The following is a 288358-nucleotide window of genomic DNA, read 5'->3' as shown; positions in this document are numbered from 1 at the left end:
CACATTTCTGCTCTCCTGCTGCTGAGCCAAGCTCGAGCAGGGGAAGGCAGGATAATAGGCATCCTGTCACAGGGAGGTGTGATCATCACCCAGACAGGATTTAGTGTATTAGGGATGGGTGGGTGCGTTTTCCAGAGACTGAATGTCTACATGAGGGGCACATTTAGTGTCCCTGTGCATAGTCCAGTTCAAACCAGTCCTGGGAGTCGTTGGCTCCCGCTCTGGCACGAAACTGGACAAAGGACATGGGAGTAACCTCCCTCCTGTCCAGAATCTTTCCAACCCTCTCCAGTGGGTACTTACGGGCTTACCTGGCTGTAGGACCTTAGATTCGTTGTGGACAAGATTCAGAACAGAAACCACTACACTTCGACCTTCTGCACACTCTGGACTTCACTTGGGCTTGACTTAGTCTCCCTATCAGTCTGCTGCATTGCCTGTGCAACATACAGGAGCCGTGTAGGACCTGTGGTGCATCCAAGCCATCCGCAGATAATCTCCCTTGGAGTGAAGGAGTCACTTCACTGCATTCGTAGGCTGATCCCAAGCTCCAATGGACTTCAAAGGGTCCAGCAACACAGGAGGTGTGTTCCTACGTCCCATGAGCCCTGAGCTGCCCTTTCACTCAGTTTGAGGCCAGAATCCCACGGATATGTGTATTTAAGTTTTACATGTCCTGGCAGTTAAAAAATCCTAGTAATTTTTCACAGCAATGTGACCGAAAGGAGTCCTTCCCTCGGAGCCACATCTACATCGAGAAAAGTTAACTTAATCTGACTTTTAGCATAGCAGAATTTTATGTCTTGATGCTAAAAGTCAGATTAAGTTAACTTTTCTCGATGTAGATGTGGCTCCGAGGGAAGGACTCCTTTCGGTCACATTGCATCGCAAAGATACAGACAAAAACACAATTCTACATTTTGAGAGTTCTCACCCCAAAAGTCTTAAAGAGAACCTTCCATATGGCCAACTGCTCCGCATCCGTAGAAATTGTACGTCTAAAGAAGATTTTGAAGTACATGCGGGTGCCTTTTGTGACCAGATGCAAATAAGCGGTTACCCCAAAAAGATGCTTAAGCATGCCAGAAAAAGAGCATGGTTTACACCAAGGGAGACATTATTACAAAACAGAGAAAAACCTAGCTTAGACAGATTGGTCTGTGTGTCCACATTTGGACCAGGGACAAATAAGTTCAAACAGATAATGCACAATTGGCATCTATTAGAAAATCTTGAAGTGAAAAACACGAGACCACTGTTTGCGATGAAAAAAAGCAGAAGTATTGGCCAGGAATTGGTAAGAGCAGACATCTCTTCAAGAGAAGTCAAAAAAGATTTACTGGCACAATGGGGAATGAACGCGATTGAGAAACACCATAAATGTGGAAAGTGCATAGCCTGCGACAACACTATAGAAGGAGGAGAATTTGTACACCAAAACATTAAATGAAAACAATCAACCTTTACTAACTGTAGGACGAAAAATGTCGTCTACTCTGTAATTTGCCCGTGTAAAAAAATCTACATAGGGAAAACTAATCAACAAATAAACCAAAGAATAACCCAGCATCGTTCCAGAATTAAAAAGAAAGTGAGCACAGCCCCTATGGTTGACCACTTTATAAAAGAGAGCCACTCTGAACATGATTTTAAATGGACAGTATTACTATCTGTGAATGCATCAAAAATCACTGCAGATATTGATTCAATGTTGTTGGCCAAAGAGGCGTACCTGATAATGAAATTCAATAGTGTCTTAACAGGCCTTAACGAAATGTCTGAGTTGTCAAGAGTTTAAGACCCCCAGAGAGTTTGTGTAAGAATCAAAATATAAATTATTCATGAAGGTAACTAGTGAAGCAAGCAATGCCCATAGCCACTTTTATTTCAATCGAAAATAGTGGTCAGCTTTAATTGCTATTCAGATCTATGCATATGATTCTGTGTGAAGTAGAAGATGACATGTCATGTAGATGGTGGTTTCTAAAATGTATGGCGGCTCAACTCCGGTTTTATAAAAGTGCTATTCGTTTTTGAAAAATTATGACCTTGCAGTTCTAAATATCAATATTAAACGTGTCGCATTGTGCTATTTGCATTCAATTTAACTTATCACATTGAATGATTCTCTAAATTTGGACTGGAAACTACGGTTCGCAGCAGTCATAGTGGCGCAAGTAATCTTGTCAGGAAACTATAACATTCACATCCGGGTCATCGCGCTGGAGCGCAGCAACCATATGGTGGCGACCGGCGTTGGTGGGAATAGTGTGCCTACCGGGTGCGAGTCGCCCCTCCCCCCCATAAAAGACATGAAGCAGGTTGTTGTCGTTCACCGCGTAGTCTTTATTAAAAACTTCAAACAGTGTCATTAATCCTTTATTCATCTTGATTAAGGTTTAAGGTAAATCTTTAAAAATACTTGCTTATCAACGCAACAGCGTTAAATAATCTCAAAGTTATAGATTGCCATTATATTTACGCCCCGCTCTCCAAGGGGCCTTATTGCTTGTCCTTCGGGTTGTGCCAGCAGGCAACAACCAAGATAGCCTGCTCTCCTTACGCTGACCGCCCTCCGGTCAACAGAGCCGCAGGTAAATAATCTGCCACTACTTGTGACAAACATACTGGGGTATACCCCCTCCAATGTTTATAAACGTCATCTTGGGTAGGGCAGGAGTGGTCAGGACCACCAGCAGGTCAGTCCCCCCTCTCCCGCCAGCCCAGAGTCCCACAATGACTGCTTGCCCTTTCCACGGGCAGCCAGTCCATACCAAAAGGGGGAAGTCCACACCCTTTTCTTGCCTGGGACCCCGCCATTCTCTTTCTTGTTGCAGGGATGGGTGGGTGGGTACTTCTTTGCTGGTCTGCTGCCGCTGGAGCGGTAAAGAGAGGACAAAGAGGGTTAGTTCAGCCTCCCCCGAGGCTTTTGTACCCTCGGGGGAGGGAAGGTCGGCCCTGCCTCCCTAATGACGTGTACTGGCTCTTCCCTGTCCTTGTTTCCGCCTTGAAGACGTCCCATGCTGGCTCCCGCCCCCGATGCCACTAAGGGCGCCACGCCTCTAGGATTGGGTGGCGCCGTTCAGAAGAAACGCTACTTTTCTCTCCACGAAAATAATTATACGAGAAGAGGTGTGGACCGCCGCTTTAGCAGCGACTTCGCTGTAATGCCTGCAGGCACAAAAGGCGGTACTAATGAGGTGTTCCTTTCCCGCAGAGCTTGTTAAATAAAAGCGGATGATTTCAAAAACAGACGGGATACCGATTAAAAGCCAGGATTCATAATACAGGTATGAACCCTCCAATAGAGCCCGAGTACTACATGAATGTATGTTGTGAGAGGCATTGTGTAATATACGATTGCTTCCTCTCTACAGATTATACCTAGAAGGAGAATTCCCGCACATCTAAGAACGGGAGACACACACACAGAAGTAAGGTATGCCCTATGCGAGTTCAGCGACTTGAGTGTCGTGCGTTTATAATAAGTGATGCTTAACAGCCCACCTTTACAACTGGTTTGTTGTTTTTGTAGAAAAACCGCATCTTGTCGCCCCAAGAATAATTGAAGTGACATTATTTCTTCTGCCAAGAATCTGCCAGAAGGTATGAATTAAAGGGAAAATAAAACAATTAGGGATTACCATTGGCAAGTGGGAGCACCAGTAGTGATGTACATATATTTGTTTTGTTTTATAGATTGCCTCAATATGCTTTTAATAAGCAGCCTTGATGAAAGCCCGTAAAGGAACTTATTGAGACTAGAAACGCGTCGGCATATTCTTTAAAGATAGGAATCAGTCGAACTGTTAAAACAGGATACTTATATTGAACGAATGTTTCAAATTGGTCATCTATTAGGTTGAATACAGCTCATCCTATAAATTGAAAAGGATTGCATAAATACAAATGATTTATTCATGATTTACATGATATATTGTGCAATTTTGAATGTATGTTTGTAATTTAATTGAGATTGAGTTTTGTCTAATGTAAATGTTTATATGTGGTCATGATTAATGTTGAATTTTGTTTAACTTTTTAATGTTTCTCTTGAAAATAAGAGTTTCCATTTTGAAGTGATATAAAACTATGAAAAAAGAGGGTAAATAAATAACCCGCACCACAAAAGGCATATAGTGTGGTCATTTCTATAAAATTAGTTGGAGTCCAGGTATTTCCCCCGTATACAGATTGATTATTGGCCCTACCTGGCTCCAGTCACTTGGGTCCGACCCCCTTTTTTGAACTTTTAGAAAGTTGGCATTTTCTGCCTAACGCCCTCAATAGCCCTTACTTGGATAATCCCCAACTGCCACTTGACAGCCTGCTGGGAAGTGCAAATTGCTCTCAGGATATGGGACAAAGCCTTGGAAGGTGTTACCGGACAACATGGCCTTGGAGAGAATAGGGGGGGGTGGACTGACCAACACTGTATAAGCTTCAGAGGGACAGCCCCAGGTGTAACTAACATAGATGCCTGTCCCTACCATTGTTTCAGTACCAGAGTGGCAACGACCTAGGGCGGGACAGGGAGAGGCACAGAGGAAAATGTTCAAAAACTGGTTTTACAGGGGTGGATCTATCATTATACTAGACTCACTTCAGGGATGTGCCCATAGCTCTGATCCAGGGAAGGAAAACTGACATCTGGAAATTCGGCAGAGATGTACTGTTGGACTGTTTAGTAGAAACCCCCAGGAAGTCATGTAAGAGGGTAGGGTTGCCCAAATTGTAATCCTATTGGGTTTGATGGCTCTCCCATACACAAGCTAGTGGCAGTCAAAGTGGCACCCCTGACTACCTAACTGCTGGACCCGTGGAAAACAGGACTGCAACCTTGGTGAAACAAAGGAGAAGGGCTGAGCCTGCGGTTTTACTTGCAGGGAGAAACCTTAAGAGCTGGACCTGTAGCCACTTAAAACACCAGGGGGGGCTCTTCCAAGCAAGAGGATATACACAAAGTCACTAATAAAGCAACAGGCAGGACTCCAACTACCACCCTGCACGCAATCCAATCCTCCCGAGAGGCTGTGGAATTCATAAAAATCAGAGAGGTGAGCCTGGACGTTTCTCTTCTGCAGCAAGAACTCCGAAACTGTAGATAGGATAGGATTGCGGGGGGGAGTTGGGGAGGCGGTGGATTTAGGTTAAGGGGAGTGTCAGACCGAGGGGGGTGGACAAAACTAACAGTGAAACCTGGAGGCAACTACTGGATTCTGCAAGGAACTCTTTTGGAACAATAGTTGCTTGACAATCTACAGAAAGGCTGTCACTATGCTTCATTACTGAACAGGTCAATTAGACATGGATGCAACAACATAGGTCCTTCGAGAAAGTAAAGAGGATACTTCAGGTAATGGACCAAAGCTATATGTTGATGCATCTACCAAAACGAAATTGTTCCCAGCAGCCTGAAGATTTTACTGCATTTACATGCTGTGCATCTATTCCACAACGAGTGGTTGGGTCTAGAATTCTGTTTTGTCCTCTCTTTTGTGCAACCTTGTTCTTGTGGATTTGAAGGTATGGTTGTAGGATAGTCCGTGTTTGCAGATCGCCGATTCTGCGGAGTGGCACAATGGCTATTAGACATGCTATCCATAGGGTTAGGCACTTCAATTCACCCCTGTGCATTGGTTCAAATGGTTCTTCCATGAGTTGCGTGAACACTGTATTCAGGTTCCACTGGTGCTGGGCATTGCCATCGGACTGCTGGTGTGTACACCTGGACACCTGTAACTACTGCAACACAAACTATGTGTGGCTAGAACCTCATAACAGAAATGCTCATGTACTTGTTTATAAAAAAAATGAATAAAGTACTTTGAAATAAATAAAAAAAACAGTTTAGGCATTTTGTATTTGCCAGTATTGTGAACACATTTGTTCGGTGTGAATGACTGTTCCCCCTGCTTGTTGAGGTAGAACATGGTCTTTGAGTTTGAACAAGCACTGTCCGTGCTAGGCAGTCTTCCGTTCCAGATAGTTTGTGTTTCATGGATTCCACAGGGCTGCAGAGACCTCAGATATGCATATTTACCATGTGTGCTCCCCAGCCCGCGTGGGATGCATCTGTTATAGTCACTGAGGTTCCACCATACTATCGCCTACTGAATCTGATGTGAAAACCACTATATCCTCCCATCCCCCCGAGGCTTGACCATCCGTTGCAGAGCCATTCCTGTAGGGGTCGCATATGTAGTTTTCCTTTGTAACCAGTCGTCCAGGTATGGTTAGACAGTTATACACTGTATCCTCCGCAGTGTCAACCATCGTGGTGAGGATTTTATCCATAAGGGTAGCACTCTGAATGATGGTGTACTCTTGGCAGGATTTTGAGAAGTAAGCAGGATTCTGCTCTTCTCTCGGTGAGAGAGAGTGAGTGTGAGAGAGAGTGAGTGTGAGAGAGAGTGAGTGTGAGAGAGAGTGAGTGTTAGAGAGAGTGAGAGTGTGAGTGTGAGTGTGTGTGTGTGTGTCTCAGACTTTCAACACACTCAACAGCTGACCACAACAAATACTGGCATTCGGCAAAGATAATTGCATGTGGGTCATCATAGATGGTTTTGCTGCAGATCAACACACGTGCAAACTCAAGGAGCAAAAGCAGCATCACTGGGGACCTTAGACTCTGGGTCTTCACTGCAGAAAGTCACCCACATGAATGATCTCACTGATGAACTAACTACACCACTTGCCTTGAGAAACTGGTGTGCCTTCCACCAAGCTCGGGTCCTGCGATGAGACAATGCCGGACAGAGCGGGGCCTCCTTTTTCCTGAGCTGGGTTCCAGGAGAGGTGAGGTACACTCCCTGTACTATTCAGATGTAAGAGACACCGTTTGGTACAGAGGAACACGATTTTGGACTATTTATGTATATCCTTTACAGATTGTCGTTACGTTCACTTTATGTATGCAGTAGCTAATGCTTAGAACTCTGGCCCTGAAGAAAGCCATGGGATCTTGTCCCTACCGGCTGAAACATGTTGGCCTTGTAAATGCAGTTATATGTTTAGACTGCTTCCTCTGCATTGTTCTTCTTTGTTTGAGGGAAAGGACAAATTACATTAGAGTTTTTCGCCTATTGATCCTTTTACCCCTTGTTTTTAACTCACACATCTTTTGATTTTTGCACTGCACTCGATCCCATCTTTATCATTTGTTCATGGGTACCTTAGCGATTGATGGTGCGACCCAATTGAGTAAGGGCGATGGATGGGTCTCATTGATCAAGAGACATACCACCCCATTTTTGGATGACCAAATGAGAACACTTGATCTACATACCTATTTGATGGGAATCCAACACATCTCTGTACGGGTCTTACCAACAATCTCAGTAGGTCCTTCGACAGGTTTGTCCTGGCACACATTCTGTGCATGAAATACCTTCAATGACCCAATAATCTAAGCAAGCCTGCCCTCACAAAGAAGGCCTCGGATATAGGTTTGTATTGCTAAAGAGAAGTTGTTTTGGGGGACCAGTTCAAGGCTCAGATCTTAAGAAGGGGTGTGCAGTGCTTAATTTGTGCCGTGCTTAGCACCGGCACTTACTTTGCAGGGCCGGGTCTACATGAGTCTGCTGCACGTGACGTCACATATGATATTATGTGCCTCACTGACTCGGCGCACAGTGTCGTTCTCCTCTCCGGAGTCCCTGTGAAGAACGTTGCAGCTGTGCGAGCCAACAAGATTCTGATGGCATTACTCCTTTGGCGGCCCATAGTCCAGTGTTGCCGCTGGGTGGGACACTGATTGGGCAATTGGGGCTGGATTTGGTCCGTCAGATGTAGGGTCTGTGCGGCAGCCCGGCAGCGTGCACAGGTTTTGTTCCAGATTGCCACGCCTGGGCACCCCACGAGTCACCAGCAGCATTCAAGTGAGCTCGACTGCGTTGAGAGCGGCATCACACCAGGCCTATTTCCGTGAATTAAGGCAGTGCCCCGGCCCACCTCGTAACAGTGAGTAATAACCGGTAGGCACGTCCATTGCCAAACGAACGCTGTTTTTTTGTTTGTTCTTTAGCGCGGTGATTTGACGCTCTTATTTGGATTATAATATTGTGCTGCACTACTGACTCTGCCTGGTCTACTGTAGCGGTGGCCATACACAGTGAGATATATTTATGCATCATGATGAAGGGCCCGGGGCTAAGTTTAAGGCCCTGCCAGCGCCTGAAGTTTCCTCCAGACTCCCGCTGCCCTAACAGTTAGCAGCTTCAGGGTGCTATCTATCAGTAGTTAGTCATGGCAGTGCACCTGCCCCCAGCCTACCACGTACCCGTAATAACCTTAAAAGTACTGGTAGCCGTGCACTGACTGAGCCATGCCCAACCAATGCTGCTTTTTTTGGGGGGTGTGACAGTGAAGAGGATGCTGCGCCGCCCACTGCCTCTGCCTACCTAGCAGCAGACGCCGGCCGTACACACACATCATTTAAGGATGAAGGGGCCGGCCGGGCTTTAGTTAAAGGCCCCAGTCCTCCTCCAACAGGAGGAACTGGAGTGTTGGTCCATTCGGGGGACCGGGGCTGTGAAGGAGCCTGTGTGAGAGTGCTGGCTGAGCCTGGCTTAGTATGAATACAGTGCACTGCACTAGGGGTCCCCAGCTGCAGGATTCGCAGAGTAAGCGAGAGGTAGCAAGGAAGCACCTGTACGTTCAGGAAGGCCTGCGAAGGGTCAGCATATTAACAGAATTCTTAGAACTCTGGTAGCTTTCCTGTCGTTTTTACACTGCCTGCCTATATCCTCGTGCTTCAGGAGCAAACAGAAGTATGTTGACGGACTAAGGATGAGAAAAGGAGTCAACCCTGTGACGACACTGGAGATCGGAGGGGGCATGATTTTACTTTCCCTAACACTGGCGTGTTGGTTAATCAACTTCCATTGCTTCTGGGCCACTCTACCTGCAATTGTCTAGTCTTAGTGCTGATGTAGCCCCTGCCTCAGCCTAAAGTATCCTCCAGGCTCCCGCTCCCCGAAACAGTTTACTGCTTCGAAATGGCTAAATCCCTGCAGTTTAACCGTCGCAAATTAAAATACAATTGATTGAACTTGTGCAGCGGTGCATCACAAGTTGCCACATGGATGTGTCCCCACCTGGGGTCAGGCCAGGGAATCCGCATTTTAGGTGTTTTCTGATGGTCCGTAAGCAGAAACTTGAAACTTTGGAAACCTCGCTTTCTAATGACAGATTTACCACAGGGCGCATGATCTGGGGCCACTCTACCTTATTCTAAATTATCAGACTCCTTGGTGGCAAGCAGAATATCTATTTTAATGATTTATCACTTCAAGAAGTTATTGATAATTGCGATTCTCCTATTAACATGACCAGAGAATCTGGATTTCATTAAAGACACGGAGGCCAGCATTATGCATACAACTTTTAATGCAACTCCAAACAGCCCCATATGTCACAAAGCAATAGTTCCAATGGAACATTCTTAACAAAATAATTCCAGTAACCACTAGGCAAGCAGCCTCTTTTAAATAAGGAGTAAAGGAGAAAAAGGAAATGTCCCAATGAGAAACTTCAGCGGTGAGACTTCATAAAATCAGGGTAGATGGAGGACAAACGAAATCTCCAAGATCCGAAGACAGACGATCAGGAATATAAGTTCACGAGAGGTTATCTGAAAAGAAGTGTATATAAATTCAGAAATATAAAGAAGGATTAATCTTGATAAGGAACAGAAAGGAATCAAATAGAATATTCCATTCATTAAGGTATGTTTATTGTCATAGAAAAGCAATAATGAACATTTTATCAGTTTTACAGAAGTAAAAAGTAGCTAAAAGAATAATTATCAACCACCCAGGGAAGGGTGGGAGGGAGGGATAATGCTAGCCTCCATGTCTTTAATGAAATCCCGATTCTCTGGTCATGTTAATAGGAGAATCGCAATTTCATTACAAGACCGGAGGCTATCATTATGCATGTTGGTAGCCTTGTAAAACAACATCAGACATGTGAGATATAGGCTTGCAATAATGATGAGCAAAGGTTCTAGAATTTGACCAATCAGCAGCTTTTAGAATATCATCTAACTAACCTCCTGACTAAAAGGACTTACTGGCCATAGCACTGATAGAGATCGCAGGTCACCGACCAACAATTTCATCATATACGTACTAGGCCCATAAACATTTTTCCAATTTACTATATACGTTAATCAGGTGACCTTACTTTCTACTACCAATAACCCTGATTCCTTCCTATTTTTTTCTAGTGTACCCGACTTACCAATCCACCGTTACGGGTACCTATGACCACAATGGATCAGGGAGCTAGCTGTGAAAGAAAAGGCAGGCAAAATACAATACCAACTTTTATTTCATTTGTATTCATCAAATGACCACAGACTACTGAGAAGTTTTAAAAAGCTTTATCTAGTTTTCTAATTCAGATAGCATCAAATTCACAGTTAATAGGCAATCAATGATTAGGATAACGAAAATCACATAACCGTAAAGAATGTGTACTAGGGCTACCATTTATGAGTCTAAATGAAATGAAATTCAGAGAAATATGCTAAGCAATTTTCAGGAAGACGACTTTAGAAAGAACATCTATAAATTTGGGATAAACATAGGGCACATACTAAATGTACTTATAACAAGCTGGGTGAGAGTTGGAAATCCTTTACATCTAGAGGTAGGGGGGTAAAAAGGGAACACGCTATAGTTATAGCAACCTTACTTCAATCAGTTTCAGGGGGAAATTATAAACCACATCTATAATGTCAGGAACCGTATGTAGAACTGTACTAAAAGGAAGGGTAACATAGGAACATGCTAAGAAAATAGTGGTAACGTATGAGCTTTCATTCAGTAGCTTTACAAAAGCATGGAAAATTCAATAATGCGCAAGGTATGTCTTTATTAAAGCAAAGACAGAAAAATAGAAAGGTGCAATGTAGAGTTTTCACACTATATTTACCTAGAAAGGTGTGAAGACCAACCCTGGCCACAGATCAGTCAAGGACAGGAAATACCCCAAGGAATAGCAGTCATCAATGGGACAGCAGGTGCAGAATGGACACCCCAGGACAGGATAACCGGATTAGGATCAGGATAGGACCACCAAGGAACGACCAGCACCCGCAGTTTGGAAGCAACGCCTGCGCTCCACCCTCTCTGCAGCTATCAGTCAGAACCCCGATTGGGTTAGCGAAAATCCCAGCAAAGTGCTTCGCCAGCACTTAAGGTTCAGTAAAACCTCTCAGAGTCTATGGTATATTTCGAACAGAGTGCTCCGCAGCACCTCTGTATCAGTCACCTATTGAGTGTGTTGGGTCAGTGACAGGTCAGCTATTCAGACAAGTCGGACAATTTCTCTAGCTAAACCTAGGCTAGTTATACTGTTTTTGGGTCAGTGTACCACCCCCCAATGTTGCAAAGTGTCAGAATCCCCACTTTCCATTGGTCCCCAAGTAGGCCAGGTCTACACACCAATCGAAACAAGCTCCTACAATCTGGCATTTACATTTTAGGGAACCGCCTAGCAGGTTTGGGGTTCCCATGAGAGATTTGACAGAATACAATAGAAATTATACAAATGTATCCACTGTAGGACATTTCAGTTTCTCTGGCTGGGTGAAGGTGCATCTTCCCAGGTGCGTCTTGGCAGAGTCTTTCACTTGGCACTTAGTCAATGCCACTTTGCCACCCTTGGTCATGCGCAGTACTGCACTTCAACATGGACTCCCAAGCATCCCATCACCCCTCCATGCCGTGGATACATGAAAAGTAAGCGAGAACAAATTAAAACATAGAAATAAATGAATGTACCATATACCATGAGTAACTACTTTATATTTCTTACTTATAAAAATATACTATGCCATTACGGGTTAGCGCGACACATAATAACACGAGAGCATCTGCGCAAGCTTCACCATGTGAGTATACAGACAGCCATCTTAAAGGCAAGTACGCATGCGCACATTTTCCCACCAAAACTACAACTACGTCACGTCACGTGAGTGTGACTAACGCATGCGCAGTAGTAAGTTCCCAAGCAGCGGCCATGTTATGGACAAGGGTTACTCGTATTAGTGAAACACATAAGCAAGCATCACTAAGATACATGTATATAAAAAAATAAGGAAATTAGTAAGACGTACAATTGGATTACAGAGTTATGAGTGATTCGAGGTTCATGACGCAAGCAAGTCGCGATGTGCGAAATCTTGCTTCATCAGCACCTCTGATAGAATGTGGTTTGAAGATATTAAGATCTACACCAGCAAAATTCATAACAATTTTAACCCATCTTGCAACTAAACTAAAAACTAAAAATGACACTGCCCATTATACGAAGACCATGGCATAAGATAAACTCGGAAATTTTCCAGCACGGGTTTACTGAGCCAGCTGCTTGCTCCACGGATGGAGTTGATAATGCCCTAGCCAAATTTGATCAAGCTATGCGGACAGTAGTGGATAAAGTTGCCCCAATGAAAACTTTCAAAACTCGCCCAGCTCAGAAGCAGGAAGTGTGGTTTTCGGAGCATTTACATTCTTTAAAACGGGCAGCAAGGAAATTGGAAAAAGTATGGAGAACATCCCACAATGAAGATGATAGGAATCTTTATTGGTCGGCCCTTTCCATTTACCATAAAGCTATTCGATTGGCACGCAAGACTCACATTGCGTCCCTCCTATCATCTGCAGGAAATGCCCCTAGAAAGCTGTACCAAGTCCTACAGTCGTTCGTTAAGCCTGCAGCCTGTGAAAGTCCTGAATTGACATCTCAGCAACTATGTGACGACGTAGCACAGTTTTTCACGAGTAAGATCGACAAGATCTATAATAACATCACTAATGCCAATATATCTGCCACAGTTGAAATGCCACACATTTCAACTAACTCTCCCTTAAGCTTCCTTAGCATTTTTCCCCCAATTTCTGCAGATGAGGTAGATGGCTACATTAATCAAATAAAAAGTGGAAGCCCATTGGACATTATTCCAGCAAGAATAATGCCAATTGTTGGGAATATACTGGGCCCAGGCATCCGGAGAATTGTGAACCTCTCACTGACAAATGGTCAGGTGCCTAGAGAATGGAAGAGAGCATCGATTAGACCGATCAGGAAAAATTCTACCATCCCATGGACAGATCTGTCTAATCTAAGACCGATATCTCTACTCCCTTTTATGGGAAAATTAGCTGAAAAGCACGTTAATAGGCACCTATCTAATTTTCTGGAGCAGGCCAACTGCTTGGATCACTCGCAGTTTGGCTTCAGGCCCAAACATGGCACGGAGACTGCGTTACTATCAGTAACAGATGATCTTTATAGATATCAAGATAGAGGCTTTTCCGTTGTTCTAGTGCTACTAGATCCGTCAGCAGCGTTCGATACTGTTTCTCACAGTATCCTACTCGAACGATCTGCTGACATTGGGCTGAAGGACACGGCTCTAGCATGGCTAAAAAGCTTTCTGTCTAACCGGACCCAGACGGTCAGCATCGGTACGTTTCGTTCTGCTGAAATGGAAATTACCAAGGGGGTGCCACAGGGCTCATGTTTGAGCTCGACTCTTTTTAACATCTATGTGGCCCCCCTGGCAAACATTCTGCGAGAGTTTGGTTTCATCCCCGTATCTTACGCGGATGATACACAGCTATTATATCCTTTTAAGCAGCTTACGAACGAAATGAAGGCCTCTTTCTCCAATGGCATGAAGGCAGTAGCCAAATGGATGTCATCAAACTGCCTTCAATGCAATGTGGGGAAGACTGAGGTCCTGTTGTTTGGAGAAGCCAAGATCTTATGGACCCCAGATTGGTGGCCGCAGGATCTGGGCCAGTACCTGAACCCACACTGGTCGTGAAAAACTTGGGGGTGCGCCTGGATCGAGATCTTTCCATGAAACAATATGCCAACTCAGTGGTGGGCACTTGTTTTCATGTGATCGGCCTCCTACGAAAAGTTTTTCCTTTACTACCGGATGTTACAAGAAAGACTTTAGTGCAGGCCCTGATCCTTAGTCGATTAGACTACTGCAATGGGCTCCTGCTGTCAGCCAACGAGGGAGTCAAAGCTAAACTTCAGGTTGTGCAGAACACAGCAGCAAGGCTGGTTCTAAATGTTCCTCCAAGAACTCCATCTAAACCACTCCTGACTAAATTACACTGGCTCCCCATTCGGAAAAGGGTGGTATTTAAAATCTGCTGCCTTATTCACAAGAGTCTAAATGAATTAGGGCCATTACATTGGGCAGACAAATTTGTACCGTACATTCCGATGCGATCTCTCAGATCCAGTAACCAGCTGCTTCTAACAGTGCCAGCTGTAAAAAAAAGTAAGGCAGGGTGGTAGAGCTCTGTCCGTAGCTGGTCCGACCTTGTGGAATGGATTACCTTTGGCACTTAGGAAATGTACAGAACACCTGAGTTTCAGGAAACAACTTAAGACCTTTTTGTTTCAATCCTAAAACATCCCCTTTGGACTTGCAGAAAGCGCTCTCTAGGTCACAGGCGCAGAGATACTCCTCTGGGAGTCGATTCCTAGCGCGTTACAAACATATATATAAACATAGAGGCAGAAGAGATACCTTTATGAGGTTTAACAAAGGATATAAGTAATTGATTAACACCAGAAGGGCGAAGGGCATGCATTCTCGAATCATATTGTTTCATACAATCTACAACACAAAGTTTTTTACAAATATCAAAACGAGGATAGAAAATAGAATCAGACATAGTTTTGGTTCTTCTGTGGAGTTCAAATTTAACACCAAACATATCATAAGATCTATAGGAAATATCTAGAGCTCTAACATCAGAAACTCTATGACATGAGATTAGACAAAGAAGAGTAGCTAGTTTGATAGAAAGGTTCTTTCTGTTCAAAAGTGAGTTATCTGGCCAACTACAGAAAAGGTCAAGAATTAATTTAACATCCCAGAGAGACTGATATCTAGGTTTTGGAGGTCTTCTAAGTCTTATACTTTTAAGGATTCTACAAATAATAGGATTTTTACCTACCGTTTTATTGTTGACCAAGGAATGACCGGCAGAAATAGCTGATCTATAGCAATTGATAGATCTGTAACTCAGACCTCTATCAAATTGTTCTCCACGGAAATTGATTATATCAACGATAGGTGCTTCCACGGGATCCAAGTCCCTTTCCAAGCACCAACGTAACCAGACTTTCCAAATGTTGTTATACCGGTAGTGTGTTCCCGGGGCCCAAGATTCTCCGAGGAGAGTTGAAGCTGTTGACGAAAGTCTAGAGAGATCATTGGATCTCCTGACACTCTTCAGGCAAGAAGGTTCAACTTCCCTGTTTGAACAAGAGGGTGAATTAGACCGTCTATGTCGGTGAGAAGGTCGTTGAGAGAAGGAATTAGGAAAGGAGCGTCGTAAGACATCTCCAGAGTAGTTGGGAACCAAGCTTGGGAAGGCCAAAAGGGAGTTATCAGGACAATGGAAGCATGTTGATGTTTTATTTTCGGGAGGACCCTCTGAATCATTGCAAAGGGAGGGAAGGCATAGGCGTTGACTCCAACCCATGATTGGAGGAAAGCATTGACTGCTAGAGCATTCGCATCCAGCTGTAATAGGGTTCCATTTCAAAGGTTAACCTGCTCGCAAAAAGGTCTATTTGAAAGGGACCCCAAAAGTAATTGAGGGAATTGAATACTAAGGTGTTCAGTTTCCAATCGGAATGATCCAGGAGGAATCTTGAGTTCCAATCTGCAGAGAGGTTGGATTCTCCAGGAAGGTATTCTGCTCTTAGAGAAATTTTGTGTTCCAGGCAAAAGATCCAAAGTTTTTTGGCCAAATTTGACAAGTCTTCCGACTTTGTTCCACCCAGACGGTTTATATAGGCAACTGCGGACATATTGTCCATTTTTAAAACAACCGATCTGCCTTGAAGGGAGTGTTTGAAGCTCATTAGAGCATAAAGCCTGCAGATAGTTCTAGGTAGTTTATATGGTGAGAAGACTCCTCTTGAGACCAAACTCCACCAGTATTTTGATCTAGGAGACAGGCACTCCAGCCATGAAGGCTGGCATCTGATTCCAAAATAAAATCTGGTGTTGAGCCAAAAATTGCTCTGCCGTTCCAAGCGTCCAAATTTTCCAACCACCAGGTTAGTTCTGAAATGGACTCTTGGTTCAGGGAAACACAGTCTCCGTACCAGAGACCTGATCTTAAGGCTTTCCCTTTTATCCTTTGAAGGGCTCGATAATTTAGAGGGCCCGGAAAGATAGCCTGAATGGAGGACGAGAGAAGACCTAGAAGTCTTGCTAGTTCCCTTAAGGAAAGATTTTGATGTTTGAGGACATGTCTTATCTATTTTTTGATTTTGGAATTCTTCTTCTGAGGAAGAAGGAGAAGACAATTGGTGGTATCCACGGTAAAACCTAGGAATTCCATGGACGTTGAGGGAGACAGTATTGATTTTTCTTTGTTCACAATGAATCCCAGGTTTTCTAAAAGATCCATAACAGTTTTGAGATCTTGAAGAATTTGAGTATAGTCTTGGGACATAATAAGGATATCGTCTAGATATATAATCATACGAATACCCTTCTCTCTTAGAGATGAGGCGACTGCTCATTATTTTGGTGAAACACCAAGGGGCTGAAGAGAGTCCGAAGGGGAGAGCTTAGAATTGATAAAGTCTATCCTTCCAAATAAATTGTAGGAAGGGTTGATCTTTCTCGGCCATAGGAATGGTAAAATAGGCGTCTTTGAGATCCAGTTTGACCAACCAGTCTCCTTCTAGCAAGAGATCTCTCAGAAGATGGATACCTTCCATTTTGAAATGTCTGTAAACAAGATATTTGTTGAGTTCTCTGAGATTTATGACGGGTCTCCAACCTTTGTCCTTTTTTTCTACCAGAAAAAGAGTACTTACAAACCTCAGAGTTTCCAAAGGGACTTCTATGATTGCGCCTTTCAGGAGCATTGAAGAGATCTCCTCTTCTATAATCTTTTCTTGATCCTGAGAGAGAGGCATTACTCTTGGGAAAGAAGCCTGAATCGGAGTGTCTATGAAATCTATTGAAAAACCAGTAACAGTGTTTAGAACCCAAGGGTCTTGAGTAATTAATTTCCAGTTCTGGAGAAAGAATTTTAGTCTGCCTCTCACTTTTGTGGGAGGGGAAAAAGGCATCAAAGGATACAAATGACTTACTTTGTGGGTTGGTGTCGTTATATCCCCTTCTTGGTCTTGACCCTCTCGAACGGAAGCCTCTTCCTCTTGAAGGGTAGAATTGAGTTTGGTAGGAGGACTGATAGTCGCCTCTTGCGTTATAACCTCTGGATCTACCGAACGGCCTATGATTAAAGCGGCCGAAAGATTGGCCTCTTCTTCCGGCCCTGCCAAAAAGGTTATTGTTGTTGACATTGAAAACCTTTCATACTTTGGTGTGCTTTATCCAGGGCTGTAAAAGTGGATACGTATTTGCCTAGAGTCTTGCTTAGGTCTTCGCCAAAAAGAAGCCCTTTAGGATTAAGTGAAGGCTCCTTATCGGCTAAGTCGCTCAACTTGGGGCTAATCTTAGTCAGAACGACTCTCCTTCTTTCCGAATTGAGACCAACATTAGCGTTTCCTAGAAGAACTAGTGCCCTTTGACTCCACCCACGTATAAGGTTAGTGTCTAGGCTGGAACCGTTGAGATGACTGTTCTCAGCGGCATCAATAATTTTAGCGAGGGGACCTAAAATATCAAGAACTCTGTCTTGACAGATTTTAAGGGATCTCTCCATACCTTTTCTTGGATCCCTACCAAGCTTGAAAAGATATTTTATCAGTTCGGGATCAAGATTAGGAGTTTGGCAGACTTTACCTTCGATAGAAGGTCTTGAACATTCTGCTCGTAGGAGATTACGAGTGTCCCTCTCTAGGGGGTTACTGATCCATTTAGTAATACAATTGCTGACATGGTCCATGGGGACCCAATCAGAGCTTCTAGGGTGTCTGATGTTCAGAGGTGAAAACATCTCTTCACCTGAAGGGTCAAGGACACTATCCTTAGATGAGGAAGGTAAATTATCATCATAGGATTCAAAATCTTGATTATCCTCGTCCAAGTCGAGGATGTATTCGTCGGGGAATTCTGAGGCATTATCAGTAAAATCATCATCGTTAGAATTGTTAAAATCATCATGGATGAATTCATTATTCTGAGCACTTGGATAAGTTGTGCCGCTGAGGACACCTTTATAATTTGTGCCGCGGGGGACACCTTTATAATTTGTGCCGCTAAGGACACCCGAGGTACTAGGACCTGAAATAGTGCTCTTAGGGGTAGAGTCAATATTTTTAGTTTTTTTTACCCCTTAATTCGTTGAGGTCAGCAGTATTTTCAAAATCATATTGAAATTCATCCTCCTCTTCGGGAGGAAAGGGTCTTTTAGAAGCCATCACTTGCGAAAGTGTAGAGAACATACAGGACCTCATTTCTTTATGTATTAATGATTTAAATGCCTCATTATCGATATTGGGGAGAGAAAGATCGTTTTGGTCTGAATCTGAGTCAGACATGATGAATGGTATAAAGATCCTTTTTCTCTAACCCCTCTTTTTTTTTATATAAGAATGTAATAGATAAAGAGTGATTCCCCTTTTTTTTTGTGCACAGTGATTAGAATAGAGTTGTGATCTATTTAGATATAAAATAAAAATATATATAGCCCAAATGGACGAGTTTGTTGAAAAGTAGCGAGCAAAAACGATAAATTGATGTAGTTCGGCCGATCGCGTTGGGAAACTGACAGTTTCCTAATGCGCGATCAGCCGGTTGCTTGGATACGCTCATTGTGAGCATCGCGTTAGAGGAAGGGCGCTAGGCAACAACAACGCGCAGCGCGTGTGTTGCCAATGGCCCTTCCTCATCGTTTTGGGTAAATGACACGGTAACGTGCAACGGACACGGGCGCTGCCGGTAGAGGGAAGAGGGCAACGAGGGAAGTTACTATCTCCTCGGCCCGCAAAAGTATAATGTGCGAAGTTGGCAAAGCGCTCAGGCAGATAGAAGAAAAGGCAGCGCGGTTACGGGGAAAACGAACAAAAGGATCCCGAGCCGACCTCCATATATTGGAGGACGGGTAAGGAACGAGTGAGGGGAGAAAGGAGAGCGGATCGTCCCGCGAGTAGAAGGTAATTAGAGAAATAGGAAACAAACAGAAATATATTACACAATGAAGAAGAAAATCATATGTATTTAACAAAAGAGCAGACTCTAGTGTCCATATCGAAGATAATTCATAAATAGCAGTACAATACAATAAATAGATGGTAATTAATGAACAGTTTTAAGAGTAAGTAAAAACATGACTCATCTGCTTGGAGCCGCATTTAAAAGAGGCTGCTTGCCTAGTGGTTACTAGAATTATTTTGTTAAGAATGTTCCATTGGAACTATTGCTTTGTGACATATGCGGCTGTTTGGAGTTGCATTAAAAGTTGTATGCATAATGCTAGCCTCCGGTCTTGTAATGAAATTCATATATGGGATATGGTCAGGAAATATAGTTTTTGTCCTTTAGTTACCCTCCCTCACTCACTCTCTGTGCCTCACTGTATGACTCTCCATTCTCTGCATGTTTCTCTCTATTTCTCTATACTTCCCTCTATTCCCCACCTGATTCCTCCCGCCTTCCTCTTTCATTCTTATTCATTGACTCTTTCCTCTACCTATCTCGCTGTATATATTTATTTTTTTGTAGTTTTTTATACTGTGGACTAGTCCGCCCCCCCAAAGTAACATAATATGAAAATCTATAAAAGGTTCTCTTTCTTCTATTGTCCCTCTGCTTTACATTCTTCTTACACTGGTGCCCCTCTCATACTCCATACATGTGCTGTGTTTGTGCACGGTCTTCTCAGATCCCATCCGTGGTAGCTTACATTTCCTTAAATCTTTATTAGCTTGAGTGGTTGGTTCTGGAACTTGAAGTCTCAAGGCAGACTTTCATCTCAGGAAAACGTGCTGAGCTAAAAATTGCTTGCACACTTAAGTAGTGTTGGTATTTATTCCTAACTCTTGCCAGGGAAGGATCCCACCCCCCCCCAAAAAAAATGGGTTCCTCACCACGTCTGGCCTGCAAAGGGGTTCATTTTCTGTGCTTCTTTCCTCAACTCAGTGCTCACAGGGACTCTGACTTATGATGGTAGTAGTGTACTTGCAGGGGATGGCTGGATAATTATTACAATTCAGGGCCTGAGTTTTCACTTGCCTTCTGTGTACTATTTTGATGTTTGCAGTTTGCGTGTGAAGTATAAAAATAAATAAAACTCATCGCTCCCTTTGCGAATGGCATATTCTGTGTATCTGTGATGTTATGTGGAGAAATGATATATGTTAGTCTGTAAAAAGAACAAAAACATTAGCAAGGCTTGTGATTAGGGCATAATGCTTGAGTGCATTCCTCTGCTCTGCCTATGAGTGCAGATTAATCCAAAGCCAGTAGTGGCTTTACATTGAAGCATCTTTTTGCTGTTTGGGATCTGGCATTTAGTGGATGGATTTTAACAATCTTTAACACACTGCCATCTGCAGTGTCTAGGTGTGTTCCATTCACTTGTGATTGAGAAAGCAGCCAGTATGTTAAGTGAGACTGCAGTTAGCGCTGGCGCCTTTATGCACCACTTCTAATATACCTGGAAGTGCAGCCATAGTGAGTTCCTGAACTCCCCTCTTTAATTTCAGACAGTGCAGCTACTCTTTCTAGTGCTTACAATTACTGCTATTTCTACTGTATGGCAATGTTTAGCTTTCAACATGCTTCCCCATTTAACTAAAACCAATTGTTACTGAGTTTATATGTGTTAACCCTATGAGCGCTGGCACATTCTGGGTATATATATGAATATAAGTACTGGTGAGTGTGGACTAAACCTAGTTGGGAAGTTGGGGCCTGTCACCGCGATGAAAAGGTAGATTACATATGCTTCGGGTGTGGGTATGGAGCTTACATTTGCTCAGTGTGCGGCAAAAAGCACTCCCTTTAACACAATGAAGGGATATCAAACAGATCATTAAACACCCTTGAAATGCCTTGAATGTAATCAGATTAAACAAGGCGAAGAGGAACAGTCCTCACTGTATGGCGCAGATATCTTACGTCGAAGGAGAAGCACCTTTTCAATAGTACTTGCAAACCAAGTATAGGACCAAGTATTAACAGTGGGGATCAAGAAAGGTGGTCATCCTAATCTGCTCACCATTCCACCTACAGCTAAACTTAATGTAGATAAAAATGGGTAGACGTGTGATTGATAGGCACTCATTATCCACTTGAGTATCTTTAATTAGTTACACTATGCAAACATTGTAAAAAAGTTAACAGATTTAAAAGTTGTGGTCCAACCTATTGTCCTGTCCAAGCTGGTCTTCAGGATTGTCATGGTCCAGATGCCTAAGGTCAAGACAACCTTACACATAGCTGCCTGGCTACTGGGGTAAAAAGGAAGTGGTCCATAATACACTGTTCCAGATAGTGCCATAATGAGTTCCCATGAACACATACGCAGTGGGTCTCATTATCTATCTCCAAATCAGGCCATCAGGGTACACCCGAACACTATTTTTACGGCACTTAATGCCCCACCCCAAACTTTAGGCAGAGACTAAAAAGGACCTGCTCACATATACCCACCTGCAAACTAAGTATTCAGTGGCCAGATGCAGCCTTGCCTACATTTAGCATGGTCTTCAAATCTAAGCAAACATAACATGCTTGGTTCCTTTGAGAGTGCTGTATAGCATTTTAGGACCCTAGTGTAATTTTCCCGATCCATGTCCTTATATAGGCATAGAAGTCATAACCATATTTAGACATCGCTCATGCAGTCCAAATACGGCATGACTACTTCCACTAGTTCTGAAAATCCACAACGATTTCTTGGAAAACTCTGCTTCAGCAGTTAGGGACTTCCCCTTGCTTGAATATTGATTTGTCCAAGAACTCATGGAGTTTTCAAAGAACTGAGACTCTTTTATGACGTTATGTCCACCTTTACATCAAACTCTGCACCTTCAAGGTATAAATATGCCCACACTTGCCCAAGCAAACACAGTGGTTTGGAGCAGTTCGACTATCTACTTGCCCGACGCATCTCGCTACAGCAAGTGCTGAAGGAAGCCAACCCTCCAGCAGACGCACTGAGAGACGCTGTCTTTTCTCCTGCCGAGAAATACAGCTCCAGTGTTTCGAAGCTCCCCTTGCGGGGTGTTGGGAAATCGAGTCCTGAGACAGAGAGATACCAGACCTCCTTCATTCTAAACCAAGGTACGGAGCCGATTAGACCCTAAGAGAAACCTTGGATAGATTCTTGGCAAAAGAATACTAAACTTAAGCTACATCACACTTCTTCCCTCGTACTAGACTTAGGTTAGGTACATCAGGGTAGGCGTATTTGAGATCAAGCCGGGGACCGAGACCGCCATACAATGAAATGACGGGGGAACTCACAATTAGAGACCTCTCACCAGCACCTCTCGGTCCATCGAGAAGCCTGAAGCCCCCCTAATTGATGGAGCCTGGCATTACAGAGATACCTTGAAGCATACACGAGGAGAAGCTACTCTTCCCTCGCTACATTGGTAGGATAGGGACCTCCCATCCTGTAAATTCCCTACACATAGAGGTGGATTGTTCCCAGCCCTGAAGAAAGTCCTGGACCTTTATGGCCCTCTGTATGGACTGAAACATGTTGGCACTAGGGTCATAGGACCATTAAAATCCAAACAAAACAGTTTTAAAATAATTTTTAATGACCCAACCAGACCCACGGATAAAGGGAAACCAGGGGTCTGATTGAGGTATTTTATCTTATAATCCCCCATCCTTCATCTATCAAAGAGCTACCCAACACTGTGGTTGAGCCCACCTTGACTTTTAGGGGTCGGGGTGACCCAATGATGAAGCATGACACCACTAGAGTGTGTGAGGGTAACTAAACAGAACTAGTGTTTTCCATCCATACATGTGGACATGACTATCAGGTTCAACACCATTATTGGTCAGGTGTTCAGCCCCCACTACCGCATACAAGTCCTAAGTTCCTCGTGTGTTACACCACCTGAAAATTACTCTCAGGCTTAGTATTTTTGAAATATTTTTGTGATAAGATAATTGTAGGGAGGATATACTCCAATTGTCCTCTCCAAAACCCCCCGGTTCTCTGGACATTATACCAGAGATCCCTTGTGTTATAGTATTTTAGAAGCACCAGTTGAGTACTGTTAGTCTTTATTTATGTATGTATTTTATGGCTTAGAAACCATACCATACTTTTACAGTATTTTTAGAATACTCTTCTTGCTGTATGCATTATACTTTACAGCCAGTATTACGATTTTAGCAGTTCATTTCTTCTGCATGAGAAAAGACTGTTCAATAAATACTTTTATTGAAAACGCCCGTCTGTTTCTCTGCACCTCTGGTGAAACGAAGCATGCACGATTGACTGAGTAAAATATCTATCTATTGTTTCCACGACTCTGAAGATACGTTTTATCTTGGGGAAACAAAGTTGTCATGTTTATGCAGTTGTCAAAAACGAATCCCTTCTTGTGAATTCAAGAACATTTCTAGTGACCTGAGCTAGTCTAATATATTCGATATTCCTATTGGGAATATAGGAACTACACTACATGCGCCAAACGTTTGGTAAGGCACTAATTTAACGCTAGATACTAGAGTAACTCTATCGTGCTTTTCACAGAGACACCTTTTTCCCGTAAAATACTCCAATAGACGTCTGGAGTGGGTTAAAGGATAAAATATCCGCCATAACTGAGTAGGACGAAAAATCCTATGTATTAGTTTTTGGTTTGATTCAAAGTTGAAAGATAGTGTTCCAAAATATTGTGCACCCTTATCTTTGTCTCCTTGAAACTTGTTCTGCAAAACTTTCAACAAAATGGCTGACGAGGATAATCCCGGAGCCACTCGTACTGCAGCGTCTGCAAACCGGCCGGGTTTAGACGTTACAGGTTTCCAACAAAATGACCCAGATGCTATAATCTTCCCGGAAAACCTAAGGAAGACAATAGCTATAAAGCTTAAAGAAAATGTCCTATCACCAAGAGGTGGTAGGGTTATATTGTTATATTTGTCATAGGCACATGAATATCGGCAGACAGATTTATTCTATTCATGGATTATCTTCCCTGAAGCAAATCCAACAACACATGTGTTCCACTTCCACAAGCTAGAGGACCGTCCAGCAGAATACGTTCCTTTCGAGGACATTGAAATTCCACGAATTTACCAAGAGCATCAGCTCTGGTTTAAAGGCGCCCCACATCATTAAAATCACATTACCAGGTTCGATCCACTAGGTAGACCAGGAGCAACATGGCCGGTACTAGCCAGCTATACACCACATCCTGACATTGAAAAAAGGTCAGATGTAGAACTGTTAGCTCAGTTAAAACAATTAATTAAAATACATATACACATTCCTCTCGTACCTTTCAGACTTCCTCGCAGAAATCCGAAAGAAGAGAACGATCAGAACACAAGGAAGAACGTGTGAAGTCCAAAGACAATCAACACGTTCCAAAAAATAAGAAAAGTCAATTCACCAAGAAGGTAGCAAGTCTAAAAATCAGACATGAAGTGGATCTTGAGGACAACTCAAGAACGGGGAGTGGGCCCAGACAATGCTGGACAGCGCAGCAGAAGTTACCATAGCTCGCAAGATCCTGAAGGATCTGGAGACAGTGGACCTGAATGAGTTCATTCAGGTTGAAACTGCAGATACCAGGGTAAGTGTACCCCATAAGTTATATGAAGTAACACTCCAGATAGAGGGGGACATAACTAGAAAAACTAGAAAAATAAAATCACTCTTGGGAAAAACTAAGGGTTATGACATCCTTCTAGCTGAAAAAGACTGGCCACCTGAATTTGTCAGGGAGTGCCCACATGGCAAAGAGATTATGCGAGCCTTCTCCAATCATATTCCTATTCATAAAAAATACACTTATGCCAGAAAACGGGTTGTAGCCCAGGCTCCAGCATTATACAAAAATCATGTGGGATGGGATGAGGACTCTCCTCACCATGACATCCAGTTAAAAAAAAAATTTAACCTACTGCACAGAGGCAGTATCCAGTGAAACAAGAAGCTAAAAAACAGGTCAGGGCGATCCTAGACCAACTTGAATACCAAGGGATGATTGAAACATGCACCTCGTCCATGAACAATCCTTTGTTTCCCGTCTCCAAACCAGACAATACATATAGTCTAGTTTGACTACAGACATTTAAATTCTTGTTGCAAAACTTTTGCAGTAGAAAATGCACACAGTGCAGCCCCGATGAACATCATGCGCAAAAAATATAAAACTACATTCGATATTTCAAACTGTTTCTTCTGTCAAAATATCGCACCTGAAAGCAGGTACTTGACCGCTTTCTCAATCATGGGGACACAGGGTCACTTCTGTCGTCTCCCCCAGGGATTCAAGAATAGTCCAGGGTTATTTTCAGCCAGAGTAACAGTTACTACAAACGTATGATGACGAGGCATTATCTTATGTCGATGACATCTATCTTACAGACGATGATTTGGACAGGCACTTGAACAGGGTGAACACCATAATACTTGGCTTCGCCTCTGAAGGGTACAAATTCAATTAAAAAAAAAAACCCACAAGGATTGCCCACCTCAACGTCCTATTCTTAGGATACGAACTTTCAAGTGAAGGAAAAAGCCTGGCAGCAAACTTTTTAGAAAAAGGTGCGCTGCTCCAACCTCCAAAAACGGTGAAAAACTTAGTCAGTTCAAGGATTCCTGAATTTCGGAAGAACTTACATTCTAAACTACGCAGAAAGGGTTAAATCTCTTTACGAATTAATCAAACCTGATTTCAAACCTATTAATTGGTGTTAGACCTGTCAACCCTTTGGGTGGTCCCTCCTATTTATTTATTTTGTCCCCTTTTGCCTCCTAGTACCTTTCATTTTTTTTTTATGTCCACTGAAATTTTTGGTGTTGTCCTAGGGGGTGGGCGCTACCTTGTCCTCATACATTTATTGAGGCCTAGAAGTTCCCCCTTTTCTCATGAAACTTTAGTCACACAAAATGGTGGCTGGTAACTGCCACAACTGATTACCTCAGGGACTGGCCCATAGACACGTATGGGGAATCTAGAACCTTCTGGCCTGTTCTGGACACTTGGGGTTAGGGGTATAAAAGGCCAACTGTAGGGCGGCCATTTTGTCATCCAGAGAGGGTCAGCTGGAGTACAGACTGTGGTGCATGGTGGGGTAGGACATTCAGAGGGTGGACTTCTTTTTAAGGGTTGCCTCCTTACTGTAAACACCGCCCCTCTTCCTGCAGACCTGACCCTGTTAGACTGCGTTCCTGTTGACCCTGGACAGGGAGTCCGTTCGAGCTAAAAAGGACTAGCCCCTAGCCTGGGGTGGGCTTGCGGGACTTTTGGAGGAGTGGAGTTGTGTGGAGATCCGCCCCACTGTCCAGTATCTGAGAATTGGCTAGGACCCTGAGGAGCTCTGCAGGGCTAGCGAGAGGATTGAGGGAATTGGCTACCCCCCCCTCTCTCTCTTTGTGTCCGCCTGCACTTGGCCTACCAAGTCTCCCCTTACCTGTACCTAGAAGCGCAGCCGGAATCCTCCCCCCGCTTAGTAATCCTGGTGGAAAGAAACGCGACCACTTGGATGCGTCTCGCATGTCCCACAGCCCGGTTCTGACTGCGTGACAAGGAACAGTCGGGGGCTGCTGAGGTAGCGTGGCGGAGCGAGTGACCGGGTGAGGCTGAGGTGGCGCGACTCTGCGCAGGCCCGGTGTGGTAATCACTAACCCCGAAGGGGGGGCGGAGTATTAACGAGGAAGTGTCTGCCGGCTCGCAGGTCCAGAGGAGGGCCTCTGGTTGCCTGAGAAGGGGGTGGCAACTGACTGGAGCCGCTGCTCTCCCGCGCCTGCTCAGTGACGTGGTTTGCCGAAGAGTCTATGGAGACGACTCGAGGAGGAGCTCAACGGAGAAGAAACCAGCAGAGCCGCTAACCCAGTGCGTCCCCCTCGGTGCCAGCTTGGCTGTCACTCTGTCTGGCCAGCGAGGGAGACGCCGCTGGGGAGAGAGAGGGTCTGGTGGCAGGTGCTGGTCTGCTGCAACTGCGCAGTGACGGCTGAAATAACCCAAAACTTTTGGCTTTAAGTAAGGAGGGAACTGGAGGGCTGTTGTGGGTCCGGGGATTAATATCCGAAGGTCCCGGAAGGGAACCCCCCCCCCCCCTCATTTATTTTCTGGAAGCACTGAGTTGGCAAGACAGGGAAGATTGAGTCGAGGAAGCCACCGGGACTCGTGAAAAAGGGAACAAGTAAAGTAAAGAAGGGTGACAAAGCGGGGAAAAGAAAAAGAACATTGAACCCATTTTAATGCTGACATTGCCTGAGTTTGTTGCTGAACCTTTCTTTTTCGGGAGGGGGGGGAATTACTCTGACTTCCCTTTGTCATTCACCTGATGTAATTTAGTTATGCAGGTTGTAGTAATTAATTTACCATCTGGACTCATTTGGATATTCCCTTGTTCCTTTGCAGGTGACAGACTCTGCTTCCTAATGTGCCAAGTCAGCTTAACCAAGGAAATGCCTTTATTATAGAATACTTAATGCTATGTTGAACCCATTGAGTTATGAAACAATGTATTGCTGAATTGATTGGGGGAGAAATACCTAATGTGAGTAGTGACAAAACAGTCAGATGAAATAAGCGAGAGTATACAAAAACTTTTATAAAAGTGAACCGTATTTTCCTAAACTGGTGTAGCGTTATTTTTGAATGGATGGACGCTGAGTTACTGTAGGGTGTGATGCAAGCTTAACACTTGTGCTTTTGGGTTAGACCTTCCTACTCTGTGCCAGGCTACCCTATGTGGTCTGGAGACCCCAGGTCCAACATAATTGGTGTTCAGCGGTGGGATAGAGCTTGTGCTTGCCTCCACTCAATAGTAACGCAGTGTGTACCACATGCCTACATCTGGAGTTTTCTCCAAGCGGACTTCCTAATTAAATTTTTGCTTTTCCAAATTTTCTCCTGGTGGTGGGTGGAAGTAGCTTCTAATTACCCTCTTAACTAATTTCTTCCGAGTGGCTGTCCCCGACTCATTGGCAAAATGGAATTGGCTCTGGAAGAATTGGAGACCTATACTGTGGCCCAACTCCGAGAATTTTGCCAAAATATGAGTGTTCTTCAAGCGTGGTGCTAAAAAAGGGGAACTCCAAACCAGCTTGAGAGCGTGGGTGGCAGCGCACCCAGATGGAAAGGAGGAGTAGGCCGACCGGGACACTCATCGGGGTAGATGTATTGTACCGACCAGAGGAGGAGAACCTACTGACAGGTCCCAGAACACTCTCAAGGGAGGGCACCAGTGTTTCCGTGAGGAGTCTAACTGAAGCTGAACTAGCGGACAGGAGGGAGGAGAGGCAGTTAAAATGAGAGTTGGCAAAATTAGAGAAGGAGAGGGAGGAGAAGAGGCTAGCTCATGAGTTGAGTCTCAGAGAGTTAGACTTTAACCACTTGGCTGCTAAGGGTGTTCGACGAGCTCCATTGACTTTCCATTGAAATCAATGGAAAGTCCATGACGAGTTACCCTTGTCATTAGCGCTGAAGGGGTTAAGGCCCTGCAGGTAGGGACGCCCAGTACTCCTAATGGTGGCAGCGAATCCAAAGATACAACCAGGGAACCCAGACCCTATTTACCAAAGGACGTAGTCGCCAGCTACAGCGCAGGGGATGACATCGCCAAGTGGCTGGCTGCCTATGAGGTCTCCTTAAGAGCCCATGGGATTCTGGAGAAACACTGGGGGGGTGGCTTGTATAAATACATGCCTCCTGCAGGAAGGGATACCCTATTGGCCCTAGAGCAGGGAGAGCAGACCCACTACCCCACCATGAAAGTGGCGCTGATAAGAAAGTTTGAACTGACTGCCGAAAAATACAGACAGAAGTTTAGGGGTAGTCACAAACTAGGCACACAGAATTGGGTGAATTTCTTGGACTACGCAAAGAAGGCATTAGAGGGTTGGGTGCAAGGCAGCGAGGTGGGGGACTATGAGGAGTTGTATGACCTTATCCTCAAGGAGCACCTACTCGAGAAATGTTTTCCCGAGCTGCGACAACACCTGGTGGACAGCAAGCTGACCAGCCCCCGGAAGCTTGCTGAGGCGGCAGACATCTGGGCTAGTACCCGGGTGTCCTCAAAGGGGACTGGAGGGGATTCCCAAAGGACCGGACAGGGCACCCCCCAGAAGAAAGAGGGGGGAGATAAAAAGAGGGAGTTCTCAAGAGGCCCCCAAAACAGTTTCCAGGGAAAGGGAACAGGATTCACCCCTAAGGCTAACCCGCCCAGAAACCCTCATCCTGGCCAAAGTCAGCAGCCAAGGGTTGTCCACTGCTTTGAGTGTGGTGGCGTTGGACACTATAAGGGAGATGTCAAGTGCCCAAAGAGACCACCCCCTCCCAGTGGAGGAAAAGCCCCGGGAGTAGCTAGTATAGTGCTCGGGGAGGAGTTGCCCTTAGATAAGGGGGGGGAGTGGGCGGGTGTCACCTTAGTGTCCCTGGGAGATCGGGAGATGGTTCCTAAGATCCAGGTGCCCTCAAATACTACTAAGTATGGGCAATGGGTCACCATCAATGGCCAAAGAGGGGAGGCTCTGAGAGACACAGGAGCCAGTATGACTATGGTAAGGAGTCAACTGGTGTCTCCAGAGCAGGTGATTCCACATGTACTCCACCCCGCCGCGATGGCTGACGGCAGAGTGGGCCACTACCCTGTGGCCGAGGTTCCATTTGAGTGGGAAGGGGTTGCAGGTTCCCTTCGAGTTGCCGTAAGCCCTGCCGTGCTAGTTGATTGTCTGCTGGGGAATGATATGGAGCACAATGCTTAGAAGGAGGTGGAATACCAGACTCATTCTGAGATGCTCGGTACACCTGACTGGGCCTGTGCTAGCACAAGGTCTGCGACTATCCGGAGGGGGAGTTCGCTTGGGCTGGAGCCTGGAACAAAGGCACAGCCAGCTGCCAAAAAGGGAAAGAACCGAGGACAGGAGAAGCCTACCTCGGCATCCACGCCCCGTGAGACAGATAGGCCACCTGTGGAGGTGGACCAGGAGTCCATGGAGGGGGATGTTGTCTCCCTGGAGAACCTACCTATCCCTGCTGAGTGGCATGTGGAGGGAGGGCCTACCAGGGAGGAGTTTTGTACGGGCCAGAAGGAGTGCCCTACCCTTGAGGGACTGAGGCGTCAGGCCGAAGCCCAGGCAGCAGGTAACGTTACGGGGAACTACCATATTTACTGGGAGGATGGTCTCCTCTACAGTGAGCCAAAGGCACCAGTACATGGTTCGTCACGGGCCTTGGCTGTCACTCAACGATACCGAGCCTTTCTTTTAGAACTGGCTCATGAAATACCCTTGGCAGGACACTTAGGGCAGGACAAGACCTTTGCCCGGCTTGTCCCCCACTTTTATTGGCCTCAGATGAGGGTGGCGTCCGACACGTACTGTCGGACATGTGTGTCTTGCCAAGCCAGTGGGAAAACAGGGGTGAAGCTGAAAGCTCCCCTGGAACCACTTCCTGTCGTTAGCACCCCCTTTGAAAGGGTGGGCATCGACATTGTGGGGCCACTGGATCCACCCACTACAGCTGGTCACAGGTTTAACTTGGTTCTGGTGGATCACGCCACACGGTACCCAGAGGCAATTCCTCCGAGGACCATTACTGCACCTGCAGTGGCTAGGGCCCTGATGGGGATCTTTACCAGAGTGGGTTTCCCCAAGGAGGTTGTGTCCGACAGGGGAACCTACTTCATGTCAGCATACATGCGGGCTATGTGGAAGGAGTGTGGAGTTACCTACCGGTTTACCACTCCTTATCACCCACAGACCAATGGTCTGGTGGAAAGGTTCAACAAGACCTTGAAAGGCATGATAAGAAGTCTGCCTGAGAGCCTGCGGAGGAAATGGGACGTCCTCTTACCCTGTTGTTTTCCTACAGGGAAGTTCCACAGAAGGGAGTGGGCTTCAGCCCCTTCTGTATGGGCACCCTGTGCGTGGACCTCTCAGCCTGGTGAAAGACGGATGGGAAAAGACTCCCAGGAAGCTTCCCCAGGATGTGGTGAGCTACATGCTGGCCTTCCGGAGCCAAATGGCTAAGTTGTGGAAGCAAGCTTCTGACAACTTGGAAGCCAGCCAAGCAGTGATGAAGGAGTGGTATGACCACAATGCTCACCCGGTGGAATTGGAGCCTGGCCAGAGAGTGTGGGTGATGGAACCTGGAGAGCTAAGTGCCCTCCAGGATCGCTGGACAGGCCCCTTTGAGGTGATGGAGAAGGGTAAGGCCACTTACTTAGTGGATCTTAAGACCCCCAGGCAGCCCCTACGGGTGCTTCATGCCAATCGTCTCAAACCCCACCATGAGAGGCCAGAGGTCATCTTAATGATGGTGACTGATGGAGCAGAGGAAGCGCAAAGCGAGCCTCTCCCTGGTCTCTTTTCGTCTCAGGAAAAGGATGGGTCGGTGGAAGGAGTGATTCTCTCACCATCCCTGACTCCTGAGCAGCGAGAGGACTGCCGCCAGGTCCTGGAGCAGTACTCTTCGCTGTTCTCCCTTGTCCCGGGAAGGACCCACCTGTGTACCCATGATGTGGACACAGGAGACTGCCCACCTGTGATGTTAAGATCTACCGGCTGTCAGGCAAGGTGAAGGTCAGCATCCACAGTGAAGTCACTAAGATGCTGGAGCTAGGAGTAATTGAACCTTCTAGTAGCCCCTGGTCCAGTCCGGTGGTTCTGGTACCAAAAGCTGCCCCACCGGGCACCACTCCAGAACTAAGGTTCTGTGTGGATTACCGGGGACTGAATTCAGTGACCAAAACTGATGCACATCCGATCCCTAGGGCGGATGAACTTATTGAACGGCTGGGAGCTGCCCAATACTTGAGTACCTTTGACCTTACTTAAGGGTACTGGCAGATCTCCCTTACAGATGGAGCAAAGGAAAGGTCAGCCTTCTCCACGCCTGAGGGCCACTACCAGTTCTGCGTAATGCCCTTTGGGCTCAAGAACGCCCCTGCCACCTTTCAGCGGCTGGTGAACCAGGTCCTCTCAGGGATGGAGGCCTTCTCTGCTGCTTATTTAGACGACATTGCAGTCTTCAGCAGCAGCTGGGAGGACCATTTGTGTCACTTACAGGCTGTTCTCCAGGCCCTGAAACAGGCTGGCTTGACAATCAAGGCCAGCAAATGTCAGATCGGGCAGGGGTCGGTGGTGTACCTAGGCCACTTGGTGGGCAAGGGAACGGTGCAACCCCTCCAGGCAAAGATTGAGGCAATCATGGCCTGGGAGCCCCCCCAGAACCCAAACAGAGGTCCGAGCCTTCCTGGGCCACACAGGATACTACCGTCGCTTTGTGAAGGGGTATGGCACTATTGTGGCCCCCCTAACTGAGCTTACATCTAAGAAGCAACCCCGACGGGTAGTCTGGACGGAGGCTTGTCAGCAAGCCTTTGAAAAGTTGAAACAAGCAATGTGTGCAGCACCAGTCCTAAGGGCTCCGGATTTTTCCAAGGAATTCATTGTCCAGACAGACGCATCAGAACATGGCATTGGGGCAGTGTTATCGCAACTCAAAAAGGAGGGTCTGGATCAACCGGTTGTCTTCCTATCCAGGAGACTGCTTCCCCGGGAACAGAAGTGGAGTGCAATTGAGCGGGAAGCCTTTGCAGTGGTATTGGCTCTGAAGAAGCTGCGGCCATACCTATTTGGCTCGCACTTCCTGGTTCAGACCGACCATCGACCGCTTCGTTGGCTGATGCAAATGAAGGGGGAGAATCCCAAGCTGTTGAGATGGTCCATCTCCCTACAGGGAATGGACTTCCGGGTGGAACATCGGCCAGGAGTGGACCACGCCAATGCAGACGGTCTCTCCAGGTATTTCCGCCTTAGTTATGAGAACTTCCAAGGGGTTGGGTAGCTCTCCCCACTTTCAGCTGGGGGGGGGGGGGGACGCGTGTTAGACCTGTCAACCCTATGGGTGGTCCCTCCTATTTATTTATTTATTTAGTCCCCTTTTGCCTCCTAGTACCTTTCATTTTCTTATGTCCACTGAAATTTTTGGTGTTGTCCTAGGGGGTGCGTGCTACCTTGTCCTCATACATTTATTGAGGCCTAGAAGTTCCCCTTTTCTTATTAAACTTTAGTCACACAAAATGGTGGCTGGTAACTGCCACAACTGATTACCTCAGGGACTGGCCCATAGACACATATGGGGAATCTAGAACCTTCTGGCCTATTCTGGACACTTGGGGTTAGGGGTATAAAAGGCCAACTGTAGGGCAGCCATTTTGTCATCCAGAGAGGGTCAGCTGGAGTACAGGCTGTGGCGCAAGGTGGGGTAGGACATTCAGAGGGTGAACTTCTTTTTAAGGGTTGCCTCCTTACTGTAAACACCACCCCTCTTCCTGCAGACCTGACCCTGTTAGACTGCGTTCCTGTTGACCCTGGACAGGGAGTCCGTTCGAGCTAAAAAGGACTAGCCCCTAGCCTGGGGTGGGCTTAAGGGACTTTTGGAGGAGTGGAATTGTGTGGAGATCCGCCCCACTGTCCAGTATCTGAGAATTGGCTAGGACCTTGAGGAGCTCTGCAGGGCTAGCGAGAGGATTGAGGGAATTGGCTACCCCCCTCTCTTCGTGTCCTCCTGCGCTTGGCCTACCAAGCCTCCCCTTACCTGTACTTAGAAGCGCAGCCGGGAAATCCTCCCCCCCGCTCTTGGTAATCCTGGTGGAAAGAAACGCAACCACTGGGATGCGTCTTGCATTTCCCACAGCCCAGTTCTGACTGCGTGACAAGGAACAGTCGGGGGCTGCTGAGGTAGCGTGGCGGAGCGAGTGACCGGGTGAGGCTGAGGTGGCGCGACTCTGCGCAGGCACGGTGTGGTAATCACTAACCCCAAAGGGGGGGCGGAGTATTAACGAGGAAGTGTCTGCCGGCGTGCAGGTCCGGAGGAGGGCCTCTGGTTGCCTGAGGAGAAGGGGGCGGCAACTGACTGGAGCCGCTGCTCTCCCGCGCCTGCTCAGTGACGTCGTTTGCCGAGGAGACGATGGAGACGACTCGAGGAGGAGCTCAACAGAGAAGAAACCAGCGGAGCCGCTAACCCAGTGCGTCCCCCTCGGTGCCGGCTTGGCTGTCACTCGGTCTGGCCAGCGAGGGAGACACCGCTGGGGAGAGAGAGGGTCTGGTGGCAGTTGCTGGTCTGCTGCAACTGCGCAGTGACGGCTGAAATAACCCAAAACGTTTGGCTTTAAGTAAGGAGGGAACTGGGGGGCTGTTGTGGGTCCAGGGATTAATATCCAAAGGTCCCGGAAGGGGGTTAGACCTTCCTACTCTGTGCCAGGCTACCCTATGTGGTCTGGAGACCCCAGGTCCAACAATTGGACTCAAAAATACAGATATTTTGCGTTCAGTGCAGACATGTTAGCAACGCCACATTTACAGACACGCGTAAACGAACACAACCTTGTAATCCGAATGCAGATTCATATACCTAACCTTTAATGAAGGTGAAAAGGTACCAATAGCTTATAAATCACACTTGTACACACAAGCTGAAATGAAATTCACTTAAACAGAAAAAATTGTGACAGCGGTTCAAACTGCAGTAGCAAAAGAGCCCTCTAGCACGGAAAAGGTAGTTACTCCTGTACCTGCCTTAGCAGCAGTGACAAAAGCGAGCATTCCAAATGCAAAAGCTTTACATCTGAGATGGATACAATGGGTTAACTCTTGCTGCAACAGACATTGAATACGTTTTTGACCCCTACTTGAAAAATCCAGAATTTCTACAATACGAACAAGAATGTCCTAGGTCCACTGAGATTCTCCCTCTAGAACATTATGGATGTATAATTTATACAGACTGATCAGCACAACCCGCAATTGGGGGAAAACTGCTGTGTGTGAGATTGTTAAAGGTCGCTGGCGCGATGGTAAATTCAGACCTATGGTCACAAAAACAATCCCTAGGAGACTGTACAGCTCAGCGAGCTGAACTACAGGCTTTCAAGATGGCGCTTGAAAATACCGATCACGAATTCCCCACACTCTTAGTGTGTGATTCGTATTACTGCGTCCACTCTTACGATGAATACTTGCAGAATTGGGTTCAAAAAGGTTTCAAAGACGCAAAAGGTGGCACAATCAAGCCATAACTTGCTTTGGGAACAAGTAGTTCTATTACAGAAAGAACTACAAAAGACTCATGTGATCCATACACTGAGTCATCAGCCTGATGGCGCTCACGTTGAAGGGAATTCATTGGCTGATGAAACCGTGAAGGCAGCTGTGCAAACGGCTTCCGTAGTTGCAATCACTCTTACAAAAAACACAAAGACGGTGAAACAATGCTAGCTGTCCATGCCACAAGCAAAGGCTGCGATGCAGCGTTGCCTCTAAACGATCCACTCGAATATTCATACATAATTGATGCCAACTTCGTTCCCTTAGCTCGAATCCCTGGAGTGGGAGATAGAGTAATTCCAAACCGGAATCGGAGGGGTACTTTGATTCAAGAACCACATAAAGGAGAGGGTCTGACATCAAGGGATCTCAAAATCTCGAGTTAAGAGATGTACAGGTGGCCAGGGATGAATGCCCACATTTACGAATTTGGAATTAATTGCAATGTCTGTTACAGAGATCACAGCTTAGACCGCCGCCAGATTCCTGACAGTGTAGCCAGCGCAGTACAGCAAACATTGTTCGATAGCATTAGACCAGGGGTCTCCAGGGGAACCAGACAGGGATGCCCCTTGTCTCCGCTGTTTGCCCTCACCCATGAACCTCTAGCCCACTGGGTCCGCACGGATGTCTCCATCAGGGGCCTCCAATGGAATGATGAGATAACGGACAAAATCTCCCTCTATGCCGATGACATCCTGGTATATGTAGCTTCCCCCCGGTCTTCTATTAACAATCTATTTCATGTCTACTAACTTTGGGAAATACTCGGGATACTCGATCAACTGGTCCAAATCTACATTGTACATGTTACATGGTCCACCGCCCCGTCTACCCCGGGGTTTTTCCATCGCTGTGGCCCCGGATGGATTTAAATACTTTGGTATTTATATCACATCTGACCCCAAGGTGTTCCACGATCGTAACTTACTGGGTCCCCTGCGCTGACTACACAGTGACGTGGCCCACTGGCAATCCCTCCCACTTTCCCTTCCCTGCAGGGTGGCCCCGTTTAAAATGTTGGCGCTCCCGCGCTTCCTATATGCTCTGCAAAACTGTCCCTTTGCGATCCCGGACTCCTATTTTAGCTCGGTGGAAAGTGAAATCAGTCTTGTTGTGGGATGGCGGAGTAGCCCGTATCGCCCATCACACTCTTCCAAGGCTGGTATGACTGAGGCATTGCCTTACCCAAACTCGGCCTCTACTATTGGGCGTCACAATTGGTGGCTATCATTGGATCCATGGTTCACCCCTGGATCCGGCCTTCCTCCTTGACCGATGTCAGACTGGGCGAGGGGGCTACCTGGGGGCCCTTTACAGCACACCAACCAGGAATAAGTACCTTGGACCCATGGCACATACGATCGCAATATGGCATATGGCCAACAAGAGTTTGGGATGGTCATGTAAACTCACGGCGGCAACACCCTTCTGGTCGTCGCAACGTCTGGGTTCCCTCTGCTTCCTTCAGGGATTCGACAAATGGGACACAATAGGGATTTCGACCTTGTTCATAGGGGTAAGCTGCTGACATTTACAGATCTTCAGGCCAAATTCTCCCTTGCACTAACGGAATCTTTCCGATATCTACAAATCAAACACGCAATCCTTGCCGCCATTCCTGACCTCTCATCCATGCCTGAGACTTCCCCCTTGGAGGATAGACTACTATCGGAACCCCTCGCGGCGAAAGCCATCTCCTACACTTATCGCAAGCTTTGTAACAATCTCCCCGACCCCTTCCAGTCCTTGCGGAACAAATGGGAGGAGGACCTGGGTCCCCTGGCTGATGACTGGTGGGCGGCCCTGCTGTCCCCTAGGGAATCGGCTATCTGCCATAGGTTCAGGTTAATCCAACTGGAGGTTTTACATAGAGCCTACATGTCCGCCCCTACACTGGCCAAAATTGGTAGACGCCCTGACGCATTGTGTCTGCGAGGCTGCGGCCTCCCCGGCACCTTCTATCACATCTTATGGGAAGGAACAATCAGTAAGATGAGCAGTTCTCTGGGTAAGCCACTCCTACAGGCGCCAAAAGAATGTGTTCTCAATATATGGGGGGCCACGGACCTGAATGAACTAGAACTGCAATGGGCGGCGTTGGGTTTTCTACTGGCCAAACGCTCCATTGCAATGCACTGAGGCTCCCCAGAAAGGCCGCTAGTGGTGAGCTGGATGGCTGAGATGGACCGTTGCATGATTGCCGAAAAGACAGTCTACAAAATAAGAGGCTGCCCTAAGAAATGGGACAAGAAATGGGGACACTGGAGCAATTACCGAGGTGAACTCTGCAACTCTCCGACAACTGAACTAGCCATGGTCAGACCTTGTCCCGTAGGACAAACTGTACACTAATTATATTTTTGTTTGATCTGTACCTTGATTCAAATGTACAGTCTTGATTGTGACTGATTTTCGGACTGTTTTTCTTTAATAAAATGTTATGTTAAAAAAAACACATTTCAATTAATATGTCCAAAATTAAGAACTCGTTTTTTGTGCCCTTCTGCCCTCTGTTCCACTCGTTTTTTGTGCCTTTCGGCTCTGTTCCACCCGTTGCTTTTTTTGTGCCTTTCGGCCCTCTGTTCCACTCGTTTTTGCTTCGGTTTTTGTGCCTTTCTGCCCTCTTACTCTTTTTTGCTTCGTTTGTGCCCTTCTGCTACTCTTTTTTTGCTTTTTGTGCCCTTCTGCCCAGTTACTCGTTTGCCTTGTTTGTGCCCTTCTGCCCTCTGTTCCACTCGTTTTCCCCTTATTTGTGCCTGTCTGCCCTCGGTTCCACTCGTTTTGTGCCTTTCTGCCCTCTGTTCCACTCGTTTTGTGCCTTTCTGCCCCACTCGTTTTGTTCCTTTCTGCCCTCTGTTCCACTCGTTTTTTGTGCCTTTCTGCCCTCTGTTCCACTCGTTTTTGTGCCCTTCTGCCCTCTGTTCCACTCGCTTTTTGTGCACATTCATTAAAAAAAAACAGAATCCAACGTCACTAAACTTTTTATCTGCTTACCTGCAGTGGCAGGCACGTCCCCTGGCTGCTTCTGGCGGTGGAAGTTACGTCTCCTACTGCTCAGCGCTGGCACCCGTCGTACAATGGCAGACAGTGCGATGACGGCGCATTTTCAGTAGACTATGACGTCACAAGAGTCAGACTCTCACAAGAGGAGTCTGCGGCTCCAGGAGACTTTTCCAAAATTGAACTTTGGCACAAAGTAATCTGCTTAAAGTAGAACTATTCTTAGAGAACAAGAATTCTTTGAATACTTCCTAGAAACAATATTTAACTTAACTAAAACAGTATATATATCCATCAAAGTTTGCCCATGCAAATAAGCCCGCACTGGTTGCATGCCACAACTTTTATTTTAAGATGAAATGGGGATTTCAGTCCGTAGCCACTCCTTCCGCAATTCTGCCTGACGCGTTTCAAAGATAACAATCTTCTTTCTCAAAGGCACTACGAGGTTGCAAAGTCTTTCCTGCCACAATTCCGCTTCTGTTTTTAGGCTTTTCAAATCGCTCCTGCGTGACTTTCACTTCAGTTATTAAATTCAGATGTGTTTATGCAGGGTATCACAGTACTTGTAGTTTCTAGGCACTTGCTACCCTCCAATGGGTTTCTTGCAACTTCGTGACATTTTTTTCCAAAGAAGAGAGCAGCCCTCCATTGGGCAGAGACTGCAATTCCCCTTCCATCACTTTTAATTACCGGTTTGCCCATATCGATCTGGCATTCTTCCAAACCTGGGGTTCCTTCATTTTAGGGTGGTGCGTCAAATATATATATATATATATATATATATATATATATTCTGCTATGGGATGGTCTCGACCGTTTACTGTATTTAGAGCCATCACATAAATTTAATTTTTAGGATTCATTCAGTTAGCATTGCCAATATCATACTTTATGCTTAAAATGAAATCATTGCTCTCAAATGTGTACAGTACAAATGCTCATTTGTGTGCAACTATTTCAAATGCATTATGTATTTTTGGGTGAGATTGTAAACACATGCTTTAGTGTTTAATTTTAGTAATGTCGAACATAAAAAGTGGAGTGGGTGTTGTATAGCATTTTAAGACCCTAGTGTAATTTTCCCGATCCATCCATATTCAGACATAGCTCATGCAGTCCAAATACAGCATGGCTACTTCCACTAGTTCCAAAAATCCACATCGATTTCTTGGAAAACTCAGCTTCAGCAGTTAGGGACTTCCCCTTGCTTGAATATTGAGTTGTCCAAGAACTCATGGAGTTTTCAAAGAACTGAGACTCTTTGATGACGTTATGTCCACCTTTACGTCAAACCCGGAACCTTCAAGGTATAAATATGTCCACACTTGCCCAAGCACCCTCCAGCAGACGCACTGAGAGACTCAGTCTTTTCTCCTGCCGAGAAATCCAGCTCGTGTTTCCAAGCTCCCCTTGCGGGGTGTTGGGAAATTGAGGTCTGGTATCTCTGAGAAAAGAGATAACAGACCTTCATTCTAAACCAACATACAGAGCGGATTAGACCAAGAGAAATCTTGGATAGATTCTTGGCAAAAGAATACTAAATTTATGCTGCATCACACTTCTTCCCTCATACTAGACTTCGGTTAGGTACATCGTGGTAGGCGTATTTTAGAAGAACCCATCCAGTACTTTTAGTCATTATGTATGTATTTTATGGCTTAGAAACCATACCATGCTTTTACAGTATTATTTTATAATTCTCTTGCTGTACGCATTATACTTTACAGCCAGTATTAGGATTGTAGCAGTTCATTTCTTCTGCATGAGAAAGAAAACTGTTCAATAAATACTTTTATTGAAAACGCCAGTCTGTTTCTCTGCAGCTCTGGTGAAACGAAGCATGCACATTTGACTGAGTAAAATATCTCTATTGTTTCCACGACTCTGAAGATACATTTTATCTTGGGGAAACAAAGTTGTCATGTTTAAGCGGTTGTCAGAAACTAATCCCTTCCCCTTCCCATTTTGCAAGCACTACCCTCCTGAGGCGGAAAGCCGGGAGGCTGTTGATTTTAAAAACTGTGACCTTATTATTTGTGTGATTCTTGTGTTTTAAAACTTACCTACCCTACTACCCGACGCCTTGATCTGCAGTCTCAGCGCAGATTTCTCCTAGCGAGGGACGCTCTCCCAGCACCTTGTTCTGACTGCAGGCCACGCCCCCTCAGAGGCCACGCCCACCGCTCATCACTACAAGTGGGACGCTGAGTACGAGCGTCGCCATTTGCAAGCACTACCCTCCTGAGGCGGAAAGCCCGGAGGCTGTTGATTTTAAAAACTGTGACTTTATTATTTGTGTGATTCTTGTGTTTTAAAACTTACCTACCCTACTACCTGACGCCTTGATCTGCAGTCTCAGCGCAGATTTCTCCTAGCGAGGGACGCTCTCCCAGCGCCTCGTTCTGATCGCAGGCCACGCCCCCTCAGAGGCCACGCCCACCACTACAAGTGGGACGCTGAGTACGAGCGTCGCCATTTGCAAGCACTACTCCTGAGGCGGAAAGCCGGGAGGCTGTTGATTTTAAAAACTGTGACCTTATTTGTGTGATTCTTGTGTTTTAAAACTTACCTACCCTACTACCTGACGCCTTGATCTGCAGTCTCAGCGCAGATTTCTCCTAGCGAGGGACGCTCTCCCAGCGCCTCGTTCTGACTGCAGGCCACGCCCCCTCAGAGGCCACGCCCACTGCCCTTTCCCCTATGAAATATGTGTCTTCCTCGGAAGCGCAGCAGGCGATGATGGCGCGCCAAAGGAAAGCCCGTCTGCGCCCGTCCGCGGCTAGGGGCTAGTCACCCTGCCTTCCTAATTCAATACACGCCTGTGCAGTTGACTGACCTTCAAGGCCAGTGGCCTCTAGAGGGCTCCACATTGGCCCGAATTAACAGGCTGGGCCTCCTTAAACCCAACGTCTTGTCCCACGCCTGTCCCCCATCTTTGGTATCGAGCGGGTGCCCTGTTACCTGCCCTCCCACTGACTCTCCCTCTACGGTTGTTTCTGCGATCTACCTCAATACCAGATCAGCTGTCAAACACCAGCTGGACCTCTTCACCCTACTGGATTCGCGCAAACCTGATCTGTTATTTCTCACCGAGACATGGCTCTGATAGCTCTCTTCCTTCTCTCCTGGCAATCCTTCCTCCATCTTATTACGCATCGCTCCCCCGGTAAGCCAGGAGGAGGAGTTGCATTGATTGCCCGGAAAGAAATAATTTTCCAACCTTTAACTGTTTCTCCCCTGGGATCTTCAGATTGCCTGGTGGCTCGCTCACTCCCCCCCCTTACTTGTGTCCTCATTTATCGACCCCCATCCTCCCCACATTCATTTCTCCCTAACTTTTTAGATCTGGTGGCTACCTTGACGGTCAATCATGGTCCTTGGTGACTTTAATTTCTGGCCCTCCGATCCGCCGGAATGTACAGTATCTAAGGAGTTCTCTGAATCACTCCTTGCTCTTAATTTTATTTCTGCTGTTCACGCCCCTACCCACAACCTGGGTCACACTCTCGACCAAATCTGGCATCGAGATTGCCCGGTTACTTCACTTTCCATTTCCCCCTGCCTTTGGTCTGACCACTTTCTCATCTGTTTCTCTCTATCTCTTCGTTCAGTCCCTAAGCCCCCTCTTGCCAAAAACATCTGGGCACGATGATGGAACCGAGTCGAGGTGGCCGCTTTGTCGACCATACTCTCCGCATCTAGCCCGGATCTCTCAGGACTGTCATCACTTGGACAAGCGGAATCTATTGAGGGCTGGCTGCGGGCTGGTTGTGACACAGTCGCTCCTCTAAAGCGTATCACGTCTAAACGTCCTAAAGATGCCAACCGATGGTTTTCAGAGGAGTTGAAAACTCAAAAACTTAATCTTCGACGAGCGGAGCGCCTCTGGCGACAGGACTATTGTCCCATCTCTAGAAACCGTTACAACAATCTCCTGGCCCTTTATAAAAAATCCATTCTGGAGACCAAGAAGGCTTATTTCTCAGCTAAAATCCAGCTCGCTGAGAACCGTTCAAAAGAAATCTTTGACATCGTCCAAGATCTAGCCTACTCTGACAGGACGTCACTCAAACCCTCTCCTTCCAATCCCTCTGCGACTCCCTTAATTCTTTTTTCCTCGATAAAATCAACATGATCAGAGCAAATATTCCACCTCCATCCCGTTGCTTCACCAATCCTCCTCTTCCTCTGGCTGCAGCACGTCTAGACTCCATTCCCCCTCTTACGGTTGACTCCTTTTTGTCTTTTCTCTCTTCGATTAAGTCGGGCTCCCCATTGGACCCTTGTCCCACTTATATCTTGAAACAGATTTACCACTCCTGTCCCTCACCACCTCTTATATTCCTGAATAGTTCACTTTCCCAGGGTATTGTTACCCCTTCTCTTAAAGCGGCGGTAATTGTACCTCTTAAAAAAAACAGGCACTGATCCTTCTGTTTCAGCCAATTACCGCCCCATCTCACTCCTGCCTCTCCTAGCCAAGGTACTGGAACGCCACGTAGTTAGTACATTGAGTACCTTTGTGGAAGGGAACAGTGTCCTGGCCCCCAGGCAGGCCGGCTTCCGCCCTGCGCACTCGACAGAATCGGTTGCCATCTCCGTCCTGGACACTCCGAGAGGGCATGGACATCAATCAGCCCCAGGCCTTGGTCCTTCTCGATCTTTCCACCGCTTTCGACACGGTGGATCATGCCATCTTACTTTCACGTGTCGCGGCGGGGATCGGGGGGTCTGCCCTGGTCTGGTTGTCCTCTTTCCTGAGCGGTCGCACCCAAGCAGTTCGCTTGGGCGATTTTTCATCCGACTCCCGGCCTGTGCAGTGCGGGGTCCCCCAAGGTTCCTCACTGTCACCACTGTTATTTAATTTATACATTGCCCCTCTTATTTTTGCTTTACAGCAGCTGGAAGTCTGTCTACAATTATGCAGATGATCTCCAGCTTATTTTTTCACTCTTCCTCTTCTGTGTCTATCTAATTTTCACTTTATGACCTTCATCCAGGACTGGATGAATCACAACCACCTGAAACTCAACCCCGATAAAACGGAGTTGGTGTTGACGGGTGGTTGCTCCAGTCCTTGGTCTTCACTTTTTTGGCCCCCTTCTTTAGGTCCCCCACCCACTCCTGTTTCCTCGGTTAAAACCCTTGGTTTTAAAATTAATGATCAACTTTCCCTTCACTCTCAAGTTGGTGCGGTTGTCTCTTCAGCTTTTCTTTCCCTACGGACTATACGTAGTCTCCCGGTTCTTCACCCCATCTGCACTTAAACTTATACTTCTGGCTATGGTGACTTCCCGCTTGGACTACGGCAATGCCCTTTATTGCGGCATGCCGGCGTACCTCGTGCGGCGTCTCCAATTAGTCCAGAACCAGGCTGCTCGCCTTGTGTTCCTACCTAAGTCACACCACGTCAACCCCCTCCTTATATCTTTACACTGGCTCCCTGTCCAGCAACGTGCTCTCTTTAAACTGGGCTGTATCATCTTTAACGTTTGGTCTGGTTCTGCCCCTGCCTTTATCAGTTCTGCCATCCACGAGTATACCCCGAATAGAGAACTGCGCTCGTCCACCCAACTACTTCTCACCGTTACCCGCTTTAAACTGAAAAAATGGGGAGGATCCAAGTTTTCAACTGTGGCTCCCTGTTGGAATTGGGGGTTGCCCAAGTCTCAAAGGGGGTAGCATGGCATCAAGCGGGCAGGCCAAACTTGGAGGACATGTGAAGCACTCACGCAGTACCCTCAGTCAACACACCAGGCACACTACAAAAGAGGCAGGACACCAATCTGAGTTGGAAAATTAAGCAGTTTAGTATCTCCAACCTGCAAGGCAAAAATGCATTAACAGTGTCGTCATAACATGGCGCCAACTGGCACCAGAGCCAAGTATTTCAGTGGGGGATTATTTACATGGGATAAAAAGGGTTGAGTCCAAAGTCCATGCTGTAAGGAAAAAGGATGATTAATAAAACATTAGACCTGGGGCCAATCTGGCGGGGCCAACTCAGGCTCTCATCCTTAGGGGGTTGTAAATGCAGAATACCACATTAGCATAGGTATATATATCATGCACAATCACACCAACCCACCCCTGTGAAAGAAAACATCAGGGCTTCATAGTACCTCTTAAATAGGAGCACCTGTAATAAAAGGTACAATCACCTGCACGGTGGCACAAAAACATGCAATTAACCATTAGATAGGAAAGTGGCCTCACCATCAACATATCAACAGTAACCTAAGAGCCAGGCCTAACCTCAGGGACCATCTGGCAACAGGTAACTATGGCATTTCATCAGGCATGTCACCGGGCTAGGTGTATCAAACAGCAGGCGGAACATACATCGCCTAGCATTAACATCAGGTAGGGCCCTCCTTAAAGCTCAGGAACACCTGTAAGGGAATAGTTAGGCTCCCTCTACCAACTACTTCGGGGTATAGAACCTTAGGCCTACGAACCTCAGCTTAGGGTAACCCTCCCCGGGACCTAGACATGCCGTTTGGTGAACCCACAGGGTAACTGGCGTTATCATAATCCACAATCAACTGGGAGCACAAGGGAGTGACATGGGACGTCAGGCAGTCAGCACTGACCCTAGTAGCACACTTTACCGTAGGCTGTTATTCAGCACTTCCTTAACCAGGGATCACTCTATCATTAGGCCAGGAAAGCCAGTTCTCTAGGGCTCAGGTAACTCTTTGTCATAATGAACTTCCAGAACCTCTCCCTTCTCCTAAGCAGGGATTAATTCTACCCATGGTAAGAACCTGGCCTCCACTTCTCACTGTGGAGATGTTGCTCAGTCTTGGAGGTCTCATGCGCACCTCCAGGGCCTACAGGGCCCAATTTCCAACAAAAGAGGGGTGGGGGCGAGCACCGACCCTGTGCCCCGCTGCCCTCTCCACCCCTGTCACCGTCTAATTAAGGCCCCACTCACCGGCAGTCCAGAGGATGTCCCCTCGAGCACCGGCACTCTTCCGGCATCACCCGGGCCCCTCTTCCCTCACGGGGACCCGGGACCTCTAGAGTGGCTGCTCCGGACTCGCGGCCTCACAGACAGGATTGGGCGCTCAGGGCTCTCTTCAGATTAGGAGAGCCCCGCCAGCAGCAGCGCCCAACCGGGGCGTCTGAGGTAAAGGCAGGGCCAGCACCGATCCTGCGTCTCGCAGCCCCTCCTCCTCTCGACAGCTGGGCTCTTCCACGGGCCACTCCGTTGCAGGCGGAGGCGGGGTAGGCTCCCGCCCTACGCTCTCTCTCCACGCGGCGGCGACGCTTCTCGTGGCCAGTCGGGGCTCCCTCTCCACCACGGGAGCCCCACAACACTGCCGTCGGCTTCGCCCAGGTTCCCTCGGCCTCACGGGAACCCGGGGCTTTCCGAGCCTCTTCCTGCTGCCCGGCTGGCAGCCAATCCGTGCACGGCGTTGGCGGGGGCGGGCCGATGACGCGGCCGGGCCCCCGTCACGTGATGGGGGATGTCGGCGGCCTCAGGGCCGAGCGCGGCCCTTCCTTCACTTCGGCGGCCCTCTCCTGGTACCGGGGGCCGCCGCAACGATTCCCACGATAGTGGGGGGGGTCCCCACGATAGCGCCGGGCCGCGGCGGTGATTTCCGGTGGCAATAAGGGGTAGGCTCCCTTCTAATTAATTATTTATATAGCGACAGAAGCGCGCCTCCTCAAACCACAGCGCTATTCACAGCGCACTGCTCCTTGTCCCAGTCTCCTCAGGGAACAGCGTTTTTCACCGCGCACTACTCCTCAGCAGATGGCGCTATTTCTCCTCACAGTCTCCTCAGCCCACACAGCGCGATTCTCCTCAGCAGATGGCGCTATTTACAGCGCACTGCTCTTCAGCGCTTCACAACACAGTGCTATGCAGGGCACAGTTCGAGTACCTAGCGCTTCTCAATTTTAGCGCTTGACAGGCAGTGCCTACAAGGGGGTGACAGTTCCTAGGAGCCTACTCTTCCCCAGATGGCGCTTGATAGGCAGTCCAGGGGCAGTCTATTAGACTCAGTTCCTTGAGGGCACACTCCTCCTCAGAATAGCGCTTGACGGGCAGTACCTCACAAGGGCAACAGTTCCTTCAGGCAGCTCCTCACGACCCAGTACTCCCACAGGGTCACAGCTTCAGCAGGGGGAGTGGACAATCCTATTTCTCACCTCCTGGGCGCTTCTTCATTGTAGCGCTGGCGTAACTCCCGGTTCCCACAGTGTCAGGGACCTGGGTAGGGCCCTCCCTTGTCAGGGGCCCATGGGGACAGCAGAGGGGGGGGTCATAGGGGTGCAGGGCCCAGCTCACAGGCCCATGTGGCGGTAGCACCTCACAGCAGGTCCCCTCTCTTCCTTGTCCCAGCGCTGACTGACTCTCTGGTGACACTTCACCCTATTTATACCCTCCTCCCAGGCAGTGCCAGGACCTTCTAGAATGTTGGCACATCTAGCCTAAACTGGTTCTAGGGGAGGGGGTGAGCACCCTGGGTGCCAGGCTTTCCCTCCAAAACTAGGGGTAGCTGGGTAATATTATCTAGACCGCTGACCTATGTCAGTCCAGTGGCAAAACCCATGGCCATGGCATCCATTTTAAAAGCAATACATTTCAGTCAGGTGCAGTTTTAAAATGGGGGTGCAGTTTTAAAATGGGGGATTTTACAAGTGCTCACATTATGTCAGGAAATAACATTTTTCAAAAGATGTCTCACACCACTCATGGCCTATACAGGTTTAATCCCATGGGGGAGACAATCTAGATGAGGGGGTCAAAAGCGAAAAATTTTGGGGGGAAAAGGCCAAGTCCAACACGACTCCCCCCCAGCCAAAAGCCAGGGTAGACATATCAATGCCTTGATGGGCTTCCCTGCTTGGGGCGGAAAAAGGTGGACGCAGGCCTGCAACTACAGGAGCACCTGCAGTCTCTCCTCCACTCTGGAACCCGATGGTTCTCTTTCGCAACCCTCCCTTCACCAACAAAACCACCCCACTGGTGTTCCCTAGTGGGATGTTTCTCCTTCCTAGAGTGGGAGGCTCTAGCCTCAGGCTTGTAATTCCCTTGGACCACTCTCCTCTCTCCAAATTGCCACTGGTCCACCCATCTGGGGTCTACACCCTCAGACTGACCAGCCCTTAGGGGCGAGGCTCTCCTCCCCCTACTTCTCCTCCTAGGGTTCCTCCATCTCCTACGCTGGGGGACACCCTCACACAACTCTCTCCCCAACCTGGAGCCGAAACCCACAGGCTGAACCGGTGACAGGGGCGAGTCCTCCCTCTCCCTGCACCCCCTCCCAGAGTCCCGCACCCTCCTAACTGGAGTAGTACCCCTGGGAGTCACTTCCGGGGGGACCCTGGTTACAGAGGTCCCTCCCACCAGGGCAGGCAAACCCTGTCCCTGGCCACCCAACCCAGGATCTGCGCCCTGTGGCTGAGCTGGTGACAGAGAAGAGACCTTCCTCCCTCTGCACCCCCTCCCAGAGTTCCGCACCCTCCCAATGGGAGTAGTACCCCTAGGAGTCAAATTGGTAGGGACCTGAATTACAGGTACCCCACCCTCCAGGTCAGGCAACCCTTTAACCTGGAACCCCAGTCCAGGATCTAAACCCTGTGACTGGTCAAACCCCCGAACCACTGGAGCTCCAATTAATGATGCTCCGGGTCCTCCTGACATGAGGGGATCCTTTCCACGAGAAGGCACACCGGGACAGCCTAGACTCCCAACCTGGGGTTCCCTAAAAGAACTCTCCAGTCCCTGTGACTGCAGTTGGGGCATCTCGGGACACCTCCCCGTCTCACTCCCTCCTTTAGATGGGATGTGAGGCCCTACAACCCGCCCACTATCCTGGGACCTAGCTGGGCTTCTCACCTCTCCCGCCACGCTGGGTCGGAAGATCCCTGCACCTCTCCTTTCTGGATCACTCCCCAATGTCTTCCCAGACGCTCTGGCACTTACCCAGAGGTCTGCCTCCCGTGCAAGTTCCCTGGGGTCTGAGAACCCGCACCGCAACAGATGGTGACGCAGTCTTGGGACACAACTCCTTAGCATGTGCTCCCGGATAACGGCATGGCACAGCCCTTCCCAATCCTCCACTGCTCTCCTCACCACCCAATCCTCCAGTACAGTCCAACACTCCTCCTCGAACTCCCCCCAGGACTGATGGAACAGCTTACCCCTGCCCCTAAACACTAACCCGTCCTCCTCTTCCGGGGAATCAGGCACAGTCTCTTGGGCTTCGGGAGTGGGACTCCTTGCACTGGACCTACACTCGCTGCCACCACTGGATCCCACCCTCTTCGGTGAATCCAGACTCCTGAAACCACTCTCAGGGGACAACCTACCCACCTGAGCTGATCTCTCTCTGGCGAAGGCCCTCTCCGCCTCCGCCATCCTCTCCAGCGCTAGGACTTTTTCAGTCTCTAGTCGCTGCTCTTCTACCCTCAGCTGCGCTAAGCCCTCGGCATGCCTGAGCTTTGCCAGCGCCAGCTGATACTCCCTCTCTTCTCGCCTATCTACCCACTCTTCTGGGGACAGGGAAAGGGATGGGGCAGTGCCCCCGGGACTGGACCCAGTGCGAGACTCCCTATCTCCGGTGTCCTCCACAGCTACTGGCGTCTCTGCCCTGCTAGACTCTTCCTCCTCCTCATCGGAGCAACTACCTCCCTGGGTTCTGGATGGGGAGCCCTCACTCTGGTCTCTAACCCACTGACCCTTCAACACTTCGGGGGGGTAGTCAGACAAATCCCCACCAATCTCTAAGGGCTCTCCCCTCTTGAGGGCCTCATAGAGAAACAAATTCCTCCTAATGTTCCCTACTGGGGGTATCCCTCTCTCCAGGAGGAAGTCTATCACCTCCTGTTCGGTGTACTCCATCAGTTCCACTTCCTGGTAAATCAACCCCATCGTGGCGAGGTACACCCGGGACACACCCTCCCAGTGGAACAAGGGGATACAATTGTCAAACACTTTCAGGAGGAAGCAACAATAATCCCCACAACAAGGCTCGGATTACCTCCAAAGCTCTATTTGCAGTGTAACCCGTGGCCGCTGTGGTACTGCGCAAACACAAGTCCTATCCCACCGCTCTGCCACCAAATGTTGGAATTGGGGGTTGCCCAAGTCTCAAAGGGGGTAGCATGGCATCAAGCGGGCAGGCCAAACTTGGAGGACATGTGAAGCACTCACGCAGTACCCTCAGTCAACACACCAGGCACACTACAAAAGAGGCAGGACACCAATCTGAGTTGGAAAATTAAGCAGTTTAGTATCTCCAACCTGCAAGGCAAAAATGCATTAACAGTGTCGTCATAACATGGCGCCAACTGGCACCAGAGCCAAGTATTTCAGTGGGGGATTATTTACATGGGATAAAAAGGGTTGAGTCCAAAGTCCATGCTGTAAGGAAAAAGGATGATTAATAAAACATTAGACCTGGGGCCAATCTGGCGGGGCCAACTCAGGCTCTCATCCTTAGGGGGTTGTAAATGCAGAATACCACATTAGCATAGGTATATATATCATGCACAATCACACCAACCCACCCCTGTGAAAGAAAACATCAGGGCTTCATAGTACCTCTTAAATAGGAGCACCTGTAATAAAAGGTACAATCACCTGCACGGTGGCACAAAAACATGCAATTAACCATTAGATAGGAAAGTGGCCTCACCATCAACATATCAACAGTAACCTAAGAGCCAGGCCTAACCTCAGGGACCATCTGGCAACAGGTAACTATGGCATTTCATCAGGCATGTCACCGGGCTAGGTGTATCAAACAGCAGGCGGAACATACATCGCCTAGCATTAACATCAGGTAGGGCCCTCCTTAAAGCTCAGGAACACCTGTAAGGGAATAGTTAGGCTCCCTCTACCAACTACTTCGGGGTATAGAACCTTAGGCCTACGAACCTCAGCTTAGGGTAACCCTCCCCGGGACCTAGACATGCAGTTTGGTGAACCCACAGGGTAACTGGCGTTATCATAATCCACAATCAACTGGGAGCACAAGGGAGTGACATGGGACGTCAGGCAGTCAGCACTGACCCTAGTAGCACACTTTACCGTAGGCTGTTATTCAGCACTTCCTTAACCAGGGATCACTCTATCATTAGGCCAGGAAAGCCAGTTCTCTAGGGCTCAGGTAACTCTTTGTCATAATGAACTTCCAGAACCTCTCCCTTCTCCTAAGCAGGGATTAATTCTACCCATGGTAAGAACCTGGCCTCCACTTCTCACTGTGGAGATGTTGCTCAGTCTTGGAGGTCTCATGCGCACCTCCAGGGCCTACAGGGCCCAATTTCCAACAAAAGAGGGGTGGGGGCGAGCACCGACCCTGTGCCCCGCTGCCCTCTCCACCCCTGTCACCGTCTAATTAAGGCCCCCCTCACCGGCAGTCCAGAGGATGTCCCCTCGAGCACCGGCACTCTTCCGGCATCACCCGGGCCCCTCTTCCCTCACGGGGACCCGGGACCTCTAGAGTGGCTGCTCCGGACTCGCGGCCTCACAGACAGGATTGGGCGCTCAGGGCTCTCTTCAGATTAGGAGAGCCCCGCCAGCAGCAGCGCCCAACCGGGGCGTCTGAGGTAAAGGCAGGGCCAGCACCGATCCTGCGTCTCGCAGCCCCTCCTCCTCTCGACAGCTGGGCTCTTCCACGGGCCACTCCGTTGCAGGCGGAGGCGGGGTAGGCTCCCGCCCTACGCTCTCTCTCCACGCGGCGGCGACGCTTCTCGTGGCCAGTCGGGGCTCCCTCTCCACCACGGGAGCCCCACAACACTGCCGTCGGCTTCGCCCAGGTTCCCTCGGCCTCACGGGAACCCGGGGCTTTCCGAGCCTCTTCCTGCTGCCCGGCTGGCAGCCAATCCGTGCACGGCGTTGGCGGGGGCGGGCCGATGACGCGGCCGGGCCCCCGTCACGTGATGGGGGATGTCGGCGGCCTCAGGGCCGAGCGCGGCCCTTCCTTCACTTCGGCGGCCCTCTCCTGGTACCGGGGGCCGCCGCAACGATTCCCACGATAGTGGGGGGGGTCCCCACGATAGCGCCGGGCCGCGGCGGTGATTTCCGGTGGCAATAAGGGGTAGGCTCCCTTCTAATTAATTATTTATATAGCGACAGAAGCGCGCCTCCTCAAACCACAGCGCTATTCACAGCGCACTGCTCCTTGTCCCAGTCTCCTCAGGGAACAGCGTTTTTCACCGCGCACTACTCCTCAGCAGATGGCGCTATTTCTCCTCACAGTCTCCTCAGCCCACACAGCGCGATTCTCCTCAGCAGATGGCGCTATTTACAGCGCACTGCTCTTCAGCGCTTCACAACACAGTGCTATGCAGGGCACAGTTCGAGTACCTAGCGCTTCTCAATTTTAGCGCTTGACAGGCAGTGCCTACAAGGGGGTGACAGTTCCTAGGAGCCTACTCTTCCCCAGATGGCGCTTGATAGGCAGTCCAGGGGCAGTCTATTAGACTCAGTTCCTTGAGGGCACACTCCTCCTCAGAATAGCGCTTGACGGGCAGTACCTCACAAGGGCAACAGTTCCTTCAGGCAGCTCCTCACGACCCAGTACTCCCACAGGGTCACAGCTTCAGCAGGGGGAGTGGACAATCCTATTTCTCACCTCCTGGGCGCTTCTTCATTGTAGCGCTGGCGTAACTCCCGGTTCCCACAGTGTCAGGGACCTGGGTAGGGCCCTCCCTTGTCAGGGGCCCATGGGGACAGCAGAGGGGGGGGTCATAGGGGTGCAGGGCCCAGCTCACAGGCCCATGTGGCGGTAGCACCTCACAGCAGGTCCCCTCTCTTCCTTGTCCCAGCGCTGACTGACTCTCTGGTGACACTTCACCCTATTTATACCCTCCTCCCAGGCAGTGCCAGGACCTTCTAGAATGTTGGCACATCTAGCCTAAACTGGTTCTAGGGGAGGGGGTGAGCACCCTGGGTGCCAGGCTTTCCCTCCAAAACTAGGGGTAGCTGGGTAATATTATCTAGACCGCTGACCTATGTCAGTCCAGTGGCAAAACCCATGGCCATGGCATCCATTTTAAAAGCAATACATTTCAGTCAGGTGCAGTTTTAAAATGGGGGTGCAGTTTTAAAATGGGGGATTTTACAAGTGCTCACATTATGTCAGGAAATAACATTTTTCAAAAGATGTCTCACACCACTCATGGCCTATACAGGTTTAATCCCATGGGGGAGACAATCTAGATGAGGGGGTCAAAAGCGAAAAATTTTGGGGGGAAAAGGCCAAGTCCAACACTCCCGCCTTCTGGAATTCTCTCCCACTTTCTCTGAGATCTTGTCCCCATTACTCCCTTTTCCGTAAAGCTCTTAAAGCTTTTCTTTTCTCCCAGGCATTTCCCTCTTAAACCCCTCGCCCATGGCTTTTAGTTCTTTCCGTCCACTTGGGTTTGTAGTACTACAAAAAGCGCCATGAAACCGCTTGGTGTACGCGCGCTATAGAAATACTTTTAAACTCAAACTTGTGAATTAGAGAAAGTTCCTAGTGACCTCTGACTTAGCTGGCACAATTAAGTCTAATATATTCGATAGAGACTTAGTAGACAAAGTCCTACGTCACATCTGTAGGATATATTATTCCAATGCGCAGAGCCCATTGGGAATAAAGGAACTACACTACAAGAGTACAGCATCCATTGCCTTCTAGAAGCAATATTTGCAAGACCTTTAAGACTAGTCTGATGCCATTCAGGCCTCAGTTTATATTACAACTCTTGGACGCCAACAGTCATGGTCTAACGAAAGTGAAGAAAAAGATCCCGCTAGAGGCAATTATATTTTACCATTTCGAAATAAACTGTACAAAACCAAGCAAACAAGGAATAATATTTTTTTATTTTAATTTTGCACCGCAAAGATCTTTTTGATGCTGTTCTGGCAGACCATTTATATTTACAGAAATGCTTCAGTTGGTGGCATAGACACCTGCCAAAAAAAAAGAAAAAAAGGTTAAGAGATTTAAAAATCACACCACAGCAGATATTTAATACATCATGGACAAAAAAAAGTCTACAACTTTTGTTTTCTGGTAACTTCAAGTGTACCAAAAAAGGTACATGCTGGTTGGTCTGAGGTTCCCTCGACTATGGATATAGATGTAAGTCTACAGCAGCAGGTATAACTGGTCTGGCCTTGAAAAATCATTAAAATGTTACCTGCAGACATTGGTTTTCTCAACTGGGGAAGGGGCATGCCCCTTTAGGGGGGGCCTCAGGTGAAGCCAGGGGGTCTCCAGGCTCTGGCCAAAAGCAGCATTAGGCTCTGTAATAGGCCATCACAAACACGTTTTGTCATTTATATCCTAGCTAGGAGTGTGTCAAAGGTGAAGGGATTCCAAATATTCTTCAAAACTCCCATCCACACACTGGATACTTTTAGAATAGATACAATTTAAAAGAATTGTTAAAAACTTTGAGGGGTGGAGTGGGGAGGGGGGGGGGGGGGGGGGGGGGGAAGAGGCAGATTTCCCCCCCAGGGGTGGGCGGCATTAAAAAGTTATGAAGACCACTCCCTCCGGGTCTAGTGACCTAAATAATCTACTTCGCTCTACTGTACTGCTCGACCCATAAACTGGCTTTAATTATGCAGTGCTGGGCAAATATTTTAATTCACTGAGCTGCCAATTTCTTCATTATCATATATGAGATCACCTTCAAATGTGTTTGGCTGGTCTGCTGTATAAAAAAACTAGTTCGATTTAATAGACTAAATTATCTCTATAGAGAATACAAATCAAGATCCTACTTGGCTCTTAGTTCATTAACAGAATTGTCATTAGGGCAGGACTTTCTCAAGCAAGTTAAAAAAAACATCACTTAATATATAACTAAATCATGGAGTGGTAGCACACTTATTTGCAATAAGCATATTTTCCATTGAAATGGCCACAACATTTCGCACTGACATGCAGCTTTACAGATAAAACTATAGAGTATAAACAATATGGTTTGGAAATAGTGTTTCTGAATATATTTCTCATTTGCACATCACCAAGTTAAGTGTTTCGATTTGTTTTGCTCCTATTTAAATCTGTTGGCATACTTCTGATTTACAAAAAAGTGCTTTTGTAATTCCAGATTGATCTTATAATATTTGAACTATTTACAAGCTACTAAAATGTAGTGTTAGAAGAAAAAACTGATGTCCTACAGTCTTGTTTCACAAGGATTGTCAGACAGCTCTTTACAAAATCCTCCAACTATAGTAAGAGAATGAAAAGTAAACCCCATTCCAGGGTAAGATGAGCATCAATTAGTAAAAAGACAAACTGCCATTTGACCCGTGTCCTTGAACAGACAGCAAATGTGCCAAGATAACAGATTTAAAGGCTTCTTTATTGCTTATTCACTTCCCGAATGAACAGTTCCTTACCAGCTTAAGTTCACTCACTAGAACGGACCAGTAGGTCTTAAAAAATCTAGACCTGGTAAAATCCAACTCGCCATAGCAAGTAGATTTCTCTATGCCTGGATATGTGGGGTAGTGCTGCTGGTTGCGAGGTATAACTTACGGTCAACTGACTGGCAGTTAAGAAATCAGGTGATGTCAAAGCTGGCAAGGGGAATCTGTTCAAGATTCACAAGAACAAAGACTAGCGGATTTCATGGAGAAAACATGAGTGGAAGGGTACCGTTTACGGGTGGTGCATGGATATTGGTTAAGGACTGCTCTATCAGTGCATACAGGAGGTTGAGAAGGATTACCAGACAGATTAAAAACAAAGAGTACAAGATGTATGTGGTGTAGTTGAACACACAAGTGAAGATTAACTTGTGAATGGCAGTGCTACTTATGTCCATCACAGAATAGGAAGGGGTTGGAAGGTATAGTAAAAACAAGTATTTTTAATGGAGGTGCATTATCCTCTGGATCAATTCACGTTTTAACAAAAGCGAAAGAAATTGATGATTTTCTAACTGCAAATAAATGGGAACAACAAGCATTCATGCGTCGATTGTTTGGGAGGCTGTTTAAATCAAGAGTACCGGATGGTCAGCAGAATAAACTAGATTTGCGATAGTGTTAGGCCTTTGAAGAATAAAGAGTTTTGAGTGTATATTCACAGGTAGAAGTTGGGCTGCCTAACACTGCAGTCTGTGTGGAAAGTATGTGCTGGGCTAAAGAACATTCTTGGCTATAAATGTGGACAGAGAAAGGGACACAGGGCAATGATCTGATTTTTCATATATTGGGCAGAGATGGCTTAGTTTCCACACCCCATTCTATATATTATATTCGAACAGCCACAACACTTAAGAGACCCATGGACCAGAAATTAACAAAAGAAACTTTTAAAACTTCCTCCTAATTGTATATAATGAGTGCCATATTATCTTGATGTTTCACTATGTAGACTACATCCACAGAAGAGAACAAATCACCAAATACATGAGATCCAGTCTCTCACCAAGGTTATTCTTCCAACTGCTGGACAGTGCCCTTCTCTGAAACATAGATACCATCCAAGAACTTTCGGATATCCTTGTTCTTTACAGTGGTGGCTTGCTGGATCAAGGCAGCTAAATTGTAAATGGAAGATAAGAAAAATCTAAACTTTGGCACGATTTCATGTAATGACTTCATACATCACTACTTCACAGATCAGTGCACAGGAATGCACCAAAAAATGGCATATTTCAATAAGTCATCTCATTGAAATAAATGTAAAAATAGCCCTAGGAAACACTAACTGTAAATGTACCCAATTTTAATTTTTTTTAACTATTACCAACATGAGCATTGTTTAAAAGTCTACATTGGCTAAAAAATGTAGTCATTTTGTGAGTAAAGTTATGGACCAGATACTTAAGGGATTCATAAAGTAAACATTCTTCGACCTACTTTGAAATTAACATCTAAAAGCTGCGGAGTCCGCCCAACTAAACTTGCAACAAACCTGAATTTGAAACCAGTTCAATGTCATTCCCTTCAAGAATCAACTCGTCCTTCTGGGCTTGAGAAACTGCACAGTTGACACCTGGCAATATTAAAAACATATGTTGAACACAATATTTCATTTTGAATACTGAATTTTATAGGAGTGCAAAACCTAGCAATAATTAACAGATTTGAAAATTAGCAAGTTGCAACTAGGGTATTCAGGGATCTTTACATTGCGCATATATAGTCTTTCACACACAGCCCAAAACTTCAATGCATCATGTGAACAAATAAACAGCGGTTTCATAATAAATGCAGAAGATAGCGCAGTATTTGGGTAAAGCATAATAGGATTTGCCAGCTGGAAAAAAGTTCTTTTAATAGCAAAAAAAGAATATAACAAAGAATGCTTTGGTTTCCTTTCTACTTCAGGGCAATCTAGGCAGTCCACAATTTAACAAGCATTGGAAATGCAATAGGTCTCGCAGCATTAGAGTTAGTGCTTTTAGAATTGTTTATGGGTTTTTTTGTAAATCTTTAGCATTTTTGTTTCCTGTAGCCAATGCTAAAGAATTAAAAAAAAAACACAAACATTTCTAAAAGCTCGAACTCAAATGCTCCGAGACCTATTCCACTGTGTGAGGGTGAGGGGTTGAGGGTGAGTGAGGGTGAGTGAGGGTGAGTGAGTGAGGGTGAGGGGTTGAGGGTGAGTGAGAGTGAGGGTGAGGGTGAGGGTGAGTAAGGGTGAGGGTGCAGGGTGTGTGAGGGTGCAGAGTGTGTGGGCGTAGTGTGTGAGGCCTAAAGTAATTTGAGGCTGCAGTGTGTGTGTGGGCTAAAGTAGTGAGAGGGCGCAGTGTGTGTGTGGCCTAAAGTAGTGTGTGGGCTCAGTGTGTGTGTCATAAAGTAGTGTGAGGACGAGTGAGGACGAGTTCCAAGCCTGGTAGAGGAATGTTGGCTCGGTCATATTCCACAGGAGGCGCCCCAGCCAGGCTGGTGGTATGACACCAGCAGATGCAATATTTAGCAATCAGACAGTGTCAGAGAGGAAACGGACAGTCTGGCTGCGAGCAGAAGGCGTCAGAGGCATGGAGTGGGAAATCAACACTGGAGGAGACAGAAGCCCGTGAAGAAAGCACACATGAGATGGAGGAGCAGAAATCCGGAGGAAGAAAGCTTGAGAAAGTTGAAGGATGGAAGGATAGGGAGAAAGATGCAGATAAAGTCAGTGAGGAAGGAAAAAATGGGGAGAACGGAATGGACCTAGAGCAAGAAATACGGAGTTAAAAGGCATAGAGGAGGCTGAGAGCACGTGGCTAACTGAGAACATCTAAGCGGCCGAAAGGGGATAAAGGAGGTGCGAGTGCACGCCGAGGTGAAGGACTGTGCTAGAAGGGAGGGGGAAATGCCAATAGCAGAGGAGCCTGCAGGCTGTTTAAGGCAGATGGTGTCTGCGCGCAAAGTACTGGGCGAGAAGGGAGGGGGAAATTCCAGCAGCAGAGGAGCCTGCAGGCTGTTTACGGGAAATTGCATGAAAAGGGTGGTTCATAACATTCACATTAGAAGAACCACACCAGTCAGCAGAGTAAGACCATCTGCAGCGTCTAAAGACAGGAGTGTAGCCAGCAGCATCAGAGATCAGTTGCACTACTTAGTTGCGTTATGTATTTTAAACATGCACAATTTATATTGGTATGTATGTTAAACGTAGACACACTTTATTTTCTTTTACAGCATGACTGCTCATGTGGCTCCACATGGCGCCATCCTTAAAAGTTACCGAACAGTGCGATGGTCGTTAGATGAGTGCCATGCTGAAAGCAAAATGTTTTTAAAAGTTACTGACAGTGCGGTGGCCTTGATATGGGTGCTAAGAGAGAAATGCTCACCTGAAATGTTAAACAAGAAGCGGTACAATTGCTCAAGCAGTGTCCCGCAAATGGTGTGTGCGGCCACCACTGCTGAAGCGCGGGATGCCGGGCGGCTTGAGAAACAAGGCAGAGCGCACCATATGGAGAGGGAGGGGGGTGGCAGTGGGAGGGTGATTGATGGGCGGGGCAGTGCTGGGGAAGCCTTTGATGTGGCCTGGCGGCCGTGGAAGCCGGGCCTTTGAAGTGAAGCTAAGCTTCACTTCAAAGGTGTCGGAGGAATGCGGGCGGCTGTGCACGCGCTTTTAAGCTCAATGCACATGCGCATTGAGCTTAAAAGTCACGGGCACTGCAAGGAATCGCCACGATTCCTTGCAAGTTAGATAAAGTGTGGATGAGCCCCTATAGTCTCGCTTGCTCGATGCGCATGCGCATCGACAGGCGAGACCTAAAAATCGATAGGAAAGAATTATACCTGCCACCACTTTCTCAAAAAGTAGAGGGATTTCCGAAGCAGAGATTGTACAGAATGCATGATATTTAGACAACAGATTAAAGGGCAAAGATGCGAGCCCCACTAGGCCAGGCACCAGTCATAATTTCCAGACCATAAAAAAATAAGACTTTAGTAACTGTGCACTTAAGCACATTATACGGTGCACGTTCAAAATCTAAGTATCCACCTATTTGCATGGGTCCATACCTCTTTAGAAAATAATCACATTGTAGCCACCCGGTGCATAATGTGCACGAGCCATATTACAGTGAAGTGGTGGGCACAGGCAACTCCTACCCAGTACTCTACCTGTGACTGCTCCAAAGAAGCAGAATGGAGGCAGGCGGCCAGGGGATGTGTACTTGTCAACTCAATGCAGACACCGCATGCAGAGGAATCATGTTAGACACTTAAAACCGCATACTAATTGTTGTGGATAAGTTAATTTGAACTCCACGTAGGTAGTAAGCACTATATAGCTGCTAAAGTAGTACAACTACTCAAAACTCTGCCATTCTATGTTCTGACACTACTCCCAATGAAATTTGTACACCTGTAGATTATCCAACATGTAGGTGTGCTTTGTAGGTCTAAACTGTGAAACGCAAGACAATATATGCTAAAACAGTGACACAGAATTGCAGGGTTTGTAGGGTAGCAGGTGGGATGCAAACTGGTCTGATCTCAAAACTACAGCCTCCCCATGGCCATTTACTACCATAAATCATAACGGCCCTGGATTGCTCCCTATTTTGGCCTTTTTGTCATGTTCAGTAATACACCCCCGCAAACGTTTGCATGGGTTTCAAAATCAGTGAAAAACATTGCATGGCAGGACATTGGTTACAGAATTTTCTAAAACTTTAACTTTCTATTTTAAATCGATGGCCTCAAAGTACATTTACTGCAAACTGCATAAAGTAAATCACCTGGCATTATGGGCATTACTGAATTTGTAACCGCGTGAACGATACCCATTCCCTTAACTCAGAGTATTGGGTACAATTCAAATTGCAATTTTCAGCTAGACTGGATTTTCAGCATAAAATGATGAAAGCCACACACACCGCCAAGACAAATTTTGGAGGACAGACAATTTATTTTCATTTGTATTCACAATTTTTAAACTCAGTGATTAGTTTGTATGGGGGACAGCCTTAACCAATCCACACAAATGACCCTTTCATGAAGTTTGATTTCCAGAATAGGATATCTGGGTTCACAACTATGGCCTTCACCCCTTTTCCCTCACAACCAGCAAGCTGGTAGAAACAGCAAATACAAATTTTTAAAAGTGCTCTTTCCTGGCAGTTTTAGGCAGCAAGGTTAAAAATGCCCAACACACCCTCAATGTTTTCTTCACTTCATAAGAAAAAAGGTTTTGGCTATCTTCAGTTCCTCCTTACACCCCAGGTATAAGGCCCAAATTAGGAGGAAAAATTGCAAGTGTCTCACGGATACTGTTTAAAAAGTAAGTGACGATGGTTAAAGTGTGGCCTGTCAAATACAGAAAAAAACAGGCTTAGCATTAAATGTAGAAAGTATTAGCAAGAGAAAATCTGTACGGTCGGTTATTTATTGTGATGCGCATACATGACATCAAGCTCATCCCAAGGTAATATCTACTGCAAATTAACACTTCAACCAAACGAATATGTTGTAAATAAGTAGATGACAGCAAGACTCTTCTTTGTAATTTCAGGATAGGTTTAGTAGATTACAGCAGAGCTACACAACTCGCCAGCTGACCAGACCTTCAACTGTCAAGTCTGGAACCTCCCGGTGCAACATAGAATGTAGACAGGCATTGTGGGAGACTAGTAGGTAGGAGCATAGAGGAAAGTGTGATGACAGCAGGTGGCCATGTTGGAACAACTAGTTTACTACACATCCTCCTCCTTTATCTAGAAAAGACAAATGACCACAGATGGCCATGTTGGGGGAGCATAGGTTTACAATACATCCTCCACCCTTTTCTAGAAATGTATTACACACCATCCACCTCCTTTATAATAGAAAGAAAAATAAAGATAAAGGCAAACTAACGATAAGGGGCGAAGAGAGTTTAGAGTGAAATGTGAGGTGAGACACACAACCCAAAACAACTAATAGGTATCACCACCTATTCCCCTTAGGCAGACCAAAACAGGAAAAGACAGTCCACTTTCTCCTATCAGTCCTTGACCAGCAAAACACAAAGACACAGGTCAGTTTCTTCAGCCTGTTTTGCGCTCCAAGATGAATTTAAAATAAAGATAGAATTGAACTAAAAGTTCCAGTTGAGGTTCTGGATCCCTCTAACAAGTTCTTGACGTCTTTCTCGAGTATTAGATCCCTTGCTCTGGTTGAGGGCCTCAGAATTTGATGTTATTTGGACCCTTAGTTCAAGAAAAACATTTCCTGGAGTTTCTTACATTTCCTGATACTGGAATATTTATCTCAGTACTGGGGCACAGCAACCCCGTTGCAGAAACTTCTTCTTGGTTCTGGGAACATTTGTACCCTTCTAGTTTACAGACAAGATTAAGAGCTCACTGACTAGCTTCCAGATGTGGAACGTTACTCAGTTTTGAGTCCTCTGAACCACTTCTGGTCTCCGCACCAGTCATGGGCTTTGTGCTCTTTTGGACGTCCTTTGTCCAGTACTTGTCCACTCTTGGACAACTATTGTCCATTCATAGATGTGGGAAAGCTTTGTCCCCTCTTGGATTACCTTTGTCATTCTTTGTTCTGGGACGACCTATGTCCCCACTTGGACGACCATAGTCCATTCCTTGTCCACTCTTTGCCGACCATAGTCCATTCCTAGTTGAGGTAACTTTTGTCCCGTCTTGGACGAACCCCATCCACTGCTTTGTCCTCTTTAAGTTTTGGGCCCTTAGTCCTCAGTTGGTACTGGGAGATGTGTGTCCTAATGATTTCAGGGCCTTTGCCACCAACTGGTTCTGGGACCAACAACTCCAACTTGTTTTTCTGAAACGGGCTCAATTTCACTTAATTGAACTCTTTACCCTGCTCTTGGGCTCTCTGAATGTGACAGGTGCTAGTTGTAGGACGCTGTTCAGGGTTGGTTCTTACCTTTAACCCCTCTTGGTTCTGAGAGAACATTTATCTCCTGCAGGTTATGTCCACCGTTGGTTCTTGGACGTTTGTCAGCAGTAGATTATGGATCCACTCTGATCTTGGACAAGCTTTTTCTCCTCTAGGTTCACAGTCTCAATTCTAGGTTCTGAGACATTTGAGCTCCTAGCCAAGGATTCCGCTCTTTTTTTCTCCTAGAATTGTCCTATAGTAATGAACTAATTTTAATTATCAGTTAGTTCTAGACAGCATAGGCATACTGATGAATTGTTGCTTTCACAATACAGTTTATTTTCTTTTATCTGCTCTGACATGTTTCTTGGCTTCTCCCAGATCTGTGATGAATACCCAAAATATCCACTAGATGGCACTCTGGTCATACATTTTACACTGACTCGTATTCTATTGTTGGGTCACTCGTGATCTTTTACACTGCTTAAATGGTCCTTTAATTGAAAAATGTGTGCTGCAACGTTAATGATTGCTCTTTAACTGTCCAAACAGCACAAACACACAGCTTCAGCTCACAATGAGCCTCACGCAAGACGTTCCGGAATGTGGAAATCAGCAGTTTTAATACATGAGACACTTGCTAGAAGAAGTCTACAGATGTTGGATGTGCCGCGTGTATTTTTCACCGTTGAGAAACACTTAGGGCTTTTGACCGGTATCTAAGCTGAAAGGAAACGGTCGATGTTGGGCATTTCTAGGTCTGTTCAATAGCGCCAACAATCTGGTCACAAAAACAGCCATTGACCTAGTTACAGGTTGCGCTTTGAAAATGCCTTTGATTCATGACACCACAGCCTTATGTATATGTTCACAACCAGCACGCATTCTAAAATATGCACGCATAACGTGGAGACTGCTCACGTCCACCTCACCGTTTGCATATCTGGGTGCGGGAGTAAAAAGTACTGAAAAATGGCTTCATAGCGTTGCGCGATGACTTACGTTGCGCTATCACTTTAAGAAACCTCTTCCACTCAACACTGGAAGCACAGCATGACAAGAGGAACACGCTGTCACTCCGCAAAGACAGCTGGAGGTTCTAGGACTTCATTAGGGAAGAAGCATGAGGAAAGAACGGATCAGCATGGAGACAAACGGAGCTCCCTCGCAGGCAGGCAAAGAAACCTATTGACAGAAAACCACAGATAGTCAATCACTAGGAAACCGGGGATATCCTCTCACAATAGACACAGATCAGGTACCGGCGATGGGTTTCCTACTTGTTCTTGTTTTTTTTCCTTTTATTTCAGCTGAGGTCAGGGGCGTGGAAGCGGTGTACTAATGAATGTTACCAGCAGTTGATTCATGGCGTTTCTCTTGAGCAGGCAGAGGCTGTCAAGTCCTTGCGGCATGTTTCTACAAGATTACTGGTTTGTTTTTCTTACGTTCCTTTAGCAGCAGATGAGGAACAAATGAAGCTGATTTGATTCCATCTTTTTTATCTTCTGGGTTAGGTTTCCGTTAATTGCGGCTGCCTTTGTTTTTCTTCGTAGTTTGTAAATTCTTTTTCTTTTAGTTTACTTGCAGCTAGTTACTTCTGGGTTTGAGTTTCAATGGTTCAGTTGCTTAATATATTGTTTCTGGCCGCAGTTAAGTGGGATCTTGGTTGCTCGTGCTGTGCTGTTCTTCTTGGTCTGCTCCTCTGGTCTGGTCAGCACAGGATGTTGCCAAAAGTGTTGTAGATAAGTAGGTGAAGACAGCAAGACACTTCTTTGTAGTTTCACGATAGGTTTATTAGATTACAGCAGAGCAACGCAACTCGCCAGCTGACCAGACCTTCAACTGTCAAGACTGGAACCTCCCGGTACAACAGACTAGACAAGCATTGTGGGAGGCTAGTAGGTAGGAGCATAGAGGAAAGTGTGATGACAGCAGGTGGCCATGTTGGAAGAACTCGTTTACTACACATCCTCCTATCTAGAAAAGACAAATGACCGCAGATTGCCATGTTCGTGGAGCATGTTTACTACAGAATAACTATATTAATCTGTAGCAACAGACCGCAATGTTCAGTGCAGTGGTGTTGTTGGATAGGTATGATGTGGGCAACTTTTTAGGGAAGGGTCTGCAATACCAAAACTGAGGGAAAGCAGGACACAGTTGATTGTGGGGGCACCAGGAAGTTCCAACTAGAACAGGTGTGCACACCCAACACATCACCCAACTCAGGCAACAACTACTCATTTTCTACACAAACTACTTGCTGTAGCAATGGTGGGTACCTCATCCCGCAATTTAGTACAGTGCTTGTCACTAGACAAAAGGTTAAACTCTCAAAAGCACCCGTAGTAACACCCCCAGAAAGGACAAGCAGCACTAGAACATTGGTGGTGGGGGAGAAAAGGGGAGTGTGAAATGTCAGGATCCCAACCCCACTCAGGCGGTGCCAACTGCAGATCTTAAGAAGTTTGCCATTTAGCAATGTTGAGGTAGCATGCAACAGGTACAGGAGGAAAGTTGATAGCCTACCAGCGACTGAGCCAATATGACAACATGCAGCTATATGGATTAAGGTAAAAATAAATTTTAAAAAAATACACACGTTGAGATTTCTGGCTCCTAGAGAAGATGACAAATTGGCAACAAAGGATATTGAAGCTGTGGACTAAAACGTAATTATAAACAACATACCTTGCCTCATGCGCACTCTGCGGATGTACTTCTCCCCCAAGAAATTACGGATTTCTACAAGTGAGCCAGTTTCCTGAATTACTACGTTAATAGGGAAATGAGCGTACACAGACCTCATCTTGTAACGGAAGCCCTGCAAATGAGAAAGTGGTTTGCATTAAAGAACGTTACCTTATGAACAGTTCAAGTTGTTCACAATCAAATAAAAAGACTTGTGTAAAAGAAAACAGATTCTGGAGCACGTAAATTGTTCAGTAAAACAGGATAAGAACGCAGCATTTACAGTACACCCTAGAAGTGAGTACAAATCTAGAGGTTGCACAAGCAGTATGATGGGAGATTGAAGTGACTGGGGCCGATCTGTGACAACAGAGGGTGTGATGAGTAGTCAAGTCACTAAAATGCAGAGTTGATGAATTTCAAAAGTCCAAGGCACAAAATCTAACACTAAGTTAACCATATTTCAGACAAACCATTAACAGGATACTGTAAACTAAACTTATCAAGACCCTCTGATGTTCTATCGCAAGCACACATTCAGCACCTAGTCTGGAAGACCATTCCTATGAATGCTGGTATAACTAGAAAAATATACCTTTCACCAATTCTCTTCTACTAGCCATAACAGCAACCATTACAGAATATGGATACTGAAAGCTCAAGCCAAAGCAAGGGGAAAAAATGCTAAACATGTGGTCTCAAAGGTTTAGGGTATAGTTTGGAGGAAACCGTTTGACGTGTATATGGATTGCAAGAAGCCCTAGAAACACTCAACTGTCAGTCTACAGTCCAAGGATACCCTCCAGCTTTACAAATGCACATAACAGCCAACTGCATACCACTATAGGAACACGATTTTAGCCATTCGATGATTTACAATGCTTAATACAAGACAGAACCACTGACAAACATTTCTTCAACAGACCACACAAAAAAAAATTAAAATAGCATTTACCAACGTGACACCCTTAATCATGTTTTGCACATGGCTGCAGATTGTGCGCACTGTGGCCAGCTCTTTGCGATTACCCCACCATTTGTCAACACGAAGCTGTAAATAAAAAATTGTGATTAAAATCTTCTAAACCGGAAGTCTAAGCAGTATAACAGCATTTTAAGTTTCAGTGCAGACACTGTCAGATCAGATTTGAAAGCCACTTTATTTTCTGTAATACCCTTGTGTTTATGGCTTCGGCAAAAGGACAAAGTGTAAAAGCAGCAGATTAGCGCTAAAACTGCACATACATTACTTGGCGATTAGCAACACTGACATTGGGCGGATGTGGGCCGAAGCAAAACATGGGGTGGGTGGGGTGTAAGAGGGTGAAGCAGCATGTAGGGCGGAGTCCTGCAGCAACTGAGGAAGGGAACTCTAGGGAGACTGATGCGAGAGACATGCACTCTGCCAATGCTGGTTCTTTTTATTTAAGCACTTGACTAAACCCAAATGGTCTTGCCATTTAGAGCTATAGGCAATTTTTGCAGCTGTGATATACTGCAGCAGGAATGTTCTGCAGTGAGGGTAAAACTCTTAAGCACTATGATGCGGCCATCACTAGTGTACAGAACCCCCCCCCCCCAAAAAAAAACAGCATACCACCCCTGGATGCAGAGTCCTTCTAAAAGTATACTTTTAGCCATGCTGCTATGCAGCATAGTTAAAATCACTGCCCATGCTGTGCAGCATGAACAAAATGAGATGGCAGAGTCAATAGCCACAATGGCAAAACGTATTGCCTTTGCCAATGCTTATTTGGTTAATTTACCCCATGGGCAAAAAAAGACAAGCATTTGCAATGCAATAGGGCTCGCATTTATGAGAGTTTGAGCTATTAGCATTGTAAATGACAATGCCTTTTATTTATGTTTTTTTATAACAGTTTAAGGGCGTTGTCATTTTCAATGCCAACAGCTCTAACTTTAACAAATGCGAGACCTATTGCATTACAAATGCTTGTTTTCCTTATGTTTGCTCCGGTAAATAATTTGGTGTCTATGGTATATATGGGAGTTGGACTGGAGCAAACTAATCCGTGCTTTGTTAAAACCACTTGCCAACTGGTCAGTTTGTCCTTGCATAGTCCATGTTTTCTATTAGATTATAACAGAAAGACCTGAGTGTACAAAACTTGAATTTGGAAAATGTGTTAATTTGTATTGCTTTCCATGGACACATTATAGCATACTAGCTTACCAGTCGCGCTTGGCTGCAATCTCCGAAGAAAGGAATTTCAAGGAAACTCGTTATGATAACATTCAATTTACATTGTCATTTTTATTGAAACGTATTCATTTTAATATGGAAAACATTTCAAAGTGTAGTTTTAATTCTATTTATTCGAGTGCTTGTGGATACACGATTTTTAGTTTTTCCGTTTGGTGCGTACATCAGTATTCGAAAGATTATGAGGGCCCTGGGGGGGCCGATATTTAAAAAAATGTTATGCCAGAAACCTTTGCGGGAGTGTACACTACTTCCCAAAGTTTCCTGGCGATCGGATAAATGGTGTTTTAATTCTATTTATTTGAGTGCTTGTGGATACACGATTTGTTGTTTTTCCGTCTGGTGCGCACATCAGTATTCGAAAGATTGTGGGCCCTGGGGGATCGATTTTAAAAAAAAAGCCAGAAACCTTCGCGGGAGTGTACTTAACTTTCCAAAGTTTATTGGCGATCGGATGAATGGTGTAGTAATGCATAAAGGACAGATATATATATATATATATATATATATATATATATATACACACACATATATATATATAGATTAAAGAGTGAACACTTATGCGAACTAGCATTACATTGTAGATCTTTTCCATAGAACATCTTATATGAGCCACATTGCTGTGGAGTGAAGCGGATCTCTGGCAGTAGTGTTCTGCCGCTGGCCATAGTAACTTCTGAAGTTCAGGCCTCCCCTCCGCTCTTTTACAGATAAGAGACCCTCAAGAATAGCTAAAGAGGGAGTATGCACGATGCTCCCACAATGCACCACAGCTAAATTCTAGTACATATAGTTAAATAAGCAAATGTATGCACCTGCACGAATAGCCTGATGGGTAAAAGTATTTTCTATACATTTCTGAACATCTGTCTTAGTAAGCAATGCACAGAATAATAAACCAATGCACTTATATATCCCAAGTGCACAGATTCATTGGAGAGAAGCGATACTGAGGGTACAAAAACAGAAAATACCAGATTGCTCCGTTTTTATGTTATTGACATTGTGAAGTGGGTTGGAAGTGCGCAGTTTGTAACTTACCCAGCCGTGTCTCTGCAGTAAAAGACCGCATTATAAACGTACTAACTAAAGTGTATGAACACTCTTCACCGACCCTAGAGTTTACTTTTCATAACAGGGCGCCTCTCCCTTCTCTATTATTGCTCTCACACAAAACCTTAAAATATTGAACCAAACAAGCATACACAACTGTCCGGTGGGTTACTTTTCTGCAGATAGTAGTCTGAGATTGTGTGTCACATGTTGCAAAACCTGGCTGGTGAAGTTAGCCTCTTATCGTTCCAGATTGAGAAAACATTCACCAGTGCGACTGTTCCCACAGTGCCACAAAGCTAACATCTGTGGAGCACTACATAAAAGCATGTGTTGCTGCTTCGTGGAAAGTGCATATTCTGTATATTGTGTGGTACTCACATTTCCGATATGTAGTGCTGTTCTGCCGACATATTAAACAAACGTATAATTTACAGTGGCCCACTACTTGCCCATCATGATAGTGAACATTATGTAAAGGTAAATATATAGCAGGATGGAGAACTAAAACACAATAAATTCCACACTGTTTAATACTTATTGTGTTCTGGTTACACTGAATATTGGAATGAGTGGTCAACTAACATTAGTGCCCCTCTTCCAGATTTTATTTTGTGGGCATGTTATTTATGATAATATATGTTCAGATATCTCGATTACTGGCCTTTAACGTAATCGTTGAATTTTGAGGTTTCAAAAACAGCCATTTCCCAAGGGACCGTGTGACAGCATCCGGAGTCTATTCACCTCTAGGTGATAGCTCTAAAACTGTCAAAGTCAGCAGGGAGTGTTTTTATAAAGGTGCGACCCTCCAGCATGCATTTGTTGCTGATGTTATCTATACCTCTTCAGAAGCCACTTTGTACGGTTACAAAAGTTAGCAGGCACTAATAGGTGATCCTGCAAGGAAAAATATGGAACTGGTGGTGGGAGGAAAGAACAGAAGGTAAAGTTTGGAGGTGCAGCGCCCCTGACCCCCTCCCTTTTCCCATACACACACACACACACAAACGCATACATGATAAATAACACATTTTGCACCAAAGGGCGCCTTTCCTTAATATAACTGGCGTTAGAGGTCACAAGCTGTGACAAGCAGAGACCCCAGTAGAGGCAGGGGCCAAACCAGTGGGCAGCATCGGGGGTCTCATGAACCCCCGCCCAGCCCTCTGCTGAAGTTCAAATGCACGCTATGCCTTCTGTTAACGGGGAAGTGTTAACTACTTCGAATCTCAGTGTTTTTGTCCAGTTCACACGCGAGGTCTCGGCTCCCAGTGGGAATCAACAGCCCCTCTCAGCGCCCCCGGGAACACCTTAGTACCAGGGACCCTAAATCTGACAGATAGTTCCCTGATCGCCAAAGAAAAGGCTGCGATGTATCACGAAATAATTGCCTCGAGTCCACACGGATAAATTAGTATGGGGGGAGTGGGGGCATTGTTGTCCTGAAAGGGAAAAGGAGCTGAGCCTGAGAAGAGGCAGCCAAAGCAAATACGAAAGGAGAACTTTGACCCCGGCGGAGGGACAGAAAAGAGCCATGGATTTTATACTCTTAATGCCTTGCGAGTGGTGCGCGCGCCTTTCCTGACATATGCTTTCAATTATCGCAGTCCGTGTCTGGCCACTATAATTGAAAGCAATATATCAGGAAATGCGCGTAACAGACAATAGGCCAAGGGCGGAGCTATGCGCCCACCTCTGACCTATGGTATGCTTGCTTTAAAACAAAAACACACGAAGGCCAATGGCAGACAGGAAAGTAAAAAAACGCATGCACGAGCGTGTGCAATTTACAGGTCCATTTTTAAAACCTCTACAATAGGGCTCTTCGCGAGCCCTAAAAAAATGACATTTGGCAAAAAAAAAAATCTTAATACTAAAAAAGCAATTGCGCCCATGCCGCAATGAAAATATTTGAAAGGAGATTATCTGTTGTCACGAACATTTCAAAAGGGCTTGTTTGAAGTGCATGCACCATGTAAAACAGCTACAAATGTTAAGAGGTTAATAAATAGAAGTAGTTCCTCAGTTACAGTGAGATGAGCAGATGGACAACGATCAGCAGACCAGCAATCAAGCTGTAGAAATCAGTACTTGGCCCAAGCTCTAGCTGAAGTGATGCCAGTATGCACTGGCTAATCAGAAAGCAGCAGTAAGAGTGACAATTAAGCCAACGAATGTTAAGAAAAGGATGGGCAGCAAGCTCCTTGTATTGAATATTTCTTGCATGAGCAGTCATATGTCAGAACTAAAAACAACGGGAGTGAGGAAAAGAGTAGAGATTGCGCCTGACTGAAAGCTGTCTTGTCTCAAGTTAAGGCTCACTTCTCTTCAAGGCTCAAGTCCTCTTAACCCACACATGGGTATTCCTTGCCCTGTCTGTACAAGGACATTTGATCTCATGGTAACTAAATTGTTGAAATCTATGGGAAAATAGGCTGTCTCCATAAAGAGTGTTTGACTGACACGTGCAGGACAGGACAGCTTCCTAGCACCATCCCATGAAAACTAATGTGGTGACCGATATATTCGGCTACGGAGGGCAGAAACACATTACTAATACAGATCTGAACAACTGGCTGCTGTCTTTGTTTGACCTACATATACATTAATGTCTTTGGAATCTATTTTTTGTGATTAAGTGGCATGCGCGTCACGAGCAGAGACTGAAATTAAGACAATGATACTTTAGCAGTAGCTGCAAAAGTTGGGAAATAACAGGTTTGTATGTGGGAGCAGTCCGGCAGATGAGAAAGAGGGCAAAAGAACTAAAGGAAAAAAGAAAGGTGCTCATGTAAAGCGCTCCAATACCTTTGAGTAGGTTCTTGCTGTATAAAAATGTAGCACTCAGAAGAGCGCTGAATGGTTTTATGAGGCCTAATGTAGGCCTAGTTAGTTACACAACCATTTACCTACATGTGTCCTACCTTGCACTACATAACTGCTCTTGTGCTGACCTTTTACCTAGATTATCTGAAGACCAATCACACACCCATTCATATCACTTGGAAATAAGTCATGTAACTCACCTTTCTATGCTTCTTGCCCATGAGACAGAGCTCAACATTAATATGGTTGAAGTCCCGGCGAAGACTTCCCCGGGGGCCCTTCACAATAACAGTGCGCCCTTTCAAGGTGATATCCACTGAGAGGAAGAAAAAAAAAAAAAAAAAAAAAAAAAAAAAAAAAAAAAAAAAAAAAAAAAAAAAAAGAAGGTCAGATTACAAAAAATAAACTCTTACCCAGAACAACCCAACCCCCTCAAAAAAAAGTAACATTTAATAAATTACCCTTGTCGGGGATGTCCACAGTCTGGTTGTTGAGAATGGTCTTCATTCTGAAAATGAAAAAAATGTATGTAAACACCACTAAATACCCTTGGCAGTACCATTTTACAAAGATATCCATGGTGGTCATAAAAACCTGATACTGGCCAAATGGAGACTGTTTCAAAAACCAACAATGGATTGAAAGCAAAACTTTTACATAAAGTCGCCTGCAAGACTTCTGTTGTACAATTGGTCAAAATATGACATTCACGGTCAGCAAACATTTTATAGGGATGAAAATCACCTTTCAACTCCTGAGGAATATTTAAACATGTTGCCCCTTAACGCTTGAACGAGCACTGAAAAGCCAATAAGCCTAGCTTATAAATAAAACTGCCCTTTGATCACCGATTGTTTAGGGTCCCAAAGTATGGCAGGCATGCTTGCAATAACAAAATAAAAGTCAAAGCAGCAGGTGCCCATCTTACAACAGTATTGCAAATAGTTTCACTGTTTTAAAGTTCCAGCATTTGCATGGCCAATACTATTCCATGATAGTTGTAAGGTTTTTAGAGGCCATGGCCTCGAACAGCAGCAGATGAAATGGCGCAGCAAGCATCACATTACCACTGACAGGGAACATGTATGCACCCCCCCCCCAACAAAAATTAATCAAAACTAATCGAAGGGGGCCTATTTTTAAAAAAAGGAAAATTAATTGACTGGCACATCAGCCATAGTAACGTAGTGCATTAATTTCCACACAGATTCATGTGCACTCAAACGCATTTACCCAAATGGAAAGTCAATGTTGTATGGTTTCATAGATAAAGTGTAAATGGCAGCCATTTGGGGGACCATTGGTAGAACTGAAGTGCATGTCGGTCCTGGTGGACAACTTAACCAGTCAGATGTTCTTAAGAGTCCAACAATAATTATTACAGTGCAAATCTTGTATCCCTTGTCTGCTACAGTATTCTGACTTTCAGTAGTAATCCATCAATCCATTCCTTAAAGCCAACTGTCTAATGCATGCTTTTCACAATAAGTCAGGCCTACTGCCTTGTTGCAACTATTCATAATAAACAAATGTAACCTATGAATGGACATGGTTTACCCAGTGAGCCAATAAGGCCTACAGCATATATCCCTGATTTAATGCCATAACATGCCTACTGATGTGATGGTTAAGTAGCAACTTAAATGCATTTAGTTATAAAAAAAACATATGCAACAGTTGATATTTGTATATTTTCTCTCAAAATTGTGTAGCAAGATCACAATGAAAATCTACTCTCCCCACCCACGGTTTGTCATAGGGCGACCAACACCGAATACCCTGCCTGTATTAGACACTGCGAAATTAAAGCAAAAAACAAAAAATGCATGTCTACAACTTGTATCGGTACGATAATCTGTGGTGGAAGGCCTATTGGCTTAAACAAGTGTTTCACAATAAAAAGGCTAAAGCCACTGCCACAACTTTCCATAATAAACCTTGCCTATGACAGACATAGCTTTCCAAATCAGTCCATAGTCTTCACCATTGGTTTGTGTACATAACCAACGCAAGCTTACTATATTCTGCACAAGCTCACGAGACAAGGCACCTATCAGGAATATTAATAAAAACAACAAATGTACATATTAGTTATCAATACAAAATACCATCTCTCCACAGATATTCATTGCCACGGTTTGTCACAAGGATTAACACCAAAAAGCCCTGACCTTCCACATATATCAGTGACCGGAATAACAAAATATAAGCTTTCAACCTTTAAAAGCATACACCCCCTTAAATTTACATTGGATTCAATGCTTTTATTAATAAATGTCAAGCCTACAGCGGTCATCATAACAAACAGACCAGACCCTTTGCCTTGATAATTGACCATAACCAAGTTCTGCTGTATTGGGTACCGAATTTTTCCACAAACCAACAAGTATGTTCAGCATAATTAAAAGCTGTACTTCAGACAAGCATTTAATTATGGGAGGAGACAAAACTCCTTTCAATAGTACTTTTTAAAACTGTTAATCACAGTTTAGATGACAAATGCAGCTAAACCAGACATACAAATGGGGCGGTCACCTTGCATGTTTACTGTTACCACTAGTTTGATCATCTATGGTCAGGTCAAGAAGGCTTTATTTCGATAAAAATCATCATAAAAGCTTCATTTAAAATACACAAATTCATGTTTAAAATGGCAAAATAAACAAATACACAAAAATTTTAATATACAGTTAATTTAGAAAGTTTCCGGAGTTCATGGGCAACGATCCCCGGACAAGCATCTAAACAACCACATTACAACAGGTTTACGTGTGACCATAAACCCTCCCACATTTAACAACCTATACGCAGATAGAAGCGAAACCCAATGGAGCACATCATACTTTGGGTCTTCAAGCGCAACATTGAACTATTACAACCAATACCAGCTGCAACCTTTTATTTCTACCCTAAAAGAAGCGTAGAACTTCGGAGTCCATCTCACCTTTTTCGGACGCATCAAGCCTAACCAGAAGACGAAAGTCATCACAACAGAGCGCATCTCCATCTCGCACAACCAACGATTTACAGACTTCAGACAAAGCAACGGCTATGAATTAATTTGCTAGACACTACATATTACTACTGCTTGGCGAATGGTCATATTAGCTAAAAGCGGTCTTCAGGATATTGGCCCACAAATGTGACGTGTCAACGAACAAGGTAGCCACAGATATCTAATGGGCTATAAATACAAAGAAATCAAACGTCAGCAACTGCCAAGCTCAACCATACCATCAGAAAACAAGGCAGACATTTTACATAGTATGTAACTATTGATTTATACAATAATCGCTCTCTCCAAATTGTTACACCTACTGGCGAGTGCTCGAGTGTTTGAGTAAAGAGATGTCGGCAGATATTGTACGTGAACGTTGTTATCCAGTTATACAACGTTCACAGTTAAAAAGAAAACATCGGCCCATTTGTAGAGAATGTACATTACATGAGTAAATAGTACAGCTAAAAAAACAGCAAATTGGGAAGTTTAGGCTTAGACAACCCGCGTTCTCGTGTGTCACTGCTTGTAGGGAGAGGGCATTTGAGAAAACGGAAAAACAACCACTGTACAACGAACATTATAACGCACAAAGGAAGGCATAACAGGCCAGAATTAAATAAGTGAGAGGCCAAACGGAAAGAAAGTTCTCAATCGATCTCTGCCTGTTTAGAATTAAACATATATACTAAGAAATCCGGCAACAATTTCAACCGAGAGCTATAACCACTTAGCCCATCAGCCCAGATGTTCCTAGGGGGTCAGAAAGTGCTAAAATTTAACGGATTGCAGTGGATTACAAAACGGGAACCGGGCTAAACGTCTCCTCACCTCGCAGGAGACCGAGAAAAGGGAGAGCGTCATACGTCATCACGCAAATGTAGTCCCGCGATGCTCTGACATCACAACGTAATCTGGAAGCTCCAGTCTATTCCAATCGCGTACCGAGTCCTAATAGTGTTTCCAGAAACAAAGTCACACCCCCTCGCAAGCTTACGTAAAGTCAGCACAGAATAATCAAATACCGAACCATCAACCAGCTGATAGGAGATCAGCAAAGATCAGTACACCTGAGCCGGGTGTAACGATGGCACAGATTCAGAGGGGGACAACACGGGTCTCTGTCTGGCTGTGTGCTCGGCTCACCTCGGCCAAGAGGCAGCAGAGGCCTTGCGGGGTGAGCTTTGTAGAAATTCAAAATTGGATACTTAAATAGAAAATTTTGGGGACTTCGCCACGCATTCTTTAAACGCGAAACCCTATAATGCGAGTTACATATTGGTGATGATACAGCTTTTCAATGTATTACGTATAAAGTAATGTTCTTCCTTACCCTCGTATAGAACGTTCGTGGGTTTGCTACACCCATCATGGCCGATTTGCGTTTACGAGTGTTGAGGAGTTGATGTGTTTCATGTATATTATTGCAACATTTGTTTAGTGCGTATTACTTTAATGTGGAGTGCATAAGCGCTTGCCTTCATGGGTAGCACGCGACACTGTAAGGTGTGTGGTTGGAGGTGTTTTGATCCAGTAAAGGTTTGTGTGTTGTGCGTGATGACCACCTTAACGGCCTTGCCGAGTTTTCCAGGTCCATACGTGACCTGCTGTTCCAGTCCAGTTTTTCCTTTGGATTTTGGGAATTATACTCTTGCTTATTTATATTTTTTATTGCTATTATAAACAAGCATTGGCATAGCCAATAGGTCTCGCCTTATATTAGGACCTTATAAATGTTAGAGCACTGGATGAAGGTCAGTTTTATGAAGTCAATCAATCAATCAATCAAACCCATTTATAGAGCGTGCTACTCACCCAGGAGGGTCTCAAGGCGCTGAAGGGGGTGGAGTGGGGGGGTGGCGGGTGCTACTACTGCTCGAAAAGCCAGGTCTTGAGGTGTTTCCTGAAGGAAAGATGGTCCTGGGTCGTTCGTAGGTGTGCGGGGAGGGAGTTCCATGCTTTGGCCGCCAGGTAGGAGAACGACCTTCCTCCGGTGGTGGTTCCGCGAATCCGTGGGACGGTGGCGAGGGCGAGGCTGGCGGAGCGGAGCTGGCGGGTGGGAGTGTAGAACGAGAGGCGGCTGTTGAGGTATTCGGGGCCCATGTCGTAGAGTGCTTTGTGTGCGTGGGTGAGGAGCCTGAATGTGATCCTCTTGTTGACAGGGAGCCAGTGCAGGTTTCTCAGGTGGGCGGATATGTGGCTGTGGCGAGGGATGTCAAGGATGAGTCGTGCGGAGGCGTTCTGTATGCGTTGTAGTCAATCAATCAATCAATCAATCATGCCATTTGTATAGCGCACTACTCACCCGGGAGGGTCTCAAGGCGCTTGGGGGGAGGGGTATGCTACTGCTCGAACAGCCAGGTCTTGAGTTGTTTCCTGAAGGCGAGATGGTCCTGGGTCAGCCGAAGGTGGATGGGGAGGGAGTTCCAAGTCTTGGCAGCCAGGTAAGAGAAGGATATTCCTCCGGCGGTGGCTCTTCGGATGCGTGGTACGGCTGCGAGGGCGATGCTGGTGGACCGTAGCTGGCGGGTGGGCGTGTAGTCGTTTCTGAAGTTTGGCGGAGGTTCCTGCGTGTAGGGCGTTTCTGTAGTCCAGTCGGCTAGTGACGAGGGCCTGGGTGACCGTCTTTCTGGTTTTGGTGGGGATCCACCAGAAGATCTTTCGGAGCATGCGTAGGGTGTTGAAGCATGATGACGAGACGGCGTTGACTTGCTTGGTCATCGTGAGTGACGAGTCCAGGATGAATCCCAGGTTGCGTGCGTGATCCGAGGGTGTTGGTGCGGTGCCCAGCGCCGTGGGCCACCAGGATTCGTCCCAGGCGGAAGGGGATTGTCCGAGGATGAGGACCTCCATCTTGTCTGAGTTCAGCTTCAGGAGGCTGAGCTTCATCCATTCTGCGACGTCTTTCATTCCTTCCTGTAGGTTGGTTTTGGCGGTGGCTGGGTCTTTGGTGAGGGAGAGTATCAGCTGGGTGTCGTCGGCGTAGGAGATGATGTTGATGTTGTGTTTGCGTGCGATGGCGGTGAGGGGGCTCATGCAGATATTGAAGAGGGTTGGGCTGAGCGAGGATCCATGGGGTACGCCGCAGATGATCTCGGTGGCTTCTGAGCGGAAGGGAGGGAGGCGGGCTCTCTGGTTCCGTTGGAGAGGAACGAGGTGATCCAGTCCAGGGCCTTTCCTTGGATCCCAGTGGTGAAGAAGCGGGTTATTAGGGTGTGATGGCATACGGTATCGAAGGCTGCCGAGAGGTTCAGGAGGATGAGAGCGGTTGTTTCTCTGTTGTACATCAGGGTCCTGATGTCGTCGGTGACTGCGATGAGGGCGGTTTTGGTGCAGTGGTTGGCTCGAAATCGGGACTGGGATGGGTCGAGTGAGTTGTTCTTTGCCTCGAGGAAAGCAGTCAGCTGTTTATTGACGGTTTTCTCGATGACTTTGTCCGGGAAGGGAAAAAGCGAGATGGGGCGGAAGTTCTTCAGGTGTTTGGGGTCCGCGGTGGGTTTCTTCAGAAGGGCTGTGATTTCTGCGTGCTTCTAGCTCTCGGGGAAGGTGGCTGATGTGAATGAGCTGTTTATGATGTTCCGGAGATGGGGTGCGATGATGGTGTCGGCTTTGTTGAAGATGTGATGGGGGCAAGGGTCCGAGGGGGAGCCGGAGTGGATGGAGTTCATGATGTTGGTGGTGTCTTCAGAGCTGATGGGGGTCCAGGCGCTGGTGGTGGTGGTGGGGGTCGCTGGTTCGGTGACTGGAGGCGGAGTCTGGGGTCCGAAGCTGTTGTGTATATCTGCGATCTTTTGGTGGAGGAACGTGGCGAGGGAGTTGCAGAGTTCTTGTGATGGTGTGATGTCGTTGTTGCTGGCACTGGGGTTGGAGAGTTCTTTGAAGATGTTGAAGAGTTCCTTGCTGTTGTGGGTGTTGTTGTCTAGTCTCTCTTTGAATGCTGTCCTTTTGGTGGTGCAGATCAGCTAGTGGTGTTCGCGGGTGGCGATCTTGAGGGCTGTCCTGTTTTCTGTAGTTCGTTCGTGGCGCCAGGTTTTTTCGAGGGTTCGGCAGGATTTCTTTGATTCTTTGAGGGCGTCTGTGAACCATGAGGTTTTCCTGTTGCTGGTCACGCCTGGGGGTTCTTTAGTAGTGCGAGGTTGTCGGCACAGTTGGAGATCCACTGTGTGAGGTTGTGGGCTGCGTTGTTGGTGTCAGCGGAGTTGGCTGGTGGGTTCTGGCTCAGCGATGAGAGGAGCTGGTCTGTGGTGTTTTTGCTGTAGCATCTGCGGGGGATTTGCTGCGTGCGATGGTGGGAAGTATTCTTTTTGAAGGTGAAGTGGATGCATCTGTGGTCGGTCCAGTGTAGTCCGGAGGAGTGGCTGAAGGAGACGTGGTTGCTGGCGGAGAAGATGGGGTCGAGTGTGTGGCCAGCGATGTGGGTGGGGGTGCTCACCAGTTGCTTGAGTCCGAGGTTGTCGAGCAGGGTGGTGGTGTTGTTGTTGCTGTTTTTCTCCAGGTGGAAGTGCAGGTCCCCGAGAAGGATGTATTCTGGTGAGGCTAGGGCGTGCGGGCTGATGAAGTCGGTGATGGTTTAGCTGAATTGTGTGCGTGGGCCCGGGGGTCTGTAGATGAGCGTTCCTCTATGGGTGGTCTTGGGGTCAGTGTGAATCTGGAAGTGTAGGTGTTCGGTGGCGGAGAGTGTGTCTTCGGTGATGGTCGTGATGTTGCTAGTGTTCCTGTAGACGATGGCGATTCCTCCTCCGGTTTGGTTGACGCGGTCTTTCCGGATGATCTTGTAGCCGTCCGGGATGGCTATGGCGATGTCTGGGGCCGAGGAAGCGTTCATCCAGGTTTCCGTGAGGAAGGCGACGTCTGGTGCTGTTGTCTCCAGGAGGTCCCACAGTTCGACGGCATGCTTGTGGACGGAGCGTGTGTTGAGGAGGATGCACTTGAGGTGGTTGTTGTTGTTGCGAGGTCCGGTGGGTGGTCTGCAGGTTCGGAGGCATGTGTATTTGCAGGCTTGACAGGTGAAGGGTCCATGGGTTCGCTTCGGGGTGGCTCGGTAGCATGCGGTTGTTCGTCCGGTGTTGTGAAGAACCGGGCCTAGAAGGGCCTGGCGGCGCAGGGCACGCCTGAAATCTCCGAGTTCACCTGCCTTGTTGTACAGAGACACGGAATACTCTGTTAACGTAGAAAACCAAATTTATTAGCTGCAGCTATGCACAGTTGTCCCAGAAGTACACCAATAGTAGGTTCTCAGGAGACTGCCCCTTCACTTCGTGGCTCACAGTCTTTTATAACCATATACACCCACAGAAAAATACTCCCCATGCACCAAATATTAGCCACTAGGAAAACATTCAAAACAAGACACCATGTGACCAGTACGTCTCCCTTGAGTCGTGTTCTTGCCCAACCCCATAAGTCAATCAATGACAGCACCTATAGGTCAATCAGTAATGGCAGGACGTGTTTGTGTACTTCAAAGGACAACTTGAGAAATAGGATAATGCAGGGAAAGAATACCGAAGGCCAACAGATAAGATAGGGCAAGGAAAGAATATTGAAGGCCAATTGATAGTTGGGACAAGGATTAGTCAGTCTAGACAAGGATTAGTTAGTTTGGCTAGTTCCTGGAATTGGCTTCACAACAAGGAAGGGGGGGGGGTTATTTGACACATAGCAGTACAAAGGGCAAAAACACTTGGTTTGCCAAGCTGCCTGAGTGAGGGCAACACGAAATGGTGACCGAATGCAAAATGGAGTCGAAACTGAATTACTTCAGACCCTCCTTTTGCCATTACGCAGGCAAAACACAGACTCACGTTAATCTGAGTCAATGTTAATAGCCATGAGGTCGTCAAGCTGTTACTGCAACATCATTTCATATTTTCTGCTTTCTGTGAGACAGGTCTTGGGACACACAGGGTGGCACAAAGGCCGCAGATAGCGGGACCACATTGTAGACAGAGGCAACATGAAAAGATAATAGCCAAAGTCACTCCAATGAAAGTCAGTACCTTCCATCACCATGTGGACAATAATCCCCAGAACCATCCTGTCAAAGACCAGTTTCCTTCGTCCTGGTGAATGGACTCAGTGATCAGGTGCAATTTAGAGATGGCCTGGTATACTGTAGGGGCGTTGTCAGGTATGTAAATGCAACAGCTGGATCCAATCAATTTACATACCCCACCACGGTCCGCAACAATGATATCTAAAACCATTCTGTTCTGTAATGTCATAAGGCGGTCCGCCTGAGGCTCGGCTATGAGGTTGCTCAGTGCCCCTACAGTTTCATCTATCGTTGCCTCAACAACTCGAATGAGGTGCCTTATGTTTCTGCTATTGGCCATAGGGCCCCAGAATGGGAGGAATCCTTTGAAAAAGTCGCCTCCCTCTTGTCCTGCTGTATCATCTGAATCAATGGCGCCTCTACTGTACCTATTTCTGTGATGTCCTGAAGGGGCGGTATATGTCGGAGGGAGGAGAAAAGCCACGTAACATGACCCTGAGAAATTAGTTGGTAACCATGTATAGGCCCTGTCATGGCAAACGAAATATGTTCCCTGAGATGCCACTAACGGTGGAGAAGTCTGGGATGCATAGGTATATGTATGTGCACAAGAGCTCTTTCCCAATTGGGCCTTAGCATTCTGACCATTTCCTTGGAGACACAGGTGGCCTAGGTGGGGTACAGTCCATATGGGCGGGGATCTTTTTCGCCTGGCCCTATCTGTAAGGCTAGTAACATAACGGGTCACGTTCCAGCCAATGTATGCCCGTCGTTCGTCGGCGGGGAACTCATTAATTTTACTGTAATATTTAGACATAGCCGATATTCCCTTCACCAGAGGGTCATGACTAACGTCAACCCCACCCCCATATGGACCAACAGGGTGCCGGGGTTGGTTCTCGTAAGCATTAAAGAACATAGATGTATAAGCCCAAGTGGACCCCTTCAGGGAAAAAGGTAAAACTAAATATGGCATCCCTTTATCCGTAGTATGGGGCAAGAGTCCACAAACGCAACAATCGGTGGTGTTGACTACCAATTGATGTTGGTGCAACAATTGAATGAATGAATTATTAAAATATTCCATTCTCCTACTTTGCTCATGTTCTGGTAATGTATGTAACTGGTGCGGGGAGGCAGTGGTGCGAAAAGGCACGGGATGGGAGGTAGGTGTAGGTGTCTGCTGCATAGTATAAGTAACCCAACCCACACAAACTAATATAATACATAAAAAGATTAAAATAAACAATGTTATACCACATCTATTATGCAATAATTCGAAATATTTCTTCTTCATTTTATCCTTCTTATCATTTCTCTTTAGTATAGCAAAATCCATCCTCTAAATGTTGCTCGTGGCAGTCTTCCTTCTTCACTCAGCTGTGATTATCAGCCGTCCTATGACAATGCAAGTCCCGAAGGCCTATTGCCACTACTCGGGTCACAAACTAAGACCCTTACCATGACCCTGCACTGAAAAGTGCAATCAAAAGAAAAAAATTCTCAATTGTCTCTAGCCACTCTAGGCCTCAAATTGTATCTCGTCTTATTTGGCACAGTCTGGTCCTTAAAAAGTGTCTCTGGATTGGTTGTGTTCAACCCGAGATGTGGTGGTACAGCTTCCTGTAAAACGTCATCCTCCTCTTTCTCAGATCGAGTCCAATCTAGGCGTGCATTGCTAAAAGGTACGAATCGGGGGACCCTTTCACCTTCAAAATCGCCAATACCTTCACGGACCCACTGGTCATAAGGCACAGGCAAGGGTACCTTATTACAATGCACACCGTGGATCCAATTTTTCTTTCCGACCACCTTCACAGCTGTGCGTGTTGTCAACAATACTTGACGAGGCTCTCTCCAGCGAGGTTCCAAATTCTTTGATCTCTGGAAATTCTTGATGCAAACCCAATCACCGGGTTATATGGTATGGCCAGGATCAGTGGAAGCCTGAGGCAAAGCGTCTTGTACCTGTTGATGAAGGACACGCAATTTAGTGGTGAGGTCATGCAAATTATCAATCAACAATTGATGCTCTATCTCGGAATACTTCTTTGGCCTTGGGACTCCCCAGACATTTGCTGGGCGTCCAAACACAACCTCGTAGGGACTGAGTCCCATACGGGAATGAACAGTTGTTCGAGTAGACAAAAGAGCCAAGGGTAAAGCATCGGGCCAGGCAAGACCCGTGCTGGCCTGTATCTTCGCGAGCTTGAGCTTAAGAGTACCATTATAACATTCCACCAAATCTGCTGACTGAGGGGGGTTTGCCGCATGAAATTTCAGTCTGATACCAAGACCTGCACACACTTTCTGCATTATCTGACCCACAAATTCACTTCCGTTGTCACTCCAAACAATTCGAGGTAAACCAAACCTCGGGAAAAACTCCTTCAAAAGGACTTTAGCCGTAGACAGAGCAGTATTATCCTTTAGGGGGTAGGCCTCTATCCATCTAGAAAAGGCACACACCACCACAAGGACATACTTCAGACCATTACATCGTTCCATGTGAATATAGTCTATTTGCAACACCTCAAAAGGATACGTTGGGGGAGCAAAATGGCCTGCTGGGGTTGGTGTTCCCTTCCCTGGATTGGGCATCAAGCAGACAATACAGTGCTTAACCATTTTATCTGCGCATTTAGGGATCCCCACATTCTGCCATACAGGGGCCAGAAGTTTGCATATCCCTTTAGCACTAATGTGGGCTGGACCATGTGCCATGGTAACTACTGGAAGGACATAGACGTCTGGTAACAGCCAGCGCTGATGTTCCAACAATTCTGTCCAACACCCTGTCGCGGCCAACATTCCTGTACCCTCTCTCCACTTACTCAGTTCTTTCTCTGTAGCCTCTCCCTGGATCATTTTTACACTTTCTATTGTGTCCTCACACATCCCTCCTTGTCTGACCCATCTAGCAGGGCCCGCAACATACATGCGGCTTGTAACGTCTCTGGCTGTCTCTTTCGCTATCTGATCCGCAAAAGCATTTCCTCGACCCACATCATCAGTAATCCTCTTATGCGCACTACATTTAACAATTGCTATCTGAGTGGGCAAGGTAAGTGATTCGAGAAGGTCATTTACCAACTGGCCGTGCTGTATCTTAGTGCCGTGGGAGGTGAAAAACCCTCTTTCCTTCCAAGACGGCCAAAACTGTGGGCCACTCCAAATGCATACTGGCTATCAGTGTACACATTCACTCTTTTTCCTTCAGCCAATACACAAGCTCTAGTCAGAGCTATCAATTCAGCTGCCTGGGCTGAATTGTGCCTAATTCGTGCTGTTTCCACAATTGTGTACAAAGTAGTGACTGCATAGGCCAAAGTCGTCTCACCATTTGGGAGCTTGAAACAGGAACCATCCACCCATAGGATCCCATCCGGGTCCAGGTTTGGAGTGTCCTTTAGATCGACTCTACCTTTTGTCTCCTCCTCTGTACGGAGGAAACAATCATGCTGTTCCTGAGTACCTGTTTCTACTGGGATCGGTAACAGCGTGGCTGGGTTTAGGGTATTGCATCGTTTGATATGTACGTGGCTGGCCAAGAGCGTCAGCTCGTACCCTGACAAGCGGGCACTCGTAAGGTGCTGAGTCTTTGTTCTATTTAGGAGGGTATCTACTGCATGTGGTACCATGACAATAAGAGTATTATCCAATACCAATCCAGCAGACTGGCGAATGGAAACTGCTGCTGCAACTTTCAGACAACTAGGTAACGCCTTGGCCACTGGGTCTAATGTGGCCGAAAAATAGGCACATGGGCGCTGCTTGTCTACAAATTGTTGCGTTAAAACTGACAATACGCAACCTTCTCTCTCGTGAACGTAGAGTGTGAAAGGCTTACTGTAATCAGGAGTACCTAACACAGGAGCAGAGCATAAAGAAGTACGTAAGTCAGTGAAACTTTTCTGACATTCCGCAGTCCAAGGGAGAGGTTGGGGTGTATCTTTGAGAGTGAGTGCCAACAGAGGTTTCGCTAGCAAAGAAAAATTTGGAATCCACTGCCTACAATAAGAGGTAATGCCCAAAAAGGCACGCACCTCCCTTTGTGTACATGGTACAGGCATTTGAGCAATTGCTTGGATACGTTCTGGGATCAATCGCCGTCCCTCCTTCGACAAGAGATGACCTAAATAGGTAACCTCTTGGCGACAATATTGCAATTTAGAGGGTGAAACCTTGTGATGAAGGTCAGACAAGAGACGTAACAGTGAAATAGTAACCACTTTACAAATGTCCTCAGAATCAGCAGCAACCAACAGATCATCTACGTATTGAATAAGGGTGGCACCTGGGGGCAAAGTGAAAGCATCGAGCTGAGTTTTCAAAGCTTGACTATAAATGGAGGGACTCTCACAATAGCCTTGAGGAGCACGCTTGAACCGGAAGCTTCGGCCTCCTAAAGAAAAGCCGAAAATATCCCTACTTTCCTCAGCAATGGAAATACTGAAGAAAGCATTCTTGAGGTCAATAACAGAAAACCAAGCAGCCGAAGCAGGTATCATTGTCAATAGGGCAGTGATATCTGGGACAACAGGGAATTGGGGTACAACAATCTTGTTGACCTCCCGGAGGTCAATCACAAAACGATAAACGGGTGGCTGAGAAGAGTCAGTACGTTTAAGAACAGGTAAAACAGGACTATTGCATACATTTCCCCTTGTCTCCTCAACCACGTCTTTCTGAACCAAATCATAAATAATAGCTAAGAGAGCTCTTTCACCATCACTAGAAATCTTATACTGGGGAATGCAAGGTAACTTAACATTGGATTTGAGAGTGACGATGTAGGGCGGAATCTGCAGGAGACCTACATCATTGGGGCCTATAGCCCAGAGGGTGGCAGGAAGATAGCGCAATTCAGGGGGGAGTTGGTCTTTAGACAAATACGCTGGGGAAATCAATTTCTTACCTAAAGTGAGGTGTACCCCAGAAGGGGAACAATGCAATGTTGCGTACAGTCTTTTTAATAAGTCCAAACCTAACAATTGTTCACCACAACCAGTTGTTAAAATAAGCAGAGCCTTCAAATCATAAGGACCTCTTGAGATGGGCAGAGGACGAGAAACTGGGTTATGAACTGGGGCGCAGGAAAATCCTACAGAAATATTTGTTAAGCCAGACAAAGGTGCCCCAGGGTGCACCAGTGTCCAATAGAAACTGCTCTCAAACACCTAGTGCAATGACTTCAATATAAGGTCCATTTTGGTCCACTGGAACTGATATGACTCTCTCACTTTGTCTATGGCTCTCCTAGCTAGTATGAAAACCTTGACTCTCATCCTCTGTATAATAATCATCATTGTAATAATGGGCAGACTGAGCATTCTGCTGATCAAAATAATTCATGGAGTTTTGAAGGGGAAAGGAACGCTGGTCTTGAGATGATCTACCTCGCCCCATACCCCTGGGTGTTGACTGGTAGCCACCTCGGCCTCGCGGCCCAGGTATACCACCAGCATGCTGCAACAAAACTGGGCAACTATTCTTGAAGTGACCTTCCTCCTTACAATAAGCGCATTTATTTGGACCCAGTGGGGGCCGGGGAACAAAGGGCTCAGGTTTTTGTAACAGCTTCTGGAATTGGGGATGCGGCTGAAACTGGCGCTGAGCAGGACGAGGGGGATAAGCCTGTTGCAAAAGAACTTTCGTTTTTAATTCCTTAGTTTTTAGGTCTCGTGCCCCGATTCTGGGGAGACACACACACACACACACTCACTCACTCACTCACTCACTTCTAGGGTAAGTGACGTTATATCGACTGTCACGCCTCACTGACGTCATTTCGCGTTTATCTTCGCTTAGCAAAGTTGTTGTGTAGCACGTGCCAGCACTCGTTCCAGCTTTATAGCCAGAAAGGGCCATGTATCTGAGTTTAAACATACCCCCACGAGGAGTGTAAAAAGCCCCAGTCCCTGAGATGACCCGCAGGGGGCATGCTGGTGACTTCAAGGTTTTTCCTCCATAAAAGAACTAAAGTGAAAAGCAATTATATTGACTTGGTTGCATGCAGACTAGGTACTGGCAAAGAATACAACTGTCCCTCGATTTTCCTTGCGGTACTTATGTTTTGAATATCAACATGCATCAAAGGTATCAAATTAATGGGGTGAAAGGAGGTGCTAACCAGCATAAGCAGTATGGGCTGGGCTTTACCCATCCTGTTCAATTCCCAAAGACGAGACCTATTGGCTTGGCCAATGCTTTCAAGGGAGGCCCTCTCCCATTGGAAATCGCCGATTAGTTGGTAACAGCACTTCTTGTTGTAGAGTAGACCATAACGAAAGTATTATCATTTATTCAGTATGGTTAACCCAATACCTTTAAACGCATTCTGATGCAGCCAGATAGGGCTCTCCGCCTAGCTTTGGCGCTTTTCTCTCGATCTAGTCGTACCCTTTAAAAACATTTATATTTTTTTTTCACTGACGTCATGAACAGTGTGTTCTGGTTCCTTGTATACATGCTGTAGAGTTCTTATTTTGTCATGTGGTATACCCTTTCTTAATTTACTGAACAATGAATCATGCTCACCCTCACACCCCCTCACCCTCACACCCCCTCACACCCTCACCCACCCCCTCACACACGCTCTCACCCTCACACACCCTCACACACCCTCACCCCCTTCACCCTCACCCCCTTCACCCTCACCCCCTCCACCCTCCCTCACCCACACCCTCCCTCACACCCTCACACCCCCTCACCCTCACACCCTTACACACCCTCACACACCCTCACACCCCCTCACCCTCACACCCCCTCAACCTCACACATCCTCACCCCCGTCACCCTCACCCCTTCACCCTCCCTCACCCACACCCTCCCTCACCCTCACACACCCGTCACCCTCACACCCGTCACCCTCACACCTGTCACCCTCACACCCCCTCACCCTCGCACCCTCACACACCCTCACCCTCACAACCCCTCAACACCCCACACCCTCACCCTCACACACTCTCACAACCCCATAGCCCTCACAACCCCACACCCTCACACACCCTCACACACCCTCACCCTCACACCCCCACACCCTCACACCCCAACACCCTCACACCCCCTCACCCTCACCTTCACACACCCTCACCGTCCCTCACCCTCACATCCTCAAACTCCCTCACCCTCACCCCCTCACACCCCCTCGCCTTCACTCACCCTCACACCCTCACCCTCACACCCCCTCCCCCTTACAACCCCCTCCCCCTCACATACCCTCCCTCACCCTCACCCTCCCTCACCCTCACACACCCTCCCTCTCACCCTCACACCCCCTCACTGTCACACACCCTCACACGCTCTCACCCTCACACCCCCTCACACCCCCTCACCCTCACACCCCCTCACCCTCACACCCTATCCCTCACACACCCTCACTCACCCTCACACCCCCTCACCCTCACAACCCTCTCACTCTCACACACCGTCACCCTCACACACCCTCACCCTCACCGTCACACACCCTCACCGTCACACACCCTCACCGTCACACCCCCTCACCCTCACACATCCTCACACACACTCACCAGCATAGCATAACAAAACATAGCATAGCATAACAAAAAAAGTATAGGATAGCAAAACATAGCATAACAAAACAAAGCATAGGATATCAAAACAAAGCATAGGATATCAAAACAAAACATAGCATAACAAAACAAAACCTAGCATAGCAAAACACAACAAAGCATAGCACAGCATAACAAAACATAGCATGGCATAACAAAGCATAGCATAGCATAACATAACAAAGCATAGCAAAACAAAACATAGCATAGTATAGCAAAACATAGCGTAGCATAGCAAAACACAACAAAACATAGCAGAACAAAACATAGCATAACATAACAAAACATAACATAACAAAACATAGCATAGCAAAGCATATGAAAACAGAGCATAGCATAACAAAACACAACAAAGCATAGCATAACAAAACACAACATAGCATAACAAATCAAAGCTTAGCATAGCATAAAAAACATAGCATAACAAAGCATAGCATAGCATAACAAAACATAGCATAGCAACACAAAGCATAGCATAATAAAACACAACAAAACATAGCATAACAAAACATAGCATAGCATAACAAAGCATAGCGTAGCAAAACACAACATAGCATAGCATAGCATAACACAACAAAACAGCATAGCGTAACAAAACTAAGCATAGCATAACAAAACAAAGCATAGGATAGCAAAACAAAACCTAGCATAGCATAACAAAACCTAGCATAGCATAACAAAACATAGCATAGCATAACAAAACATAGCATAAAAAACATAGCATAACAAAACACAACAACACGTAGCATAACAAAACATAGCAAAACACAACAAAACATAGCATAGCTTAACAAAACACAACAAAACATAGCATAGCAAAACAAAACATATAATAGCATAGCAAAACATAGCATAGCCTAGCAAAACACAACACAACACAACATAGCATAGCATAACACAACAAAACAGCATAGCGTAACAAAACAAAGGGTAGCAAAACTAAGCATAGCAAAACAAAACCTAGCATAGCATAACAAAACATAGCATAGCATAACAAAACATAGCATAGCATAACAAAACATAGCATAGCATAACAAAACATAGCATAACAAAACATAGCATAACAAAACACAACAACACGTAGCATAACAAAACATAGCAAAACACAACAAAACATAGCATAGCTTAACAAAACACAACAAAACATAGCATAGCAAAACAAAACATATAATAGCATAGCAAAACATAGCATACCAAACACAACAAAACATAGCATAGCAAAACAAAGCATAGCATAATAAAACACAACAAAACATTGCATAACAAAATATAGCATAGCAAAACATAGCATAGCATAACAAAACATAGCATAGCATAACAAAACACAGCATAGCATAACTAATCAAAGCATAGGATAGCAAAACATAGCATAGCATAGCAAAACATAGCATAGCATAACAAAACAAATCATAGGATAGCAAAACAAAACATAACATAGCATACAGCATCACTCAGCACCACCACAGCATCAATCAGGGGCACCACAACATCACTCAGCGCCACCACCGCATCAACCTGTGCAACCATTCAACAACCACTGGTTCAAATATGTTCTCTCAATGTTTCAAGCTTTATTACAAATGGAACGAAAAGATGTTAATATTTCACTACTGTTCTTGGATTTTCGTCACAAAAAAATACAGTGGACATAATCTTCACAAAAGTTATTTACAAAAGTTTAAGCTATTGCCATTATAAATTACAATAACTTTTATTGAAGTATTATTAAAAAAAATTAAAAGCCATTGTTATTTGTAATATCAATACATGTAAGTCACGTAAATACAACACATATTGCATTACAAATGCTATAGGTGTCACATTTGCGAAAGTTATAACTATTGGCATTGTAAATGACAAAGCTATGAATTTCGCTATTTTCAAAAACAAAACATAAATAAAAAATTTGTCATTTACAATACCAATAGCTCAAACTTTCCTAATGCGAGACCTATTGCATTGCAAATGCTTGTTTTATCAAGTTTGTCCTTTTCCTCTTTATCCCTATTTTCATAATACTGAGCAGTAGCCAATATCTGAGCAGAAGAAGAAACGGCCCATGAACTTTCGGAATCCTTCAGTTTATTAGAAAGTTCGGGGAGCAAATTAAACACCTTCCGTGCTCATATACTGACCACTGTGATCAAGAAACGTCTCCTCAAATCGAGTAAAGAAGTCGGAAACGCTTTCATCTTTCTTTTGCTTACAGGCAACTAACTTATCCCAATTACCTTGCAGAGGGGGCATCATAGTTTTCATCAAGGTAATGATCCTAGCGGGAAGGTCTGCAATTAAAGCATCAGGTTTAGCACCACCCACTTGGAGTCCATCTGCGTCAAGGATAGCAGCCCAATCACCCCCCAATTCTTGAGCATGGTCTTCTTTCCGAATCCTAGCCCATAATGGTTGTGGGACCACATTTCCCATCAACATGTCTATATCGGCTAAATTCATAATGCATGCATCAACAGTCTGGGACAGCTCTTTGTAATAACCAGCAGGATTTTTATGGGGGTCTGGTAAGGATTGTTTGAGGGCCAGAACCTCAGATCTTTTCCAAGGAACATGTACCCATACACGTTGAAAGTGAGCGGGTATACCAGGATTATTGCCCTGGGGTGCAACTGCTTCTCTCCACACCGGGGGACTTATCATCCAATATATATAGGGGGCTTATCATGGCTTGTTTTTAATCTCACAACGTCCCAAGGACGGGCAACAGGAGGACATTATTGGCGTCGGGGCTCGTCCCTAATATCACTACTTTTAAGAGATTTACCACATAAGAATGTTACATACGTCCTCCATTTTCAGGGTGAGTATATACATGGGTTTTTGGTTCTTGTCAAGTAAATACTATAGGCAAAGTGATTTCGGGATTTGCTTTCAAACACCATGTTTTATCTTTAGGACCACACGTGGCAACTACACAAAACGACCTCATTTAGCCGCTTCCCACTTTTACTAGGAATATTACTTCCAAGGATGGACTTAATCACACATATATTGCAAGGGTCCCTTCAAGTTTCTAAACCACATGTAAGTTCTCACTCTAGAGCTAAAGATTCATTTCTCATCTTTGGCCTGCACTGAACGTTCACAATCATATGTATAAATCTTTATCTTAGCAGCCATTTCTTCGTCTTAACTGCTCAACCTGATCGCCCTACAGGGTCAGCGGCTGTGTACCGCTGCTTTAGGTCAGTCTCACAAAATTAGTTTTTGGTCATCCGTCGGTCTACACCTTTCTACTCACAGAGTTGCATGGTTCTTGACCTTGTGACTGATTATTCCCTCACAAGTGTACATACACAGGGTTAATGGTTTCTCCCGACTGTGCTTTTATCTATCTAGCACCATTTTTCTGTCACAAATACTTGTTGGATTGACGACGTGCATGCACAATAAGAGGTTGCATGAAACCAGCTCTTCAATCATTCGTGTCACTTTTTGCATGATGCGCACCGCGTTCAACTAGGAATCATCGAAACTTGTATACAAACTGAGGTTCCACGATCTTTTCTTCCAAGCCTAAGTCTACTGTATGTGAATATCATATTCTTTAGGTTTAAATCTTTTTATTGAAAGCAGCACATATAAAACAAAACATACATTGCATATGCTATGTGGTCCAACATTGGCATGAAACGTTTGAAAGGTAAGTACAGCCCCCAAAAAAAGGGCGGGCAAAGTATTCAGAAACCAACCCGACCAGTAAAGGCGTAAATATACCGTATGTGCTGCGAAAAACCCTCCAAAAGGAAACCCTGCCACCCGCCCCCCAAACTCCCCGTTCCTTTCCCCACCCCCTCGCCCACCCATCCAGTGCTCAAATCCACCCCCTCACCCCCCCTCCCCTCTAGCTTGTGAGGGACTCTCCATTCGCACCCTCCTTAGGAATCCGCCTCTTTGGGCCCTGTGAGCCGCAACAGGCGGAGGTATCTCGGGCAGGTGAGTTCCCTACATTCAGTGACCAACAGTGAGCGAAATGGTTGCCAGAGGTCATCATATTGCTCTATGTCTCCGGCTAAGGTGAGTGACAGCTTCTCCATCCCCAATACACACCACATCCTATGTAACCAGCCTGTAGTGGAGGGGACCGTAGTAGTGCGCCAGTGTGTGAGGATGTTCTGTACTGCGGAACCTAGGGCAATGGCCATTATCATATTCTTTAAACACATTTGTTAAGTAAATTTGAGACTACCTGTTTTTTAGGTCTCGCCTAGCGTTGCAGCGAGCATGTTCTGCTCGCTCTGCGAGACCTCTTGTAAACAAGTCAATATCAGAAGTGGAGTCTGGGCTCTGCCCCTTTTTCCTATTGGCTTTCGTCATTGTGCATGCTAAACCCTGGCTTTCCATTGTCAATGAGGCTTTTTAGTCTCTCCAAGTTGACCACCTATCTCCTTTTGGCCCAGCCCACCCGGACTGGATCTTTACTCGCAGTGTTAATTACTCGTTAGGCACTTTCTTTTTGTCATTCGTCCAGGAAGCTTGATGCTGCAGCGCTATGCCCTCTAAATTGTATGTTTTTTGTATTTCTTTAACCACTCGCGTGCGTCGGACGTCACGGTGGGCGTGTGCGGAGGACGGCCGGGGGCCGTCCGAACCACGCCCATGCCATAAATCACCCGCATCGCGGCGGAATTTCCGCCGCGGGTGAAAGAGCTCAGCGCCCGCTAGGGATACCGCGTTCACTTTATTTATTTATATTTTTGCTGCACCCACTTCAGGGACACCGCGCTCTTTTTGTTGTTCTTTTTTTTTTTTTACTTTAAAACTGAGCGTGGCTTCGCTTCAGGGACACTGCGCATGGTTTATTTATATATTTTTTAACTTGAACCCTCATCGCAGCTCCCGCTTCAAGGACACCGCTATCAGTGTTAAAGTTAAAAACAAAAAGAGTGTGGTGTCCTTCAAACGGCGCAGCGCTCAGTTTTAAACTTAAGCATTTGCAATGCAATCGGACCTTTTGCATTGCAAATGCTTTTTGTTGTGACGTTGTGTGGCTATGGCAAAAAGACAACAGTACGCACTCGCGCATCCGACACTCCAGCGACTGTTTGGAGCCCACAGTGACCTTTGCCCTAACGATGAATAATTTTGTTCATGACTGCACCATGCCAGGGCCACCTGGGACCCTCACTGCTGTGTACGCAGCTATGAATAGATCCGGGCCGTTCTGATTCCCCATGAGAGGGGACATCCCACAACTGCCTAGGCAAACAGTTCTTCGTTTCTTGCATTAAATACTGCACCTCTTTAAGAAGCGTGCTATGTCCTAAAACATGCAATGTACAGTAGTTGCTTTAAAAAGCGGAATAAGCCGCGTTCAAGATCCTGTACCCAGGGGCTTATCCAGAAGAAAGAGCAAACACCAGAAACACCTCTTTTCAGCAAAGGTTAATTATCCAACGAGGCTGGGGCTTCGAGCCAGTTCCAAGGGCCACTTGTACAAGTGCTGTTTCGTGCGAGAGAGCACCATTTTATTCTAGCAAGGCTTGTTTTAAAGCTTTACTGTGTTCCAGACATTTGTTTACGGAGGTGGGAAGGGGCCGTCCGTGGCCCTGGTAATCCCTGCAGCAATGCTGGGGAAGGCAATGCTCAAAGTGGGGCAGGGCTTGCAGAGGTCGGGCTCTTGCAAAGCCATACACTGGATATTGGGCCTCTGTATTTCTGTCATTCACCGGCTGAAGGGGAAAACAAGCATTTGCAATGCAATAGGTCTCGCATTTGCGAGACTTTTAGCTACTGGCATTGTAAATGACAAACCTTTTATCTATGTGCTGGGTTTGAAAACAGATAAATAAAAGTCATTGTCATTTACAATACCAATAGCTTAAAATTGCGCAAATGCGAGACCTATTGCATTGCAAATGCTTGGTATAATATTCAAATCATTTGGTATAAGAGACAGTTACCATGATTTTCTTTTGTCCACACACTAGATACCCTCTACTAGTAACTAAGACAGTCCTTCATAATTTGTGACCAATAAAATCTTCTACTTTAAAAATACACATTCGTTCTTGTCCTCTTAAGTATCATTATTGGCAGGCAGTTATAGAGGTGGCGAGAAACATTAAATACCATCAAGTGGCAGATGTTCAACTAATAGCCCTCTTAGATTATGTAAAGGGTTCTCTACCCAATGTGTGGTATTTGATAGCGATACCTTTCTTATTGGCCAAAAGAAGAGTGACAATGAACTGGGGGAGAAGCAGAATCCCTACGGCAACTGAATGGCTGAAAGATATGGCGGTTTGTAACAACAGCTTTGAGACTTATGCCATAATGCAACCCATAGCCTCCATACCACGAGATATTCTGGGCCCTTATAGGGCGTATCCACTTAGCAGTGTTCAGAACACTTTAGATGGAGAAAATGCGGGAACGGATTGGTATTTGCATTTGACTGAGATTATGTTCAATGCTATTTCTTTTTATGTGCTGATGGTAATGTGCACAGTATTTTTGCTTTCGAATAAGCGACACATTAGTAATCAGGGATGACGCTATCTGTTCGATTGGTTAAACATTGACCCAAGCACTGTACCAATATACAATTCTGAAATGCGCTGTTTTCTACTCTAATGATATTTACATGTGAATTTTTGAATTGTATATTCATGTGTGCTGTCTGTAATGTGTAAAAGCTGTTCTAAGTTTAAATAGTTTTTTATTTAAAAAAAACAAATCCCTTCAACAGTCTGTTGAACCCCCCCACAAGCCCCTGCCACTCTCAGACTTTGTTTTGGCCTCAAATGCTGAGGTGGAGAACATACTATAATCCTTCATAAAATTCTACTCATACTTGGAATATCTGCTCAGCCTAAAACGTTAATCTGGACTACCATCTTGTATGCAGTTCATCACAAGATTAATGAAATCCTTTATCACCAGTGGAACCATTTCTCAGTTTCTCCAACATGCCTTCATTACAACGATCCACGAAAAACCATCTGCAAACCATGAGAACTTTGTCAACTATAGACAACTCTCCGGCCTACTTTGTTACCAAGGTGCTAGTAACCATTCTCTATCTTTAACTCTCTTCCCACTTTGAAGCAAATGGCCTCCTCAGTGATTTCCAGAAAGGCTTCAGATCCGGAAGAGGTGCTGAAAACACACTACATCTAAAGAAGAGATTTCTAACTACCTGGAATTTATGCTGAATCCTAATTCTTGTGGACTTGTTGGTGTCATACAGCGCCATTAATCTTTTAATCCTACTCAAATAGCGAGAATGTTTCATGGGCATTAGTGGAGTTATGATTCACCTTATGTCTATTAAATTGTTCCCAAAAGGTTACCTTCGCATCCTTGGTGTCCAGGTCTGCAAATATCTCCCGTTTCATTCCACAAGGCTCAGCATTAGCTCAGTGCGTTTTAACATCTACATGGATCCTCTTACAGAGATCCTTGAATCTTATGAAGTTGACCATTATCACATAAATGAGGATGAAAACGCTGCCTCAAGTAATGTGGCAATTCCAGTAGCCAGCCCAAGTTAGCCCTCTGTCTCCCATGTTAACCACTGGATGTAGAAAATTAGCCTTGTCTGAACGGTGATGAAACTGAGAACCCTCTTCATGGGCATGACCAAACCTCACTCCATGCCTTCAGCTGCTCTGAGTCCCTTGGCTCCCTTTCACAACCTGTATCCAAAGCTCGAAACCTAGGTGTTCAGTTTGACTGTGACCTTTCCTTTCTCACTCATCAAAGAATCAAAAAACATTATACATGAACTGCAGCTCTAGTGGCTTGAATTCAATCCATCTAGCCTGTAATACGGGAGCTAGCCAAAACATGTACCAGTTATCGCCATAGAACAATGGAAAGCAGAGGAAGATGAAGAAGTAACACCAGTAGATTATGTCTTTTAACCTACAAGATTGTTACAAAGAACTAGTGAAATAGCAAGAGTCAACCGGGGAGGCCCCGGAACACCTAAGTGAAATATTACAACAGTGGAAGTCATCTCCACACCTTCCAACCATGGGATCAGGTGTTAGTCTTACACCCTGCATCAGCATGTAAGATGTTGCCCCGTTTGCATGGTTCATATCGTATCTTTGATGCAGTAGGACCGATTTTTCTGTTGAACAGCTCATCGTGACACCAATGACTCCATCCAGGTTTTTATGTAAACTTGTAAAATAATATGGGAAGAATTTGACGTAACAAGAATAGTATGGTTAGGGACTGAAGGGAGAGAGGAGCAAAAAAAAGTGCTTATCTGTCAGACCAACATGTGAATAGCATGATTTGCTAAATGATTAAGGCTTTTGGAAATTCCAAAGAAATAACTATTTCCTGCCTTACTTCCGATACAGATATTTTTCGAGCCTTTCCAGACTAGCCACTCTATTTAAACTTATGTTTGAAAACAAATAAAGTAGTTTGTCATGATTATATCAAATTCCTGAGGCTTGTAGCGCCATAATTCAAAAAGAAGTAGAAGCTTTGTTCCATTTAGGTATTATAGAAGCCTTCTAAAGCACCTGGCCATCTCCTATTTTGTTGGGACACAGATCAGATAGTACGATTTGATTCCTTATTGTCTTCGGGTAAATCAACATTATCTCTTCTATTGAAGCCTACCCTTGGCTCAGGATTGATGCATTTAAATGAACAGGTAGGCAATGCACAAGTTATCATCACATTACACCACTCTAAGGAGTGCTGGCAGGTTGCATTGCAGGAGACAAACCCTCATAAACAGCCTTTTCATTTTAGAGTGCTACCCTTTGGTTAACATGTAGCTACAGTCACCTTCCAAGGCCTCCAAAAATATCCAAAGACCTCAAACCAAGAGAGCAGTAATATAATTTCTTGGCTTCATTGTCTATTATCTGAGATTTATCCCGAAATTCTCAAGGCTGGTAGACCCACTAACTACCTTGCCAAAGAAAGCCACACTCAGTCAAGTACCCTGAGGAATGAATCTGGAAGAGGCATTTGCAGTTTTAGAGTAAGCTTTAAAGGATACAAGGGTAGCTATATTACCTTTCTTGCCACAACCGGTAGGACTGGGAACCAACCTTCCTCAGTTTAAAGAAATATTTGCCTAAGTGAGTCTGTTCGAACAATTGAGGGACAAAGCAACCATCTGCTGATTTCAAGAAAACATTTATCCTACAAATGGGTGTTTATTGAACAGGTTTTAGGTAGTTTCATCCCAGGAATTTAGAGATGGGTGTCCAACTTATTTTTTAGGTCTCGACTATTCTATTCCGCAAGGAATAAATAGACGAGAGTATTGTGGGCCAAATAAGCTTTGAAACCATCGCGGATTTCGTCGAGTGCATGTGCTCATGCACGCGCTTTTTACCATTTGCTCCCGAGCCCCCTGCCTCCCACTTCAAAGGGATACGCCTCCCCGCCCACTGCTTCACACTTCAGGCCGTGTCTCGCATTTCTCCTCTCCCCTCCCCACAGCAATGTTTTCACCCTCGTGCCTGTTTAAGTTTATCACCACGGCGCCCCATGGCCGGCCATCGGCACTGCAAGGACGCCATATGTGAATCTTTGAGACCCGGGAGCCAAGGCGCTATTGTTAATGCGTCCCCACACCTCACTACCCAACACTCGCCCCTTTCGGATTGCGGTCTTTATTTAGGCATCCCGTGTGTTGGTATCCTTGCGCGTCATGCAATTTTAATGCGCTCCCCTTGTGGACTTCATGCTCAACACTACCTATCTTCTTTTCAGGTACCCCGTAGGTCTCACCATGAATCCGCTGTTACATGCGTGATCAATGCCTCGCATTGGCTTGCATATGTGATGCGGTCAGACACAGCGGTCTAGTCAACAGTCTAGTCTATGTTTGCCCTATGTTGCTTTCAGGTACGTCATCCATGCAGGTGTAGCTGTCTTTAATTACTGCATGCCCTGCTGGATTTTCTGCACACAGGAACTCACACCGGCGCTTCCGACAGTGCTTCGGCCTGTGGTATCCCCCCCCCCCCCCCAGTGAGCGAGCTACTCTCCTGTTTGGTGCTTGTACCGTTCATTCAACTTTGTAAGCACTTGTGTGAAACCTGTAGCAGTAATGTCCTAATAATGCGCTGCAACTCTTTAGCTAGTAAACGCTGCTGTTTGTCCTACGTACCTTGCCGGTTATTTTGGAAGGAGGAAATTTAAAAAAGCCGTTTTAGCGATGTTCTCAAACAGCATGTCTTGATTTTCCATACTGCAACATGTACCTGATTTTATGAAAAACTGAATATTGTGTTAATAACTATTTAACATCCAAAGCTTGCTAACCACCTTAGTTTCACGATTTACTTCAACTGACTCTTTTATTTTTTAATAATTTTATGGCTCTTGTTATTCCTCGCCATATAGCTTGTCAGGTGACGCTAAGATATAAATCCCAAGTGCAAATTTCCCAATGGCTCGTCCTTCTGAGGCTGCTGCATTTTCAAGCATCGCCGATTTCCATTATATATTACAGTGTAGACTGCCCGCGTTCCGTGATCTCTAGAAAACAAACTGATCGGCTTGTTTGAAGCTCTGCAGACACTTATAGCAGGCAAGCAGCGAGTGTTTCACGTAGGTGGATGCACTATAGAGCTAAATGTGGTTACTTTAAAAAACAATTGTTGCTCTATTCTGGTCTTTCCTGCCATCCTCCCACCACGCTCCGACACAGGCGCAAGCTCCGCAGCAACTTATTAAAGGTGAGCAGCGGGTGTTACATGTCGGTAGCTGCACTACGGAGCTGAGTGTAGTGACGTTTTTTAGTGTGGTGACGTTTTTTAAAAACAAATTGGTTACTCTACTACCGATGTTGCTTTCGCACTCCAGATGCAAAGGCAGGCTAAGCAGAAACGTATTAAAGGTGAGCACCGGGTGTTTAATGGAGGTCTCTCCTGGTCAATGTTTCGCGAGTCATAGAAACATTTACATTAGTCTACTTGTTCCATTTGCACCGATCAATTATTCAGTAGCGCGTTTATCTACTGCGCAATAGGGAGACTTCCTCCTCATATCTCGGTTTGAGGGCCTGACACTGATCAATGCAGTGTGCGCCAGGGCGGCACGCAGCCTTTGCTTTCTCCATGAATCATGCTGTGAAGTTCCCGTCGCCCTTGCTGGGGCTGACTGCAGCATGCAGGCCGGGGGGATGTGGGGGGTGGGGTGGGAGGTCTGCCTGGGATGGGGAGGAGGGAGCTCGCCGCGGCCTGGTGTTGATATGTTAAACAGACTCTTGTTAAAATAACTGATGGCCAATTGCTGGCAGTAACAGCTCCTATTAGTTCAGTCAGAGTAATTGGCTTGAGAGACAATTGATGCCTGGAGCTGGGGAAGGTGGGCATCCCTATCCCTGCCTTGAACATTGCTCTCCCCCTGCAAGTGGCAGATGGTGACATTTCAAAGTGGTGAGGCGTAAAACAATATCTATCTATCTATCTATCTATCTATCTATCTCCCTCACTCTATCTATCGCCCTCTATCTATCGCCCTCACTCTATCTATCTGTCTATCTATCACACTCACTCTATCTCACCATCACTCTATCTATCTATCGATCGCCTTCACTCTATCTATCTGTCTATCGCCCTCACTCTATCTATCTATCTATCTATCGCTCTCACTCTATCTATCTATCTCCCTCCCTCTATCTATCGCCCTCCCTCTATCTATTTATCGCCCTCCCTCTATCTATTTATCGCCCTCCCTCTATCTATCTATCGCACTCACTCTATCTATCTATCGCACCACCACAGCATCACTCAGGGGCACCACAACATCACTATGCGCTACCACAGCATCACTGAACGCCACAGCATCACTCGTCGCCACCACATCACTCAGCGCCACCACATCATCACTCAGCGCCACCACAACATTACTCAGCGCCACCACAGAATCAATCTGTGCAACCATTCAACAACTGGTTCAAATATGTTCTCTCAATGTTTCAAGCTTCATTACAAATGTCACAAAACGATGTTAATATTTCACTTCTGTTCTTGGATTTTCGTCACAATAAAATACACTGAACATAATCTTCACAAAAGTTATTTACAAAAGTTTAAGCTATTGCCATTATACATTACAATAACTTTTATTTAAGTATTATTCAAAAAAATTAAAAGCCATTGTTATTTGTAATATCAATACATCTAAGTCATGTAAATACAACACATATTGCATTACAAATGCTATAGGTGTCACATTTGTGAAAGCTAAAACTATTGGCATTGTAAATGACAAAGCTATTAATTTTGCTATTTTCAAAACCAACACATAAATAAAAAATGTGTCATTTACAATACCAATAGCACAAACTTTCATAATGCGAGACCTATTTTATTGCAAATGCTTGTCTGTATTAGCCACCTTTTGTTGCCCTATGAATGTCATTATGTGATATTTGAGATCGAATGCCTAGCGATCAGATTGGCAGTACAAACATTGAAATTGTATTTGCTAGAGATTATGTTATGCCCTACATAACTTACTTGTATCTAGTAAGCTTATTAATCTTCCTGCTGCTCTGCCACTGTGTGTGTTTGCAATGGAATTTTGGGGTCACAGTGAAGCCTGGAATGTTGGGTGCCTGACTGACTTTGAGATGACAGTTACAGATGGGCTGAGCAGCAGGCTGGCTGCTCCTGGTGGGGTCTGCTGTGGCATAGGACCAAGGGCGGACTACAGGGCTAACCTACTTCATTACTACCTGTTTATCTGGTCTACCAAGCTGATGTACTTACTTATCATCCTGATGTACAACTGGAATAAAGGTACATAAGAACTTTACACGGCTTCCAGTGTCTTTGTCCATGAAGACCACAACAGATACTTTTCTTCTAGAGATCATGCATCGCTGATATGGTTATCCCATAACAAATATATAAACCATAGAATATACTCTGAGGGTTTCTGCCTTTACAACTACTCTTATTTACAGTCCTTCCTAGGCTGTACAAACTGGAGGGCAATGTTGATATGTTTATTCCCACTAGAGTGTCCTCAAATGACGTGAATGAATGTCCTGACATAAGGGCAGACTTGCCTCAAGAAGTCGGTGGGTGTAGACACATCTATAGGGATTGCAGTGATAGGAACGGTCAGAAGGCCAGCCTCGGGAAACTAGGAACTCTGAGTCCATGTTCACATCTACTTATTTACTGGTTGGCCATGACAGGGTCTAGAATACATGCAGGGTTGGCGGCTTCCAAACTGCCAGAGCGAGACATGTCAGCTGGTTGTGGCATCCAAAAAAGAGACAGGCTTGGTTAGAGGGCGCAATAAAGAAAGAGGATTGGTAAGCAAATTGAGATTTCTGGGTGGAGCTAACATTCTAATTTACCAATGGGATAGCTCCAAACCTTATCTTTACTTAATCGGTGTGGGGAGGAAGCAAAGAGAAGAAGCACACAGAGGGAAATACTGTAAAAATAGGTCTCGTTCAGGTAAATGGGGCGTGGAAAACGGACCTGTACCTGTTGTTTTTTTTGTAGGCAAGTGGGATGAAATAGGTGGGCTGGGGGGTCTGGAGAGATGACCTGAGCCTGTGTTTCTTTTGCAGATTATTTTGAGTAATTCCAAGATACTTAAGAGGGGAGGTGTGGCCATTTTTGGGGCCAAGAAATTGAACCCACCAAGAAAATTTGTAAGGAATACAAGACACCGAGACCTGGATATAAGAAAAGCGAATATATTTAGGACTAGGAGGTGATATTGAGTAATATTCCTAAAAGACCTTTCGCATTCTGAACTATGCAACATTAAGAAAGCCTGTCACTGCAGTTTGTTGGCCCTATTTCCCCCCCTGGTTCCTTTTTTTAAAAAGTTGCCATTCGGTGAAAGTGAATGCAAGGAGGGCGATTGCTGTCCCTCGTAGACCTCATCTCTATGTTTGAAGCTATTCATAGAGTCACAAATTGACTCCTGCCTCATAAATATTGACGTCGCGTGAGGTTTGTTTTGCAACACCCTGCAAATGAATATTTTGTGCTGTAACAGATTAGTACACCAGTCCTAGTGCAAAATAAAGTTGAGGTTCAAAAGACTGACTGGTTTGTGACCCCACCTTACTAAATAAAGCCCTTGGCTCTCTTTCTCACCTCTTGATCCACAGCCTATTTTATTGTGTTTCAGGCACTTTTGTGCCCTGGAATTTTTCATCAAAATACAGAATTCACTCCCTTGATGCTTTTTTAGTATTTCGTGAAAATTCACCAGCACTGTGGACGGCACGAATATGCAGTGGCAATATTGGCTCTGTCTGGATCCCCAAGTGCTTATAGACAACATGAGTTCAGTTTTGCAGTCTGCGCCAAAAGTAGGATACTTGTGATTAAATACTTCTCCAATCTTAATGGTTATGGTTATGGACTTGGACACTGTGAGGTGCCAACAAATCTAAATGATATTAAATAATCAATAGTGCCCTGTAGAAAATGGTACAGCATGATGAAAACATAGGTTACCTACTGCATGTGTGACTAGTTTGCAAAGCAGCTTGAGTTGCCATAGGATTCAAGTAACTGTATTGTTTTTTTATTTTATTTTTTATTTCAAGGCAAGAAATAATGACTGCAGGCTAAACAGAGAGTTCAGCACATCTCCAGATGACAGGAAAGAGATCATTCAGAATGGACCTGATCTGCAAGACTTCATATCTGGTGAACTATCTGACAAGAGTAGATGGAGCGAGTATAAAGGAAATTTAAAACGCCAGAAAGGAGAAAGGTAATCATATATTAAATGCTACACTGTGTTCTAGGGAAAACCTGTCAGCCAATCAAAGCCTGGGAAGAGGGCGGTTTTTTTTTTATTACTCCGTTGGGGAGAATATCAAGGTAGGCCCCCTATCTGTCCATTTCAGCCCCTCATCAAACACCTTAGCCTGAGATAATCCGATTGGGCCAACAAGTGCACAAGGTAACTTTTTTTCATCCTTCCTGTGAATGACCACCCTGGCAAGTCTTACCCAAACTGAAAGCGACAGTGGCAGCTCATTCCTTGTATAGGGGAAAAATAAGAAAGTATGTATTAAATGAGGTGACATTTTGTTACTATATGTGATGCAATTGAAACAGTGTTGTTGCTTGTGGTGTTCACCCTAAACTTTGAGTTCATACCTACTTGCTTCTAAGATGTGTAGAATGGTATATAAAGTACAGGATGTGTAATTCAACTGCAGTCCAAAAGGATGTGTGCCTATAGAGAAGCAAGGTAGCCCGGTCGCGGCCTGGGTAGGCTGTCATGTCATTGCAGCATCTCATGAAGCGGAGTCTCAGGCCTACAACACAGGCTGCCCGCTGCCTTCTTCCAGACTCTGTGTAATTGCTCTGGTCCTGCGGTGCTGTAGGATGCGCTCTAGTCTATGAGCGTGAACGCGATGACGTGTCATGCTATAGACAGGAGCGCGACGCGCGCGCATGCGCGGTAGGCGAGGATTGGAAGGCGCGAACGGGGAGAACGGGAGTTGGCGACCGGAGCAGTCACTGTGCAGACGCTCGGCGCCCTTATGCTCAAGTTACTTGTTTTGGTGTGAATAAAGAGAAAGAACTTATACACCTACATAGTCTCAGTGTGAAGTGTGGGCAAGCAACATTACATTGGCGACGAGGCTGGGACCACGAACACCAGGGAGTACAGTGGTCAGGAGTAGACACTCCACGACAGCCCCACACCAACCAGCAGAAGGACAACAGCAACAAAAGACGAGCAGAGGGTGTGGCAGTAGCGGAAAAGCACGGAAACAACCAAATACAGCTCCAACAACCAGGTCAGTGCCGGGCCAGGGAAGGAGAGCACAGCCAGCACCCTGGCAGCCAAAGGCATCGACCCCAAGACAGAGGAAGGGGCACAAACTGACGACCCCACGCAGGCTAGAAGGGATAGCACCCCAGGTAGCCCCAGAGGGCAAGGGAACACGGCAGGGAGTGCAGGAGCATCCGGTGTACCCATTCAACACAGTGCCCAGGTGGTAGACCCCAGAGGCGAGGCCAGGATGGCGAATCAAGCGTCGGCTCTGATGGCCCCTATCCCATTCCTGCCTAGACCGGGTGAACCACAGCTAAAATGGGAAGATTGGAAGGAATACTTTCAAAACTACATTGAAGCACTTGAAGATGAAAATGAAGGGGCATTCACCCCGGAAAGGAAGAAGAGACTGTTACTCCACAACCTGGGCCCGGAGGGGGTGAGAGTGTTCAAGAACCTGGTGCCTAAGGAGAGGGGAGCGACTGAAACAGATGTCTTTAAAAACGCCCTGGATGATTTGGACAGCCATTACCGTCCAGCAGTTTGTGTCTCCATAGACAGGTATAATTTCCAACAGAGGAAGCAGGAGGTTGGTGAATCGATTGATGATTATGTGGCGGCGCTCCGACGCCTGGCCATCACGTGCCAGTACGGGGGTCTGCAGGAGGAGTATATCAAAGACCAAATTGTCATGCACACCACGTGCAGGACTGTCCAGGACAAACTTTGGGCGCAGAGCGAGACATCGCTTAAGGAAGTTGTTGCTATGGTCAAAAAGGCTGAGATGTCAAAACGCGGTGCCGAAGCAGCCAAACGTGAGAACGCACCGAGACAGATGGTAAACAAGATAGACGAGGCACCCCAGCCCAGCAAACCCAGAGGGGCGTATGGAGATCAAAGGAAGGATTCGAGATGGACAGGGAAGCAGACAGTTCGCTCTGGTCCTGACAACAAGTTTGCGTGTTATAGATGTGGCAGCACGGCACATTCGGCGCAGGATAAACGCTGTCCCGCGTTCCGCGCCAGATGCTCGTTTTGTGGCCTGGTCGGCCATTTTGAAAAAGTATGTCGCAAGAAGGGGAAGAAATCCACGGTCAAGTGCGTCGATGCGGCCACAGCGGATGTCAGCGGGGAGGACGACCTGGAAGACGACGATTTGGTGTTATGCATCGAGGACCAAGTGTTAGAGGTGACGGGGAAGCGACGAGATAAGCCTCGCACGGACATGCTGATAGGGGGAGTGAAGGTTCATGTGGCCGTCGATTCAGGATCTCCTTGGACCATCGTGCAAAGATCCATATGGGAAGAAGACTTTGTGCCTGTGGTGGGGCCAGACCTATGGCCGCCGGACATCAGACCCATCTCGTATACTGAGAACGCCATTCCACTAGTGGGGTGCCGAGACTTCATATTCGAATTCAGAGTGAGGTCAGCCACGTGCACCCTGTATATAGCAGAAAGAGGTCCTTCAGTGCTGGGGTGGAGAGACGCAGGAGATCTAGGAATCATACTCAACCCGGGAGGCAAAGAGCAGATTCTCTTGACGGACGAGTGGCCCCTCACGAGAGAGGAAGATTGGAAGTCAGCATACCCCAAAGTTTTTGATGGCTCAGTTGGGAAACTGGACAAGTTCGTCCACAGAATGGTCCTCAAGGAGGGCGCAGTACCAGTGGTGCACAAAGTCAGGAACATACCCATGTCTACCAGTGGAGCGGTACAACAGGAACTCCTAAGGCTGGAGGAGCAAGGCATCATAGAGCCGGTGGACAGTGCGGAGTGGCTATCCCCCTTGGTAGTGGTCAAGAAGCCCAATGGACAGGTTCGTCTCTGCGTTGACCTCCGCGAGCTCAACAAAAATCTCATCGTGGAGAAATTTCCCCTACCTAGAATTGAGGAGATGCTCGCCAAGACAAAAGGTGTAACGCACTTCTCCACCATAGATCTCACGTCTGCTTACTATCAGATCGAGCTGCATCCATCGAGCAGGAAGTACACCGCCTTCATTACACCTTTTGGGTGCTACCAGTTCCGGAGGATGCCCTTTGGCCTGGCATCCGCAGCGGCTGTCTTTCAGAAGCTGATGCATCGGCTGTTCAAGGACATTCCGGGGGTACAGTACTTTCAGGATGACATCCTGGTGATGGGCTCTTCCAAAGGAGATCACGACAGGAAGTTGCAGAGAGTTCTGGAAGTGCTGCAAGACAAGGGGCTAACGGCGGAATGGAGCAAATGCAAGATTGGGACCCACTCGGTGACATACTTGGGTCATGAGATCAGCACGAGTGGAATTTCACCCAAGGAACGGAACGTGAAGGCCATAAAGGATGCAAAGGCTCCCGGCTCCAAGGAGGAAGTGCGGTCGTTCCTTGGAATGGCCGAGTATTATAGTAAGTTTGTGAGACACTTTGCCACCAGGACATACAGAATGAGGCAACTCATCAGAGACAAGACAAAGTTTGAGTGGGACTCAGAAGCGCAATTGGAATTTGACACGATCAAAGACTGCATCAGCCAAGCTGTTCCATTGCAAGGGTTTGTCCCCTCTGGCAAGACCGTGGTGACAACAGATGCCAGTGATAAGGGCTTAGGGGCTGTTCTGGCACAAGTGAGGGATGATGGTGCCACTGAAACGATCAGCTTTGCTTCACATGCGTTGTCTCCGACGGAGCAAAGGTACAGCGTCATTGAAAAAGAGATGCTGGCCGTCACCTGGGCTTTGGGCAGGTTCCGGCAGTTCGTTTGGGGCACAAGATTTAAGCTGCAAACTGATCATAAACCCCTGATCAAAGTCCTGACTTCCTCGGGTCATGAGACGGCGACCCCGAGAATAGCAAAAATGACCTTGAAGCTGCTCGATTACACCTATGATGTCGAATACCTGCCGGGAACGCAGAACAGGGTCGCGGATTATCTCAGTAGGGCTGCGGCGATGGAAGTGGCGCCGGAGGATGCCCTGGATAAGGAAGAGATGGTGGCAAGCATGGAGGACTATGAGAGATCGATAAGTATCCAGGAATGGGAGGCCGCCTATGATCAGGACGTGGAAAAAATGGAGATAAAGAGTCATTTGACGTCGGGCTGGCCAGACAAAAGGAGGCTCACCGATGGAGTACGGAGGTTCTATGAAATAAGAGAGGAACTGTCCCTGAGTGACTCGGGAGTGTTCATCTATAGAGGCGAGAGGGTCGTGCCGCCAGATTCACTAATACCTCGGTTATTAACTCTACTGCACGAGGGCCATCTAGGTATTGTAAAGACCAAAGCACGCGTCAAGCAAATGTATTGGTGGCCAGGCATGGATGTCCACATTGAAAGGCAAGTAAGGGAGTGCGGCCAATGCCAAGGCGCTGACAAAGTGCTTAGACCACTCCGACCGGCCTTGGGGAAGTTTGACACACCAAAGGGGCCCTGGGAGAACGTGGCCATCGACATACTGGGGCCTGTCCTGGACAGCAAAGGAGTGAACAAGTATTTATGTGTGGTAATGGACAAGTATTCTAAATGGCCTGAGGTGGACATTCAAGAATCCATGGACACTGACACGATTCTCAAATTCCTGACGACGGTGTTCTTAAGAGAAGGCATTCCCAAAACTATCCTCAGTGATAATGGCCCGCAGTTTGTCTCGGACAAATGGATTAGGTTTATGAGAAGGAATGGTATTGAGTCGAAACACACGGCAGTGTATCATCCTGCATGCAACGGTCAGGTGGAGCGGTTCAACCGTGTGCTAATGGGCTCCATACAGGCGGCCATCACGCAGGGAAAGGATTGGGAGACCGAGGTGATGAGTATGCTGTGGTCCTACAGGATCACCCCCACGGCTGTGGGGTACAGTCCATTTCAAGTGCTGAGAGGACGGCATCCGTTCACTCGGGACAATGTAGTATGGAGGGAGAAGACCATCACCAGTAAATGGTCCCCTGCGGTGGTTCAGCACAATTTGGAAAAGGCCCAGAAGATCTATGCCGCTAACTACGACAAACGTCGAAATGTGAAAGGAACAGAGCTGGAGGAAGGAGAGTGGGTTAGGGTTAAACTCCCTACCCTACAAAAGAAAGGTGACAGCAAATATAGTCAGCCGTTACAAGTCAAGGAGGTGCGAGGTAGAGCGGCCCTCCTCAGCGATGGCAGGGTGTGGTCCCAAGACCGCATGGCCAGAGTGAACAAGATAGTCGTATGGCCCAATCTGGAGGAGATAGAGACACAGAGGGACTTCCATGAAACCAGGCCTCAACCAGAGCTGGGTGATGAAGTCCTTCCCGATGGAATAGGAGAGGACAGTGAGATGGAAAATCCCGGCACAGGGTCTACAGCCAGAGATGTTATACCGACTGGAGTAACACAGAGTGGAGATCGGAGAGATGGAGCGAGATCCGGCGGAGAAAGAGAGGTGGATGAGAACATGCCGGTAAGACACACCCGTAGTGGCAGGGCAGTCACAGTGCCCCCTCGATATAGAGACTTTGAAATGGGTGGACATTAATCATAGGCTTGTCAGACTGGTGGCCCAGCCAGAGAACATTGGGGACCATGGACACTCTGTAGAGTTTGAGAAAGGTTATTTTGTTCATTGCTAAAAAGGGGAGATATGTAGGATGCGCTCTAGTCTATGAGCGTGAACGCGATGACGTGTCACGCTATAGACAGGAGCGCGACGCGCGCGCATGCGCGGTAGGCGAGGATTGGAAGGCGCGAACGGGGAGAACGGGAGTTGGCGACCGGAGCAGTCACTGTGCAGACGCTCGGCGCCCTTATGCTCAAGTTACTTGTTTTGGTGTGAATAAAGAGAAAGAACTTATACACCTACATAGTCTCAGTGTGAAGTGTGGGCAAGCAACATTACAGGTGCTGGCTCCAGAGACTGTGGGCGTTGTCGGGCTCAGTGTGATCCCCCGGTGCGGAGTCCTGGAACTGACTGAACCCGGTGAGCAGATCTGGTGAAGCCGCGGTGGCAGCGCTGCGGCGGAGCCCAGAGTATGTGTGATGATGCGTGAAGCCCAGAGGTGAGTGGCGGTGAGAGGCACCAATCTCAGTGGAGTGTGCCGAGCAGCGCTACCTCTACCGGCCGGCTCGAGCAGAGGGGCGGTCCGTGAGGATTTGTCATGGCCCAGCGAGCAGCGAGATGTGTGTGAGGGGCTGCCCGGGGCTATACACGGGATGGAAACAATACAATAATGCCGTGCCTGGGCTGAAGGTGAATCGCTGTGTGCAGTAGTGTCCCCCACGTTTTCAGGGTATCCCTGGGGCTCCAGGTTTCATCCTTTGAGCGCAGCTACATTAGCCCCAACAGCAGTGAGCGCATAGGAGACCAAATCAGTGTGACTCCACAGAGTTCTGCGAAGTGCGGCCGAGGAGCTGTGGGCAATCTGGGAGGTACTGCATGTTGCCCGGCCGCTGTGCTGCCTCCTAATGATATCCGGGGCAAGGGAGAGCATTTTGTCCCTTTGCAGTGGCATTTCATGAGACTTTGGAGAGTCTGGTCCAGTGGCGGGTGTCTCACAGGAGCAGGTGAGACGGGTTGGTGAGCTATGAGTGAGCGCACCCAGCACTTTTAGCCCATTTCAGCTCGACCTGGCGGTGTCTGTCCCTGCGCCTCTGCTTGCCGTGCTGTGACTCTCCTGTGATTGTGAGTGATCGTTGCAAGCTGCTCCTGGGAAGAACTGCGCTCTGAGTTGGATTAACACCTGGATGCACCTGACGTGCCCTGCTCTGCCTGTAGTTCCTGGGTGAACATGGGGAAACATGATGTGAAACAAGCTAATCTCACCTTTGCGCATAAAAGACTCACCTGCACAAAGACGACGACGCAGACACCAATAACATATCCAGCGTCAGAGAAGGCGGCTTGGGTGATGATCTCTGTACTCTGCTACTTGACCTGAAATCCAGTTTAAAGACCATTGATAACAAACTAGACATGCTAAACGCGAGACTCGATCAGGTCAAAAAACAGGAAGACACACATGAAGAACGTCTGGACCCACTAGACAACCGTGCTACGAAGTGTCACGAATTCCAGATAGAGACCAAGGAACAGCTGCTCAATATGGACAGAGTGCTGAACGTAATTCAGGCCAAGAATGAGGAATTGGAGGCCCACTCGCGCAAACGCAATCTTACGCATTACAGGTATCCCAGAAACAACGGCTATTTTGAAGATGGAACCATTTGTGGAGGAGCTGATGCATGAACTATTTTATCCGGACCTTTCAGCACTCTTCGTAGTAGAGCGGGCCCACCGCAAATTGGGTCCCAGACCTCCAGTGGGATCCACACGGAGACCAATACTTGCACGTGTATTGAATTACTGAGCCTGGGACACTATCCTCAGGTTGGCAAGAGAAAAAGGAAACCACAAGCACAAAGGTTATAACATTTCCATTTATCCGGACTTCACCCCAGCAGTGCAGGCTGCTAGGGGTGAGTTTGTGCATGTTGAAAAGTTGCTGAGACAAGCAGAAATACCATACACGATGTTGTACCCTGCTAAATTAAAGATCAACTACGAGGGGTCTGCTCATCACTTCACAGATGCCAAATCTGCATTGAATTTTGCAAAACACGTCTGCAACTCGAAGAAACCAGTAAAATCGACCTCTAAGGACTCCCAGGAAGCGAAGCTAAGAGACAATGACTGATTTGCGGTGTTTTACACCAACGGGTATTCTTAGACACTAACTGGAAAGTGTGATGCTGAACAAAGTACGTTGTCAATGTATTGTATTGTAATTGCATTTATATAGTGCTTACCTCATCTGACGAGGCGTCGTAGCGCTTTTTCGTCGAGTAGTATGCTACTCCGGGACCCAAAGAGGATTAGTGTTGAATTAGTATAGTGAAACATGCAAGTACATTTTAAGTGGTGGATAGGTTAGTTAGTTATTTGGATTCGGAAGGATAGCAGAAAGATGGAAGAGGAAAAAAAGGTTTGTATTTATATAGCACTTGTTACCTCTGATGGGATGTTGAAGCACGCTACTCTGGAAACCCATAAAGGATTAGTGGTGAATTAGTATGGTAAAATATGAAAGTAATTTGAGTGGTGGATATTAGTCAGTTATTTCGAGTAAGAAGGATAGCGGAGGATAGAAGGAGAAGAAAGGTTTGCATTCATATAGCACCTGTTAACTCTGATGGGTTTTGAAGCGCTTTTCTGGCGAGTAGCACACTACTCCGGAACCCATAAAGGAATAGTGTTGAAAATTAGTATAGCGAAATATGTAGTAATTTGAGTGGTGGATATGTTATCAGTTATTTGTATAGAGAAGATTAGGTGGCAGGATAGAAGAGGGAAAGAGGTTTGTATTTCTATAGCGCTTGCGACCCCTGATGGGGTTTTGAAGCGCTTTTTTTGCTAGTAGCACGCTACTCTGGAACCCTTAAGGATTAATGTTGAATTAGTATGGTGAAACATGAAATTAATTTGAGTGGTGGATATGTTAGTCAGTTATTTGGATTGAGAAGGGTTGGGGAGGGATAGAAAAGGGTACACAGTTTGGGTTTATATAGCGCTTGTAACCCTAATGGGGTGTTGAAACGCGTTATAGGCGAGTAGCACGCTACTCTGGAACCCATAAAGGATTAGTGGTGAATTATTATAGTGGAATATGAAATTTGAGAAGGGAACATGTTAGTCTGTTATTTTGATTGAAAAGGATAGTGGAGGGATAGAGTGAAGGATTTTTTTTTAGATCATAGCAGTAGGAGGAGTCTTTTGGATGACTAAAAAGGGGTTTTGGAGGGGAAGAGTCATAGGGAAGAGTTTAGGAATGTTTGTTTTGGGGGATCGGTATAGTAAAAGAAGTGTCAGATTATGCAAGGAGGGGTAGAGTAGGAGAGAGTCTAGAAACGGTTATTTTGGGGATCATAGTAGTGGTTTGGGATAAATGAGAGATTGGATGTAGAGTATATATTGATAGATGTATAGGGTGAGGAATAGGGTAGTGCATTGGAAAGAGTAGTAGAAAGAAGTTAGAGATGAGTCAGAAAGTTGGGCTAGAAAATATATTGAGAGAAGTACAGGCTGAGAAATAGGGTAGTGCATTGGAAATACTAAATTAGAAGAAAATGATAAATATATAGATCCATAAGTACATTGAAAGTATATAGATGCATAAAGGAGCTAAGTATATGTAGATGAAAGATATTGATAGAGGTACAGGATGAGAAATAGGGTAGTGCATTCGATATGCTTTTTCATGAGAAACGTAACAGACACACAGATCCAAGTACATCGAGGCCAGGCTCTTCTCCCATGCAGGGCAGGGCAGGGCATTAGTGGTTCTGCACAGCTACCTCACCATGTGCAGGACCCAATTATGGGCCAAATCCAATCTATTACCGTCCATATAATTGGCGCCACTAAGGGAGAGATCACCAATTATTACTTGCGGTCCGATTTCCCACGCCGCCTTCTGTTTGGGCGTAATCTGGGCCTTCCTCCCATGAATAGGCCGCCTCCCCGCTGTGTGCGTCGCCTCTAGCTTGCCGCCCCCACACAGCACTGCGGGCGGCAGCGCCTGCAGATCAGCCGAGTCCGGGACACAACAGCACTGAAAGCAGGGCACGATTTCGGGTCCGACTCGAAATCCAGCCGCCTGTGTCAGCTCGTCGCTGACGTTCACACTCACTCGAGGTCTAGGCTTTGGGTTCTCAGCAGGCCCAGACACGCCAAAGGCCTTATCACGGCCGGGAAGTGAGCCACAAGGGCCGGCTCTTGGGCTCCGTGGTCGGGGTGTATTCCGGTGCAAGATTCCTTACATTCAGGCCACAGATGGGGATGTCGGATATATGGGAGGGCCTGGGTTCCCCCGGAGCTCCTCTAAGCGGCGGTCATCACGCAGCGCCGCGTAGCCATGCCCCGTGTCTGTGGCATTGTTTTTTTTTTTTTTTTGGTTTTTTTTTTGAAAACCTTTATTGTACAAAGAAAGCTCACAAATACGGGCCTACAACCCACGAGGGCTGGCCACCACATGGTAGATAACGTAATAAATGAAAAACAAATTTTCAACAGGATATATCACCAGGAGCACAGGAGAAACAATAAGAGCATCGAGCAATCAGCAAGAACAGGACAATAAAAGGTTAATTTTCTAATGCGGGGTGGGAAAACAGAAGAGTCATGGGCCGTGCAAAAAACAACCAGGATGGGGCCGCGGCAAGCCGCCATCTTACGATCACAGAAAGACAAAAGAGGCCATACCAACATAGCTATCAAAGAGTATAAACGTAATCGGAATATAAAGAAACGACACTGGCATCAATCAAACCGCACCTACCCGTCGCCGCCCCCACCCAAATTGAGGAGACATGATCAAAAAGGCCCACATAATAAAAGACAATACGATACGCATCCCAACAAAATAAAAGGACCCCCATAAAGGAGGAAAAAGGGGAGAGGGAAAAAGGGGGAACGAAAGAAGGGACTCCCACCAAACCACGCACCCCCAGGAGTGAAAGCAGGATAATAGAGTCCGGCAAGCAACATAGCAAAAATCGATACCAAATTACCCAGCGAGCTACAATCAGATACACACCGGAATACGAAAGACACAGAAATTCCCCAGGGGGACACAGGAGGAGACGGAGTCCCGGAAAAAGTGAACACACAAGAGCCATAGAACAGAAAAAGAGGAAATAAGGGAGGAAAAAGACCCCCCAATACGGACAGACCCCCACCAACCCACCCCTAAAGCCCACCCTGCACCCCTGCAGAAGGCTACGGCCTACCCCCCCGCAGCGTGCCTGTCGCCCTAATTAGAACCCGAAATATAGCGGAGCAAAGTTAAGTCGGAAACAAAGACAAAAATGGGAAGGGAAGAGAAGGAAACGAGGGATGGGAAACACACACAGACATACACGAGGGAGGGCCGGGAGACAGGAGTAAACGCACCCAGCCACCCGCCTGAGTCGAGGAGGCGAGTCCCCGGGAAGCCAAAGAACATCGGGTTAAAGTCTAGGGGCACCAGTCAATCACACTGAACCATACCGGGACAGGTTGACCATCCAAACCAGTGCAAGACTACCGCACACAGATGCCAATATACATCAGCCCTGTCCTTGTTTGTCCAAAGTGGAAACGGTCCGATCCAGCGAGGACCAGGTTACGAAGAACAGGAGATAGACAGCAGGAAGATCCAACGGCAGTCCGGAAAAGGCACGTAAAGTGGAACACGGACGATCCAGGAAAGTAACGAAGTGTAGCAAACGATGCAGGCACAAGTCCAAGGATATGTCCAGAAGAACCGACCCATCTGGGCCAGCACAGGAGACATCGCCGGGCAGCAGCGACCGAAAGGAAGCGGGAGAGTCATGAAGGCCAGGCCAAGTAAAATCCAGCTCCCGGGCCCGGGAAAAAGAAGGTAGAGCAGGAGGAGGAGGCGCCATCAAGTTCCGTACAGCAGCAGACGCGGTCGGAGCCGGGGCCAATTCCGCCAGGATAATTCCAGCCGCACCCCGCGGCGGCACAAGGACATCTGGCCGTGGGGGCCCAGGAGGCCCGCCGCGAGGAACCATCTCCGAAGCTAGGATAGGCGCGGTCACACAGCGCCGCCAGGAGAGCAGGGTGTCCAGTAACTCCTTAAGTGTAGGAAAACATTCACAGTATCCGGTACCCGGGCCACGCGGCGGGCCCCCAGCGCTCGCCCAGGCCCGGTCAAGACCCTCGGGGTCGGTCGCCATTTTAAGAGTCCGACAAGGCAGCGCGGCTGTAAATCTCCGCCGGGGCGGCAGTAAGGCAAACAAAGTCCCGCTGACCGGCAGCAGAGCACCCCGGGCAGGAAGGGGGGCCACCAGAAGAAAGGGATTCGCCGGCCACCCAACGCCGCCGGTCCCGCTCTCCGAGTCCGGGCGGCAAAATCAAAATGGCCGGAACGGAGAACAAAGGGAGAGCAAGCCGGACACACGTCTGTGGCATTGTTGATGAAGATGTTCATGATATAGTCCGTGTCCTTTATGAAGGCATGTGGCTCCTATAGACCTACTTTTCAGATTATCAATCAATCATACAGTAGATTTGTAGAGCTCTACTTGTCACCGGTGAGAGTATCCAGGGGCTGGAAGGGTCCAGTTGATTAGCAGAGTAGCCAGGTCTTCAGGAACTCTGAAAGAGATGGGGAGGTCCGTAGATGAAAGGGTAGCGGTCATCTGCCTGTCTGCAATGCTAAGTAGGAGAAGGAGTGACATCTGCATCTGCCACATCAGATGTTTGTTGGGGGGAGGGTTAGAGAAGGGGCCGCAGAGCAGAGGTGTATTTTGGGCTGATGGAAGTTCAGGCTGTGGTTCAAAAAGGCGGGTTTGCAGTTGTGTAGGGCCTTGTATGCATGGGTCAGAAGCTTGAACTGGCCTCTTTTCTGTACAGGCAGCCTGTCAGCTGAGACGGGGGACCAGACTACTGGAGGTGTATGCCTGGCCGAGATCTGCCTCGAGCAGTTAGTGAAGATGCACGCATTCATGCCTACCATAGAGCCTGCAGATTAACGGGCAGATGAGCGAGAGAATCTTAGGGTGTGACTGTTGGACGCAACCCCGCGGCCCACTAGCTTTCTACTATGGCGGCAGCGCGACACCCCAAATCCACACAGGCAAACAAACTTGACAAATATGCCTTCACTAGGGATAGCCCGCAGGACAATGTCCCCAAAAACAAGACTGCTGTGTACCAGGGGAGCCTGAGCAAGGATCCCACGCACAAGGATGTGATGGCGGCCATCGCGGATATCAAATCCTCCCTAGAAAATAAAATGGACACCATTTCAATTGAGGTCAACCTCATCCGTGCAGATCTTAATAAGAACAATGAGAAATTGAAACCGGTTGAACTCAAGACAAACAGTCTAGTGGATGACACCGCCCAATTACAGTCCGAAATTGGGGATTGACAGACCTTCAGGAAGCTTGCAGAGGCCAAAATGGACGACTATGAAGGACGTCTGCTTCGAAACAATGTCCGCATTTTGGGAGTTCCAGAAAAAGCAGAAGGGGAGTCAGTCGACTTGTTTGTTGAGTACTTGATTCTCTGGCACCTCAAGCCCAAAGGCCTTGGGAACGTCTTTGTGGTGGAGCAGGCCCACAGGGCCCCTGGGGGTCGTCTGAAGTCTGGAGCCCCGCCGCATCTGATCCTGGCCAGGATTCTTAATTATAGGGACCATTATGCTATACTTCAGAGTGCCAGAGCGGGGGCTCCTTTACGATTTGAAAACGCAGACATCTCCTTTTTCCCTGATTTCACTCAATTGGTTCAGAAACAAAGAAGATCGTTCCTGGGGATCAAGCAACCGCTTCGAGATAAAGGTCTCAAGTACACAATGCTCTACCCTGCAAGACTACGAGTAGAGGTGGACGGAAGGGCCTGGTTCTTTGATCTTCCAGAAGTGGCGGCACACTGGTTGGAGTCCCGCAAGGCGTGGCCTGGACAATGGAAGGGTTGTGAGTTGTTGGCCTGGGACTATTGCGAACACTCGGGGGTTGTCTGGACGCTGGGATGATTGGGGGCTGGGGTTTCTCTTCATGGGACTAACCTAAATCTTAGCCATGGGTGTTTGTGATATAGTGACTTTTTGGCCCACCCCGTTTTAGTTTACATATCAAAGGCAGTCTTCTTTCACTATACTGGGAAAGGTGGGTTAGTACGAGTTAATGTCTTGGAGCGATACCATACTCTGGTCAAATCTGGCTCCGGGTGCAGGGGGAGAGGTGAACTGTCAATTGATCGTTCAAAACTCTATAACATATACAGTTCCTTGCAGAACTCAATACAGTGCTTGGCGGTGGGAGGGTGGGGGGACCCGGGGACCTTCATTCCCCAAATTACTTCTTTTAGTATTAGAAGTTGGGCGACAGGCACTCTGCCAATTGCAATGGGCAGTTTCAGGTCCAGTGGGCAGGGCAACAGGGAGGAGGGGGTTGTTGGGGGGGTGGGGGAGATTTGAGTCGGTTTATAATTGTTCTGTTTTACATCGACAAAATTGCAACAGATGCGGCTGTAATGTGAATGATATTCGATATGACCAATCCAATGCATACACAATGGGAGAAAAGTATTAAAATATTGAGTTGGAATGTCAGTGAGCTTGGGGACAAAGTAAAGCTCCATATAGTCCTCCAATATATCACGAAGCATGCGCCTGATGTAGTACTTCTCAAAGAAACACACCTAATGGGTCACTCTTGTAAGGCTATGAGCGGGAGTGGGTATAAGTTGGTGGCACATGTGGGGTTCACGACCGGTTCCAGAGGGGTGGGTATCCTGGTGAGGAATTCCTTCCCTCTGCATATTGAGTCCACATGGCCAGACGACAGGGGTCGGTACCTGGGCATCACAGGCTCTTGGGACGGCTGCATCATTACGTTATTATCAATATATGTACCACCTGGCCTTTAAACTACCACTTATCGGGATCTCTGCTCCGCTCTTCTTTCCATACCAGCTGGTCTTTTAGTGTTTAATTTTGTGGGCTCAGGTGTGCTGGATCGCTGTCCCCCTCGCAAATTGGAACCTGCCATGTGCTGGCTCCCCGATTTCCTTGAATCTATGGGATTAGTGGGTGGTTGACGCATGTGTAATCCTGGGAAAAAACAGTACACTTTCCACTCCGGGGCGCACCGTAGCTTTTCACGGCTTGACTACATACTGCTGCCTAGCTCCCACATCACACATATTCAAGATATCCGCCACTTAGCTAGGGGCATTTCTGATCACTCACCGTTATGGGTCCATATGCTCCTGGATTACACTCGAGTGGGCAAAGTAGTTCTGATCGACCCCTGGTACCTCGCGTTCCCATAGTTTGCAAAGGGTTACTAGCTAATATTGACAATTATTTTGGTGAAAACGGAAAACAGGGAGCCTTATACGTAATACAGCAGTAGAATTTGCTGTCACCAAAGACCCTTTAGCTAAAAAGATCTATATTCATTTTTTTGCAGACTTCTCCCCTATGACGAGGTAGATCAGGAATAGGCCCATAGTTTACACTAATACCACATTTATTTGCCCAGACGTTTTTTGGTGTCTTGAGACAAACAAAAGGTTACTGTAACACAGGCTTGAATGATGGAGCGCCGAGCACCCACCATACATATTTCATGTTCTAGGTAAAGAATCTTCATTCTTTCGATCATTATATGCTAGAAGAAAAATGCAGCAGTGGTGTGCATTAAATGATCACCATTAATACATCTACCCATCCATGCACATCCAAGACATGGAGTGGATGATTGACTGTTATCTCCATATTGCACGCTTCCATATCTTGGAGGATGTAGCCGTCTATAGAAGGAAATGTGTTTTGGTTAGGGTTGGAAACTGTGATAGCCAAACAAGACCGTGGTCTATACTGGAAATCTCATGGGCTGCCTCCTACTGTCGAATCGGGGGGGGGGGAGGGAGGTGAGGGATTGTCAGTGGACTGGCATGCAAAAATTAAGGAATCCATCTACAAAGCCAGTGGATGCCCTCGTAAACCTCACAAGATTTGAGGGAAATGGTGGAACTATTATCATTTGATTGCTAGATGATGTAACATAACGTGCAGTACTGCCTTTTTGGGTGTATTCATGACATCATGATTGCACTGCATATTTGGCTATTTTGGTTCATAAAAACAATAAAAACTAGTCAGAAAGAAATGAAAGAAATACACTCATGTAGTAGTTATATAAATGATTGGTCATTATAGCTACAAGAAATGTTGAGAAGGATAAACCTATCAGACTTTTCTCCCAATTATTGTTGTCAGACGAACAACAAGGCAATGTGAAATGTGAGAGTACTGACTTTTACCACTTGAAAGGGCACTGGGTACTCTCTCTGTGATGCAAAGTTGACCATCCAGGCCCCCTTGAATTCCAGTTGGATGTGGCAAGCAGTCAAGGCTTAACTCAAAGAAGGTGCTGGTGTAGTGGGTGTACGGACAGTAGAACACAAGTAGTACAGTTGTAATAAAAATTTGATTGTCCTGTTGGATTTGTGAATTTCTGTAAAAACACAATTCTTTATTACTAGGAGTACTTAAATATTCATACAGTTAAACTCAATGCCAAACAGTAAAAAGCATTCAAATTGCAATATGCAATAGCCTTACACGATCAATAACTCTTCACACGTAGGAGGGCACCCAATAGTATCCTGGCAACCCCAAAAATACCCTCGGAGCTCCCTATTAAAGGTAGCAGCGTGCACCTGGAACTACTTGACCACTGACGGGAGCGGCCAGATGATGAAGCATGCTGCCTCCATAGTCAATGAGGCCCATACAGCCTTTTGACATGAAGTCCCAATATACATTGAGCATTGAATCAAGATTTTTTTTTCAAACAAGTTTGAGTAGGTTTTTCATTTCCTATATAGAAATGGGAAACACAGGACATCGACAAAGCAAAGTGGGGCGGGGGCATTCTCCCCACACATAGTTGGTGAAACAGGGTACAACATGTTCTTGTCCATGGTGACTAACAGGTGCATGACTGAGAGATCACATCTGCAATCTGTGTGGCGAGTAAAGGAATCAAGAACTCATAAAACAAAACCGGTAAAAGGTAACCTCGGCAGGCCTGCTCCCGATAGGTAGTGTACTTGAGGTAGGGCGTTTCTCAATGTCCCTATTGGTGAGCTCGTACTTGGCGGTTTGTTCTCCCTGCAACATAATGGGACACAAGGGGGCTAGGAAGGTGCAGCTGCTCCATGAATCAGGGGGCGTCAGTATGGAGTTTGGTAGTGGATTTATGTAGTTGCGTGAGAGTGTATGTGTTTAAGGTGGCCTAGTGTTGTCTTTTATGCTGTCCCCAAAGGAGAAAACAACCTAATATCACTATGATGCAGTGGGCCTCTTGCGGAGACCCCTCTTCTGTTTGCGCCATAAAACCAAAGATTATACTTCAGCCCAGTGGAGCAGCTCGGCATGTCATTCGCTATCCCAGCCAATGTGAACGACTTCCATTCCATTTTGCTCAACCTTTGGGTAATAAGGAATGCCAACTCTAGGAATTTAGTTACTTCTCGTCTGTCCTTTAGGTGCCTATAGAGCCCCAGGATGCAACACTAGAGTTTAACTTGCGGCAATCAAGAGTATGGTGAAGACTGTTCCCCAGAAAATATTAGAGCATGTGAAGTAGAGCATCGTGGGAAAGTAGAAATAGCTGATGTGTACATTCTACAGAGCCTCTCTGGTGTTAAGTAAGCACTATGGAGTATATTTTGTATGACCATTGAATCAATATAAAGAGATTAAGATTCAGGTATAGGATTTTTGGTGCTTGTGCGTTACTTCGTAGGAAATATCCTGCTAGCGGATTTGTGCAAGGCAGCCAGCTGGTCACACCACACAGCTCTACCAAACACTACTGTTTGGACCTATTAACCCAAAAAGAACAAATGATGTATGGAATGCTGAACAATGCAAACACTCACCTCCAGTCACAAAGATCTGGGTTTAATCCATAATTATTTTGCTCACCACGCCACCCCAGCCATATGCAAAACCATCTTACCCTATTCCTAATGGGAACAGTCCAGTCTGAACTGCTAAGCCAGGTCCTCCCTGGACCAGAAACAAGCATCCTGGGACCAGTTTTGGGGCATCACCCCTCATCAGCCAGGCTAGATTGAATCCAGTGACGCAGTGAGCAAGGAACCCACATCTGGGCATACCCTTGCCACTTAGGGCGACAAAAGCAAAAGTAACAAATGAGGGACTCAATGCTGAACAATGCAAGCATTCACCCACGGTCACAAAGATCTGGGTTTAAACCATAGTTCATTTGCTCACCACGCCACCCAAGTTTGGACCCAGCCATATGCAAATCAGTCTTGACCCTGTTCCTCATGGTAACAGTCCAGCCCAAACTGCCAAGGCAGGTCCTGTCTGGACAGGAAACAAGCATCCTGTGACCGGTTTCGGGGCATCAACCCTCATCAGCCAGGTTAGCTTGAATCCAGTGGCTAAGTGAGCACGGGACTCATGTCTGGGCATACCCTTCCCTCTTAGGGCGACAAAAGCAGCAAATGATGGACAGAATGCTGAATAATGCCAACATTGAACCCCAGTCACAAAGATCTGAGTTTAATCCATTGTTCTTTTGCTTACCACACCACCCCAGTTTGGACCCAGTCATATGCACATCAGTCTTGACCCTGTTCCTCATTGAAACAGTCCAGCCCGAACTGCCAAGCCAGGCCCTCCCTGGACTGGAAACAAGCATCCTGGTACCAGTTTCGGGGTGTCACTCCTCATCAGCCAGGCTAGCTTGAATCCAGTGGCGCAGTGAGCACAGGACCCACGGCTGGGCATACCCTTCCCACTTAGGGCGACAAAAGCAAAAGGAACAAATGATGGATGGAATGCTGAACAATGCAAACATTCACTTTCAGTCATAAAGAGCTGACTGTTTGATATTGTTCAACATTCTGTCCATCAATTGTTTTATTTGCATTTGTCACCTCGAGTAGGACGGGTACGCTCAGATGTGGGTCCCGTACTCTCCATGCCACTGGAGTTAAGTTAGTCTGGCAGATGAGGGGTGAAACCCCGAAACCGCTCCCAGGATGCTTGTTTCCTGTCCAGGGAGTACCTGGTCTGGCAGTTCTGGGTGGACTGTTCCCATGGGGAACAGGGTCAAGACTGATTTGCATATGGCTGGGTTTGAACTGGAATGGCAGTGGGAGCAAAAAATCGATGGATTTAGGCCCAGATCTCTTTACTGGGGTGAATGTTTGACATTTTTTAACATTATGTCCATCAATTGTTCTTTTTGGACCTATTAACCCGTCAGCAGGCCATGGTCGGCAGCGCCTGGATCCAGACATCTGAATCATCGACATGCGAGCTGCCGCTTGTGGAGGGCACCGGATTACAGTATATGCTAATCATGTGTATCCACAGCCACACATGCTAAGAACAGAAAATGCCAAACTCGGATGACTGTTGTTTTCTCATTTCTTTCTTCTGGTGACTACACATTACGCTTCATGCACCTTACTTCTTTTAAACTCCATTTATACTCTCATCCACTGTACAAGAAACAGTCTAGCTTCAAGTTTGTGCCCATGTGCAGTAGATACTTGAGTCACACCACATCTAAAGATACGAAAGACTTTTTTGAACAAAACCAACCTGCAAACATCTGAGCCCAACACTAGATGGCAGGGGTATGCTAGACATGTGAATCTGCTGCACTAAAAATGTGAAAAGATGCTTACAGTTTAAGTAGCATTTTCCTTTTATTTATTGGTTTTACAACAAAATGCTGTTTGATATGAAGAGCTGTCAAACTTCTGGAATATAATTGATCAGTTATTAGCTTGATAGTTCTTTTACATTCAAGTTTTACTAAATCACAATGGGCTTGTTTTACCCATGATACATTTTATAAAGAAATAATGCTCGGCCCACCTAAACCATTTAAATAAATGTTTCTCTTTCTCAGACTAAGGCTTCCACCGTGGCTAAAAACTGAAATCCCAATAGGGAAAAATTATAACAAGCTAAAGAACACATTGCGCAACCTGAATCTTCATACTGTAAGTAGAATTTCTTTAATTGTTTTTAAGAAAAGTTTGTATACATGGTAGTGTCATCTACTCTGTGAGTAGTAAGGGACTGTTTCCTGTATAAAGATTGCCTGAAATCTGGAATAAGTCAGTCTACCAAAGGACAGACATTAGGCCTCTTCACTTTTCCACACAGAAGGAACATTTTAAGATTTCAGTTACAGAATGTAGTTGAGAACTGGTATTGTGATGCGGAAGATATGGCAGGCAGAGGAAAGACATCGACACTCCTTAGAGAGGAAGGACCCATTTGAAGTTGTCTTGCTAGGAGCGTACAACAAGTAATTTACCCTTGCATAGAATGTCATTTGAACTACAGCCTGCAAATATCTTGTGCAAGTTGACCATCTACAGTTGTGCCAGACAAATTAATAAGAAGGAACTGATTCCTATGATCATGTTGTGTTTGACTGACTCTGTCCTTGAAGAGGAGCACTAAAGAGGTTTCAATAAGCTGTGTTAAGCTCTTTAGGGCTTGTTAGACTGCGGGGATCCCTTATTCTTTATTTATGAGTGTGCGTTTGTCTGAGGGTCACAAATATGGTTGCACACGCATTGGATAACCAAGTTACTCTCCTTAGAACAATTGACTTTCCCGGTGTACCAAAACTCAAATAAGGCAGTGTGTTTGGAACAGACAGCTGTAAACATCTGTTACAGCCTGGCTCTCCTGTGCAAGCAGTACAGACTCCATCGCTGTAATCCATAAGCCCAGCTCCTTGTGAGCACTAACAACCATGGCCAGGCACTGGCCCCTAATACTAACCTTGAATGAGTCCCATTCCACAGCACACGAGGAAGCAGTACTTTACCACGTAGTGTGGTGTGAAATGCTGAGTGATTGAGCAGTGAAGGCTGTAGCAACCATGTTTGGATCGGAGGGTTGGTATAGTCCCAATTTAGCCCAGCCCCTGGGGATTGTGATCTGAGAGGGTATGGCTAAGTACTCAGTGTGCCTGATTACTGAACACAACATTGTAGGGGACACATAGAGGTTCTGCGAAGGGACTAGAAAGACCAAACTGTTATGCTTGCATTACCTTGTCTCTAAGTATCAATAACGGACCAATGATCCAACCAATGGGCAAGATGCCTAGTGTTGTGCAAAGTGGGGACCTGTGGTGGAGGATTGTTGGGTGAGGAAATACCTATCTAAGGACACGTCTAGGACACAATTGAAATCACCCTATACCAGCCAAGGGAGTTCAGACCATTATGCAAATGTACTGGACAGTTTGTTAACGGATGCAGGTTATTCCTAGTTGGGGACGTATATGCTAGGCAGCCTTGTTTAATGGGGTTGCTGTTGAGGTGGCTTTCATTTAGGACATATCACCTCTTTGTTAACTGTGGTAATATGGGATTGCAGTGGTGCGTCCGCTTTGACAAATACTAAGACTCCCTGTCCAAAGGAAGACCTGTTCGTCGAGAAGACCTAGCCTCACCAGCGCCTTTGGAGGTGCATAACTTCTAATTGTGAAGTTCTTGTGAGGAAGAGGGTAATGTTAAAATATATCCATACTAATATAATAAAGAGAGAGCCCAAACCTTTGAGGCGGGTAATCTCAGGAACCACAGCACCAATCACAACACCCAATACAGCGTTGGAAAGGGCAGTTCCAGCAGAAGGACATAGGCTATGCAGACGCCCACCATATACATTTAAAAGGTAAGAGAACCGTGCCAGCAAAGTAGGCCCTTGTGGGCGTGTCTGCGTTGTGCTGTGGGCGTGTGCTGGGGCCGTGACAAACACTGGGTGCGTGTGGTACGTTCCGCCCTTCATGCCATGTCTCCTATCGTGTGCTAATCCCACCCTGCTCCCTTTAAATACCCCTGCACCCCATAATCATAACCCACCCGTAGTCCTTAAAATACCCCAACACCCTTAAACACTAACCCATCTTAACCCTATAAATATACCCTGCACCCCAAAACCTATCCCTAAACCCTAAAAATACCCTGTACCCCAAAACCCAAACCTAGCCCTGAACCCTATAAATACCCCTGTACCTCAAAACCCAAACCTACCCCTGAACCCTAACAATACCCCTGTACCTCAAAACCCAAACCTAGCCCTGAACCCTAAAAATACCACTGTACCCCAAAACCCAAACCTACCCCTGAACACTAAAATACCCCTGTACCCCCAAACCTAGCCCGGAACCCTTAAAATACCCCTGTACCCCAAAACCCAAACCTAGCCCTGAACCCTAAAAATAACCCTGTACCCCAAAACCCAAACCTACCCCTGAACCCTAAAATACCACAGTACCCCAAAACCCAAACCTAGCCCTGAACCCTAAAAATACCCCTGTACCCCAAAACCCAAACCTAGCCCTGAACCCTTAAAATACCCCTGTACCCCAAAACCCAAACCTACCCCTGAACCCTAAAAATACCCATATACCCCAAAATCCAAACCTAGCCCTGAACCCTAAAAATACTCCTGTACCCCAAAACCCATACCTATCCCTTAACCCTAAAACTACCCCTGTACCCCATAACCCACAACTATATCTGAACCCTTAAAATACCCAAACACCCCAAAACATATACCTCAGTACCCCAAAACATATACCCCTATACCCATACTTACCTTATCCAAACATTAAAAAAAAAACATGCTTTTACCATTCATGCATTTACAACGAATTTCGTTGTAAATGTATGCGTGGTAAAAGCATATAAAATGTAATGCCATGCGTTATAATGGCATTGCGGAGTCATGGTACTTTCGTAATGAAAGTATGCGGAGTGATGGTATGCGGAAAGAAAGTTGCGGAATAATGGATGTTTACCCTCCCCCTGTAAGTACATTGGTGGCACGGCGGCCCACATCTCCAGCAACATGCTCATATTTTTTCACCACCCATTTGAAAAATGCACAGGTCTCTCTCATTGATGGCCAGCACCGATATACACTTTTAGACACACCTCCCGCCACAAGTTCTAGAATTGCGAACTTTAGAGCTGGGGAGCTACGTTCGAATCTCGGCATCAGCTCAACATTCTGTGATTCCAGGCAAATCGCTTTGTCTCCCCGTGCCTACCACAAATGAATGTGTTCTTCTGTAATGTAAATTGTGCTCATGCCATGTTGTCGAGTTTGCGCTATATAATATTGCAAGGAAAAATAAAGTAGGGAAACTCGAGTTCACACACTACTGAACGCGCACTCTTAAGTTCATCAGCAGTGCACTGTGAAACGGAGCGTTTCACAGGCCTGTCACAGATAAGAAATACTATCAAAACGAAATCCTACAAAACAATATACTACTGGCCGGCAGCAATTCATACCCGGACAACATCTGGACGGGCTGCTAGTATATATATATATATATATATATATTCACTGAAAAAACCATAGGTTATAGACCATATATAGTTAGGAATTAGCATTTACAAAACCTTGAAAATTCACTGAAAAAACCATAGGTTATAGACCATATATAGTTAGGAATTAGCATTTAAAAAACCTTATTTTACTCACACAAAACCATTGAAATTCCATATATAGTTAGTTGCACTAACTATATATTGCGCACCCGCAATCCACTGCTGATGATGTCACATATTACATCATTCATGACATGGTCAGTGACATCACTGATGACATCACTGATGACATCTCAAATGACATCACTGATGACATCACTGATGACAACATCCAGTGACTATGTTTCTGTAAAGTTAAAATATGTCTTACATATTGAAGAATGAGTGGATGTATAAGTGTCTGGACGAAGGATTTAGTAGGTGCATGACTGAATGTATGAGTGAGTGATTAAATGTGTCTCACTGAGTGCATGGGTTAGTGACTAAACTGTCTTAATTTGTGCATCATTATGTCTGTTGTTCTGTAAACTGCTGCATGTGTTGATCAGTAGCTATATGAGTAACTATATGGGTTATTGATTGATTGCCCAAGTATTTGCATGGGAGACTGAGTGTGTGTGTGGCTGGCTGGGAGGTGTGTGACTCTGTACAGATCAATGTGTACTTGTATCAATGATTGTATAAGAGAGTAAGTATGTGTTAGTATATGGTTGAAAACGTAAGGTGCTCTATGTTTAACTGTATAGAGTAGAAAATGGAAGTGTGATTGATTCTTTACAGGACTGACTAGGTGTGTGAGTAACTCCATGGATGAGTGGCAGAGTGTGAGTGTCTGTATAGGTGTATGAGTGCATATGATTGTGTTGTAAACATGAGTGATTGTATGTATGAATGATTGTATGGGTGAATGAGTGAATGTGTGTGTAGACGTAGGAATCAGTGAGTACGTATGTAGTAACTAGTATTGGTGTGTCAATGGTTTCAAAAATTATACTCTGTTTTTAACACTGGGTGAAACAGAGGTTATATTAAAATGTGAGGAGATGCATTGTATTGTCACATGAATGATATCATCAGTGATGTGGTCATTGATGTCAAATGAGATGTCATCAGTGATGTCATCAGTGATGTCATTTGAGATGTCATCAGTGATGTCATCAGTGATGTCACTGACCATGTCATGAATGATGTAATATGTGACATCATCAGCAGTGGATTGCGGGTGCGCAATATATAGTTAGTGCAACTAACTATATATGGAATTTCAATGGTTTTGTGTGAGTAAAATAAGGTTTTTTAAATGCTAATTCCTAACTATATATGGTCTATAACCTATGGTTTTTTCAGTGAATTTTCAAGGTTTTGTAAATGCTAATTCCTAACTATATATGGTCTATAACCTATGGTTTTTTCAGTGAATTTCAATGGTTTTTTAATAGCAAATATCATAAGCTGTCGAATGTCAAGTACGTGGTAAGAATTTTTTTTTTCGTGCTTATGCACACTGATCTGCTTTGATTGCTGCCCCCCACCCCTCATTTCTATTAGGAGTACTCTCTCTTTGCAGATAGTGAAGGGTAGTTAACGCAGCCCTTTCCCCCTTTGTAATCCGTCGTGCCTGCTTCTCTCTCCATTTGATTGATTGTTCTCTTTGGTTCATTCTCTATTTACAAACAAGCACAGAGTCGCAATACTCTGTTTACTCTTTGCAGATAGCGAAAAATCGTGTAAAAAAACAAAAGGAATCGAGCAAAATCAGTAGGCCACTAATGGGATCTCTTTTGACCTCGCTAAAATAGAAACATTAGGAACAACCTGTTGAAAATAGCAATGCGTATGTATATAAGCGGCGTTCATTTGTGTTCACAGTACCCCTTGTTGATTGTTTCAATCGAGCATTGAATTGTTCGAAGTTAATTCTCTTAACGATCTTCTCTACCTGCAAACGAGGAAGAATAGGAATATTCTATCTCCCTTTGCAGATAGTGAAGGGTAGGTAACGCAAGCCTTTAACACGTCGTACCTATTTCATTCCTCATTGATTGATTGATTGTCCGAACATTGACTGTTTGGGAATTAGTTCTTTTTGGAGGTATTCCCTGTTTGCAAATAAACGTAGGAAAATCTTTGCAAGTAGTGAAAGGGTATGTAATGCGGACCTTTCTCCCCCGTTGTAATCTGTCATGCCTATCTACTCCCCACTGATTGATGCACCTTTTTCACCCGGACCATTTACTAGAGATACGTCATCTGGCCCGACCAGAGAGCACCCCTAGTGAAAAGGACATATGCAATAATAACGAAGTGATCACTGTATCCTGTTAACAGAAACTTTACCATGAAACAACCTGGAAAGAAAAAAATAGGAAAACGAAAATCAGTAGGCCACTGATGAACATGAACTTTTATTAAACAACGAACAAAGAAACGATAACATAACGTAATGATAAAACCTATTAATGTCCTAGAAACAAGAAAACGTTAAAATATGCCAGTGGTGAGAGACCAGAAAAACAGTAAGAGAAACCAAATCACCCCTCGCTGTCCCACCGCCTGCCACGCCAAAAAAATCGATAGACTAGGGAAAATGCAAGTCAGTAGAACATCCACCCCCACTCTGGAAACTTCCAAGGTGGGGCAGGGTTCCGGCTACGCCCAGCCGGGAGCAGCCCATATAAGGCAGGTCCTGCTGCCACGCCTCGGCCAGGAGATCCTAACGTAGGGTGTAGCCGGAGGAGAGGCCGAGACCAGCGGGACCCGGCCAGGGGATTGCCTTTACAACGCTGAACAGTTGCAGGGGGGGGGAATGTCTCCTCGACCCTCCCCTCTCTCTCCCAGTCCGGCCGCGGTGGCCCTTGAGAGTTGCAGGTAGTCCCGCCACATGCTCTTCCGGTCCGACCACCAACGGTCGGGGGGCCGAGGCCGACGGGATCCGGCTGCAGCCGATAAACCAAGAAACCCGTTCATGGGGCCAGAGCCAGGGGCGTCCGGCCGACATCCACCGGAAGCCCGGCCCGAAGACGGACGGGACACTTCTTTCTTTTATAATGGCTGCGACAACACTGGAGGGGGATGTCTTGCACATGCCTCCGACCCCCCCCTCGTCCTCATCGCCTGGTCCGGCCATAACAAATCTCAAGCGAGACGCCGTGGGGTGCACTGGGAGGGAGAGACGGTGCGAACAGGCCTCTCCCGCCTCCCCAGGTGGAGGCTTCCCAGCTGCACCCTCAGCGCTCCAGGCGGTGGCATCCTAACAACTACAGTGCTGCACAGTTTCGGAACGACCTAGATAACGGTTCTTCCACTGTGGCCATGCTGCAACGTCTCGCCCGGCAGGGTGGAGCCCGTCCGCTCATGTGACCCCGCGATCGCCGGTAGCTGCCGAACTCTCAAAATGGCGGTCGACCTGGCAAGAGCGGGCCCAACATAAAGAAATGGCCCGGTCACTGGTTGACTCCACCACCGTAGTCCTCCACGACCTTGAAGATTCTAGAGGAGCCGCGGGAGTCTCCGACCCCCGATGGGGAATGACTGCCATGATCGCCCGTGGAGTGACGAAACTGTATCCGCGGGACGTCGGCGCTCCCATGCTGGCGCCAGCCTCACTTTGAATTACTACAATCCTGCAGACCTCACTTCCGGTGAAAGCACAGTGTGACCCGGTAGGAAAAATTATTGCACCCCCTCCCCTTTTTGACTGATAGTTCAAACCACCGATCCTTTCCTTTGCCCTTTTAACGGAACTTTGGACTGCCTCCCCCTCTTTTACATTTTCTAGAGAAAACAAAACATTAACCACTACATTAGCATAGCAGTTGACACCAGAACTGTTTTCAAATTGAAAACCAACAACATCTTCAACAGAATCCTTTTTGTTTCTGCTGTGACCCTGCTACAGCACAGGCATTGTCCCCAGCAGTAATTCTGCAATGCCGGTAAGAATAGCTGTGGTGCCTACTGGACTCACTCACCCCCGCGGCGCCCCACGCCGTTATTTGCTGGGCGGCAACTTACTAGACATCACTTTCGTGCCATCTAGATTTCAGCGCGTTCTGCTGCCTTGGAACTATTCGCACAACAGACTGCTACTGACGACCCACCCCCAGGCAACATCTTCTGAATTTTCATAATTTGAAAGAACTAGTAACATGTCCTCATCAGGAATTCAAAAGAAATTGCCACGGTCTCTTCGTTGTTTAAATGTTTTTACTGTTTTTGTTTTGTTGTATATATTTATATGTTATTAAAGTTTTATATTCCTACTACTTTGTTGGAGTGCTATATATTTTTAATGTGACACATAATTGTAAAAACTTTGATGTACAAAGAGTCATTCCTAGAATCTTCCGCTTCAGGCTCGGTCCCCTCACCAATCACAATACAGGATGGTTTTCAGATAGTAGGAACACGTGTGGTGTGACGGATCTCATCGGGTGTGGGCCTTGATCTACTATAACTCCTTTGAAGAGGGGTGAATCTTTACAGCTGCAGCCATAAACTACATCTGCAGGGCTAGCTGATAGCCTGGACAATCGGACACAGAGGAAGAGGAGTGTCAGAGGGTGCGGTAGTGAATAGGGCGAAAGGGAGGTGTCGGGCGGGCACAGAGTGTGATTCTCAGGGAAGAGCAGCGCAGATGGGGGAAGGTTTATTGCCCATGCATAAGACAGAGAGCGGTGGTGACCAGTGCCTGGGGGAGATGCTTACGAGGGTGAGGAGCCATGCTACGAATCGACAGCGTGCAGAGAGTGGGTCTGGTCAAGACATCTAAAATGGCTGCCGTGCACGACAAAAGTGTGGCATTTCAAAAAAGGCAAGATGGCGCAGACAATGTTTTTCAACACTTCCTCATTTCCTTCGAATCGAACGTTAACAGACGTTGGGGCATATTACCAAAGTTAAGCGATATTTATCGCTAACGATGCTTACCAACCAATTTTTTACCACTAAGCATCGTCAGAAATTATCGAAGATAAACCTTACTATTATCAAGGTTTATCGCAAATGCGATAATAAACGGCCGCAATGCATGAATATCGCTAAAAACTCAGCGATATTCATGCATTACCGAGCTAATACTCTTAGCCATGTTATCCACCTCCCATTGGATAACATGGCTAAGAACTGCTCAGGGCAGGTGTTACTTTTTGGAGATATTCGCGCTTAGCGCGAATATCTCCAAAAGTTGGTAATAGGAGATAGATATCTTGCATGTTGTAATGCAAGTTATTGTGGTATATGGAACTCATACCATAATCTCTCAGGAAAGCAGAAACTGATCCTTTTGGGACCGCCTAAAAAGGCCTAGGGGGTGAGGAGTACTCTACTTTGCCCCCTTTTCACGTTCCGAACTATTTTATTTTACTCTCTTCTGTAATTACACAAAATAGCAGCGATAAGATGCATCGGAGACACACAGTGAGAGAAAGGAGGCCGGAGATGAAGAAGACATGTCAAATACACATTGGAGATAATATAGTGGCAGAAGGGAAGTAAATATGAGTAAACTTACCATGTAACATAAAAATGTTGCACTCTATACTATAAGTCTCATTTTATACTACAATCACTTCGCTACAACCTCATAAATTAAAAATAAAAATGAATAATGTCTCAAACAATTTTTGATTTCTAAATATAAATTTATTCTTCAGAATTTTCTAAATTTGAAAGAACTAGTAACATGTCCTCATCAGCAATGTCCTCATTAAAAGTCTCCAATGATGATTCTTGTAACTCTATGGTCTCCAAACACTCGATAAATTCGCCATCAAGAGATTGATCAAAAAAATCATTCAAGTCATCTCCTCCTTCTGACAATATTTCATTATTGGTGCTGTCAATTTCAATCAATGTAGTGGAATCATTCAAGTCATCTCCTCGTGACAATATTTCATTATTGGTGCTCTCAATTTCAATCAATGTAGTGGAATCATTCAAGTCATCTCCTCCTTGTGACAATATTTCATTATTGGTGCTGTCCATTTCAATCAATCTAATGGAATCATACAAGCCATCTCCTCCTTGTGACAATATTTCATTATTGGTGCTCTCAATTTCAATCAATGTGTTGGACAATTCAAAAGAAATTGCCACGGTCTCTTCATTGTGAGCCATTTTATTTTGAAATTGCTTGCTGTAAATTGCAGAAAAAAATAATCACTTTCATTTATCGTCTTTAGTAATACATAATATAAAACTAACTTTATCAAGTATTTAGTATAACAGAAGGACTGCAAATAAATAACAGAAAACATTTTTCAAATTATCTTCAAGTGTACAACATAGTTCCCCATACAAATTAACAACTCACCTTTTTAAAAGTAGCAGAAGTGTTAGTACTGTGTAAATCAAACACCAGAAATTCACCACCAAAAATTCCTCACAAATGTACCTCAGACAGTAGTATCACAAAATGGCTGTGGTTTCCTCTCATTTGACATATATACATAACCAATTAACTTTCATCACACACAAATACAAAACCAAAGTAACATTTTAATTGGTTCTAAATTTCAACACTTTCAAATGTGTTTTCCCCATGCAATTTTCCATAGGACATTTACATACGTCTACAGCCTGAATGGCTGAACGGAATTACACCAAACTTGGCAAAATGGTACATCAAACCTAAGAGGTCAGGAAGGATCTACTATGCCCCCTTATGGTCATTTCCCCCTTCGCTTTGGCCTCCACTTGTCTCTCAATCCTACCGAGGGACAAGATGGCGGCCGCTACGGACTGTTTGGAATGTTGACAGACGCCGGAGAACCAATCAGCTTCGCAAAGCTCCGTAACGCGAAAAGTACGCGAAGCGGAGCGCTGTTACAGATATATATCTTTTTTTCAACGTTAATTTCTCAAAATCCACTGGAGCACATATATTGAGACCTAGCAAAGGCACATCGGGCTACCAGTCCCTAATATTTTGCCAAGTTTCGTGCAAATCCATTCAGCCGTTCGATTATTATTATTTTGTTTTTTTTTTGCCCCGCGGGGCCCTTTTAAAACCTCCACATCAAACCTAGGGGGTCAGCGAGGATCTACTATGCCCCCTTATAGTTATTTCCCCCTTTGTTTTGACCTCCTCTTGTCTCTCGATCCTACCGAGAGACAAGATGGCGGCCGCTACGGACTGTTTGGAATGTTGACAGACGCCGGAGAACCAATCAGCTTCGCTTCACAAAGCTCCGTTGCGCGAAAAGTCCGCGAACCAGAGCGCTAACCGGTCCGCTGTTACAGATATATATCTTTTTTTAAACGTTAATTTCTCAAAATCCACTGGAGCACATATATTGAGACCTACAAAAGGCACATCGGGCTACCAGTCCCTACAATTTTGCCAAGTTTCGTGCAAATCCATTCAGCCGTTCGGGCTAAAAGTGAGGCCAACCGCCCTATGGAAAACTCAATGTTAAAAACACGTTTTGGGACCCCCCTTTTTTCTCGGCCCCCACTGGACGAACCCCCCCCAAATTTTCAAGGGCTGCTCAGAAACAAAATGTGCCATTTTCCTGAAAATTTCAGCCGATTCCGTCCACAAACGCCAAAGTTATTAGACATAGAATTTTCAAAAAACCCATAGAGAAAAAATCCTAACTATATATACCTACTGGCGACCGCCAGTAGGTAATATATATGCATTGTGATGTGAATAATGAAAGAGGGTAAATTAAAATATATATATATATATATAAATGCATTGTGATGTGAATAATGTTGCAAAATGTGGTACAACAAAGGCGGTGACAAGAAAAAAAACATTGTGCCTTTTGACTATTGGAGGGGTGAAGGTACCGATGCATGCTGATTTAGGGTCTCCTTTCACTATTTTATTTTTATTATGTTTCTTTTTATTAAAACAAACATCAGCATAAAAAACATTACAGTGGGTCTGTGCCTGTGGCTGAGCAAACTTTCCGGGAGGACAGGATTTACAATGTACAAGAACAGTGCCGGAACTTCACTGGGAAGGGGAATCGTCAGAAACAGCCTCAAGGGGCGGCATACAAATTTCTCCCCTGTAGCTATTCCAGGGTCCTCAGATCTTTAACCATTTTCGGGGGCGCCCCTTGGCCATATATGTAGTTTTGTCTCTAAACATACACCAATCTAAGTTATTTTCCTATCCTTCAAGTGTTGGGGCCCGCTCAGCTCCCCATAGTTGTGCAATGTCCCGTTTGGCAATCATATAGCCCATGGTGACCCACCGCATCTGTGGTTTATTTAAATCAGTAGGTTCCCATATATTAAGTAAGCATCTTCTAGCCTCTGGGGAGAGGGAAATCCCATACACCTCCCTAATTGTGTCATGAATACTACGCCAATATGCACTAACGGATTTACACTCCCAGATGATGTGCATAAAGGTTCCCACTAAGCCACAGTTCTGTTTACAAAGCCCCAATTCTGAAAGACCCATGTGTACCATTCTAGGACCCGTGAGGTAAACTCTATGCAATATTTTTAACTGCACCAGACGGAGGCGAGCTGAAATCGCAACTTCCCTAGGCGATGACACTGCTAACTGCCAGTCTTCATCATCCAGCTCAAGACCGTCCCTCACCCATTTGTCCCTCAGTACCCCAAGAGCGTCAGCCCTATGGTTAATCAGTTTCTTATATATCAGAAAAATCGTCCTATCAGGCAGGTGACCATCGAGTATTCTATCTTCCAAAGGGGAGGGCTCCGAAGGCACCGTGCCGCCGGGCAATAGTGACAAAAGAGAGTGCCGAACCTGCACATATCTAAAATATTCAGAGGGTGCAAGCTTATATTCCTTCTGCAGCACGTCAAATGACTTACTTAATCTCCTCCTTCCCCCGAATATCCCTTACTATGGAAATGCCGATAAGTTCCCACCTATCAAAACCTTTTGTCTTCCAAAGTTTACCAAGGCTCTCCGTGTCCCACAGCGGTGTGGCATAGTCAGCCTACCTTTCCACCCCATGGCGTCCGATGCCCCATGCCACACATGTACCGAATGCTTAGTAGGCCCCGTCAATTGCATACTATTAGGTCTAGAATATAGGGCCCTGTTATAGCCACCACCGGGGAGCAGCCACTTATCCATGGCGTAGCCGGGGTCATCAATCCGACCATACGTACCATGATTAATTGCAGCCAAGTGGGCCGCCCAATAATATCGCATAAGATACGGTAGGGCGATACCGCCATCGTACCATGAAAGAGTCAACTTATGCAGTGCAATACGTGGCCGCCCCTCCCACAATAAACCTCGCTGTAGACTCTCTATTTCCCGTAAATAACTCGAGGGCCCCACGTCTAAAGAGTTTTGTAGGGCATCGAGTAAACGCGGGAGGGCCATCATTTTAAACAATGTCGCTCTACCCAATAATGAGAGAGGGAGCTTCTTCCAGTTGGATTGGCACTCCTAAGCCGACACAGGGGGGGAAGAAGGCACCGGCGGATCGTCCATCAACACAAACAAGACCGACTTGGACCAATTAATAGAGAGGCCAGAGATACGACCAAAAGAGTCAAGGACATCACAGACTACAATAAGAGACTTACGCGGAGAGGTGAAATACAACAAAATATCATCCGCATACAGGGAGATGCGCTCCTCACACTCATGGGACCACCGCAGCCCACCTGATTTGCTTTCTGGCAGAGATGGGTCAGAGCACGACTACGTTTTGGAGAAGGGGTTAACTGTAGAGCATTGCAAGAGTAAGGGAAGGCGTAGCCAGTAAATCGAAGTTGGTGGAGGCCATCCAGAATGCTCCACATCCCGCCGAGCCCACCGACCCCGACACCGCCGTCCGCAACTTCAGACAGTGGATCGACGACTGCGCCAACACCCTCGCCCCGTTCAAGAAACCCTCCAACAGCCACACCAGCAAGAAAGCCAGCTGGTTCACTGAAGACCTCCAGGCCTCCATGCAAACCTGCCGAAAGCTAGAGAAGAACTGGCACCGTGAACGAATACCGGACAGCTACGCAGCCCACAAGAACGCCACCCACAGACACCACCTCATCTGATCCACCAAAAGGGCCTCCTTCAAAGACCGCCCCTAGACAACAACGCACACAACAGCAAAGAGCTCTTCAACATCGTGAAGGAACTCTTCAACACCAACAACATCCCACCCTCGCAAGATCTGTGCGACTCGCTTGCCACCTTCTTCCATCGCAAGATCGCAGACATCCACGACAGCTTCAACGCCACGACCGCTCTGACAAGCACTGAGACCTCCGCCCCTACGACCACCATCCGCACCGACCACCTGCTCTCCTAGACCAACATAAACAACAACGGCACCACCAAAATCATGAAAGACATCCACTCCGGATCTCCAGCAGACCCATGCCCACACCACATATTCAACAAAGCCAGCACTGCCATCGCACCCCATCTCCGGAAAGCCATCAACCTTTCCTTCGAGACAGCAACCTTCCCGGAGAGTTGGAAGCGCGCCGAGATCAACGCCCCAAAAAACCCAAAGCGGGCCCCAAGGACCTCAAGAACACTGACACTTTCCAAGTGTCAGTGCCTCCTTTTCATTCTCAGGATCATGCCCTGTGCCAAGGGGTGCCTCAAGGCTCCATCTTGAGCCCGCTTTTATTTAATCTGTATGTGAGACCTTTGGCTGAGGTGGCCAGAGGCAGGGGGCTGTCCTTGGTGTCGTACGCAGACGACACCCAGCTGGTGATCGCGTTTTCCAAAAACTGCTGCGCCAACCTGGAGAAGTTCAAGGAGGATTTGTCGATTATCTCGGACTGGATGAAGGCTAACTGTCTTCAATTAAACACCAGTAAATCCAAGATTCGACTGTATGGGAAGGACCAGGAGCTTTGGTCAGAGCAGTGGTGGCCTGATCATCTTAAACCCGCCCCGTCACCTAAGGAGACGGTAAAGAACTTGGGTGTCTGGTTCGACAATGTACTAACATTCGAGAAACAGACAAGCGCTATTGCCGCTGTTTGCTTTGGGCTCCTGAGAGGATTGAGGCCCTTGCTTGGTTTTTTTCCTCCCAGAGTGCGCCAAACCATCCTGCAGGCCTCGATTCTTGCTAGGCTTGATTATGGCAACGCCTTGTATCTGGGTGCCAATAAAGCTAATATTAAACGCCTGCATAGGGTTCAGAACGCGGCAGCACGTATGTTAGTGGCGCTTCCAAGATCTCAGTCGGTGGCTCATGTGCTCTCTAAGTTGCACTGGCTGCCCATTGAAGAGCGCATTCAGTTCAAGTTGCTGTGCATTCCGTATAAAATTTTGCAGCACCAAGCCCCTATTGGGCTATCGGGTCTATTGAAGCCCTATATGCCAAGGCATGCTCCGCGATCCGCCAATCACGGTCTGGTCTGTATCCCCCGAGTAAAAAAAGCGAGGGCAGGGGGTCGGTCGTTTGGCCTCTTGGTGGCCAAACTCTGGAACTCCCTCCCAGCACGCATCCGAGTCATCTCTAGTCTGTTGACGTTTCGGAAGTCCTTAAAAACATGGCTGTTTCCTACCATCTGATGTTGGTCGCTTGTGAGTCTCTATGCTCCTCCACGGTTTCTGGTTGCGCTGGGACGCCTCGTTGCTGAGGCAGCCATGTGCATTATAAATCCTGTATAAATAAATAAATATAAATAACTTCCGGCCCTTCTCCCTGTGCCTGTTCCCGGCGAAAGTCATCGAGAAGACCATCAACAAACAACTGACTCTCTACCTCGAGGAGAACAGCATCCTGGACCCGTCCCAGTCCGGGTTCCGCAGCAACCACAGCACCGAAACTGCCCTCATCGCTGCCACTGACGACATCCGGGCCCTGCTAGACAACTGAGAAACCGCGGCCCTCATCCTCCTGGACCTGGTGGCCACCTTTAACACGGTCTGCCAATGCACACGACGCCAAGATCCAAGACAAGACCCTGGACTGGACCACCTCCTTCCTCCCCGGCAGAACACAGAGCATTCGCCTCCCCACCTTCCGCTCCAAAGCCACCGAGATCTTCTCCCGGTGTACCCCAGGGCTCATCCCTCAGCCCAACGCTGTTTAACATCTACATAGTACCGCTCGCCCACGTCGCCCGACTGCACAACCTCAACATCATCTCTTACGCTGACGACACCCAGCTGATCCTCTCCCTCACCAAAGACCCCCACACCGCCAAAACCAACCTCCACGAATGAATGAAAGCAGTCGCCAAGTGGATGAAGAACAGCCGTCTGAAGCTGAATTTGGACAAGACGGAGGTCCTCATCCTCGTCTCCCCCCCTCGGCCTGGGACGACTCCTGGTGGCCGACTGCACTGGGAACAGCTCCAACACCCACCGACCACGCACATAACCTAGGGGTCATCCTCGACTCCACCCTCTCCATGACAAAGTAGGCCAACGCCGTCTCCTCCTGCTTCAACACCCTCCGCATGCTCCGCAAGATCTACAAGTGGATCCCCACCGAAACAAAAAGAACAGTCATCCAGGCCCTCGTCAGCAGCAGGTTGGACTACGGAAACGCCCTCTACGAAGGAGCCTTGGCCAAACTCCCGAAACAACTTCAACACATCCAGAACGCCTCTGCATGCTTGATCCTCGATGTCCCTCGCCGCAGCCACATCACACCCCACCTAAGAGACCTGCACTGGTTCCCTGTCAACAAGAGGATAACCTTCAAGCTCCTCACCCACGCACACAAGGCATTCCACAACACCGGATCAGCATACCTCAACTGACGACTCAGCTTCTACACCCCCACCCACCAACTCCGCTTCGCCGACCTCGCCACAGTCCCCCGCATCTGAAGAGCAACTGTCGGCGGCAGATCGTTCTCCCATCTCGCCGCCAAGACCTGGAACACCCTCCCCATCCACCTACGGCAGACCCAAGACCTGCTGACCTTCAGAAGACTCCTCAAGACCTGACTTTTTGAGCAGTAGCAGTGTGCTTTACAAATGCTATGATTGATTGATAGATCATTTTAGGCATGGTGGAATTTTATGCAGAATTGTAAAAGGATTTTCAAGCAGAGTGTACAATATTAGACATTGTGGTATAGTGAAAACCAAACAAAGAGTCAAGAAGTGGTATTGGTGGCCAAACATAGACATGAATGTGCAGAGAATGGTCAGGGATTGTATTGTCTGTGGTAATTTCGACAAATCTTTAAGGGACTTGAAGACCAAACATGTGTGAAACAATCATTCCAGAGAAAACATGTTACACATTGGCTATTGATATTTTAGGCCCTAATGGTATGCCATCAGAGTATAATATTGCTTTAATTTATGTATTTTCCAGATGGCCAGTTCTCAAAATTGGAGAGACCATTGGTTCTGTAGACAGGCTGAAGTTTATGGCCAAAGCGTTTGTGGAGGAAGGACTTCCAGTTCAAATTGTCAGCTATAATCAAGTACAATTTATGTCAAATTTAGCCCAGAAGTAGTTTGAGAGGTTGGGTGTGAAGCATAGAACCAAGTCCTTATATAATCCCAGTAGGAACTGCATGATCGAAAGATTTAACAACGTTCTGAAGAATGCCACTCAAATGACATGTCAATATGGTGAAGTTTGGGAGGTCCAAGTTTTTAAAACTGTATGGACCTATAGAACCACCATGCATGAAGCTCTAGGAATGTCTCCTTTTGAAGTGATGAGAGGAAGGGGGCCAAGGGCTAGATGCAATCCAGAGTGGTTATTGCGGACAGCTGATCTCAATCTATCCTTCATGAAGTCAGAAAGAGAATAGTCAATAAGCATCATTGGTATAAAGAAGCTTACTGGTGTTTGTGGGATTTCGTGAGGGTTTCCTAACAGATCTACAGACACCTGGATAGAGGGCAAAGCCGGTTTTATTGTTTTGTACAGTTTACGTCGCTGGACCGGTATACGGTAGAAAGGAAGAGGATTCGCTGCGCTTCCGTCGCCTCCCGTTCCAGGCCCCGTCTCCTCAGCTCCCGATGTCTTCTGGGAGATGAAGTCCTTGTTTACGCCGTCGTGGCCCACGAGCCGGTTCCAAAGGAAAAACAAAGAAAAGGGAGACCAATATTACTCGGCTGTCCGCTATTCGTAACGCCACACAAGGGGGGGGGGGGGGGTGAGGGAACACACGTGCTCTTAGAACCCCGCTCCGTGGATGTGCAAGGTGTGAGGGGGTGAATCCGGGTTTGGCCGTGCACAGGTATGCCCTAGGGATTGTCCCCCCTTCTCCCTGCCCAGCCCAGGAAACGTGACCGTACCTGTCCTAGCCACACTTCAGGTGAAGCGTGGCTGGGCGATTCGCCTCCCCGTTGGCCTCCTGGCGTGTCGCGGGTGTATCTCTCCGGCTCCTCTGCTCCGTTGCCGGGTCTCGGTCCTTCACGGTCCGCCGGGTCTCCTCTCCTGCTCCGCTCCTCAGCTCTTCTCCACTCGCCTTCGTCCTCCTTCTTCGTCTCGTCCTCCTCCTCACCGTCCTCTCGCACTCTCCAGTCCTCTCCTTCCACGCTCGACCTCCTCTCCGCTCCGCCTTCGCTCTCCAGTCTCCACTCGCCTCCTCCGGGTGTATCACACACCTGTCTCAGGTCCTGGGGGTGTTTTACCGCGTTCAAAGGGGCCGGTCTGCCTTCTGGATCCGCCCACTTAAAGAAACAGTCTTCGTCCTTGTCCATCCCTGGACTGCAGACGATGTCGGCAGTCTTCCATGTATCCGTGTGCTGTGTGAAGAGAGGAGATACATGAGTAAGTTCATCGGGGGGGTCTGAGTCAGGGACCCCCCCGTCACAGTGTTATAACATTGAATACATTTATACTGAAATTACATGAACAAGCAAGGTCTTCTTCTAGACTGCTGTTCATCCTACCAACCCATTTCCCCTCATAAATACGTAACCTAAACTTTATGCCAAGGCCTGGCGAATTGACTTCTCTAGGTCCTAACCACCCTCATAAATCCCTACCAGTGCAGAGTCATCCCTCCCAGTAGTGCCTGCCATTTCATTTATAGGGTCTATGCTGCACTGGCCTATCTAAATCGCCTTTCTCACCCCTGCTGTCCTATGTTTATCGAATTTGGGGAAAAAACATTTGACTCTCTTGATTGGGACTTCTTTATGGGAGTGTGGGCGCTTAGGGTTTGCCTAATTTTTTTTCTTGTGTCTGGATATGTTATGGCCTGCCTCGTCATCAAGTAAGAGTCAATGGTATCTTCTCTCACCCCTTCCTGTTTAAGAGAGATAGTAGACAGGGAAGTCCCCGATCTCCCCTTCTATTGCCTTGCCCTTAGCAGTTTGGGGTAGATGTGATGCCCAGGTGTGCGGTTCCACTGGGGGAGGGCACGGACGAACACATTGCCCTAAATTTGGATGATGTGTTGTTTCTGTCATGCCTTGTGATCACAAGTCCCAGACTTCTCCATATATTGAATCTATATGGGCAGGCCTCCAGTCTCCAGGTGAATCGGCCTAAATCTTTCCTGGTTGCCATTAAGAATGACGGTAGGGGGCAAAGGGGAGTGGAGAACTGAACGACCCGACTCTCTATTTGACATTTGTGGGTTTCTTTAACGTGGGATAGATATCTCCCTACTCTCTAATCTTACATGGACCCCCCCACCAAAATGAAAGGGGGTATGGGAGTGGCGGATATGCGCTTGTTCTATTGGTTTTCTCAAATCTTGATGCCTAATGACTTGTTCACTGAGAGGTGGCAAGAACCTGCATTCTGTATGGAGGTCTTCTAATGGGTTGTGACAATGTACTGGAGATAATGTATTTCCCATCCCCCCTCTTACTCACTCACTCACTCCCTGAAATGTTTAGGGTGGTGCTCTTGACCTGGTGATTGACAATGAGATGGAGTGGATGAGACCATTGAATCACTTTGGATAACCTGATTGAGGCCAAAATCTTCCTAGGCCAATTTGGGGGAATGGAGTGTCTTTGTTATGTTACATTGTGAAAAATCAGACAAATTGGCTTATAAAAAAAATACCCCAGGAATCTATGAAGATCCTGAAAAGGGCAGAGAGAGACCATCAACAAGGGTATCCTATTTTTTTTAAATGTAAAAGGTTCTATCTATGGTGTCAAAGCCATAACCATGAGCGGGTGCCCTCCTAGACAGATATAATCATTCCATATCTACTTCATTATGCAGAATCAAATCATTAGTTTCACTCGATTAACGTCTATCTGGTTGCTATTATAGCATACAGGAAATTCCCTGCTGAAAGATCTTTCTTCACAATCCCTTTCATAAAGATTTTTTGAAGGGATTAAAGAAGACTCATCCTAAACAACAGTCTCCTCGTCCATGGGAGCTCAATCTGATCCTATCAAAATTGATGGCTTCTCCTTTTGAGCTCATGCATCAGGCAACATTACCGTATCTATCCTGAGGGATTACTTTTCTAAAGTCTAGTACATTCGCACAAAGGATGAGCAAACTTCAGGGTAGTTCTCCAATTAAAGCTTACACTGTCTTTAATTGAAACACTGAAGTTATGAGAATGCAACCCTCTTTCTTACTGAAAGTAGTCTCTAACTGTGACCTTAATCAAACAAAATCTTTGCCAATTGGCTTCGATAATCCCACATATTATGCAGGCGGTCTATTCATACTTGCATGTGAGGATAGTCTCGAAGATTTATTTGAACGGAGCAAAAGATGGAAGGAAGTCTGAGCAGGCTTTTGGCCCCCTGGCAAATAGTTTGCTTCATCCAAACGGCCCACATTTCCAGATGGATAGACTCTTGAATTTCATTATGCCATGAACTAGCCAACGAGTGTTTAGCCAGAAAACTAAAGGCTCATTCCACATAAGGAAAGGAAGCTGTAGCCGCCTGATTGAGACATGTTCCAGTTCTAGATATTTACAGATGAGCTACATGGACATCTGTCTGCTCATACTTTCACCATGTATTATTGCCTATATGCATACTCTAAAGCAGATACTATAGTTGTGTGCCCTAAGGAATCCCTTGGATGAGATTCTGATTATCTCAGAATTTTCTAGATTGACTTGCCATTTTACGTTGGCAATCAGTTTTTTTTTAAGATGAGCTAGCTATTCTATGCTGGGTTTGACTATCAATGAAGGTCATATACTGCAGAAGGAAATGTTACTCGTAATCCTAGTTCTTCATCATTGGAATCTTACCTAACGTATAACCCTCCTGCATCCTTTCAATTTTGAACAGCAAACTCTGGTTCAATTCAAATTACAGCTCAGAATATTTTCCTCAAAATAATTCCTCAAGTGCCAGTGCAAGACATGCTGGAGGACTGGAAGGTGCTGTCTCCCTAAAGGAGCAGTGCATTTAATTATTATTTTTTTAAAACAATATTTTTATTGAGTTCATGCTTACAGCAATACACATCACGTGATACAGTTACCTGATACATGCATTCGGGGAATCATCACAAATGAAGGGGCTGGAAACATGCCATTGATCTCAGGTGGTGCTAGTGTCCAGTGATAGAGTGTTCGGTGTTCTCTATTATTGGGGCATGGGTAAGAGAAAAGGGCAGGGATGTTGGACTACCCCTCCCCCCCAGATGGAGCCAGAATAGCCTATTATGTCTACATATAATACATTCAAAGTTGCAAGTAACATTCAAGGTGGATGTTGGTCTGGCGGGAAATGCAGTTTATTAGTGAGTTGTTGCCAGACTTCTATATCCTCTTCCAATTTTCCATCTCACCTAATCAGTTTCATTCGATTTTCCTGTGCTATGTATCTTCTCCAGCTGATAATCGTGGGGGCTTGAGGGCTGCGCCAGTGAATAGCCAATCGCCTCCTCGCCAATGTGTCAAATATGTAAATTTCTTCTTCATTTTGTTTTTTAGTTTACTTGCACCCATTCCCAGCAAACAGACTTGTGGGCTTTTGTGCAGTTCTAACTAGAAGCTTGCGCAGTTAATAGTCAGCTATGTGCATTCAGCATGCATGGACCAGCTGGCAATCTCACATAAGCCAGTGACACCAAGGACAAGTCCTTCTTCTGCGCTATCTTCTACCTTTTCCAGTAGATTAGCCAAACGTATACTGTTTAATGCAGTGCGCCTGCTTGGAATGAACCCATTCTCGTTGGTATGCACCTTGAACGTAATGACACCTTTCATGCTGTAGTGTAGTTCCTATATTCCCAATAGGCTCTGCGCATTGGAATAATATAAATAGCAGTGTAGACGTAGGACTGAGGTCAACTAGGTCTCTACTGACTATATTAGACTTAATTAGTTTTGCCAGCTAGCTCAGAGGTCACTAGAAACTTTCTCGAATGTTCAAGAAGGAGTTAACTTTCTTGATTAGACAAGAAGGGATTAGTTTCTGACAACCATATAACATGACAACTTTGCTCCCTCAGAATAAGAGTGTATCTCTAGAGTCGTGTGAAAACAATAGACAGCTATTTTACTCAGTCAATCGTGCATACTTGGTTTCACCAGAGTGCAGAGAAAAGAGAGACGGGCGTTTTCAATAAAAGGTGTTATTTATTGAGCAGTCTTCTTTCTCATGCAAGAGAAATGAATTGCCACAATTGCAATACTTAGTATAAAGTAAAGTGCGTACAGTAAAAGGAGTATTATGAAATAATACTGTAAAAGCATTGATATGGTTTCTTAGCCATATGATACTTTAAAATGGATAAAATATATACATACAAATATACATTGACTAACGTACTCAACTGGTGCTTCTAAATATGCCTACCCCGGTGTACCTGACCTAAGCCTAATACGTGGGAAGGAGTAAGTAAGTAGCAGTTTAAGTTAAGTTGGTTTTGCCAAGAATCTGAGTCAAGAATTCTCTTTAAGGGTTTAGTCAGCTCCGTACCTGGGTAATAGAAAGCAGGAGGTCTGGTATCTCTCTCTCAGGGCTCGATATCCCAGCAACCCGCAAGGGTATCTGGGAACACAGGAGCTGGATTTCTCGGCAGGAGAAAAGACAGCGTCTCTCTTAGTGCGTCAAAAGGGAGGGGCGGCGTCCGTGGGCTCTCGCATCAGCTGGGCTCTCGGGCAAGTAGATAGCCGCGCTGCTCCAAACCACCGTGTGTTTGCTTAAGGCAACGTTGGTATATTTATACCTGAAAGGTGCCGGGTTTGACGTAAGGTTGGACATAAGACGTCAATAAAGATGTCACTAAGAACTGGCCGTTCTTACAGTGCTCACAGGAGTTCTAGGACAAATCAAAACAAAAGCCATGGGATTTCCCAGGTTGCTGGAGGTTTGTTTTGTTTAGAGAACTCGTTGTACTTTCTAGGAGTCTGGGGAAGAAGCCCTTGCTTAATGTGGACCGCATGGGTTACGATTAAATATGGATATGATTCTTATGCCTTTTTAAGGATATTATTTATTAGAACCGCATAAGGGCATAAATCAGGAATATCGAATTAGGGTCCTAGATAGAATTACAACAGCCACTCCACGATCTAATGTCCCTCATTACTTAAAACTAAGCAATAGTAAACATATAATGGTGCATGTGTTTTCCAACCCACCCCAAAATACATAATTCGCATTTGAAATGGTATATGGTAAATACACGAAAATGACTATTGCTACTGTACGCTTTTCAAGCAGTGGTATCATTCAGTTGAAAAATGCATATATATATCAGCTGAATGAATTGCGAACATTTACACATGAAATGGCTCTTAAAACAGAAGAGAAGGTCGAGACTATTCCATCACATAATAATACAAAACGCTGAACATGTGCTAGAGGCTGAGGTAAAATATTGTCTCTAGAGTTCCTAAAATAGAAGCTCTGTTCTCTAAGAATAGTTCTACTTTAAGCAGAGTACTCTGTGCCAAAAAAAGGTAAATATTTTGGAAGGGAAAAAAATAATTTTGCTTTCAGGGGAAAAAATAATTCCAAATGTTTTCAGTAGCTTTTGTTTATCCAGCTGAAGGCCGAATTCAGAGTTCAGGGAACGCTTTGTGCTTGTTGCTTAAAAAGTTATTCTTTCTGTTCAGGGGAGAACATCATTTCAGACAGACTCGCAAAAAATTGGTCAACACCTTCAGGTGAAAGTTCGACCAAGTTTGAAAAAGCCGCAACAGTGCAGTCGTGAGCATGATTGCTATCATCGATGTCAGGATCAGCAATGCTCACAGAAGGTTGTACCTGGGTGATGCTACTCTCATCTCGTACTCCACTGCCACATATTCGTAGTGGTGAAGTCTCAACGAATGCCGTCATCAGAATCGGTAGCCGCTGGGGACAACACGATGCATGAGTCGTTACCGGACCTAGCAAGGTATCTGTATCCATTGGTACTGCTGATGGTAGTGTAAGACAGACGTCCAACACGCATTCTTCTCTGCATAGCATACATCGAAGCACAGGTAAGATGCAATTTTGCCAGATTGGTCTGAATGAAAGAAACCAGGTCATATTCAGATCTCTTAGCCGGGCTAATCCGAGGACTTTAGTTATGCGGTCCCGGTAGCGTACTGCTAGGATCGTTTCTTTCATCGTTGCTGGAGTCTTGTCTGCGACTTGGCTTGCCATATCGGAGCAGAAGGATCAAAAATAAAATTCCTGCTACGAGTCCCAAAAGTAGAGGTAGGCTGCCAAAGACAGAATGGACAAAATTGGGGAAGATGCCCAAAACTGTTTCAGAGGGTGTTAACAGTCCCGAAAAAATTGTCTTAAATACATGTGAGATGCCACTGGTATCTGACATATTTAGGATTTGGCGTAGCATTTCTGCGAAATGCACGGGGCAATTTGTTGATAAAAGGGTATGTATCTCTGCCGTTGTCCTTGCGACTTGCAGATCATACGTTTCTCTGGACGAGGTCAAAGTCACAGTCGTCTGTAAAAGAATAGACTTCATTCTGCTTAAAGTATCAATTCGAATAGAAGAGAGATTCAAACGAGGCCATATTGCCGCCTCCATATCTGGATTGCTGTTTGGATACAATACTTGCATACAGCAAGTGACCATGGAACTAACGCTGACGAGATAGGCTTTCCCCTGCACCATGCCACAACAGCTGTTGTCCACTATTAGAATATAGCTCCCGTTAGAAAGCCGTCTAAAAAATGGCTCTATCTGTGTTGCAGGAGTGCCGTGCAGGTGACATGAAAGGTTATTTGAATACCCCTCGCAGGCCCCATGCAAGTTAATGCCGTGACACAGAAGTGTACCGCTTAGTGACCGTTTACAATTTTTACCACTAAGAAATACATTCTTTTTCTTTTCACTGTAACATGTGTGTGTATAAGGTAGTTTCCATGTTGACTTGATGTACCCTTTACCCAACCTTTCATACTGGCCCGCTGGTATATATTCTTGGCAATATTTAAACTGGAAAGTTGTTATCGGAATTGTGATTATCCCGTGTATTATCCATTCAATGACAGGTCTTTCTGACATTGTCAATGGTAATCTCTCAAGTTTTTCAATGCTCAGAATCGTATATTCTGCTCCTTTTTGTGCCAAACTGATTTGTTTATCAGTAAGGTTAAAGATAGAAAATAATGACTTTACGTTGATTAATCGCCATGGCACGTAGCCTGAACGCAGATTTTGCAACGTCCAGCCAAGCTGTACAATAGAACGTAATTGCGACTGACCATGTTGTAACATTAGTAAGTCTTGCTCTATTATATCAATAGCAGATGATACAATACTGTCCAGTGAATATATTCTGGAGGACAGAGTCGTTAACCCATTGTCCACAAAAGAAAGTGATTTTTCCAAATTAATACGATCAATTTCTCGTATTTTTTCTGCTGTTTCAATTTGCATTACTTTCCAAGCTTCGTTGTACGTAGCGTATATACCGGCCGCTATGAAACGTTTTTGACGCTGTTTGCGTGGTCCCAATACCGTCTTTAAGTAAAGTCAAGTGTTGCTTAATTTCAGCCAGTGTGGATTTCTGTAGCCATTTGAGGCATAGTTTCCCTACACTGAATGTTGTAACTATCCCTGGATGTTGTCTCTGGGAGTATCTTGGGTCTGGCCTGGTCATTTTTAACCCCTGTATTTTGTTCAGGAATCTATATTGACAGTTATTTGTGTCTGTGGGCCAGATCAACCATTTTTTCCAATCAGGATGTGTTCTGTTTTGGTTTAAAATATGGGATACGTCTATCTCCATATCAGTAGTGCTATTACTATCAGGTATGGGCTTTGGAATAGACGGTTTGATTAAGTCCTTAATTTTGGCTAGGCCAAGACAGGTAGTCTGTTGAATGGTGTCATTCAAAAATATTATTTGTTCTGGGATCATGCAGGCTCTAAACAATGCTTCTAGGCCTTGGACCTGCCACTCTTTTGTACCCCAGATGGGTTTTGTTTCAATGTTATTTTTCCAGAATTCAAAACCAAATGTAATAATTTTTTCATAAAATGTTTCAGAATAAATCAATGTAGTATTTGTCAGCATTGTTTTCATTCCTGTCTTATTCAACATTTTAAAATAAAACGTTTCTGCATTACTTGTGTTAAACCCTGAGAAGTATGGGAATTTCTCATAGAATGTTTTTGAGCTGCTTTTAGGCGGAGTTGCACAATGTTCTCATTGATTGTAATTAAAAACATTTCTAGGTTGAGCAGATTTATGCAAATAGTGATGTCCAAAGTGATTGTAACAATACAATTCTTCATAATTTGATGAACCCTGTAAGTAATCATGTTCTGTAAATTTTGCTGACATTACTAAATCTGACATCATATTATTTATGTTAGACGGGGACCCTGAGGGTCGGCCGGATACTGAGGGAGAGATCCCCGAGTGGGACCGTCTCCTGCGATCGTACAGACAAGTTACCTCCCTCCCCACAAACAGGCACCACACCAAGTCGAGTTCAATGCTTTATATAAGGTTCTTAAGGCAAGGATATCAGCGATACAGGATATCTCGGACCCGGGGGTCCTCTCACTTCTAGTCTCTGTAGGGAAAAGGGGGTAGCGGGACAGTCTTGGTACCGGATCGGTACAGGTAGTGGTAAGAGGCGAGCTCACAATCCTCGAGCTGGAGTGTCTGTGGATCGGGCCGCGGCAGCGCCAGCAGGCCAAGATGATAGTCTCACAAGGCAGAGGGCCGCGGCAGCGCCAGCAGGCCAAGTCGATGGTTTCACGAGGCAGAGGGCCGCGGCAGCGCCAGCAGGCCAAGATGGTTTCACTAGGCAGAGGGCCGCGGCAGCGCCAGCAGGCCAAGATGGTAGTCTCACAAGGCAGAGGGCCGCGGCAGCGCCAGCAGGCCAAGTCGATGGTTTCACGAGGCAGAGGGCCGCGGCAGCGCCAGCAGGCCAAGATGGTTTCACTAGGCAGAGGGCCGCGGCAGCGCCAGCAGGCCAAGACGATGGTTTCACGAGGCAGAGGGCCGCGGCAGCGCCAGCAGGCCAAGATGGGTTCACGAGGCAGAGGGCCGCGGCAGCGCCAGCAGGCCAAGATGGGTTCACGAGGCAGAGGGCCGCGGCAGCGCCAGCAGGCCAGTCACGGATGAGTTCTTCTCGGGTCTCTCGACTCCAGGATACAACTGGTTTCCTGGTCTGGTCCTGCCCCAGTTATAGGTCTGGTCCCCTTTGATGTCCGGACCCTCGCGCCTGGGGGGGCCGGCAGGTCCGGGATGAGGGAGTCCAGACACCCAGCAGGGGGGTGGAGCCAGCGCCCAGGCGGCCGGGGGTGATCGACACCTGGCGGAGGAGAGCCGTTGACGATTCCTTTCTCCCATTGACTCGCCAAGTGGTCACTCTGCCTCCCGGGGGGAGGTTGGTGCCTCGATGTCGGGCCCGGCCGGGCCCAGGGTGAGGGTCGAGTTGAGGCCACGCGGCCTCGTGCTGTAGTGGCCCAAGATGGCGGCTGGGCCGAGGCCGTGGTGTGGATGGTGACCCGGGCCAGCTGGGTTCGGAGCTGGTGTCTTGTGGGTGAGGAATTGCAGTGTACTTCGGGTGGTCGTCGGGGACTCTGGCTGGGGATGCAGGGGGAGCCAGGGTCCAGGTCCCATTGCGGGGAGGGGGCAGCCCGACCATGCGGCCTGTCCAACATGCGTCCCCCCCAGCTGAAGGCGGGGAGAGTCAGCCATCTTCCTGGGGACTCTCCTCGCTGAGGCGGAAAAAGCGTGACAGGCCGTCGGCGTTGGCGTGGTCCTGGCCTGGACGATGTTCCACCGTGAAGTCCATCCCCTGCAGGGAGATGGACCAGCGCAGCAGCTTCGGGTTCTCCCCCCGCATTTGCATCAGCCATTGCAGGGGTCGGTGGTCTGTTTGCACCCGGAAGTGGGTGCCGAAGAGGTATGGCCGGAGCTTCTTGAGTGCCCAGACTACGGCGAAGGCCTCCCTCTCAATGGTGCTCCAGCGCTGTTCTCGGGGCAATAGGCGTCTGCTGATGAAGACCACTGGCTGATCGATCCCTTCGGCGTTGAGTTGGGAGAGGACGGCCCCCACACCATGATCGGAGGCGTCCGTCTGCACAATGAATTCCCGGCTGTAGTCGGGAGCCTGGAGCACGGGGGCCGTGCACATGGCGGTCTTTAGCTTTTCGAAGGCCGATTGGCAGTCCGGGGTCCAGTTGACGGTTTTGGGGCTCTTTTTGGAGGTGAGCTCCGTGAGGGGCCCCACGATGCTGCCATAGTCCTTCATGAACCGCCGGTAGTATCCGGTGAGCCCCAGGAAGGCCCGGACCTCTGTTTGGGTCGTAGGGGGTCGCCAGGCCTGGATGGCAGCAATCTTGAGTTGGAGAGGGGCCACCAGCCCGCTTCCCACTTGGTGTCCTAGGTAGGTCACGGACCCTTGGCCCACCTGGCACTTGCTGGCTTTGATGGTGAGCCCGGCTTGCTGGAGGGCGTGTAGAACCTCCCGCAGGTGGCGGAGGTGGTCGGTCCACTGGTGGCTGTACACAGCAATGTCGTCCAGGTAGGCGGCGCTGAAGCCTTCCAGGCCCGCCAGTACCTGGTTTACCAGCCGTTGGAACGTTGCCGGGGCGTTTTTCATGCCGAAGGGCATGACTTTAAAGTGGTAGTGCCCGTCTGGGGTAGAGAAGGCGGATCGTTCTTGGGCCCTAGGGGTGAGGCCGATCTGCCAGTAGCCCGCTGTTAGGTCGAAGATGCTCAGGTAGCGGGCGGCCCCCATCCGGTCAATTAGCTCGTCTGCCCGGGGGATGGGATGAGCGTCGGTCCGGGTAACTGCATTCAGCCCCCGATAGTCCACGCAGAACCGGAGCTCAGGGGCCACGCCCGGGGCAGCTGCCTTGGGAACTAGGACGACTGGGCTCGCCCAGGGACTGTCTGAGGGTTCGATCACTCCTAGGGTCAGCATTTTGGACACCTCGGTCTGGATGCAGGCTCGTACCCGGTCTGGTACGCGGTACGCTCGGTGTCGAATAGGAGGGCTGTCCCCGGTGTCCACATCGTGGAGGCACCAGGGGGTGACTCCGGGGGTGAGGGAGAACAGGGAGGCGAACTGCCTCAGGAGCGTTTGGCAGTCTTGGTGTTGCTCCGGGGACAGGGCCTCGGAGAGCTGGACCCCTTCCACTGAGCCATCCTGCTCGAGGGCCCTCAGTAAGTCCGGAAGGGGTTCAGAGTCTTCTTCTGTCCCATTATCGGTAGCCATCAGGAGGCTGAGTTCGGATCGCACAAAATGGGGTTTGAGCCTGTTGGCATGGAGGACCCGTAGGGGGTTCCGGGCAGTCTCCATGTCGATTAAATAGGTGACGGGCCCCTTGCGTTCGATTACCTTGAAGGGCCCGGACCATCTGTCTTGGAGTGCACAGGGCTCAACCGGGGACATCACCCAGACCTGTTGTCCAGGTTCGAACTCAATGGAGGACGTGTGCTGATCGTACCACCTCTTCATGTCCTCCTGACTGGCCTCGAGGTTGGCTTTGGCGGCGTCTCGGAACCGCCGGGTCTGGTTGCGGAGAGCCAGGAGATACCTGTAGATGTCCGGGGGAGTTTTCTGGGGAGGCTGCTCCCAACCTTCCTTGACTAGGCTGAGGGGGCCCCGGACGGGGTGCCCGTACAGGAGTTCAAAGGGGCTGAAGCCGAGGGACTTCTGCGGGACCTCCCGATAGGCAAACAGGAGGCAGGGAAGTAGCACGTCCCACTGGCGTCGAAGGGGTTCTTCTAGACCCATAATCATCCCCTTGAGGGTGCGGTTGAATCTCTCGACCAGTCCGTTTCCTTGCGGGTGATAGGGGGTCGTGAATTTGTAGGTGACCCCGCATTGTTGCCAGAGGGACTTCATATATCTGGAGATAAAGTTCGTGCCCCTGTCACTGACGACCTCCCGGGGGAACCCCACCCGGGAGAAGATCCCCATCAGGGCCCGGCCCACCACGGGGGCCGTCACGGTCCGAAGAGGGATGGCCTCGGGATAGCGGGTGGCGTGGTCTACCAGGACCAGGATGAACCGGTGCCCTTGGGCTGTTCGAGGGTCGAGGGGCCCCACAATGTCTATTCCCACTCGTTCAAACGGGGTGGTGACGACAGGAAAGGGTTGTAACGGTGCTTTGATTTTTCGGCCACTTTTTCCGCTGGCCTGGCAGGTGGGGCAGGCCTTGCAGTGGTTGGTGACATCCTTCCGCATGTGGGGCCAGAAAAAATGGGTCACCAGGCGGTCGTAGGTTTTATCCTGCCCCAGGTGTCCGGCAAGGGGGACATCGTGGGCTAAGTTCAGGAGGAAGTCTCGGAAGCGAAGGGGCACCACCAGCACCCGACTGGCCCCTAGTTCTGCAACTTTCTGCTCGCTGTAGAGCAGGTCTTGGTCCCAGTAGATCCAGTGGGCCCCCGAGGTATCCCCGGTGCTCTGGGTCAGGGCTTGCTGCCGGAGTCCTACGAGAGAGGGACAGGTTTTCTGTTCGGCCCGGAATTGTTCCTGCGTGGGGCCTCCCTCCTGCCGCCATTGTGCCAGGTCAGGGACGTCCCGAAGCTGGTCGGATCCTTCTTCGGTTTGGGTCAATGGACTGGCTTCTGGGGCGGCCTCCTCGGGGATGAGCGCGGGAGGAGGTTCTGGCCACTCGGGTTCTTCTGGGCTGGGGACCGCGCGGGCGGTCATGGACCTGGTCGTGACGCAGACCCATTCGGGGAGGCCGAGCATCCCCAGGTGCTCCCTCCGTTCGACAGCTGCCCAGGGAGAGCTTTCAAGGTCGTTTCCTAGGAGGCAGTCCACGGGGGCATCATCGCGGACAGTTACTTTTAACATCCCTGTTACTCCTCCCCACTCGAAGGGGACGCAGGCCATGTGGCATAGGCTTTCGGAATTGTCGGCTGATCGGACAGGGCAAAGAATGTTCGGCAAGATTTGGTCTGGAGTGACGAGGTGGCGTCGGACCGCCGTTACACTGGCCCCGGTGTCGCGGAGGGCTTCCGCCCGGCGGCCATTAATGTTGACCCATTGACCGTACTTCTGGGTGTTGGCGGGAAGGGGGGCCCGCGGAATCATGTCTCTCTCCCCTAAGCAGACCAGTGCCATGGCGGCGGGTGCCCATTCAGAGGGATCGGTCTCGTACTCTTCCTGGTCTTCCGGGATTAGTTCTTCCCCTAGGGCCGCCGCTGCAACTTGGCGGGGGGTAGTGTTCGGATTCTTTGGGCAATTGGGATCACTGGCGTAGTGGCCGGGTCGCTGGCACCTGTGGCACGTAATGTTGGCCCGGAAACCGGCCCGGACGGCAGGGCTTCCTCGGCCAACCGGGGTCGAGGGGTTTCTGGGGGGTGACGAGGGGCCGGGGTCTCTCCCCCGACCCTGACTTCCTCCTCCCCCTCGGGGGCGATACGGTCTGGATAATTCGCTGGGTGCGTTCCGGCCAACTCGGGTGCTTTCCCACCGGTCGGCTTCGACGGCGAGTTGTCGAGGGTCGGTTAGCTTACTGTCCAGGAGGTGTTGCCGGAGCTCCACGAAGCAGTTGTTCGACAGGTGCTCCCATACGATAAGGTCAAAGAGTTGTTCGTAGGTGGTGACTCTGTTGCCCTTGATCCACCCCTCGAAGGCTCGGCTAAAAAAGTTCACGTACTCCACCCAAGTTGTACCCGGAATCCGTTTGCAGTCGCGGAACCGTTGGCGGTACATCTCCGGTGTGAGCCCGTATCGATTGAGGAGGGCGGCCTTCATGTGGTCGTAGGAGGTCATCAGCTGGTCCGGGAGTTGTAGCAGGGCGTCCCGCCCTTCGTTGACAAACCTCCCCCATAATCCGGCTCCCCAATCGCTTCGGGGAATCCGGTGGGAGGTCATTGCCACCTCATAGGCTTTAAACCACTGCTGTATATCATCGTTCTTGTGGTATTCCCGGATGACATCTTTGGGGATGTGAACCTTGGGTTCGGTCGAGGCAGACGGGGTCGGTCGTTCGGGGAGCCCGAGGTCTTTATTCTGTTTCTGGACCTCCAGTGTTTTGAGATTGCGCTCATGTTCGTACTCTAGTTTCTTTTCCTCTAGCTCTCTCTGTCTTTGCTTGTCTTCTCGCTCTTCCCTGAGCCGTAAGTGTTCCAGGGTTATTTTTTGTTCTGCCAGCTTGAGTTCTCCATCCAAGCGGAGTCGGGCTAGTTCTAATTCGTGGAGTCTGGTTTTTTCTCTTTCTCGGATCTCTTCCAGGGAGAGACCCGCTCTTTCTTTCGTTGGTGCGGGGCCCGTCTCGGTTGTTTGTGTTCGGGGTACGGCCGTACCCGTTTCCGCCCAGGCTTCTAGGGCTCGTTTGAAGTCTTCCTTCGTACTCAGACCCGTGGTTGGGAGACCAAGTTCCATGCAATATTGCTTCAGTTCTCGGTGGTTGTAATCTTCCAATTTTTCCATCTGGAATTTCTCCGTTGTTCCGCTCTCTGTTGTCATGGTGGTCGTGTGTCGTGGGTCGGGTGACTTTCTGTACGATTATGCGTAGGTTCGGATCCCGTCGCTGGCCACCAATGTTAGACGGGGACCCTGAGGGTCGGCCGGATACTGAGGGAGAGATCCCCGAGTGGGACCGTCTCCTGCGATCGTACAGACAAGTTACCTCCCTCCCCACAAACAGGCACCACACCAAGTCGAGTTCAATGCTTTATATAAGGTTCTTAAGGCAAGGATATCAGCGATACAGGATATCTCGGACCCAGGGGTCCTCTCACTTCTAGTCTCTGTAGGGAAAAGGGGGTAGCGGGACAGTCTTGGTACCGGATCGGTACAGGTAGTGGTAAGAGGCGAGCTCACAATCCTCGAGCTGGAGTGTCTGTGGATCGGGCCGCGGCAGCGCCAGCAGGCCAAGATGATAGTCTCACAAGGCAGAGGGCCGCGGCAGCGCCAACAGGCCAAGTCGATGGTTTCACGAGGCAGAGGGCCGCGGCAGCGCCAGCAGGCCAAGATGGTTTCACTAGGCAGAGGGCCGCGGCAGCGCCAGCAGGCCAAGATGGTAGTCTCACAAGGCAGAGGGCCGCGGCAGCGCCAGCAGGCCAAGTCGATGGTTTCACGAGGCAGAGGGCCGCGGCAGCGCCAGCAGGCCAAGATGGTTTCACTAGGCAGAGGGCCGCGGCAGCGCCAGCAGGCCAAGACGATGGTTTCACGAGGCAGAGGGCCGCGGCAGCGCCAGCAGGCCAAGATGGGTTCACGAGGCAGAGGGCCGCGGCAGCGCCAGCAGGCCAAGATGGGTTCACGAGGCAGAGGGCCGCGGCAGCGCCAGCAGGCCAGTCACGGATGAGTTCTTCTCGGGTCTCTCGACTCCAGGATACAACTGGTTTCCTGGTCTGGTCCTGCCCCAGTTATAGGTCTGGTCCCCTTTGATGTCCGGACCCTCGCGCCTGGGGGGGCCGGCAGGTCCGGGATGAGGGAGTCCAGACACCCAGCAGGGGGGTGGAGCCAGCGCCCAGGCGGCCGGGGGTGATCGACACCTGGCGGAGGAGAGCCGTTGACGATTCCTTTCTCCCATTGACTCGCCAAGTGGTCACTCTGCCTCCCGGGGGGAGGTTGGTGCCTCGATGTCGGGCCCGGCCGGGCCCAGGGTGAGGGTCGAGTTGAGGCCACGCGGCCTCGTGCTGTAGTGGCCCAAGATGGCGGCTGGGCCGAGGCCGTGGTGTGGATGGTGACCCGGGCCAGCTGGGTTCGGAGCTGGTGTCTTGTGGGTGAGGAATTGCAGTGTACTTCGGGTGGTCGTCGGGGACTCTGGCTGGGGATGCAGGGGGAGCCAGGGTCCAGGTCCCATTGCGGGGAGGGGGCAGCCCGACCATGCGGCCTGTCCAACAATTTATATTTTCAAAGTCCCAATCATCAGAGAAAGTACTTGGTTTTACAAAGTCACTTAATGAAACCTTAAACTGATGTGGATATTTCAAGAGCTCAATCGGGCCAAAAATTTCAAATTCAGTTCTGTCCCATGCTACCCCGCCGGGTATTGGATTGGCTGTGACGTTCACTGATGATAGTTCTCTTTTCTCGATGTGAGATGACTTGTGTAGCTTTAGGACCAAGTTGATGTTCTGACTTGCTGTGTCCATTGTACTGTATTTTCCTTCAATGAATTTTCCCAAACAAAGAACCATGATGAGCCAAAGCAGGAGGAAAAGTACACCTAACACAATCCAAAATTCAATCCATGGAGAAATCAGATATGTTTCTTTGAGTTGATGAAAGAGTTCTGTTACTTTGTCTTTGAAAGTTTTTGTTGCTGGCATTTCTTCATGCTCGCTTAGATCTTCAGAAAAGTCATCGAAATTGATGAAGTAGCCAGATGCAGTTCGGTCAATTGTTGGAATTGCTTCCGAATTTTCATTAGTCTTTGGATCTTTCTTGGAGACATTAGTATAGTCCGATGCTACATCATTGTAGATAGGTGTTTCTTGACGAACTGTTGCAATTTGGGTTTCAAGAGGCACAAGTTCCATGGCATTGTTGCATAGTCCTTTTTTATTCACTGCAGGTTTATCGAATGTGATTAGTCTTTCAGTTTGAACATCTTGTATTGTAGCAAATTTTGGTACTCTGCTATTTCTTTGGAGTCCACTTGGCCTACTACTTATTATTGGCCACATGATTGTGGTTTTACCAGGTCGATGGATACAACTCGGTTCTCCTTTTTACCAGCAAGGGGCGGTAGTACAACTGATCTTGTTCCGCTGACAGCTAAGACAGGTACTGCTTTTCTGTAAGAAGGCCCATATTCCTTCTTCACCGCGATCTTCTCTCTGACCAGATCCCCAATCTTTGGAATCCAGACAGGTCTTGCTGGGACAGGTGGTTTTTCTTCAGTGGCTGTTGGCTGCTGTTTTAACTTTATGTTGCTCAGTTTTTTTCTTGTTTCATTTAAGTCCTGTAAAACACCCAAACGGTCTTTGATATCAAAGCATTTTTCTTCTACTACTGAAGTCTGACTATCAAGGTCCTGAATATGCATTCTAGTACCGAACAATAGTTCGTACGGACTGAAACCGTTCAGAGAATTTCTTGGCAGATTATTAAGACTACGTTGGACACTTGTTAAATATTGGACCCACCCAGCACCTGAACCTAATACCCTCGCCGTTATAGATTGCTTTATGTCTCGGTTTTTTCTTTCCACTACCGCATTTCCCTCAGGATGGAAGGGACAAGAGTACCACAATTCAATGCCCATGCTGGCCATGGCCTCCTTATAAGCTCGAGAGCTAAAAGCAGGACCCTGGTCAGAATGTAGCATGGCAATTGCGTATATGCCGATAAAGACTCGCGAATCTTTTATAACAGTTCTGGCGTCAGCCGAGCGCTGGGGCCACATCCAAATGAATCTCGTGCAGGAATCCACTGCGACCATGATATATTTATAGTTGCCATCCCCTTGTAAGGGACCACAGTGGTCCAGGTAAACACAAGCAAATGGTTTATCTGAGATTAGAAGGGGCGTCTGCGCTGGTCGTTTCACTGTTGATACTTTCATTCTTTGGCATATTTCACATTCTAGAACATAGTTCCTAGTTTGTTTTCTCATGCGCGGTCACCAATATCTCTGTTTTAATAACGATATTGTGGCGGAAACACCATCATGTGCAGAAGCTAGCCCTTCGTGTGCCGCTATTATTAGTCCTAACCTGTGTTCCATGTTTGGAATTGCCCTATCCCCTACTCCAGGGATTCGAGCAAAAGGAACATTATTCGCATCAGTTATGTATGAGTACTTTACTGGAAAGCATTTTGGGAGTGATTTTCTATCATCTTTTACTGAAGCACTGACAGCTTGCATTACATCGCTGTCTATTTTTGTTTTTGACCGGGTGATAGCAGCTACGGAAGCCGTTTGCACAGCTGCCTTCGCGGCTTCATCAGCCAATGAATTCCCCGCAACGTGAACGCCATCACGTTGATGACTCAGTGTATGTATCACATGAGTCTTTTGTAGTTCTTTCTGTAAAAGAACTACTTGTTCCCAAAGCATTTTATGCTTTATTGTGCCACCTTTTGCATCTTTGAAGCCGTTTTAAACCCAGTGCTGCAAGTATTCATTATAAGACTGAACGCAGTAATATGAATCGCACACTATTAGTGTGGGGAATTCGCTATTGGTATTTTCAAGCGCCATCTTAAATGCTAGTAGTTCAGCTCGCTGAGCTGTACAATCTCCTAGAGATTGTGTTTTAGTGACCAGTGGTCTAAATTTTCCTTTGTGCCAACGACCTTTAACAATCGCGCACGCAGCACTGTAAGCTTGCTTACCCCCAACTGCGGGTTGTGCTTATCCGTCTGTATATATTATACAGCCGTAATGTTCTAGAGGCAGGATTTCGGTCGGCAGAGGACATTCATATTCATATTGGAGAAATTCTTGTGTTTTTAAATTAGGATCAAATTCATATACTACGTCTGTTGCAGCAAGAGAATTAACCCATTGTATCCATCTAGGATGTAGTGCTTTAGCATTTGGAATGCTTGCCTTTGTCACTGCTTCTATGGCAGGTATTGGTGTAACGATTATTATTCGTTTACCTTGTGCTAGGGCTCTTTCTTTTGCTACAGCAGTCTGAACCGCAGTTAGAATGTTTTCAGTAGAACTGAATTTCATTTCAGCTTGTGTGTACAAGTGTGATTTGTAAGCTATTGGTACCGTTTCTCCCTCATTAGAGGTCAGGTACGTGAATCCGCATCTTCCTGGGATGACTCGGATTACAAGGTTGCGTGTGTTTTCGCGAGTTTGCAATTTAGTTTTAGCTAACATGTCTGTTTGCAATGATCTTAAAATTTCTGTATGTTTCTGAGTCCAATTGATTGGTTTGAAATCAGGTTTTATTAATTCATAGAGAGGTTTAACCCTCTCCGCATAATTTAGAATGTCTGTTCTTCCGAAATTCAGGAAACCTAGTATTGATTGTTAGTTCTTCAGCGTTTTAGGTGCTTGGAGTACAGCGCACTTCTCTAAGAAGTTGTCTGCTAGGCTTTTGCCTTCACTTGATAATTCATATCCTAAAAATAGGACAGTTAGATGGGCAATTCGTGACTTTTTAAAGTTGAATTTGTAACCCTCAGCTGCAAAACCAAGTATTATGGTGTTCACTCTTTTCAAGTGAGTATCCAGGTCATCATCTGTTAGATAGATGTCATCGACATAAGATAATGCTTCATCATCATATATTTGTAGTAACTCTGTTACCCTTGCTGAGAATAATCCTGGGCTATTCTTGAATCCCTGTGGGAGTTGACAGAATTGTTTTTGCGACCCCATTATTGAGAACGCGGTCAAATACCTGCTCTCAGGTGCAATGTTTTGACAAAAGAATCCATTAGAGATGTCTAATGTTGTTTTGTATTTTTTGCGCACAATGTTATTCATTAGTGCTGCACTGTGTGAGTTTTGTACTGCAAATGTTTTGCAACATGAGTTAAGGTGTCTGTAGTCCAAAACTAGACGATATGAATCGTCTGGCTTGGAGACAGGAAACAAAGGATTGTTCATTTGTGAGGTGCATGTTTCAATCACCCCCTGATATTCAAGTTGATCTAAGATCTCCCTGACTTGCTTTTTAGCTTCTTGTTTAATTGGGTACTGCCTTTGTGCAGTGGGTTGACATTTTAACTGGATTTTGTGAGGAGGAGAGTCCTCATCCCATCCTACATGATTTTTATATAATGCAGGAGCTTGGGCTACTGCCCATTTTCTTGCAAGTGTATATTTTTTATGAATTGGAATATGATTTGAGAAGGCAGGCATAATCATTTCTTCGCCATGAGGGCACTCCCTGACAAACTCTGGTGGCCAGTCTTTTTCAGCTAAAAGGATGTCATAGCCTTTCGAAAGGTTATCCCAAAAGAGACCCCTTACTTTCCTGGTCTTGTCCCCCTCTATACGCAGTGTTATTTCGTATATTTTATGAGGTTTGCTAACTCTGGTATCTTCAGTTTCCACTTGAATGTATTCATTCGTGTCCACTGTCTCCAGAAGATTCATCAGGATCTTGCGAGCTATGGTCACTTCTGCTGCGCTGTCTAGCATTGTCTGAGCCCACTCTCTGTTTTTCAGTTGTGTCCTCAGTATCCTCGGCATGTTTAATTATTTTAATACTGGCTACCTTCTTTCTTGGAAATTGTAATTTTTTACTTTGATGAGCAGGTTCTTTGTCTTTGGACTTGACGTGCTCTTCCTTGTGTTCTGACCGTCCTCTTCTTTCCGATTTCTGTGAGGAAGTCTGAAAAGATCGAGAGGGACGTGTATCAATATCTTGCTATCTATCAGGTTTTTTCAGTTTATCCCTATCTCTAAGGTTGTATCTTTTCTCAGAGGGCTCCCTCTGGGGAGACTTGTTTCCTTGGTCCGGAGATCTTTCTCTCCGTCGAGGAGACCTTCCTCTGGACTGGAATCGTTTTTCTTTGGGAGTGGATTGTTTATTTCCATCCCAGCTCTTTTTTGGAGTGTTTAGATTATTTTTAATAAACGTTTTTTCAGTTAGTTGGGGTTTTACTGGTTTCCCCCCCAAACTATCTCTTCCTAGTTCTTCATAGGATTTTTCTATGATTCTGGCAAGTTCAAATGGTTGTTCTGCTATATCTGTTTCTTTCAATTACTGGAGGTATGTTATGTCATCCGTCGCCAATTGAACTAATTCTCTATATGCCTTTGTTAATTCTTTTATTTTAACTAGAAGTTCTTAACTTGACATTTTTTCAATGTCAGGATGTGGTGTGTAGCTGGCTAGAACCGGCCATGTTGCTCCTGGTCTACCTAGTGGACCGAGCCTGGTGATGTGATTTTTATGTTTTAGGGCGCCTTTAAACCAGAGCAGGTGCTCTTGGTAATTTAATGGGATTTCAACCTCCTCGAAAGGAGTGTATTCATCCGGAGGTTCCTCTATTTTGTAATAGTGGAATTCTTTTGTTACAGCTTTTGCTGCTGGAAAGTGTATTCATGAATAGAATACCTCTGTCTGCCGATATTCATGGGCCTCTACCACGAATATGACTGTACCACCTTGTGATGTCAGTCCATTTTCTATAAGTTTAATAGTTATAGTTCTTCTTATGTTTTCCGGGATGATAATTGCACCCGGTTCATTTTCATTAAACCCTGTAACATCGAAACCCCGTTGATTCGCATCTACTGCAGCTTCACTGGTTTCGTTGCTGTTGCCGTTAGTTGACATTGTTTTAATGAAAGTTTGCAGAGCAGGTTTCCAAGGAAACAAAGATTAGGTGCACAATATTTTGGAACACTGTATCCTTCAACGTTGACTAAACCAAAAACTATACATAGGAATCTCTTCCTACTAAGTTATGGCGGATTTTAACCTTTTACCCACTCCAGACGTCTTTTGGAGTATTTACGGGAAAAAAGGGTTCTGTGTGAAAAAGCACGACTGAGTTACTCTAGTGTCTTGCGTTAGATTATCGCCTTACCAAACGTTGGGCGCCATATAGTGTAGTTCCTATATTCCCAATAGGCTCTGCGCATTGGAATAATATAAACAGCAGTGTAGACGTAGGACTGAGGTCAACTAGGTCTCTACTGACTATATTAGACTTAATTAGTTTTGCCAGCTAGCTCAGAGGTCACTAGAAACGTTCTCAAATGTTCAAGAAGGAGTTAACTTTCCTGATTAGACAAGAAGGGATTAGTTTCTGACAACCATATAACATGACAACTTTGCTCCCTTAGAATAAGAGTGTATCTCTAGAGTCGTGTGAAAACAATAGACAGCTATTTTACTCAGTCAATCGTGCATACTTAGTTTCATCAGAGTGCAGAGAAAAGAGAGACGGGCGTTTTCAATAAAAGGTGTTATTTATTGAGCAGTCTTCTTTCTCATGCAAGAGAAATGAATTGCCACAATTGCAATACTTAGTATAAAGTAAAGTGCGTACAGTAAAAGGAGTATTATGAAATAATACTGTAAAAGCATTGATATGGTTTCTTAGCCATATGATACTTTAAAATGGATAAAATATATACATACAAATATACATTGACTAACGTACTCAACTGGTGCTTCTAAATACGCCTACCCCGGTGTACCTGACCTAAGCCTAATACGTGGGAAGGAGTAAGTAAGTAGCAGTTTAAGTTAAGTTGGTTTTTCCAAGAATCTGAGTCAAGAATTCTCTTTAAGGGTTTAGTCAGCTCCGTAACTGTGTAATAGAAAGCAGGAGGTCTGGTATCCCTCTCTCAGGGCTCGATATCCCAGCAACCAGCAAGGGTATCTGGGAACACCGGAGCTGGATTTCTCGGCAGGAGAAAAGACAGCGTCTCTCTTAGTGCGTCAAAAGGGAGGGGCGGCGTCCGTGGGCTCTCGCATCAGCTGGGCTCTTGGGCAAGTAGATAGCCGCTCTGCTCCAAACCACTGTGTGTTTGCTTAAGGCAACGTTGGTATATTTATACCTGAAAGGTGCCGGGTTTGACGTAAGGTTGGACATAAGACGTCAATAAAGATGTCACTAAGAACTGGCCGTTCTTACAGTGCTCACAGGAGTTCTAGGACAAATCAAAACAAAAGCCATGGGGATTTCCCAGGTTGCTGGAGGTTTGTTTTGTTTAGAGAACTCGTTGTACTTTCTAGGAGTCTGGGGAAGTAGCCCTTGCTTAATGTGGACCGCATGGGTTACGATTAAATATGGATATGATTCTTATGCCTTTATAAGGATATTATTTATTATAACCGCATAAGGGCATAAATCAGGAATATTGAATTAGGGTCCTAGATAGAATTACAACAATGCGAGTCGCAAAGAGTTTACCATGGATTTTATTATCACAATTTGACAGGGACAATGGTTGTTAAGCCCTTCAAGCCATTAGATGCTTTGTTTGTTTCAGCAAAAGGGTAAAGTTTGCTTCCCTCATCGTAATTTTCAGGTCGACCCTCGACAGCGCATGCAGTGTCTGCAAGACATGCTGTATCCAGTCTATGGGCTTTCAACACGCCCAGCACTTTTGTTTGGTTCGTCGGCCTGCTTTTCGAAATTCCTTTTCTTTCTTTGGTGAGTAGTGTACAACTCCCCCTGCTTTTAGGTGCTTGGCTCCCTCCCAACGGAATTCACTGATTGTTCCTTTTTGTTGACCATCTCTGGCCATCTGTTGCCTCCTTGCTCACAATCCCCTCCCTCCTGTCATTGCTGTCGTTCTTCCTGTGCCGCTGCTTGTTTTTCCTTTTTGATGGACATTTCTGGCTTTCTATTGCCTCCTCTCTCGCACTCCCTCCCGTCATTGCTGCTGTCATTCCTGCACCGCTATCACTCCTTCTGAGCACAATCGCCGAGAGTAATGGGCATCCGCTCTCGAGCAACGTTTGGTTTTTTTTAGTTGCTGATTTCTTTGGGTGAAACATTTCTCAGACAGCATTGATGTTTTTTAAAATAACCAGTAAACCAGCATTTGCAATGCAATGCAATAGGTCTTGCATTTATGCGAGTTTGAGCTATTGACATTGCAAATAACAATGCCTTTTATTTTTGTTTTCGTTTTAAAAACATAAATAAAAGGCATTGTCATTTACAATGCCATTAGCTTAAACTCGGGTAACTGCGAGACCTATTGCATTGCAAATGCCAAAGCTAATAGGCCTCGCCTGTGGGGCCTATGGGCTTCGCTACTGGTTGTTAGTGATGCTGCACAGCATACCCAGTGCAGAGGAGCAAGGCTAAAGAGAAGTAGTGGCTGTGACACCACCACACATGCACGTGCCTATATTATGACACGTGCTGTTATTTTGTTTTTTATTTAGCGCTCAAAGGTGGCGCAGTAAAAGAAAATTAGTACAGCAGCATTTTTTTAAGCGGGTTGGGAGATCAACTGAGAGGACAGGAGAAGCAGCACGAGGTGAGAAGCACACAGGCAACAGGGCAGCACGGGGTGAGAAGCACAGAGGAGACAGCAATGGAGGGGGAAACAACACAGAGGGTGGAGCAGAAGCTCACAGGCGATAGCGAGCAGTGAGGGAGAGAAGCACATGGGAGTGTGTGTGAGAGCAATGTGGACCTGGGGAATGAAGCACACAGGTGAGCTAGGGCAATGGGGGGGAGAAACAGGTAGGTTGGAGGAGAGAAGCACCAGGGGCGTAACACAGGCCCCTGCAGGCCCCGCATTGCGGGGGGGCCCCTTGGCCTTCAGGGGCCCCTCAGTCAGCGAAGCCAGCAAGCCTCTTCTCTTCATTAAATAAACGGTGCGCACTGCGCAGGGCCTCTTCACTATTTAAATGCCGGTGCGCACAGGCCACGACCTCTTCATTGATTAAATGTGCCCACGCCCGGCCTCTGAGGTTCTCCCTCTTCATTATTTAAATGGTGCACAGCGCGTAGATGTCTCCACGTCTACGCAATCTTCAGGGTGAGGCCTGGGGTGGGGCTGGTGACTTTTGTTAGTCATGCACATTGCGCAGTGCAATTGAATGTGCGCGTGACTGATGAGGCATCTCACAACACAGCCAGAGACTAATGGACCGTGCGGCGCTGGCTATAATTTAAATATTACTATCCCCTGCCTTCCTGGCTAGCCTTGCCTTCTGCTGCCCGCTCGAGCCTGCCGCTGCAGCATGCTAGGCATCAGGTGAGTCTGTCCCTGTCCCGGAGTGGTCCGGCTCCGAGCCGAGCCTCAGCGGTGGTGGGGTGTGTGAACTGGGATGTGAAGATCATAATACAGGCATCATGGGCCCTGTGGCTGCCTAACGGCCGGGAGTAACATTAAATGGAATATAGGCCCGGCTGGTTCTGCGGGAGATGATTGCACCAGTTTAGGAGAGGATGGGAGTTGTGGTTGTGCACCATCACGTGGTGGCTGCAATAAAATATATCTTGTTTTTTGGATAACTCACCCACCCGCGGTATATTGCAAGGGAGTAGTAACATATGGCAGGGCAGGACTGGAAACCGAGCAGGCGGGCAACCGGGCTCGGGTCAGCCCACCTCTGCTGTAATTAACCCACTGCTGCAGCTTGCAGCATGGAAACTAGCTGAGTCAAAGAGCGAGGCTGTACAGCAATGCACTCTTTCCTAGTTCAGACCGAGGGGCAACATGCTGCTTTGTTACTTCGTTTATATGGAACGCTCATGCCAGCACATTCTCTAAAAGTAACCAGGTAATGTGTATTACTATCTTTGAAAATTGCCAATGTACGGCAAGGAGGGAGCAACTGGACAGATGTCAAGTATTAGCTTTTACTAGTTAAAGTTTGATAAAAAGTGGCAACATTCAGATAAGCGGATGATTTCAGGATGTTGAGTTATTAGCCAAGCAATGCCCATAAATCGAATTTTTTAATGACTAAAGTTTGCAACCTCGAATACTTTATGGGTTCGGAATCATAGTTGTAATAGCGTAAAATAATTTAATACATAAAAATACCTGTGTATAACTCACACACAAGTATGTTACCAGATAATTATTACACCAATGCTGTAACTCAGCACAACTTTGCTTCTAGCGATATGTTTTCCAGCCTATATTTAACTGGCAAAGAAAAGTGACTTGAACATTTTAGTTAATCTTATAACCTAGAGGTCCAGTTAGCAATTTCACTATGACTGTGATTCTGAAAATGATATACTATTTCAAACCCTAAAATCCGTTTTGTCAGCATTCCTGCTCCACCCTACTCCCCTCTGACTAACAATCTACTCATGTGTTTCTGGGCCTCTTCTCTCAGCCCTGCATCTAAGGTGCTCATGAATAACATTGTTAGGCAATATCATGAGAGAGGGGTGTAGGTCGTAGGTTGACATGGAGCAAGGAAATAGAGAAAGAGAAATTAGGGGAAACAACTTGATAAAGGGAAAAATAGAAAAAGTGATTATGAGCGAAAGAAAAATTAAGGATGTGAAATTATAGAAGATGGGTATGTAAAGTAAAAACAGAAAGAAATACTGGAAGGAAAGAAACATGAAAGGAAATACGAGAGAAAAGGCAGGATGGAAGGGTGAAAGGAATGGTGAAAGAAGTAATGAATAGAGTAGTGGAAGAATTGATAGTGGGAATATTGAAATGTTGGATGGAAGAGTGAAAGATCAAGTTAAAGGGTGAATTAATTGAAGGGTGAAGTATAGATAGATTGGGAAGAGTGAAGGATGAATAATTTAAATAATGTGTAGATTGATCCATGGATATAATGATTGATGGATGCATGAAAGAAAGGCAATAAATATGTATATATGAAAAGACTACAGTCTTCCGATCGCATCCACTTGTCAAGATTGGTGCACAGCAGTGGGAGCATGTACCACTATAAAAATGCAAACAGCACTGCGTTGTAGTCGCACACAGAGGAAAGCTCGCATTTTGAGATAAACCGGAACATTCTTCAAGGTGTTATTGCTGATATTTATATGTGTTGATCGTTTTCATTGCTTAATTTTGCTCGGAAGAAAGTGTCACTCATAGTTGTTGAAATGTCCCTCATAATGACACTAAAATTATGAAAATGTCACACATGGCAATCTGAAACCTTGGCAGCTGTGCCCCCAGCAGCCCACGTTTTCGAGCCTCCGGGGCCCCCATAAGCGCTGAAGCGCACACAGGCAGCACTTCACTCTCTCGCTGGCTTTGGTTGCACCAGTGAGTTGCTCATAACAGTCCTACCTCATATATTGAATGGTGCGTGCCACATGCGGTGGGTGCAGGTGACCTGAGCATTCAGGCCCAGATGCAAGGGGATTGAAGGCAACTGCCTCGAGGCCATTGACCATTTGCATATTTACATACCTTTGTCAACTGGTTTCAGAGGCTTAGTTTTTTTCTGGTTCCAGTAGCCCCTGTGCCCCCACTCTGCCTATTCCTTACATTTAAAATGTATGTTTACTTGCTGTAGTGTGAGAATACATTTAATGAAAAGGAATATAAAGTAGGGTTGCCAAAAGAAAAATGCCAGCCATCTGTTGTTTAAAGACCCTGAAAGACCGCATCTTGACACTAAATAGGGTTATCAACAAAAATGTTTGTATTACTTGTAATGTGATTTTTCTGTCTTTGCTCCCTTTATTTATCAGTCATGGATCATTTAGGCAGCCTTAGAACACAATTAAACGTGTTTTCTATGTATATTTGCTGTTCAAAGTATGCACAGATAAGTGCTGAAAATACAGCTTTAGGTGACTGCTTATTTTTGTCCTGTATGTGGCATCAAAATAATGAGCTGGCAACCCTAATCATAAAACTGGAAGTTTGTTGCAGGATCAGCACATTATTTCCTACACCCTCGATCGATCCCTATTAATGCCAAAATAACAATAGTTTAACTTTTCCCTGAAATCCTACGCCACCGTCAATAGGATGCTTACTGAGTTACTTCAAGTGTCCAGGAATGCACCCTGCATCAGCCAACTCACTCCTCATTCTCACCCTGCACTCACAGCAATCACAATGCACTCACACTGACCACCATGCACTCACACCATTCACCCGCTCATCCTGCACTCAGTCATCACTCTGCACTCACAATGCACTTGCGCTGTTCACTCTGCAGTCACACGAGTACACTACTCACCCTGCACTCATGTCACACTACACTAACCTGTCCCCCCTCACTGCTCAATATACAATCTCACTCAAATAAGCCCATCACTAACCATGCATTCTTTCGTCCAACTCTGCACTTACATCCGCAGCCAAATTCATATGGTCACCTCACTCACCCTGCAGTCGCTCCTCTTACCCAACTTTCACACTGTTGCATCACTCACCGTGCACTCTTTAATCTATGCCTACTTAGGACCATTGACGCTAAACAGTAGGCACAGTATTTTCAGAATGAACGACTCCGTGCAGTAATCCCAAGGTGGGATTAAGAACAAAAGAAATCCCATAAATGGACCTGTAGAGAGATGAAAAACAAAATAGTGTGCATATCTCTCACATCTTAAGCCATTGCTAAGCGCTGCATCCTATTGCACAATAAGATGCATGCACCCCAGTCAGTGGTCCTCATGCACAACATGGAAGGGGAACACTTCTAAAATAGCATCATAACAAATGCTACACACCCTACACATATCAGATCTTGCTACTTATGTAGGCAAGCACTTCAGTGCTCCACGTAGGGATAGTAGGCCCTTTATGAATATATGTGTTCAACAAGGGGGAGAAAGGAGACAGCGGCAATTTCCACTCCTCGGGAGTGGGAGGTCCAGCACCAGCGTGAGCCCCAAGACGTCAAGACAAAAGAATGCTGTGCCGTTCCTCAGAAGAAGGACGTACGAGTCGCACTAGTATTTGGGTGCCACTGGTCTCGCTGTGATCTACAGTTGGGCATCCATTTTGTTGGATGTAATGCCCTCACACACCCTTTCAGGTGTCACGTCTACACACCTCTGGCCCACACCCGAACTTCACAAAACGGCTGTTGGATAAAAGATCTCCGGTAAAGTGCCCCTCTTTGAGGTGAGCCCGTTGGGTATTGCACCGCTGACCCAACGAGGAGCAGCCCCGATGATGAAGCATGACACCTGAAAGGGTGTATGAGGGCATTACATCCAACAAAATGGATGCTCAACTGTAGATCTCATTGAGACCAGTGGCACCCAAATACTAGTGTGACTCGTACGTCCTTCTTCTACCTTCTGGTGGGGCAAAGTGGTAGGTGGTGGGCCGGGCCGCCGAGGGACGGGGTGCCAGGGGGGCCCCCTCCATGTGCTTCGCAGGGGAGCCCCCTCAAGTTTCATTACGCCACTGAGAAGCACTGTACATAAGGGAGACAGCTGGAAAACATGAACCCATGCAGTGTGTGTGCAAAATAAAAAGTCTGGTTGCAATGGTAGGGGATTCATAAGCAACACCTAACTTGTCCACGTAACCAAGGAAGCTTTCACCCCTGTTATGGGCACGCTATACAAATATCGCCACATACATACTTGACCAAGTGTATGGTAAGCTTTTCGGGGGCGACACGTTCTATAAAACACATACAGCATTTGGGAAGAGAATGCACTTCGAAATATAAAGTGTTCCCGCACTGCTAAAGATCGGCAAAATTCTCTGCTTTGAGTAAGGCAAATGAACAATAAATAATACAAGTATTTCGCACAGTCTTCCTTTCAGTGGACATAAAAAAATTACACTAGTTGAAAAAACCTTTGGAATTTAACTTGCGCCTGTAGTGGATGAATGCTAAACACCTCTGTGACAAGTATTAAAACCTGTTAAATTAGCTTTGTATAAAGTCGAGACACGACAACTGACCCTAATAAACACAAACACGCAGGCGCTCGGTCAATTTCTTTTTCTTTTTGTTGTTTAGAAGAAACTTGTTTTCCAAATGCCAACTCAGCAGGATTCCCCTTTTAGAGCAGTGTTTTATCGCGGTTACAGCTCTTGCTATAAATTTCGTCGTGTTATAAACCTAAAGGACATTGAAAAAGAAACGAGCTGTCACTGTGGTGCCGACCGGGGAGGGAAAGTTGCTTGAAAGTAGCATTCTGGGCTGGAGGAATGCCGCCGTTCTATCTCGAACACGGGGAGCGCGTCTTAAATAAATAATCAAACGCGGCGTGAGAAACCGATGGCACACTGCAGTTAATTAAAACAAGTGCGAGTAGCGGACGAAAACTGTACTTGGGCTCCGCTGCTTTGGAACTACACGGAAGTAACTGGAGGATCAACAGCCAACAGAAAGCACGAACCCAACACAATGCCTCAAGTAAACCAATCACAAGTGGAATAACAAATTAGACTAAGTTTCAGCCAACTGAGGGTCGTCTAGAGTGGTCAGAGCCCGCTTTTGTGTAATAAAGCAGCGTAATTATCCTCTCATATTCTAAGTTAGTCATAGTCCTGGCCTGGCATCCTTCAGCTGTTAAAAACTACCACACAACCTGACACTGAGGGGGTGGTTGGCACAGGGACCAGCGTTCCAGTAGATTACCTCATTGGAGATTCTTCTGGAACGATAAGATCCAAGGAATGTCTTCTTGCCTGAATAGGAATGAATATGCTTGTGAATAAAGCACCTGGTGAGTGGTTTAGACCAGCAGGCAGCCTCGGAGTGGGATATCTGTTGCGCTTCCACTTCATGTGTCTGATCCCCTGAAGAGCTGCATTGGTGATGCTCCTGTGTGGCTGCTGAAGCTGGTATGTGCATGTTGACGCACAACCTGAAATGATTTTTACTTTTTGTAGAGTCGCTCCCCGCAATATGTAGTGCCATTATCCATTTCCATATGCGGACCATTATACCACTAAAGTGCAATATTTTTCTACTTTGCATTATCGTTTGCTGTCAGTTTTTTGCTAGTACCAATTCAGCAACAAGCAGCACCAATTCAACATCACTGCAGCACAACCTCAACAACAGCGCACCATCAGCACAGCACCAAATCAGCATCACTCAGCACCACCTGAGCGCCAACTTATCACCACCACCTGAGCATTACTTAGCACACCCTCAGGGTCACTCATCATCACCTGAGCACCACCTCAGCATCAGCACCAGCGCAGCTCGACCTCAGCACCAGTTTAGCTCCACCTCAGCACCAGCCCACCACCACCTCAGCACCAACGCAGCACCACCTCAGCATCATCACAGCACCACCACGAGCACCGCCCCACCTCATCATCAATTCAGCACTAACGCAGCACCACTTCAGCATCAGCACTACCGCCGCATCAGCACAGTATCACCTCAACTCAGCACCACTTGAGCACCAGTGCAGCACCACCGCCTCAGCTTGACTTAGCACCGCAGCATCACTCAGCACCACCTCAGTATCACCCAGCATCACCTCTGCACCAGCACACCGCCACTTCAGTGCTACCTCCCCATAATTCAGCACCACCTGAGTATCATTTAGCATCACCTCCGCATCACCTCCGCATCAGCACACCACCTCCTCAGCACCACTCCGCACAACCTTGGTCTTCCCTCAGAATCTGCCATCTGTTGATTCTCTCCTAAAGTCTGTCTGCTGCACATATTGTAATTACGGCACTATTTCCCAGCCTCCAACCTCCCGTTGTTTAAGTCCCCCCAATAACAAAAAAAGAAAACTAGAACAAACCAGCATTAGAATAGGCAGGAAGTAGTTGCTAGAATTCTCTCTGACTAAACACTTTTAAGGTCCCAAAGGTGAAACCTCAATGCTTGTTTTGTTTTGCCTTCGAGCATTGGCTGTATAGAGGCGATCACATGCACAGTGTTTCTCCACACAAGTGCCCAAAGTTTGTCGATATATCTCCCCATTCCTTGTGTTCTCTCTTTAGATTAGGCGCTCGTATTGTCTGTATCTCCCAGTATCTGTGAGTCCCATGTTTCTTTTCAAACTGCACACCCTGCCACATAATTCCACAAGACAAAACCACTCCACGCCACACAATTCCACAACTAACCATCCCAATCTGAACCACATAATTCCTCTCCACACCACTTACATCCACTCCAAACCAAAACGCATGGGTAAAAGATTATTTACAACATCAACAGCTCTAACTCTAAAAAATGCTAGACCTAGGGCCATATGTACGACCATTTATTGCAGTCACAGAGGGGCATTTTGCCCTTTTGCGACCGCAAAAAACGGTAACAGAATGTACCAACCGTATTTTGAGAGTCGCTAATGTAATAGCTATTAGGAAGGGGGGTTCCAAGGGCGTCCCTTCCTAATAGCGACTCTGAACCCTATGTAAGAATGCAAAACACTTGCAGTTTACCACCCTATTCAAGATGGTGGTAAACCATTCGCAAACGGGAAGGGGTCCCCAGGGGACCCCTTCTCCTTTGTGAATGCGTGCACGAACATTTATTAAGAGCAGGCAGTGGTCCCAGGGACTACTACCTGCCCTTAAAAAAGGACGCAAATTTTTTTAATTTCTTCTTTTTTAAAAATGCATCCATTTACTTATAATGAAAATGGGCCGCATTTTTATTAACAAATCAGTCTAAGACATGGAGGTCTGCTGACCCCAGCAGGCCACCAACCCTGGGAGTGCCAGCCATTCCCAATGGGGTCGCAAATTGCGACAGCCTCATTAATATGCATGAGGCATGCAGTTTGCGACCCCATTGGGTATCGTAAACAGTGTCTGACACTGTTGTACATTGATGTTTGCGACTCGCAAGTTGCGACTCGCAATTTAATGCAATTTGTGAGTTGCAAACATCAATGGTCATACATCTGGCCCCTATTGCATTGAAAATGCTTGTTTCAGTTTACTGAGGATTTAGCCTATTTGACTGTTATTCTTTAATGAGCTTTCTTTTTTTAAAGTTTTCTGTTGGTAACAGCGTGTTAAAACGTATTACAGAAATGTTGCTTTATGTATTTAAAAAAAAAATATTGAATAATCTGAAAACATCTAGCTTGGCAGGCCTATGGGGTTTTCACATCCTAAGAATCATAGGCGCAACTAGAGGCAAATTTCTGGCTGGGGAGAGGGGCTTATAAAAATTGCGGCGTCGGGGTTAACTGTTCCAGCAATAGGCAGAGTGGAGATGCATGGACTCTATAAGAAGAGGTGAAAAAACCAAGCCTCGTTAACAAGTAAATGACCTTTTTTTCAAGACCTGTGAAGTACTCTGGTGCGGCTGCAGTAAGATGGACGCCAGACCAGCCAGCCCACAGCAGCTACCTGTCTGTGTGTGTCTGGGAAGCTCTCTAAGCCTGGGCTGATGCACACAACGGGGGGAGTGGGGGGGCTGAAGCCCTTTGAGCCCTATGAGCGCTGCACGCCTGCTAAGAATACATTGTCAGCGTTTGTAATTGAAGTGTTCCGGGCTCCCCACACCCAGGCGGGAATATTCAATGTTTATGTAAATGTAAATGTATTGCGACTTATATAGCGCACGTATCACCCGAAGGCATCAAGGCGCTTGCTTAGGGAACCCGTCCTGGTATTCCCCTGTGAGATACCCCAGCAGGGTATCCACAAGGTGAAAGCCAGGCATCCCACCGCGAGGGGCCGTAGTGGAGATTAAGCAAGCTATTGCCCAGAGTCGCAGAGTGTGACCCCGTGAGTCTGTGGAAAAATAAATTTTGCCATGTTCTGTGTCCCTACGCCTCATCCATCATATGTTATGTGTGCATGACCAATATGCATATGTTATTCCCCATGTCTGATTAATGACGCAATTACAGTTGTGTCCACCTCTAGTATGCCAGTTTTCCAGTCCTCGTGAATACTACGAATATCAGGCCTAGGTAAAGCTACGTTGCCACGTTTCCCAGTGTGCACGTTATTCCATAATAAAGTCCCCGTTTCCAGGCCTCAAAAGGGCCCGGACATCAGATTCAGCTCCTGTCTCCTGAAAGCCTCGCTGAGGAGCGATACAGCCCCCACCTGTATCCTCGACCCTTCACTTACTTCCTGCCTCGCAGTGCCCGGTGCAGCCCGGCTCTGCCTCTGAGTCTGCCAAAAGTATGTTATAGTTCCAGTTATCAGTTCAGTCTTCCTTCTCTGCATTCCTAAGCTACTGAACTGCATCAATAGTTTCCGTCATTGTCTAGCCTTCTCGTCTCCATGTTAGAGAAATACTGCATTTAATGGTCATTTAATATTCTTCATCACGCACTACATGTAGAATAATGCATGGTCCAGTCTTAGAATCAAGTTAGCTTCTCCCCTCATGACTTCTAGTTTATATCAACATGTTCCCTAAACATCAGATACCAGATAGGGTTTAGGTACATGTCGCTCCGACCCTCCAGACTCTAGTCTCTGCTCCTAGCACAGAGTTCATAGCCCCCAGCTTCTCCTAGTAACACGTCATTGCCAGTTTTCGCGCACCACCAGGTTAGAGGTCCCGGCTCCTTAGGTAGCCCCCTCCAAAGTTTCCGCCCATTTCATGACATATTCTGTTACGTTTGCATCACATGTCTATGTATACTCCCAGTTACACCTCTTTTTACTGTTATCTTTCGCGACTGCTACGCGTCACGCCTTCTGCTCCACCCACGGTTACGCCTACTGCAATGTAATGCTATGTGTTTGCGCTATGTATATAAGTTGATGTATTGTTATTAAAAGTTAGCGCGCTCATTCCAGATCAAGCCCCGGCAGCTGCTGGGCCCCAGTTGTCCTGCTGGGCCCTGTCACCTCTGTTCTATGCAGGTTGTCCTGATCCTGTCCTTATGCTGTAATAAACCTGCAGAAACTCCTACTACCTCGAATCTTGACTCTTATTTTATTGAGCTATCTGTTATTCATTCATTCATTCAAAAATAGATCCGGTATTATTTATTTATATACCACATAATGGCGCCCGAATAGGGACTTGCCCTTTCCCCACGCGTCGGTGAAGCCACGCCGACCCCCTGACCCTCTGCAGTCGTGACGGAACTCTTCTGCGCAGTGGCAGATATTTCTGCTTCAAGTATCCCTCAGGCCCACGGAGGAGACGGAGGTTGCGGTCCAGCATCCGAACGAGACGGTGGAGGAACGCGGCGAGTCCCGACCAGAGCCCAAGCCAAGAGTCCAAGGTCCGAGGTATCCGGAGGCCCACCCGTAACTGAAGTCCGAAGTCCGAAGTTCGTCGTCGTAGCAGTCCAGTCCCGTCCGAGGCCTTCCGTTCCGTGCTGCCCGGTGAGTACCATTGCTGGGGTAGTATCTAGACAGGACCAATCTAAATTGACTCCTGGTCCGTGGGTTGGTGGTGCCCAGACTCACAAACGAAGTGTTCACCTAGGTGGATACGGGTCTTGATGCGTCCCTTTATGGGACCGGTATGTTCCGTACTGTTACAGCAGTGCATCCAGTAACTCTAGTCTGTTCCGTTCTCGAGAAAATCTGTTCTGTTTCTGTTTTCAGTATTTTCAGGTAGTATTCTGTCCGAACTGTTATGTTATGATGTTGTTCAATGTATTTCCAATATCGTGGTATGCCTGAATTGTTTTCCCAATTGTTATTGTTCTTTGTGTATTGTATTGTGTTCCGATTCAAGTTTACAATGCCGCTCTTTTCCAAGTTACGACAGTTAAAAACTAGAAAGGGTTTATTAGAAGAAGCAGTTCCTGTTCCGCCTAGGGACAGTCCAGGTCACTTTATGTATCAGAAACATGGCATAAGCGCCATATTGTATCTAGATTTATGGGTAGAGTATACCAAACAGTTAGAAGAAAAGTATAGATGGCCCGTATCGGGTACATGGGATGCCGAATGTATCATGCGAGTAGAAGAAGCATTATGGAAAAAGAAAGCCAGACAGTCACAGAAGGATGCCATCGAGTTATGGCGTAAAGAAGCTCATAGAAGAACTGAAAAGGAAGTCAGAAAGTCAGAGTTAAGTAGAGAATCCCAAGAACGAGCCCAAGAAAGAGAATTAATCGAGATAGGTGAACAAGTCAAAACCGAACAGTCAGACAGACAGAGGCATGCCCTCATTAAGGGTATGTATCCTCTGCTTGCCGAAGGCTTGCCAAAAGCGACCCCAGAGGCATCCAGTAATTTCCCGCCACCATTAGTTCCGACCAAGCTACGTCACAAACCGACCGCAGCTGATATTTTTATTTCGTCCTATCTGGACGACACAGTCCCCGAATATGCAAATCCTGTTCGCGCTCCGCCAGTACCTGTAAATCAGGCACTTCCTGCTCCTTCAGACACCGGGGTGCCCTTAACAGCTCCCCCGGCCCAGTCCGCCATACAAGTCCAGCCCACGTTACAATTACCGACCCTGCCAGGACGAAGAATGTCAGTCGACGATTCTAGTTTAGGGGCCGCAGGAGGAGCTACTCCTCAAACCCCGCCGCCACACAAGCGTTTAACATTACTCGAATTACATGCTCAAGCGTCACAGCGCACGCCCAAACATCAGTCTGTTACAGAAATCAGGCAAACCCTTAACGAATGTGTCTATGATCCAGTTCCAGGCGAATATAATATGGTTTTATATTCCTTACGTGTAAGGAGAGTGACCGAGTATCTAGTCACCTTACCGAATATGAAAGAAGATCTAGACAGAATATATCGTTTCATCCGTACAGGGGATGATCCAGAAAGTATTGGCGAGATTATGTCTCAAAGGAAAGCCGAGATTCAGCTCATGATATTAAAGTTCCTGATCAATTGTCTAATAAGAGAACAAGATTACCCGTCTAAAGATCCCGCCGAAATGAGAATCCTGACAAGGTGGAGTGATAATATAGCCGAGGGTAAGCACAAGACCATTAGTGCTATGGAGAGTATGTACAAGAAAATTCGTAAAGAAATAATAAAGATACACGAACAGCGTAAAGCAGCACAAGTAAGCGAGAAAGAAAGTATCTCTGATCCTGAAGAGGAAGACGAGAATTCCGCCAGAATAGCGTATGTAGGAAAATCCAGATTTCCAGATCGCCATTTACGCCTAGAACCCAAGTCTATTTTTCATCATTCAGCGCCAGAACAAGGTTCCCTAGAACAAGTATTTCAAGCTACCGACCACATTCTGAAATCACGAGTCGGTTACAGTGAATTAAGTACTATGCATGAACAAGAATTAGCCCGATCAGCAGTCCGATGGATTACTGATTCTACCACTTTTCCAGACGAAATAGTGGCACAAATGTTTCTGAAATTGCCCCCAGCCGAGCAACGACTGGTGGGTATGTATATGATCCAACACCTCATTACTCTGTATGAGGGTCAACACTCTGATCCAGGCCCGTTACACGATATCCTGAACGAGTTACTCCAGTATAGATGGAGAGGTCTAGGTACCGATTTAATTAGTGTCATTCTAGAACAGCGCCACAAATATAGAACGTTCCTGAATCCGCATTTTGTTCATGTCTCACCCCCAGAAAGTAAATCATTCTACATAGACAGACAGAATCCGTTACGAGAAGTCCACCCAGTCCAAGGGGCGGGTGGCGTAATGCAACGAGTGTTTGTATACACTCCGATTTCAAAGATGGAACTTCTTGAAATGAAGAAATTAATTCCCTGTCATGACAAAGATCCAGCAGGGTTCCATAGAGAATTAAAAGACATGCTCCGTATGGGAGAATACACTTACCCAGATATCATTAAAATGTTAAAGGTCCTGTTACCCGCAGGGGTGTATGAAAAGCTAAAGGAAAAAGAATGGGAGGTGGGAGAGAAAAAGATCGATTGGGCAGCTCTAGAAGCTGAAGACAAGGCACGAGTACCAGGTACCGGTCTTGGAGATAAATGTAAGGAATTACCAGAATTACTGATTCAAGTTTTACCTAGATTATTGACAACGAGAAAAGAAGACTGGGATGCAATCTCAGCCTGTAAACAGAAACAAGATGAAGATATTAGTGATTTTTATTCTAGATTTGAGAAATGTTTCAGTATCAACAGTGGTCTCAAGACAAGTAGTGAGTCATACCCTCACCTTTTCGTTACCAAATTAGTCGAGAATTCAAGTCCACAAATTAAAAATCGAGTTTTGAAAGTCGAAAGCACCTGGCAAGCGAATACTCCGTCCCAGATGCTCCAGATGCTCCAGTACCACCAGAATAGAATCAGAGAAGAGCAAGAACACGAAAGAAAACGTATGAAAGACACGAAAATGAAAGTGCTAGTTGCACAATCTGTTCCTCAAGACAGTCAGAAGAGGGGTCCGAATCAAGCCAGTCATCCTGCAGCTCCCGTTAAAGGGAACTGCAATTATTGTAAACAGCCAGGTCATTTTATAAACGAGTGTGCAGTTCTGAAACATAATATAGCTACTGGTAAGACTAAAGAAAGACCACGTCCGCCTAGACAAGAACAAGTTTCACAGATTCCTCAGTCACAGAATGCACAACAGACAGTTTCCGCACCGCAGCCTATTGCTGCAACACAGCATGTCACATCACAGATGTACCAGTATGCACAGTCCGAGTATCCAGAGTATCAGCCATATTCATGAAACAGCCTAGAGAGGGAGATAGGCTTGCCTCTCATCGAGATACCTGTAGATCAAGAAGGTCCCTATGTTCACAGTCAAGTATTAGGGAAAGACAGAAAGTTTTTGATCGACACAGGGGCAAGTAGGACCACAATTAGTCACGCCGAAGTTCCAGGGGCTCCGCTCTCAGGCTCAAGAAATGTTTCCCTTGGATTTTCAGGAAAGCCAATAGTTAATGAGATATCAAAGCCAGTCACTCTAGAAGTAGGTCCATTGTCCCGTACTACTGATCTGTTACTTACTAAGTCATGTCCAGAAAATCTGTTAGGCATTAAGACACTGAAAGAATTAGGTGCAGTTATTTGCTGTTCCCCAGAGGGAATACGATTGTTCCTACGTGACTTTAAGGGTCACTATGTATTACGAGATTTTGATTCTAGATTGTCTAATGTTCCACAGCACTTATGGGCGCAAGGTCCAACTGATGTAGGTTACATGCAAATCACACCCTATCGTGTGACTCTCAAACCAGGTGTAGTGTTACCACGAATCAGACAGTACAGATTGCCACCCGAGGCTGTAGCAGCCTTATCCAAAATTATTGACGAGCTCATTGCTCAAGGAGTAGTTGTAGAAACTGACTCCAATGTATGTAATTCTCCGATCATTCCAGTCATGAAACGTACTGATCCTAATGCACCCCCAGTATATCGATTAGTGATTGATTTACGAGAGCTTAATAAATGTATTATTCCTCAGTACCCAGTTGTCCCAGATATCTCTTCCCTATTAACGGCCATTGATTCCGAAGCCACGTTCTTCACTGTTATTGACCTCAAGAATGCATTTTTTAGTGTTCCAATTCATCCAGACAGCCAGTTTCTTTTCGGATTTTGTTTAAATGGAAGGAGCTATATGTTTACACGCGCTCCTCAAGGTTTCACAGAAAGCCCTAGTATTTACAGCCAAGCACTTAAGAGACAACTAGACAACATTCACATGCCAACTGACACTGCCCTGCTCCAGTATGTCGATGACCTACTGATCACAGCCCGTTCTGAACGTGACTGCGAGCGAGCGTCACTGACAGTTTTGTATTTTCTAGCCGAGATGGGGCACAAGGTGTCACCTTCGAAGCTTCAATTCTGTGTCCAGCAAGTGGTATACTTAGGACACTTACTGTCCAAGAGGGGTAGGCAGTTGACACCAGACCGTATCCAGTTAATAGCGAGTCTTCCCCAGCCCAGAACCCAGAAGGAGGTACGTGCCTTTATCGGCCTTACTTCTTATTGTAGGCAATGGATTCCCCAGTATGCATTTCTAGCCAAGCCACTGATACAGTTAACGACACAGGAGGCAGCCGTATCGACTGTCCTCCCTTGGACATCTGACCATACACTTAGTTTCAATGAGTTAAAGAAAGCCTTATGCCAAGCTCCAGTTCTAGCTACACCGAACTACAGTAAGCCTTTTACACTTTTCGTTACTGAACGTGAAGGTACAGCATTATCTGTTCTTACACAAGATCAAGCAGGACAATACAAGCCCTGTGCTTATTTTTCGAGCACATTAGATCCAGTCGCCCAGGCGTTGCCTGCGTGCCTCAAGTCAGTTGCAGCCACAGCACTAGCTATCAGACAAAGTGATTCCATAGTTTTAGGACACTCCCTGACAGTACAAGTCCCACATTCAGTAGAAGTTCTTTTAAACCGAACACAAACTCAGCACTTGACAATTGCACGTTTAACAGGCTATGAATTGACACTGTTCCAGCCACACATAGAAATTAGACGCTGCAACGTCCTGAATCCTGCTACACTGTTACCATCAGTTAATTCAAATCCAGACACACATGTCTGTGTGGAAGTTGTTAACATTACCACAAAGCCAAGACAAGACCTGACAGACATTCCGTTACCAGATCCTGACCTGACACTTTATGTGGATGGTTCATGTATGAGAACTAGTACAGGAGAACTAGTCGCCGCGTATGCAGTAACTACTGACACCGACGTTATTGAAACACACCGTATTGATACCCTGTCTGCTCAAGCAGCAGAGCTAGTCGCTCTGACACAAGCCTGTATACATGCCAAGAACCTGAAAGTTAATGTTTACACAGACTCACGTTACGCATTCGGAGTTGTACACGACTTCGGAGTGCTCTGGCAGGAGAGAGGTTTCATGACTTCTCATGGAACCAAGATTCAGCATGGTCTCCTTATTCAAGCCCTGTTAGATGCCATACATTTACCGACATCTATCGCTATCATGAAGTGCAAAGCACATACGAAAGTTACAGACATTATTTCCCAAGGTAATGATCTAGCAGACCGCACAGCCAAGCTTACAGCACAGACTCCAGACATTCCAGTTAATCAGACACATATTCCAGATCCGACTACATGCATGACAGTTAAGGACCCTACACAAGACGTCATAGATATCCAGTTACATGCTACTCCCGATGAAATCAAGAAATGGTCTGAACAAGGAGGGGTCCAGACAGATCAAGGATGGTTAACGAAGGGTAGAGCCACATGGTTTCTCCCCGATTCTATGGTTCAAGTCATTATCAATACCGCACATAGTCCAGCACATTTAGGAGAAAAAGCTATGTTAGACAGTATCCAGAACATTTGGTTCAACAAGCATTTACGAGCTGCAGCCAAGCAGAAAGTCCGCACCTGTATGATATGTTGTCAGTTTAATCCAGGTAAAAGTGTCCCGGTGGAACAAGGTGGTTTCCAGCCCCCTGACCACCCTTTTGAGGTCCTCCAGATGGATTATATTCAGATGGAGCGATGTCGAGGTTTCAAGTATGTCCTTGTAGTTGTATGCGCTTTGTCCAGGTGGACAGAAGCATATCCAGTCCCAGATTACACAGCCGCGACCACTGCCAAGCAGTTGGTTCGTGAATTCTTCCCTAGATACGGACTCCCTAGAGTCGTATATTCTGATAACGGTCAGCCATTCTCCTCAGAGTTAATGAAGCACGTTTCCCTTTTGTTAGGGTACCAGTGGAAGTTTCATTGTGTACGCCATCCTGAAGCAGCCGGTCTAGTCGAGAGACATAATCAGACCCTGAAAATCCGCATTGCCAAAGTCTGTAAAGAAAAAGGTGTGGACTGGTTAGTAGCTCTGCCAGTCGCTTTGTTTTATATGCGCATGGTCGCACATTCCAGATCAGGTCTGTCCCCGTATGAGGTCGTATTCGGCCGCCCCCCTAACATGTGGGGTACTCCTAGACCCCGAAGTATTACCGATGTTTCATGTAATATGCTGACAGATTACCTAGCTTCCTTGATGTCTGCCCTCAACTCATGTCGTTCACAGGTTGCCGCCGCATTTCCAGACAATACCGAGGTGGCACCGCACGAGATCGTTCCAGGCTCCTTGGTGATGATCCGAAATTTCGACAGATCAAGTCCGCTGGAACCACGTTGGAAAGAGCCACGTCAGGTCCTCTTGACCACCCGTACCGCCGTCAAGTTGGAAGGCAGAAAAGGATGGATCCACCTTTCTCATATTAAACTTTTCAATGGATTGAAACCCGTTTCTAAAAACATTTCCCAGGATTCCCAGGATTTTAAAAACTGTCAAGACATTGTTTTAAAGGACTGTCCCGCAAAAGACATTATTACAACCCCTCCCTGGTTAGAGAAAACTCCGCAGCAGGAGTATAAGTTAAAGCTCAGGTCTAGTAAAATAAGTCAGTCAGTTTGATTGTATAAGTCCTCCCCTAGGTGAAACGGTTAGACTGTTTCTGACATGTATAAAATAGACCCCCATAGTGAGAGAGTCAGTCGAAGTTCAATTCAATGTATCGTTTTTCTGAGTTTCATATTATTCATCAGCATAATGATTTCCTGCACCAGCTATGCGTTCTATCTGTATCTTCCAGTTCCTCATGTAAATATGTCTGCTAATGCTACAGTAGAGCACACGTTTAGTGATCTGCCTCCTCACGAATATTCTTACCGCCTCGCTATGCGTAACAACACATTTATCCGTATGTTACATTATTCACACCAGACCAGCAATGCCACAAATTGTTGGGTGTGTGGTCGACTCCCCCCTTTCCAGACACCGAAGGGAGTTCTGCCACTCTTTCCTTATCCATTCTCACACAATGGTTCGTGTGGAGCATGGTCCACGTTAACGTCTTCCTCAACAGATATGTCTTTTCTTAACAGTACATGTTTTCCAGACAAGAAAGGTCTCCCCCACAGAACAGGTTTAGATCTAGAAAATGAAGTATATAATTTAGGTAATTATTCGTCGAATTTCATGGTCCTGAATGTTCAGTCTGATACTACTCCAGACTTACCTGCTATTTCAGTACTACCTGTCAAAGGCGAATTATGTGTCCGTAGTTATGGTTCCATACATGTAGGTCATAGTGAATGTACTACTGTTATCCAGTATAGTGACTGTGGGAAATCTGTTTTCAAAGCTTCACGTCATTCTTATTTTATTTGTGGTCAAACTGCATATGTCCGTCTGCCCCTCGATTGGGAGGGAACCTGTTACATTGCTTTCCTACTGCCACCTGTTTTCCTAGCCCCATCTGATTATCACAGAAACACACATCTAGTACACATTAGACATAGAAGGGAGTCCCCAATTGTCGATTATACTGAAACTACTCTAGAACAGTATACAGATTTCAATAAAGGCTTCTTCTTCTTTGTAGGACCTGTCCAGAATAGTAAACTGATCCGTAGGTTAACAAGAACCCTTGAAGCTGTAGTAAATGAGACTGCCTCTGCTCTAGGTAACTTAACCGAAGAACAATCTGCTAGGAGATTTGTCGTTTTGCAAAATCGTCTCGTCCTTGACGTCATACTGGCCGATAGGGGCGGGGCCTGTAGAGTCATCGGATCTAGTTGCTGCATTTTCATTCCAAATAACGCGCCGTCTGTTTATTCAGCTATAACCAGACTCCATAAAATTGCCCATCTGTTACATCAAGATCCAGGCACCTGGACATGGTCAGGTTGGTTCTGGAATATAATTTCCGCATGGGGATGGAAAGTCCTGTCTTTTCTAGGTATTGCAGTAGCGATCATATTTAGCTGCTGCCTCTGTATACAATGTGGCCCTGCGATTTGCAGCATGTGTGCTACCTCTTGTATTCCTAGTCCCAAGCCCCGTTCTAAATCCCGTTCCAAGACAATTCGAGACGAACAAATGGTACTGTATGAAATGATAGATGGTATCATGAAAATTGATGTTTCCTGATGGAAACGTAGTGACAAGGAGGGAATGTGGAAAAATAAATTTTGCCATGTTCTGTGTCCCTACGCCTCATCCATCATATGTTATGTGTGCATGACCAATATGCATATGTTATTCCCCATGTCTGATTAATGACGCAATTACAGTTGTGTCCACCTCTAGTATGCCAGTTTTCCAGTCCTCGTGAATACTACGAATATCAGGCCTAGGTAAAGCTACGTTGCCACGTTTCCCAGTGTGCACGTTATTCCATAATAAAGTCCCCGTTTCCAGGCCTCAAAAGGGCCCGGACATCAGATTCAGCTCCTGTCTCCTGAAAGCCTCGCTGAGGAGCGATACAGCCCCCACCTGTATCCTCGACCCTTCACTTACTTCCTGCCTCGCAGTGCCCGGTGCAGCCCGGCTCTGCCTCTGAGTCTGCCAAAAGTATGTTATAGTTCCAGTTATCAGTTCAGTCTTCCTTCTCTGCATTCCTAAGCTACTGAACTGCATCAATAGTTTCCGTCATTGTCTAGCCTTCTCGTCTCCATGTTAGAGAAATACTGCATTTAATGGTCATTTAATATTCTTCATCACGCACTACATGTAGAATAATGCATGGTCCAGTCTTAGAATCAAGTTAGCTTCTCCCCTCATGACTTCTAGTTTATATCAACATGTTCCCTAAACATCAGATACCAGATAGGGTTTAGGTACATGTCGCTCCGACCCTCCAGACTCTAGTCTCTGCTCCTAGCACAGAGTTCATAGCCCCCAGCTTCTCCTAGTAACACGTCATTGCCAGTTTTCGCGCACCACCAGGTTAGAGGTCCCGGCTCCTTAGGTAGCCCCCTCCAAAGTTTCCGCCCATTTCATGACATATTCTGTTACGTTTGCATCACATGTCTATGTATACTCCCAGTTACACCTCTTTTTACTGTTATCTTTCGCGACTGCTACGCGTCACGCCTTCTGCTCCACCCACGGTTACGCCTACTGCAATGTAATGCTATGTGTTTGCGCTATGTATATAAGTTGATGTATTGTTATTAAAAGTTAGCGCGCTCATTCCAGATCAAGCCCCGGCAGCTGCTGGGCCCCAGTTGTCCTGCTGGGCCCTGTCACCTCTGTTCTATGCAGGTTGTCCTGATCCTGTCCTTATGCTGTAATAAACCTGCAGAAACTCCTACTACCTCGAATCTTGACTCTTATTTTATTGAGCTATCTGTTATTCATTCATTCATTCAAAAATAGATCCGGTATTATTTATTTATATACCACAAGTCGAGTAGGCACCGGAACGAGAATTGTCGAGTCCGTGGAATTTTTGAGCCCGAGACCCGCCGAGGTGGGGAACCGAACCCTGGTCCACTGCCGATCTCAGCTTCCGGGTCTGCCGCCTCTAACCACTGAGCCATGCTTCCTAGGATTCAGAGCAAGGACTACAAGTAAACCTTCCATCTCTTCTGCAGTTTTTCACATCTATCTGTGCGGATAATCTGCAGTAGACCTGCTGTTTGATATATGGTTTGGAACATTTCTATAAAAGAGAACCACTTCATTTTTGTGTGCCTCGCTTGGCATAGCCCCGAGTATTAAAGAAGGATACTTTTTGAATAGAGTTATCATTCTGAAATATTTTTCGTTTGCAGGTGTGTGAAGAAGCACGCTGTCCCAATATTGGCGAGTGCTGGGGCGGAGGAGAATATGCTACAGCTACAGCAACAATTATGGTGAGTTCCATCAAGCGCTGGTACCATTAAAATCTGTTCAGTAGATTTTGACAATAGGTAACTTGAGTAGGTATGGAATAAACAAGTGGGCTGTGTAGCACTAAACACCACATCTAAATGATACCCTTGATTGATTTTAGTAGATCAGGAGCACGGTTTTCCCGCATCCCACGTTATTATGCTCCTTTAATATACTTGCCTTCCTATTTGTTTTAAACCTGTTCTTAAACTTTGTTACTCCATGACACACTTTCATTTTAAAACTTTGTTACATTGAGCATAGACCACACTGCGCACTTTATAGCTTTTAACATTAATCTTTATTGTCCTTTTAAAAACCTGATTGCATTGTTAGCATGCTTACTTCAAATCTCTGGTCACACCCCCGGTGAACCGGAGGGACTTCAGCCTCACTTCCGGTTCATAGGGGACAGCTGTAGTTTGCGCGCTATCCCCTCCCTCACTACCACATAAGTAGAATGCCAATGCAGATGCGCAGCGGGCGCACCAAAGGCAAGCCCGTCTGCGCCTGGACCGGACCCAGGGCCACAACCACTGCTTGTTGCTCTCCTATCCCGGTGTCCAGGTTGATTTATTCACGATATACTCTACTGAGCTATAATAGGCTCGACATGATGCCCAATTGTCAGCAGTTCGACCCTTCTAAAGAAATAAAATTATTTATTCATTGGTAATCGAAATTTTCTTTTTTCAAAAACAAGAACTTCCAACACAGGGACAAACTATCCATGTCAACAACCAATCTCTCCCCAAAAAGTATTAGGTCTGCTCATTAATACACGCTCTCTAGTTAAGCATAATGTAGAATTTGCTAAATTATTGACAGTACACAAGATAGATATTGCTTTTGTCACGAAAATGTGGGCTGATAGCTCCTCGGATCTCGACCTAGTTTCAACCATTCCCCCCGGATTCTCTATAATTCGAAATCATAGGCAAGAGAAACGGGGAGGTGGCCTAGCAATCATACTTAAAGACACTCTAAACATATTAGGGTCGTCTGCAGGAAGCAGTACAGAATGCAAATTGCTTTCGTTCAAAATCACTTTAAGTGATAACTACACGTTCAAGGGAACACTACTGTACAGATCCTCAGCAAAAAAAATTTGGAAGATCTGATTAGTCCTTTAATCAAATCAAGTTTCGAATCAGAGGATTATTCCATTCTAGGTGTTTTTAATTGCCATCTAGAAAACAGGGATGATTACAACCCAGCATCGACTATAGAGATGATGGCCAGTGCAGGAATGGAACAAAAAGTCAATCATCCTACGCATGATGCCAGTCACACTCTTGATGGCATATTCACATCCAGCCCCTATTTGAACATCCAAGAGACTCTGCCCATTCCATGGTCGGATTACAAAGCCATCATATTTGCAGTATCCAATATTCACTCCTTTTTAAGCACCCATAATTCCTATAAGACAACTAAATGGCAAAATTGGAGGAACATTAACCCCCAGGCACTGCAAAACGCTCTAGCAGCTTCAAAACCAGTTCTAACACCAGAGATAAATCTGGCAACAGCTAACCTCACAAAGTGGATTACGTCCGCAGTAGACACTTTAGCTCCGATGAGAAGCTTTACCAGAAAACGTGCCAAAAAATCTGAACCTTGGTTCAGCGATGCACTACGCGCTCAGAAACAACTATGCAGAAAACTAGAGAGATGCTAGAGACGGAATTATTACGATAGTGAAAAAGCCATTTATGCACAATCACTAACTATCAACAAAAAAATGATCCTGGACAGAAAATGTTTTCAAATAAAATTCGACAGGCAGGTAATTCTAGTAAAATACTTTTTTCAACCCTCAAAAAGTTAGTCACATTACCAGAACCAATAAAAACAGACAGTAGTGTTAAATTTTGCAACCGTCTGGCAGAGGTTTTCAAGGTCAAGGTGCAAAGTATTTTTAATACTCTCTCAGACAAGGGTATGGATGGTTTGAGTTTCCCCCACCACAACACTCACAGGCCCTAACATAGTCTTAGATACCTTCGTACTACAGAGCATAGAACAGATTTCACTGTTAGTAAGCTCCACAAAATCCGATAGTGTTAGCAAACATCTCCACTTACTGTTTATTGAAATCATCAACACAGGCATTTCCCCGACACCTGGAAAACGGTTTCAATTCTGCCTTTATTGAAAAAATCCAATCTAGATCCCAGCAATACCAGTAATTACAGACCCATCGCCAGGATTCCTTTTCTAGCTAAGGTATTTGAAAAGATTCTGAACTCACAATTGTCTGCATTTGTTTCCTCAGCAGACCTGCTGGACTCCTCGCCACATGGCTTCCGTCAGGGTCATAGCACGGAGTCTGCCTTGCTAACAGCAATAGAAGAGCTCCAGGCGATTTTGGATACGGGTGCCAGGGCCGCGCCTGATCCTTTTAGATCTATCTGCGAGCCATGACATCCTAATCGGGAGGCTCCAAGAAACAGGTGTCAAAAATACTGCCCTTAACTTGATCAAATCCTATCTGAACAACAGGTGTGGGTATGTTCAGATTGGTGACTCCTGTTCTGAGCGGTTTTCACTTCCTTGTGGAGTGCCGCAGGGCTCAGCACTGAGCCCGACATTGTTCAATCTATATGTCACCCCCCTAGCGGACATTTTTAGGCAGTTTGTTTTTTCTTTGGTCTCCTACGCGGACGACACACAAATAGTGGTGTCCATCACAAACAACTCAGAGGAAACCGTTGAACGTTTTAGTCAATGTATGTCCCACATTGACCAGTGGATGACAGCACACTGCCTAAAGCTCAATGGGAGCAAAACTGAAGCGCTCCTGTAAGGATCTGACACCTCCTTCTGGACACAGAACTGGTGGCCTTCAAATATGGGATCACTCCCGTCCCCAGTCTGTAAGGTGCGGAACCTGAACTTCATTCTCGATGATAGACTTGCGTTTCAACATCAGGCCAGCAAGGTTTCCTCCTCTGTCTTTTTGATACTAGAAGCAATTAGAAAGGTATGTAAATTCATTCCCTGCGAAGCAGTAAAAACCCTGGTAACCACATTAGCCCTAACCAGACTTGATTATTGCATTGCTTTGTACATTGGCCTTCAGGAGCAATATATGATCAAACTAAAAGGGCCCAAAATGCAGCTGCCAGATTGCTGCTGGGCATTGCCAAATTCCAGCTTATTGCCCATGGTTTAAAGAAACTTCACTGGCTTCCCATGATAAAAAGGACAGAAGTCAAATCCCTTTGTTTAGTTTATATGTCTCTGCGGTAACTGGACCAAGGTTTCTGAGACAACATTTTTCTTGATACCAGCCTGCTAGAAACCTCCGTTCATCCCCGAGAAGACTTCTTCCGATACCCAAATATAAGAAAGCACGTTGGGGAGGAAGAAGTTTCGTTTTGGGTACAGTTAAACAGTGGAATTTACTTCCAACAGAGATCAAGAACAGCCCGACATGGCTCACTTTCAGGAAATCACTGAAAACCTGGCTATTTGCTAGCTAATTCCACGTTATAATCCAGATGTAGGTTGACTTTCCGCTGAGCGCCTAGACGTCCCCGGGCAATCGTGCACTATACAAATCCTAAATCAAAATCAAATCAAACTGATTAGGGTCAAAGTGCTTGACTCTAGTAATTCTTAATTTTCATCACAACGTTTCAAATTGTGACTGATTGACTGTACATCCTGAGGATGTATATTATTCGCACGAAAAAGTGATTCACTGACCTCAAACACAAATGTTATTTACTACCTAATACGTTTCCACACACACTTGTTTGAATAGACTATATATAACAAAGTAATGCGAAAGTGGTACATTTATCAAGATATTACACAGGGTTCTATATGCCTGCTAATAACACGCTTCCTTTTATGTCCAGTGACCTTCAACTTCTTTAAAATGAATTATTCAAACCACATATGCATTTAGTGGCCAGTTCACCAGTCTGTGCAGAACATGACGTGCCGTGCCGTCAAAAACAGATTCTGCCTACTGGGTAAGGCTTACCTTATGATAGATCCCTTTAATGGCATGCAGAAGGGCAGAATCTATTTTAAGACTCTTTGCCTGAGATATCAATGCTTGAAAACTCAGGCCTCTCTAAAACCTCTATGTCAAGATCTGACCACATGTTCCGCTGAGGGACTTTGAGGGCTGATCGTTACTTGCTCACTGTTTGGTCTCCTAGATTAGTGACAGGAAATAATGCTATTCCGGTGCAGACCCAAGTGCGTAAATTTCCTTCTTTCAAAGCTTGTATGTAGTCTTTCTGTCTTGCCAAGCGCAATGTAGTTTGCCATGTGTGTTGGAAATGACTCAGATGAAATCCTAATGCACAGCAATTCCTTTTAGCAACCAAGCAATGTAGGCTAGCATTTTCAGTTGGCATGTGTTGAATGCCTAAACTGCTGTCTCCCAGTTAAAGAAGTTTTGGTTCAATTTAGATTTAATATTTTTGCATCGACGAGCAGCTCTTCATTGAAATGCTTGTATGGGATAGAACTTGTGGCAGTACATTTTATTTTGAGTCATAATAATTTAATAGGTAATCAGTAGAAATGGGCTGTATATTGTGAAGGAGTCCAGTATGTGATAGAGAAATGTTTCGGAGGCTGTGATGGCTGATTGCCGGGTTACTTGTCCGTAAACACACCCTCCAAGGCAAACACACCCTCCAAAGGTGCATGGACTATGTCCAGAAAGGTGCATAGTCTATGTAAAGAAATATGCAGGAATATTGTTGAAATTGGATTTTGTTTCTGTCTCGCCAAACTCCTATGTAAGTGACTCCGTGGTAGTGCGAACAGTAGAGCATCTTCTGGATGACTGTTGACCTATATGATTAACAGCTCATCGGTCACTCTCAATGAGAGTCCCAAAACCAATACAGTTTGAAAAACTCTGTGAGCAGTTATGCAGCATTTAGTAAGGGGAGAACTATGAGCATAGCCTCAAAAGACCAGGCGCCATGATCATGAGATACAGAGGTAAGGAATCTAGTCTAGCTTTGTTTCCAAAGGTCGTTAATTACTTTTTACTCCACCGAGTAGGATTACTTTTACAAATGGATGGTGGCAAGCCTCTAACTTTATAGGCAAGATAATGCCCTATAAAGTGTGTGGTTTGACACTGCTTTACCGTATGCCTGACAGCGTTACTTCAGGAAGCATTTTCCTTGATGTTTGTTTTGAAAGTTAAGAGTAAGAAGACTCAGAAAACGGCCACTCTCACAAAAATTATCACTTCACTAAGATGAGCAGTATTTGAGCTTCCCTCTCTCTACCACTAAATATTAGTACTACACTCACATTTATTCTTGAGTGCAATTGCTGTAAAAGGAAATTCACGTGCAGAAAATATATTATTTTTCTCTGGCACAGAAATTCATTTTGTAATATTCAATTGCATTAAAATTCTTTTGGTTGTTTCTTTAAAGGGGTTAATTGATAGGACAGTCATTTAAATGGAATATGAAAAAAGTATTATACACTCTAGCACACTGTGTATGGTTTTCTTTGACTTTCTACCTCGACGTAATTTTTGTAAATAAGCTTTCTTGTTTTTTTACGCATTATATCCTGTGGTTTTATTGGCCCCAACATTTTTATGGGAATTAAAAAATTTGAGTTTGTCTAGCAATAATATTCTTTTGACGCAATCCACTTGTGAGCTTTCTCTGAAGTCAGCGTTTAGCCCATATATTTAACAATTTCTTTAAAATGTTCAATTTTGTATGATTAACCTGTTGCTGGGTGACTGCAACCTTTTATAGTATTGATTAAATGTCACACAAGCTTTTTCCATTAACTGTAAATGTTGAACCACAATGACCATGGTCATGTGTTAAAGGTTTGGTATTTTTTAAGCTGTACAACTTGATTTCACAGCCATGGAGTTATTTATATTGATGGATTATTCAGTCTATTTTAGATATGTTACGTGATTCAGGTTGAAGTACAAATCTCTTAAAATGTGTTCTTTATTTTCAGCTGATGGGAGATACGTGTACTAGAGGCTGCAGATTCTGTTCAGTGAAAACATCAAGAAATCCAGCCCCCCTGGACCCCAATGAGCCATACAACACTGCAAAGGCTATCGCTGATTGGGGTTTAGACTACGTTGTCTTAACTTCGGTGGACAGAGATGGTTAGTGTGTGAAGCTTTTAATATTGAGATGGAGAGAACATGAATACTCTTGAGTTACAATTTGATTAGCAAGCCTCTTGAACCTGTATTTACATTTGATCAATCACCATTCGGAGGCGGATATACCTAACTCAATCCTCCAGTTCTCCCAGACTTTAGCTGAAGCACAACAACAAAAATCTGCACATCTCTTAAAAACAATTTAACGTTAATCGTAGTTTTAAACTTAAGAATTAAAATATTATGATTTTCTTTTTTATTCTAAATCATCATTCTTTCATAAACACATTGCCAGCCCCTCATCAATATCTATTTCTAGCGTTGCTTTCTGTGTTTTCTCCCCTTCTGCATTTCCTCCAGCACCCAAATCCAGCTACAAACTACCAGTGTTAATACCGGACTTGAAAGAACCACCTGCTTTATTTTTTACACAGGCCCAACACACTAGTTGAGTGGACGTCGAGAATAACAAAAACATTTAAATTGGTCTTGTTTTCCTTTAACGCACTGTGGCTACAAGGAATGGAACAAGTTGCACCTCCCTATATGGCTACCTCGGGTACTTTGTGGTGACAAACAAAAGTTTGAATGCAATTGTTATTGAAGTTTTGAAACTGCACATATGCAGTACACAGACATAGGTGGCATTAGGTCGCACGGGCAGTAATTGGAGCACATTGACGCAGTGTGTTAAGAGGGCGATGAGGATTATACATAGCCATGTACAACAGTTGTTGGATCACAACATTACGTATTATGATGTCAGAATAGTACAGTATGAGTTTTAGGCCTTCAAGGGGGTCTTTTGTCTGGGGGTTAGATTTGTGTACGCGACAGCGCTTAAGTCAAAGTCCTCTTGTAATTTGTCATCCGTTCTGGTTAGATTCATTTTTATGTAAGCAAAAACTACATCGTTTTGTAAATTTTAATGCTGTATTTTACAAAGTGGAGAGATCTATACTAAGGCATGAGTTACTATAAATGAGCGCTGATAGTTCTTTTATACGTGAATAATGCTCTAAACCTGGAAGTTACCCGCCATAAAACTCTAGCTTATCAACCTCACATAACTGATTTAGATGCTAGAATTACTAGATGTTTTTAAAAAAAGATTCTCTTTGAGTGTTTGCAGGTGGAACCTATGGCCCATTGTTAAACACTTTTAAAACAAAAATAAATGCTTTGTTTTTGTTCTGTGCATCAGATTATGTTTCTAACATCAGACATGACCTCAGTATAATAGAGTTTGTTAGACTCCGTAAAGGATTTGCTATAAGTCCGTCCACACCTTACTATATTGTTCTCTAGTGTTAGGTATTGTGCAGTCTTTTAAAAAGCAGAGAGGCTACTATTGTAATAGATTGAAAACTGCTGCTCAACTTACCATGGGACTTTAAGTGCTTTTCTAACTCCAGTTAGAACGCAACATATAGCAAACTTATCACAAGAATGTTTTATGTCATGAAGGTTGGAAGGACGCCCTCATCTCTTCCAGTATGATTGTAATATATGTATGGAACTCAGTGCTGCATAATATCTTATCTGCTCCTTACCTAATCTTCTCAAAGGAGCATATTGCTTTGATGTCAATTTTTATAAAAAGATGCGTTTGTCTCCAGGGAAGAAACGTTTTTTCTCTCTCTGTCTTGTAATGAACTAGATCCTTTTTCCGCAGTCTTTTTCTTCTTCAATTGAGAACTTTGATTTTTGAATGTGTTAATAAATATCTGAATATAGTAAAGCGGATAAGATATTATGGCACACCAAAGTCTGCACCATGATTCTTGATAACGAAGTAGTAACCCGTCCCCTCTTTCTGCCTTTAGTGTGGGTTCCCCTGTCTAGTTCTCACTGCAATGGTCTCTGTCACTGAGATTGGCTGATTGGTTACAGAGATCTTCACTAGTGGCCAACGTGAGTGTGTCTCAGGGAATCCTGGAGGTTATTTTTCGTAGCTTGAAAATAAAACTCTGATTCAGGCACTGGGATCAGAAACAAACGTTTAACCCTCTGTTGTACAGATGTTTCTTGTCAGTTGTGGTATTTCAGTTGAATCCTACAACTCACTGATTGGTGCCTATAAGAATTCTAATAATTAATGATTTTTAGTTGTAAACTTTACTATCATGAGATATTATAACCGACGCCCCTGCCTGTCTGGAGACCCCATCTCTTCTTAATGCTGTATAAATGGTAAGAGGGCACACACACACACTAAGGGTTGTCAGTGTGGTTCCAGTGTGAAGCCACCTAAGGTAAACTGCAAGTCCAGTTTTGAGCTACTTCACATAGAATTCGAATAAAAAGTTGTTTTGATGTAGAGGTAAATATAATGTTCTGACTATAGTGACTCACCTAGTCTTACAGCTTAACTGTGTCGCACCTGCTATCCACACTGGACCCACACACAAAACCCCCTCTCCCTGCACAGGCACACACACTTGGCTTACACAGAATGAACATGTGCTGAGGTTTCGGGAAGTTGCCATTCCTTTGAAGGGGTTCATGAATTCATGAAAGACTTCTCCTTACACCATAGCTTCCATTTTAGTTTCTGAAGTGCTCAAGTCATTTTCTGCTTTGCATGTTTTTTTAGGTAGTCCGGTTTGAGGCTATGAATGTAATAATCTCTATTTTGAGAACATTTATGTTTGTTCTGGCCTTTAGTATCTTGTTGTCCGATTAGTTTATTATGACCTGCAGTGCCTCTCACCTTTTTATTAAAATACTAGTTTTTAACTGATGCCAGTTGCAGCATACTAATGTGAGTATATAAATCTGAATAGTTTCTGTTCACCTTTTTTTGGGTAACTTCATTTTGTGTCGCCAATTGATAACACAGGCGTGCTGACCTCGATTCGAAAAATGCTAATTTGATTAAAGGACTGAGAAAAATACTTTTTTTTGCAAGATATTTATTTGTATGTACCTGATTTTACTGACATGTTTGTGCTTGTTCTTAGATATACCTGATGGTGGAGCAGATCACTTTGCCAAAACAGTGTCACATTTGAAGGAGAGGTATGTTTTAACATTTAGTATTGACTATATCAGAACACTCTCTTGTAAAATGATCATTTTGTAGTTGCGATTGCCCAGATATTTCGAAATGGTCCTTCCACGAACGGTGCATTGAGTGCAGGGTGGTCTTTTCATTAAATGGTGAAAACATTCTGCTCATCAGGTTTTAATGTCCTCATTTGCACATAGACAGTGGGTGGATCTAAATATACTACTGAATTTCTGAACTTTTATTTGAAAAGCAATTTTATAGTTGTATCCACATAGACCATTTACAATTTAGCAAGTAAAAAAAGCTTGCAACTTATGTTTTTGTTTGTTTTCTAGGAACCCCAAAATTCTAGTTGAATGTCTAACCCCCGATTTCCGGGGTGATCTCAACGCTGTAATGAAGGTCGCACAGTCTGGATTAGATGTATATGCGCACAATGTGGAAACTGTCCCGGAGTTACAGAGGTGATCAGATTACATTCTTTTGGATTGCTCATTGTTTGATGATCTTTCTTTCAAAGTTTAATACAAACAACCAATAATGCTGTCTAGCTAAAAATTTGAAGAACCAACCTAGGTGCTTTTTCAGCTCACTCAGATCAAATCGATTCTCCTGGAATTCAGTGTTTCCATGCATATAAAGTTGTACCTGTTATTCTTGAGAAATGGCAGTCATATTGTGTACAACACTCCGCTGCCTTTTAGCTAGGTTCGTACTATACACATACCATATGCATGCATACATTTAAATACATTCAGTGGCGGTTCTTTATTTCTCGTTCAAGGTATATCCATTATGATTCCTAAGCATTTTTGTCTGAACATATCCTAGACCTCTGAGTACTTTTACTAAATATGTATATAACATCTTTACTTTAGAAAATACAATTTGTAAAACCAAAATAACTTTGAGAATCCAAAAATAAAATTAATGTAAATTGGCAAGTATCATCTGCCATCTCTCTCCTTCTCCTCGCGCTAGTTCAAGTACTACACCCTATTTTTGTTGAGTTATCCATTTGAACAAAGAGGGAGTTTGTCTTGAGAGATCAGAGAAAAGATATGAGCACAAGATGGACTGCTCTGAATTCTAGCAGTTTGACAATGGTAAGACCTTTCTTTCTGGGACAAAGTTCCCTGAAGCTCACAATTATATGTGCACCCCAACCCGATAAAGAAGAGTCTGTCACTATTAATTAAGTGGGAACATCATAATAGCAGATTGCTTGTTCTCCAGCACTGGATCTTTCATAAATTCCCATGGTTGAAGTCTTCACCATCATCAAAGTGGGAGTCGCGCTATTTTTAAAATAGCAATACTAGACACTGACCGCTGTAAAATCCATAGGCAGTGTCCTCTTTGTTAGCCCATTCTAGATGCACAAAACTTCAGCCAATGAGGTGAGAATGCTCTTTGACTCACTCCTCCCAGAGAACTTCAAACCTCAGATTTATACTGCAGGTTGTGTGGAAGGTCGTTACTGAGCATTGCGCATCAAGTGTGGTGAAGTGAACTTTTAGCCATTTTATTGGGCTTTCGGGGTACCCCTTACATGCTTTAGTTTTTTCCTAGTTTTTTTTATCTTTAGTTTCTTTTAGTTTCTTTGTAGCTTTTAGTTTATTCTGGTCGCTAGGTGGACCCAATACCTCTGAGAAATGACTTCAATGGAGAAATCCAAAAGGAGTCTTTAATGCTTGTGATTCCTGTGGCAGACTAAATGAGTTTCTTTTTCTGGTTACCATTGCTGGAGATGCATATACTGCCTCTACCCAGACCACAAGGTCAGAACATTTTCTGCCAAGGCGTTCAACACTTCTCAGATTCAAAAGAATTAAGCATTTGCACCCCCCTCTTGAGGGAATGAATCTGGGGCCTGTTCCTCTGATTTTGAGAAGAATGGAGAAAAAAATAAAGCCTGATGAAGCAGAATCCTCAAGCTAGAAGTCCAAGCCTCAAGAGCTTTCCTCAGGAGAGCATGAGGAAGAACTCCACAAAAAGTACTTTAAATGTCCAAAAGTGTGCCTTTCCCCCTCAAAAATAACAGAGAAAATGGCATTCTCCAACTTCAATGCCTCTAGAATCCTCACAGCTGACTAGAAAACTGAAAGTAATCCTAACATCGACCATGAGCCCGTCAATGACTGTAACGACCTCCATTGAGGAAGACTCGTCTTCAGCTGGGAAGGTGAGGAGGCAGCAAGTGCAGAAGATATTGGACCCATCAATGACTGATTTGCTGACGTCTTGCCTCACAACCACCGTCAACAATACATAGATTGATAGTGACGCTTCTATACCAGTTCAATGTCCAACAATAGACTGGGATCGGGGATAAATGTGCTTAGCTGGAATGTGAACGGACTGGGTGACAAAATCAAGAGGGGGATGGTTAACCAGTTCATTAGGCGTCACTCCCCGGACGTTGTGCCTTTGCAGGAGACATATCTCATTGGGAATAGGTGCATGGCCTTACATAAAGGGGGTTACAAGATGGTGGCACATGCAGGATTCATAACAGGGTCGAGAGGGTTCGGCATATTGGTTAAAAATTCCTTTCCCCTGACCATTCAAGCCACATGGGCCGACCAGCGGGGCAGATACGTTGGCATATCGGGACAGTGGGAGGGGAAAACGGCCACCTTTGTCTCTATTTATGTCCCACCCGGCCTACAGTCTGACACGTTCCACGACCTGGGCTCTATTTTCCTAACTTTGCCTTTGGGTTCCCTGCTGTTGGGAGGTGATTTCAATGCGGTAGTTGACGATGAGACGGATCGACATCCCGCCAGAACTCTGAGACCTGCGCAGAGATGGTGTCCTGACTATTTGGAGACTACGGGGTTAGTAGATGGCTGGCGGATGCGTAACCCAGGCAGCGTGCAGTATACACTTGTGTCGTCCGCACAACACAGCGTGTCTAGGATAGACTATGTTCTAGTCCCGGCCACTCAGGCGTACGCTGTTCGGGAGGTGCGGCACCTGGGGAGGGGCATTTCGGACCACTCTCCAGTTTGGCTCAGGAGCCAGAGTTTGATCAGGTCAATGCAGGCAGGATTGCCCATGAAGGATCCCACCATGAAGAAGGACTTAGCCAAGGTCACAGACAGATACTTCCAAGAAAACCAGGGCACGGTGGATTCGGCATAAACCTTGTGGGAGGCGTTTAAAACTGTTATTCGAGGAGAGGTTTTATCTCTGATTGTAAGGGAAAAAAAGTAACGACAAGCTGAATTGGAACAAGCGGAGGAGGTAGTGATAAAACTAGTAAGGGAGATATCCCAGGCGGTAACCCCTGAGGGTCTTCACCATTTAAAATTACGACAGGATGAGTTTAGTAGTCTTGCAAGAGACAGGGCCAGGGCGCAGAGTGGCGAGGTCCAAAGCAGGGTATACGAGCATGGAGATAAAGCGGGAAAGTTGTTTTCATGGCTTGAAAGAAGGGAATGGGCGCGCGGTTAGTGCCTTAAATACAGGGGGAGGTCTCCAGAACGATTACAGACTCACAGGCCATTGACGATATGTTTGCAGACTATTATAGTGGGGTATATAGTTCGGCGGGGGATATACGGAAGAGGACAATAGGGAGATGGTCAAGGATATTCAATTGCCCACGCTATCGGACGAACATCGGGACTAACTGGACTCCCCACTCACGAACGATGAGCTGGCGCAAGCCATCAGAGGAGTGCACTCTGAGAAGGCCTCGGGCCGAACGGTATTCCCATAGAACTTTATAAATTGAGATCCAATAGAATTGCTCCATTCCTCCGCTCTGTGTAATGAAAGCAAAGACAGGGGGCAACTTCCATATGACCAACGAGTTGCTAATATAGTGGTTATCCATAAGGAGGGCAAGCCCAGGTTGTGCTGTTCATCATACAGGCCTATCTTTTTGCTGAACATGGAGCCTAGGGTCCTTGCGAAGCTGCTGGCAACGAGGTTGGCCAAAGTCATCACTACTTTGATACACCCAGACCAGTCTGGATTTATGCCGCATCGGAATACAGCCCTCAATTTGCGTCGGCATCATGGGGTCCTGGGTCGGGCCCCAACGATTCAGGAGCCAGCGGTGCTGGTGTCATTGGATGCCACTATGGCATTTGACAGACTCGAATGGTCCTACCTTTTTGCAGTGCTGGAGAACCTGGGTTTTGGCCCGGAATATACGGGTTGGGTGAGCCTTATTTACTCAGCCCCACTGGGCCGAGTGGTAGTAATTAATCGCAGGTCTCCTGACTTTCATCTGGGCAGAGGCACCAGACGGGGATGTCCCCTATCCCCGGTCCTTTTCGCTCTAGCCTTGTAACCGTTGGCGATGTGGGTCCGGCAGGACCGTTCGATACGCGAAATGCGATGGGCTCTGGAGCGGGAGGACAAAATCTCACTCTACGCTGAGGATATTCTGCTTTACCTCACCAACCCGAGGGGATCCTTGATTTGTTTTCTGGACGTACTGGCTATTTTTGGGAGGTATTCAGGCTTCGCGATAAACTGGTCCAAATCGGTACTCTTTGTCCTCAGTGGTAACCCGCCAGTCATCCCGAACAATTGCCCGATACAAATTGACCCGGTGGGATTCAAGTACCTTGGTATCTACATTACGCTAGATCCGAAGCTCCGATACTCTAACAACCTGTGCCCCCCTCTGGTGCGATTCAGAGGTGATGTGGTGTGCTGGAAGGTGCTCCCACTCTCCCTTTTAGGCAGAGGGGTGTTTTCAAAATGATGGCTCTGCCCCGGTTCCTATACGCACTTCAGAACGCTATGGACCCGGTTCCCGCAGCCTGCTTCAAGGAAATTGAGACCCCCCAGAGACAGTTATTCTGGGACGGTAAACCCCGCATAGCATTCTCTAAACTTACCCTTCCCTGGTATGACAGGGGAATAGGATTGCCGGACCTAAAGAAATATTGCTGGGCTACCCAGTTGGCGGCGGTAAACCACGGGATATATATGGGCCCCCAGATGACACTGGTCACGCTATGGATCGCTGGCAGCTACCGGGGGCGACTATACTAGAGCATTATATACTGGGTCCCGCAGGTTTCCGCTCACAGGACCCACGGCGCATGCTGTCCAGGTGTAGCATACGGCCAACAGGCACCTCCAGTGGGAAGGAAGGCTCACACTCGCCACTCCGCTGTGGAGTTCGGAGAAGTTGGGAAGTTTATGGAAGTCTAAAGGATTTGACAAGTGGGACCTGATAGGGATCACACGTGTAAAGGATGTTTGGGGGGAAGGTACAGTTCACACATTTGATTCCCTTAAGCGACAATATCACCTGAATGACGGTGAGTACATCCTTTATCTTCAGATTCGACAAGCGTTGCTCACACACATTCCCAGGGGTACCACGCTCCCTGGCGCTTCTCCCCTAGAGGACAGAGTGTTGGACGGACATCTTCTCGAGAAAACTATCTCTCTACTGTATAAGAAGCTTATAAATAATATGGAGGACCCGCTAGTACTCATAAGAAGGCATTGGAATGAGGATGTGTTGGAGCTAGATGACAAGGACTGTCAGGAGGCGGTTTCATCCCAGCGGGTGGTGGCAATTCCAATGAGGCTCAGATTGGTGCAGCTAAAGATTTTACCCAGGTCGTATGCCACGGGGCCCTGTCTGGTCCTTATGGGCTGCTCGGAGAGCGGGGACTGCAGGAGGGGTGTGGGGAACTGGGGACGTTCACGCATATATTGTGGCACTGTATAGGTGTACAGGCGTTTTGGGGACGGGTCCACAGCACACTGCGAGCAGTCCTGGAGATAGAAATGCAGCCCGCAGGTGCATTCTAAACGTCTTGGAGCCCACAGACCTCAACACATATAAAAAGCAATGGGCAACGCTGGCGTTCATGATAGCAAAGCGTAATAATGCCCAATTGTGGGGAGCCAGCCAGCCGCCCGGGATTGATAAATGGATGGAGGATCTGAACTGGTGTTTGTTTAGGGAAAGGTCAGTATATTCCGCCAGGGGGTGCCTGGGGAAGTGGAGTAATGTTTGGGAGTCCTGGAATCGATACAGGGCCCCTCCGACAGGTCGAGATGATGTGGATTTGCACGTGTCCCCTTGATCCACCAATTGTCACAACTGTATAACATTTTGAACGTATGGAATGTCATCAAATAACTTGTAAGATTTTGGAATATGTCCCTGATGTGTTTCTGTTGATTTTTGTTTAATAAAAAGACATTTAAAAGAAAACACAATACATTCATTGACACTCCAGTTGAAGTTTTCGCCATCGAATATACCACTACGCCCAGAAAATATCTCCACAAGCAAGATACTGATTCAGCCTCCGCCGACGCTTCTGGACAAGAATGCGGTGCAGCATTCTGATCCAGATGTTCTCTATGGAGCAGCTTATAGTCCAGTGCTAGTACACTGTATAGTCCTATGCTAGTACACAGAGGAGGAATAAGCTTATTCTCCAGAACAACCTGAGATATAGCACCCACAGTTCATACCCCAAAGATGGTAAGACAAGGAATACTACTCCAGCCACCATGCCCCTTATGTAGGTGCATAGCAGACCTATGAGAAAAAACTATGATGAGAGTACTAGTGGAACCTGTTAAATAACTTGGGTACATGATTGAAGAATATTACATGCTCTCCAACTGGCCTACAACCGGGGCCTGCATCTGTTCCGCCTCAACAAGAGACTAGTTCTCTGGCACCTGCAGCAAGAGCATCACCGGGAGGTGATCACTATCCACCTCAAACTCCATGTCATGTGGTACAACAGTTTTTAAATGTGCCTCAATCACCCATCGAGGTAGACCCATCAGAGGATGAACAATATACAGATGTGGAAGATTGTGAAGTATGCCCTACAGACCTTTAGAGGAGAGACAAAGGAGAGGATTTTACCCTACCAGTCGCACACCGGCAAACTCCCCCACTTGCGGATTCACCGACTGATAGTATTGGCAGTGAAAGAAACTGAGGGTCATATTTATCAAACTTTCACGCAGCACTACGCTGCAAGACACCTTTCTGCGCTATGTGAAAGAGGGAGGGCAGGAATGCACCATATCTATAAAGATATGGTGTATTCCTGTCCTCTGCACCAATTAGCAGCCTAACGCCAACGCAAGTACCCATGCGTCCTGTTGCAAGATACCTCTGTTGTAGGAAGGGAGACCGTTTTGCACAAAAACAATCCTCAGAGGCATTTTTCTCTTTCTATGTGTGCTGCAGACTGCAGCACACGAAGAAAAAGGAAAACATGAGGAGAAATAAAGATATATCTCCTCATTGCGCCTCACCTGAGGATTCATAGCATTTTGACGCATTCCCAGGTCTACCACTAATGGTAAATCTGGGAATGTGCCAAAATCCATGAGTGGATGCATGGGACACCCACGCTGGACCCATGTAATGTCTCCCTGGGGCACATTAACTCACGGCAGCGATTTGCACTGCCTTGAGTTACTCCGGATTTATCAAGCCATGCAGGGTCCTACAAGATGGCATTCCATGGCTTCATAAATCTTACTTAAGTTTTGTGTTGCCCTTGTCTCCCCTTGCCTGGTCGAAGAGCAACGCAAAACCTTGCTGAATCTGGCTCTGACTGTTTCCTGACAATTTCATGGAATCCTTGAGGTTGATAAAAGGCAACGCCATTAATAGATCACACATTGCAAACATTGGCTACGATAGGAGATGCAGTACTGCAAATTGATAAAAAATATAAATACCTCGACGAAAATCCACCTTTATGCTTCCTGGTTGACCCTAAGACTGATTGTGTTATCATGTATTTAGCACAAAGTTGATTCAGAAAATTGAAGGCACCTTGTGCAGCACCACAGGATCTAGAATGCCACAGAATGGACATGATGGGGAAAAAATTCTCCTCATGGCGGCTGTGTCAATAGGGCTGCTTAATGCCATGGTAATTGTTTTTTTTTTTTTTTTATCCTCATATTGCGAAATTTCTATGTATTCGGGTTTCAGGTTTCTGCCTCTGTTTTCGTTACCAACACTGTCCCTTGGTTTTTCGAGGTTGGGACGTTTGTCATCTTTCCGAGGTTTTCAGAGGAGTATCCTTGTTCCTTACATAGTACCAACTCTGGTTTGGAGATTCGGGGATGAGCTAGCCTTTAGACTACTCGACAAGTATCATACTTGTCTACCAGATGTTGTTTTCGCGTTAATCATAGGACCGTAAGTACTGACCTAATGTTGGAATGTACATAGTTTTCGAAAATTTCCCAATACTTAAATCTTTTTCTGATGTTTCCTTTTCTGCCTAGTTTGTTGGTCTTTACGACAGAATTCATCCAATCACTATGTATGGGTGGCAGTGGGCTAATCCATTTTAAACAGATCTCCCTTCTGGCTAGAACAACTAAAACAAAGAGAAGGTTTTCCTGACATTTTGTTAGTCCCCCCTTACACATTGTGACGTCGATCCCAAAAAAGGTAAAAGTTGTACTTGCAGTTAGCTGAGTCTGTATGATTACGCTCATGGTCTTACCCACTTCTTTCCAAAATTCTTCCAGTAGGGGGCAGTTTCTGAACATGTGGAAGTCATCTGCCTTTTCTTCCCCACACTTCGGGCACTTTTTTACTCCTGCATTTTTGAATTTAGACAGTTTTTTCGGAGTCCAGTATGCGCGATGGATTGTGTAAAGGTGGTTCCTTTTTAGTGCAACAGATTTTAGAGTTGACCAACATTTTTCCACGGATCTTTCCCAGATTGTATCTAAGTCATCCAGTTGTAGTTCTCTCCCCCAGATTTGATCTTCCATCCTCTTGTCTCCCTCTCCTGCCATAATAAACGCCCAGTACCACTTTGCCACTTCCTTAGTGATTGTTAAGAGTTCTACCATTTCTTTTTCCAGCTTTACATCCTCTTGATTGTTAGTAGTGGTGGTTTTCGCCCAGCTTGATATTTGATAGTATTTAAACTTGGACACTGACCCTTTGGTGAGAGATTGACATTTTTCCCACGTGATCAAAGTTGAGTTTTCTAATAGTTGACCCCAGTAATTGATATTGGCTTGTTTTAAGGGGATTGACATTGCATCCTTTAGGCATTCTGGTGTTCCCGGTGAGTCCCATATTGGGGCCATTACACTGTAATATTGAATTTTCAAATTTGCTCTAATTTGTGCCCACAATTTTGCTGCCTCTCTTAGGGTCTTTAGTTTTATTTTTTTAAAGTATTTAGGATGGCCAAATTTGAATAAAAAATGATCTTCTCTGTCTGTCATTGCTTGTAAGTATTTTGGATAGTGTTGATGACTTCTTAGTAGGATCCGTGTATTTTTGAACTGGAATGCCTTATAATACTCCACCAGATCTGGGCTTGATAGTCCTCCCTCTTGTTTTCCTCTCCTGAGTTTCTTCCACGAAATCCTAATTCCCTTTGAGGCCCATATGAAATTGATGATATCTCTCTGTGGTTTTTTTAAGAGCGGTTTCGCAAATTCTAGAGGGATCGTGTTAAAGAGGAAAGTGTATTTTGGTACTATTGACATTTTGATGATGTTCGATCTTCCTATCAAGGTTAGTGGTAGACTAGACCATACTTCGAGTCATTTTTTTACCTCCTCAGTTACTTTGTTCAGGTTTCGCTGTGTTATTTTATTCAGGTCTTGATTCACTAGAATCCCTAGGTATTTTATTTCTTTTTTGATATTTGAGCTTTGGAATTGTGTATTCCATGTCATAATCTCGGTCTTTGAATGGTTTACCAGATAGCCTGAAACTTTCCCAAACTCGCTTATGATTTCTTCTATTGATGTCTTTGACTTGATGTAATCGTCCATAAAAATCATTAAATCGTCTGCATATAATGCAATTTTCTTGTTCCATCTCTGATATTGGAAGGGAGTAATCTCTTTGGTGTTTCTTAGTTTGTTCGCCAATGGTTCAATATATAGATTAAAAAGCAGGGGAGAGAGGGGACAACCCTGCCTTGTTCCTCTTTCTATATTGACATTGTCAGTAAGGCTGTCATTTACTAAGATTTTTGACCTTGGTGTTTTATAGATATGTTTTACCACATGCATGAAAGATTGACCTATATTATTTTTGGTCATAACTTTTTCTAGGAAAGTCCAGTTGACTCTGTCGAACGCCTTTGCGGCGTCGATGGTGAGTATAGTAAGTGGGACTTTTTTTTGCGTAGTGTCAATGGAGCTCACAAGCTCATGTGTAACTTCATGCAGTTGTCTTCCTTTAATGAATCCCTTTTGATCTGGGTGAATAAGTTGATTCATTACTTTCCCCAGTCGGGATGCCATAATTTTTGTAAATATTTTATAATCTGCATTGAGCAGCGATATGGGTCGATATAATTCACATCTAGCGGGGTCCTTTCCAGGTTTTAATATGATTGTAATTATTGCATCATTCCAAGAATCTGGTATTTTATTTTGTTGTTTAAAAATCAAGTTTATTAGTTCCGTAATATGTGGAAGTAGGGTATCTTTTAAATTAATGTATAACTCGTTTGGTAGGGCGTCTGGCCCTGCGGCTTTTCCCTTTTTTAGAGTTCTGATAGCCTCATCTACTTCACTCATTGAGATCTCTTTATTTAGTTCTTTCTTTTCTTCTTCTGTGAGGGCCAGTAAAGGAATGTCTTTCAAATATGAGTCTATCTGGTTTTCCTCTGGACTTGTATCTTCTGTGTATAGTTCTGTAAAGAATTTCATAAACTCTTGTCTAATTATGTTCTCTTCTGTGGTTCGTTTGTCCTTCTTGGTGAATTTGTTTTACTTTATTCCTGTTTTTATCTGTTTTTAATTTCCAAGAGAGCCATTTACCACATCCTTCCCCATATTCGTGTTTTGCAAGTTTGCTTGATTCCCATTTTTTGCGTAATCTGTCTTCTAGTAAGTCTTCTAATTTTTCTTTCTGATTTTTCCTTTTTAGTTCTAGGTCTTTTTTCTTTTGTGTTTCTTGTTCTGTTACTATTTGAATATCAATGAGGTTGATGCTTTCCTCCAGGTCTGTTATTTCTTGTCTCGTTTTTTTGTTTTTATATGCTCCTAGGCTTAGTAATTTTCCTCTTAATACGGCTTTATATGCGTCCCAAGTTATCTGTTTTGTTGTACCATTTTTGTTATTTTCAAAGAAGTTTGTGGTTTCCAGTTCAATTTCTTTCATACTTTGTTGATCAAGTAAGATTGCTCTTTCTACCGTGAACCTTCTTTGTATTTCTACTAATTTTATTTGAAGTGTTAATTGGACCGCAGAGTGATCTGATAGGTGGGCTGGTAGGTGAATTAGGTTTATTACACTGTTTGATATGTTTTGATCAACTAGGAAATAATCAATTCTTGATCTGTGCCCCAATTTTTTGTTATAAAGCGTGAATGGGTTTGATTTATCCCCTCTTTCTCTCCAAATGTCCGTCAGTTCTAAATCCCTTTTAAGAATACCGATCCATTTTCTCATTTTTGGTAGATTTGCATGTCTCCCTGGTGGGGATCTATCATTGTTTGGGTCCATTACGAGGTTAAAGTCTCCCCCCAAAATTATTGGAGAGGTGGCTTGTATTAAATGAGAGTAGAGTTTCCGTAGCGGGTCTTCATCATCAAGATTGGGTCCATAATATCCCGATATTGTGAGTGGGTTATTCCCTATCAAAACTTTTGCTATTGCCCATCTTCCTTTATTGTCTACTTCTGCTGAGTCCAAATTAGCTTTGAGTGATTTTTTGACGATTATTGCGATTCCTTTGATGTTGCATTCTTGTGTGGTACATACAAGAAAATCGACCCAGTTTAGGGTTTTTATTATTTGGTCCCATTCCATTTTTAGTAAATGTGTCTCTTGTAGGATTATGATTTCGCTTTCTGCTGTTCTGAGATATTCCAAGATTTTGTTTCTTCTGCTTTTTGTTCTCATCCCATTTACATTCCAGGAGAGTATTTTAAATTCTCTTTTAGTTTTCTTCATTTATCCAGATTTTCTTGTTCGTGCTCCTCCCTCTGAAAATCATTTGGTCTACCGTTGTAAAACCGCAGTTTGATGGTAATTGTAAGCACATAGGACAGGCACATGTGGTCCGACATAGCTCTGTATCTGGAATTGTTAAAGCAGGATGAAAAGCAAGAAGTCCAGGCCATCCTCCGTGAATGAGAAAAAAGCATCAACTGCACTCATACATTCAGCAATGGATGTCTCAAACATCAGCTTCAGGGTGGAAGCAAGTGATGGCAACGGACCACTTCTTTCAGTCCAGAGGCCTAAGATAAGATCATGGGCATGCCATTCGATGGCAAATAGCAGTTTGGTAGGCATGTGGATGATGTATTTCAAGGTATCACAGAGTATACAGAGACAGCTCTCTGGGTGCTCTACCACCAACGGAAGCTTCAGTCCTTCCGAGGATGAGACAGAACACAATTATTCAGAGGTCTGTATCAAGGCTATAAGTATAAACCATAGCAACCTCTATATCAGCCTCCACAATTCTGCACCCCCTCAACAACCATACTCCTGTAAGCATGGACAAGAGCCCTATTGAGACAGCCACAAAAGGGAACAGCATAACAAAAGCATCAGGACACCCAACGTCACTGACAATCGCCAGGCACCGGATACCAAAAGACTCCGAGACAGAAATCAGGCCCTGTATCAAGCAGAATATCTACCTTCTACAACAACTAATAGGCAGTCACTACAGACAGATGGGTGGTGGACATCATCCATTATAACCATACACTGGAGTTCATTCAACATCTTCCAACAACTTCACCATCACAAATAAAACAGTCACCTTCATTTATTGAAGGCAGAAATTCCAAAGATTCTACAGACGGGAGCTATAGACATGGTCCCAAAAGATCATTAAAATGTGGGATATTATTCCAGATACTTCATCGTGAAAAGAAAACAGCGTAAAAGTGGAGGTCCATTTGAGATTCATGCCAACTCAATCTATAGCTATTAAAGTAATCATTCAGAATGCTCACATTCTAAGATATTTTACGTTTGCTAATGAGAAACAAATACATGACATAAGATCTCAGCTGTGCATATTTCCACATTCCTATTCACAATAAGCATCACAAAGTCCTAATCCTTTATGTAGTCAGTTGCCACTGGCAGTTTGAAATGCTTCCCTTTGGCCCCTTATCCGCACCCAGAATGTTTACCAAATGTCTAGTTGCTGTAGCCACCCACCTATAACATCTAGGTCATCAGGTCTACCCTTAACTAGAGGACTGGATGCTTAAAGGACCGTCTACAAAGTCTACTAACAACTCGGTCAAAGCCTATATTGAGCTTTTCAAGTCCTTAGGCCTCCAATTAAAAGCAAATGGTTTTTAATCCCTTCTGTATTTTAGTAGCTTTAGTAGACCACCAAAGAGTAAGCACCAAAGCATTCCCATCAATAGAGAGATGGGAGTGCTTTGCAAAGTAAATAATGAAACCGGAAGAGAGAAAAGTATGCCTCTTCAAAAGGCTTCTAGGTATGATGTCTTCCTGTATAGTCCTAATACCATTCTGCAGGCTACGCGTGACGGCCATATAAGGAGCTTTTCCTGGTCCCCCTGGTCGATGTGCCTCCTTTGCTGTTATTTGAAAGGGGAGTCTGGTGTAAGCCCTAAGATTTGTGCTATATAATGTGCAGTCGTATCTGACAGTCATTAACCCAGAACTACATCTTCTTCAGAGTCTATAACCCCCCTCCCCCCACCAGTGTGTGTTACGAGGCATTGTTGTCACTCAAGAGCTGTGTGTCTGTCAGTGCTGTGAATGTTTTGCAGCTCAATCAATATCTCATCCCAGCTTGTAGCTATTGGAGTCTTAGGAATGTCCGGTGTGTTCTCTCGCCGTAGAGCAACACTCTCTGCTTTAGCCCTAGTAACATGGAACGCCTCCACATCAATATGTGAGGGGACTCAGAGACCTTTCATTTCCTGGTGATCAGCTTCTTAGCCACTTTAATTCCTAGGTCGAGGAAGCAGGATATCAACTTAGGTTTTTGGCTTCTACTATAAAGGTGTAGGATATAGGTCTTTCATTCAAAGGGAAGGGTGCGATCCGTGCATTGAGAAAGGGCGTCTGCTACCTCCCTCCATTATCCCCATAGGCTGGGGCACTCCCTCAACATGTGCAATAGGTCTGCGTCTGTAAGGTGGCAGCAGGGGCAGGCAGCGTCAATGTGGCTAAAATATCAATTAATTTGAGCAGGAGTGCGGTATGCCCTCTTCATAATGTAGAATTGTATCTGGCGTAGGCGCGCATTCCTGGGAATATTGACAGGACCCTCGAACACCGAGGCGCATTCGGGGTCCATGAGTGGGTGGTTCAGATGCCTCTCCCAGTGAAGTTGCAGTGGCACCAGTGTGATTGCAGTGTGCTGTCTCAGGGAAGCGGCAAACCACCGTGTGAGATGCCCACCCCACCCCATTATATGCTAGTACTGGATAGTAAGATGTACTGGTGGCTCGCTGATCAAGTACCCCCATTTAATGGCAAGGGCAGCCAAGAGCGAGTTTTGTAGCAGGAGTTGGCCTGGGTACAACCCATCTTCCTCAACCAATGTAGCATATTAGGGTAGCCTCCTGATACAAGTCTTCCATATCCTGGAAAACTGCATCCCGCCAACTACGTAGTTCGACTGCCGTAGTTGTGATGTGTCCCTTAGGTGTGCCCTCCAGTGGTAAAGCAGGCGCGTATGGCTTCACACTCCGGGTGATGTACAGGCTCCTGCAGTAGCATCTGTATGCCATATTAAGCAGCGGTGACCCCAGTGGTCTCAATTTTTTGCAATGGTGAAACAGCATAGTCAGAGCAGTTAAGGACCAGAGTAGTTGTGTGGTTGCTGTATCACAGAGCTGGCGATCAGCGAGCCACCTTGCCACCCACTGCAATTGCACCGCTAGGTAATACTGTTCCATGTTTGGTGCCGCCAGGCCTACCTGGTCTGTGGGCAGGTAGAGTTTCTTTATTGTTACTAGGTGTCGAGAGCTCCCCAAATAAAGTCTCTGTCTTCTCGCGGGTAAGAAAAACAAGCGGGGGATGTATAGAGGTAAATTTGCTAAATAATATTGGAACCGTGGAAGGATCACCATCTTTGTGAGAGCCACCTGGCCCGTTATTGACAGCAGAAGCATGCCTCAGAAGGATGTTTGAGAACGGACGACGGTCAGTGTTCTGCCCAGGTTAACATACCAGGAGGTCCATCTGTTGCCTATATATCCATATGCCCAGGTAGCGGAAGGTGTCAACTTTCCACTGTACATGTACCCCATTAAGTATATGCATCGGGTCTTGACATGTATCATTGAAAGGATATAAACATTACTTTGCTGCATTAACTCTCTGCCCCGACATGGAGGCGAAGTCTACTAAAGTGTGCGCTAGTCACAGAGAAATTGATCGGATATCTCTAATGTTCACCAGCAGGTGTCTGCATACAGTGAGATTCTGGCCGTGCCATCCCCTATTGGGATGCTCCAGTCCGCGCCAGCGCGGATAGCCTCCGCTAGTGTCTCTATGGCTAGTGAGAAAAGTAGTGGGGACCGCAGACATCCCTGTCTGGTCCCTCTTCTCACCAAAATTGGCTCAGATATATATGGGCCTGTTTGTACCCGTACCGTCGGCTCCCTGTACAGCAGCTTAACCATGCGGTTGAACCAAGGCCATTTCGAACTAGGGCGGCAAACGGAAACTCCCTCTCCAGGGAGTCAAAGGCCTTCTCCAGGTCTAATATTAGACATACCAAATGTGGCCAATGGGACACAGAATATGTGGTGACTCTGAAAAAGCGCCTCAGATTTAAGGAAGTGCTTCGAGAGGGCACAAAGCCAATTTGATCCGCATGGACGAGACTTGGGATCATGGGCACCAGCCGGTCCACTAGGATTTTTGCCAGCACCTTACAGTCTGCATTTAGGATTGCTAGTGATCTATAGGAGCTCAATTCTGTGGGGTCCCCATCCGATTTTGGCAGTGATACTAGACTTCCATCGCGCATCTCAGCTCTGCCAGTGCCATAGTGTAAAGGGTGTGCAGGCGTGGAACCAATGTTGCAGCACACGCCTTATAATATTTGGTCAGAAACCCATCTGGCCCAGGAGTTTTTCCTGTCGCCAGTGCTGCAACCGCATCACATATTTCATCAGAGGAGATTGGGTGTCTAATGTCTTGCACTGCTTGGGGGTTACCTTGGGTAGGCTTTTTTGAGTTTAGGAAGGCACTTAGTCGATGCTCGTCACATCGCTTCGACGACTGGTAGAGTGTTGCATAATGGCGCGTCATTGCTGCATGTATTATGTGTGTCCGCATCTGTGCTGGTTTCGTATCACAGCAGCTGGCGCTCTATTTTGCTAAGTGCTTCACTTAATTGCTTATGAATATTCCAGGTGAGTCCTAGACAACGCCCCCTAGTAGTTACTTTAAAAGCGTCCCACTCTAGCAGCGCATCACCCATGGAGCCGTTGTTTACTTCAAAGTATTCCGTGGTCTCAACCCCCAAGGAGGCACGGAATTCCTGGTCTTTCAGTGCCACTGGTTGAAGGCGCCAGGTGGGGATGGCTGGTGGGCCCCCCTCCCATTTATGTTGCAAGAGCTGGGGGTTGTTATCGGAATACGTGCGTCCGAGATATTCAATCCCCCTGATAAGAGGAAACCGGTTGTGCGACCCCACTATGTGGTCCAGCCTTACATGCAAGCCATGCATTGGGGAATAGAAAAAGTAGATGCGCGCGTCTGCGTTGCGAGTATGCCAAGTGTCAGCCAAAGACCAATGAGCTAGCCACTCAGTCAGCGATCGTGTGTTTGCCGCAGCTGTGGTCCGTGTCAGGAGGGTAAACAACCGAATTAGCTCTACATCCAGCACCGATTTAAAGTTGCCTCCTATCAGCCAGGGAATTCCACTCCAGCTGGCCAAGACCTCTGTTAACGTACGAAAGAATGACTTCTGTTCTATATTGGGAGCGTAAACCGATCCAATAAGGAGACTTTGGCCATTCAGCCTGCCTTTCGTAAATATGTGTCTGCCCTCTGCGTCAGTCTCTTTCTCCTCCATCACATAAGGAACCCCTGCTTACCAAGGCTCCCCTAGTCTGGGAGGAGTAATTGGTGTTTTATACCTGACCTCGCCACAATCGACAGAGGCGATAGGCTTCTACCCGGGTCAGGTGCGTTTCCTGTAGGAGTGCTATGCTGGTGGATCTGCTCTGTAAGTATGATTATATAGAGTATCTGTGCGCCGGCATGCGTATTTTTCCCACATCCCATGAGAGAATATTCGCATGAGTCATGTTACGTGTGTGTTGCACCTATTGCAATAGGATAGCATGGATGCATAGTGGATTCAGTGCTCCTTGGGGTGTCGAAAATAAAAGTGAAACAGGTGTTCTCCATAGAGTTTTAGTTATAGTGTGCACACCATCTGATAGCAGAGAGCGCCATGTCCTGCATAATTCTAGCCTCAACCCAGCCAAAAAGCGGGCCATCCCCTGCACCGCGTGTACAGCATGAAGTGCTGAACACTAGATTGGAGCATTGTTGCACACATGGGTTGCGTGACACTGTTTAATTTTCAGTCTGCTTGTGACTGATCAAATTATATATTGTCTGAGGTCTGCGGCATGACATCTGGTAAGCTAGGTAGTCCAGATCTTCGGACCGTGTGGGAGTAGAGTCATCTTTACTCTGTGATCTTGTGGACACTGCCTCCTGATCTGAACCCTGTGCTGCGGATCGAATCGCTGCTGCCACATGGAGTGCTTCCCGCCTCTCCGTTAATCTTTGCTCTAAGTCAGGACCTGCTGATGGCAGCGCAGGGCGACCAAGACCTCTGCCACGGCGCCGACCCATTCTGTTTCGCTGGGGTGTCATTGGCTCAGCAGACAGCTTGAGCCCCATACCTAACCAGTCCTCTAACCGTCCGCTAACCAGTCCCAAACATCTGATGACGTATCAAAGAAGTGAGTAGCGCATTTTGCAGCTATCCGCAGTCAGGCTGGGAACAGCAGAGAAATTTGAATATCTAATTCTCTGAGCAGCCGTTTTACCGTACAAAAAGACCGCTGTCTCTGCACCTGCGCTGCATAATTGGGGTGGCATGGTGCGCCAAAGAATGATGGATTTAACCCAGATCTCTTGACTGGGGGTGAATGTTTTGATTTGTTCTGCATTCCGTCCATCAATTGTGTGTCTTTTGCTTTCTCGCCCTAAGTGCGCCAGGTATGCCCAGACGTGGGTCCTGGGCTCACTGTGCCACTGGATTCAAGCTGTCCTGGCTGATGAGGGGTGAAACCCTGAAACTGGTCCGAGGATGCTTCTTTCCGGCCCAGGGAGGACCTGGCTTGGCAGTTCGGGCTGGACTGTTCCCATACAGCAACGGAGTCAAGACTGATTTGCATGAACTGAGGTGGCAGGGTGAGCAAAAGAATGATGGATTTAACCCAGATCTCTTGAATGGGAGTGAATGTTTTGATTTGTTCTGCTTCCGTCCATCAATTGTGTGTCTTTTCCATAATCAGGAAACCTCATGATCCAAGCATTTTGGATCCTAATGTCGTTTTCCTTGCGTGTTTTCCTCAGAACGGTAGCTCTCTCTTTGTAGTTCAGCCTTTTGAACAGGAGCGGTTGTGGCCTGGCCTCCGGTGGTGGTCTGCGGGCCGGTACTCTTTGGGCGCGCTCTACCATGAACTGAGACGACCGCGTTCCCTCTATCAGGAGTTCCCTCAGCCAGCGCTCAATCTAGATCAATGAGTCTTGTCCCTCCTCTCCCTCCGGAAGGCCCACCTCTCTGATATTGTTGTGGCGCAAGTGCCCCTGCGCGTCCTTCAGCCTGTCTTCCAAGTTATTCACTTGGTCTAAGAGGTCCTGTATTGCTGCTCTGTGACCATGGGTAGTTGGTTGTAAATTTGTTAGAGAAAGTTAGTTAGCATGTACTCTGTCAGCTAGCTTACTATGGCCCGCCCTTAACTGTGTAAAGTCAGAAGTGACTTTGTCTATTATTGATTCCAGGGATGTGCGATTTTCGGCCAGCGTTGTTCCTATTTTCTCAACTGCAGCTAGGACAGAGTCCAGTGTAGTGGATATTGCCGAATGTGGAGTCTGTTGGGTGTTTGTCACCCTCTACATTACATGTGAAGCCTTGCATGCATCCTAGTGTACAGCTGTCTGCAGGGCGTTTGATCGTAGACGGCCCATGGGCAGTTTTTACGCTGAAGGCATGAAATGTTTACGACCAGCACAGCGCTGGCTGTCTCTTACTATAATATCCCTGGCCAAAATCTGTATGGGATTGTATCCTGCGAAGTGGTGGCACTTAATTTTATCTGGGCTTGTGCTCCCTGCAGCACATCCTCTAACACGCCGGCAGGCACAGCTAGGCACTGGCGGGGTCCAACCAATGTGAGGACCGTTTATTGTGTGACCTGGGTGCAACAATGCCTGTTTCCTGATCTGTTCTGAGCAGTATTTGAGTAGAGTGGGATCGTGCCAACTCTCTTCTGCTTTAATTAGCATAACAAATGGTAGGGCTGTGGGTACATGTGTTCGCTTGAATGCATGAAGTTCCCCATTTTTCTGTAGTGGGGGGGCTCTGCGCATTTCTCATGCCTGTGGGCACTCCACTGTTGAGAGACCTATGCCCATTTCTGTTTTCTGGCAAACTGACCTCCATGGCGTGGTTCTTGTTGGTGGCAGGATTGCTTATGTCTTCTACGATCCTGCTTTTCCCTTCCTTACCTGCCCCACACCCCTTTTGTTAATGAATCATTGTCCATCTTGATTCCAGTTAAAGGCGTTTATGTACCATTTATATTTCTGTGTATGGATGTGTGAAAGATCGATTGATTGATAGGTAGCTGAATCGATATTGTTGTGAGTGTGTGATGTGTGCGGTGTTTGTGGGACTGTATTTGTTATATTGATTACGAAGTCTGATTGAACTTGTGCATATTTTAATGTTTGTAATGCTATTTGCTAAATCTGAGAAATCATGAAATCGAAAAATATAAATTAAAAAGTTAATAAATAAAAGATATAAATATTATGATGTGTTGTTTGGCTCTGAAATTACACTATGTTGCCCTCTTTACATTTTAGGATCCTCCTATAGGACCTTTTCCATAGTGTCGGCAGGGTTCTGTTGTTGATTCTTTGCGCAAACTGACCTCCATGTCTCGTCCGACTTTATTGGGCCCCAATTGTCCACTGCATATCACAATGTGTATTACTGTGTTGCGGACTGTACCTCTCTAGACATCCCACGTGCCCCTGTGTCCAGCTGGCTATCAAGCAATACACTGGGGGCTACTCTGGGCCCAGAGCAGGGAGGGAAAGGCCTTGTAGTCCCGCCAATCCCGTGCCACCCGTGCACTGTCTCATTGGGGCCGAGGCCCTGTCCGTACCCCGAACCTGACCCGGTATCACTGTGGTGGGGGCCAAACCCAGTCGGCCTCCGTGCCCCACTTGAGGCCCCCAGGGCACTGCGATCCGCCAAGCAGTTAGGACTCACCTCAGGGTGCGTGTCGTTTTATGATGATTAGTGCACGGCAATCTTCTCTTCCCCAGGCTGGCACAGTTAGCAGCAGGCTGCGAACACAGGCCTCCTGCGACGCTCACTCACTCCAGTACCAGGATGTACTCATCAGCCCAGGGCTCCACCGTCACCCCAATGCTCTGCACCGTCTGCACAGGCTAAGCCGTCCCCTCTGTTTTGGGCCTGTGATACGGCTGCAGCTGCCCGCTCCACTTACTTCGGGCTCGGCGCAGAGGATCTGGCTCACTCATCTCCGCCCACCCAGCATCCAGCACAGGTGCACCTACTACGCCTCAGCCATGGCTCTCCTTCAGGGCCACGAGCGTTGCTGCCACCAGCGCGCTCCCTCCTCAGCAACGCTGCAGCAGAATCGTCAGTTTCCACACCTCCCTCTCACAGGAGGCGTGTAATGTGTACTCCGACATGGCAATGCCGCTTCACTGCAGCCGCATGCACCAGCGATCCAGCGTTGGCTGAGACCACTCACTCTGCCATGCTGCTTCTGCACTCATCAGGTTCAAGTGCACCGAGCACTGGGAAGGGTCTTACATCGATTGCTGGCCAGATTATGCGTGATTTTATGGGATAAGTCATCATAAACGGCTATAGACATGGAGCCTTAGGAGTTTGCGTCCGCCATCTTGTCTGACTAGCCACATTCCCCCCCCCGCCTTTCCCCCCAGTGTGTATACTTGGCTAGCATGTAAACTAGAACACAAAGTCAGAGTACCAGATATTACATACAGTTGAGTCACTAATAGCAAGGCTATCTCTTTTACTTTCATTCCTCCTTCTTTAAGAATATCACCTCTTCTATTAAAGCCTTCCTGTAGCAGAATGGAACCTTGAGGGTGGCGATGGGAAATTGTTACAAATCTACCTTTCATAAAGGATTAGGCATGGCTGACTTTACATCATATTAGAAGGCTATGTACTTAGCTGTAATTGATGAATAGTTCTTTGGTCCCTCATTTGACACAACGTACAAAATTGAACTATGGGTGTATAGGTCTCTTAGATTTGCTGTTGATATGGTGGGGAACCACCCTTCGGAGTCCCCTCAACAACCAACATATTATTTGTTTGGCGAGTGTCTCTTACATATTAAATAGGTGAACAGATGCACTGTAGAAACCAGAGCTTCAGCAGGTGAGGCAGGGAGGAGGTTGTGGTGTCCTCCAACCAGGTTATATCATTTGTGGAGCTCTGAGAGGAGCTTGGATTAATGTATTCGAAATTCTATTGCTATATACAACTTAGGCACGCCCTTGCTCCTTACTTTGTCACTATACAAGAAGCACCTGCCTTCAGGCCGCCCGTCTCATTTTCCGCCAACCCAGACATCAACATGTTCGCCCTCTTTTAAAAAGTCTTCGTTGGCTTCCGGTCACCGCGCGCTGCAAGTTTAAACTGGGCTGCATAATCTTCAAATCTCTTGCAGGCGGAGGCCCCTCTTTCATTTCTTCCCTCCTTCACCCATATGTCCCCTCACGCAACCTTCGCTCGTCTCAGTTGGCTTTACTGTCAGTCCCAAGATTCAAGAGGAAGAAACACGGTGGCCTTAGGTTTTCATTTTTAGCTCCTTCTTTCTGGAACGCCCTCCCCCTTTCTCTAAGGCTGTCCTCCCCCTACACTAGGTTTAGATCCCTCCTCAAAGCCTTTCTGTTTACTGAGGCCTATAATTAGTCTTGTTCCTCACTTGTTTCTCCGCTCCCTCAGCACAAGCGCCAAGAAACCTTCAGGTGTTAGTCGCGCTATATAAAATCTTTTAACATAACATAACATAACATTCAACACACTGGAAGCCAGACTAACCAGGTCGCAACAGTTAGAAATAAGAACACTCTTTAGGATGTATAGATCCCTCATCATAAACACTCCAAATACATTTGGCAGACTGAGGCTGGCAGGGGAGGCAGATTTGGATCATTTAGAGGAGGAGGAATAGATGTTCTCAATCATGGCACTGAGGAAGGTATACATTTTCACCAGTTATCACCTGATGCAATTTCAATTTAAATATTTAGACCAGATCTATTTCTCCCTGAAACTTCTATGACATATGAATAGGAGGTATACTCCGGTCTGCCTCAAGTACCCGACTGAAGAAATCGATTTCTTTGATATGATTTGGTCACATATAATCATTCGCCCCATTTGGGGAGCCTTAGCAGAAACATTGCGGGTAGTCCTGGGTCATCATGTTGACTTTTCTCTGAAACTGGCATTGCTAAACATCTTGGAAGATGAATGCTTCACATAGGGTGAGAACGTCCTGCTGAATCTTGAGCATGTACTGGCAGAATGAGGTGTTGCTCAAAATTTGAAGAACACAGTCTCCAGTATTGCTAGATGAAAGCAGGGGTCCACACCTTCTGCATTCGTGAATTTCCATTTAAGAAAGTTCGTTATCACCCTCAAAAGCATTCCAAAATATGAGAAAAATGGGCACAGTATTGGCGCCGCAGAAACGGAGAGACTGGTTAACATATTGAAAGAATCCTAAAAGTGGTTACTAACTTATTGTATGACATATGTACCCGTTAATAATCGAGAAAGAGATAGAAGCAGGGAAGAATATATTGCAAGCAGAAAGTGACTTCAGAACTTCTATCTAAACCCTCATACTCTGGATGATGGTAACGCTAATTCTGCAGAAGAACTAGGATTGCAGGTAAGCAACCTTTCCGTACACTTCAGGTGGTGATGGCATGACAGTACCCTTCTATCTCAGAGACATTGTGGTAACGTCATGTATTGTGCATTAATTGGCAAGGCGTGTAGCACAAGCTTGTAGAGCCAGAGACCCTTGTAGATTAGTCAGTAGACAGCTGTAAAGTAACAACTTTGATGGGAACTTATGTAATGTCTGTAGCCAGGGTAATTATTAAACAAAAAGAAGAGAGAAAACCATTGATGTGAACAGTGATGCTAGAAATATTTATTGAGCATGTCAATTATTAACAGAAGTTCCTGATTTTGCATCCAATGTTATGCATACAAAGAATTTCACTCTTAGGAAAAGTGAAGTCAACTTGAACATTTGTCTGCTATTGTGTAATTGTTAAATTGTGTTTGATTTAATTGTTTGATTTATAACACACCTTTCATATTTGTGCATTGCTTGAGTTTTAGGCACTCAAAAACATGTTGCACCATGGTATACTTTCCAGTTTCTTGCCTTTTGTCTGACATGCACATATGTGGTGGGCATAGTGGTCTTGGGTGAGCTACAGAGCAGTTAAAATAGTATTCCTCTGTAAGGCGTCAAGAGGTCCAAATATATTTTGAAGTCTCAAGTCATATATTCAGTGAGGGGAATTTAGTAAGTTCCATATATACGACAAATACCTGCCATATCATATATACCATTTACTTTAATTTACCTGAAATTGTGTCTAACTTCTTTATAACATCCATTGTTTTATAGGCATGTTCGTGATCCGCGTGCTAATTTTGATCAGTCTCTTAGAGTATTAAAGCATGCCAAGACTGTACAGCCAGATGTCCTTACCAAGACGTCCATCATGCTGGGTTTAGGGGAGACAGACGAACAAGTGTACACCACAATGACCGGTTAGTCAACCTCAGGCACTTCTTTGTTGATGAATACATGTGATTTCTCTGGAAACTCCAATGTCAAATTTGTTTGAATACTATTAATTTGAATGTTATTCAGTACTAATCAGTAAAGGAGCCCTAGTCATCTTCACCATACTTCAGTTTGGGTCTAAGACTTAAGGGACTCCAGTTGTCTCAATTGGATCCCAGTAACCCCGAATTACCCTGCACTCCCGATCCGGTTCTCGCGTTAACAAATAAACTGTAATTGAGATGCACTGTCATTGGCATATGCCCCCAATTAATCCAACCCTGCCACTATCCATGTGCATCTTCATTCAGTGTCCTCTGCTGTGGCACTGGAAGCTCCAACCGCTGTGCTACAGTACATGAGTGAAAAACCGCAATTGCACATCATTCTGGGGGTGTCAGTAGCCAAAACAATGTGGAATAAGATGCTGTGCATTCCCTACTCCTAAAATAGCCCCTGCTTCCAAAGCTAATATTGCGACGCTGTTTGGGGATTAATCTAAGCCACTGGTTGTTACTTGAGCCACAATCCAGTCCCATCGTATTTTTCCAACTGTGCCTCTCTAGAGAGTAGGCAGGCAAATGCACATTATACTTGGCCTGTTCCAATACGTCCAGCTCAGTCCACACCACTAGGACAGGCATTCAATGAGGTGCAGCTAGAGCCCGTGGCACAGTGAACACAGTATTCATGTCTGGGCTTTCCATTCAGACCTAGCACATCACAGTCGGACAAACGAAAAAGCGATGGGTGTAATGGTTGAATTGACCACAGCCGATGGCAATTAGGCAGGCCACATTCCAGTTCATCATTTTTTGTTTTTGTCCTCTCCCTGGCACATTATATATTGTTTTAGCTGCTGCGTAATTCCCCAGATCTACCACTCCCAGGCTTCAATGGCCAGTGACAGCAGTGGGTGTGGTCTATCCTGGTTTATCTAGTGTGCTAGTATAGTGTTCTTCAGTGCTTGTGCAAGTATCTGTGCAATAGAGGGATTATGCCTGATTATGAATCATCTGATTTGGTCAGGTTCACACTACTTTGCTGTACCTGTGTTCAATGTGTGCAGTCCTTCAGAGGAGCTGGGGTGGGTTTTGGGAGTTGGTATACTAGAACTGATGTTGGCCATGGATACACAGCTACAATGCTACTGCGGAACTGTTCATGTGAGGTTGCAACAGATGATGAATGTCTGTAAACACTGAACAGTCTGGGGATAAGGAAAGAGATTCTCTTCAAGGGTGTAATCTGTACTTGGTGACACCAGTAAACCAAACCGGTTATGCTCATGTTGTAGTGTGCCATTCATGTGGGGGTGCAGGTTGATGAGTCATGGCAGCCTGCCAGCTGTCAGTGAACAAGGGTTCTCAAAAGTAAATAAATGAGCTTGGGTCATTAACAACCCCTAATGCCATTCTTGGAGCATTCTCACTAGGAAGTGGAAAAGCAGATAATCAAGGCTCACAAGTGGAAAAATGGCAATCCGCTTACAGTCAATTTCCGCAGGTTTGTTTCAAGAGTAAGAGCAATCTATAATTAAAAGTATTCAGCTGGTCTTCAGCGATAACTGCATTGAAAGCTTGAGTGGCAAAATGTCCTTAATACCAGTGGCAAGCCCATATCTCTCACAGACTAGCCGTCATAAACTATGGAAAGCACTCTCAAACCCGTATGCACTCACACACACACACACACACCAGAGTAGCAGTCACATTACCTGCACTCTTGCACTCCTCACATGGTGGAGTGGGAGCTCATAGAGCTAAGCTTGGCTTTCTAAACTAGAGAAAAGACCCCTGACAAAGGACCAGGGAAGTGACGCCTTTATCTAGAATTTAATGTGGCCTACACAGACACCTGAGGGGTCCCCCTACGAACTGCCCCATCATGGTTCCTGCTCTTGTGGGAAGTCAAGGAAACTTTGCCAACTGTATTTTCTCTAAACCATCCTACCAAACCTCTAGCAAGACATCTAGTACCTCTATGCTCTTAGAGCCGTAATTTGAAATATTTCATACTCTGTTCTCTGTCAGAATTTCAAAAAGGCAGGATATAATGTTGATGGCCCCACATTCCAATGACCTACTCTTGTGGAAAAATATCACTGTGGATTCCTATATCGCTTCAGCCTTTGGCAGGGGGGGTTCCATTCTTCCTCATCAGATCGCCCAGACAAAGAGATCAGACCTATACACTCTTAGAGAAAATGTGTGCCAAACAGCGAATTCATCACCTTGGGTGGTATTTTATGCAGTCTACTAGCAACTGCTTTGTCTTGGGACCCTCTTAATCCACCCCAGTCAGTAACTACCTGGGAATTTGACTACTTTGATTTTGAATATTTTTCAGCTCTGCTGAAAAGTGCATGCATGGCCCCATTCCAATACAGGAAGTGTAGGTGATTGGAGTCTGTAAGTGCCTGCCCATGTAAAACAGTGGAAAGAGCCTTTTGGGCAGTTTACCAGTGCATTCCTGCATAGATCACGGAGTGCTTACAACACTGGCTCATTTTCTTGAAAATCATATGCAATTGAAAGTTAATTTTAATCTGAAGCTGATTGCTAGTTCAGGACAGAGAGTATTTGAATTTGAACAGTGACTGTTCACATTCACACATGGTCCGTCCTGAACCGATAATTAGCTTCTGACTAAAACATTTTCAAAATCCTTATTTATTTTAATCTGTTAGACATCTTCCCAAGCGTCAGACTGGATCCGAAAGATTTTCCTTCAAACATACCCCTGCGTGTCGGTAGATGGCATCGGTCTGCTCCACATGGTGTCAACGGCCTCGTCTTCGCCTATAAGTTACGTCCGCCTCACTTATATAGTTGCCATCTCTGCATGCTGACCCCAGTTCTTTTCTCTCCACGCCAGTTAGTGCTGACACAGAGAAGATACCCCACTGTCACTTTTTGGCAGACTTTTTTAGATGTTTTGCTGAATTGTTTCTCAAGGAATTTTTCGTCCTGGTGTGTTGAGGTGGTGTCTTCGAGGAAGGCAGCTTTTTAACTGTGTGGCGCTTGTCATCGCACCAAGTCAGTTACAGACCCAGACCTAGTGTGATTGTGGTGTCTCGAGCGCGACCACGACTCAGTCGTGCTTGGACTGTCAGGTCATGTTTCCGAAGGCTATGAGGCAGTGGTCCTGGAAGCTGCTAGTGGCCCTGCAGGCGACACCGCCTGCAGGTCTTGGTTCCGATTGAGAGGGAGGTCGTGAAATCGCTCCAGGAGCGCCAAGTCACCTTTCTCCCACTCCAGGTAATCAGGAAACTCAGGGAAGAAGTATAAGAAGCATGCTACAACTTCCCCTTGCCGTCGGCCATCGGCTGACGCAATGAAGGAGCATCATTGTTCGAGGCACGGTTCCTTGGAATGTTGCCAAGCTTGACTCAGAACCTCCCACCCTTTCCCCCACTCGTATAAAGAAATTTACATGGGCATGTACTGCGTATTGGATTGTACCGACACCTCTGACGTGCTTTGGGCCCCCCGGGGCAGGAGGGGGGCCCCACTGGGTTCTACAGTGACGGCTCCGGCCTCTGCTCAGACGGACCCCTGGGGATCTGATCACAGAGCTGGATCGGCGCTGGTTGTGCCACATCGACCTTCCCCAATGCCGATGCTCCCGACGCCAGCCCCATATACATTCATAAACCCTACAGGGTGCCGGAACGACGTTGATTGTGGCCGATTTAGGCATCGACAAGACCTATGGGTCTTAGGTCGGTGCCTGAGCTCTGTTCTGAAGGGCTAGGCTTCGCGGATAAATGGGAGGGGTCACTGGGCCCTTTAGAATATCAGTTGGAAGGCCAGGAAATGGTCTGGTGTGAGGAACTCTGGATGCCAGTGGTCTAATGTAATGTAATGTATGTATACTTGTAAAGGGCACTGTTACCTCGTTACATGGTGTCCTGGCGCTGTATACCGCTGGGGAACCCGTCCTGGCTTTCCCTGTGAGAGGGCACCACAAGGTGAAGCCAGGCATCCCCGGCGTTGCTGGGGCCGTTGTGGAGATTAAGCAAGCTATTGCCCAGAGTTGCAGAGTGGGACCCATGATTAGCGTAGGCACCTAAGCGAGAATTGTCGAGTCTGCGGACATTGACCCAAGACCCTGCCGCGTCGGGAATTGAACCCTGGTCCCAGGCCGACCTCTGCTTCAGGGTCTGCCGCTTCTAACCAGTGAGCCACACTTCTCCACTAGACGCATCCCCTGACACTGGTATGCTTTCTCTCCCTACCGTGGCTATGGAGAAGAGAGAATCTTATTCCATGGTGGTGAAGAGGGCAGCTGAGGTCCTGTATCTTGAATTTTTCCTTGGTGGCAGTCAAGACTATCTTGATGGAAGTGCTGCAGCTGGGGGCTTCCTTGTCCGAACCCTTGCTCCCTTTAATGAAACACTGACCAGTGTCCTACTGGGAACCTGGTCCAAGCCCAGTACAGGGACTCCTGTAAATAGGCCAAATGCCTGCTGCCATAGTCCCGGCAGGACCAGAGTTTCCTTACTCAATACCTCACCCTGAGAGCTTGCACTTTCCCTGCTGCACCTCCGGGCAGGGAATCCAACAGGGTGGACGGCTTGGGGAAGAGAATGGTTTCTTCCACGAGCCTTGCATTGTGGTTGGTAAGCTTATTGGGCCGCTACTCCCACACTCTGTGGGACAGGGTTACACAAGTGCTGCCACAGGTCCCGGAGGAGGCCCAGGCCATATTCTCCCAAGTAGTGAAAGAAGGGTGAGATGTAGCAAAGTTTCCCATCCGTCTGGTTTGAATATTACTGGCTCGCTGGGCAGAGCGGTTTAGACTTGGTGGCACTTCAACTCCACACTGGTGTAGAACATCTGGCTTTTTAGGGGATGTCCAGGCTTCCCTCATGGGCATGCCCTTTGATGTGAACTGTCTCTTTGGAGACGAGGCAGACTCATTGCAGGAGCGCTTTAAGGACTCCTAGGCTAAGGCCAAGTCCTTGGGCCTCTCAGTTTCCCCGTCAACCTCAATCTGCCTATCGCCCCTTTCTTGGCTACGGAAGGGGTCTTAACCTGCGCCAACCCTACGCCAACTGCCGCCCCACACCACCTTCCAAGGCAGTGTGGGGGAGAGGTTGTGGTTCATACCGACTCCGTGGGTCGGGTGGCCAGAGATCATCCACAACCACTACTCCCCCACAGCCTCCGAGTCCTCCTAATCTTGCCCTGCGATATTATGGGTGCCCAGTTGATGGCAGAATAAACCATCATCTCCACCACTGGCAGTATATAACATCGTACAGATGGGTTTTACAAATTATTCAAAGAGGCTACTCCCTTTCCTTCGAATCCTCCCATCCCCCGTTGCCTCCGTCTCAAATTCGGCTAACAGAGGATCATTTGTCCTTGCTCTACGAGGAAGTCACTGCTCTCTTGGCCAAGGGAGCCTAGAGAGAGATCCATTGTAGGCAGTGGTTGCTATTCCCACTACTCTCTGATTCCCAAAAAGAAGAAAGGGCTTCCTCCTATATTGGATCTCAGATACCTCAACCCCTTCCTCAGAAAGAGGAAGTTCTAGATGCTCACTTTAGCTAAGATATTGTCTGCCCTGGGCCCAGGAGACTGCATAGTAGCGTTGGACTTGCAGGATGCTATTTCCATATTCCCGTCCTGCCTGCCCATCGGTGTTACCTGCGGTTACGGTCAGCCACAAGCATTTTCAGTTCAACGTGCTCCCCTTTGGCCTTATCAGCTCCCGTCGGGTGTTTACCAAGGTGATGGCAGTGGTCACAGCTCATATGTGCATATCAGGGGTGCCAGTCTTCCCCTTTCTTGAGGATTGGCTGCTGAAATCAGGATCACCCCAGGCTGTCTTCTCCAGACTATGGCGAACCTTATGCATTCTCTGGGGTTTACTATCAATATGTCAAAGTCACACCTGACTCCCTCTCAGACGCTCCCTTTCATCGGATCTGTTCTGGACGCAGTGCAATTTTGGACGTATCCTCCCAAGCAGTGAGTCCAGGATATTCAGGCTACGATACCAATGTTTCAGCATCTATCCTGGACTTCGACATCCTACTGGTAACACATGCAAGTGGCAAATAGTCTCTGCAGTGGGACCTGATGTTTTAGTGGACGCAGAATCAGGGGAATCTCTCTGACATGGTCCAGAAACCTAGGAGGGAACTGAAAACGACCTGCAATGGTGGCTAACGAACCGTGATTTGATGAAGGCAGAACTCTCCTCCTTCCCCATCCAGAGCTCACAGTCGTGACAGATGCTTCACTCCTGGGAGGGGGCGGCTATCTGGTAGACTTGGAGATCTAATTAATTAGTCGTGCAGTCATGCACCCTATAAATGTAAAACATCAATCCTAATGATACATGCAACCACCTGTCAGTCTCGATGATAACCTATAATTTTACCGGAAAGTACAGCAACCGTTTTCACAATTTTCCCACATAAAAAATTGTTTGAGTGTTGCACTTCCTGCCACTCCGAGCATTGTGCTTACAAAACTGTTCAGTCAGGCAGCCAGCTAGCTTCTAAGAGTCCGTGCTGGAGGATGCAGGCCTGTGATTGATGCTCATGGTTTCTTGAACTGCATGACTAATTAATTGATAACTATAGTACTTTATGTTCACTCGACTCCTGTTGCCATGCATTGGCACATTAGCATGATCTCGCGAAAGGTCCCAATAAGAATTGCGATTCTCCTATTAACATGACCAGAGAATCTGGATTTCATTAAAGACACGGAGGCTAACATTATGCATTAATCCTTTTAATGCAGCTCACACAGCCGCTTACATCACAAAGGTTTAGAGTAAGAATAAAGTGACATCACAGTAGATATAAAAGGCGTGTGCCAGGAGAGATCAGCCTCTTTTAAATGCCTTGAACGACAGGAGGAACGAAGAATGCATCTCGAAACTTGAAGGAGGTAATGAAGAAACTTGGAAGATCCTTGGAGAGACCTGGAGAATCCTTGGAGATTCAATTAGAATTGTCTGAAAGAAAATAGAGGGAGTCAAAAAAGGACACAAGGTAACCTTCAGAAGAAGCAAAAAGAAAGTATAAGGTTAGAAGGTATGAATCATTAAAGGCAATATAAATCAAGTCAATTCTCCATATCCCTCAAGGGAGGGACGGGAGGGATAATGTTAGCCTCCGTGTCTTTAATGAAATCCAGATTCTCTGGTCATGTTAATAGGAGAATCGCAATTTCATTACAAGACAGGAGGCTACATTATGCATGTTGGTAGCCCTGAAGAACAGCATCTGAGACATGTTCTATGGGTTTGCAGTAATGATGTGCAAAGGTAGAAGAGTTAGACCAGTCTGCACAGTTTAGGATTACATTCAACTTACCACTGGACCAAAAGGATTTGCTGGACATAGCGCTCCTTAGAGAGTGAGCTTGGAATTTAGAGAGGTCAATACCAGCAAGGTCCATGGCCAGCTTAACCCATCTAGCAATGGAGCAAGATGAAATGGGTTTAAATGGTTTGACATAGGAGATAAGAAGTTGATTCGCATGAGGTGGACGAAGGTCCTTCATTCTTTTTTTTATATATTTTTTTAAGGGTTTTATTGAAGAAAACAAGAGAAATTTACATATATCGGGTGTCTTACAGAGAATACAATATTGCGATAGGTGAGCGAATAAATCAATGTGGAAAATTCAATTCACAGGAGTATGCAATGTCAACCTAGTTCGGTACATCAATAAGGAGAAGTACGATCAACAATCCAGCGAAGTAGCAGCCAGCAGGGCTCACCCACCCATAGTTCAGGATAATGAAGGCCAAGTCAGATACCCCGATACATAAGAAAATCAATACAGGATAAACAACCCGTCTCTCTTAAGAGAAAAAGGAAAGAAAAAAAGGCCATAGAACTAAACTAAGTCAAAATAACAAACCCCTCCCCAATCCCCCCACCCTGCACCCCTGCAATGGCTACGGCCCATCCCCACTAGCAGCGTGCCTGTCGCCCCGGAACTAGACCTAAAAGAAGGAAAAAGAAAGAGTGGAGGAGGAAATAGCAAACAGGCCCCCGGTCTCCCTTACCCCCCGCCAGTAGCAACCCGCCCCTACACGTATCCAGAATAATACAATGCAACGATTAAAATCAGACGGGGGGGGAGCTTGTAAGAACCACCCAACTCCCGCGCTAATATAGATTACAAATCCCGTATCAAATGAAGTCATTGTTCAAACCCATTCAGTCAAAGTCAACCCTGGCCGCTGCGATTTTTCATGCAAGCCCTGTCCGCTCGATCCGCCATCCCAATGAGAGTATCAAAATGTTGAGAAAGTTCAAAGTCAGTACGGAAGGATTGAAACCAGGATAATAGTACACAAAGTCTAAGAGTCAAACGATGTCCGCTGTCCACCAAAGATAAATCGCTAGTGCGTATTTGAACCATCCAAGAGAAAAAGGGTGAGGCAACAGTCCTATAGTCACTGGAGAACTCGCTCTGAAATATAAGATCATCCATGTCCATCTGGGGCGGTATCGGCATAGGGCATGATGTAGATTCGATAGTCCAGGGCTTGCTAGCAATCGTTCGGGGGTCGACAAAAGATACCAAGTCTGGCTGCAGCGCGGGGCCCTCCGTCTCAGACGCTTCTTGCTCCGTGGGTAAAACAGCTTGTTCCAGAACCAACAAAGGGTCGCAGTCCAGTCTCCGACAGATGATATCAGCCGTTACGACCATCCTCTGGATGATGGCGGTGACCTGTGAATGGAGCTCCCCAATGGCAGCCATTACAGTATGCAGCGACGGTATACATTCCACCCGCTCCATCGCCCCTCACGAAGCGACCAAGCGGGTCTCTGAATCCCGGAGGTCGACTACTCCGGGGCACCAGGCACACGCAAATCCGATGACAACTGTGTGCACTCTCAAAAGCGCGATCTCAACACCGCCGCCGCCAGCGAGGAACCAAGCCCATCGACCCCGGGAGCCCAACGGGGCCTCCGGGCAGCGGGTCCCCGACCAAGGCAACCGATGCGTCACGCCGCCGTAGCTGCAAGATAAAACTGCCACCGATTCACCATCCGAAACGGGCCAGAAACACTCCACTTCAGGAGACCGGACGCTACCCACGTCCCGCGGCCGATGTTATTCAACTCCAACCCGGCTGGGTTAGAAATCAAGGCCCCGGCTTCAACTCTGGGTTAGGCCGAGAATGGAACACGGCGTATCTTCGTTATTCAAGCAGCTAGAAATTCCGGGATTGCACCTTTAGAGTCAGGAACACATCAGCTGCACGGGATTCCGGTGAGAAATCAGGATAATCTGCAGGATTTGTGAGCAACTGGCGGAGGGCGGCGGAGCCGGGAGCTTATGCGGCCATCTTGGTTGCTAGCGTAGCTCCTCCCCAGGTCCTTCATCCTTGAGTCATATTCTTTCATGCAATTAACAACACAAAGTTTTTTGCAGAAATCAAAACGAGGATAAAAAATTAAGTCAGACATAGTCTTAGTTCTCCTATGAATTTCAAATTTAACACCAAACATGTCATAACATCTATAAGAGATATCCAAGGCTTTGACGTCGGATACCCTGCGACAGGAAATCAGGCACAACAGAGAGGCAAGTTTAATTGAAAGACATTTCCTATTAAGAAGGGAGTTATCAGGCCAGGAGCAAAAGAGGTCAAGCAAAAGTTTAACATCCCAAACAGATTGATATTTAGGTCTAGGAGGTCTTTTAAGTCTAATACTTTTAAGAACTCTACAAATGATAGCATTTTTACCTACCGTCTTATGATTGACAAGGGAGTGTCCAGCTGAAATTGCAGATCTAAAACAGTTAATAGATCTATAGGAAAGACCGCTGTCGAAGAGTTCCACCAGGAAATTGACTATATTGACGATAGGAGCTTCCACGGGATCCAAGTCCCTTTCCAAGCACCAACCAGACCATTTTTTCCAGATGTTATTATATCTGTAGTGTGTTCCAGGTGCCCAAGATTCTCCAAGGAGAGTGAGAGCCGAAGACGAAAGTCCAGACAATTGGTTAGATTGCCTGACACTTTCCAGGCAAGAAGGTTCAGGTTCCCTGAGAGAACCAGGTGGTGATCTTCTCCGTTTGCGTTTAGAAGGAGCCCTTGAGTAGCCGGAATCAGGAAGGGGATGTCGCAAGAAAGTTCCAGAGCAGTGGGGAACCATGCTTGAGACGGCCAGAAGGGGGTTATCAGGACCAAGGAGCATTGTTCCTGTCTCACCTTCTGCAGAACCCTTTGGATCATCGCAAAGGGGGGAAAGGCGTAAGGGCAGAGGGGAGCCCAAGGTTGGAGGAAAGCGTTCACAGCCAGAGCACCCGGGTCTGGCATCCAGCTGAAGTACTGGGGAAGTTGAAAGGTCAGCCGGCTTGCGAAAAGGTCCACATCGAAGGGACCCCAGAAGTGGAAAAGGGAGTTGAAAACAGAGGTATCGAGTTTCCAATCGCTGAAGTCTAGAAGGAATCTCGAGTTCCAGTCTGCTGAAATATTGGATTTCCCTGGGAGGTATTCTGCCCTCAGAGAGATCTTGTGTTCCAAACAGAACATCCAAAGTTTCTTGGCCAGGTCTGATAGGTCGGCAGACCTCGTGCCACCGAGACGGTTGATATAAGAAACTGCAGAGACGTTGTCCATTTTCAGGAGAACGGATCTGCCCTGGAGAGAGTGTCTGAAACTCATCAGAGCGTAGAGTCCAGCCGTCAGCTCTAAATAATTTATATGGTGGGAAGATTCTGAGGGGGTCCAGACACCACCGATGTCCTGGTTGAGGAGGCGTGCTCCCCAGCCGTGAAGGCTGGCGTCTGACTCTAGAACGAAATCCGGAGTTGAACCGAAGATAGCCCTTCCGTTCCACGCATCCAAATTGTCCAGCCACCAAGAAAGTTCTAGTCTGGCTTGTTCGTCCAGGGAAACATGGTCTCCGTACCAAAGGCCGGATCTGAGAGCATTGGCTTTCACTCTCTGAAGGGCACGGTAGTTGAGCGGACCTGGGAAGATAGCTTGGATCGAGGAAGAAAGGAGACCAAGAAGTCTGGCCAATTCCCGGAGGGAGAGAGATTGTTGTCTCAGAACGAATCTGATTTCCTTGCGGATTTTGGCAATTTTCTTTTTTGGGAGTAGGAGGAGACAGCTGGAGGTGTCCACGGTGAAGCCTAGGAACTCCAGAGATGTGGACGGTGAAAGAGTGGACTTTTCCCTGTTTATAATAAATCCAAGGTCCTCTATGAGATTCATGGAGGTCTGGAGATCTTTTAATAACTGGGAATGAGATTGGGACATGATGAGGATGTCGTCCAAGTAAATAATGAGACGGATACCTCTGGTTCTCAGGGTGGAGACGATCGTTCTCATGACCTTGGTGAAACTCCAAAGTGCGGATGAAAGGCCGAAAGGAAGGGCCTGGAATTGAAAGAGGCGATTGTCCCAAATGAATTGGAGAAAGGGTTGATGTTCTATAGCCATGGGTATGGTGAAATAGGCATCTTTTAGGTCCAATTTGACTAGCCAGTCTCCTTGGAGAAGAAGATCCCTGAGAAGGTGGATGCCCTCCATCTTGAAATGCCGATAGATGAGGTATTTGTTTACCTCCCGAAGGTTTATTACTGGGCGCCAACCCTTGTCCTTTTTCTCGACTAAAAAGAGGGTGCTTACAAAGTTTTTCTGAGACCAAGGTACCTCTATTATTGCGCCCTTCTTTAACATAGAAGAAACCTCTTCTTGGACAATTTCCAGGTGTTCTGGAGGAAGAACCAGGGGGTTTGGAGTGACGTATTGATATGGGATCTCTAAGAATTCTATTTTGAACCCTTGGACTGTTTCTAGGACCCAGGGGTCTTGTGTCAAGGATTCCCAAACGTGGAGAAAATGTTTGAGCCTGCCCCGGACCTTGGGAGGGGAAGAAGAAAGAGAAGCACTTACTTTTGGTAGCGTTGTTGGAGGCACCACGGGGGGGGAAACCTCTTCCTCGCGAACCTCTTCCTCTTGGCGGGTAGTATTGCCTATTGTTGGAGGGGTAGAAGCCTCTGCCGGTAGAGCCTCTTCCTCTTCCAGATGAGAAGGGCCGAAAGTTTCCACGGCCGGAAGAGCGGCCCCTTCTCCCGGCCTGGCCAAAAAGGTTTGTAGGGAAAACTCTTTTCATATTAATTTGGGCTCTGTCCAGAGCGGTAAAGGTCGCGACATATTTACCGAGCGTCTTAATCATATATTCTCCAAAGAGGAGGCCATTAGGCTTGGAGGAGGGCTCTTTCTCTGCGAGATCGCCATGTTTGGGGTTTATCCTATTGAGGACGGTCCTCCTTGTTTCGATGTTAAGTGAAGAGTTTGCGTTACCAAGGAGTACAATTGCCCTTTGGCTCCATCCCCTGATTAGGTTGGTATCTAGGGGAGTGTTAGAGATGTGGGATTCCTCAGCTAGGTCGAGGATTCTAGTAAGGGGGCCTAAAAGGTCGAGGAGGCGATCCTGACAGGCTTTAAGAGCCCTTTCAAGGCCTCTCCTGGGGTCCTTACCTAATTTGAATAGAAACTTTATAAGGTCAGGGTCTAGGTTAGGGGTTTGGCACACCTTATCCTCAATGTAAGGCCTGGGGCATTCAGACCTCATGGTGTTGCGAGAGTGTAACTCGAGAGAGTTTCTGAGCCATTTAGTCACGAACTTTGCGACATGGTCATGTGGATACCATCTGGAGCTGTTGGGGTGAGATATGTTGGTTGGGGAGAACATTTCTCCACCTAGGGGGTCAAGGACCGCGTCCTTTGAGGAGGGTGAGGAGTCTGCCTCTGAAAATGTGTTGAGATCCAAGTCGTCTAAGTCTCCCTCATCGAGGTCGAGCACGAACTCATCGTCTGGTTCGTTGAAGAACTCGTCTTCATCAGAGCTAGGATCCACACGAGCACTGTCAATATATGTGCCGCCTGGGACACCTGTCAAATTTGTGCCGCTAGGGACACCCAACCTAAGTGTGCCGCTAGGGGCAACCTTTCCTTTTGAGGCGCTAGGGCCTCCCAAACCTTGTGAGGTGCTTGGACCTCCCATGACGTGCGAGGTGTCACGACCTCCATCAGTGCTTGGGCAGTGTCTGGATTTTTTTTGGGGCTTAGAGTAGTCAGAGTCACGTGGAGTGTCATCAAGCAAAAGCGATCTTTTATTGGACATGACCTCCCTGAAGGTATCCAGCATACAGGTCCTCATTTCCCTCTGTAGGAAGGTTTTAAAGGCATCGCTATTGTGGTTAGGGGAGCTAGCCACTGCATCGTCTGATTCTAAGTCAGACATAGGTAAATAAGGGTAGGCTAAATTAGAATTAACTATATAAGCGGACCAAGTCCTTAAGATAAAGTGTCTCTCTATTTCTTTTTTTTTTTTTTTTGGTATTAGGTTTTAAATATTCTATTTTTGTATCAGGCTTTTTTTTTTATGGTTAGGCTGAGGGTTAAATGACCTATTTAGGGTATATATCCTAAGTAGTAGGTATTTCCGCTAAGTAGGGAAAAGTATTGGCCTTAGGAGAGCAGGAACAGCTGATCGGTCGATTGAGGCGCTCGGCAGGAGTTTCAGAGAGCAACGGGCGTGCTCGAGCCACTCTATCTAACAGCGAGGAGGAATGGACCTTAGGAGGCACGTCGTGAAGCGTCACGGTTGCCAAGGTCCATTCCTCCGCCCAAGGCCGAGAGCCGGCCCTGAGGGAGAGGCCGGTTTCGGGGGTGATCGGCGTGCCGCAGTGGGACCGGGAAGGGTCGGGGAGCAATCGGAGAGCCGCAGTAGGACCGGGAAGGGTCGGGAAGGTCCTTGGAAGCGGGAGCGGCAGGGAGAAAGCGCCACAACGGGAAGGGCGGAATCGGGGTAAACACCAAGAGGGAAAGTCGGAAGGCGCCGTGTAATTAAGCTCGAGACGATGAGGAGGGGTGAAGGCGAGGGGTAAACGCGACAACCATAAATTGGAAGTCGTCAGGGAGAGGAAATGGGAGCATTTCAAATACGGGGAGCATTTCAGATAGTGTTGTAGACCATGCTAACGTTATTAAGTAAATCCATAAAAGCATTCAAATATAAGTAATCAAAATTCATAAACAGTGACATATCAACAAGGTAAGAAAGAGAGAACTTATCTGTTGTGAGCCGCATTTAAAAGAGGCTGATCTCTCCTGGCACACGCCTTTTATATCTACTGTGATGTCACTTTATTCTTACTCTAAACCTTTGTGATGTAAGCGGCTGTGTGAGCTGCATTAAAAGGATTAATGCATAATGTAGCCTCCTGTCTTGTAATGAAATTATTTATTTCATCCCCGCGCAGCTCCCTCTCCACTTGGTTACCAGGAGTGAGTACCTTCCTCTAAAGGCAATTTTTAAAAACAAAAAATCATTTAAAAAAATTCCATATGCAGACCCCACTGCTGATGAGTATTGTTTCTGACATAACCAATTAATGTTTTTTATTAACTAATTGTTATATTTTTAATTTGTTACATCATCTATGATTTTAATACCTTCATCTGCTTCATCCCAAATATTTTCATGGGGAAAAATGGAAGTACTTCCAAGGCTGAGCTTACATCCCCCGACCCACCAAAAAAGGACGTTCCTTTAGCTTTCTGCCCCCTCCTTGCACATGGCTCCTGATGCAGCATTACATAAACGCCCAGGTACTGAAAACCATTGGTCACCACCTGCAGCACCCATGGGAGACCAGTGAAGTCTAAATGGGTAAAGGGATGGTATAGCACGGATTTATTCCAATTGATAGGATAGCCCGAATGGGCCGCGTAGGATTCAAAAGTCTCAACGATCGTACGGTATTGTGGTTTCGGATTCAGTGACCTACAACAAGATAAAAAAACAACAAGATTAAAAAAGTCAAAGCAGTTGTCAAAGTCCATCAAAAAGTGGTTTTAGACAAAGTTGTTGTTGGCGTCACTACCTACGAGTCTCAGTTTTGAAGACTCCGTACAACAAGAACTCATCCGTGTAAAGTGAGATTTTTACTTCCTCTCTATCCCGTTTAGAGATCTTGACTCCCCAGATGTCTTGGTGGAAATTAATCACCGCCACCAGTGGCTCGATCGTAAATGCGAACAACAAGAGAGACCAGGGACATCCCTGTCGGGTGCCGCGTTGTATGGAGAAAGCTGAAGAGAGAACCCCGTTCACTTGAACTGCCGCCATAGGGGCCTGATAAAGCAGGAAGATCCACTGTTGAAAGCGAGGCTTTTACTTTTTCAATTACCTCATCATTGACGAGGAACACACTTGCCAGCGTTGATGGATCATGTTCACACCCAATTAAAAATGACAAAATACGTATGATACATGTTCACAACCTATTTTAATGGGGAGTGCAGTCAACTCTTTTTACACATTACGGGCTTAGATGGTAGATAGTTCACATCACTATTTCGACACCTTTCTCATTTATGAGTTAAATGTTCACATTACTTTGAGTTAGGTCACATTTCTTTGTTTTCGTCACTAAAGTGCCCCTGATGATAAAGGGAGCAAACTGGTGAGTAACTACCAGCACCTCAGTGGACATTGCTTACGTGAGGCACTTTCTGAACCACCTTACATTTTTCTTAATTTCTTTCTCTGCCCACCTTTAATTTCTTCAATAGTTGGGTTGGGGTGTTGTTAGGTGGTTGATAATGTCCAAACAATTGAACACATTTGGGTGGGGAGGGGCATGACAAAAGAAAATTAGCATGGCCATACCCACTAGGTAGACCTGATACCCATTGCATAAAGAATGTGCAAAGTGATTGTGTGTTCTTTGTAACCAGGCTTTGATGTTTTGTAAACTGTGTGAGTGGAGGGCGGCCTGATGACAATTACCTCTGACACTCCTTGTTTAAGAGTTGAACACCAACTTTACACAAGTAGGTAATGGTATCCATGGACTCCAGGGTAAGCTCTTATGATTCTCTTTTGAGAGATTTATGCACATGCCTTTGTTAATATGGATTTCAATACGTTTTATCGACAAAAGTGAACGAGCGTCCTTCTTAATAAAATCACCCGTCCCAAACTCCACATCTACCTCGACTCATAAGTATGTAGTCAGGCAGGCCCGGCAACCTAGGCCCGGGATTACGGATTGATCGGTCACAGGTGGGAGGGTGCATAGCTGGCAGGCAAACAAAGTCCCAGGAACCTCTTGATCAATCCCACAGATAGGCTCAACGACATAACAATGGTCAGGGGAGATTGCCCCCAATAAAGCACACATGTTCCTTTGGGGTAGGCACGCTTTGGAAAAACACCATAAAGTCACATGCCACATGAGTTAGGAACCCATAGCCAATCCGGACCTACCACACATATTGATTATGTGCTCCACAGGCCGGACATCTGGACACATTCACTACTGGCCACAGTGTGTCCATGCAATGTCGAGACCCACCTGTAGCAACCATTGACCATTAATTTATGACTTTTAGGCAGCATCCAACATTCCTCACCATGTATGGTACGCCAGATATGTTTATGGCTTGATGTACCAATATATATAAGACCAATGCGAACCCAATGTGACTTAAGACAGTCCTCAGACAATGTTCTTGTAACTGCCTCCCGGACGAATAGTTCAATTACAAAAATTCTTCCTATTTGCCAAATGCCTCTTGTCTTCTGTTTTTTAAAAGAATTTAAACCAGAGCAGCACTTTCCCTCCATTCCCTCTCAACAAAGAGTTTTCCAGAAACGAATGAAAGAGCAATACAAGCTGATCCTGATAGGCCCTGCTTGAGCCAGGCTTTTTAGGTATGCAGACCTGTGCGACTAAAGTGAACTCGAACCTGAAACCAAGGAGCACAGTCAGATTCTGCACAACTTGACCTCCTGGCTGTTTTTGTGTGTTTAGAGAAAGGTTTATGTTTGTTAAAATAGTGGCGCTTCTGCTACTTAATGTATATGTGTAGATGCCGCGATTGACTATGCTTTTCAGTATGCATTATGTAAGGTGATGTTTCCAAATCTCTGCCAGCTTTGTGAGCTGACTTTTTCCAAATACTTGCAGACTATATAGTTACTCAAAACTAAACTAGCCCCAACCCGAAGGCCAGTGTATTTAAAAAAAATATTGTGCCATGGAGATTGGAATGCAGTGACAATGCTTTTCTGTCCTCTTAACTATATGTAATATTCCTTTTGTAGCATTGCGTGCAGCAGACGTGGACTGTCTGACATTTGGTCAATACATGCAGCCAACGAAACGTCACCTTAAGGTAAGCATATGGGGCATGTTAACACAATCTATAGTTCTCTGGTAGGTGCATTTGTTTTTAGGAGGAAGTACTTAAAATCAGAGTAATACACATAACTTGCATCCAAGGAAGCGTGTTGAACTTCCCAGTAATAGTCCATAATCACATTCCCCCCCCACCCCTGGAGCATCTCGGAGAGTTTCAGAAAGCGCCGGACATGTGGTAATAAGAGCACACAACTCATATTAGTTTCCGGGAGTGTCTTTGGCAGATTTGTGCCGCTGTTGGACATTTGATGTACTGCAGAAACATTGTTTCCTTTTATTACTCCTCAAAATCTACGGAGAAGTGCTAGTAGCAGAAATGGCCGCGATAAAATTAAGACCATCACTGTTCTAGAAATACTTTTCAGAAAAGTTCTGCTTCAGGGCCATAATGTTGAGGGTTATCGAAATGAAATGTTTTTTAAAAAAATGACATCTTTGTTGAGGCATATTAACACACTGGTAATTAATTCAGACTCATAAAATGAGTCTTCTTAAAACTGTGTACTCTCCAAAAGATGAGATTTATGGGCTTCCAGAGTATATCCATGCATATGAAAGACTTCTGCATAAAAAGCAATGAAAGCTCACCCACTTCGCCCCTATATACTCTGTAAACGTTTTGGCTTGTAGTTCTTAGAAGCTCCCTTTTGCCCTTGCCAGCTGCATCCTGTTCCCCTGCCCCAACACCATTCTCCAATTCAACCAAGCGGGTCTGAAATTTCATGCAGATGTTAAGCTGTGTGGCGGGGATGTTTAATTATCCTCCCTGGTGTATTTCCTTTCACCGAAGTATATGAAGCTGTTTCTGGCCCAAGTTAATATCCATCTCATCTAGAGCCAGGGTTACACAGCTGCCCCCACTAGTTTAGGTTTAACACCCTTTGTTGTCCAACAAAGATTGAGTAATATCACTAGTCAACATGTTGCTTAGAATTCTACACATGTAACTCACAGAACTGGAAGGTTGCGACTGCATGTCACCTATAAAAACATCAGATATATAGAAAGATAGAAAAGCATACTAGTAAAATCGAATCAAAACTACATTTCAATTTAAGAAGATAGGTTTATTTAGTAAAAAGGCACACCACCTTAAGTGCTCACAGACGAGGCAATAATGACTGTATCAGATGCTCCTGAGGAGAACCAGTCACCCTTCTAAAGAAAGCAGAGTATGCTAGAAGGAATATACCAATACGTGGGAGGAATTGGGGAAAAGCAAGGAAGCAATAAGGGGAAGGAAGCAGAAGTAAAGTATAATATAAATACAACATTATAACACATAGTAAAACTTTTTGCACGAGGAGCACTTGTATAAAAATATTTTTTATTGTGGCTGAGGTTTAGACCTGCAGCTACGTCTGTCTAAGCTGATATGGGGTGTGGGGGATTATGGGATTTGATTGCAGTTGTGTTACTTGTGTGGAATATTATTTTTTTTTAAAAAAGATTTGGCAATGTAAGTATTTGGTTCTGGCATTCTGGCGTAGACAATGTTGTCAGTGTCTTGCCCTGCCAAAGTGCGCATCGCAGGGTGCACTAGATTTTGCACGGCGCATTGAATGGCGGGGTAAGTATGTTTGAACGAGCAAGAGGGGAGGTGGAGGTGCGATAATAGTGAGCAAAGGAGGCATTCTCTCTAATTAAAATACACAGAAATGTTAAGAAACTTTCACCAAACGAAGTGGGAGCATGGTAGAACTTATTTAATGTTTGCGCGGTTATTAAGAAAATAAGTTTAAGTTTGATAGTACTGTTTAGAAGCATGTTATATGGTATTAGACATGTTTCAAACTCTGCTCTTGCAATCAGGAACTGTTTTCCATTTCCAGCTCCCTCTTCCTATTTGTGGAGCCTTCCCAGTGGTGCCCTATTTTGTCCTTCCACCTCCCATTTTACACTACTCCATCTGTGCTTTAAGATGGTACACTGCTCCTTTCCCTTCAGCTCACCTCCTTCATGCAGAGTTTTGTGGATCACTATACTCATCAACAGCAGTCTCCATTCCCCAACTCCTTTCAGTGTCTAAGTGAAATGAGAGATTGATATTCCGAGGAATTTGAATTCACACACTAATGGCAGTGCCCTGCAAAGAGAGTAGTTCATGTCTTTTTTTACAAATTAAAAAAACTGCTGCATTACAAAAGTAAATTTATTTCATGTTCCAGCTTTTCACAGTGATATTTGTAAAAGTTATGTTACATTCACAGATTATTCACTGATCTGTGCAGGTGTAAAATATTTTGTTCATTACTTCAATTACGGTTTTCATGAATACGGGTTTTCTCCAGCCGACTGGTTCCAGGTAACTTTCAGTTTAGTTTTTTCCCAGACCTACTACCCTCGGTCTGATGTTTCCCTCAATCAGCTTCCCCGTTGGTCTCATTGCAGTTTCTTTGCAGTTTAATTAGTTAAGGCTCTGTTACTGTCTCTCTCTCGTGTTTAGGTCTCGCATGGGTGGAGCAGCGAAGCTGCTGCCACGCCCTGCGAGTGATATTGTAAGAAAAAGGGTACTGTAAGCCCCGCCCCTCCTTTCCATTGGGTAGCGTCAGCGTTTATTGTAAACGCTGGCTTCCCAATGGAAAGGAGGGTTTTCAGGTGCCATCCTGTCTGTTTTTCGGACAGCCCCTCCGGACACCGAGGCCTGCTTTAGGACTGTGGTAAAGAACTTTTCTTATCTACTTGTTTATTTTAACAAGCAGATAAGAACATTCTTCACCACAGCTGTGAAGCAGTCACGGAGAGCGGAGGCGCAGGGGGCACGGGGAGTGCAGCTCTCCCTCCCAGCGTCTGCCGGCAGACACTGTAGCAGGGGAGAGTATCTCCCCGCCCTCCCACATTCAGCCTCTTCCTGGTGTTTACTGATTCAGGGAAATAGCCTTTTACAAAAATGTTAAAAGTTAAGTGCTTTCTATAAATTATTTACACTCCTAGAAATCTATTTTATCTCCTACATTTAAAAGCAGATGAAAAAATGCACCCATTTCACAAGTGAATAAAAAACCCGCCTGTTTTAGAGTACCGAAACAGCTAAAGGAAAGGCACCGTCCTGAGGCTAAGCAGAGGCACTTTAATAGAATTTTAGTAAAAGAATATATTTATAGAACATTTCTATAGAATCAGTCTTAAGGTGCTAATCACCAATAGACCACAGATCCTGTCCTAGGTACATAAAAGAAATGAAAGTAAGAATTACGAGCGCGCCTTTTCTTAGTCTTATGCTAAATGATTCAGGTGAACTCAAACTTATGAGTTTCAATGTAAAACTGTAGTCTTCACTTGGACCGCTCAACTGTCGCTGTCCCCGTCCCAATTTGTGCCGGAAACAAGCTGCGCATGCGCACTGAATACAGCACTAGTGGTTGGTGATCTGCCAGAAACGATAGTGACCGAGACAACCAAACTCCCTCCAGGTGAGCTTGGATTGGAGGTTCTTCAACTGTGGAAATTCTACAGCACACTTTTCACTCTTGAAGGGGAAACGGCCACTACAACGCGGCCGTTTCCACGCACACCATAACCACGCATGCATTACAACGCATGCGTGGTTACAACGAGAAGCCTTTACCACGCATACCTTTACTACGAAAAACGTAGTAAAGGCATGTGTGCTAAAGTAAAAAAAAAAATAAAGAGGGGGCTTGGGGGGTCTCCCCCCAACAAAAGAAAAGCGTGGGTTTAAAAAGAAAAGGACGAACCTGTTTGAGAAAAAAAAAGTGAAGGAGATCGGCGTCTTAAGAGGTAACGGAAAAACACTTCCGCTTCCTCTTAATGACGTACAACGTCACGACGGAAAAACAAGGAGAGGAGAGGTAAGGAGGCATGGATGGGTGTTCTAGCAGAGTTAAATTAAAAAAAATACATTTTTAGGGTGAAAGTCCGTTAACATGAAAATACCATTTACATGCATATTTTAAAAACGAAAATCGTTGTAAAAGTATGCGTGTAAAAGGTATTTTCGTGGTAAAGGATGTGCGTGGTGACTGCATTCCGTTGTAACGCATGCGTGGTAAAGGCATGCGTTACAACGGAATTCGTTGTAAAATCATACAACCCTCTTGAAGCACAAAGTGCCCTGTGAAGGGAGAATGGAAATGAGGGTGCACTATTCTCCGACACACGACACATGGGAGGAGGGTTGCTACCTCCAGGCATATGGCCCCGGAGTAGTGCTCACTTCTCGCACCAGTCCAACAGACAGTTCACCTAGATGCTCACCAGTGCTACACCAGAGATCAGGACAAGGGCTCTCGAGCGGCTGCACTTCCAGAGGGGCCTTGGGCGTCCCTGCCTAGTAGCTTGATACCGCGTCGAATTTTCGTGCCTTTTCCATTATCAAAGCCATCTCTAAATGTACATGGCGGTCTGCACTCCATATTATTGTTAAGGACATTAGATAACTTTCCTTGTGATGCTCTTTAGGACAGGCCAACAGTACACTTTTAAAAGAACATACAACGTGCACAAGCAGCTCAGATGCATCTTAAATAGTTGTCATGGTCCATCAACTATACTCATAACTAAAACTACCTTCTACAGGGCACATTAGACGGAGCTCAGTGCAGACAAACGAAACCGTAGCCAGCAAACCAAAAGCATGGAATAAAACATTAATCATGACCTAAGCCAATTCTAACAAGTGGCTGAATGAAAACAGATGGAAAGCGTTTTTTTTTTCCTTGTGCATTACAAAAAATGCCACCCCACGCTTGAGTAATCCATGAGGAGACAAGGCTGTCAGACAGATTGTTTGTTGGGTTTACACAGCATGCATATCTGACACCCATTTTGCAAAATAAATATTCCTCCGTGTGGAATTCCAAATAGTGAACTTTTAGGTGATATTTCCTCACAAAAAATTGTTTGCACATACAGGCAAAGCAGCCTAAAGCAGTCGCGCCTTTCAGTTGCGCTGCTTAAATGCTCTTTCCTAGGGCTTAATTTGAGATAAATGATGTACCGGGGCCCTTATAACACGTAACATTATTTATAGTATACGTTTGTTATATGTGGAAGTTCAGGACCAAGGAAGCACACCAGGAAACATTCACATTATTATTATTATTATTAATAAACTTATATAGCGCACAGCTACCCTGAGGCATCCCGGCGCTTTGAACAGTGCATCAACCGTGAAACCATAAGATGGTTGGATCACCTCATGCAGGAAACAGATGTGTTTTCAGGCCCCTTCGAAAGCGCAAGATGCAGGTCTCAGCACGAAGTTTTAGGGGCAGAGAGTTCCAGAGCGTTGCTGTATGCACGGAGAAACGTCTCCCACCCGTACGCGATCTTTTTACTCTCGGGACATGGAGCAAGCATTTCTGATCGGACCTCAGCGCTCTGGTCGCTTTATAAGGCACTGCCAAATTCTTCAGGATAGATGGTCCGTTACCCTGAAGAATTTTGTGTGCGATGCAGAGTGCCTTAAACCTCACTCTCTCCCGCACCGGTAACCAGTGCAGAGCCTTAAGGGCGGGTCTAGCCGATTCTGTTCTGGGGATGCCCATGAGTAGTCTAGCCGCCGCGTTTTGCACCTGCTGAAGTTTGTTAAAAGTGGATTCAGGGGCGCCCAGAAAAAGACCATTACTGTAGTCAAGGCGAGATGTTATCAAACCCTGAATCAACAACTTCTTCGATGGAAAAGGTAGGAGCGGGAAGATTTTACGAGCGGCCCGCAGCAGGGCAAAACATACTCCCGCAGTTCTTTTAGCGTGAGTTTTAAAGGAGAGATCTTGCTCCAGCCAGACTCCCAGGCTCTTAATCTCCTCTTTCATGATGGGGAAATCACCCATACAACTTGGCCAGCATGTTAAAGGCAATGGGGGAGCTTTGTTTCCAAGCAGCATAATCTCTGTTTTAGAGCCGTTCAGCTTCAGAGCTGAGCTGCTCATCCAGGTGTAGACGTCCACCAGGCATGAGTGCAACAAGTCAGGGTTCTCCACCAGTTGAGGAAGGGCGACCACCAGCTGAGTATCATCAGCGTAGCTGATGATCTTGATGTTATAAGGGGCCACCACATCCTCCAGGGGGGCCATGTAGACATTAAATAATGTCGGGCTCAAGGACGAGCCCTGCGGCACCCCCCACTGGAGAGAGATGGATGTAGACTTGTTGCTGCCTTCCCAGACCTGGTAAGACCGGTCTTCGAGAAATGAACAAAGCCATTTCAAGGCATCCCCTGCCACCCCCACCTCTGACAGTCGTTGAGTCAACACCCGATGGTTCACGGTGTCGAACGCAGCACTCAGATCCAGGAGGATCACTGCCACTGATCCTCCCGAGTCTAAGATGCGTCTAGATTCTTCAACGACTGCCAGGAGGGCCGTGTCAGTACCTTGACCCGGGCGAAAACCGGTCTGCGAGTCTCGAAGCAGACCATTCGACTCTAAAAAATTGGACAGTCGATGGTTTGCAAGCTTCTCAGCGATTTTGCCGAGGCCTGGCAGCAGAGAAATAGGCCTGTAGTTGGCCAGCTCCGCCGTGTCAAGGTTAGATTTTTTTAACAGGGCCTTAACCACAGCTTTTTTCCAGCTAGGTGGCACCAGACCATGAGAAAAAGAGGCATTTATCAGGTCCGTAATGGGCCCTACCACAGCGGTTGCTGCTTGCTTTAAGATTTTAAAAGGAACTGGGTCCATAGGGGAGCCGCTTTTTATGGAGGTTATGGCTTTTAGCGTTTCAGCTTCTGAAACTGGGCCAAACGTGTCCAGGTAAATCAGACGCTCTTTCCCCTGGGTTGGGGAACTTCACATACAGATAACGATTATTACACCAACTCCATGCATTTCTAAAACACCAGCCTTTATTGCTAGCTTTTATGACCTGCTCCTCTACTTAAGCACACACAAGCAAGCATTTGCAAACATTTGTTCCAACGGAGACCCTTCGGTGAATTGGAAAGCTGAAAGCCTTACTATATTTAGTACGTAAATATACAGTAAGGTACTTTTAATATTATAATTTAAGAACGCATTCTTGTTAGCTTCCTTAACGTTTTTAAAATATATTTGTATATTTATCAAAAGTACACTAAAAAGTACATCTATCATTGAGATGCGGGAATTGTTACAGTACTTAGCTGCAACCCTCCAAATAGAGGTGTCCTCAAGGCAGTTAAATAGTGGCCTCTCAGCTGATGCTCCTATTCTGCGAGAGTCAAGCAGCTCGGAATGTGTAAATTCGCCCCTAATGCATCTGGACTAGCTTGCCTCCTCAGTCAGATGTACACCTTGGCTTAGCACTATCATGGACCCTTGACTTGCTTTAACATCTCTCACGCTTTCAAGATGGGACTTTTTGGACTTCGCCTGAAAGCGCCTCAAGGTCATCGCGACTCGTGTGCGCGATAGCCCAGCTGGCCCCTCGTAACTTCTGCCAGAGTGCATGATGGTGGTAGGAGGTAACTCAGCGGGTTTACACATCTGTTGGAGAAATTTCCTCGCAGGCTGCAGATTGTGAGTTTGAACCCTAGCAGGGCTGGCTGCGTGCCGTCCTCCCACCATCAGGAAAATGACTATCATGGAGATGTGGGCATTGTTACAGTACTCAGCTGCAACCCTCCAAATAGAGGTGTCCTCAAGGCAGTTAAATACAGCTTTGTTATTGTGCCCATTCAAATAGTGGCCTCTCAGCTGATGCTCCTATTCTGCGGGAGTCAAGCAGCATGGAATGTGTAAATTCGCCCCTAATGCAACGTTAGAACATAGTGCTACATAAAACTATAATAAATAATGCACCACAGACGCTTTTAAAAACAAATAGATAAAAAACAATGCCATTTACAATACCAACAGCTTCAAACTTTGCTAATGCGAGACTTATTGCATTGCAAATGCTTGTTGTTGGTTTATTGTTACTTATTATGTGCATACAAAATATATAGATCAATCGCATTCCATGGCATGTAGGTCCAGATGCTATTTGTGACCAGTATTTTTGTGCTAAGTAAATAATTTATTGAATCAACATATTTACTAGTAGGTTGTATTGTAAAATTTAGATTCGCATAGGGTTGTAATTTGACCTAGCTCACGAATATGAATGAGTTGGGTCATATATTGCGAATCCCTGTGATTGGTTGTCATCTCTTGGACCCTGACAAGACCAGCAAAGCACCATGTCTGTGATCTCCTTTAAATAAAGGATATTTTTTTCACATTCAACCAGTTTTTCCATTTTTTCCATTCACAAAGTGGAAAGGATCTCAACGAGACCCCTTCTCTTTTGTAAATGGCTTACCACTCCTACTAAGTAGTTGGTCATTTTTGAATGTTTTGCAATTACATTTATGTCACAAAACACTGATACACATCATAGTAGTTCAGTATTAAGAAGGGATGCCTACAACATGCCCCTTCCAAACAGCGAATCTGTATTGGGTCGCAAACCCATTTTACAAATTTGGTAAACATTTGGAAAAATGTTTTTGCAATTTCAAACAGCGTTTCGCACAGTAATGCAACCGTAAAAATATTTTGCACATCTTGCCCTTAATTCTGAGAATTGTTCCTGAATGAAAGTTGTTCATCCTGGGATCCCAAATCTTACTGTGTTTGCTTGGACATCACCTGACTTCACATTTGTTTTCCAAAAAATCAGCAATTATTCATGCCCAGCCCCCTCCCATGTATAGAGGGACGATGAGCAGCTCTCCAGTATTGTGCTATGTCTCATTGTCACCAAACCTAAATGTACGGTTTTTGCAAGGGGATTTGCGTATGTCCTCAAAGATATGAAAGAAGGTTAATTTTGGAGTGGACAGGATTGGGGGAGGGAATAAGAGCCTGTCGCTAGTTTTTCTCAGGTAAAGCATCCATGTCACCAACCAGGCCTCTCACAGAGCTATAAATAAATGATGGGTAGGTGATAACTAGAAATGTGTAAATGGAGGAAATGTTCTTGTCCTCGAAAGCCCCCACTGTAAGCATTACATAAAGTGCATTGAAATCTGCAATATCCCTTGAATCTTATAGGTAATGGAGTGATAGCATGATGCGACTGAATGCATCGGAAAAACTAGGATTTGTGAGAGCAAAGTAATTTTGCAGGTGAGAAAATGAAGGGACACTGCTAGGGAGAGATACCATTTGCTCCCATTAGAAGACACGCCACCTGAGCTAGTTGTGTCCCAATTTATAAGGAGTTTCCCCTTTCAGTTTGCCATCTCACTGAACTTCATGAAGCAAGTCACACCACAGGTCAAAAACTGATTTGGCGGTGTAGGCGATAGACCCGAGGAGAGCTGGCCTCCACATGGGTAATGCAGAGGTGAACACGTGACCATGACCCTTTTTTCCAATAAGCCATATATATTCAAGGAGTGAAAAGCTCATTGTTAATGAAACACAATAATAAATGAATAGAAGCTTGCCAAAGCCACCATCATATAGGGGCTTATGAGAGTAGGCTATGTAGAACACTGGGATGTGTCCCTCCCACTTTGAGGGTCTGAAAAGGGCATTGAGAGTACGGAAGACGAAAGAACACATATAGCACAGGTAATTCTTAAGAGTAGTTTTGGGACTGGAACAATTTTTGCGATGGCAGTATGCCCCATATGAGACAATAGGAGTCGGAACCAGTGATCTAAATGCCCACGGAGTGAGTTGACAAGGGTGTGGATGTTGCCAGCCCAAGTTTGGGAGGCCAAGCCAGCAACATGGTATGTGGAGGCGTTTGGTTCCAGCTTGAGTTCAGTACTCTACGCCACCGACTAGAAAGATAAACTATTTTGTCCAATTGACCTGCAAGTCCGACATCAAGGCAAAGGGTATATGAGCAAGTCGCCCACATAGAGTGAAAACATGGTCCTCGCACCTAAATCTGTTTTAAAAAGAAAAAAAAAGTCTGTTCTCAGCAGATTTCTAGGGACTCAATGGCGAGGGCATAGGGGAGGGGGATCTTCCGTGCCTGGTATCCCTCTCAATTTGAAAAGAGGGTGATCGGAACAGAGTTTATGTGTAACTCGGTAATAGTAGCTAATGGGTTCCCCCCATTTAATCTCCCTTTTTCGGTTTGGACTAGCTGATTTTTACTGTGAGCAAGTCTCACCACCTGAACCTCACGGACTGTAAATTCACAGTAATTGTACTAAGAGTGCTAATCACCTGTGTCCACCTCTTACAGTAAGGCTACTACTGCACAGCTAGGGTAAGAAGCTATGGGCTGGTTACGCACGAAAAAGTGAGCACATTCATGAGCTAACTATTCCTGTGAAACTACCATCTTGCGCAGCTCGGTATCGGTGCGCAGGTAGTCTATCACAGAAGGAACTCTTTAAGGGTTAGTACTGACCTTGGGTATGCCTTATACCATGAGTGGGCATTCATAGTGCAAGTCTGTAGTGTTTACTGAAGGTCTGGGGTGCTTGCACTGTATTACACACTATAGGCAAAATCTGTACTAAAGTACATTTTCCAACCACATAGGCCTACAGGGTCCGGCGACGTATCAAATTGGGAGTAAACCTGCACCCTGAGTGCATATTTACAGTCCCCTAACGTCATACATACATTCCCCTTTAAACATTTCCTATTTTCACGGATCAGCTTGTAATTCGATTCCAGGTCTTTGTTCCCCTTGCTGTGCCAAGTTAATTACTCTGTTTTCCATCATAAGGATCAATGTCTGCATTGTTTAATTAACTTGTTACACTGTACCGGAGCTGGGACAACCCAGGCCCAGCAAAACAAAGGCGGAGGGCCTGAACTCTGGAACCAACACAGGATGGGCTCGCATTTGAAGTTTTGGCAGTGAGGGATCGGGCAACTGTGTCGGCCAGGGTCAGAGCTAAGGTTCTCAGGGAAGCTTTTTCCATAGATCGAAGTTGCCAGATTGGATTGTCCCAGAATGCTGTTCATGAGGGTTGGGACAAGGGTTGAGGGATGATGCAGCACCCTAGGATTGAACAGGGGTAACTGATTTATAGAAGTTTTTACCCTAATTAAAAACCACTGCAAAAGGTAGAGACAGATGAGAAGATACTGGACCTGGGAGTGACGAATACAAGCGAATGCCCAGCTGGAAAGAGCAGCCACTTGATGCCTTAGAAGGATGGACCTTTGAACTTGAACTCCAGCTGATCCCCAGGACTATGATGGGACTGTCCAGGGCAAGTGGTGTTTACCCTCCTTAATCCCCCTGCTGAGCAGTTGTGGGAATGGACCTGCTGGGGGATCCTGGATGGTTCAACTGGACCCTTGACACCGCTGCTGACACAAAACAGCCAAAAGGCCATGGTGCCTTGGGGGTGCGGCAGGAAGGGTGTTTGTATTGCTGTCTGCAGAGGGGCTGTTGAAGACTCATTCCCTCCTCATGCCCCTCAAAGCTAGAAGGAGAGCTTTCAGAGCACAGCCAGGGGACTGGTCTAGTGTAGGGAACCAGAAAACCCAGCCAGCTGCAAAGAGAAACATTTGAAGGCTGGGCAGGGATCCGGCGGGCAGCACGAGTGTGGGCTTCCCATGGTGCCCATGCCAGGGACACCCAAAAATAAACAGAAAACAAGAAAAAAAGATCGCAGCTTAAGGCTAGTGAATAACCGTGCTGAAGAAGCTGCTCGATATTTGTTTGGCCTCGGGCCAAAGGCGCGTGCTAGAATTCTCTGGGTGCTCCAAAATTTCAATATTGCTTCTGGTGTGCAGCACCACCAATATTTTCCATAGAAGTTTCTTTCAGAAAGTCATTCTGAGTCTCCTGGGGCCTCAAAATCATGACACCAGGAGATGCTCTTGATTGATACAAGCACTCCTGGAGCTGAAGCTTTTGCTCTTTGGCTTGGTAGTGCGGAGACCACTTGTGGTTGGTCCTATGACTGCCGTAGTAGCTTAAAAAAATGTTTTCGCAATGGTAATAAATGACAGTGCAAGGTTAACCAGTATATTGAATGCTATTGACTGTTGGTACTACTCCTATTGATTTTAGTACTGGGTCATAACCTTTATTTCATATCAGTACTGTCCTCATTGACTTCAAGGAGGCTGCATTGGTGAATTATAACGTGTGTGCTTGACATATGTTTCAAGACCCTGACAAAGTCTTATTTTTTATTTTTTTATCATTCTTTTTATTAACCATAAGAATCAAATCACAAGGCAGTATACATAGTACAATAGCATTGCTTATCTGAATCTAGTTTTTCTGACGTTTACAAATACACAATGTAATTATTGGTGATACATGTCAGATCTACAACGGTTCATCTTGAGCTGCCACCAACGGCGGGGTACAGAGATTCCCCCTATATTCATTCCAGCCCTACCAGATTCTGGACCACTTCCTGGACCACTTCCTGGGACATCCCCTGGCCACATAGACATATTTCTCACGAAACATGCACCAGTCCATATCCTTTTTCCAATCTCCCACAGCCGGTGTCTGCAATGCCCCCCACTTCTGGGCTATGTTACGTTTAGCGATCATAAGCCCCAATGTAACCCAGGTGACATGAGAGTTGTTCAGGTCTGTCGGTTCCGACACGTTCAGGAGACATCTCTTGGCCTCCAGGGAGAGTGTCTGATCGAACACTTCACTCAGAGTCTCATGTATTGACTTCCAGTACCTCTGGACATACGGACAGTCCCATAGTATATGAAGGAACGTACCTTCTCCTCCACAACTCCTTCTGCATTTACCATCAGGTGCCCTACCCATGAGCACCAGCCCAGGTCACGTGATATAGATGCGGTGCAAAATTTTAAGTTGTACTAGCCTCAACTTTGCTGCAATGGCTACCTCTCGTGGCGAAGACACTGCAGCCACCCAGTCCTCCTCATCTAGAATTATGCCGTCCCCTTCCCATTCTCTCGCAATTTCACTAAGAGGTCTCCTGTGTGATTCACAAGCTTTTTGTATGTGAGCGAGATTGCCTTTGTCGGTAAGTATCCACCAAGGAGCCTATCTTTGAGGTGCGCCGCATCAGGAGGGGCATCTTCCCTCTGAAGACAGGAGTACAGGGCATGGCGGACTTGCATGTACCTAAAATGTTCTGTGGAGGCAAGCTCATACTCTTGTTGTAACGTGGAAAATGACTTGACCTCCCCTTTCACCCATAGGTCTCCTACTTTCGATATGCCTATGAGGTCTCATTTGTCAAAGCCTTTAGTGGACCATAGGTTCCCCGGTATTTCGGAGTCCCATAGTGGTGTCGCAAGGGTTACTTTATTGTCCCATCCCATGCTCCTGGAGGCTGCCCTTCACACCTGTACTGATTGTTTAGTCGGTCTGGTTAGAAGGTGCCCCCCGGTCTTTGAATAAATCGCCCAGTTATAGTTCCCTCCCGGTAGTATGCAGCGATCCATTGAATAGCCCCGTTCACCGGCTTGCCTATATGCCATGGTTAATAGCTACCAGATGGGCAGCCCAATAGTACTTTTTGAGATCGGGGAGAGCGATCCCTCCGTCGTACCAGGTGACGTTAAGTTTGGATAGCGCAATGCGCGGTTTCCCATTTCCCATTCCATAGCAGACAGCGTTGGAGGGTTTCGATCACCTTAAAATAGCTGGTGGGAACCAAATCTAGCGAGTTTTGTAGCACATATAGGAATCGGGGCAGGGACATCATTTTGAACAGGGAGGCTCTACCTAGCAGTGAGAGTGAGAGTGGGAGTTGCAGCCAGCGCTCAGAGTCTCTTTTAAGTCGCAACAGAGGTGGGAATAGATTCCTCGTGAATCTTTCCACAGGTTTGGTGGTGATATAGATGCCAAGGTATTTGAAGCCATGAGTGGTGATTTGTATCGGGCAGCCCCTGGGTAAGCCTGTGAGGGGTCACTTAAGGACAAATAGTACTGACTTGAGCCAGTTTATGGTGTACCATGAGTATCTGCCAAACGTGGCAAAGATGTCAAGTACAGCAGTGAGCGAGACCTATGGGGAAGTTAGGAACAGCAGTATGTCGTCCGCATAGAGGGAGATGCGGTCCTCCCATGATTCTGCCCATCCGAATCCGCGGATCATCGGATCGCTCCTTATCCAGGATGCCAGGGGCTCCAGGGCTAAGGCGAACAGGAGGGGGGAGAGCGGGCAACCCTGCCTCTTGCCTTTGCCTAGTTCAAACACCTCAGATTTTTTATTATTTACCACTTTATGGGCTAGTGGTTTCGTGTAAAGGAGTCATACCCACTGGATGAATTGGGGCTCAAAACCCATTTTCTCTAGCACTGCAAATAGGTATTTCCATTCAAGCACGTCGAACACCATAGAGGCGTCCAGCGAGACCAGGACCGCCTCTTCTTGTATTGTGGTCGCCCTCCCCATTCCTCCGTGTACCCTGCGCAAATTCTGCGCAGTGTTGCGCTGAGGCATGAAGCCCGATTGATCTGGGTGTACGAGGTTATTGAGGACCTATATTAACCTATTAGCAAGGCGTTTTGCTAGGACCTTTGGTTCGGCATTCAATAGGGAGATCGGCCTATAGGAGGAGAAATCTGTCTGGCTCTTACCTTCTTTGTGGATCATCACCAGAGTGGCTAGCCTTTGGTCCCTTGGCAGTTCCCCTATCTCCCTACTCTCCTTGAACATATTGCAGAGGTGGGGGCGACAATATCTGTCCCGAGTTTATAGAGTTCAATCGGTAGCCCGTTGGTCCCCAACGCTTTCCCTGAGTTGAGACCTCTAATTGCTAACGCTGCCTCATCTGGTGTGAGTACCCCCTCCAGATACTCAAGCTCTGACTCAGAGTTTAGGAAGTGTTAGTCTCTTAGAAGGGCAATAAAGTCCGGCGTTGAGTATGGGTTCTGGGAAGCATATATCCCCTGGAAGTGTAGGGCAAATGTGTTTGCTTTGTCTTGGGGGTCTGTAATTATGTGTGCGTCTTTATCTATTAGCTCTGGAACCAGTCTATTTGCCAGTTTTTGTTTGTCGAGCCAAGCGAGCAGTTTCACGGCTTTGTCTCCTTGATCGTAGATTCTGCCCAACGTGTCTCTTCCCAGCTCTTTGGCCCTATCAGTTACCAGGGTCCTGTAGCTATCCTATTTTAATTACAAGGTGTGTAAGGTGTCTGGGTTAGGTCGTTCCGCCTGTTCTTCCTCTAGTCTGCAGAATTCCATCTCTAGTGTTTCCACCTCCTTGACCTTTTCCTCTCCCCGGCTCTCCCCGGCTATTTGGGAGAGGGCCTGACCCCTGACCACAGTCTTGAACGCCTCCCACAGTGTCTGGTGTGAATTTACCGATCCCTCATTCTCTAGGAAGTAGTGCTTGATGGAACCACTGGGTTACGGAGATGCCAGGGGTTGATGGGTGCCACTCTACCCACTCTCTGCTGGCCCACCACTAAGTGCATCCACTACGGGGAATGGTCAGATATGCCTCTCGCCATGTGTTTGACCTCTCTGACATATTGTAGCTGGTCAGGGAGGGACCAACAAGTAGTCCAATCTGGATTGTGAGTTGTGGGCACCTGAATGAAAAGTGTACTGGGTGGTGCTTGGGTGAAGTGAGCGCCATGCATCCTGTATCCCCAGCGCCCCCAGAAAGTCAGGCAACCAGCTGTTAGATGGGTGAAGTCTTCTAGGTAGGGTCTGTCTTGTGTGCCATCTACCACTGCGTTCAGGTCCCCTTCCACTATCAACAGTCCCTTCGGGATTGTCATCAGGATAGATCCTAGGTCCTTGAATGCTAGTTCCTGGAGGGATGGCGGCACGTAGACCGACATGAGAGTGAGTACTTTCCCCTCCCATTGGCCCATGATGCCTGTGTATCTCCCCACGTGTCCTAGCCCTGTCTTATTGATAACGACATCCCCTTATATTGTGATGCATCAAGTATAGGTGGGGAATAATGTGGTTAAAGTGTTTAGGACCCACTAGTCATGTAACGTGATAAAAGGATGTCACCAAAGGTATTTTCATGTACCTGATCGTACATAATTCAATGCGTAGTGTTTAAGAGTAAGAGAGAGTGAGAGCTCGCCAGCGAGTTGAGGTTACTACCGCACACAGCCTCAACTGATTAGGCCTTGGACTGCTCTGCTTCGCTACCCTGAGAGAGTCCAGTGCTACAATGGGATTATTTCGTTCCCAGTAAAAATACCAGTGCTGACAGTTGTGGACCTATTACTTTTGAAGTACTCGCATCTTTCTACTAACTATACGAATGTGTTACAGTAGTGTGTATGTAAGTTTGATGTAAAGTAGAAACTGCGCGCCAAGGCCCATTTTTGCGAGTACAGTTAAGAGATAATCCCAGTTCACCATATCAAATGTCTTCTCGAAGTCGACAAGCAATAGATCCAGTGGTCTTGACAACCATGAGAAAAAAGCAAGGGTGTTATGTAGACACGTAACATTATGATGAATAGTCTGACCATGCGTGGAACCACTGTAATCATCATTAACCAGCAATTGAATGCATGGAAGTAATTGGTTCACAAGCTGTGCTGCATTTGGTAAACTGTTTGAATTTTCCATTACCTGCCCTCCCCAAGGCAGGATGGTATTTCAGACAAGGCAGGAAGGACATGAACAGTTGGGGTGCTCACACCTCTGCCTACTAAGTCACCCGTGCAGTAGGGCTTCTGTAATCCTCTCACAAGCAGCAAAGCCGGATTGTTTGAAGGGAGTGGAGTGTGGCCCCCGGTGTCTCTCCACCTGAGCTCCATCTCAAGCTGGTGTTTTCAGCACCTTCCAACTACGCATGTGTCCGCCCCCTGTGAAGATGGAAGGGTCCAGCCATTCCCAAAACTCCCTGTGAAACCTGCTGTTAACTGTAATATGGTCCCTGGGGACGCAGCAGTTTAAAAGTGGTGGGGCTAGTCGCATGGCCTGACCCCTCTGGAAGCGGGACTGTGCCACTGAAAGGACTCTTTGTTGCGCAGGGCAATAGCCTAGCTCCACTGTTAATTCCTGAGCATACACTCGACCATCTTGTTTGGGTCATAAAGAATATTGTCTAGATAACATACATGGTGCAACATCACCAATGCCATCCAAACAGTTATCACAAAACATTACAATGTTCTTTTAACAGGCTGTCTATAAAAGGCACACAAAAACAAAAAACTTTTCAAATCCCCCTCTTGATCACCCACCCAGCTACATGGTTAGCATATTCAAATATGGTTATAAAGCCTAAGGTACACTACAAGATCCATTATCTCACACTGCAATGATGGACATCCACGAAGAGGTAGCTTCATTATATGTGCACAGTGCGCCACTAATCTATTGTTAACAGAAATGCTCTTTGAGATGCTCAGTAGGATTTTCCTCAGGGATGGGTTATCATCAGATTTGGGGTCGAAGGCCTTGAGAAACGGTTCCCGATCTAGCGTAACTGTGGGTCTAGCTGTGCCACCCCTCGGGCAAGAATTCATATGCAATATGGTAGTGGCCTCTGATTTAATGAGGTGAGTTTCCTGCAACACAATGATCTGCGCTTGCGAATCTCTCAAATATTGTAAGATCCGGTCTCTCCTTCCTTGTACTCGCAGACCATTGACGTTCCAGGAGATACATTTTAGATTTGCCATAATGATTTAACTTCACCCCCTTCCATCTCGATTATCTTTAACTTTAAGATTCGATGTTTCTCTGATTTTAGCATGTTTTAATTCGGTTGTTGAACAAGATTGGTTTCTAGAACCTTAAATTGAAATGACAAAAGAGGATTTTTTACTTTCTTGCCCCTCCCCCCCTCCTCCCCCCTTGGAAACACCCCCATACTTATTCTGGCTCGGTGTTGAGCCAGATTCTGCCCGCCAATAGCCTATCCCTACCCCCTCCACTGCAACCATTTTTCAAATAGAAAAAAGAGAAAAAATGGCCGTGTCTAAACCTTATTTATAGAAAATCACCCCTTTCATATCTGTGATTGTCTTACTCCAACTGAATATATGTGCTCTACTAATTTTTTTATTTATTTATTTTTTTATTTTTGTTTTCCATCTTTTTTTTTTTTTTTTTTGAACTCCTTATATATGTGCTTGTTTCCCCTTTAGACTTCCCTTTATAAATTCCTTTTTTTTTTTTTTTTTTTTTTTGTAACGTGTTTTGTACTTATAGCTAATTATTATCTTATTTAATTCGACTTGTGTGCCTGGGCTCGAACATGATCACTAATAGAATTAAGTAGCTCATCAGCGTCGTGAATAGAACGTACATTATGCATCTTGTTGTTGTATCCGGAGGAATGCAGGGAATCTCATCTGTACCGTTGCGCCAAGTGACCTGAATTTATCCATACGTTGCCCCAGCTCCCATTGCCTCTCCAATGTAGTCTTTGAGAGATCTGATCGTATCTCAAACTTGAAATCAGGACCACTTATTGAACCTGCTTTGAGGGCAAGATTTAAGATTTTCTCTTTAAGAGCGTATGTCAGAAAGTTAGCCAGAATCTTTCTTGGTTTAGTCCTTGCCGGGTTCAAGCGAAACGGGTCCCTATGTATTCGCTGGATATCCTTTTCTAGCTCTTCAACCGTCTCCTCCAAATTCAGTGTATCTTTCATTAAATGTACAATAAACTTCTTGAGGTCCCCGCCTTCCTTGCCCTCTGGTATTTTAAGGAGTCGAATATTGTTGCGTCTAGAGTAATTTTCTAACCCTTCAATTCTTTCTTTCATATCATCCCCATCTCTTTGAAGAGTATGAATTTTAGATCTAGCCGCTTCCAAATTTTTGGTCAGTAGACCTACTGAACTTTCCAATACCTCCGTTCTCTCACATAGGCCTTCAACTTTTTGTCCCAACTCTTCACAGGTAGCTCTAATCTCTGCTTGATTAGTTTTGGATATTACAAAATCCTGCCTTATCTCTTCTCTCATTTCTGATATTGAAGAAACTATTGCCTCAAGCGCGTTTCCAATTACTGGATCTAGGTTTGGAGGAGGAGCTTTTTTATTCTTACCCAATTTAGTTGTTAAGCTTTCCTTCTCTGAATTTTCCTTTGATTGTGCAGTTTTCAGACTCACTACAGTGCATTCTGTATAAGACTCATACAGAATTAGCTGATTATCCTCCACTGGAACTTCTGATATTCCCCCCTCCAGCAGAGAGGTCTCAGTTTGTTCTGGTCCTGCGAGAGACATACAATTTTCGGACTGTTTTTCCTGCTGCTTGTCCTGAATTTTCAGCGCTTCTGCCATGTCTTGTGTAATCAGTAGAACCTGTGGCAAAGCCCTGAAATACGAGCGCAACGACGGGGTTATATCCCCAGGAGCTTTGGACCTCTTGCTTTTAGTCTTATTCTTGGTTTTAGGCTGTTTTAATATATTATGCCTGTCTTTAACTGGCTCTGTTACTTTTTTCCTTGTGACCAAACTTTCCTTTTTAACTCCCTCTGTGGTGCACTCTGGGAGTTGAAGTGCTTCCTCCAGCCCAGCCCCCCTGTCCCTGTCTCTGCCCTTTGTCTTACTCCTAGTGACCCTCGTTTGTATATCCAGCACTTCTTTATTTGTGGCTACGCTGGGCGCCTCCCCAAACAAACAAAAGAGCTTACTTGGGTCTTGTATAGAAGTCCCCCTGCGACTGAACAAACCAGCCTTCGCGTCCTTCTCTGCCGTACCGTGCGATCCCTCCGCCTTCTCTGCCTCCAGAGCAGTTGATACAATAACTTTCGGTGTTTCTCTCCTGCCTCTACCTCCAGCTACAGCCGCCGTATCTGTGTTCCTCGCAGCCGCGCCTAATCTCTACGGCTGCCCGCCCCCAGCAGAGGGGAGAGTTGGAAGCGGCAGTAAGCGGTGAAGTCGGCAAGCACATCCGAAGTCTTTTCCCTCGCATAAAACAGCAATACCAATATTCCAAATGCTATAAAACGGGCTTCTCTCCGATTTCACTCGAATACCGTGTTTAATTACAGCATTATGATCCAGGCGCAGTGGAAGGCTCAGGACTCAGCGAGCGTGCGAGCCGCGCCTAACCTGCGGCCGCCATGTTTCCCCCAAACAAAGGTGGATAGACACATTTTGTTCCACTGACCACAATGCGAATGTAAGAGGGGTTATTTTTTTATTTATTTATTTATTTATTTTTTGTAAACCTTTATTGGTAAATGTATGTAAATGTATAGGCATTTATATAGCGCACTACTTACCCGTAGGGTCCCAAGGCGCTTCGACCGCTGCGAAACCCTTCCTGGCTTCCCTGAGAGATGGTCCCTTAATGGGTATCTCCAGGGTGAGACCAGGCATCCCCGGCGGTCTGGTGGGGCCGTTAGTGAAGATGAGGCAAGCTAATGCCCAGAGTTGCCGAGTGTGAACGCTGATCAGAGTGGGCACCGAGGCGAGAGAATTATCAAGTCCGCTGACCCTGGTCCAGAAACCTGCCGCGCCGGGAATCGAACCCTGGTCCCAGGCCGTCCTCTGCTCTCGAGTCTGCCGCCTCTAACCAGTGAGCCACACTACTTCACTGGTATAGACAGGATATACAAATCTGGGCCTACAACCAAACTGGCCGGCCATAATACGTGAAAGCAGTCAAGAAGTCCAGAATAAAGTTACAGAATCAATCATAGAGGAACGTAAGCAATACAATCTTAAAAAGGGGGGAGGAGAGAGGATCCAAACGGCCAGCAAACAGGAGCAAAGAAGGTTATTTTTATAATAGGGCAATAAGGAGCATGACAGGCTCGGCGACAATATAGAGGAATCCGGATTCCCAAATCAAACCATTGGTAACAGACAGGCTAAAGGGTAGCCATGCAGGAATGTCAGCACTGTATATATCGGTATAAAAATAGAGCCGTGAACACAAGTCAGTATATAATTAAGAACAACTTTGCATCCCCACCACCCAGTATCACATCGGAAACAGAACAAAGGGGCCGGAATAGCGACAACACCAAGACTAACCCGTCATACTGACCTTGGGAGAGAAGGAAAAGGGGGGGGGGGGGGAAGGAAAGAAGAGAGGGAAAGGAAAACACAGACCGAAAGAGAAGAATGCCGCGCCTAAACAAGCACCCCCTAGCAAGGAACACATAAAGGAGCGGTAATATCAGCAACGAGGAGGGCATGGGAGTCGCAATGGAAAGCAGCAGAACTACAAAAAGAAGAACAGCGACATTACAGACCCCACCCCAATCATACCACGGAAGGCAAGGACAGACGCAGCACTCCAACAAAGAGATACAAAAGGGCCATAGAACTGAGGAAAATAAAACATCAAAGAAGACCCAACCCACCCATCCCACCCAGCACCCCTGCAGAAGGCTACGGCCTACCCTCCAAACAGCACGCCTGTCGCCCTAAACCAGAACCCGAAATGCAGTAGAGAAGAGAGAAGAAGAATATAGAGACAAAAAAGGGACATGAAAACAAAAGAAATAAACGGGAGGGAGGAGCAAAAGGACAGAAACAAATACGGTCGGCCACAGCCCTCCACCCAACCATGCGATTATATTACATGTGAACCAGGACGACACAATCTCGAGCGCCAAAAAACGTACAGGGGGGTCTCCCACAGCACTAGAAATATGAGCAACTTCGCCACGGATCTGTACACCAATAAACCACCGGGAGCCGTGCATCTCACCCCAGTCCCTTCCTAACCACAATTACCACCCACCACAGGACAGTGTGAAGTAAGCAACACGATGCGAGGCAAGCACACAAATGAAAGAAAGTACGAGCAAAACGTAGGCCAGGGAGGGCAATCAATAAACAAGTGGCCAAAAGTTCAAATAGGCAGTTCAAATGTCTCAGCAATAGCAACAAGGGCAATAATAGACTGGAGTTCAGTCTCGCCGTTAGGAAAAGCGGGGGTTTCCCTGCAAAATAGAAACACGACCTCATCAAGGCAAAAACAGGCAGCGGTCCACCATTGTTCTCAGGCACCCGGGGAGGAACAGGTCCCTGCACAACATCCAAGTCCCCAAACTCCAAACATCGAAGAGCAGGAGGTTCCAAATCCACCGGCCAGCAAACCCGTCGATGGATAGCGACAATAACCCTCGTAGCGACCGAGGGAGGCGAGGCAGTGGCATCACTGAGACGAGAGGGGACCATGAAGGAGCGTTCACCCAAGATGGCGGTGGAACAAATCGAGTCTCCCGGAGCACCGGGGGCCAGGGCCGCGCGTAAAGATCGTAAGGCATCAAGAACGTCTCCAATCGTAGGCTCACGCTCACACGTCCAGGCCCCCGTGCAGTCCAGCAACCCAAGTCCGTCATCACGAGGAGACCCACAGCACAGGTCGTCGGCAGCCATTTTGTGAATTCAGCCTCCTCACCACCCTCCGCGATTTTCGGAACAGTTCACAAATGCGGGCCTTTACAGATTTCCGGTGGGTCCCAGCAATGGCAGCCTCAGTGATAAAAGGAGATTCGCCCAAGGCGGGGGGCCGTCTGCAGTATCGCTGGCGCTCCTCTGAAACAGAGTCCGAGGACGAGGGTCCAGGGTCGATGGACGGAGCAGCGGCGGGGGGACCCCTTCACACGATCAGTCCACGGAGCACCGCGCCCCGCACCAGCCTCACGGCCGTCAAGGCGGGCCCGGATCAGGGTCACCGGGATGTTCTCACAACGGCTCTCACCAGTGGCGCAGTCTCTCGGCCGGGGCCGACGGTCACCACAACGCCAGGTCGGATCCGATAGGCGAGGCCCCGGTCTCAACACCACGAAGGCCCAGGTCCCTTCGGGGGGCACAACTTCGGAACCGCAGCACGCCGGAGTCTCCAGGCCAAACGGTGAGTAAGAGCGAAACGTTGCGTTCCTATTTCTTCGGAATTATGTCGTCTCTGGGCAGGATATGCAACAGGATATGCGAGTCAGGCCAGAGGGCTGACGGAGCCGAGCTACAAGGCGACCATTACGCTCGCGAGCTTGACTCCTCCCGGGTTATTTTTATTTTTAAAAAATCTGTAAAAGCACAAATTCTAGAATGCAAGGAAGATAAGACAGGAAGATGGCTGATAGTTAAAGTTTCTCTTGAGGGTCAGATTAAGATACTGGTTGGCTATTATGGCCCCAACTCCGATGATCCATCACATCTGGATGCTGTCAGGAACCAATTAATATCAGGCCAGGAGCCAATAATTTGGATGGGAGACTTCAACATTGTTCTTGATCCAAGATTAGACAAATCGAATAAATCTAGAGTTCTTAGCACCGTAAAATCAAGAGAAACACTCAAATCAATTATGAAGCATCTAGGTTTGGCAGATCTGTGGAGAGAAAGAATGGGCAATAAGCCACGAGTGTCCTTTAGAAATAGTCGCTTTAAGCATAAATCTAGGATTGATAACGTTTTTTTCAGTTACTGTTTAAAGGACTATCTGATATCAATAAACTCTATCTACCATCACACTTATCAGACCACTCCGCGATAGAATTCACCATGAAAATAGGCATCCTAGTTAAACATCCTTCCTGGTCTTTTGATCGGACACTTTTGTTAGAGGAGGAAGAGGTTAAATTTTTGTCAGATGAGACCTTATCCTTTTTTGATATTAATAAATACTCCGCTACCCCCACAGTGGTTTGGGAGACCTTTAAGGCCTTCCTAAGAGGGCAGATTACCAACAGAGCCTCCTATAGACGGAGGATATATAATGAAAAAATTAGGATATTAGAAATAGACATGAAATTTCTAGAATCAAGATGGACCTGACACTAGCAACATCTTCAGAACATGAAAAACTTGCTGAATTGAAAAACCACATGGAAAACATTTTACAAGAAAGAATAAATAAAAGGTGGGAAGTGAGTAAATCCTCCCACTATGAATTCGGCGAAGATTCAGGAAAAATATTGGCATGGAAAACAAAAGCTGATAAAGCCCTTAACTATATTAGAGAAATGAAGGTTATAGGAGAGACTGAGACTAGATCAACTAATCAAGAAATAGGAAATGCATTTTTTGAGGAGATCTACAAAGAAGATCTCCCCAATGACCAACAAGCAAGAGATAGATGGCTAGATGCTATTACACTTCCAACCTTATCAATGACCGAGAATAAATCATTAGAGAAAGACATTTCTGTGGAAGAAGTAATTAAAGCAATTGGCCATTCAAAAAAGGGAAAAGCGGCAGGGCCGGATGGTCTGCCGGGAGAAATTTACAGATCTCTTGAACACATCATAGCTCCAGAACTCAAGGCACTTTTTAATGGTATCCTAATAAATGGAGATTTACCACCTAAGTCTTGGGGAGAAGCCACCATAGTACTCATTCCTAAACCTGGACAATCTCCATTAGAGTGTGGGTCATACAGACCAATATCACTTCTTAATAGTGATTATAAAATATTCACAAATATCCTCTCCACAAGACTTGCCAGCGTTATTAATAAAATTATCCACCCTGATCAAAAGGGATTCATCAAAGGGAGACAACTAGCGGAGTTAACCCATGAACTAGTAGGGGCCATAGATATCGCAACTGCTGTCTCCGCACCCCTGGCTACCCTGACATTAGACGCAACGAAAGCGTTCGGTAGAGTCAACTGGCTCTATCTAAACAATGTACTAAAAAAATTCAATTGTGGGGAAGGCTTTTGTAGAACAATTAAACTATTATATAATACACCTTCTGCCAGGTTAATGATCAATGGGAGCTTAACCGACGCCTTCAATATAACCAGAGGTACAAGGCAGGGCTGCCCGCTTTCTCCACTCCTTTTCAACTTATATATTGAACCGTTCGCTCAACTTTTGAGGAACAAGGCTAATATTCCATCTTTTAGCTATGGAGAGTGGGAAAAGAGGGTAGCATTATATGCAGATGACATCTTGGTCTGTACATCTGACCCAGTCAAGGCACTTCCAACTATTATCACATGTGCTGAGAAATTCGGCCAGATATCTGGATACGACATTAATTCCAGTAAAACTGAGATTATGGTATGGAATCTTCCAAATATCCAGTTAGGGGTAAACATTTCTACATCTATGCGGTATTTAGGAATAAGAATAACCCAGGAAGTGGAAAATATTGGATCAAATACCTAGAAAGAATACATACTGAAAGTAAAAAACTTTTAAAGTCCTGATCACACTTACCACTATCTATAACGGGCAGAGTAAACTTAGTTAAAATGTGTATCCTCCCTAAATTTATTTTTATTTTTAATACAATTCCAATTGCATTTGAACAGAAACACATTGAAAAATCCCAAAGAGAAATTAATTCCTTTATATGGAATTACAAAACAACAAGAATAGCATGGAAAAAATTAAGAAGAAGAAGGGAAAAGGGGGGGACTGGCACTCCCAGACCTGTTATACTATTCATGGGCCTTTCAGATGTCACACTCAAGGATGTTACTAAAAACGCCATCTAATCTAACTCCTAATTCCATGTATAAAGCAATGTTATTGGGGGCAAATTTAACACCAGAGGATTTCATGTTTAAATATGGAAGTCACAAATTTTTCAAAAAAATTAAACTTAAAATGGCACAATCATGGGCTAAAAATTGGAATAACATAAGAAAAAAAATAGGCTTGTCATATTACTCTACATATTCCCCAATTTGGGACTCACCCGTCTTACCGCTATTTTTGAAAGACAGCCTCTCAAATAACATAAAACAAGCCGGAGTTATTAGGTGGGGCCAGTTGTTTGTAGACGGGAAACTAATATCCTGGAACGATCTACAGGAACTTGTGGGAATAGGACTATCCAGTTTTAAATATATTCAACTAGATAGCTGGGTGAGATCACAGAGTCGTATAGACGCCAACATTGGGAAAACTAGTATATTAGAACAAATGCTGGTTGAGCGACCCACTGGAGGGAAAGAAGTAGCCACATGGTATTGGCAAATACTAGAAGAAATCGATGGGGAGTTTAAACTACCAGATAAGCTATGGAGAACAACGATTAATACCCCATGTGACGAGAAATGGAAACAATCCTGCGGCTTGCTGTACAAAACGGTCAAACCCGCATGGTTAAGACGCAACCATTTATTCTCAATTCACCGTGCATACATAACACCACTAAAACGGTCTAAATTTCTACCAGATAAAAAATGTAATAAATGCAACATGGTAGGTGCAAATGACATTCACATGTTTATAGATTGCCCAGATCTTTCGAAATTTTGGGAAGATGTGAATAACACTTTAAACTCTATTTTACATACATCTTTGTCAATAACTCTTCCACTTGTCATCTTTGGGATAGAAGACAACATAAAGGGCAAGGCGCAATCTTTCCTTTTCTACGCAATCTTACTGGCTAGAAGACAGATTTGTATGCACTGGATGGAAACAACTCCCCCATCGCACTCTCGTTGGCTTTCATCTCTATATGAAACTTCTAAAATGGACCTTAAAAGAACAGCTAGTAAACGCAATTTGGCTTTTTGGGATCTTTTAATTAACTGGAGGTGAACCCGGGGTTTTTTTTTTTGTCCCGGGTCCGATGATTATGCCATCAACGCTCCTGGACCAGGGCCAGTTTAGAAATCGATTTGGTCCTACAGGTTGAAAAATACCTAGATGGAGTTAAAGATACCCCCTTTCTTGTTTTGGGACATCTCTGCCACCGGAAAACCAAATCACGTCTCTAAGTCGTGCAAGGTGGTTGGTATTCCTTCTGTCTGAAACGGAAGGCAAATGAGGACAAAAAAAAAAAAAATTCATATACAACTCTGCTGTGGCACGTTTTATATGTCTGTTTTATAGCACCTTGGGTTCAGGGATACTGGGGACCTCCAGTTTCATGTCTGTTATTGTCAATTAGCAAGGGCCAAGGCAAGATATAGGAACTTAGTGCTAAATCTGCTGTTCTCCTTATGAGTCCCATCAGTTTTGGCGAGCTCCATAACCATTTCCCTGTCCACTCCGCCCGTTAGTTAGTGATCTCTTCCCTCCAGTGCCTAATGACCACACAAGAACAGACCACGAGTCCAAAGTCATAGTCATCCTGGGCACACCAGGGACATCTGTGGATTCATGATCTGCAGTTGTGCAGGTGTTACATACGTTCTATGAATATAATTGAATTGAATTAGTTTTAAGATGAACATTGATCAAAGTATGACACACATACTGTAATACCCAACTTCATTCTGCATCAGTAAATGTTTCACCCAGGTCCTCACCCCATTTGGGCCTGACATATGTCAATGTTTTAGATCTTGTGGCCCTATGACCCTATATAGTCTAGGCCCTAGACTCTAGTCTCTAGGATAATAAAAGATCTATGGTTACCCATTGTTTGCATAAATGTGTCAGTCTGTGGCTCCGTCTGCTCCCTCCCATATGTGTGCTGCATCCTTAGTCATTGCTGCTTGAGCCTGGAACTGCTCAGCAGGGAGGTCGTATACTTGAAGCCCCTTCTCAAAAGCCATGATGTGACCAGAATCATATAAGTCTCCTAATGTGTTTATTCCTGTTCGGGCCCAGATAAATATATCCACCCTTTTAGCCAGTCATTCAATTCAATGAGCAATTTAATTGACTCATTGTTATGTATGGCTCTCGTAGAGAGCCTCTATCGATTATTCCACTTTCTGAATCTCATGACCCATTGTAACTGGTCAGCCACTGTTGTGATGTCACACATGCCTTCCAGACTAGGCTGACAGACCTTCTTGGGAGCCTGTCAACGCAGCGTTGCTTGTCTGCTGTGACTGAAAGCACAGCCGCAGGAGGGGAAAGCAAGGCTGGGAATGTCGTGTGGGTAGGTGAAGGATGGTAGTTTAGTGGGTTTTTCCCCTTTGGGACATGGATACACAGCAGAGGCCATGTTATGTGCCCCTCCCCCCATTACTCCTTGTCACTGCATAGCAGTTAAAAGCAGGAGCAGATGATTTTGGGGGCAATACATAACATAAAATTATAGATAGATAAAAAGTGAATTATAGGGAAGTTTTTCACCTCAGAGTTCTGAGTGACACAGTAAACTCGAGCTTCACTCTCGTCACCCCGAACCCCTCAGTGAAAAACATCCCCGTAATTCACTGTTACTCATCTATAATTCTGTATGTTACCAGTTTCAACAGTCTGGGTAGCCATATCACTTCAGTTAGTTTTCACACCCATTTTAGTAACACCTTGTAACCTCTTGTGTCTAATTTTGTTGTTTTTATGCCACGTGCATGTTAATTTGTATCCTCTGCAGGACTTGCCATATGCAGCAAAAAATATTTGATGTTGTTTAGTGTGTCGTTGGTCTGTTTATTGTCTTCTAATGTACCTCCTCTGTTGAATGGAGCGGTGCTTTACTATTCCATTGCCACCACTTGCTCCATCTCCACATTTCTAAATACCTACTATGTGAGGAAACCCTTGCCTCATTCAGTACCTTGAATATGGAGCATGGCTCCTTGTATTTTTGAGAAGTTTTAACCATTCCATGATGGATCATATCCCATACTGTCATTCTACCCCCTTGCCTCCAGCCCTTGAGGTCCATTGGGTTTAGGCATGAGTGAAGTCTGGATTGAGGTTTGGGATGACAAGAATGTAGTGAGATTATTTCTTTGTGAATATCACAGGGGTATGCAGTTCTTAGTAAGTACGGATTTATCTGCTTAGGTCAGTTAGGTTCCACAGATTCTGCAGGGAACATTACTCTGTAGGAACAAATGCCCTCACACACCAAGATAGGTGTTGTGCTTCATCATTGGGCTTTTACTCCATGGTGGGCCGGTGCTGCAATTTCCGACGGGCACCCTCAATAGGTGCTCTTTACCGGAGGCCTTTTTATAAGTGTGGGTAAAATAGTAGATTGGTGTATTTTGAGTAAACATGTGAAAGTGTGGGATAAAAATAGGACATGGGGTACTCCTCAGAAAGTTTTGAAATTGGCAGGCAATGTTATCTTACTGTTCTGATTGTCCTGGAGACCTGATGTTAGCCATCTTTGATTGGGGGCTTGTTTTGTTAGGCAGCTGAACTGTCGAATTGGAGATAAAGTCTCAGTTGAATATGCTTTCTGGCTTTTAGTAACTGTCCATACCCAGCACTGGCACACGTCTTCTTGCTTTGCTTAAACCATGTCTACATTGCAGGGTGTCCTTTTCCACAGAAAGGGTTAACATGACTTGCACTCCTTTCACATGTTTACAAGTAATCAACATATTTCTCTTGAAAGGCAGGGTTCAAAACAATCTACTGTAAAGCTAGCTTGGCCCTCCATTTTTTTTAATGATTTACACCTGTATTTATACTTGTATAAGACTCTGGCATAAAAGCCTAAAAAAAGGGAATGAAGACATCAAACTAAAACTCTTCGAACTGTACATAATGTTCGATTCTCAGTAGTAAACGATTATGTTGAGTATTATCTGTAATTCATGTACCAAAGTTTCCCATTCCCTGCATTACCAATTGTGCTCAGTACGTTAATGTAAAACCAAATAACTTTAATCTTGATTGGTTTCATTTTCCATGTTGAAGCATCATCTGCATTATTCCTCTTTTCTAGGTTGAAGAGTACATTACACCAGAAAAGTTTAAACACTGGGAAATCGTAGGGAACGAATTAGGATTTCTTTATACGGCCAGCGGACCACTTGTGCGCTCCTCCTATAAAGCAGGTTTGTGATTTCTTTTTTGTTTTTTTGTTTACATGGACCAAATACAATGCAGTATGCTTTTCTGTATTAAGCCACTTTAGAGTAGGAGGGACCAGTTGGGGCATAAGCTGTGATGCCAGGGACAGTTGGTAAGCAGTGTAATAGGCCGCCATTTGTGGGAGTCTTAGACCACCAAGTTGTGTGCTTATGTATATTTTACCAGACTTCAGCCTCTGCTTTGTCCCCATCCAGATAAAGGTTTTATTTTCTGAGTCAATACAGGACAGAATTGGTCTTTGGGTCTATAATGGCAGCCTTGCAAATACATGCTTTTACTTAGGGGCTAGCACTATCTTGCTTGCCTGTAGTTTACCCCAGTTCAAAAGAGCCAGTGTTGGAAAGTAATTTACACATGTTGGACAAAAGGCCTCAGTACAGCTAACTTGCTTTCCTCCACCTAAAGCACCGGTCATTTTGATGTGCTTTGATTTCGTTCATGAGTTTTCTAGGTGGCATCCATGCTGGTTTTCTGTAAGCACAGTATAGCATCCCCGTTGAGTAGGAAACAGTTGCTTTATCTTTAAATGTGTTTCTGAAAAGCTTTCTGAAAGTGCTATTCTGGCATACAAAAGGGTACAGAGCACTGTATAAATACTGTTTTCAATAAAAGACCGCCATTTGCATGCATTTTATTTAGTCATACAGTTAAATAGCAGCAATTTTCCTTGTAACTCTTTATCAGTGATAGCCTCATAAGCACTTTATCCAGAATACAGATGCCCATATACATTTTCTGTTGCCATGTTAATAGAAGTGGAGGTGTGCTGTAGTAAGGCAGTTAGTATAGTGTGAATACCAGCAGTGAATTTCTGGCATGAAACCACTTCTCAGTAGCCACCCCTGCTTCTGGGTCCTCTATTGATTCAGTGAAAACGCGAAAAGCAGCAGAATACTTGTGTTTATTCTGAGCCAATTAAATTCCTGTTGCTTCTAGAGAGAAATGTCTCAGCAGCGATGCTTGGAGAATTCATACACTGTCAGTCCATGAGAGTTTTTGTACACTCGAGAGCTAATAAATGACATATAACCGCAACCGCTTCAAGAGAAGATGCTAAAACAAGTGCTGAGTTTATGTTGGCAAGGCTGTCTCTTAATATGGAGTCTTGCCTACAGCATTCAAGACAGCAGTAGTGATAACTTTCATATGGTAGTTTTTTTTATCACTCAGACCTCCCCAAGCAGCTACCTTCCACCAGGGGGCAGACTATTTTCTTCCTCCTTGATGCAGTTTGTTGGTTTCTTGTTGATTAAGTCACTGACCAGAAATAAGGCCTACATTCACCTTGAGATCATTGGCCAAGTACTTGCTAAATCAGGCTAACACCTTATTATGCTCCAGATTATTAGGGAGGATTACACAGAAAAAAGTCTTGACCATTGGATGCGAGTCATCTAGAGTAATGTTCACTTCTCCCACGGACATTATCTTCTATATATTTTATCATTCAGAAACTCTGTTTTGATCAAACCTTGAGCAAAGTAAACGGATCCCATTAGTACCCTAGCCTCAAAGTAGAAACAAGTCTCTTGTCATTAAATAATGCAATACCCAGTTGATCAATATGTTGGCTGGAAGCTTCAGTCTAAATTAACTACAAGAGTGGGAGTGGAAGAAAGCCCTGTAGCCTCCACAATGATATAATTTTACTCAGTTTTTATTGGGGCCACCACAACGCTACCTCACCGATGTTGTTAAGAATGATATTAGCAGGTGTACTACAAAACGTTTTGAACTTAAGAGGTTTCTATATGTCTTCCTGATTCAAATTCCAGGTAGGTCTATCATACTCTGCATTTCACATATCCCATTTGCGCTGCCCATTGTTAATTTGGGATTGCCAAATGTATGAGAGTTCTTAGTGGAGACAGTCTAGCAGATATTTTCTTTAATTTCTCTAAGCAAATTGACTCATGAAACACTGTAAGCCAGTCAAGGCCCTGGGAGGAGAGTGGTAAAATGGCATAGAAACTGTTGGAAATGATTCTAGGAGTTTTTGTTTAGTGTTAATTTTCAGGGAATTGCTTGTACCCGTAAAACGAAAGGGAAGAACAGTCCGTCATCTCTGTTTTTTAAAATAATTTTCATTAGTCTTATACTTCTATCTAAAGTGAAATCGCAAGGATTGAGTGCAATTATTTCACAGGTACCTGAAATGGCACCTGTCCATAGTAGGTGGGCAAAAACAAGATAGGGCGGCCTCACTTGAAATAGGGCAATGATGGGATCTAAGCAATGAGGAGCTAAACACTAACATTTTGTCAGCATTGAGTAGCATGTATTGTGCTAACAGTGACTATGCCTTGTAGATTATCCCTCTGCTGTATAAGTTGAGCCAACAGTTCAGTAGCCATGGTATACAGTAATAAAGACAATTCTAATTAGTTCCTGAGTTTGTCTTAGAGTGGGTGAACAATGAGCTATAAATGACAACACAAGTGGCAAAGACACGTCTGGGAAAATGCATCTCAAAAGGCAAATACAGAATAATTTAGTTTTTATGAACACTTTTAATTGTAGCCGCCACCTCGTTTTGTGCAGTAGTTTGCCAAGCGCATCTGTGGGAATCGAAGGGGTCCCCACATAAAGATCAATGATATTCATTAAAGATGCTCAGAAGCTAGCATTTGTGGCCAAATGATGAATCTTTTGGCACAATAGATCAAATGAAGTTGCGTTATTATTTATAATTTAACAATATGCTAGAAGACAGCAAGCTTAATCTGCTACCTCAGAGAATTGGTCATGGGCCAGAGCTGGCCGGCATCCAAGGTGGCGGACATTGTTTTGGGTTCCCAGTAACTGCTCTGTATATTGTACCACCTTGCCACCTCAGATGCGCAAGGAATTTATGGGGGGGGGTGGGGTGGACAATATTGAAGTGCGCACTATGGTGCTTCTTCCATCCTGATAGAGATATGCAGAGCTTTTTCAAACTGATAACCCAGCTCACTGTCTACTCCCCACTGCCAAACTGGACATATGTGCATGGTTGCTGAAGTGCCAGCAGTGCAGCCCCAGGTTGCATCGCTGTCTACTTTGTTGGACGGGGTCCCCTGCTGCTAAAATCTTTCGTCAGGTGTTGAAGCAATGAGGAATTGGAGCCTTCTTGCAATAGAATCTGCACTGTGAGAGGGTCTGGCAGTGGCCCGCAGGGAAAGGCCTGTGTGCTTTAACAAGAGACACTGATTACCTGCCCAGTGGCTTTTTTCTTTCTGTAAGAGAGAGACGTGGGCTAACAGATAAGTAAGCATAGCTTGGTGCACCCTAGTTTTCCTTTACTGGAGGCACGGAGCCAGTGTGACAAATTGCATTCTTGAAGCTGCCTGCCATCAGCTGAACATCTTCCTTGTGTATTAGACTTGTTAACCCTGTCCATCTTGAACTGTTGCCCCTTATTTACAGAACTGCAGATAAAAGAAGAGGATCCCATGGAGGAGTTTTTCAGACCCAGTGGCACTGCATCCCCCAAAGGGCATAAAGGATCCCTCGTTGTAGGGAAACTGTAAAACACAAGAGAAAAGTGACATCTGCTCACAGCATTAGGGCACTCCACAGCCATCTTGAAGAGAAAATGGAAATCATTGCTAGAGCAATCAGTGTTGTGGAGACCAATCTGGAATGCCTAACACGGCGAATGGTTGTGATTGAGCACATCTTGGGGTAGCAGAGATGCACCTCAGTGCCTTTGGGGAAAGCAAAATGGTGGTGTATTCTGCCAACAAATTCTAGAGCCTTTTTGGGGGCTTTTGGCCAAGATTAAGACATTGGCTAACCTTCTCAGAGGTGCACATATGAGGTTCTTGGGGGTCCCATCTTCAATCCGTGATGCTTCACTGATGAAGAAAGATGTTTTTGAAGCATTCAGGATCTGAGTCGCAAGGCAGATTAAACCCTAATTCACAAAGCTTTCAGTGTTCCTCCTTTTTAATTCTCAAAAACGATTTTTGGTAGGATCAGTGATGCTAATCCTGAATTTAAGAGAACATGTTCTCAGGAAGACTAGTGAAAGGAAGGGGATGTCTAGGGTGATGGTCAGATTATGTTCCTTCATGATATGAATTCAGCCATACTGCTAAGGAAAATGGCTATGTTAGCCTTCAAAAAAGAACGGACCTCACTCAGTGTACCACTCAGTGTAAAGCTGTATTTATATGTGGAGTCCTGCTAGAAGTGGGAGATCATGAATAAGAAATATGTTCTTCTGCAAGAAGCAGCTGGTGTACTTGAAGGGTACAATATGCATATCAACCTGAAGATTGTGTGAGATTAGTACCGCCGTATTCCTGCAGCTTACCTAACTCCGGGATTAGTCATGGTCGATAGACAACTACTTTCAGTATAGTTCTACTTATAGAGGTAAGAGGCAAGACCTCTTTTTGCCAGTTTTCTTTTTTTTGTAAAATTTTTTTGCCAGTTTTCAAGTTAGCAGATCAAAAACACGGAGAGCTTTCATACCATAGCCACCAAGACATATTAGCATATAACTGTTGTTTAATATCCAGCACTTTTCAGTCTCTTTTTAAATGAATTCTGTAAATTCTAGATATTTTAACAACCCTAAGTTGAGCTGCAACCTGGCTGTTGGATGAAGAGTATCCACAGAAAGAAAGATTAGCGCAGATAGACTATTGTTTCAATGTAATATACATATGCTCTTGGAAAAACCAACAATTAAGTCTTCAGTAGCTCTTTTGTGGTGGTGGTCAATAAACGTTGGTCAGGATGATTTGGAGGTGTACATGGCACATAACCTCCAGCAATTTAGGTCTGCTGATGCTTTCCAAAAGGCCATGCACTGACCAAAGTAATCAAACCCTTCAAGGTAAACCCCTCAGGCTCATCTCGCTGTCCTTGAATCCCCTATAAACCTTTTACTGCACATAATAGTGTTTGGAATAAGGTGTACAGCTACTTGTGTGTGGAGGTGCAAGGGAAATGTAGATTATAATCTACCAGAGTGTGCACTTCTATAATGGCAATTGTGGTGTCTATTATGTTTCTCTTTGCTATCCCAAATTTAAGAATCGTCTGGAGTGTCTGCCTCTGCTCCGGATGTAGCCAGCGTGAGTCTCTAGGCACCTGCAATATGAACATCAAACCACCCGCAGACCTCATCAAGTTCAACGATTAAGTTAATGTAGGCTACATGTTTTCCGATCAGAATGGAACACCCCTCTTCTTGAAAGAAATACTAGCCACTATGTACTTGTGCATCACACCTTTGTTGAAAAGGGGACCACATGGGTCTATTGCTGCATCTAGTCTTAAATCCCAAAGATATGTCAACAGCCGTTTTTGCTTAATTGGACTTCCCCACCAGGCAGTGGGTCCCAAAGTTTTTAGAACCACAACACAATTTTTAGAACCAAAAAAGTTTGCAAAGGACATGAGGTAGGTGATTTTTATTTTTAAACATACCTAAAGCATCATATGGTAGCACATGGACATTTACAGACAGTACATTTTCAATTGAAATGACCACTAAATGTGCCCAGACATACAGTTTTACTGATAAGACTATCCAGCACACAAAGTATAATGTGTGGAAATCTGGTGTCGGTGAATATTTGTCATCTGTACATCACCAAGTAAAGTGTTTGCTTTGTTTGGTCCTTTTAAAATATTTGTTTCCATCACATGTCGGAATTTCCCAAAAATACACTTAATTTCCTAACCGTTGAACGTGTGTAGTGTATTTACATTTTGTTGTGAGTTACAAAAGTGACATCATACAGCCTTTCCTCTCAGACACCACTACCCCAGCAACATTGTCACATAATTCCTTTACTTTTCAGACAGCAAAAGTGAGAGAAGTTTGTAAACACCAATCCCCATGTTAAAAAGCAGTAATTTGTCAGAAGACATAGACTAACATTTGACCTCTGCACCTTTGAAGCGCAGAAAATGTGACCAGATCAATACAGAATTTAAAGGCATCTTTATTTTTCGCTTGGACTTAAGTGGTAGTGTTGAACATAAGGGAAGCAATGTTAATTTGGTAACTTGAATGCCATTGTTGACGTAGCCGTCGTCAACGAGGTAGTCGGCAAGGTCGTCGACGGGGATGCCGTTGACTGCCGTGGTGACCACTGTCGAGGAGACTGTTGTCGTTTTCAAAGTTGCCGTCGACGACGCTGCCGTCATCTATGTTGTCGTTGGAGTAACCGTCGTCGACACCGTCACTCTCATAGACGATGTTGCCCTTGATGGATCCGTCGACGGAGCCTTTTTCTCCAGAGACTTCTTATGAGGAGTGTGAGGCACAAAGGTAGAAGACTTTTAGGAACACCTTCAGGAGGTTGTAATTCTGGAGCTTTTTCCTTAGATTTACTGACTTTCAGTTTTTAAGAGTCCGTTTTCTAGGTTCTAATTTTCTTTTTGGAGTGGAATGAGCCTCCTCAGCCTCTGAACCAGATTCTGAATTAGATTTCTTTTTCTGAAGCCACAGAAGCAAATGTGCCTCTCTATCCTTGAGAGTTTTGTCGGAGAAAGTCCTGCAATGCTTACACTCCTTAGGAACATGTTTTGGATGTGAGCAATGTAAGCAATCTTTGTGGAGGTCCTCATAGAAAAGTCTAGCCTTCCCACAAGATCTACATGGTTCGAGCAGCCTATCCTTAGAGCCTTCAAACTTCTTGCCAAATAAAGAAAATAACAATACCTCTATTCCAGAGAAATACTGAGATGAAAGCCAGGTCAAAAGTTCACCACAGAGAGAAAAACTGAGCAGAGCTCAGGGAGACACCTTCTCACACAACGTGCGGTTGGAAATCTGAGGTATGGTGGCTCTGCAGGGGATTGTGATCTCAAGACTGGCGTCTCATTGGCTGACTTTTGGACCATATAATGATGGTGATGGGTTACCAAAGTATAATGCATTTGTACTGGTTTTTCATGGAGTTTTTCTTTTGTACTGCTATATTGCTAATACCGTGAGACTCCCACCATGACGACGGGGAAGATTCAAGCATGTGAATCTATGAAAGATATCAATACTGGACAACCACAGTGTACAGGTAAGTAACTTGTTTTGTATTGTGTACAAGGTTCTCTTATATTTATGGTATTTAACAGCATATTTCCCCTCTGTGGTCAGACGTCTCCAGGTACCTGCTATATGGACATCAAAGGGCAGTGGATTAAGATCCAGTGAAGAGTTTGAAACTGCCGAAGGGCCGCCCATTATTAGAGATAAGGTCATGCGTTGATAAACATCTGTGCCATCTTTGGGCCTGTTGCAAGTGAAATGTGGCAGTAAAATGAATGTGGTATTTCAGGCTGGAGTCCTTGATCTCAAAGGCCAGGTTCTACTCTCCTGACCTAAGTACCTCAGAAAAGAAGCCATTGAAAATTCACATCAATAGTTTCAAACATTTATATCGCTAATGGACATACTGACTTTAAAAATAATGTCCTTGTGTTGTTTGTTCAGTAGGCATATTATTGTGACCGCAAGAGGTTTGTTGGGACGCCTCAGGACTGTGTGCTTAAGCACTATTTCTTCCTCAGCCTCAATCTTCAGAGAGTGCTTAAGAACTTTTTGAGAAGTGCATGTATACCTTGACCTTTGTCTGACCTTCATCTGCCTCTTCCAGGACTGCTACACGGTTAATATTACTTTGCAATCTTTTTTCGGAATCTTCATTGTTGGCTCCAAGATGCTAAATTATACGTATCGCAAAATCCAAACCCCTCGCAAAAGGCAGTCATCCTTAGTTTGTGATCTTAGTCTCCCTTGATGTTGCTTAGCTGGACATGCAACTCTTTGATTTCGATCATGGCATCTTGCACAGATCATTGACACCTTTAATTAGGTTTTTAAGTTAACCCAAGATGGGGAAAAGCTCATTATCCACAGCAAAACTTTATTACTCTCAACATTTGCCATAACAATATAACAAAAATATTTAGCGGTTAAAAGTAAAGCAGTTCACATCAATAAAAACTGCATACAATACAATCAGTGTACTTTTACAATTTATCCTGTTTGCACATCTATCTATTATCCAGACAGACCATATGTATGATGGTGTGACAAAGATAGATAGCAGGCAGATCGTTCCTATAAAATTGTGGAAATGCATCTGCAGGGCTGTTAATGACTTGGGTTCTGAGTTTGGGTAGTAACCACTATATGAACAGACATTGTCTTTGTGATAAAATAGCATATAGTCACACAATAGCAAAATAGTCACACAGACTATCCTTACTTAATGCTCTGTTACATTTTGCCCTGTGGTGTAGTAGGGAGGATTCTTATCCTCAATCTAAAATATAAAGTGTGACATGACTCGGGTTGTATACAATGCAAATATTGCTTGAAGCCAGTATCTACTTCGCAGGGAATGTAATTGAATGCTAATGAACCATATCTGGTGCCACATATAACTGTCCCGAGCTTCTGGGACTATTACTTCTCCTTAATTATTTCTGTTGTATCACCATTGATCATGTAGAGGTATTCCATAGCTGGCCTAGACTCCTTCAGGATATTCTTTACATGTGCCATTCAGTGATTTGCAGCAGCTCCAACATGAGATGCCACTTCCAACATAGATCTAAGGTGCAAACCACCCTGTGTGAAAGTGCTCTGGCTGAGACACCAGCTTTGATAGAACTGACCTTGCATTCACCATCCCTCCAACCTGCTGAGATGAGTGCCCCAATCGACCTTACATCTGTGTCAGGTAGGATGTTGGCTGTGAGGCGTAGTTGTAGATATTTGTGGAATTGTGTTCGATTCAGTTATAGCGGTCCTGTAGGTCTCGGAAGGTCATAATATGTTTCCCCACCCAAACATCTCCAAGGACTGTGATACAAAAGCCCAATTTGTAGGAGCCTTCTCATCCAGCTGAGTGGTGGAGCCAACGCCGCATCCAAAGGTGGGTCATCCCCGTCAATTCTCGGTTCTAGCCTAGGAATCTTAACCCGAATCTCCAACAAAGGAAGATCACACTAGTAATTTCGAGTAGGGTATGGGGGTATTGGAACGCCGAATAACATGTATAGGATGTGATCAAATCCCAGGAAAGAAATCTCTCCCCGGTAGATTGGACGACCAGAGAAAGAATCGAAGAGTGGAGTTGAGTGCATGGAACCAATGCGGGGGAATTGTGAGTGGGAATTGTTGGAATATGTACAGAAAGTGAGGGAAAATCATCATTTTGAGGTGGGCGATACAACCCATTACGTGCAGGGGAAGCTGTGATCTCTTCTGAGTGTCTCATTTCATATTGGGCACTAATGGGGTCAGGTTAAGATGGTTCGTGAGGTTGGGGAGCAGGGAGATGTGCGAGTGTTCCTTTCTCCTGTGATCGTGACCAGTTTAGATTTGAACGTATTCACTTAGAGGCCGGAGGCCTCACTGAATAATGCGAGGATTTCAAGACATCGGGCCCCATAGTCTGGGGCTCGGCTAAGAACAAGAGAACGTCATCCACATAGGAGCATAAGGGTGAATAGTAATGGAGACAGGGGACAGCCCTGACTATACCCCTACGAATAAGGAATCGGTCCAGTAGTGAGCCATTGACAAGGACCTGTCCAAAGGGCTGGTTATAGAGGGCGCTGATAAGGCGTCGCATGTCCGGCGGTGTTGAGGACAGCCCTGAGAAATGACCAGTCCACCGTGTCAAATGCCTTTTCGAAATCTATAAGAAGTTGCACTGTTGCTGGGGATGGAGAGGCTCGTAACGACACTTGATTCACGGAGGGATGCATTTAGAGAGACATGGCACACAGTCATAGCACTTCTCTCAATGGAATTTACTGAGATGACATGTCCCAGGTATCTCAAGCTATTAAGACTGACAGACCCCCCTACTCCTAGCTCTATAGACCTGTGAGGCACAAAGGCTTTCTATAGGTCACACTACAGAGCAAGTTGGAACCCAACGGGGGAGGTTGGAGGTTGGAGGATACACGGAGGGGAAGGACACATGGGGTTTGGGGTTGTCAAAAGTTGCAAAAGCGCTGGGTAGGCCAAATGTTGACTCCACCCCAGCTTGTAAAGTAAATTTGAACATGATTTGCAGCACAATAAACAAATTTAATTACAAAAAGTAGCTCCATTGGGGGGTGAGATGTGTCTAGTTTAGAGAGTGCCCCATAAACCCTTCAGATGCAGTGTCTCATGCTGCGCCCCGGGCATAAAGCCACATTGATTGCTGTGAATTAGATATAGTAAAGGGGGTTGCAGCCGATTAGCCAGGATTTTAGCGTAGAGATTAATTTCCGTGATGGTTAATGAAATGGGTCTGTATGATGAGCACTTTTCGGGAGGGTGTCCTGGTTAAGGGATAACCACTATCGATGCTAAGTCCAGTCAGGGCAGGATTGTTCCCCGCTTGCCACTTCAGTATAAAGCTTAAGCAAGAATAGGGTCAGCTCAGTGCAAAACCTCTGGTAGTACTAGATGGAAAGCCATCGGGCCAGACGTCTTGCTGGAGGTCTTATCAGTTAGGATAGATATAATCATGTCCTCAGTTATGGGCTGGTCAAACTCATGGACTAGGGAGGAAGGGATTGTAGGTAGCAGGATATCATTCAATATTGGGTTTTCCATCTCTCTGGGTGGTCAGGGTCTACAGGCATAGAGCTTTAAGTAGAAGGCTGGGAAAATCTGCAGGTTATTGGGGGTTTGTGACAGGCGATGGCTGTCTGCGTCCATCAGTTGGGGTACATTCTTGAGATTGTGTCATGGGTGGCGAGCCAAAAGAGAAGTTTCCCCGATTTGTCTCAGTGTTTGTAAATGTTAGGAGTTCTTGCTCGCCAGCAAAGATGGGTGTCCTCGAGGGCGAGTTGCTGCAGTTGGCTCATGACCATCGAAAACAGCTTCGCATGGTCTGGGGTACGGCAGTCGGGGCGGGATGCTCAAGAGCGAGAACTTGGGTCTCGAGGGCAGTAATTTGCGCCACTTTCTCCCTTTCACTTCTATGAACAAGCCCCTTTGCTAAACCATGGGTCTCTGCCTTATCAGCCTCCCACAGAGTGGCCACCAAGTTCATTGATCCTTGGTTAGTTTCAAAGTAGGCATGGATCTCTCGCTCCACGGAAGCTTCAAATTGTGGGTCAGTGAGATACCATGCCTTGAGACGCCAGATGGGCCTCTGGGTCGGGTCAGCAGCGCCAATTGTCATAGTAATGACGGACACGGTTGGATATCTTCCTCGAGAAAACAGCCATGCAGTCCACCTGCCATGCGTCTTTAGCTAGAAGTAAGAAACATTTGAATTGATATTCTGTTATGTGAGCTGCTGAAGTATGAGTATATACCCGTTCTCAGCCGTGCCAGACTCTCCACATGTTGCAGAGCCCCAACACATCCAAGTTGGTGTGTGCAGGAGATGCACCCTTGAGCGAGGGGACTTGTTGCGTGTAGTTGGGCATTGCGTTAAAGTCCTCTCTGAGAATGGTAAAGCCCATTGCCAGATTTCCAAGCAAGGTGGTCAGCTAAGACAGCGTCGCTGTTGGTGTTTTGTTAGTAGACTATCAATCAATCAAGGAATTTGTAAAGCGCACTACATACACGTGAGGGTGTCAAGGCGCTGGGGAAGGGGCTACTGATCGAAGAGCCTGGTCTTGAGAAGTCTTCTGAAGGTCAGCAGGTCTTGGGTTTGTCAAAGGTTGGTGGGCAGGGTGTTCCAGGTCTTGGCGGCGAGGTGGGAGAAGGATCTGCCGCCGGCGGTCGTTTTCCGGATGCGTGGGACCGTGGCAAGGGCGTGGCTGGCTGAGCAGAGGCTGCGGGTGGGGGTGTAGAAGCTGAGTCGTTCGTTGAGGTATGCTGGTCCGGCATTGTGTAGGGCTTTGTGAGCGTGGATGAGGAGTTTGAAGGTTATCCTCTTGTTGATGGGGGGCCAGTGTAGGTCTCTCAGGTGGGGGCTGATGTGGCTGTGTCGGGGGATGTCAAGGACCAGTTGTGCCGAGGCGTTCTGGATGCGTTGCAGCCGTCTCATGAGCTTGGTTGTTGTTACTGCGTAGAGGGCTTTTCCGTAGCCCAGCCTGCTGGTGACGAGGGCCTGGGTGACGGTTTTTCTCATTTCGGAGGTGATCCACTTGAGCATTCGGAGGGTGTTGAAGCAGGATGCGGAAACGGCGTTGACCTGCTTGGTCATGGAGAGGGTGGAGTCAAGGATGACCCCCAGGTTGCGTGCATGTTTGGTGGGTGCTGGGGCTGTTCCCAGCGAGGTGGGCCACCAGGAGTCGTTCCAGGCTGAGGTGGTGGATCCGAGGATGAGGACCTCCATCTTGTCAGAATTCAGCTTCAGCCTGCTGTCCTTCATCCATTTGGCGATGGCCTTCATTCCCCTGTGGAGGTTGGCTTTGGCGGTGAGAGGGTCTTCGGTGAGGGAGATGATCAGTTGGGTGTCGTCGGCGTAGGAGATGATGTTGAGGCTGTGCTGGCGGGCGAGTGGAGCCATATAGATATTGAACAGCGTTGGGCTGAGAGAGGATCCTTGCAGTACACTGCAGATGATCTCGGTGGTCTTGGAGCGGAAGGGTGGGAGGCGGACGCTCTGTGTTCTGCCGGAGAGGAAGGATGTGGTCCAGGCCAGGGCCTCCTCTTGGATTCCGGCGTCGTGGAGGCACACTGTTAGGGTGCGGTGGCAGACCGCGTCGAAGGCGGCTGAGAGGTCCAGGAGGATGAGGGTGGCTGTTTCTCCTTTGTCCATTAGGGTCCTGATGTCGTCGGTGGCGGCGATGAGGGCAGTTTCGGTGCTGTGGTTTCTGCGGAAGCCTGACTGGGATGGGTCCAGGATGTTGTTGTCTTCGAGGTATCGGGTCAGTTGTCTGTTGACCGTTTTCTCTATGACTTTCTCCAGAAACGGGAGCAGGGAGATGGGCTGGTAGTTCTTGAGGTCCTTGGGGTCCGCTTTGGGTTTCTTCAGTAAGGCGTTGATCTCTGCGTGCTTCCAGCTTTCTGGTGAGTCGCACAGGTCTTGAGAGGGGGGAATGTCGTTAGTGTTGGAGCCGGGGTTGGAGAGTTCTTTCACGATGTTGAAGAGATCTTCTGTTGTGTGCGTTGTTGTCTAGGCGGTCCTTGAAAGCGGTCCTCTTGGCGGTCCTGATGAGCTGGTGGTGTCTGCGGGAGGCGTTCTTGTGGGCCGTGTAGCTGTTTGGTGTTCGTTCGCAGAGCCAGTTCTTTTCCAGTTTTCGGCAGGTGCGTTTGGAGGCTTGGAGGTCTTCGGTGAACCATGTAGCTTTCTTGCTGGAGTGGTTGGTGGCGGGGGTCCTGAGTGGAGCGAGGGTGTCGGCGCATTCGTTGATCCATTGTTTGAGGTTGAGGGCGGCGGTGTCTGGGTGGGTGGGGTCAGGGGGTGGTCTCGGGGCGAGGGTGGTGGTCAGTTGGTCTTCAGTGACCTTGCCCTCAGCGGTGTGGCATCTGTTGGGTGCAGTGGTGCGTGGTGGGTTTCCTGAAGGTGAAGTGGACGCATTTGTGGTCAGTCCAGTGGGGTTCGGTGGTGTGGTTGAAGGAGACGTGGGGACTTGCGGAGAAGATGGGGTCAAGCGTGTGTCCCGCGGTGTGGGTAGGTGATGTTACGAGCTGTCTGAGGCCGAGGTTTGCGAGGTTGTCGATTAGGGCGGTGGTGTTGGCATCGTTGTTGTTCTCAAGGTGGAAGTTCAGGTCCCCAAGGAGGATGTAGTCCGTAGAGGCGAGGGCGTGGGTGCTGATGAGGTCGGCGATGGAGTCGCTGAACTGTGGTCGGGGTCCGGGTAGTCTGTAGACGAGGGTTCCTCAGAGGGTGGTGTTGGGGTCGGTGTGTATCTGGAAGTGCAGGTGCTTGGCGGTGTTGAGGGTGTCGTTGGTGTTGGTCGAGACTCTGATGGTGTTCTTGCGGACGATGGCGATTCCCCCTCCCACTCCATTGGTGCTGTTTCTGCGGAAGATCTTGTAGCCTTCTGGTGTGGCGATGGGTATGTCTGGTGCTGAGGTGGTGTTCAGCCAGGTCTCCGTCAGGAAGGCGACGTCGGGGCGGTTAGTCGAGGAGGTCCCAGAGTTCGATGGCATGTTTGCGAGCGGAGCGGGTGTTGAGGAGGATGCATTGGAGGGGGTTGGGATCTTTGCTTGACGGTTTGGCGGGCTGGATGCTGGTGAGGCTGCAGTTCCGGCAGGAGAAGGGTCCTTGGGTGCGCTTCGGTGTGGCCCGGTAGCAGGCGTGTTCTCGTCCGGCGTTGAGTTCGTGGAGGGTGCTGGCGTCTTAGTGCAGTTGGGTGCGGAGGTGTCTCCGGGGTCCAGGGGTTCTGGCGCTGGGCGTGGTCCAGGTGCGGACGGGCGCAGACGGGCTTGCCTTTGGCGCGCCAGCGGCGCGCCCGCTGCCGCCATAAGAAGGGGAGGTGGGAGGGAGGAGCAGCTGGGTGGGGGGAGAGGGCCAATGGGGACGGGGCCGCAGGGGACGCAGCGGCGGGGAGCGGGATCGGCGGGGAGCGGGCACGGAGGGGGCACAAGCACAGGCAAAGGCAGGGAACAAGGCAGAAGCAAATACAGGCAATACCAAAAAACCAGTACAATAAGGTCACAAAGCAATATTACACAGTGCAGAAACAGCGGTCACAGGCAGAAAAACGAGCGGGCACAAGCAAACCTAAGGCCTACCACTGGCCACCAGGGATGAGGCGCAGGTGGTAGCCTGCGAGTGGAGGCGGGCCTCGAACACCCTCGTCATGAGGTACACTGGAGCTGTGCTAATGACGAGCTGACCTTGTCATGAACAATGGGTTTCAAAGCTTTTCAGCACCCAGCAGGAATTGCCTTAGCACCAATGTGGTTAAGGTGGGGGGAGATGTGCTGGCGCTTAGGGACCTTGTGGATGAGCCTTGCTACTTCATTCTGCACTATCTGAAGCCTGTGGATCAGGTAACCCGGCTTTCCCAGGTAGAGACAGTTGGCATAATCGTGTTGGGAGGTAACCAAGGCATGAACCGGGATCCTGCAGCTCTCTTCAGGCAGGAAGCCTAGAAATGTCCTGATGGTTTTAATTTTTCCAAAGCAAGCTGCTGATATTTGCCAGACTTGGGCTGTGAGGGCATAGTCCTTCTCCCATCTGACTCCAAGGTTTTTAACTGAGTCCTTTGGGAAGGGTGGAGAACCCAGCTCCCCTGGCCACAAAAGGTATGGTGGGGGAGATGATGCTTGATTAAAAAATAAGACCTCCGTCTTATCAGCATTAAGTTTGAAGCAATTATCGTTCATCCAGCCCATGATGTCCTTCAGGCAGTCCTTAAAATAATTTTCTTATTACGTGTGCCCGCAAACAGTTTCATTCGGGAAAACGGCATTGCGATGTACGTCGAGGTACTTAACAAGAGCGATATTAATATCTTGCCCCGGGCGGATTTCGCTTGGATCTACACGTAGCAGTCCTCTCTCTACGCCCATGGTTGTTCTTGCATAACATGGTGTGTTTCGAAGCGGCTGGTTTAGAACGCCGAACTCTTCGAATAAGGCAGATTGATTCTGGTAAGACCTTGCCACCGCAATCCCATGGTGTGGCGTCTGTTATTTGATGCTTCAGATCATTTTATGGATCAAGTCATATATTGATCGACAATCGTTTTCTTCCAGCTGGGGCAATTTTCCCAACTAACAACCAGGAACTAATGGTCTGAGATACTCACGTAATTTGGACACTCGACAAAGAAAGTTGGGGTAAGGTTGTAAAAACTCTTGGAGTAATCTCTTATTTTATTCACTGAGAGTAGATTCTCAGTTTTTAATACATTCGATCGATTTGGTGTATTTATTTACCCATCCCAAGTTCAACAAACAAAGTTGATTGGACTTAGATAATGTGTTCATGTACTATAAATGACTTAATGTAATCATTGGTGGTTTCATGAATAACCTGGGCACCTAATTATAACTAGCTCCCTTATTCGTCCATAGGACTACTTGTAAATACCATGGACATTTGAACATGCAGAGACACAAGCCTGCGATATCGTGAAAACCAATTACTCCATCCACGTTCCGTGGACAAGGTAATGAAGTAATGCCTTGGCTTAAAGTACTCATGTAATAGTTAAAAAAGAAGTGAGTCAATTGACCACCTTACTATGTTTCTAGGAGTTGATACTTACTTTGGGACAAAGGGTGAAGACATCTCACTTGGTCCATCCTCACTTTAGGGTAAGCAAATTTTCTTTTGCCCGATAGTTATGCGATATCAAAGACGCATTCTCAGTGCAACAGCTTGATTTTCATTTCTATTTCAGGGCCAACACTACTCTTTGGGTTGCCCGTTTTATTAGTCCTGATGAAGACTCGCATGGCCACGGTTTAACTTACCTACAGGCCATAAGACGAGTCGAAACATCGACGCTCCCCCCACCCCTCTCAATACCTGGATTGTGAAACACATTTTCTAGTGCAATTAAGTTTTTGGAAGCAATGTCTCCACTTAATGAAAAATGTGTATAAAATGTATGTCATAGGCCAGGTTATTATCAGACGGTGTACTGAGTAACCGATTTATTGTGTATATAATGTATTTATTTATTTATTTAATCCATTTGTATGGCGCAACAGCTACCCAGAGGGTTTCCCGGCGCCTTGGAAGTCAATCAGTACCGTGTGGAGTAAAACAGAGTCTTAATCTTGGTCGAATAGCCATGCCTTGATATTTTTCCGAAAGGTTCTGAAGTTTGGTTCCAGTCGTAATTTTAGTGGGATAGAGTTCCATAGGGTTGGTGCCAGATATCCGAAGGAGCGTCCGCCCATTCGTGCTCGCTTAACTCTCGGAACTACGAATTTTGCTAAGTGGGTTGATCTAAGATTACGGGTTGGGATGTATTTTTGGACCAGTTTGCATAGATACGCTGGTGCTTCTTCAGTGTTTATTTTAAACATGTAACATAATGCTTTGAACTTGGTTCTGTTGGCTATTTTGAGCCAATGGAGTTTGCGAAGATGTTCAGAGACATGCGCCCTCCTTGGTAGATTCAATAGTATCCTTGCTGTCGCATTGTGGACGACCTGTAGACGTCGTAAGATTTCTTTGTTGGAGCCAAGGAGAAGAATGTTCCCATAATCCATCCTTGACCCAATCAGGGCCTGCACTACCGTTCTTTGTGCGCCTACAGGAAGTTGCCATAGGATTTTTCCTAACCATTTTAAAATGGCGAAGCAGACTGACGCTGTTTTGGCTACGTGATCTCGCATAGTCAATTTATTGTCAATCAGTATTCCTAAGTTCCTAGCTGAGGGAACTGCTATTGGGGGGGGGACCCATTTCTGTTGGCCAGTGTGTTTGTTCCCAAAGCTCTTTGTGCTCTCCAAATATTATTAGTTCCGTTTTGTCACCATTAAGTTTTAACTTCTTGGAATGCATCCACTTAGCTGTATTCTGAAGCCCTAAACGTAGGGAGGAGGTGTTGCTGTTATCCGTGGTTGATAAAGAGAATACTAATTGCGTATCATCTGCATATGAAAAAATAGTGAGGCCAAATTTCTCTGCAATACTCGCTAGCGGGGTGATGTAAATATTGAATAGGAGCGGGCTCAGGATAGACCCTTGTGGAACTCCATGTGGGGAGGGCATAGTCTTGGAGGTGTTGTTTTTGGAGAATACCTGATAAGATCGTTCTGTTAAAAAATTCCTAAGCTAGTCCTCTGACCCCAATTCCCTCTAGGGTTTCAAGTTGCATTGTGTGGGATATGGTGTCAAAGGCGACACTCAAGTCTAAAAGAATGAGTGCCACCGTACCACCAATGTCAAGCTGTTGACGAATCGTTTCCGTTACTCCTAATAGGGTGGATTCTGTTGAGTGCCCTGCTCTAAAGCCAGATTGTGAGGGATGGAGAAGATTGTTGGAATTAATGAATTCTGCTAGCTGTCGGTTAATATATTTTTCTAAAATTTTTGAAAATATCGGGAGTAGTGAAACCGGTCTGTAATTGGAGAAGATTTCAGGGTCGCTATTGGCTTTTTTCAGTAGTGGTACTACCATGGCATGCTTCCATTCAGTTGGTATTACCGCTTCTCTTATTGATGCGTTCAACAAGGTTCTGATGACATTGAGAGTGTCAGGGTCGAGTTGTTTTAAGATTCCTGCAGGCATTGGGTCTTTAGGGGAACCTGATTTAATGCTGTTGAGGGTTTCTAAAAACGTGGTTTGGTCTAGAGGCTGCAAGGTTGTCAGGGTTATCTCCTGTATCGCTATCGGTTCATCAAACTCATTTGGTCTAGGGTTTATCAGTGAGGGTACGATGTTGGTATCTTCCGCACCAAGAGCAGAGTAGATTTTGGCTATTTTTTCATTGAAGTACATCGCCAGTCCACCGCATTGAGTTGAGGACAGCGTTGGGGGTTCTGGGTGCGCTGAGGCTCCCGCTAAGTCTTTTAACACTTTGAATAATGTTCTAGAGTCATTTTGTGCCACTAGAATGGAGTTTTTGATATACTCTCCTTTAGTTATTTTGCATAATAGATGGTAGGCATTTAACGCTTGCTTGTAGGTCTTTTTTGAGTCAGTATCATAGTCTTTCCTCCATTTCCTTTCCAACTTTTTACATTTGCTTTTTTCTGCTTTTAGTTTTTCTGAGAACCAGGGAACTGGGGGTCTGTACGATTTTTTTATTTTTTAGCGGATTAGTTATCTCACCCGCTTTTGTAAGCCAGTTGGTAATTTTGTGAATATAATATTGTGAATATATCTATGTCTTTATCTATTTTCCCACTGAGCACTTGACAACCTTTTATTTCTTGCACGCCCCCCCTTGGGCAACCTGAGAAATTGCTGATATAAAGATAGTGGCAAGCGCAATGAATTAAATTGCCCCTGATTTTGTAAATTACTGCTGTTGCTTGTTTTTTGTAGAAATTGATACATTGAATGTGTAGGGTTGATCTGACAGATATATCCCACGACTATGTGATAATATTGACTATATATTGATTTATTCAGTGGAAGCAAAGTATTGGTTTAAGACCATTGTATTTCTAAAGCATTTAATACCCAGGTCGTTAAACTTCTTGGGCTACCCCATTTTTGATAATGGGGACCCTAAAATAGTCCTTCCAGACCAAGAGCTGCGGCTTATTGACCCTCAGCTCTTGCATATTAGAGCAGATGAAAATTAATACATGACTAGCTTTATGGGTGGGGGAATTAACCAGCTGGACTAAATTGCACTCAGTAAGTGCTGCTATAAAATGAGCACTATTGAGGCAATTGGGGTCGTCGACGTGGAGATTAAGATTTCCTAACACAATGAAATTGGCATAGCGAGTGGATATCTGGTCTATGAACTCTGGCAGTTTTGACGTGCGACTGTGTGGACAGTCTGGAGGCCTGTAGAGCAGCTGCCCAGCAAAGGAAAAAGAGGAGGATATTTTAATACAAAAGAATACGCCTTCAATGTTGCCTACTGGTCCAGGTTGGAGGTGGGGAACTCCCAAGAGTCCTAAAAAATTATGGCCACCCCACCGCCATACCTATCTCCACTCCTATTGGCACACACCATACGATAACCTGAGGGCATCGCCAGGGCCACATTAGGGTTAGTTTAATCCCTTAACCAAGTCTCAGTGAGGAACATATAATATCCCAATCATTATCCTCAAGGGATAGACAGACATTGCTTGCATGCTGATTGATTAGGATGCTTTTGGTAGGTCTGGGGGGTTTGAAGAGTGCCGTGTGCTGCTTCTGTTGCCTTTTGTTCTGGCCTAGTATTGAGCATAAAGTCACACGCCGAGCAACAGAACTCCAGGCACCATGCCCCAAAGTTTGCAGGAGGTATACCTGCACGTCTCTCCTTTAAGAGCCATCATCTGCTCGTTCGCCCATCTAAGAATCCTACCGCTGTCCCTTTGGGCAGCATGGCTGACGCTGACCGCGATCCAGATGCGGAAGGGCGCAGACGGGCTTGCCTTTGGTGCTCCTTCGGCACGCCAGTGGGGTGCCCATTGCGTGCGCCTGCATTGCCATGGCAAAAATATACCAGTCCGGAGGAGGACTGGACTGCTCCCCCCTCCCAAAATGGTGTTGGTATCTGTCACAGTGGAGCGAACAAAAAATGCCACTCCAAATGGACTGCTCCACGCCAGAGGAGTACCCATGGTCATGTTTACCTCGGCAGGTAACTGAAGTGAGCAATGCGCAAATATGCAAAATTTATTAAAACTACCAGAAAGAACATTTAAAAATAGGGCAGTCCCACACCCCTTAATCTGCATCCTGCAACAAGCAGTAGTGCACACAGCTAAACAGCCTTTTAAGCACATACACTGAGGAAAGCGTGTAGCAGCACTGGTTTGCTTACTCTGCAAGTTTCAGGATGGAACCCTTGTCCTCCACTGAAGGCAACCGGCACTCTGCCTTATTGACTCTGGTGACAATGTTTCAAAATTCTGACTAAGGAGTGCCACATCCAGCTGGACTTCACACACCCTGTTTTCAAAGGCAGCTTTTGTGTCTTGTATGGCCTTGAGGATGGTGGCTAGATCAGGTTGGCCATGTACTGAGAAGTCCACTATGCCGTAGAACCCTCTGGAGCCCCCGGGTCCCGTCGGCGCTGTAGTGAAGCAGTACATCTTGGTCTGGGCCAGGAACGGGAGGTGGGGCTCAAACCTTGCACATGATGAGTATTCGGGGGTCGAGTTCAAGAGTTAGTAGAGCAGAGAAGACTTTCTCCTGGCCCGCTTACCCCCGGGTAGCACGAGCAATCAGGACATGGCAGGCGGTGCAGACTTTGGGAATTTGCAGCATGTAGGATGAGGTTGATCAACAAGGAAGTCTCTTACCGGCCCGCTAGCTCTTCGGCAGCACAAGCAGCCAAGTTGTTGCCAAGAGTAGGGCCGCACTGGGCAAGTCCAATCGCCTGAGACATCTACCCGGGCCAAACAGGACCCCTTGCTGGTAGGTGAGCTCTGTGGTAGTGTGTGAGTCCTGCGGGTGAGGCACCCCACCCCCGGAAACCAGGCCGAGAAAGGGACCGCCGCGCTGGGTGAGTCCGCCAAGTCCTAGTCTCCCAGTAAGGTAGATCAAGAAAATGAATTAAGGAACGGGACCCTGAGGTGCAGGCAGGTCCTGGTAGTTGCCCCAGGGGATAGTGATAACGGGACAGTAGGAATAGCGGGCTGCCTACCTGGGCCCCAGGGCGGCAACAAATGGAGCTCTGACCGGTTCAGGGGAATCGGAGCTCCCAGTGGCAGCCCCGCCATAACGGCAAGTGGACCCCACTCTCAGGGCGGAGGGCCCTCTCAATCCACAATTATTAGTCCTCTAGGGGCACTATCTCAAGATCATCTTGCTTCTCCTGCAGCATCATAAATTGTTCATCAGGGGTCAGGATTCTCACCCTGTATTCTTACAGTTCAATGGATTTCTCATCTCTGGATTTCGCAAGAGAGTCTATCCAACCTTCTAGTTCAGTGACTTCTTTATTGAGTCTCCTTTAAGGTTCTACTTTAGGTCCTAGTTTACCTTTTATATTCCACAAGATTTGCTCTTTGAAGCTCTTGGTCACCATCCCTCTGCCCTCTTGCTGCAATTCTGTCTGGTCCCCACCATCCAAGTCTCCTTGCTTTACTTGGCGAGATAGCCTGTCTGTTTTCATGGCTGGCATTTGCTGCAGTATATCCTCAATGTTAGTTTCTCTCCAATTTCTGTTGTCTGCCACATCATCTTTGCGCAACTTCCTCGTAGTGCAGTGAATTCCAATTGGGGTTCGATTGCATTAACTGGGAATTGCCCCTCTTAGCTGCTTTGCCCCACACCATCTACTTTTCCTACCTCCAGTTTTCAGCCAGGGCACCTGCTAGTAAATCCGTAGTTTAGTGCCACCCGCATGAAGGTCCAATCGTGTCTGTTATTGGGCCAACATTTGTGTACTGCTCGTCTCTGGTCTAGATTGTCACCATCTAGCATGTGCCTTAAGCATGCCTCCTACATTCCTAATAGCCGCCTTAATGTGAGGAGGGTTGTGCCCCCATGCATCTTTTTGCACATGTCTTCTGCTATGGGGATCGTCTTTATAGGGCGTGGCGAGTATGTACTGGGATCCCAAGCTGTAAAAGACATCACTCTCTTTTCTTCTTGGTGTTTTTACTCTGCAGCTTCTGCCCCTCCCTGCACCAAAACTCTCAAAGTCCAAAACCAGTCAGCGGGATTTCCCAGGACCTTGGGTTTGGTGCTTGTGACATGCAGACGCATTAGTTATTGCCTTTGTCGCTGTGCTTAATGACATGGGGGAAGAGACTCCCAATGTCCCCACTTACCTCTCTCCTATCCTTTCACTGCAGCCTACCTGATGAGCCCACTGTGAGTTGATCCTCTGGGGTGTCCTCCTGTCAGAGCTCAGTAATTGAATGGGAGTTCCCTCCCCGTGCTATGGGCTCATGCCCATTCTCCCCCACCTCAGCCTTGAGTTGATATTCTGGATCCAAGGTATCTGTTGCATCCAGCAGCTCTGACCGCTGCTGCTTCACATTCCCTTTTCAGGGATCCAACCTCTGGTCCTGCCTTGACCGCTGGGCACTGTTCTCCCGCCAAGGGCCTCCTCATGTTCAAGGTGCCTCCTGGGTCTCTTCAAAGCCCACTGTCTGATGTTTCCTACTGCACTGCAATGCAGGGCTCTAACTGCAGGTCACCGATCTTCACTCATTTAATGCATTCTCTTGAGGGGTTCAGGGCTGGTGTCTGGGGCTTAGTGGAGGATAAAGGGGGCGTCACAGCAGACGGGGAGAAACTAAGTTAAGAGTTGGCTGCCATCTTGCACTCAAACTTTTTTGTAGTCACTGTGAGTATGAATTGTTGTTAAAACAATTGATCATTATATTATTGTGATAGTTAATACTGGGTATCCCAAACTTTAGTTGTGAGCAAAACTGACCATCACCTCTTTTAGAAACCATTTTTAGAAAAACAACACGTACGTCACATTGCATTACCATGTCTGATAGTCTGATAGCCTTTTAGACTCCAAATACTGGATATTCACTGCATTAACTGAAATCTGTCTTTTAAAATTCATGAGTGCAGAGCTTTAGACAAAATTGTTGCATGTGCCTTAAAGTTTATTTATATCTAACAAACCAGACTAACTTTATCATTTTTCTTTTTACCAGGTGAATTTTTCCTGAAGAATTTAGTCAAAAAAAGAAAAACAAAAGCCATCTGAAAGTGAAAATTCTCATCTTCGTGAAAAATATTTGATTTTACAACCAGTTCAGCTGAGATTACAGTTTGCTGTTGTGCACCCTCCGCTGCCATTGGCAAATCAACAAATTATGTAATCCTTGAAGGACAGTTTAATCCTAATAAAACGTGAATGGTTTGATTATAAAAAAAAACATTGGTGACTTCACTTCTTTCAGGGTGAATGTAATTTTAAGATTGTATTTTATTTAGTTTCCCTTTTGCACAGTTGTTCAGACGCCACACTAATTCTATGGTTATAAATATGTCAACTTTATTACGACTGTAATAACCTATATCTTTGAAATTTAATTATTGTCAATAAAAATGTGTTAGAAGGATTTGAAGTGTCTACAATTTTTAACCCGACTTTTTAAGTACACTCTAAATAGGTATCTGTAGCTATTATAAGAAGTAAAGGAGGACAATGCTGTCCAGTTTTGATCTCAGTAAGTAGACTAGAAATAGCACATAGAGGTTGTCGTTTGCTTCTGTTTATTTGTCCAAGCCCTCACTATACACTCATTGTCTCCTTCTGAGGGAATTTGTCTTCCACCATATTTACCGTGAGCTGATCTACTTTAGGTTGCCCATTTAGTCACTGTAATTGAATGGCCACTTCCCATATCCTATTTTAGGAAGTAGCAATTCCAATGTCCACTGTCGCCCTGACCCGTAGACTTCTATGGGGTCAGTTAGAGTGGGCAAATGGCCAGAAAGGGTGGAGGAGCACCGTCCGCCCTATTGAGAGATTTCTCACCTACCTAATGGGGGATCTCTGCTGTGAATGGGTCCTCCACTCCCTCAGGCTCTTAGGGTTCCTCTGCCTGCCAAATATGTCTGTCAAGTTAGAAGTAGTTTCTTTAACCTATCCCCTTACAGCTCAAATGAAAACAGGAATGGATTCCACTAAGGAGGTGTCATCTCAAGTGCTTTAGATGGGTGCCTACAAATCATTTTTGCTGACATTTATATATTGATAAACATCTCTGAACTTATATTTATGAGTTCACTAATAAGCCCTTGTCCTGAATGTCAAAAGCGGGTTCATAGGGAAAGTTGTTGATTGTGATATATTCAGTGCTGTCCTTAAGCAATGTGAAGGCAGGCTACAATTTGTCTTTCAGATTAATGGCTTGCGTGTGGTATTGATCTGTCAATTACTCCTAGTCCTATCCTGTCAAATCATTCAGAATGAACCTGGATCCTTGGACAGGCAGTCATAACTGCTTCATAAAGAGCTCAAAACGTTCAAGAAGTTATAGTATATATTTTTTTTAGAAATCCTCTTTTTCCTAAAAGCCTTCTTGTACTTGCAACCTTAGACTGGCAATAATATTTGACGGTCTGGTCCGGGGCTCGAAAAAACTTTGGGCTGTGAGGAGGAACAGTAAGAATCTGATTACTGAAAATTACCAGTAAGTAATAAGACTATTACCATCCAATCTCCGTTCTGTGTCACAGTCCTTACAGCATGAAGATGTTGCAAGCAGTCCTTTCATATACCTCAGTGCTGAAAGGATGTTCTGCTGCAACAGGTGAGTACAATGCCACAACCAATGGACATCAAACCTACCACAGACACTACTTGCCTGCCAAACCATTCACCTAATCAGACCTCTGAGACTGCATAGCAGGCTCGGAATATGGAAACCCCTCACCCCCACGAAGGGACACCAACTGAAAAACTAGAACACAGTAACCCACTACCATCCACTCAAAAATCAGTGATAGAGAAGGCCCAAACGTTGTCACACCAGAGCCGAAGAGCAAGGGAGACTGCAGGGAGCACCA

At 45.9% G+C, this 288358-nt stretch overlaps 2 protein-coding genes across 2 annotated transcripts; one reads left to right on the top strand and one right to left on the bottom strand.

The window, feature by feature from the left end:
* Positions 1-53070: 53070 nt before the first annotated feature.
* On the bottom strand, positions 53071-74160 carry RPL9 (ribosomal protein L9). The gene is made up of 7 exons (XM_078678319.1): positions 70780-74160; positions 70519-70634; positions 65168-65263; positions 64213-64345; positions 56144-56224; positions 55655-55766; positions 53071-53172 (listed from the first exon to the last, which is right to left on the bottom strand). Exons 1-6 carry the CDS (start codon positions 70904-70906, stop codon positions 55660-55662), a joined length of 660 nt encoding a protein of 219 aa, XP_078534445.1. The 5' UTR covers positions 70907-74160; the 3' UTR covers positions 53071-53172; positions 55655-55659.
* Positions 74161-74331: 171 nt separating this feature from the next.
* LIAS (lipoic acid synthetase) lies at positions 74332-286905 on the top strand. Its single transcript, XM_078678318.1, has 11 exons — positions 74332-74493; positions 101422-101591; positions 121038-121131; positions 183416-183496; positions 189495-189651; positions 192615-192672; positions 193000-193128; positions 216575-216720; positions 233868-233938; positions 263274-263385; positions 286495-286905. Exons 1-11 carry the CDS (start codon positions 74404-74406, stop codon positions 286545-286547), a joined length of 1161 nt encoding a protein of 386 aa, XP_078534444.1. The 5' UTR covers positions 74332-74403; the 3' UTR covers positions 286548-286905.
* The last annotated feature ends 1453 nt before the right edge of the window (positions 286906-288358 follow it).

This window comes from Lissotriton helveticus, chromosome 2_2 (genome assembly GCF_964261635.1).
Source record: "Lissotriton helveticus chromosome 2_2, aLisHel1.1, whole genome shotgun sequence".
Classification (NCBI taxonomy): domain Eukaryota; kingdom Metazoa; phylum Chordata; class Amphibia; order Caudata; family Salamandridae; genus Lissotriton; species Lissotriton helveticus.
Note: the sequence above shows the minus strand (reverse complement) of the source record. Positions and strands in the feature narration are given on the sequence as shown.

Excerpts from the sequence above, each read along its gene's own strand:
- RPL9 (XM_078678319.1), bottom strand. The coding sequence starts at position 70,906 with ATGACCACCATGGATATCTTTGTAAAATGGTACTGCCAAGGGTATTTA. Across the intron at positions 65,264-70,518 it reads TGGGCAAGAAGCATAGAAAG|CTTCGTGTTGACAAATGGTG; the intron begins GTGAGTTACATG and ends TTTTATTTACAG. Across the intron at positions 64,346-65,167 it reads TGATTAAGGGTGTCACGTTG|GGCTTCCGTTACAAGATGAG; the intron begins GTAAATGCTATT and ends TCTCATTTGCAG.
- LIAS (XM_078678318.1), top strand. The coding sequence starts at position 74,404 with ATGGCACAGATTCAGAGGGGGACAACACGGGTCTCTGTCTGGCTGTGT. Across the intron at positions 101,592-121,037 it reads AAACGCCAGAAAGGAGAAAG|ACTAAGGCTTCCACCGTGGC; the intron begins GTAATCATATAT and ends TCTCTTTCTCAG. Across the intron at positions 183,497-189,494 it reads CAGCTACAGCAACAATTATG|CTGATGGGAGATACGTGTAC; the intron begins GTGAGTTCCATC and ends CTTTATTTTCAG.